Source organism: Lipophrys pholis (genome assembly GCF_963383615.2).
Source record: "Lipophrys pholis genome assembly, chromosome: 16".
Classification (NCBI taxonomy): Eukaryota; Metazoa; Chordata; class Actinopteri; order Blenniiformes; family Blenniidae; genus Lipophrys; species Lipophrys pholis.
The window spans coordinates 14,507,683-14,796,040 of record NC_137634.1 but is presented as its reverse complement, the minus strand read 5'-3'; the positions used below and the strand labels follow the sequence as shown (position 1 = coordinate 14,796,040).

The following is a 288,358-nucleotide window of genomic DNA, read 5'->3' as shown; positions in this document are numbered from 1 at the left end:
TGTTTTTTTTGAGTTTGCTGCCAAATTGCACTTAATGTGATGTAGTGAAGTGAGTATGAGTGACATGAGCATCTTCCAGTTGCGTGCTGACAATGTAATGTAATGTAATGCGCTTTTTAAATTACATTACATTTATATCACATTGAGGGGTGCAGGAATTGTGATGAATATACATATTTTAAATACTTATGTTTAATATAAGATATTTTACAAAATAAAAAGACACCAATCTCAGCAAATGCATTCAAGTAGAGACAGCGGACTATTATGCAATACAGCTGAAAGATGTGTGTTTCAAGTCATGAATGGAATTCAAAAATAAAAGTGGAGGTTGTGTCTTGATTTGCATCGTTCTTTTCCCATGGCGATGACTGAACGATCATTTCACTTTTTAAATAGAATATGCCTTATCAACAAATTGCATTGCAAAACCTATTCACCCAAGTAGTCATTAAAGCTTGAGGCATGTTGTGTATTAAGTGAAAGGGTAAACTGCACTATAGGCTTTGTGAGAGATTATATTTTTGTTCCATTTGTGGCTGCTTTTTACTTCCTGCGCTGGCATTTAATAAATCTGTTTAGAAATACAGACTTCCCACTTCCACCCTTTAGCCTGAAGTTCCCATTGGTGGTTAGGTCACCACATTTTGTGCTTTTTAAAGCTTTGATCTCAAATTGAGTTTTATGAAGTCCATGAATGTATTTGTGTGTGATTCATGAGGAAAACAGAGGAGTGAGGAGCTGCTGGTGGCTGCCTTTCCCAGAGTGCCTTTTCGTTTTGTGAATTCCGTGAAGAAATCCTTATTGCAGGAAAAAGTACGAGGTGACGGTAATGTTTTAAGGAACTTGAAACTTAAGCCTAATTAAATAAAGCTAAACGGTCAAAAGAGAACTGAAACAGGTGCAACACTCGCAGGCTATATTCATAAATATTCTAACTGAGGACACATAGGATAATGTGTTTTATTGTTGAATCTCAAAATTAGTAGGACAACCGAGATTACAAGATTACTAATCGGTGTGAAACAAAGCGAAAAAAAAAAAAGTCATTTATGTGGTTTTACTCTTGTGTGTCCATAGAACTGCTTCATTTCCATTTTACAACCAAAAATAAAGCACGTTTATTTTTTGTCTGGCATTCTGGCAAGGCCAGGATGCTCACCATGACACCACTGCACTTACTTTCATATTCCATTTTTAAAAAAATCACTCAACAAAAGAGAGAATGTTATTATTATTTTTTTACCTCATTTAAAAAGGAGATGCAGCTGTTACTGTGTTGAGAGGCACGTTACAGCTGCCTCCCCACAATGTTTATTTACAAAATGTATTTATCTGCAAGATTTTATTTAAATTGTAACCTTCTTAAAGTCTTGCGATATTATGTGAATCTCTCCCGGTGTATTTCTTTTTCCCATTTGAACTGCTCTGATTTGTTGGATAATTTCCTCCACCAACAGGCCCAGCGCCACGGTATTCCAATTTGTACTTGTGGGAGCTCAACGCTCTATCCAATCTCTCCATGGTGAAATCAAGCAAACCAACACAGAAGAGTATTTCCAGCAGATCGTTCCCGCATAAACGAGGCTTAATGCATGCAAAGCTTTCGATTCAATGCTGATATTTACGTGTGATTTCTTTCATTGTATCAGTCTCGATCATGTGCAAAACACGCAAACCGAAAGCACAATCTATTGGCTTGAGTGTGCAGTTTAGAATGCTTTATAAAAGATCTCAGTAAGCCATGCCCAAGATGTTTTCTAAATCCGCCCTTTATCTCCTACCCACAATGTCTTGTAACCAAGCCTGCATTCCCCTGAGGCTTGGCCTCACAACTCTGGCACTGTCACTTGCAATGGGCTCCATGCGCCTCTGTTCGTCAGCTGGCTCTCCAGCCGCACAGACAGTTGGGAAGCATCTAAAGACTTTCCATCACTCAGTATGTAACTGCAGGTTCCTGCTGTGTCACTCTGGGCTCCTTCAGCTTATATCGTCTTTTGTTTCTTTCAGGTTTTTTTCACACAAAAAGCACATAGGATACACAGACCGGCTCTTTGTCTGTCTCCCAGTAAATCGTGGATCTTTGCGGTCGTCTCACCTGCAGCTCTTCGAGCAGCAGCTGGACTTCTATAGAGTCGATGGTTTGCACTCCTCCATATCTGAATGAATACCGATCTGCAAATTATGATGAACTCACTGTCAAGTCATCATCTTCATGGTTGACTTGCTGCGTAGGAAAGCCTTTTCCCTTGTTGTTCCTGTTGGGATCTTTTTTTTTTTTTTTTACTAAAAACAAGCTTTTGCTTGGATGGATGTGCGAAGAGGAAAAGGTTGAGGAAGATTTGTCGGAGGAGGCTGTCTCAAATAGAAATCTCTCACCTTCGAGTTGAATTTTAAAAAAGCTTTCATTGTTTCCTGCAGTGCCTAGAGTCTAAGCAGACCGGGAGCTACATGACTTTTGGGTGGTTAGAATTAGAAGGCCTTGTTTGTCACACATATATATTATATATAAATGTACAGCAAAATATTTTCTCTGCATTTAACCCATCTCTAAGGAGCAGCGGCCAGTTTCCAAGGAGCAGTTGGGGGTCAAGGGCCTTGCTCAGTAGCCAACAGTGGTGACCGGTCAGCAGTGAGATTCAAACATACAAACCTATGAATACAAGTTCACTGCTCTAACCTCAAGGCCACCTTTCAGTTAAGGCTTCAGGGACCTTTCATCTTACTATCTGCAAGTTCTCCCTGTGCATGCGTAGGTTGCTGCCCAGTAGTCCAGTTTCCTCCCACAGTCCAGATAATCTGCATTAGAAATGAACTGGTTACTTTACAAATTGCCCTTTTGTGTGACTGTGTGCGTATATTTGGTCGTCCTGATGTTTGTCATGCAAGGAAGTTGCAGCCTGTCTATAGTGTACCCTCCCTTTACTTATAGAGTGATAAAGCAATATAAAATGATATTAAAAATCAAACACCAGCAATGTTACATGTGTGTTTATTTGCTAAACTGAGTAAAAAAGTGATCACATCCCCATTTTCAGAATTTGAATGTTTCATTAACGTGCCTTCTCAGTCAAAAGTCATTTTAGTTGACAAAAGTCTGTTCCTTGTCTGCATTTGATCCAGTGTGACCTTTCTGCGTCTTTTTCTCATAATTATTTCAAATTTAAGGGATTCACTGCTGAAAGTGTTTGCACTCATCTGATTGTCTTCTGCAATCTTTACTGCTCAGCTTTCATTTCCCACACAAGGTCATAGGAAATGGACAGGACTTTGCACATTGACAAACATTAGTACTGGATTCTGGCTCTAATATTGACTTTGTTGTATTGACATTATGTGATTCACTTTATTAGATACAACCAAAGAACTATTCTCTTAATAAGGAAATGATATTGGTTGCCAGTGCAGCACCAGTACTGTATTTAGAGAGAAATGTTAATGTTTTATCTCGTTCAATATCTTAATTGTGGCTCTGAGGACTTTCAGGAAATCTATGAAACTCATTCTATAGTGAATGGGAGTTTCGTTTAATAATGACAGAGTTGTAAGTTTGATTAATGCGAATACTAATATTGCTAACACTGAGCTCAGTGGCCATAACAAAGAAAGAGAACAGCAGGTATGAGCTAAGACCATAGGTCACACATTCCCCACTATTTTCAACAATCCAGCATGCTATGTTGGTTCCGGCATCTTTTGTACAGATCGGGTGTGCAGTGGGATCCTTGTAATGCTTACCTTTCGTGCATGAAGAGCTGAAAGCAAATAGTCGCTTCTCATCTGCACAGAATGCGTTCATGAAGAAATTAGTTCTTAACTGGAAACTTATCTGGTTGCTTATGATAGATAAATGTTGAAGGAAACTTACATTATATTCAATTAAGTTACTGAGCTGCTGTCAAGTTTTAATTTTTGCTTACAGTCAAGTTGAATTACTGCTTGCAAATTAGCTGTAATATATTTCTATTGTGCATATGTGTAATAAGAATGAAGCTGTTTTGTTAGACTATTTAATTCAAAAAGTAGTAAGTAACTAGTGTATTCAGGATTTAAATAGAGTGACATTTCTTTGTATTTTCTTTTCTTACAGAAGCCATTCTATATTCCACATCCCACTCTCACCTTTGCACATTCTAAGTTCAGAAATTGACATTAGTCATTTTCTGTTCTTCATTCTTCATCCTGAAGTCAGTTCATCTTGCTGAGGATTCAGTTGTAATGTTGCCATCATTCAATTCAATATAAAGAACCTGAAGTGTTCCCCGTGTCTGCATCTACTCTCTGACCGGACTTGTCACATCTATACATGGACCCATCCATCCTCGTTCTTGCTGAGTCCACATGGAGTCGTGGTGGCAGTAGTGAGAGCAAAGGAGCTCGGACGACTCTGGCTGCAGCGCTTCTGAGAGGGAAGTCAAACCGCTCTTAGACCAAACCAGTGACATAATCTCTCCAGCGAGTCATGGGCCAACCTCAGGGCCTCCTTTCAGTCAGACATGCCTGGTACACCTCTAATGGGAGGCGACCGAGGGGACATCAGTGACTGCATTACTGCAGCCGCCTGTCTGAATCTGCAGCAGATCTCACAATCCGTCTTCCCAGCAACTATATATAAGACCCGAAGGTACTTGAGCTCCTCCACCTGGGGAGGGTGCTCACCCCACCTGACGAAGGCATGCCATCCTTTTCTGTGACAGAACCATGGACTCGGATTTAGAGGTGCTGAGTCACATCTCAACCATTTCACACTTCACGGCAAACTATTTCAGTGAAGGATGGAGGCCTTCATATGACGGTGCCAGGAGGACAACTTCACCTGCAAAACGAGACCTCCCCAAAACCCCATCAAATAATCAACATTACTAAACTGTAAACACTTTTAACACTTTAGACATCAAAACATTAATCATGATTACAAGTGAAGTAGCCGTATTTCATCCATTTTACCTGCCTTACATTTCCCAAAACACACTGCAATACAGGCGGTGAGGACATTCTGGTGGGTTACCTTTTGCCATATGGTTCTCAAACTCTTTCCATTACCTTAAGGTCAGAGGCTGGCCCTGCCCGCTGGCTGCAATATTTATCAATCAAACGGACCTGAGACAACAGAGAAAAGTGAAGTGGCACGGCAAAGAGCACTTAGCCTGGATAAACAGGCGGCTAGTACCACGGATCACTGCACCACTAAGCCTGTCACTAGGAGAGCGGCTAGAAGGAGACAAAGAAAAGCGAAACTCTGGACAGAGTGAACATTTGTGTGTGTGTGTGTGTTTGTGTGTGTGTGTGTGTGTGTGTGTGTGTGTGTGTGTGTGTGTGTGTGTGTGTGTGTGTGTGTGTGTGTGTGTGTGTGTGTGTGTGTGTGTGTGTGTGTGTGTGTGTGTGTGTGTGTGTGTGTGTGTGTGTGTTAGAGAGCGAGACAGCGAGTGCGTGTGTGACTTAGAGTGAGGCTTTGGGGAGAAACACAGGCCTGGTCAAAATGTCATCAGCGTGCCAGCTTATAGCAGCTTGAAAGGCTTAGAGTTGTGATATTTATCCTGTGGGCTTTGGCAGGGAGGTGGACTGGGAGAGAAAATATCTGTAATTTCATGGTGTCTTCAGGGGAAATTTGATTTCAGATGGCTGGCAGTCTGATAAATAGGAACTTCTGCCTGCAATCCTTTCCTAAAGGGACAGAAGAAAGGGTACAAGTCTCCCTTACATCTCAGCCAGTGTGAGCATAGATGTGTGTTTACTGTGTGCACTAACTACTATGCTATGCGTGTCCATTTATAAGATCAGAAAAAAAGAATCTTTTATGCATGTTAGAGCCCTTGTCTTTGCACAGAGTTGCACTTCAGAGCAAAGTTACATTTTGACTTGAGTGCATAGGTTTTGATTACCTCCCTCAACACACTGGTTTTCATTTCAAAGTCCCGTGAGAGCACTTTTTCACCGAGTTAAATGAGGTCAGAAGTTTTTTTTTTTTTTTTTTTTTTTTTTTTTAGGTGACTGTATTTTATCTTGTTCATCTGTGCCTCTGTCAGTCTGGGCTGAGGGTTCTTTCAGAAGAAAAACCAACATCCTCACAATCTCATCATGAATTTTTTACAATAAAATCATATCCTATTAATTCAATGGAGACCTCGAAAGTTCAATACGGTGTCTAAACAATTAGATTTCTCTGCCCATCATCTCACCCTATTTATATTTAATGTGACTCCTCACACAGCTGAGAAAACGGAATGGGAGCTAATAAGAGAGGGAGGAAAATCTGTGAAAGCAGTTAAAGGGATATGAAGAAAAAAAAGGGAATGAAAGAATCCTCATTTGATTTGCCTACAGACTTCATTAAGGTGTGCCAGCCTGGTAATAGTGTAAAAGTTTAGCCACGGTAACAGCTCTTCTTTGACTGCTTCACATTTGCTTGGTTCACAACTTTTGTGTGCAGGTAACATCATATTTAACATCGAGATTCAACCCTCTATATATAGTTTCATTCTCTAGTGGTTGCAACAGAGGTGAAATGTCTTCAAAGGACTCACATGACTCCAAATAGATCTGATATCATGCAAACAGTTAATACCAACTCTTTAAAATATATATTTCTTTCTGTGGAAGGTTTGTGGAGGTACAAAAGAGGCTGGATTTTGCAGCTCTGGGGTGGAAACCGGTGAATCTGATCCACACTGACAGGCCTGTTCTTCTCATCTCCAAATGTTGCTGATACTTATGAGGAGTTGAACCTATGGCTTTATGTGGCACTATCTTTTTGTTCCCTTAACATACGTATGTTAACACCAGGGAAGCAGACAAACGTTGCTCTATGGCATTTTGGAATTTGCATCTTTTATTATGTGTGATGACTGAATGACTGAATGAAATGTATTAATGCACAGTGATGTTGTAGATTTCACTCTCAGTTCACGGTAGTAACATATCAGATTTCAGCCTTGTGATTTGTCGACATAGAGTTTGCATGTTCTTTTTTGCTTGTGTACATTTCCGTGATATTATTCTGGTTTTCTCCCACAGACATCACACAAGGCTGTTACATTAATTCCCAACTCTATAATGCCCACGAGTGTTTGTTATTGTTTGTCTCTCTGTGTCAGACTGGAAACAAGAGTGATGATGGGCTCCAGGTCTGTCCGACACTGAGTTGGATGAAGATGGATATAGTAATTAGTCCATCTTATGAAAACAGACGAAACACGTGAGACTTGAACAGTTACTTGAATCCAAATCAAACTTAATAAGAAATGTCTGTTGTCTTTAAACGCAGTAACACAGTCAACAGCTTGAAGCAAGTCTGGATTTTGAGTGTGACTAGATTTCTCTTCAGCTGATTGAAAATATTTGTTGTGCACCAATGTTTAAAAAAAAAAAAATTCTTCTTCTTTTTTTTCTTTTGCCATATTTCTGCCATTTTTTGCATATTTAATAGTCATGATGGCTCATAGCCAGTGTACGGCCACTGAAATCAGTCTGGGGGCCACACATCCATACCAATCCTTCCTGTAAAACCAGACATTTGTTAACCAGAATAAAGAGAAAGTTGAACTTGATTTGGCATGATTAACATAGACAATGGGTCAGGGATTGAACATAGCTCAAACCCCTCATTTCTGCACACCCAGCTGCCATTCAGTCCCACGTGAGGCCATATTAACACAAGTGTTGGTTTAACAGAACGAGTCAAACACGTCTTTGATTCCACAGACTTGTGCATAATGCATACTTTCACCTCTGTCGCCATTAACGTCACACAGTCATACCATATAATTTTCTTTGCATTAATCTCTGGGTCGACCATGTACGAGGCCTGAGTGTCATTTTGCAAAGACACACACGCACACACTCACATTATAAAGCTTTGATGTAAGCCAACCCTGTAATGATCAGGGCTTAGCTCATCTCATTTCCTTGATTGAAGTTGTACAGCAGCATAAATAATTCACTCTCATGTATATTGCAGTGTTTCAAATCATGTTTTTCGGATTTGAGCTTGATCGGCCAATTTGGAACACATGTACACCTTTGCCGAGCTGTCTGTACTAAATGTAATTCTACACCGGACTGATCGCTCTGTAGGACAGGTGAACATCTACGCCCCCAAAAGACGGAAAAGAATTACACCATGATTATATAAACAGAGTAACGTGTTTAATATGTCCTCCCATCAATAATACAGACACATAGTAGCTTGCAGTCTTTTCACCCAAAAAAACCTTGTGAACAACAACAACAACAAAACACATAAAACTACCCACACTGCAATTATCATTTGACGCAACCTCCTCAACCAGGGGCTCAGGGTCTTCAGGAACTCACTAACACTACTGTCCCTGCGGCACAATTATATAAAGGGACATTCTAAGTTGTAATTCAGTTTCACAAACGGGAAGGCGATCAACCAATTACAGCTGGTGAGCAGCAACATGTCAAAGATAATTGCTACCATAATGTTCAAAGTTCAACCATTCTACATTGTTGTGGTGATTCACATATTTACCAAAAGACTGTGCAGCTTCAAATCTATTTTTATTTCACATAATTGGGAAAGCAGTAAACGATGGATCAGGTGAAACAACTGCAAAATCAAAACTTTGTCGTCATGCTATTAAACTTCAGAGGAGATTTGTGTCGGCATGGTCTTCATTGTAAACTGCATTTTTGATTCTCTCTATTTTTTTAAGCTCCTAACGTTTTTTTCAAATGACCTGGAGTTGTGTTAAAACTTCCTCATCAGCTGCTACACACGTGGGTAGTGCCGCTGCTGATGAAAAGTGCAAAACATGACACATTCAAAGCCAGTTGTCAGCACTGCCCTTCACAAAAAGTTCACTTTGTATGTTTCCTCATCAATTTCACAAAAAAGGACAACGTGTTGCAAGCAAAGCGTGTCACAGAGTGCAGGGCAACAAGGCCTGTTTGTTTGCTTGGCTGGAATGCTGTCAATTAAACAAACAAGATTCCTGTTGCTTTAGTGCGGGGAAGCGGTGGGTTTCTGTGTGGCGCTTCTGCTGAGGCGTTCTTGAATGCGTGTGGCACTCCATGGATCTGTTCAGGTTGTCGGGGGCAGAGTGGTCATTCTGTCACCACAGATGGACAGGAAAAGCCCCGGGGGCATCTGAAAAGCCACGGGCGATGTTGTTTGCATACTGCGCGAGTGCATGTGTTTGTGTGTGCGTGTCACATTTGCGACCGGTGCGATCGCGTTTGTGTGGAGGTGTGTGCGCGCGTCACGACAGTGTCGATGACAGAAGCAATGCAACCCCCCCCCCATCATGCAACAAATGCCATCCCTGTCTGCTTGGGTTGCCCTCCAAATTATCAGATCAGTCACACTTACACACATGAACTGTGACACACACACACACACACACACACACACACACACACACACACACACACACACACACACACACACACACACACACACACACACACACACACACACACACACAATTTGACCACACTGGAGCTGAAAGGACAGTTTAGCATCACTTGATCTAATTGTGTACTTTCTTCCCACACTCAATCAAAATAAGAAATCAGACCAGGAATTGATAGGCTTATTAAAATACAGTCCTTGTGAAAATGAAAGGTTGGGGATAGGCAGCTAATTCTCACACCAGCAAAGCAAAAATGGATTTTCTGTACTCAGGTTAAGCTTCTGGGAAAGTACACAAAATGCAAAAAAACCCAACCTAAAAGTCAAACAACAACCAGCCAAATTATTTGGTATTTCTAATTTGCACTCTCACGTCTCTCCTGTTGACTTTTTATCAGAGAAAGTTGCAGCACTTTGCAAACTCTGTCTGTGTGGCCATAAAATCCGTTCGACAAATAAAGTATAGATATTTTGTCAGCTGAGGGTCACAGCTGGAAATGAATTAATCAAAACGGCGCCCTGATTGGAATATTCATAGCTCACCCCTCATTAGGAACAGCATGCCCAATGTAGCATTAAAGTTTAGCTCTAATTGGGACTCTAGCAGCCAATTGCATCAGTTTATTGTTCTCTAAAGGCCATTGTGTCTGTGTTTATGAAATGTGCGGCAACTGATAATTTGTATTTTACCGCGGCTGTCCCTTTTCAGCACATCTTTTCCAGAGAATATGAATACACCTGACTTGTAAACAATGTTAAAACTGACCTTGCAAAATATATTAGTTATATAAGTAATTCAAGGCTGAAACTGACAACCCTTTCATCACTAATTCCGCACAGAGTATTAGAATATTTTAGTATGATATTTTAATAATAAAATTGATATATCTAAGAAGCTCCACTTTCTGCTGCAGTAAGTGTGGTGAGGATGAATGACAGTAATTGTCCTGTACTGATAAAAATAGACGTCGACAAGATTGAAATTTGACCCACCGTTGTGCTGTGTGATGTGTGTTTATTAATAAATCAATATTACTATTATTCCAACAGGAGCTTATCTGTTTCACTGTCGCTGATTGATAGTTCTATAAAATCAGACATCTTGCTCAGTATCACAAGACGCCCTTGTGCATCTTAAACACGTCAGTAAGAGATGGGACAAGTCCACCGATGTCAGAGATATAAACTCCGAGATACTTTTCAGCTTTAAAGATCCAGAATTCACTGCTGTAGAACATCAACGGGGATGAAACATTTGTGTAAGTGACTTTTAAAATACAGCAATATACTGTAAGTTCCCATTCAGTGGGAAACCTTGAGGCACTCTCAGCCTCTTTACTTTGCACGATGGCTCACCTTGCTGAGAGGCACACTATTGACATGGAAATTGCGAGAGCTATGCAAAAAGGTTTACCTTCACTAAAACAGTTCATGATCCTTCGCTTTCTTTAATGTCTCGACACTTTTACTAATGCCCTTTTTATTGTTTCAGTGGCTTTGCTTTTAATCGGAGATAGTCAACATTAAAAACAACCTCTCCGAGGTTGAGCAGGTTTCAGGTTTGACTGGCATCAGGATCAGGTAACTCCTGAGAACAAATGTCTTTACGTTTGCTTTCTATGTGACAAAAAAAAAAAAAAAAAAAAAAAGGAATTCTTCCACCTCCTGTACTTCTTTAATACTTCTGAGCCGTGTATCAAGCGAGTCCCACTCACCTGTTTTTATCTTCTTTTTTTTTTCATTTCATCAGTACAAACAGTTACAGCAAGTTTGCTTGACCTTTTTAATTATACTCGCTATGTTTTTTTTCAGTTTTTTGTTGACTCTTATGCAGTTTTAAACTTGTGTGTTTTCAAAGGCGCCTATGAACAAAATGTGTTATTATTGAAAAGTATTCAAATGATGTAATACGGGTGGCATTTTGTTTGTAGTCATCTCACACCAGAATAAAGTACAGGTTTGAATCTGGGTGCATTGTGTTGGTTTTCTGTTGTAAGGCAACCTAATAGCATGCCTGTTAGGTTAACTGGAGTGCAGGGTGCGCCTTGCCTTTTGCCCTGTAATTTGGCTCAGATCGACGTCGGCCTCCCACGGCATTGCCTGATACAAGATGGCTGGATGAAATTTGTTCAAGGTTGGAGGCATATAAAAAATAAAATCCTCACATCAAACAAAATGTAATGTGGAAAGAACCATCATTTGCAGGAACACTTCTGTAAATTTATGATATAAATAAATATGCCAGTGTCTATAATATTATATTCATTTATAAGTTTTCACACTTCAAACTGTGTTCCCGTTGGTGTGCCAACAACCACCAGGTGGTTTGGGTCAAATAATTTGTGTGGGTGGCAGTTGCCTCTGGCAACTGGAAGTTACCTGGCTTATTTCCCTCATTTTATGTCAAATGTGCAGCATGTCAGTATATCTCTCAGAGTGCAGTGACTGTAACACATCTCTATGTGATTTTTTTTTTTTCAAAATAGAAAAAGTGAAACCCCTAAACTTCACTTACCTTACTCCCAGCCTTTTATGCCTGTTTTGCAGGCTAAAATACAGTATTTGATTCATTTGTGCCAATCATAGTAGTTCAGAAATGCATCACATATTTTAGTGTTTAACAGTACAAATTTTGCCCTCAAAGCAGGTGGAACAGCCTAAATGAGTGTTTTGCGATGTGATGATAATGAATCATTAAAATCCTCTCTGCCGGTGTTTATAAATGAATATGACATATGACTTGAAGTCGTCGCTGTGTCATGCCAATTCATGATGGGGTCGGGATGCTTAAAGAATTCTAAATATCCTTTTTATGATGATACAGTGACATTAATCATCAGTATGAAAGTTAATCCTGTAGTGAAGCCTCCTTTTTTATGTCAGAAACAGATTCATTTGGATGTTCTAACATTGTAGCTCACATGTTTTTGTGTGTCCAAGCAGAATTTTTACTACCTACTTCATCCAATTCAGTCCTATTGCCTTGCTATTTTAACTATGAGTTAAAACTTTATCCACTACACCACCTCGTGACCCTTGAGACCTGATGTGTCTTATACTTGTTGGTTAGTGAGAATTGACACCTCCATGTACAGGAGCTGAGATATAAAGAAAAATGGGAGGGTTGGAGAGTGTGACAAGATATGTATTGTTTATTCTATAATTAATTATGCGTGCAAAGCAATTATCCAACAATGTGTCTTATTCCATGATACCTGTGTGCGATGGGTGTGATAATAAAGTAAGAAAGAACTGACTACAGTACTTATTATTTTCACATTTTTTTCTTCTTTTTTTTCTCTTGATAACCTAATTTCGAAACAGCGAAAAATGTTGGGGTGCATAAGCAAACAGTTTGTTTCCCCAAATCTTCCAGAAATTCCTTCAGCGTCAGAGCGCGGCTGGCTTCGTGATCGTGCATGTGAGCTGAGTTCAATTGAACAGATGGATTTCTTTAAAACGACCAAACCGATTTGCATGCTCTGGCAGGAAATGAAGACAACAACAGGATTCGAGACGCTAATAAAAATGTGTAGACACAAGTGTCTTAGGTTTTCATCGAGTTTGTTAATGATGGGGGGCTTCTCGGGGGAGTCAGGATTTCTGCAGGCAAATTAACTCTTTTTTGCCTTTTATACTCCATAATAACCTACAATTTCCTCACATTTGTTAATTCTGAATGATAGCAATCTACGCAATTTCCATCTCAGTAAATTTCTCTTAATGTCAACTGTGTAGCAGGCCACTATTATTATCATATTATTTTAACAAAGAAATCACACAGTACTGCCAGACGTTTTCTTTTTAAGCAAGATTTTCCGCTCTATGAATGCAGTCGTGTAACAAGTAGTTTATCCAGGTTTCTCAAGTCAGGGTTCAAAGAGCAGCTTACAGGCCATCTCCTCATTATTCAACAAAACAAGTAGCATCTTGTGCCTCTTCATGTTGTTTCAAAAAATAGGTTTGTAGAATGTATTCTAACAATAAAGAGGAGAAGTGATTTGAATCAGATAGCAACAAATCAGTAAAATAAAACATTCAATATTTCTCATTTATTCTTCGGATAAAAAATTTTACACACACATTTAGTTTCATTTGGTAAAAGAAAAGATTTTGTGAAAATTTGAAATGCTGCTTGTTACTTATGTGCTCTTATCTTCCCAACCATTAATTTATATTGTATATATATATCTTCTTGTGGAGCAATCCATCACAGACCAAATGCACAGATTATAATATAGTACTTGAGTAAATACTTCACATGAGTAGTTATTTTTTATGGTGAGTGTTTGCTTTTCAACATACATATCTATATCCTCCTCACACCTTCAAAGCAGCTGACAGCAACAGTTACTGTAGTGGCAGAAGTCGACAATTTTAAGATTGATCGAGTTTCATCAAAATTTGCTGAAGATCATCACCTTCTGTTTCAATTTCAAAATAAAAAGTCCATCTAACATAAAGATTAGTTGCCGTACATTTTGCTTTATTAGAGTCATTTCGGGTTATTGCCTTTTTTTTTTTCATTTGGAAAATCTTTTTCATTTCAGACTCAGAACTATGAATCAAGATGAATTATATTCTGTGCCATCGGTAATGTATAGGTGATGCCTGATTCCTTCGTGATCAAGTTAATATCAAATCCAGTATGTCCACTCTCATCTAACAAAGTAACACACAAAAAATGCCAGAGAAATTACATTTTCACACTTTTTATAGTTACGGTTTGCATCAGGAAGCAACATGATCCAGTACTTGGGAGCAACAAGATTGAAAAAACAAAAGTGTGTAACCTGATTCTGATTGAAATGTTCTGGATTCAAATGACCCCTTGGACTAGTCTCTGGTCCTCCGGTGATGGGAAAGTACTCTCTCCGTCAGGATTGGTGAAGATCAGGTAGCGGCAGACGTCCAGCTTTAAACACTGTCAACTACTTTTCAGGTTTCTAATGCAGGAATAATTAACTATAAAGCCTACAGGCGGCACAAGCTGTTCAAGGTTTAATCCAGCTATAAGTCCATTACCCTGGTTAATGAATGCTAACAAGCTGCGATTGGCTAACAAATCTACATGACAAAGTTTAGGTAGAACTATATCCAGCTGCTCACAATAATCTGTCTGTAGGCCACATCTTGGGAGGTGAGAGATTGTGAGTGGAGGTTTTGCAGGTTAAAATCCCACAAGTGACCGGTCAATGCTTTGGACCAACTCACATAGGCAGATGTGTTTAATCCTCATCTCATATTGTCAACCTCAAAACAAAAAAATATAACATATTTGATTTTTAAAATTAACATTGTCTTGTGAGTTATGCTAATCAAAAATGCCCATGTCACCCACCCCAAAACACCACTATCCACACACTATCTTATTATTCTGCAAATTCCACAGACATATGTTTGGTTAAGACACTATCTAATTGATGTTTTAGAAAATATACTAATATAGTATGGTTTTGCCATTTTTACTGAAAACTGTGTGCCCAGACTGGGAACAACTTGGAATTACTGTTATGGATAATGGTCGAACAACTATGTGTAACAATGGTGCAGCTCTACAGCACTTTTCATGAGGTGTACTTTGATCACGTTAGAGGCCACATTAAACATGTAAAGTGCATATAATCCTGCAGCGTACGCTGCATCCTAAATCCACATGGCTCAAGTGCAGACAGCCCTGACAGGTGGACAGCTGCAGTAAAGTGAATTCCTGTGATAAAGCCTTTCCCTTTATCTCCTTGAGACTGACAATAGAATACTCTTGCGATCTCTTTGCCTTTTTTCCACAGGACCCTGAACAACACAAAAGTCACCAGATCCCCAGAGAGCATTTCTCACAACTTTGCAAACACTCTCTGTTTTGATGTGTCTGTTTTTTGATGACGCAGTACGTTTCAGTGATCAAGGGCAGTTCAGAGGAGGACAATAAAGGTGAGCGGATACACACACACACACGCACACCCGCGCACACACGTGCACACACGTGCACACACGCGCACACACGCGCACACACGCGCACACACGCACACACACGCACACACACGCACACACATGCACACACACTTGAGCGCACAACCATTCACTTTGAGTTGTTTGCCAGAACACCTGCGTGTTTGAAAAAGAGAGCGGCATAAAGCATCTCTCTTTTTTTTTCTACTCTGCAGCCATGAGGTGACACACCATTGTTTTCCCCCCGTATTCCTCCCTGGTGCATTTTGATTCCTGCCAGAGAAAGGATGGGCCTATTGAAGTACTTTATGAGAGAGGCCATTAGCTACTGAGCTGGTCATCACTCCACTGTGAAAGGCATTCTGCTTATGCGCTGTCCTTCACACAAGTAAACTTCTCTGAAAATTATATATATATCCAGCTCTTTGAAAAATAGAAATGTTATCTGTGAATATGGGCACAAATCATTTGTAACTATACCAACCTCATACTAAACTAGATTTGATACTTCTTATAATCTCTTCATCATGATAAATGGATTTCACTCGTGTAGCGCTGTCACGGACCGCGGCAAACCCAAAAGCAGACTCAAACAATTGTTGACAGTTTCAAAGAGTTTATTAGAGATGAGATCAGGCGAAGGTATCCAGGAGGGGGTATCGAAAAGTCGCAGTCAGAGCAGGAGCAGACAGTCCAGATACCAGAATAATCCAAAACCTGGGGAAACAACAAGGAACACAGGGTAAGACGTGGGATGTCACAACACAAAGGTACAACGATCTGGCACAGATGCAAGAGGGAAGGGGCTGTACATACACTGGGAAGGGACACAGGTGAAACTCATTGACACAATTAGATGCAAAGAGGGAAAGCCGACAGGAGGAGCAATTCTGCAGTGACATGGACAAGACAGGTGAGTATCAAAATAAATCGAGAACAGATGAAATTAGGTAAGTACACTCAGACTTTTACTAAGGAAGACATAGAAGGGGACCTGACAAGCAACTCTGTGTACTTAAGCATGTATGGAACTCGTTCTTTCATCATATCTTTGTGTGAAATGCTGTCTATACATATCATTATTTGAATACAAATGCTTGAGCCCATGACCTTCCCTTCATGGCCACATAAGCCTCAGACATCATATACCTGTGAGCTCAAAAGGAAGCAAGTCTACTAAACCTGATGCCATCTGGTCAAATCACCTGTCCTTTCTGTCTACTTTTTATTTATTGGGACCTTGAATAATATCAAAGTGATTCAAATCAATTGACGGCCTTCACCTTAATTCTCACAGTGAGCAAGACCAAATTGCTTAACAACTTTGAGCAAAAGAAACACTTTCTGAACTTCTTGACCAATTTTTATTCATCACTTGTTTTTAATTACATCCATCCATCTTCTATAGCCACTTCAACCAGGGTAAGGTCATTAGGCTTATTTAACCTGCGCTAATAATGAATTGAATAACACTGAATAAAAGAAAAACCCAGATGGAAAAGGCTTTGTTAACACATCACATCACCCGGTGTTTTTCACTATTGCTGACAATTGATGCAGCCAGAGTGGCATTGCAGTATGACTTGTTCCAGCAGACTTTTCTTCCCTTCTCTGGATACCAATCATCTATCCCTCCCACCTGTTTGTTGAATAGTGTTCATCTGCTTGGGAGGCTTCACGAGAGAGCTGCTTCCCACAATGATTGCTCTCTCACGGGAGGCCTGTGCCACTCAAGCACGCATTGTGGGTTTTTCATGTTTGTCAGTTATTTAAGTTTAGATTGCCACCATGTTATCCACAAAGTCACTGCCTGTTTTGCTGGATATAACAAACAATGAAGCAGCAGTCCTACTCAGAAGGGGCCCTAAGTTGACATGCTTGTCATTCTTGCCCATGTCTTCATGTTTTATGAAGCGATAAAGGCAAGGTGATATTGCTCACAAAACTAAGATGAGAATATGCTTGTTAACATGCAGATCAAATCATTTGAGATTCTTCAAATAAGTTTTCATCAGCGCATGATTAAAGATATCATCTTGATGGTGATGTGTTCCAGCGCCTGTATGTTTGATTTGGCACAAGTTTTCCAGATGCAACCAGAGCACTTAAGGGTTAACTGTCCTGTTGAAGGACACAGAAGTGACCTATCAGCTGTAGGATTTAAACAAGTGCACCTCGGGCTATAAGCTTGCTGCCCTAACTTCCTGACATCAGTGATATTTGTCTCCCTCCAATTATAACTGGTCATTCAAAAATATATTTAAAGAACAATCCATTTATCTTTAATATCAGTTTTATCCACTAAAATGTTGCTTTTGGATAATTGGAGAACCCAGAGGAAACCAACACATGCAGACGGAGAACATGTTAACTGTACAAACAATCTGTGATATTAAAATGTCTTAGTGCACTCTCATTTCCAGCAGAAAAATGACAAATAAGTCAATTGATTTTGGGTGATCTATCCCTCAGAGTCAACAATGCCAGCGTTAGTGTGAGGACAAACAAGCAGATTTGACAAAAAAAGAAAAGAAATTCTCTTTAAACCTTTTTGTATCAGCGAGGGTTTCGAATAATTGGGATCATCTGCTGCAGGAACACAAGCCAAGCGCAGTCCTACTGCTGTTGTGAAGACACCATTAGTTAATAGCTGCAATGTTGTTTGTATAGTTAAGCCAGCTCTGTTTGGCATTACATCATTAAAAATGAGAGAGTGTGGACCGTGTTCATCCCAGATGTGTTCTTCTTTGTCATTTCATTGACAATACTGACTCAAAGGAGGCCCATTCCTCGTGTCTGCTGCATGTTTGTACGCACATACAGACCAGAGTGAATCCATCAGTGTGGGCATATTGACCTGTCGATGGGGTGTCTGGTTCACTGTGTTACCCCTGCCAATGGTGCTCGGTTCCAAATTAATCACACATGATGAGATGATTAATCCGGTTTATGTCCCTGTATATGTCCACTGTAGCCATCCATCTGTGGCCCTCTCCGTCTCCCTGCCCAGCAGCGGGGGCGCTAATGCCCCTTAGCGGGCTGACTGTGTACACTGACGTAAAGGCACAGAAGAATTTAACCGCTACACAAACCAACATATGCCTAATTGGGTAGTGTGCATATTGTCATTATAGTACTCCTGGGATTTTAATGGTGGATTTTATTGGGATTCAAGATTGTATAACCGTCATCCAATATGTAGGAAAACAGGTCATGATTTTAATTTGAGGATTTCATTGAAGGAAGCAAAAGGAAATGTATTTGTGAAATATATACTCTAAAACCTACTGCAGTAAGTTATTTACACATTACACCTTATTTAAGGTTTATTTGCTCTTTAAATTACATTTATTCTTGCAATGAAAAAAAAAAGAAGCCAAATTCAGCAATACTTTTAGTGCATAGCAAATGCTAAAAATTACATAAATGTTACACAAATGTGGGAGCAGTTCTGCCTCCGTTCTGCCTGCGAGTGGTTTTGAAACACCAGTGCAAATTATGTCTGCACAGTTTGGTTCTATTTAGGGTTTTGCGTTTGTATTGCCAACTCCTGTCTCTGTCCAAGGTGCTGAAACATCCAGCCTCGCTCTGCCTGAGCCTCACTGAGAGTATTACAGAATGTGTCTACTTAACAGTATTAGTATTAGTAATGTGTCGCTCTGCTTGACTACCCTTCAAGTGCCAGCACAATCAAACCCAGTCTGTTCTGTATTTCACTCCAAGGTGTTGTATCATTTTTGCCAGGCTGGTTTTTCTGTTTTTTTTTGTTTGTTTGTTATCTTTGCCAGAATGACCAAACCACACATATGTTGTCAGCAAACAATTGGTACTTCTTCCCTAATAGTGGAAACCTTGTAACACGGCATACCTGCTATCAAGAAAGGTTGCTACTCATTGAGCCCACACTAAAGATTCTACTCTCACAAACCATGTTTGTGGCTCCGGAGCCACACGCAGCTCTTTGATTCTCCCTGCAGCTTTTGCAAAATAAAATGTGAATAAATATTGGTATTTTTTTATTTTATTGTGTGGTACTGCAGACAATCATTCAAGAGACTCTCACTTTGCTATTTGAGATGACAAGTGCAACGCTGAAATGAAAGAATTCAACAAAGTTTGTAGCTCACAATGTCAGCGCAATATCCACTGTGGTATACAGCGGATAATAAATGAGTTTCCACCCGCCCCTCCTGGAAAAATTACCATGGATGAATACAAAAAAGAAAAGTTTTTGAGGAAAATACAGTTTGATTCAATGTGAACTGACTCTTATACTTTCAGTGTGAAGGATGCTTGTTGACTTGTACGTTTGATATGTGGACAAAAAAAAAAAAAAAAAGTCATGTTGAAACCTTTACTGGATATAAATAAATAACTAAATAACTAAACAAATAACTAACTAACTACCTAAAGAAAGAAATAAAGAAATAGGAACAGCTAAAACTGCAAAAATAACTTAAACGTAAACGTAATAACGTAAAATTTGAGCCATTTTGGATATCATAGTCAATAATGTAATGTGATCTTTGAGCCACTATCATAATTACAGTTTGCCAATAATCTAATATGATCATTACATCAAGTAGAACCATGTTTTAAAAACAAAATCATCATCTGCTCCCAATATTGTAATACTACATCAATAGGACAACATTTCTTAGAAGAAGAAAAAAAATATTACATTTGCTTATGTTATTGGCTATTAGTGCATTTGCTGCTACAATAGCAAAATGTACTGAACTGGCTCAAACGGCCAAAAGGGAAATTATATTGAGGCTTCAAGATGAAATAGTCAAAGCAGCTAAAAACGATTATAAAATATCCATGTTTCTTACCTCACACTAATGTAACATAATATTGTTTTAGTAGAAACAACTAAAATCTATATAAAATGCTTCAGGCTGTTCTCTTCATTTCAACGGTCAACAACGCTTTGCACCGTTTTTAGTTGGGGAAGAAATGAGACGGTCCGTCCAAACCGTCTGACATATTAATTCTCCAGAACAGGACACAGAGGTTGTTTCAAGGCTCAATGACATTGTTTCATGTCCAACCTGTGGCATCGCCCCACGCCACCAGGCCAGCCGAAGCAGCATCATTTGGGAGCCACCTTTCTTTGAAGTCCACACCTTGATGCCAGAACAGCTCTGGGTGGGAGTGCAATAGTCCGGGACGTATCTGTGCTCCTCCTGCAGCTGCACCGAGCATCGTCCTCCACTTCTTTCATCTTTGTTTTTGAATGCTGTTCTGCGTATTTCATATCAACACATTTTGTTGCAAAACAAATCACAATCTATAAATCAACCAAACGTTGAATTTTAGACGGATTTATATGATTTCTGCTGTGAAAATGCTAATTTTGATATAAGTATTGATAATCATCACCATCACCAATGAAAAGAAGCCATTACCTTGAGAGAAAAAAATACTTTTTAACAAAGCAAGAAAGTATATTGAACACATCAGCAAAAATGCCAAGGAGAAAAGGAAATATATTACTGTGAAGATGCCAAACTTTAGTTTTTTTGTTCTGGAACGTTATTGAAAACCAGATATTTGGACTGACTGGGAGTCAAATCTTTGTTTTAATTATACTGAAATGGTTAGTTACATAACATCTGCCACATCCCTTGTCAGCTTCTTTCAGATTTTTGATCCAAAAGTATTACTGTGAAGACAAACACTTGCAGACACCTCCATAAACAAAAGCAGTAACCTTCAAAATGTCAATCATAGTTTTCTTTGAGATATTCAGACCCGAGGTTGGGAACCGTTGTTCTAACTGAAGTCTGTATCGATTGTATAATAAGGTATAAAAGATAGAAAAAAACAAAAAGGTTTTTTTAATAAACTAAGTTACAGAAGTGACTCACATTACTCCGCTTATCACTTATAGAAGAATCCAAATAAATATATATATATAGAACACAAACAAAAAAATAAAACATACAGGTGTGCTTCTAATGTACCATATTTCCATAATGTTCCATTAGAAGAGCTAATTTAAGGAGCTCCAAAAATCAAAGTGATTCTCGCTTCATGTAGTTTGCGCAGGATTAGAACGTTTTGTAAGCGCCTCCATGTTGGCCCAGGTTTCAGTGTGAATACAGCCAACGTAAGAATGAAGCATGCTTAAAAATGAAGCATGACAATCTTCCAGAGCAGAATTTAATAAGACTCGAGGCTGCCTTTACAACATTTTCAGTCCTCATTACACAAGGTTTCATTAGTACATGACCAGACCTGTGCGCAGTGCAAAATTAGACTGCTCCTTAAGGACAGACACTTATTCAAGAAATGAAGTACGAGTTGTGATGAGACCAAGTTAAGATTTTCCTCATTTAAGAGGCTCAGGTTTCGGAATTTCTTTGAAAGGAAACTTTACATAATTTTCCTTCAACATTTATCGGGGATTATGTTACAGCATAATCCTTTTTCATTTTCATTTTCATGTCCAAAAGGTTATAGTAACCAGAGAAATAAAGAGTAATTTAACATCGTGTTCATCAGTCATCTATAATGCATTGTAGCATTAAAGAGAATTGATAATCCAAGTTGACTTTGGATGAAGGCAGGGCACGATGGTATAGGTCACCAGTCTCAAACACAATCACACACACTCGCATCAACACCTACAGGCATTTTTAGAGTCATCAAATTAACCTTCAAAAAACTCATACATTTTAATAAACTTCACTCTGACTTGCACCAAGTATATTTTCAGTGTGATACAAGAGTGCTAACCACTCCACCACAGTGCTGCCACGCCGTAGCCGCTGAAATAATTCATAAAAGTGATTAATTTAGCTTGTGCTGAGGTTTGCTGTACAATAATAAAACACAACCCAACTGAGACGATAAAGTCGTCAAAATAGCCATTGTTTAATACAAATCACAGGAAAAGTAGCCTTTATTCATTGTTTGATGACTTTCATTAAATTGACGACACTGACACGCCTTTATTAAAAACCTGTATTGTGGTAAATTGATTTAAAGAATATATCAGAGCACATTTTACAACATTACTTGTATCAAACAACAGTAATCAGCGACTAAATAATGTTTCACGCCTGAATATCAGCTCTGCAAATATATACATACCCAATGAGATTTGGTGTCATCAAATCTTCATATAAATGGTAACAATATTACAGCTCAGTCGAGATTAGCACAAAACTATATTTTACAACATTGTCAAGATGACTGACTGAGAAAACCAAGACAAAGCAATTAAATTTGTCTGGTATCAAGGGACTGGAACACACTCCTCTAACCTTTTATTATATCGCCTCTGTCAAAGTACATACATTAACATGAATGCTTCTGATGTAATTAACTTTTCTATTAGCACACTGGCCTCAGAGGCAGCCAACGCCACATTTTAAAAAGGAGTTGCTCATTCAGAGTGTGCGGTTTCAGATGACTCATTAATGATCCGGCCCTAATTAAAATGCAGAGGGACTTTATTGGCACGCTGATCTCTCCAAAATTCAAATGCCTTTACTCTGGTGCTGCAGATTTAGAGTGGGTTTTGATAGAAAAAGATGTAAGACCTCATTAATAACGAGACGTGTATGTGAGAATCAAACCATTTAAAAGAATCCCTAACATCGCCAAGTCTTTGTCATCCACACTGTGTTACATCCATTATATTGTGTTTAGGATTTTGCACACACCCAGTCGCTCTGTTTTGAATTCTGCGCACAACTATCTGGTTTGACATGATGAATAAAAGAAAGGAGGAAAAGAAGACATAACTGTTGGCAGACAAGTTTGGATACAAAATGTTTTATTAGCTTGAGAAGTAAATAGTGTCCATGGGAACCACAAAGAATCATGGATTCATTTTCTTTATTCATTTTGTATATTCTCAACTAATTTAAGAAACACGTTGATATCCATGTTTTAATCCAACTTTATCAACCCTGAACAAGTCTCCAGTCCGTCACAGGCAAACAGAGAGACGAACTTTCTCACCTAGAGGCGATATTTGGTGTTATCAATTAACTTTAAATGTTTGGTTTTAGACTGTGGGAAGAAATCAGAGCACTTGGACATGAAAAATAGTCACGCATTCACGGTGCGAGCATTTAGATTCTACAGAAAGGGACGCTCCGGACCCACCCTGGTCCTAAAACTGGGACAATGAGGTGATAGAGTATGCACCGCCGTGTAGAAAAACTACGTTTCCATCAAGAAAACACCTGATTTGGTTCAGATATATACAATAACTTCAATCATATGTCCAATATCATCAAGAACGGTCTTATGGTATGAAGACAAATTTGGAGTCCTAAAAGTTACGATACGGCCTTCAAAGAAGTTCAAATCTCAACTCCATATTCTGTTTGGGATCATATGAAGGGACACAAGAGCTGAGCTTATTTTTGAAAGATTTTATTGAGGCAACCATCACCGAGAATCCCGTCTGCCACCGTCTACAAGTTTAACAACAATAATTAACACTGTTTTATATGCAAATGCTGGTCGAACTAAATACTTTTACTACTCTTTTCTGTTAATTCACTTGTAGCATTGAGTATTAAAAAGGAATCTCCCTTATTGAAAGTGTTATTACTTATATTATATCACTTTCACACAGCATTGTATCCAGTCCATTTAAAGCCACCAGTTAATCCAACATAGGCCATGTTTGGATTGCAGGAGGCTGGACTACACAGAAAAAAAAAACACGAGTTGTGTAATATCTATTTATTTGCTTCGAGATGACAAACCTTTGAAACCTTAAATATCTATTCGACTTAAGTAGAGACCGTCACTGAAGTCGCTGTAGTCTAACAGTCAACGATAGTCCAAGAGAGAGGCTACCGAAGACACAGTCACAGGATCAAACACCATCAAGGCCCAAACCGCAACACATCAGCAGCTGCAATGGCAGTCTCACACTCAGACCGACGGCCAAATGGCAAGCAGCTCTGGCTCAGGTACTTGAATGAGTGCCTGATGGGGTGCAGGTGTGGGTGATTGCAGCTCGCAGGGAGAGGCGTGGCTGACCTGAAAACCGACAGAGAGAGAGAAAGAGAGACAGCTCTCTCTCTCTCTCTCCACTGAGGCCTGAGGTGAGTCACTGAACACAACCTTCCTCTGTATGACAACAACTACGATTAAAAACTAAATGTATTAGAAGTTAAATCCCAATCCTTCTTAAGTGGAGTCATTTAAAATTTTTTTTGACTGAATCCAACAGACGTACTCTGATTTTACATTTCTCTTTGAAGAGATAGAAAACAAGTCTCAAACGCTACGCGTGCAACATTTGTACTAAATGACAACGATCTAAAGGAAGAAGCCAAATATAGTTTTTTTGTGTTCAATTTCAAGAAAGTGTCCCCTGCGATTTTCAACCATTCATGTCCAAACTGTTTCATCCAACTGAGGGTCGTGGTGTGCTTTGATTTGTGCTGACTAAGGCCAAAAGCAGTTTATATCCTGAACGGGTCAAACACAGAGACATATTGCCACGCGCTGCAGTTTTAGAGTAACAAATGAAACCCAAATGCATGTTTTTGAACTGTGGGATAAAATCAGGGGAAAACACACACACACACACACACACACACACACACACACACACACACACACACACACACACACACACACACACACACACACACACACACACACACACACACACACACACACACACGCAGACACAATATAAAGTAACCCTGGTCTCTAAGCCAAAAACTGTTTCCTGCACATTTACTGCATTTCATTCAGCAATTAATACACACTCAATTTACATCTAAAGCCTTCACCTCCAGAACTTTCCAATATGCTCAAATAATATATATATACTGTATATTTTTTTGTTCTTTTTCACAAAATACTGTCATTGTCATCACAAGCTCTTCTCAAATTAGTTTGTGCAGATTAGATAGTTTAAGAAATGAAAAACCTTTATTTCGCATGCCAACCTCATCTTCATCCAGTTTGGGGTTGTCATCCATCAGCCTCTGCACTTCTTTATTGAGCTTTTTTTTTTTTTCTGCTGGATATCTAATGAAAAAATGATTTATCGAGTTAATTGTTTCAATGTGGTTGAGTATTCCCACTAGTCTCGTATACCTGTTGCACAACATTCATAACTGTTGTCGAAAATTCCTACTTTGTTTGGTGAAAGTTGTGCGACTGTTGAGCAGGCTTGGTGCAGGAAGGAACCAAATGCACTAATATAATGTCTATTTAAAGGTAAAAAACAAGCAGGATGGAATCTATGTACTTTGAGATTACACATCTCTCTGGCAGATACAGACACTAATATGATTTTAGCAGCATGAATCAACAAACTCCCCACTTCTATGTTCACAAAAGCCCCGTTAACATATTGAAGAAGGAAATCTATGACTCCAGATCCGACCAACACTGACCAACGACAGGGAGACTGGAGGAATGAGCAGGAGAAGTGGCCAACACCTGGTGATGCACCCTTAAGGGACACATTAGCGGGGGGCTTTACATTCCGAGCCAAATGGAGAGAGAAATGGAGGGCAGATGTCTCCCACAAACTCCAACTCAGAAGAGGTAAGTAAATAGGAGTGGAGATATGAATGCACACTCACACATGCATGCCAACGTGCCAGCACACCCTGACACTCACACATCCGAGCTCTGCAGTCACAGACTGGTTTGAGCCAGTGGAAACCTTTTAAAGGAGGTAGAAGTAGCCACATATCATCTTTAACTGTCTGGCTGGATGCCTATTTGTGGAGCTGGTCATCAGACATTACGTCAGCTATTTTTTTTATTTATTTTTTTTATTTCCACACTGCAAAATGTCTTGTACAACCACCGGACAACACAGGCTGCAATCCTTCATTTTTCTTAATTTTTTTTGTCTTACTTACTTTGCAGGTTTGCTTATGAATCTATGTCTATGTGTGATTATTTTGATCAAAGATTCCAAATGACATTGGTTATTACAGAAATGTAAAAGTAGATATGCATTACTGCTATATTCAGAACAGTAATTTCATCATGAAAGCAAAGAAACAGGTTCCTTCCTGTTTTCTATTCGGACATCTCACACCTTTATCAAAATTAAACCAGACATTTTTTAGAAATACAATCAAATTTAATGATTCGGGCAGCTGAGTAACAATTATGTCTTCATTTGTCCCCGTGACTGTTGGTGGGAAATGCTCTGCTGGCTTGGATTTTTATTTCACTTGAAGAAATTCCGACGTAAATGCTTTTTTGTACGTGTGAAAACTATGCTGCATGAACACGAGCCAGCCTTCATGAGGCTGAAGCTGATGGTTGTACTGCTGCATGTGTCTGAAAATCGTTTAATAGAGCCGAAAGAAAATCATCTTTTTAAAAAGTGAAAAGGGAGGGTTTGGATAGTATCTAGTTTGTCCAAATGGAGTCAAGATTTAACTGCAATGATGCTCATCCTGTTGATCAAAAATGATTTTTAAGAGTTTTGAGTACACTAGCGCTGCCTGACAGCTCATGTTTGAGATGTTCGTTATATGACACAACAACCCAAGCTGATTTAGTATGTTTGAATACGGGTTGAATGATAGTGTTTTCTTATTGACATTCTCTTTGCTTCTCACATAAGCTCAGACTTGCACTCCCCGATGCCTACTCAGTGGCACCATGATAAGTGGCTTCATGTGTTTGTACTTGGTTTACCCTCTAAGTAAAATCCATATGTCTCACTATTGATATCATCAAGTCTTCCAAGTCCAGGCTTGTCATAATCTATCTTCCTTTGTCAATTTTATCCCAATCACGTGTCCTCCGCTGCAACTTCCTCTCCTCTTTATAGTGTTCGTAATCCAGCCATTGTTGTTGTGATCATGTTTGTATTTCTAACATAATTGGATGAAGTGTTGGTGTCTAGACAGGATTGGCACATCAATTGTTAGTCATCCGTCTTTATGGACGCCTTTATTTCACCAGGACATTTTATCTGTGGAAAAAAAAAAAAAAGAAGAAAAGAGATTGGTGCTTTTGAATATAAGGATAAATCATCGGAAATGTAAAACTGCTATTCATTCACTGAATACTCGTGTGTGTGTGTGTGTGTGTGTGTGTGTGTGTACATCCTCAGTGAATGTACATGGTTTGTCAAACAACATGACAGTCTCATATAAAAACACAAAGTCTTCCTGACATGTGTTTTGTCTGCCATTAGAACTAGAGAAATACTGAAGATTCACATGGCCTTTCATTTATTTATTTTTTAAAGGAAGAAAGAAAGAAAGAGAGAGGTGTCCTTGAATGTCACATTTTCCAAAAGTCAAAGTGCAGTAATGAAGGAAACGTCTTAACCGTATGCAGATGGACCCAGCTAATGGAAACCAAACCACAGGAACTAAAAATCACAGTCATTCATTGAGAGAAATGTCAGCGCCTGAAAGACACCACAGTCCTGAAAAGACTGAGAAGAATATCAATGGGGAAACCTATTGGATTGTATTAATAATCTGCAGTTTTTGAAGGGATCTTTTTTTTTTTTTTTTTTTCTTTCTTTCTTTCCGGTACTCGTAGTGTTTACGAGACGGATCACACAGTATAGAGTAGAAATGGATAACGAGACTCCTTCATGCAGTAAGCCTGAGGCCTCTCTGTGCCACTGGGTGGTGCAGTGCTAATAACAACCCCATTAACGGCTAAAAAGAATATCTTAATGCAAAAATGATCTGTAAGATCTGGCTCTGAAACAATGAAAACACCATTTGTTCACATTAGGAGAAACATCAGTGGTCACCCTCACATACAGTGCTCGTCCTCCGTCTCTCATCTTCCGCCACTTTTTCTCATTAAAGTTCTCGGAGATGGCATTGGAAGAAAGAAAAAAAAAGAAACATTTGGCACATACTGTGCATCACCTGCAGTTTACGCTATGAAAGCAGCAGATTATTAAGATATCCTCTTTATACATTCAGTGTTCATGCCATGACGGACGGCAATAAAGCATTTCCTAACGATCAAACAGGAATTTGCTGAACAGCTGATTGAAAGTGAAACTTTTGAGAAAAATATTTAGATACAATTGAACAATCAAGAGATGAAGTGGTATAGATTGAAGAAGATAATGAAAGACACACAATCTGCCATAAATGACCATATTTAATATCTGTGTGGCCTAATATTTAATAAATAGTGATTAACATAATTTGACCCTTTTGCTGGCAGGCTTCGGGGGATACACCTCCCCTCTGGTCGCTTCCTCTAACTTATTCACACTATAGGGAGGGTTACAAATGCAGCTTTCCAGCAGAACATTTTATCTACTTATAAATCGAAACTACTAATAAATGTGTTGAAATTCTACACGTTGTCTGTCACTGAGAGTGGAACTCATGTAATCATCTTAGACTAGAATGCAGTCTCGCTGTGGCCAGAAAGTAAGATTTTAATTGTCTTTCTGTTCTATTCCACTTGCATGATAGAATTATATTTAACACATAAATATTGAGTCGTGGGGATTTGTATTTGAACTATGTTATTCTACATTGTGATGTTTTCTTCTTTGTCTTTAGTCTTTCATTGTTATCTAATGGTCTGTTGAAAACTTTCTGTTGAAAATATCTGCAGTGAAACCCACCCTCCGCAACCAAAATCCATTCAATTTGTTATTCGTTTGTTAAGGGCTGCAGGATCTACAAAATATATACATTGAAGAATCTGGAGTTTAAGCATTTTCGCATTCAAATTTACAAATGATTAATGAGTCAAATAACGGACTAAATCTCAAAGCTTTAAATGTTAAGCTGCATTGGTCATTAGGATTTTGCGAGATGTTAGTTTTAGCACAATTATAAGTATTTGATAAAAAGGTTGGCACTGATTTATCATCCTAAATCATTAAGAATATCTTGATATTGTAAACATTCTATTAACCACATACTTCACTGACTATTGGTGTCCAATAATATATGGTGTTATTTGTAAAACAGCATCCTCAATATGATTATTTTGGATGGACGAGAGTGTATGTTTGACTTGCACCGGCATTATATGCCCAGTGGATACCATCAAATGTGGTGTCAAAAGAAGAAAACTATGTTTAAAAAAAAATGTTTGTGATTCTTATAAATCCTTGAAATATGTATCTCAGTGTCCAGCACTACATTTATTAGCTTGCTATGTCTAGTTCTGAGGTTATAGGAAGAAATGCATTTACAGGGTTAAACCTTTTTTACAACCCTCCGCTCAGACTGCTTGCCCATCTCGCTTCTTCTTCCTGGTATACTGTCTGAGGCTTGTAATAGCCTCCATTACACCTGTCTTAGAGTGGCCTGAACCAATAACTCTACTCCTGCAATATGTTTGTCGACATCTTTCACACCCATTCATTCCTTATGTCCAATACTTCCCTCATCACATGTTGCTTTATAGGGGTCATTTGACATGTTGGAACAAACAACCAGTGCTTTTGTCTCCCTGGTGTAGATGTACTCTGTGGTGAACACTGTAGTATGTGTAGTGTTTTTATTTAGATATATTAGTGTTTTTTTTTAATGAATGTTATTGTTCTCTTTTAAATGTATTACCTCCTTTTGTATATTTATGCTGTGGCACATGCAGTTTTATGGATTTTATTGTTGTCTTTTAAAAAAAAATGTTATCTCTTTATTTGTTGTACATGCACAGATGGTTCTTTCAATGTTGTTGTTTTTAACAATGACAATAAAGATTCTGACAGTGAAGGCTATTACCAATATCAGACTGCAGTCGAGTTATTCTCCTTAGACAAAATTTCCAAATCTATATTGGCCTTTTTTTTTTTTTTGCATTTCTTTGAATTAATCACTTTTTGCAGAAGCTGATCTATTTAAGCATGAACTAAGAGGGAATAGGTTAGACTGGAGAATTTATTGAATGGCATTTAAAATGTCACCTCACGGCACAAGAAAGGCTCTTCATCTATAGTAATTGGATGAATATTTAACAAGCACATTATCGGGTCCTGACAGCCAAAAAACATTTGGAAAAAATACCCTCATTGTGCTTATCATGGACACAATGAGCCATTACAGGTATTGTTTCTTGCTCACTCGAAATGTGACACTTCCTCTCTCACTGTCATTTACTCACTATTGATGAAACAATAACATGCTTCCTATGGTAATAGGATACAAACAACTAAACATTTTAAATGCCATCTCCCTCTGTGATGCTCTCTCAACTACTCCCCGTGCTTCTTTCTTTCCCCTCTGTAATATATGAATATAATGATCCTTTTTCACATTACATGAGAGTATTTCTTTGGGGAACTTTTTTAAAATAGAGGTGTCTGGTCTTCTGGAGCTTTGGTGACTTATATTTCCTGTGTTTTGTTCTTCATGGTGATGTGCATAGCCGATGGAGGAAATGAAGGCATAGAGCATGTTATACTATGTGTAGTTGTTCCATTGGGGACTCTTCCATTGAATTTGACCTTTACAAACTGGTTGTGAGTGACGATCAGGGAGTTGCTGATTAATTCGGTGGTGTTATTTTGGGGGGAGGAAACTAAAAGCAACTCTATCGTGCTCAGCAATCAAAAAAAGATACTTTGTTACCAGTTTTAGTCTGTGGCATTTGGTCTGATTGTTAATTTATGTCTTGAGCTGTGCCAAATGTTTGTCAAACATTATTGTCTGAGTTTCTTCAACGACTGCTTTTTCTGTTTCTGTAAACACTGTCAAATGTTCGACAACTCAAGCTGCACTTGGTGACATTCACTTATTTTTATCCCAGTAGAATTGTTTTGCAGATTTTCCAATCCTTTCACCTATCATTGTGACACCAAGCGCACGTCAAAGAGAATAATAAATTCAATGTAAAATAATAATGATTAAAAAAACCATCTATTTATAATATATTGTATTGTATTATAGAGACAAATGTAAATATGTGAAAGACAAGAGAAAGTCCAGCATTTAGTCAGAAATTAGTACCTGGCATGAGATGAAGCATGTGCAGCTCTTTTATGTGAGCCTCATGTTTTGCATGCACCATGATGAGAGACTGGCATCAGTATGTGAACATCCCGCCCAGGGTGGCAGCTGCATGTGATGGCTATCAGTTTCACTTATTCACACATATGCACATATGCAAACACACACTCAGATGCACAGCAGGATCAAACCAAAAAGAAAACATGTATTGTTTTGATCCTGATCCCACTCATTTGAATGCTGCTCCGTGCACAGCTGCTGGGAGGGACGTTTCAGTCCGAGTCTGTATAACCGTGAGAGTTTCATTCATCAAACAGAGTTGAATGTGCGTGAGCTTTACATTTCTGTTGAACATGATAGTACAGAAATATCAGGACACCAATCTGACTAAATGTGGAACAAAAGAAGCGGTTCACAATGAAGGTCAGAAAGAAACAATGTCAGAGCAACATCTTTCTTCTCCATCCATCCAGCCATCGTCTTTCCCGCTTCTAGAGCTCAGGGTCTGCTTCTTCTCGGTTTTACGGTTCACTAACAGATGGCATAGTTGGCATGTGTGATGGTTTCAAATCCCAAAGTGTTTAAAAAAGACAGTAGAAAAATAAAGGCTTCCTGCTGTTAATCTCTAAGCCTGTGTATAACCCCAGTCCCCGCCTGAGTCCCAAACCATCGCCCCTGGAATTGGCATTAATTGCTTGAGAGAGGAAAGTAATTATCTCAGGTAATTATTACTCTGGGTAGAGTGAGAAACTAGACAAGCCTTCTCTGTCGGTTCCCTGCGGAGACAAGTAAAGAGAATTCTGCCTTTAACATGCTTTAATTGGAGGGGTTGGGCCCTCAAAGCTATAAGCTCTCATGGCTCAGGGGTTTACAGCTCACACGCATTAAAAGGAGAAAAAAAAAAAGAAAAGGACACACGCATGCACAGCACATAAACCCAGTGACAGGCTTGTCTGCACCTACACATATACACTTTCAGGTGTTTAATACCTCAGCAAATTAGATAAATGGATGGAAAATCTCTTTTATGGTATCCATTTATAATAGTCTGTCTCAAAGAAAAATAACAATATTTCTGGCATAAATCTGACCATTATTCAAGATGTAACTACAACTCTGTCTCCCAAGATTCTCCTGAGATACTTCAGCTGAAAAGCTACTTCACTGCTGATTAATGTTGCGGTTAAAGGCTGATTAATTCTTCAAGATAATGTCCTCAACCATCAAACAACACGGCAACTAAAAGTAGCAAGTGAAGTTTGAGAGTACGAAAAAGGGGAAGGTTGTGTAATGATGCCTCTGGAGACGTGCCCACTCTACCTGCAGCGCAGCAAACATGCCAGTCAAGCACCAGGTGGTCAGAACCCTGCGAAGCCCTCACATCTGTAAATACAAACACGCGCACATCAGCAGCGCAGGAGCACATGTACAGCTACATACACACCTAGCTCAGATGTGGAGAAGGACAAGTAAAGAGTTGATGACAGAGAAGAAAGTCCAGACAGTCTTGACATCCTTGTTTTTTTTTTTTTTGCCTTTTCTTTTTTTGTGATTCAGGCACCAGAAGCTGTGAGGCCTCGGTTTAGACAAGCTTGTGCCATAGAGGGCAGACTCGATGCAGGCTTGAGACTTCAGTGGGGGACGCGACTGAAAAGACGAGATGGCAGCCGTGAATGCGTGAATGCGTGCGCGCGCGCGTTATTAATTTACCACTGTTGAGGGGATTTAAATCTATTTGCATATCTACACTGTTGGGACCAAAACGTAGGTCCCCTGAAGGAAATGCATTGTAATATTACATGAATACTTCTTATCAATCCAGACTCTTAGACTTAATGGAAGAGTGAGGGTTGGGTTTAAACGAGCAATAGTTACAGGTGAGCTTTAAATGAAAACAATTATTAGTTTTTTTTGATCAATGCATGTTTCAAAGTTTGAATGAAAAACATGCGTGTGTGTCGCTGCTACTATCAGCTCAAATTGTTCCTCTTAAAGTCACTTAGCATTCAGTTCATCTTAAAAGCATCTTACAAGAGAGTATTCCTTGATTTGATAACCGCCTTGACACATGCTTACAAATATTACACGTCAGTGACAATGGAAACAACACATGTAAGATAAGTGGGTGTCTTTCCCAGAATGCTGGACAAATACGAAAAAAACTGGAAAATACATTTTACGAACGACAGATTGTGTAATATCTCCTAAACTGTCTGCATAAGTCGACGTTTCCAACTGGCCATCATCAGCCATGATCAACTGTCATTTTCCAATATATTCACTCAAGTATCCACCAAACTGAGGTCAACTCAAAACAATACTTCGATATTTTCGCAAAACAAGCTCAAGGTGAGGAGTGTCTCTACTTGCATCAAACAGGTAAAGATACTATAACGTGTGCAATATGTTCGCTCATTCGTCTACTCTTAAATAATAATTTACAGCACAATTTTTCACCAAGTTGAATGATCAGTGCAGAGCTTACGATTGTTACAGGGAAGTTACATAGTACAAAAAGAGGTGTACAAAAATATAAACAGAAAAAGAGCAATAGTTTCCAACTGTGCACTTATTCTGGCAATATTTTCTTTTTATTTCTGTTTACTTTTGTTACACAACATGCACACATTTTACCCCAAAATGATTTGATTACTCTTTAAATAAGCACAAAAGAGAAGCTGTGCCACAAACATTACACACGCTTGAATTTAATAATACACAATGAAAGGTTTGCAGTGGGATGCAAACTGATATAAAACTTTTTGGTGGGAAAATAGAAGAAGCAGAATTGAAAGATAAAAGCTAAATGGAGAGCTGCAGTCCTGAGTCAAAGGAAATTACATTCCTGCTGGACTGAAGAGGAAAGGGAGTTTTGACCAGATGGAAAAATGGAGGGTTGCTACTGAGAATGGACTGCAACACCTCCAGCTGCTGCAGAACACAGGGCAGAGGAGGAAGAATTGTGCCGGATCATATTCCACTGATGGAGGGAAATTGCTACCTTTGTATGCTGTGGATGGGAGTCTGGAACTGACCGTCCTGAAAAATAAAGCAAATTTTGCTTTAACAAAATATTTGTTCACATTGGAAACCACAGGGTTGTACTATGTCTTGCACCACTGTGTGAGCAAAATCTAATTGCTGTTTGGGTGAAAATATTTTTATCTTATGATTGACAAAAACTTTTAAAAATGATAACCGTTTTTAATCGACGCTCTCGGTAAATAACAATGCGAAAGGATGCAACTGGGGAAACTTGCTTCTAATGTAATATCCGGTCTATTGTAGCGGTTGAAGCAGCCATGACTCTTTACTTCATTAAATCCATCTTCCACTGCAATTCTACACTCACATTGGGGACAGGCGATGTTTGTTGTTTGAGGCGCTGGAGTCCAATCCCACCTCGCAGGTCGCCCATCTATCACAAGGCCGACGCAAAGACACCCTCACAACAAAAGCAAAAAAATAAAGCAATCTTTAGTCAAACGCGTCTTATAAGATTGGGAGAATGAGTAAATGTGTCTGAAGAAAACAGAACATGAGAACATGCAAACTTCACTCTTACGGAGATGCATATGTATAATTATTTGTATTCCTTGGTCTGATCTAAAAGCCACGATGGTGATCACTGACAATGTGAAGTACAATGTAACAAAGGTCTCAGAATCAAACAGGTGCCTACAATATACTACATGAATCATCTAAGCACTTGACTATTTCATTCGTCTTTGTTGGTCATGCTCATTCTACAGACAAAAGATGAAAGAAGAGCAGTGCCCGTGATTGATCTTGCGCAATTAATACCAACGCGAATAACAAAAAAAAAAAAAACACCAGGGGAATATTTCTTTATCTATGAAGGAGATCTGAGTTGGAGACAGAGATATATTCCGAGTCTGGGATGATCTGCATTTACATTTTTTCTTTCTTAAAATCATTAATCAGAGCAATGGCTATAACCTACATTTTAAATAGGGCAATTCATTACATCATTTAGAGAAACAGAAAGAGCCATTTGTCCAATTCATGCCAGAAAATGACTGAGATAAAAATAAAGCAATTCATATTCTGGGCTGATTAACTAATTCGGCTAGCCTACTTCATGCAGCTTGTCATTGTAGTGTATTATGAGACATGTTTAGGCACCAGTTTGATGAAAAGTGCCTGGTCACTCGATCGATCATGGTTACATACAAGCAAATCAACACAAATGCAGATACAATCTACGCAGAAGAAGTAAATCCTTATTGTTTTTGTGTGTGTTTTGAATATAGGCATTAGATCTTCGAATGCACAAATTAACCGGGTGCTTCAGTTTTTAGATGTCTTGTTCAAAGGAGATCTGAACACCTGGCGGTCCATGAGCTATACGTGCTTATTATTGGTTTTACAGGCAGGGTATAGATTATCTTAGGTACGTTTGAACCACATATCAATTCATGTTGTTCTTGATTGAATTGCATTGAAATTGATTACATTTTAAAACATCAAACAACCATATTGTTTTTTTTTTATATATATATATATATTATTAAACTAGTAGAGTTGTGTGTTTTGTGGCTCCCACAATAATAAAAGTAGCCTCTACCTAGTCAATAGGTTGTTTTTGGTTTATTTACTTGTTTTTATATTTTCAAATTACTGTTCATATTGAACTTAAAAGCTGTATTTATATGTTTTACCCTCACTTGATTTCCCACAACTCTACCTTTTTTCTGCTGTGCATCAAATTCCAATCGGGTAAGCATCTGCTCAGAATTCACAAAACAACCTGTCACATTTACGCTGGGAAAAAAAAATAAAAAATTAAGCTTTCCAGGATATTGCTCATTTTCTCCTTCTGCTGTTTGGGATAAGAGCTATGATTTATTCATTTCGAACCATTTCGGGCTTTCGATGGTATTCAGAGCCTGTTTTTGCTTTTAATCAGGAGTCGCATTTTTGTAAGTTAGCACTATTCCTAGCTCACCCCGTGTCCTTCGTTTGTAGGTATCTGTGAACATGAGTATGTGTATGAAAACACTACATACATCCAGGTATTTCAAAGACAATAGGATCACTAATGTGGGTGCATCACAATTATTGTGTGTCTCAGATCAAGTTATAGGGCTTATCAGATATTATAGCGCTGAAATTACCAGAAGAGTATGTAGATGAGACATTGCGATGCATGCTTGAGGTTGCAAAGTCCTGGGTGATTAAAGTAATTTAAAAATAGACTGCTGCCTGTGAGAGGGGACCAACACTCAAACATGCACACCAACAGATTGACGGATAAAAATAAAGGAAGATGGTCCTCCACCTAGTCATTATGATGGTACTTGTGCATTCAACAACATGGACTATTATTAACTATAGTGCTGTAGCTTGGGGTTTTACAGTACGTTGACATGCCCGTCAAGTCCTCCAAGTACAGTTCATGTCAATGTTTTTCAGTTTAAAATGTGGTTTCACTCAAGCTTTTGTTAGTGTTGTAGCAATTCTAAGACAGATTGATTTGTTTGCTGGGTGTATTTCCAAATGTCATTTATTAAAAATGAGCTTTAAACATTCAATGTTATTTTTCTTTTCACGGTACATTCAAGAATTACGATTAATGTGAGACTTTATGGGATCATGGCCAGCAAAAGTGCATGTATACTCTTAATCACTTGGATATATTACAGGAGAGTGTGCTATAGCCTTTGTCATGCTTATTTTAATCTGTATCATCTTGATGACTATAGCCTCAAAGGAAGACCTCACAGAGCAAGTTGGAGTTTTTTGTATATTAGGCAATCCAAGAATTCTGAACAACAGCTCCAAGCAAAATATACAAAAGTTTTCAATAGGTTTTCACTGTTTGCTATGCAAACAGCAACACAGAGAAAACCGAGACATGCAGCTCAAACAGAACTGATGTATATTCCTTGTCTACATTTGAGTCTGTCTAAATTCAAAGTTCAGTTTTATTGGTCCAGAATTTGTGTTTCCAAATTACTATGGGAAGTTGGATCCCTCCTGATTAGGGTGCAGCTGTGAAATTTGGCTTTGGAATTCACCGAAAATCCTGAACTTTACCTATCGCACTCTGATCCAAACAGAGAGACAGAAGCACAGGACTGACCAGCCAAGTGAGGACTGGATGGTTTGAGTGTGAATGATGCGACCAGTGAATTCTAATGTCAGACTTTATGGCCAAGTATCTGTGTATTTGTGGAGTAAAATGTGATAGATGGAGTTGGATCAAGAAAATTGGCAATATGATAAACAGTAGATATAAATGAAATAAAGCAAGCTATACATTATATTTTTGACTTGTACGAGTATTTGTGTGATCTCTTAAACATGTTCATGAAAGTGAATATTTTATCTGTATTTTTATGCTCATCGGCGAGACTGAATCTTCATTGATTCCTGTTTTATATCAGCTTCCACGTGTGTGCACGCAACATCAAGTTTGTACATATTTTTAGTGTGTGTGTGTAAGTGTTGTCCAATACTAGTGCTCGGAGCTTCAACTTGACCTGACATGAGATTAAACTGACCCCTGGGAACAAACAGTGATGTTTTAAGGTTAGATTGAGATGAGTGTAACGGTCATTCTCATACTCACAAATCCATTGTCACAGCGGGCGAGAAAAAAAGCTGAGTCACTCAAGTTTGGGATCAGTGTTTTTTACAAGGACGTTTTGACACATGGACAGGGGGAGATGGGGAATTGAACCATAAATAGAGGAATGGTGGAGCAGTGCATTAATGTGCTCGCAAACTGTACATGCATGACAGATCCTCAAAGATCCTCAAGTAAGTTTTAATATTTTCCTCTCAGCCAAACCTTGCAAAGGATGATAATGGTCCTTACATAAATAAGTGCCATACATTTGTAACCAAAAGGCTATTTTAGGATTTTTTTTTTTTACCTTGTACAATTTTATCAAACAAATCCATACTGATACATTCAGAAGATGACAAATGTTAGGTAATGGCAGGCTATATGATGATTGTATATAATTTGCTTTGGAAAATCTGTCACAGAAGCATTTTTGTTTTTTTCATCTGACTTCATTCAATGTTCCACCTGCAAATGTACTTACACATTTCTCTATCCGTTTTTTTTGCTTTAAAATGTCTTTATTAACAGGCAAGGAAACCTACATGTTCACAACAGGAATTATTCAGGTCTGCCCAGTGACTGAGAATCAGTAATTAAATACGGACAATCCGGTTTGGACTAAAGTCAAATGGAACACAATGCCCTCTACTTGAGCATCATTACCAACATTTCACACTGAATAATGAAGCAACGTGCAATGCTAATGCAGGATGAGAGTCAAACGAACAATACCAGTCCTGAGAGAGAATGGCCATGTTGTCATTAATTATAGGATAAGAGCTCTCAAGTTATATGCTGAAAAGTCTGGAAACTAAGAGATGACCCAAGGTTGCACTCATTTCAGTGATCTTACTTTTCTGGGACTTCCTGTTAACCTTTGATCAGGAGAAAGATTATTAGGGTTGACTTTATGAGTTTGACCAGTGCTCTGATGCCACTCTAAGACTTACAGTTGGTTCAGCAGCGAAAATATGTCGAGTCCCTCTTGTGCATATCCTGAATCTCATTAATGCCCTACTCACCCCATTTGGCAGACAGTTCAAACTTCTTCAGAATCTGGAGAAAAGTAGCAGTATGAAGTATCAGCACTGTTCCAACTCTTTAAGTAGCTATCGGTGATTCATTTCCAAACATTGCCGTCAGTTAAATTGTATTTAGTCAGCAACAGCGATGTTTATTTCACAATGCTGAAAGTGGCAGTGACGGTCTGTATCATTTGTGTTTCTTAAGTTTAACTCCAACTTAAGCAATTGTATTGAACTGCAATTTAGATGTAAAGCAAATTGATTTTGTTTCATTTGAGTCGAGATGAGATTTTAATTCAGAGGCATCAAGAAAGAAAGACTCATTTGGTTTCGTGAGCATTGCCATGGTAATTTGTTAAATTTTCAACATCCTTAAGTGTGATACTTTGACTGTTGACAAAGTGCACGTGCATGATAAATCTGCACCATTAAGACACCCTTTAATCATGACCCTTTGCTCATTTCAGGCTCATCAATTTGAAACAAGAAAGAGAAACTTCTCCCAACCATATCCAATCATGCTGAAAAGTCTGCCACATCTGTGGACTCCTTTCATTCTAATAACATTAAAAGATTTCACATTTCAACAAGCATCCACTGGCATAGCCCAAAAGCAATTCTGAGGAAGGTTCTTTAGTCAAGAGGACATTGGGTTACAAACTTCTGAGAGCCGATTTAAAACCTCTAGCCCTGTAGGAAATAGGTTTGATATCCTGTGCTCGGGATTATTGAGTTGTGTATTTACCAATCACCGCGCTGCTTGTTTTGTTGAATGTGCTGTCACAATCCACCAGCTACGACTGAGCAGAGCCTAATGATCTACAGCAATCCCAGTTCATTCTGGCTTTGAGTGATACGTAAAAATTATTGCAGTGTTTACTTGTATAAATTCAGTAAACCTCTATTCCGCACTCCTATCAATTTACACCAAGGCAGCTTAACTCGGGCTACCTCAAGCATGGCTTAGACAGTGTAACACAATGGACTCACTCCTGTACAAATCAACAGCTGACAACTGCTACACACATACACACTAACACAGTGAGTAACATACTCAGATTTTTCTATAAGTCAAATCAGAGAATGCTGACTCTTTCTGCAAATACTTGTCCACTTGATTCCCACACAAGCACGTACGTACAGCACACACATGTCAAACTCCGCTGTTTTCATCAAGACAATGGTGATTTAAGCCGAAACTGCTATTAATGAAAACATAATTAGAATACAAATATCAGGAATAATGATAGAGAATGTTCAATGCATCTCATGAGCCTGTACATGCAGGGACTCAAATGTCATGGGAAAACCAAGAGCTGTGAGACCCCGTCACTACAATAAAAAATGTGTCGTCATTGAATTGATTCACCCAGTCAGTGATTTCTGTCATTTCCAGTGCCCAAACAGGATGATTAGAGAAGGATAGTTGTGAAAGTGGCCGCTCTGCTCAGCTTCTCTCACAAGCTGTGCAGCGGTGGGGTGGAGATCTGTCTCAGCTAGAGTCTCTGGAAAACAGGGCGTAGAAGTCACAGGGAGACTGATTGTGTTACCTTGCTGTGTGTTCCTAGTAATTTGATTGTGTTGGGTCTTTGGTAGCACTTCTAACAGGCTGGGATGGCAGCCAGGTGTGTGGAGTGATGAGCAGGCAGCCAAGACTCTGGTGACTTGTCTTTCCATTTATGTGCTCCATGTGTTTACCATCTTCCCATCTTTCATTGGTGAGGAATTTATCAGTCTGCTATTGGTCGTCATCAGTCAATCTTTTGCTTGGTATTTATTGGGTCCTGCCTTGCTATATTTACTTTTGTCTCTATCCATACATGCACATCTTCCCTTCCACTATTACCTTCACTTAATCACAAACAATTACTAATCAAACCAAACGCTCTGTGTTCACATTCTGCAGGCTTGTATACAAACTTTTCTGCTGACTGATTGCCCGTTTGGTGGGTGGCTCACACCAAGTGGGCTGTTAGATACTGGTAAATGTTTCAATTAAGGCATCAGGGAGCTGTGGATAATGAGTACAACCATCACCTATAACCTTCTTAAGCTTAAAAAAAAATCCCAGCTGGACTTTGGCCGTCAACAATATATGTAGGCAATTTTGTGTGCCTATAGCTTTTTGAAACAATTATCATTTTTATCAAGCCTTAACTATCACTGTAAAAGTTCTTCACATTATCAGAGGGTTTTTTTTGGAAGTTATTGTGAAAATTTGCTCTGGATTATAGTTACAAGTTCTCAATATTCTTTATAAAAACAACTTAGTTACTTTAGAAGTCTCTCTAAAATGGAATGTCTTAATAATTTGCACTTACTGTAGTTGTAGTGACACATCAGTGGTTATTAGTAGTCATTAATGGGTTGTTACCTTCATAGGTCGGGTTTATGCCAATTTGTGAACAAGCATTTATTTCAGGAGAAAATAGTTTGAAGTTGAAATGTATGCAATATATTAGTTAGTTAGTGGATATCGCTCTTGGATGGATGGATGGATGGATGTCACTATAAAACAACAAGACATTTCGACATTAACTAATTGCCTTTCACTGTCCTAAAGCTGTTTATTTTTTGTTAACTCTATGTCATGGACTTGAGCATTGCCCATCAAATAGATTGTTGTCAAACTTAAGGTCATGCATTTTTTTTATCAATAACTGACTTTAAATCTACTTTTATTGAAACTGACAATGGTCACTGTCAAAGTGCGTCGCTGTCTGCAGCTTGCAGCAGATAAACAAGGGCATGTTAAAGCCTGAACAATACACATTTCAATTCGGCCACAGTTTTCACACCACCTGCCTGTGCAATTTCCATCATAATTACTGTAGAGGTTTATGATGCAGTGTGAGCATATCTAAGGCTGCCTGTGTGTGTGCACGTGCATGTGAGTGCGTCTGTTTCTGCATCCATGTGTTTGGTCCCCGATGATCACTAAACAAAATGGAGAGCTGCAAAAAGTTGACAGATTTACAGCTGACGCAAGGACCTCTGGGAGATATGAGTCACTCAGGAACATTAGGTACTGTAGTGTCTCTAATACTACTGCCTCTGCATGTATTTGCCTGGCATTGCTTACATTGTTACGTGATTTCCTGGTACTTTCCCCGTTAGTAGGAACAGTGGATGCGCGCAGGTGCCGGTTTCCATTTCTGTCAGAGGGAAATATGAGTGTGTCCCTTAACAGGGATGTCATCCTCTCATGCTTTTGTTTTCTTCCTTTTCTTGGCTGGCTCGAGCCTCCTTTTATTAGCCAGTGGCCACAGCAACTGCAGTGTTTTCAGAGGCAAATAGTTACATGCTGGGGAATAGATGAGAAACACAGAATTGGGTTGAAGGTAGAGGGAGAGAGGGATGTTAGATGAGGGGACACTTGATTTAGGAGGGGTGCAGACAGGTGAGAGCTGAGAGCCAACAAGTGAAATGGGGCAAAGAGGGTAAGAATAGGTGAGGAGAGATAAATGGGTGTCATATGGGTTAAATTGGTGGATAGCAATAATAAAGTCCACAGCAGAAAAGTGTGCTGCTGAAGAAAATATAGATAACACTGCGAGAATCAGGCATGTGAGGAAAGATCAAACCTCCATTCAACGGACAACACTGATATATGAATTCACCATTGTATTATTAGAAGCTCTTCATTATTCTCCTCTGTCTCTGGGCCTTCTCTTCTGTCTCAATATGTTAGACCATTATCTTCCACCTCTCTCTCTCTCTCTCTCTTTCTCTCCCCCTATCCAGCTGTTTCCATCAGCGGCAGTATATTGCGGGGCAGTGCATTATGGCTGTGCCATTATCTGTGTTACAGAAACTGCCCGTCCACTGATAACAGTAATCAATTACATCTCTGTTCACTGCCATTAAGCACTGAATCAGACATTACTTTGTGTAACTCACTCGCCTGATCTCTACACTTTTTCGGTCTCTAGTTCAAGCATCTCTCCTTCCTCATTATTTCCATTGAAAGGCATTTCTGTGTGTCCTGCGTGCATGCACTGTATGACAATCTCATCTATTCGCCCATGTTGCCAGTCCCCTAAGCTCAGCTAACAACCAGCATGGTGTATGATTTGCCTGTCTTGCCTTGCCCTATTGTATCTATACTCTTTGAACCTAGCTGGAACCATCAAATGTCTAGATCAGTGTTTTTCAACCTTTTTTGAGCCAAGTACATTTCTTACATTGAAAATATCCCACGGCACACCCCCAATCAAAAAAGTTACAAAATGACATATTGTAGCTTTTTATATCACATATAGTGACAATATTGTACAGTTTTTACAGATTTTGTTCCAAAGAAAATAGTTCAATAAAAAAATGGTGCAAAACTATTTTAATACCAAAAAACAGAAAAATACCATTTGAATTTTTCCTATATTTATCCATCGCTTTCTTATCACCGCACCCTCTCCCGTGCATCACTTCTTCTGCTTTTGGTCGCTGTCATCCTTACTGTTGCATTACTGCTCACTCATTATATTATTTAACATTAACAGGGTAGGTATTAATGTACTCCCTAGTGCCACCTGCTGGCAAGGAATCATTGCCAGTGACCAATCTTTTTGAAGGGGTCATATTATGCAGCTTTTCAACACTTTCTCATGGGTCTCCTTGGTCCAAAAATGCTGTATTCAAAGTTTATTGCCCCAAATCCAGCTTTTCTTTGATTTTCATCCATTTGAATATTGGATCATATGAGCTGCATTCAGATTCTGCTGCATCTGTTTGAGCTGGACTGTCTCCGCCCACACAGGCCTATCCTGAAAAGAGGAGCAAAGCTGCCTAATTGTGGGAGGGTCAAAGGGAGACCGATGGCAGACTTTCATTACTTCTGGGATGTCATTCCCAGGTATGGGGATGCAGATTTGTGTTGGAAAACCATTAGTAAGTGAAAATTGGATAATATGACTCCTTTGACAAACAAATTAAAAAATTCAAATTCGACAATTTTCAGATCTCTCACGGCATACTGGTTGAAAATCACTGGTCTAAATAATATGTTAAGTTGATTGGTCTCTAGAAAGAATGAACTTGTATGCATTGCTGCTTCAACAGTTGTACGACAGGGACATTTTTCTGTAAGACTGCTGGGACATACGTATTGAATAAAACCATTTACTCTGTTGAAAGCAGGCTCTTCTGTATTTGTTTTTCTTTTCAGTGCAATCTTGGCATTGTTGTTTCTGTATCTAAAAAGTTTTTTTAGGACCACAAACATTTGCAAAAAGTTCTACCCGTGGTGGTGATGCCATGTTAACCGTGGTAGCAATAAGTAGCTGCTGCACTGATTAAGAAACCAGCAGCGTTTTCTGGCTTATGATGGCCATGGGTGTAAACCCACCAGCAGCTGTGAGTGCCCTGGTAGCACAAAGTGTTTAAAGAGTGTTGCATGCACAAAAGGCCTTTTAATATGTGCTTACACCTTTTCGCTGTTGTTAAATGTAGGTAGAGGTCATATTGTGCCTGTGCTCACAGCTGTGAGTCACAGCCATAGAAAAGCATTAAGGCTTCTTCCAGTTTCCTGTTGTCTTCCTATCAACCTGGACCACTTTACAAATAATATATGTTAAAATAACGGTTTGGTTGATTGGTTTTACTCTCTGTATTTTGTTGTGTTGAAAACAACACCTTGTTTTCGTGTTGTCGTTTTTTGGGGTTTTTACTTTGCTTAGTGTAGTCAATCCATTCATCTATCTTCTGTACCGCTTTATCTTGTTCTGGGCCGTGGGAACTGATACGAGCTAACTATGGACGAAGGCAGGACAGGTCAGCAGTGTATCACAGGACAAACGCAAGACAAACAAGTGCCACATTCACACCTATAGCAATGTAACAGGTTCAAGTTAATGTTTTTGAACTGTGGGAGAAAACTGGAATCCAGGGGAACACAAAGCAATGCGCACGTGGTGGGAACATGCAAACTGCAGACCGTAATGAATTCAAACCCATGACATTCTCGCTGTGTGGCAAGAAGCGCTAAACCACTATAATACATTATTGCCTATCTAAAAAATCACCGGCATTTATTTCTTTGACTGTTAACACGATATCTCAAAAACTAATGAATGGATCTTCATGAAAATTGGTAAACAGGTGCATTTTGATCAAAGGAAGGACCCATTACATTTTTGGTGGTGATCTGGATCAAAATGATAGTTACAATAGAACGTTTTCATTTTGCAACATATTGTCTTATCTTGTGATCTTTCTGATTATGAAAAAAAATCACATGATCGCCAATCTAAATAAATGAATAAAGGCAGTTCATCTGGATGTGAAATATGTGTCATTTCCTTGTGTCCATGTCTACCCTTGGCAGAGGTCAGAAATATCTGTTTGCTCTTGTTTGAGGGTATTTTTCAGTCCAAAATTGAAAATGATAATTAGAAGTAAATAGGTGAGAAATGTAGTGGTTCTCGGAGGACAGTTTGCTGTCCTCTTTCTGTTCTCTATCCCCAGCTTGTGTTGCTGAATACTCCCAGGTAAGGAAATCCTCATAAAACTTCAGAAACTGCTGTGGTGGATTTTGAAAGTGATTGCAGTGTAGTAGTTGTTTTACAGCTTAGCCCCATAGCCAGACTGGAAGGGTTCAAGTCCAGGCCAGGCCTGTCTGTGTTGAGTTTGCATGTTGGACTGGGAACTCCAGTTCCTTCCCACTGTCCAAATGCATGCGAGGTTAATTGGTGTGAGTGTGTGTGACTGGCAACCTGTCCAGGGTCTACCCTGCCCTTGCTCATTGTTAGCTGGAATCAGCTTCTGTGACTCCCAATAGGATAAAGATGGCTGAGTTTGACGTGACATACAGCTTTCAGGGCAGGATTTAGGGCATCAGCCTCTGCTTCCAGTTTGTTTTATTTATATTGATCACATTTTGTTTGTTATAGATACATTGGCCTTTGTCTGTCAGGGTCACTCACTGCATAACTCACTAATAAAAAAGAACTAGGTGACTTAAGTAAAAAAAAAAAGAGGACAATTTTCTGATTAAAGATTATTTTTAAGACTAATTGATCTTGTTGAAACATTGATTTATTTTTAACTGAAGAATGGTTTTCATTCATTCACCAAATCTCTGATTTGAAGTTTGAAGATTCCATTCTGTTGCAAATCTACCAAATGCACTGCATGACAGCCTCTTCACACTTTTTAGGCAGCTGATGCCTGTAAGCACTTGTTTGTGCGTGCGTGCGTGCGTGCGTGCGTGCGTGCGTGCGTGCGTGCGTGCGTGCGTGCGTGCGTGCGTGCGTGCGTGCGTGCGTGCGTGCGTGCGTGCGTGCGTGCGTGCGTGCGTGCGTGCGTGCATGTTTTAATAGCACAGGTTGGGCTATAAAATCAGTGAGCCTGATGGTCAAGAAGTTTGTAGGCACCCAGAACCCTTTAAACTTATCATTTGGACCTGAGTCACACAAACTCCAAGGTTTATTGCAAATTTGTGCTCAGACATGCTCACTGACATCTCTGTCCTAAAAAGATATGAGGAGCAATTTATTGGAAGAGTAAAGTTTAAAGAACCAGGAAGGAGATTGCTTGATAATCAAAACTTGCAGCTTCGGGACTGGATGTGCACAAACATGTTGGAGCGGCACCATTTCTGAATTCTTCCTCTGAGGAGTTGCTGACAGGGAGTGCAAGATCTCACAGGTTTACAAAAAAAAAAAAAAAATCTAATGAAAGACCTGACAGGACACACAGAAAACAACTCACCATCTTCCAACTTACGTAAAACTATCTACGACTTGGAAAAGTCAAATGAATTCATAATAAAGGAAGTATGATAACTTTCTCTTCAGCAACTCAAGGTGAGTATGTGCACAATGCATTCAGATTGTATTCGGCAGATCTTCTTTTCTTGGAAGTTAGGTAATGGCGCAGTGCAAAAGAACGGTCCACTGTATGCAGTGACATCCTCAAATGTCTGAGCTGAGGTCAGTATGACCTGCTGAGAAGTGTGTTCAGCTGTTCTGAAAATGTGTCTCCCATTTTCAGGAGTGACACAGTTCTACACTGACCTTTTAAGAACACTGCAATCACAGCGACAAAAGTTTTTGTTCAAAGCGAAAGTAAATTATGTGATCAAGTGTAGCAATAATATTGTAAAGTGGTTGAAAAATGCACTTGATACACATGTAGCAACTGTACAAAACTGCTCTACTAAGTTGGGCTACTACGTTGTTGGAAAATAAAAGAAAGAGCTGCAAAAAAAACAACAAATAGCAAATCAGAATATGTAAATAAAGTAATCTACAGCAAGCTGCAAGTTCCTGGCAAATGAAATAAAGTATATATCATAATGAGATTTATGAAACGATCCGAGGGCAGCCCGAGGCAATCACTTGCCATGTTAAAACATGGGCAAGAACTGTCAAAACAACCCTGCAGCACCCACAAAAGTTCAAAGCTGTTGCCTCTAAACTCAGAAATGTGTCTTTTCCGAGCCTCGCTCTTTGTGTGTCTTTAAAAAACAGTGCCACTAGGGATTAAATGGAGTAAAGCTGTTGCACAGAAAACGACCTCAGATCCCATCATTTTTACAGTGAGATATGACGCAACTATGCCCGCACTATGACCTGTGAAGGTTAATATCTCTTGTTGACAGCTGATTACTCTCAGAAGTTCGGGATCAGAGAGAAGGGCCTGTGCTGCCAACGAAAAGCTCTTCTTGTTTCAGGAGGTTTCAGATCGAACTCTAATGCGACAAATAGATAATAAATGATTAGTGCCAAAGTTTAAATAATAATAATTGAAAAAGAGTGCATGACCATAGCCATTATGGTGTGTGCCATTTTTTCTCATAGAATAGCAAATGATGCTCTTGGAGGATCCATCAGTTGTGGCTTTTTCAGACAAACACTGTAGCTTCAGTTTGAAAGATTCCTGCAGGATGTACTTCACCTGGTCATCTCGAGAACTGCAGATGATGTTGATCCAAACAGGCGTTATTACAGCGTGTGCCAACACCCGGTGCAGCTGTAACCATGACAGAGCTTAGGTTGTTATACTCATGGCTGTGAAACATTAGTTTACAATGGGTGTAACATCTCTGCTCCATGCAGCAGTTGGGTGCAGTGGCATGTCTGTGCCAGCTGAGCAGTGAACTGAAACCCCAGTATTTTGTTTAACTCCTGTGGCGTATTGGTAACTCGGTCATAAAAGCCTGTTCTGTAAAAGCAGTTTCAGATAGTTAGTGTGTGGCTGCAGTCTAGACATATTCATAACGCCATTGGACTGGTAGAATGTACACTGCTCACAGGCTTGCTTTTGAAATGAGAAATGAGCAATAAGTGCCGCATCAACTATCCTTTCTGTTGCATCAGCAGAACATTTTGCCTAAACTGGCAATTCATTGTGATTGGACTAGAATAGCACCCAAAATACTTCTCTAGATCAGATCATGAGATTGAGGTCTGGAAAATAATGAAAAAATATTGACACCTGCTCAAGATACATGCAATCGGATATCAGAGGTTCCAGCATGATATGAGATGCATCCTATGCTTTTTATCATTTTAAAAATACATTTATAAAACAGTAAAACAGTCCATTCGCACTTACACAAAGTTTGCTTTTGCCTCAGTAAATCGTACATGGTAATTAGACTGATGAACCTATTCAGGCCAAGTGACATCTCGTTCACGCTCTTCCCTTTGGTCAAGATGCGAACAATCTTTTTTTGGGACACTTTTTAGGGTCTGTGACACCTTCAGACAGCCCAGAAGCCCAGGTATCACTCTGATCAAGTGTGATGAGCCGTCTGTGAGTTTTCCCCAAAAGGAGTTAACTTAGAAACAATACCTGTGGTTCAGGTTAGCCATCACTACCTCTTGATTGTTCCCGGCACACACACACACACACACACACACACACACACACACACACACACACACACACACACACACACACACACACACACACACACACACACACACACACACACACACACACACACACACACTCAAAAGAGAACTGTGGCCCATGGGGATATTTTTCTTCTGGCTGAAGGATCACAAGGATGCAGAGCTGTGAATGCTTCAGTCCAACCCTCCTCTGGTGTGCGCTCTCGCTCACACTGAGTTGGGAATTAATGACATCTCGGTGGCCCATCAACAGCACAAAACACGTGGGGAGAAAACATAAGAGATGGAGTGTAGGGGGAGCAGCTGGGGAGTAGAAAATAGCAGATAAACCTGGGACTTGATGTTGAATTTCTTGGCCATGCACAGTACTGCGGCAAAAAGAAGCGGTAAAGGATAATACTAAAAGGTGACTTGAGAGCAATAGGAATGAAGAGAGAAGAACAATAAGTTGGTGCTGAGTCAGATTGGTGATATTGCAGGAAGAGGTAATTTCATTTTGGCTTCCCACCAGAGACTAGAGAGAAGAAAGTGAGTTTTAACACTTTATACCCTTTCCATCTAACTTCTCACATTCATGTTGAGACACATTCACTCATTTTATTTGATCCTAGTTCAGTGACACGCTCAAACAGCACAAGCTGACATTAGAGAACACACACACAAAAAAAAGCCAGACACAAAAGAAACACATTTAAAAAAAGATCTAAAAGAGTACATGTTCTTGTCACTGGGGAGGTACCCTTTTGGAAGATAATTCTGGTGCTTGTCCGTTTATGTACTTTATTGAATTGTCTGAATTTCAGTACAGTTTTGTAGCTTGCAAGATCAGTAATGTACTTTTTGGAAACTAGTGTATCAAAAAGGTATCCATTCAAAAGGTAAAAGTCTGGACTTTATAGAAACAGAAATGTAACAAAATTATACACCAATTATTGGGTATAGACAGGTTAACATCAATAAAATATATTTTGCACATTTGTAATTTTTCATTAAAAAGAAAAGCCCACCTTCATTCACTCAGACCATTTATTGCAGTTAAACTGTCAACAAAATCTGTTTTATTTCATTGTTTAGAGAATGATTGTCAGAGACAGACAGACACCAGCAGCTTTATTCAAGTGAATTGTATTTTCAGGGAACTCACCTGGGTGAGCAGAGAGTTTGTTCCTGAGTAAGTGTCAGTCTTCGCTTCTCAAGTTTAGTCTCTCCTCTGAACAGAAAGTTTTATCAACATGTACACCTGAAATCTATTTTCTTTGGAACTTTTCTCACTTGTACTTGAAAAGACTAATTCCCCAGAAAACCAAGATATATGACAGCTTCCTGAACTCCTGCATAGTGATTAAAACGGCTGACTGTGGCTCCCGTTTGAGAGTTTTGTCAATGTCCCCTATATGTATACTAAACATTTATGAGCAAAACAAGGTGGTGCCAATATATTCTTTTTAACAGGACTCTGTGGGGCAGTAGTTAGGCTGAGTAACTTTGGGATTATGGAATCAGGGGTATACTTGGCATCAAGCCTTGAATTTTATAGTTTGCTCAGATTATCCACGGATACTTTTCAGAATTTAAAAGGTCATATCACACCTCTGGCTTCAGGTTGAGACAACTGACTTTGTAGTGAGTGTGTTGTGTTCAAATCAGGGCTCAATCCCCATCCAAACAGTGGTCTTTCGGTTTTTCCCGAAGTACTCTATAGTGATTTTAGACAACTGAAGAAAAACCAAAGTAAGTTCCAGTGTACAACTGCTTTCAGGTCAGCACTAGTGACTCTGTGGTCAGAAGAGAAATGCTGCACGCACGGTTTGAGTTACAATTTACAGACATAGATTTTCTCTTCTGTCAAAGTTCTTTTTAGGTACTTCAACAGCTGGAAAACAACAAACCAGATCCCATGAATACTTAATAAGGTGCCAGTAGATGCAAGGAAATCCTTGCAAAAATGTTGACTTAAAAAAATATGATTATCAAATGGATAATTGACTGTAATATATACAAATAAGCTAATAAATCAAGCAGTGACAAACAATTTAATCATTATGGTGTCAACAATACTTGTAATAAAGAAAAGAATGTAAATATAGGCTTGTGGGCAGGTAACATTTATTATTGTAAGTGTTGAAAGGTTTCATTTTCCAGAGCATTTTAACGTTCAATCACTTTGCTGTTAATAAACAGTATCCTTAATGCTGCTTTTGTTGAAAAGAACAAGTTGCAAAAAAAAAAAAAAAAGAACATAGATCAGTAGCTGATTCACTCTAATGGGGCGACAATGCCAACGCAAAGAGCCACTTGCATCTTTAAGTGACAGCGCATGCTGTCTGTTTTAGTACTTACTGGTCTGAAGAGGTCACTGGATCAGTTTTGGATAGGTCTGGCACTTTCAGCAGAGTGTGTAGGCAGCCAGTTCAGTGCAGACCAGCTGGCCGCATTTCACACAGATGATCTGAGATTGGTTCAGTTAAAATCCCAATCAACACCAACAGAGCAGTTTTAACAAATTTATAAGCAGAAGGAAGAACGAATTAAAATCAGGGACTCGCAGAGCACGATACATTGGCGCCAGCAGCTGCAGTGGTTGGTAGAGAGACACGGCACAGAGGTGGGAGTGCTGTGAGGAAATCTGGCAGCCTTTTAGAAGTCCAAATCCTGATTAATCCAAAGATGAATGAGTATACCGCTGCTGTAACGAATCATCATGTTCAAATTTATAACAGCCCATTTCTTAAAGCAGCAAAAAAAATGGATGAAAGTACATATTGTTCAATCAGTTAAAACTAATAAAACACACAAGAATGTATTTTTTGCTCTGTATTGTATTGTCTAGTTATCGATTTGTGAATCCAACACATTTGATGGATTTAGGGGTTTGTGTTATTGCAGAAAATAATCCAGTTTTTGGTCATCGCATTGATTTATTACGTTTTGCTGCTGATGTGAATGTGTTACATATTTGGTTAAGTTGAGAAAACAAGTAATAAATTGTTTTGTGTTCTTCTCCTCTGAACATTTATGTCCATGCCGACATTTGTGTTCTATCTCGTGCTTCCAGCTTCTGTATCTGTTGTCTGCCCCAGGTTATCCACAGTTGGAAGCCAACAAACTGTCAGCTTCCAAGGATCATGCCTGTACTCTCGCTCAACAACACTCTCTTCCTCGCTTTTTATGAACATCACGTCAAACTGAAAGCCGAAAATTTGTCATTTTGGTTTCCTTCTCACTGACAAGCACATAGTTAAAAACATGCCAGAAAATATATTTTTTTTCTCAATTGATGCTGCTCATTGTCTGTGATGAAATGCATCTTGTCTGTTTTAATTTTGTATTAAAACTCTTTTTTTCTTCCATTACTGTTTTCTTTCATCACCATCATTTGATAGGGGAATACAAAGTGGGTAAAGCAGCACTTGTCACATGAAGCTGTCATATAGTCATCTCATAAATCTGAGAAACCAGGTTAAGATACATTGAATGGCCTCTTCATCACTGTGATATTATAAAACAGGTTTGCTGACTGAAAAATGACAGATACATCCAATTATTGCCAACGTGAAAACAGGAGCCATATTCTCAGTACATTTCTATGTCTTTTTGTTGGGGTTTAGTTTAAAAGACAATTTGATTGAATCAACTGCCATCTATTACTAATTGCTATTCAGTGCTCACTGAACTTATAGTTTGTATGCAAAGGCGCAGACAAGCGCACATGATTACATGCAATCCTGTCATTTATTGCAGACTGACAATCAACTCGCTGTCTTAAAAATGTGGAGCTTTGGTGTAAAGCATCAGAAAATAGACTCTGTTACACTGACACTATTGGCACAGCACCTTGGAGGTAGTTTAAACAAGGTTCAGGTGATGTAACTTTTATGAATCGGGTGTTGGTGAGTCACTGTACTATATCCAGGCTACCTTTATTTTGTCTCGAGATGTTTTCAGTTTGCTTTTCAGTTTTACAGTTGCCAAATTTATCTGCCATTACACTGTTTACTCATTGATTGGACAAAACACCAGAGCAAATAACTACACCATGTTAATATGCTGAAGTAATACGACAAGACTGAACATGCTGGGCATAGTTGATTGTTTTGGTTTGCGTCAAACCCACCGAAAGATTTGAACTGAGAGCTAAATGTGAATATCATCACTCAAATTTTCTCTTTATTCCCCACCCAAATCTAAAGGCCTGCTTGCACTATCTCGAATTTCAACAACTGCCAGTTGAAAAAAGCTGCGTTTGCAACTATAATTATGACATGTACACACACATTTTGATGCACAGTAATTGGTGGATACATTGCTGGCGAGGGTGTCAGCAATGGAGGATTGCGAGGTTGATGCAGTCACTGTCACAAGCAGCAGTAACAGAACTGACGTGGTTGAGGACGGTGGGTAAAGGGAGAATGTGTGACCATAAGGTCACGGTAGAAACCTCACTGCTGACACATCACCGCTGTGAACCTCTGAGCAAAGCCTTTAACCTAAGAAAGCTCCCCAGGGTGCCGCACAGTGGCGGTCCACTGCTCATTAGAAATGGGTTAAATTTAGACTGATATAATTGTGATCATAGTATGACATTTTCAGCCCTAAAGTGAATTAAAACTGATTCCTTGAAAATGACAGGGCACCTCGACCTTCAGCATTAGATTTAATGGTGATAGAAAAGGACTTCTTGATGGAACTGAAACACACGCATTATCTGTACTACAGAGTAACTGAACACCGACTGAGGAAAGAAAGGATGGAATTTGTGTCCAAATAATCAGGATTTTTGGTGAGTAAAACATTGCTATTTTCCTAAGTAATGCAATTTTCTGAGGTTAATATTGATATTGATATGGCAGCCAAAGTTTGCTTCTAAAGCAAAGGCATTTACTCTGGCTACAGGAGTAACTATCGGTAGTGGAACGGCTCTTTATGCTTTATTTCTGCATATTAAGATGTTTATTACTGCCGTAAAGAGTTAGAGGGGTTTATTGATTCTGACCAAGCCCTACTGAAGGCCAAGGTCTGAAAGGTACGGCTCGCCACTGGATCATACTGACACGCTGTCTAAGATGTAGCCTGCCTTTCACCGAGTCAGCGGCGGTCGACTCCAGCTCCGGTGTGACAAGGTGCTCAGGAAGGACTGAAAAGCTAGACTCGAAGACCACGTTATTAATTTAGATTATAAAAAAAAAAAAAAAAAAGAGAGAGAGAGAGATGTAAAAACTTCAGAACCAAAAGGAGGAAAGACAAAATCTAACATGTAAAGTTGACACAGAGAATCACAACCATTTATCTTAGGTAATCCACAGAGAGTGGGCTTTGCCATAATACTGCAAAGACAACATCCGTGTAATGATTTGATAAGGCACGGGTAGAAAGGATGAGGCTGAGGTAATGCAGCAAGCACAGAGAGGAGAAATGAGGGCTGACAAACAGGACACCTGAAACGAAGGAAAGATAAATATGCAGGGTAAAAACCAACATCATGAATATGCAAAAAAGAAAACAAATACTTGACCCATAAGGATGAGTGGGTTCTGACACCGTTGACCTAACTTGGATTAAACTGGGATAAAACATTATTGCATAAATTTCCATTTGTCTAACTTTGTCCTGCATAGCGGCGTAGAATGGGAACTTTCGCTCTGTAGTAGAAAATCTGTAGTTTTCCACAACTTATTGCGATATTGCAAACGCATACACACAACTACAGAAGCTACAAATTGAATTGCCCTTCCTTTCACGTAGACTATCTGTTGGCAGAGTAAATGAAGGTGACACTGAGAAGTTGAAGATAATTGAGACAAAATAGCACATTTAGCCAAGAATTAACAGATTGTACACACAGCTTTGCCCACAAGCTGGAAAAATCAAACTGTGCTTGTAATATCTGTCCTTTACAGTGGTGTAGATGACAATCCAAACTTTCCGTTTTCTACACTTACCTCGGTCACCAAGGTCAATTGACCTACAACAGAGAAAGTGCAGAGAATGAAATTTGTAAAAGGAATATCTGCTTCAAAGCTGCATAGAAAATGTGTTAATCTTTGTGAGCAGTCCATGTACAGATTCAACAATTGTAGACCAAAGAGCCAAAACATAATATGTACAGCATACTTTATCATAGGTTTTCTCAAATTTGTATTGTTCCTCAACTTCACAATCTATGACAAGTTTAGATACAAAAAGTGAAAAGTTTATTTTGATTTAAATGGTTGGAAATTATAGTAATCAAATGCGCGTGTCAAACTAAATCATTTCTTGAGAGAAAAGACATTTGTGTTTTTTTTGCCCATCTATGTAACAACTTCTTTTATGTGAGAAGCTGATAAATCCCCACTTTCAGCTTTTTATTTTCCCCTTCCTCCTTTCTAAATGTCAGTGCCGCCAGATCACTGTGCCGTCGTTCCACCCCTGAACACCCAAACGGAATTGAGGGGAGCCAAGAGGAACCGGAACAATTTGGCTTGATAGCACACCCTCTGCTCAACATTGCTAAGCGACCACCGTGAACTCAATTTCGTGAGCCTTCCCTTACCTAGAGGCTAAGGCTGGTGACTGAGTGTGTACGGGTATGTTTGCACGTGCGTGCGTGCGCGAGTGTGTGCGCGGGTACACTGAGGACCCATCTCTCAAGTGAATCATCCCAAAATCTGTGCAGGTTCTGGTCTGTTGGGTTCCGGTTTCGATTTGGCTCAGTGTATGTTCATGTGTGTATAGTATGTGTGCGCATGTTTGCGTGCATATGGCATTTGTGTGGTTCTGCATGAGTGAGAAGTCTCTGGCCCAACCAGATACCTCAGCTGTGGAAAGTCACACTCATATTTCGAATAAATGACAAATGATGGGGCATATTACTGTGAGCGAGCGGGAGTGAGAAGAGAGCACGGGAGTCGGTTTGTGGTTTGAAGAGCTAAATATCTGCATTATTTACCCTTCATAAAAATAGCTAATTATTTTTCATTGCATGAATGCACTTTATTACAGTAAAATAAAAGTCCTTAGATGACTTTCAAGTAATCCATAACGTGTAATTTTACACCAGCATTTACTTGATGTAGTTTAAATTACATCTTTTCGTGAAGCACTAAGTAGCATCTTCTTCTTTCTTTTTTTTTTTTTTTATTTCATACAAGTACCGTAAACTCATCTTATTGCATTCCGAATTTCCTCTTTCAGCTGCCTGAATCATTTATTTCTACCACCAGCACAGACTGTGGATGGAAAATTGAAGCATTAGGAGTCTCTTTTTAGCACTTGATCTTAGCTTTACTCCCACTGATTTGGCATCACTGGCACTGCTTTGCTGAATATGGCAATCAAACACGGAAATGTAACTTAAATGGACTGGCTAATAATTTATCCCTGACTGCCAGGAAACAGTTGGTGTATTCAGTCCTGGCTACCTCCCCCTAGACCAGGGTTGGATCGGACTGAATCAGATGATGTATTGTGTACAGGCTCATAAACAGACACACAGGCAGGCAAGAAAAAAAACAAAAAAAAAAACACATAAAATGATAAAAAGAAGCAAAAACAAAAATAAGAGCATAGGCTAGTCTCCGGTGTTGTCTCATGGTCCAGTTTTTGTCATTCAGTCTTTATGTACACAAATGAAATGCAGTCCTTCCTTCCCTGTGCTCACAGAAAAGGAACAAAGCTGTCGCAAGAAGCTCAGTAATAATAAGATGAAAAAAAAGCGCTGCAAAAAAAGTCTAGTATTTACTGATAACTGGGAGCATCTTGTATTATTATATAACAATGGTATATTCAAATTTGTTCACACTTGCAACAAGTTGGCAATCACAATTCAAATGAGCTTCCTCACAGCTCACTGCAACTGAATTTGAATATTCAAGAAAAGGAGGAGGGGTGGGGGCTGCCGGTACAGGTGTTGTTGTCTCAGAAATAACTGTGGCTCACAAGCTATGCTGTGCTACCAGCACAACATAATGTGACATTTCACAGGCAACAAAACATACAGGAAGAGAATTCTGACCTTTAGAAGTTCAAATTTATGAATCAAATGGATACATGCGCACACAAACACACTCACAGCCTCTCCCTCTCACACGGAGGCTCCACTTCAGCGTGATCTCTCAGAAACATGGCCATTATTCTGATCTTACAAGAAAATGAGCATCTGTGAACACCATCGTGAAATTTGAATTGTCACATTTCTAGTTTATTAGATTTGCAGAATACTCCAGCTATTTTTTCCAGTCTTAGTTGTCTCAGTTGGGTACCCTTTGTAACGCAGACCATGTCTTTTCTTGTACATTTAGGAGCGTCTTGCGGTGTTGTCTGTGGGACAACGATAGTGTTTATTAGAGAGAAGATGCTGCGCGTGAGTCACTGAGACTGAAAATAAGAGAAAAATCATGAGTGCAGATAAAGGAGAACACCAGCAAGTGTGGGGAGCAGAGATAGTGTACGTAAAATATTATAATGATGTGCATGAGACAGCTGTAGTGGGCATAGGAGTTAATGTTTAATTGAAGAAAGATTGTTTTGGGGAAATGGAACAAAAATCCTCTGGTGATGATTGGTCTGCAGGCTTTTTTTTTTTTTTTAAACGCGGCCTCACCTTGCATGTTTTCCTTTTGTCTCTTAATGTCATTGGGAACTATTATTAAAAAGTAACCAGTTTAACGGTAATAATTTAAACAGACTGTGTGTAACATGATATTTTAAACTAGTTCTCTGTTTATTTAATGCTATTTTCCATTTTTTATAATTCACTAAAATCCATAAAATAACTATATATTTGCTTAATTGTAAGAATTGATTTGAGACTAGAGAATACAGGCAATCATTTGAGCTCCAAATAAAGTACAGTTTTGCTGAACAGTTGAAACACACAAAACACCAGAATATTAAAGCCTGCTGGTGAATGACAGACACTGTCAGAGCCACCAGCTTCAAATTATCTGTTGCTGAATGTACCAAGATACTAACCTGACCTTTGTAACCAAGCAACACAACCAACACATGGTTTATCCCTTTTTTTTTTTTTTTGTCATAAAACCTCAGTATACACTGATATACACACACACACACACACACACACACACACACACACACACACACACAGAGCAAAAACTATAGACTCCAGTATGTCCTGGCACATACATTTAATCCATCGGGAGCCCATATGTGTGGGTGAATATTAACCAGACAGGGCATCTACACAGTCTTTTACACCTCTGAAAGGATGTGGATTTGTGCCATTCTCATTAACAAGAGGGCTGTCCCCACCATCTTTGTACGCAGAGTTTGGTTTAGGAACACTTTCCGAGTGAGTGGTACTGAAACAATTGGTGTGCCATTCTAATCTCAACACTGCTGCTGAGCTTTGGATCTGGTTGTATTTGGCAGACAGTCTCCCCTTGTGGTGTGGCAGTCTGCAATAGCTCTGGTCTTTGAGGCACTTCATGGTTGCCAAAATCTGACGGAAAGGTCATTTATACTGCTGACACAGTGGGAGAAAAAACACTCAGGTGGCTGTGCGAGAAGTTGGATTCATACTGAGGTTATACAGCCATTCTGGATAGAAGCAACTGGACTGTAAAAACGTTTCAGTTACTGGTGCATTGTATTATCTACATACAATTTCTTTCCTCTCGGCTTGCCGTCTGTACAGCTGCAGAACTTTTCAGCAGGCTCCCACCTTCTCTACTCCCACCTTCGCTCAATGCATCTCATTTTCTGGTTTTGGCGTCGTGTGTAGCAACTACACAGGATGCATGTTGACAAGCCCTCTCAGCTGAACTGCGCATACATTCATGAACTAAATTCAGTGTTATCACACATTATGCAATGGTTTTCGGCAATCCTGAAATAGCTGCATAGAATCAATTAGTCGACTCGTGCTTACAAGGTATTTCAGGTAGCTCATCACTCGGGTGAAAGATGCCGCTTTAACTAGATAGTTAAAAGCAAATAGCAGAAAAATGAAAAATGGATGGCAGCAGAGTACTGCAAAATAAAAAAAAGAGAGAGAGAGTTCCTGACTCTCATAATCCTGGCAATAACTCCCCCACGCTTCCAGATGTCACACCACAGATTTCTAACAACTGTATGTCATTAACAGATGTTATGAGTCCAGAAAGTGCAACGAAGGAGACACACCGTGTAATATTCAAAACTCACCATGATTAGTTACGTTTCCGCAGTGTATTGTGTTTAATTGGATTCTGTACCTGGAATGAAAAATGGATTTCATGATTAATCAGCAAATAAACACAGTCTCATATTCGGGGGGACAATACTGTGTATTTGGGCATGTTAATGAACACTGGGCAGACAATGGTTGCAGAAGTCTTTTTTTTTTTTTTGGGACACAAAAGTGCACTGCAAATTTTACAGATGTGTTCCTGACAGTCTTGTATTATCCAGGTGGTATGTTTTTCTCCTATTTCATGTATTATTTATTTATCTTACATTTGTTATTGTGGATGGGCTTGTACTCGTTTGACAAAGTAGGTCATTCAATTGAAGACACGCAAACACATAGAGGAAAGAAAATTTCAATATAAAAGGGTGAGGTGATTTATGTGGTGCCCCGCCTTGTTCCATCTGAGCCGAAGTGCTCGGCCCTCAGCTTGGCAACATGTGTCAGCCCACATTAGGTGGACCAGTGAACAATGGACTCAGCCAGGAGCAGGTGGTGGTGGTTACTTTAAACTCTGAGAGGACGGTGTGTGTGTGTGTGTGTGTGTGTGTGTGTGTGTGTGTGTGTGTGTGTGTGTGTGTGTGTGTGTGTGTGTGTGTGTGTGTGTGTGTGTGTGTGTGTGTGTGTGTGTGTGTGTGTGTGTGTGTGTGTGTGTGTGTGTCCAGAGAGAGAGAGAGAGAGAGAGATCTGCCATCTGGAGCACTGAGACAATCCCAGGTGAAGCGGAAACTTGAATGTGCTGTTGCTATCAGTTCAGTGACCGGCCTCTCTCCGCTGGATCCAAACGGGTTTCAGAGAAGACCCCCCTGGTTCTTTGCTATGCCTCTAGTGATGGCACACACCAATTTTGAGAGTGTGAAATGAGCCATTACAAGGTGTGCAGCACCTACTCTTAAAGTGGATTGACCCAAAATGAGATCAGCAGGCCAAGTCAAGCCAGGTTTATTTATAGAACGCTTTCCACAAACTGATTAAAATCTTTTTGGGGTACAATAGGGACAACTTATTGTGTGTGTGTGTGTGTGTGTGTGTGTGTGTGTGTGTGTGTGTGTGTGTGTGTGTGTGTGTGTGTGTGTGTGTGTGTGTGTGTGTGTGTGTGTGTGTGTGTGTGTGTGTGTGTGTGTGTGTGTGTGTGTGTGTGTTCGCGCATGCGTGTTTAGAACCCTTACAAAGTTGCAGAGTCACTGACAGCATACTGCTGTGAGTTCATGCAGGTCAGCAGCAGAAATGATAGAAATTTGTCCAAATATGACCATTTTCTTTTTCAAATTCGACACACAAGTGTGTGCACCGTCATCCTTAAATGACCCGCCGAGGAACTACAGAGACAATGATATTGTGATAAACAGTGCTTGTAGCATATTTCATTTGTGTTCACCTCTGACGGACTTTCCCTGCTAAGCAGCTTTGGTTGCGTGATTGAAATGATGCTGTGCTGTTATTAGTATAGGCAGGCAACTGAGCATAGCTAATTTGATAAATAATGCATAGGTGTATTTAGAAGCCATCTTATAATCAAGCTATGCAATCTAAGGGAGAGACCCAGTTCCTTTACCGCAGAGAAGTGTCGTGAAAATTATACATACTGTGATACAGTATGTGATTGCCAAATTATTACATAAAGGATTTGATCCATAACTAATTTTGTTTTTCAATCACACCAGATGCATTAGCCCGGCATTTTGCAAACAACACCTTATTAATTCTTACTGTTGCATAAAGTCTTTGATTGCAGAGGCTTTGTATGTCTCTTCCGAGATTAGTTTTATGTTGCTTGATTTTCATTTATATGTACTATAATTACATAGTTCACTGCAGTTTTGTGGACTCCTTGTGTTATGAGATTCCTTCAGATAGTTTTACAATGGTTATATTCTGAAGTGGTTACATCTTGAAATTTTTTTATTTTTTTTATGATGACAAAGGAAGTCTGTCATAAAATCTTTCACATTCCCGTGTTTTTTAGGACCTTACAAAGCAGTTTGCAGGGCATATCCAGTTCATGGTAGCGCTGTACTTCAGCACATTTATTACAAAACAATAAGGCCTAGAAGTGCCGTGTTTCAGCTTTAATTGAGTAGATGAATATTTGCATAGAAAGATCACAATCTTTTAACACACTACACTTTATGGTTTGGGACTGTAATGCAAATCAAACAAATGATAATATTTAATATTCCTTACAGCCACTGACAGCCCAAAGTCCCACACAAATAGACATTAGCAGGTGTTCAGTCTATTCCTCACTGTGTGGAGGTTTTATGCTCTTCATTCTGATTCCTGCCCGTCAACCTATCAGGTTGTTTTAGCTGGTTATCGGGTGCACGCCTCCTTTTGCTTCCTTAAATCAACCCTGTTCTAAATTTGGCAAGCCAGCCTCTTTGAACCCCTTGATGGCTTTTTTTGTGCCTTTTTTTCCAGCCTCATTATTCTTTACTTTCAGGGTCATCTCTTCACTCATCATACAGTATTGACAGATAACGCCAGTTCAATCTAAATGTCCACTCACAACCGTCAATCAAAAACCACAGTTTTCCCAGGAGACAAGTATTAGTGATGTTAAACTATTTTAAACCCTTGCAATTTGAAGGCTGTGTGTGAAAAGAGCAACATCCTCCAGTGATTTGACAGAAAAGTTAAATGTGCTGAAACAGCACAATGATAGGGTTAAAACAATGCCACATAGACATGTCCTGATATTGTTGGAAAGCATCCGTGTCGAAACACTTTGTATGATAAATTTTGAGAAGAAATAATGTTTAAAAATAGACGATAGCAGTATAACATTTTTTAAATACACTTTTCTTTAAGAAGAGAATATATCGTAAGTTAAATTGCAACAATAAACTTAGAAATGATCCAGGCTCTGCCAAGAGGGACTGTCTTTGAAAACACCCGAAATAAGACAAATACAACCAGGATCACGAAGCAGCATGAGCCACAAGAACAGTCCTTTACATCCTCACCGCTGTGTCACCCACAAGGTGCACTGTACATCCAGTTCTTTCCTTCCCTCCATTTCAGCCTTAACAGCTTTTTCAAAAAGCAAGCAGACCACTTTCACCCCTGTCCCCTCTCTGTCTTGTCCCATCACATCCCAACTCACCCCCTCCACCCCACTGATTGTCCTCTGTGAGACAATCTTCAAAGCTCAGACTGTTGTCAACCATTATACTTCACAGCTGTCTAACCTGGACAGTCACGATCTTGAAGGGTCTTATATGCACTGAAACATGTGGTATGCCTTGTTCATGTGGAAGGACAAGCTCTCACCCAGAAGCATGTCTGCATGCGCTTTCTCGGTTTTGAATTCTAAACCCATCGTGCCCGTACGCTGCAAAAAATGACCATCCCTCCTCTCAGGGTTGCGCCGAGCAGCATAGTCCATTTAAGGGAGGCAGCTTCTTGGAAACAATGTATTTCACACCATATTTCACACATTGGAATCAAGAATAACACCCTAGGAGCTGAATCATTTCCCAAGTTTTGCAGTGGCCGATTCAGTAAACTGACAGCAGGCTTCCACAAGCTTTCACAACTTCTCAGTTTCTTAGCACCTCAGCAAAGTCTGTTTTCTTATTCAAATGCTGCGAGTAATAATTTTGTTTGTTTTTGCTTGGATGGGGATGCATTGCAATTGTTTGCAATTGGTTAATGATGTCTGTATTGTTTTAACTCCAGTGTACAAATTAATTAAAAATGAATTTAGAAAAGGGAGAATATCTGCGTCCTGAAAAGCGCACTTTAGAAATAGTCGAATATTTATACATGAGTGGTTTTTTTTTTCTTCTTCTTCAATTGTATTACTTTCGAACAACATAATGCCTAAAACTTGCACAAAGTGATATTTCTTACAGTGTGTCTAACGCGCTGACTCTCCCTTCTCCCTCCCTGTCCCGGCTCCCTCCCCCACCCCGGGTAGCCTCGGCTTCTCCGTGATTGGTTCACGTTTCCCGTCCGTCTGAAGCCGCGTGGGGGCGGGACTCAAACAATCCACTCGTGTTCTCTGCACTGTGGACTGATCCACACAGCCGAGCAGGAGCTGAGCAGGCAGTAGTACCACAACGGCAGCGTTTATCCTGTAAACCGGAGGACGACTGTGCTTAGTCCCTGAGGGTTCTGGCTGCTGCGCAGAGTCCCGTCAACTGAGTCTGAGGCGACCTCTCCCGTGGCGCATTCCTGAAAAAAAGAAAAAGAAAAAAGAAAAAACAACAACAACACCCAGAATATTGTTCTTAAGGAGGGAGAAAAGATCATTCATCCAGAGCAACACCAGTCGTCTGCGTTAACCTGTTTTTTTCCCAGAGACGCACAAAAGACGCACTCTCAAGTCCACCTGGATAGCTGACAAAACCGTCCGGTCCGAGAGGTCCAGTGGGGGAGACGGAGCGGAGAAATACGCAGGAGGCAAAAGAAAGAAGACAGGATGATTCTCAAGAGTAATTTAATTTTCACCCTCTACACTATTTATGGGATTCTTCTGAAAGGTGAGCCCGAGTGGTGCGTATTTGTGCGCGTCTTGGTGAGCGTGCGTGCTCTGTGCGCACGCGTGCGTGTTTCAGGCCAGCGGCAGGGCAGACGAAGGGGGCAAAACGCGCGGTCACACACACACACACACACACACACACACACACACACACACACACACACACACACACACACACACACACACACATTAGTGTGTGTCCGCGGAGGTCCGGTGAGAAACATGTGGGTCTCACAATATCTGAACACACACACAGCGGTTTTCATTCATGTACACGTGTGTCTGGCTGAGCGTGTATACGTGCGTTGAATTGAGGGTCCGTCTGCAGACGTGTCCTGTGCGTATATCTCAGAAGAGAAAACTGATCCTGTAACATTATGCATCTATTGGATATTAGAGTTCATATGAGGAATTCCCTTTTTTCCTCTGTTCGTGTGCACAAGCTGAGCTGAACTGTTCAGCCCTGCAGTGTGGTGCGTCTCCTGCGTGTTGTGTCCTGTGCATGAATTGCAAACGGGGGCAAATAAAGACACACCTCACAGTGAAATAACCAACACCGCAGTTGTTTTTGACTTACAGCACTTAGGGATAGGTCCCACAGACAGTTGCGGGCGTCTCAACTGTTTGATGCTGCTGAATGTGAAGCAGTGCTTTGTTCACTTCCTTATGTATAGATTTTTTTCTTCTTCTCGTTTTTCTATATTGCTCAGCAGCACACTGTCAGCTCACGTCAACTGCATGTGAGAGGATTTTAAAGCTGCCATTAACCTCAGACAACCATTAAAAGGAAATGAAAAATTTCTTCAAATGATCAAAACTTGATATGTTGGCACCATATTTAATAACATTAACCTTTACCTTTAAGGTTAAACCGATATATGACAATGCCTTACAGATCTGACTTGTAGTTTGAGTTGTAAGAGGAAGACCGTTTCGGTGTTGTGTATGTCTCTACCAGAGACTTTTGGTAGCAATACTGTAAACAGCTCACAGGGGTGTTTAGACTACAGATGATCCGACTGTAAACACAACAGTCAGGTGACTTTGGGGATCAAGGTCACAGTGAATGGTGCGTGCCTCCTGTGTTTCTTACACACATCAAAATAGACATATCATTGCAAACAATTTGAAAAATAAATAACAAACGCACATTGGCTAAACTGGCGTCACAATTTACAACTTGTCATTTACCAAGTTTTCACTATGCATTTCCAATTTGTACCTGTTATAAAAAGTTACATTTGCAATTATCTACACTGTAGAGAATATCCTCTGACACTACTGGGATTATTATTTATTAATTTTTTTACTCTTATTCCTATATTTGTTGCTAATCATTTAAATCTGATGATAATGAGCATGTTTACGACAATCCCATAACGCTCCCCTTTAATTACAAGATGACATTCAAGTCTCCATGCTCACTTAGAAATCCGGTGCTACTTATATTTGTATAGGAAGGTAAATGACGAAAACAGCCTCTTGGGATCGCGGACGGGCACTTTCATGCTACGTGGCAGGAGGAAGGTGATGGGTTTACTCAGAAACAACTGTCAGTCTAGCAGCAGGGCCACAGATGCAATGCTGAGCTTTAGTCCACTTCCCCCTCCCGGATTCAAATAAAGGCATATTTAAGACCCAGAATAACACATTTAATAACATGAAAGCCAAAATTAGCATCATCTTGACTTCCATCACTGTTTTCCACACGTGTAAAGGAGAAATCCAAAATGAGAGATCATTTGTGCTTGATTCCCTTGATCATTTGTTGTCGTCTCTTTGAAGTGCATGTGTGTGTGCACATGAGAGACTGAGAGCGGTCCTTCCTTAATAACCAGAAATGATTAAGGCCATTCTTGACTTAATGAATTGGTGTGTAATGAGGTATCTTAGGATATATCTGACAGCTTCCACTGCAGCATTTATTGACGTTGCGGAGCCTTTATTTCCCTCTTTATTCTCTTAAGGGCGGCACACTCATTATGAGTGTGTGCTCAAATGCAAGTGAATGTTTGCATATATTCCTGCAAATGTGTGTCCTGTTTGGATAGCTCGTGTTTGAAGAGGCCTAAGCAATGGCACAAGCATGCCAGTAACCGTGAAGCTCACATCAGGATCATTTGATGTGCGCTTACACACCGCACGCACTCGCACAAGTCTCTTTCTCCCTCGTCCGAACCCTGAAGAGGATAATACTAGGCTTCTTGATTTGAACAGTCATCTCTTGGAGCAAGACCTATTATTGCATAGGTTCCACACAGCAGGCAGGTCAGCCTCCTCCTGAATGAAGTCTATCAAGCCAAAGACATATCCGTGTGCCCTGTAAATGACAGCTGTTTCAGCCCCTCTGGCCTTGAGCCAGCTGGCATCAAGACATCCAGAGACACTAAATCTCTGTCACTGACTAGACCTGCGCCGTATATATAGTGTGAATGTGAAGTGTTGTGATGGAGGTCGTTGTTTACCAACAGCCCGAGTTGTTAACATATTATCCAGTGTGTCTCATGTGCCCATGCCGTAGCCAGAGAAAACAGCCTGTTATGCAAATGGGACTCTTACGTAAGAGCTCAGGGCTGAGCAGCAGGCGAGGGGAGATAGAGGCAGGGAGCGACAGAGACACAGGGAGATGTTCTAGAATAGGGGAGTTGATGTAAGACTAATGTGGGAGCAGAGGTGTGGAGGAGGAATGTGCAATCTCCTCAACTAAAGTGTGCATATGTGATATGTGCACTGGTCGTTTGCTGTTTGGAAGCTTGTTTATCTCCGCTGCTCTGCCTGTTTCCCGTCGCTTTGCCTGCCCGGCAGTCTGTCTGTTCTGAACTCTGATCTTGCGAGCCTAAATACAAACCCCCGCTGAGGGATGTGTTTATCCCCGCAGTGAGTCTAAGCTGCTGAAGGCTGACCCTCCATCCCTCTGTACTTCCGTCCATTCCTCCCTCGCTTCATCCTCCCATCCTGGTGTGGAGCTTTGTACCACAGCAGCGTGGGAAAGCTTCTGATAACAAGCGGCCTTGTGTGTGTGTTTGCAGAGCCACTGATTACATGGGAGAAACAAGATGTTCCCTCTTTTTTGCTCACTTGCACTCTCCCTCCCATTTCCGTGTGTCTGCAAGTGTGCTCTTTTTCACAGCTGAGCTTTGACGCATGGCACATGTGAGATGCTGTGTACCTTATACCCATGCCATGAAGCTTCAATACTGAGAATCCTTAGTAGAGCAGCTCTGGCTTGGTGTGCATCACACAGACAAATGCACACGTACATACACACATGGGGCTCCTCTGTGGATTCATTGCTGCTCTGCCAAGGGATTTCCCATGATCAAAGCCAGTCTTTTGTTAGTCCAGGTGTTAAAAAAAGTTAAAACAGAAAGGAGGTGGAGGCTAGAGGGGAACGTGGTAGGATTCAGAGCTTAAAAGCTCTTCATGGCAGAGTAGAAATCTGCCTCTCCAGCACTGCTCCACTTAAAAAAAACAACCTTGGTGATCTTGCCACCTGCTTCAACTGTTTCACATATTATTGAACTAGTGCATTTTTGGCGGGTTTTGCATGGAACTCTACAGCTATGGAAAATTTAAATGCAGATGATCTGAGGGTTTCCTTTCAAGATGGAGGGATAAAGTTAGACAGAGAAGAAGGCATTGCTATGCCTAATATGCATACTGCAGATGGCAAAGATTCAAACGTGGCAAAAACACACATAGCAAGAGACCACAGAGAAGATCAAATGTTTTATGTAAATGTGATCTTGTGTGCCGAGCAATAGCCAATAGCTCACTTACCAAACCAGCATGTGAAAATCTCCTAGGTATTTATGAGCTGCAAAAAAAAAGAAGTGCCAACAACAAATGGTGTAGCACAGACTGAAATGACACCCAAAATAAGCATCATTGCTTTACTGCAATATTTCAGTATTGTTTGATAATGAATGTGAGTTAACAATCCATTTAAAACAATAAAAAAATTCAGTCAATATGCCAGTTTATAGGGAGTCTTTATAATCACCTCAAAAACACCTGTCAAATTTGAATTTAGTCTGCTTGTGTCACTGTGTAATCTTCCTTCTTCCATTTCTTACAAGGAGGAAATCGGAGTAATTTCACAACTGGCTCGCAATCACCTGATTGCTGACTTGGGACATAATTGAACTTGAAGACAAATCTGACTTATTCTGTGTTTGGAAAATGACAAAGTAATGCCACCTTTAATGCTACAGTTTTTATGTATGTTGTTCCTTATACGGGTAGGAATAGGTTTAATACAAGACACAATAGACCAGGGGCACAGCATACCACAGTTGGCACGCACCAGCATAATCACTGGCACGCCTGCAGTGGCCCTCTCAGTATGCATATTGTTTCAAATCAGTCATCATCGTAGTAAATCCCTGTCAAAATGCGCTAGTGCAAATGAGGTCCACATGCATGGATATAAAGGCCCCCTACACATTGTTCGGCACGTGGCTCTTTTGCATTTGACCGTGTGGACATTTTATTTGCCAGTGGATTTTTGCAGGGATTTACTGCCACAGCTGTTTGTCAGAAGCCAAACTGGGTGAAAATGTGTTGTAAAATGAGTCTGTTATGAATATTTTAATCATGTAAGGACCTTTTTCCTCAATAAAAGTAAATAGACTGGAACCAGTGAATGAGGCGTCTACTCGTCCACGTTTGTTATCGGAAGTGTTTGCCACATCGTTATGATCGGTATGTCGACAACTGAAAGGAACGTTCTCAGGTTCAGTGAGAAAATGTCTGTTAAATGCCTAAGTTATTTTTAACATGATATTTTTTCCAATAATTTATAACTGAAAATTAACAAGTGAAAGTCCCAACCCTAGTTTTTGGTTATTTCTATGTAAAAGTGTAGTTTAATTTTGTTTAGCCTGCTGGTGTTTATGATTGAAATATCGTCACCGCGTGTGACGGAAGTTTTTGGTAATGCCTTTTCTGTTGAGTAAGGATATGGACTAGAATGATTTTACTAGTCTAAGGTATGACTGTAGTAGTACAAATTCTCACTCAAAATCGGGCATTATTTTGTGCTTTGGTGAGCATAGAGATCACAGTGTAAAGCCGACAGAGATCTTGTGTGGTATCTGCTATACTTTGAAGGCCACAAGCCAATTTCCAACAGCTTATTAGCTTCACAGACAAAGGTAAGATTGTGGTTTTAAGCACATTTTGAACCAAGTTTCATTCGCAATTACAAATGAAAATAAAATGCATGCATGTTGAATAAAAATAGGAGACATAGGATGGTTTCCCCATAAGGCCTTGTGGTGAATCTGGCTGGTCACAGTTCGTTGCTAATCTCAGATTGTCAAACATAAATGGTACAAGGTTCATCTGAGGTTTTACACTTATATTGAACCCAATGGCTGGAGACTAGCATTCCTGCTCATCAATAGTCAATAGTCAAACATTCAGTGAGCCCTCAAGTCTTGCGGATGTATTGCCTTCTCAGAAGACATCGCTCCTGCCAGGAGGAATATGTTTCGTCATCAGATAAAAATAATCACTCAGAACCAGAGTCCCTGTGCGTAGAAAACACGGACGCACACACACATTTATTTTTTTTTTTTTCAAATTTGTTTTCGGTTTAGAATTTGTGTGAACACACAAACACACGTGCCATATCTTAAAAGTGATTATTCACTTTACTTAATTCTGAAGTATTGGTCTTTATTGATTTTGCCACGGGATAGAATAATTGTCTGTGTCGCTGCAATGAGACTGTAGTTGTTTAAATCATTGCACATTTAAAGCTACAAAAAAAAAAAAATAACCCAACCTGCAATTATGCTGTCAGGCTTAGAATCAAGAACATGTCTCATTTATAGGTAGTAGTTTAATTCCAATAAATAGTATATTTATACCCAAGTGATAGGCCGTATCCAATAGAATCATAAGCTGCTGATGCTGTGAGCTAATATCCCCCTTTTAGTTAAAAATACAGAACATGTCAATCACACTTCTAAGCCACGAATAAACATCTTTGGAGGAAGTATGTGTAGAGTAAATGTAGATTTTTAGTTTTGGCATCAAGGCTGTGTTTCTTATCTCTTAGGCAATGAGTAATTTAAAGGCAGCCCAAAGCGAGCAAAGAGAGAGATCAAATGCAGCCTCCTATTGAGAATGGTGAAAAAACAAGCCCACAGGTGGATTCGGCTGCAGCAGCGGCATCAGCAGACAGCAAGTTTCCACCCTAAATAGACCTCCCAGTAGGTGAAAGAAAGTATGCAAGCTCAGCTAAAATATGAGCTGATGGGGCTTTTCTTTAAAGTTGCAGCTATTTATGTTTACAAGTAGGAATATGAACTCCTGTACATTTATCAGTGTGCGATGCTTTTCAAGTTGTTCCGACGAGAGCAGCCATCCAATATGCTTCACACTCATCAGGGAACACAAGTATTCCTCGCGTTTTCAGGTTCGTCACTTTATCTAGTCGCTACATCTTGACTGACAAGCTGACTTCTTTATTTTTCCGTCTTTGTTTGAGCCAGACTTCATCAAGCAGATATCATCTACCCCGTCAAATTAAACACAAGCATGCATAGTGGGAATGACATTGACTGTGTTATTGTGTCTTGAGTTGTGCCTGTGTGTACGCAAGCATGCATATGTGATGTCTGTATTAGCATTGAATTCCAAAGGATTAGCAAGTGGTTAATCTGAAGCTCCAGTCTTTAACAAACCATGTGTCACTAATCTCAAACACTCTGGAATAAAGAGACACAAACACAATCACCTTTTTGGATTAAAACTCTCCACACAGAGGGTGTTGTAATCTTTTGCTTTTGCTCAGAAAGTTGAAAGGTTCAAAGTAAAGAAAATGGGCAATTAAAGAATCCGCCAGATTAAGACAAAATGTAATGACTCTCCTCCTCTGCGTTTCTTGGCCTCTCACATGCACACTTGCAAACAGGCAAACAATTGAGAAGGCCTGATTGATGCCCTTTTAGTTTAAACAAATGCGCTTCAGAGGGTTCATGTATCGCACGGTCTTCTCGCTGAGATAAAGTTCTTTTTATGCTATGTGCACTTTCATCTGACAGCTTCTTTTCATATAGCTCCCCGAGGGCCGGAGTCTGGAGACTTGGTAGGACATGTCCCAGTAATCATTTTGTTCAACAGAGATAAAGATATGGACAGCAGTAAATCTGCCTACTCGCCCTCCCTCCCCCAGCCTTGTTATTATTTGGGGACTGTGTGTCTGATCTTGACAAAAATCGAAGCCAAGAAGGGCTGTCCTGTGTGCAGAAACATTCTCCTCGTTCTACGTGCACAAAACAACCCGCTAATGCAAACGCACTCATGTAAGTATGTATAGAAAGGTGCAGTATTGTCGACATAAAAACCCCAATCTTGTTTGAAAATGTGGAAATATATTTTATAGGAACAAACATGGAAAGAAGCTTTAAAATCTCAGCTCATGTTCCTTTTACTTTGTCTCCTTTGGTGGCCCAGATTTTTGTGTCCGCTCACACATAACAGTTTTCTTCAGTTAAATCAGGGTTGACAGGATGAGTTTGCAGGGAATAGCAGGGAAAGAAAATGTAGGTAGATCAAAACAGAGAGGAGAAGGAAGAGAAAAATACATCTGCGAGCCTTTAGATTTGAGCAAGTCCTTCGAGAATTTCTTTTATTCGTGTCCAGTCAGTTCAAAATTAGGATTTATAAATCAATATTCACAGACCATCCAGCAGGTGCTCCCTCAGTCACTGTTCATATTTCTCAAAAGTCACTGTTGCTGCAACAAAGTAACCCTGTAAAGTGAGTTGGTTCCCTCTTTAATTTCCCTCTGATGATGATTACACATTTCTAATGGATACACAGTTGTTCATTCCTCATTGCTATAATTTAGTTCTAAATCAACTTCAAAAGTGCAGCTGCATTGGCTATAGCCGCGTAAGTCCTTCAGTGTGCATGCTTCATTTTGATGTTACGATTCTCTCACATCACACAAAACATTGATTTAGTGCCTAACTTGTGCTTACATAGTAACAATATGGAGTTATGTCATGATACTAATTAAAAACCAGGATTTACTGCATTCGCAAATACACAACTATGCACTTGTTTTAACACTATGGTCTCAAAGGAAAGCTGAAGCTAATTGAAATATAATTCCCCAAAGACACATGTTCAAGTTAATTGACTCTCTGTGTGTGCCCGTATTTCTGTGTATGAGTGTGTGAGTTTGAGTGTGTATGTGTGTATGTTTTTCCATTCATATTATCGCCAGCAGTCACTTTCTCGCCCCATGTCTAATCATCAGCTGGAGGGTCCCTTCACATCTTAATTTAGTCTTTGAAAATTATTAGACTCTCTTTGGCATGAGCACTATTTCTAAACGCATTTAATGTCGTAAAATGATGCACTAACAATCTATTGAGGTTGTCTTTGACTCAAATAGAAGGGGTCTGGTTACCGTTATATCTGGGGCTTTCGATTTGAGTAAACAGGACTGTGCAGTGGCTTAGTACGCTTGTTTGTACATGGGTTTCTGTCTGCGTGAAACCTGAGAGATTTTTAAAGGCTGTAATTCAGTGATTACTTCTGAGAGCTAAGAGTGTGAAATTTCATCCAATTGAGACGTCTTTACAAGGCTTTACACCTTCAGCCCTTGCACCTGTTAACAGACTCACAATAGTGTGTACATGTACACTCCCACAAACACACAGCCGACTTACTACATACCCAACAATTGTGAAATGGACAATTGATGTAACGTGATCATTTAGAGGAGGAACAAAACTGTTTTCTTTCTCTGTCTGCATGGGAAAGACATTCTAGTATATTTAATTTATGGAGCGAAATGTGATATTGGCTTTACCATCTGAGAGCTGTTAATGTCCTCATCATTCTCCTTGTCAGGTGCAGTCCACTTTTATTGTCGTCCAGGCATATATACAAGATTGCATACTTGCTGCTGATGCGACAGGGAGAACATATTGCACAGGTAATATTTTTTAAGGTAATAGAAGCAGCAGTGACGTAATGATTTGACCAGGTTCTTTTTAATCCCACTGTTGGTGGTTTACGTCCTGAGCATCACCCCGAGTTTCTCCTAAAAGCACTTTGCAAAGCAGCCTTTTCCCAACATCGTGGATATTAATCACTTTTTAGTCTTGTCAAAGTGCTTTACACTGCAATATTGAATGTTTCAGACCAAAGATTAGCAATCCCACCAAAGTCTTTATCATGTTAGAAAATCTGTGGTGAGACGTCAGGAAAGTGAGACTGTTGTTGTGATGGGCGTGAGCCAACCGACAGCCCGAGATGATTTTCTGACAGTGTTGGAAAATTTCGCAACCTTCGCCTCACTGCTTCGGGATGTTCCTGGCTACTAATTACAATGTTGACAAAATGAAATTTTAATTAAACTTATCAATTATTGTTTGGGGGGGGGGGACACTCAGAAAACAATTAAAATTCTGCACAATTCATAGTCTGGTTTGTTTTAACATTACCCCTGAAATATGTTTGTGTTTAAGCAGAGCCACATGAAGCCTTTAAGCAAGATCTTGAACAGTTGTTTCGTTTTTAAGACGCTGATGTGTGCAGCAGTTTACTCCCTGCTGTAATTTTAGTACTTGTACATACCGTCTTGGGCCACGCAATGTAAAAGTTAACTTTCTGAAACCTGGTCCTTCTACTCGGCGAAGCGTAACCATATTTTGACTCCATGGCAAATATTTTCCTTGTGTTTGCATAGTACTAGAATAATGACTGTTTTCTGTTTCTGGAAAGGGGGGCTGATGTAGACGACGTACTGTATAAAGTAGTTTTTATTGCATTCTAAAGTACATCGTAGTACATTGTCAGCTATATATATACTTCAAATCAAGCACTATATGGTTTACAGCGAAAAAACCCACATTAGATATTGAGCATTTCATCCAATTCTGCACACCTAAAGCTGACAGTGTGTCAACATGCTTGTTGGTAGCATTTGACATATTTGATGTCTTCCCTTGGCTTGGGTTTGTTTTTATACAAGTGTGGACCCTGTTTGAATATTTGAAAATCTGGTATTGGTCCTAAGTTGGAAGTGTGTCTCGCTCTCTGTGCAGAGATTGCCCCGGGCTTGTTGTAGAGGGGAGGGAAGATGGAGTCAAGTGAGACAATTTATAACAGTTAAAAACCAAATGAACTGAGACCCTTGGCTTGGGTGAGCGAGCGGCAGCATACATAATGTGCCTAAGGGATTTCTTCTGTGTGTGTGTGTGTGTGTGTGCGTGCGCGCGTGTGTGTGTGTCCAAGCTTGCAAATATATACCACACAGAAACACACAGCCCCCCTCCATCTGTCTCTGTTTGCCACATTACAAATCCATTTTATGCTACACAACATTATTCCCCCCATCCTAAGTGGCACACACCCCTAAGCTCACTTCCGCTCTGCAACTCAGTGGCACGGTGACAATCTGCTCCTACATACACATCTTTGTTAAAGATGCCGTGGCATGATTCCAGTTGAATTTTAATACATATTTTCATGCTCCATTTGAATTTTTTGTAAGTTGGTGTTGAGCATTGATGCTCTGAGATTTTACAACCCGGTTTGATTGTTCCTGCTGCTTCGTGCGGAAATTAGTGTGATAAGATATTTTCAACTGGTCCCTGTTGAACTGACACTGGACTCTAGTAATAGTGCCTCATCCAGAATTATTAATTTCTACAATTTGGCAGATAGATTTAACACAAACACATGCACTCGCACTCCGCATGAATCTGGCTAAGGTTCGGCTCAGTAGTTTTATAGCTAACTCATCTCCAGTTCTAATCAAAAAGCTTCCCCAGCCCCGCACCTCCCGCTGAGGAAACAAAGACGTTATTATGTTTTTAAATGGTCTCCAATTATGGGTAATTTCACTGCCTATCTTAAAGCTATTTGCCTTTCTCTCACTTTGCTTCAGTTGGGTAGAGCGAGCATTGTGCGTTCTGAAAACAAGCAGACATATTAGACACACAGCAGATGCATTCTTTAGGAACCAGAATAGTTTGGCTTTCGTTGCACTCCCTTCCTGTCTCTGCTCATCTCTTATCATTACAAATGGAAAACAAAAGTTGATTCAATTGCTTCTTTATCTTCCTCATTACTGTTTGTACTGTCGTTCACCCTGTTCATCAGTCTCTCATACAGTCAAATGTTTCCACTGGTATGTATATGACGCCAGAAATTTGCATTTATCTGTAAAACATAAACATGACCATATAGTAATGCTACTTTTTATGTTTACATAGCCTTGACATTACTGGTCAGACTCTTACTGCCGGAGCATTTCACTGTTTTGAACAATAATCCGCAACCCACTCAGGAAATGAATTTAGCTGGATTAGTTTTGATGGATTGGATTCCAATTGTAACCTTGGCTTTATGTTCTGGCTTCTGGCAAAAATCATTTATTCTCAGATTTTATGACATTTCAATAATAACAGGAGTTTCTCAGTGAGACATTTGTCAACATGATCGCTTCAGATATTCCATGTTGTTTGGCACCATTTTCGCGCACGTTTGTATAATGTTGATATTTTATTCTGAGGATAACAATAATCCTGTGGAACCACTATAGATATGGTATGCAAAGGCCAAGAAAACCAAATTATGAATTCTAAATTACCAGCATTTTCTTTTTGCTAATCAGAGTTTCTGTTGCTCTTCTACTAAACCGTTTTATTTAAAGTTGCTGCCTTTTCTGATCGCTGTTCTAGATTTACAAGATACTGGAAATGTTTTGTGGCGTGCACTTTTTGAAATTGCAGCCATATATTTCTCCTGTTTTCTGCTCTCTTACCCCCCATTTATAAATGTGTACTATGGCTTCAGGCCCAGCCTGGTTTGCCAACATGCAAATGCTGCTGTATGCATATCCAGTTCAAATGGACCAGCTAATGCTAATCTCTGCTAATCCTCTGAGCAGCACCCTCAGAGTAACATTATCATGCTACTCTGTAGTTAAGACGGATAGCAGGAGAACGAGGGGACAGAAACTGTTAAATAAAGACAGGTTTGGCAAATATTGAATCTTAATAGATGCCACACTCAAAGAATTATGACACCAGTGGTCATTTTGCAGTATCTGCTTCCCCACATCACACACACTATTGCAAATATGCATAAACACATGCATACTCAGACGTGATGCAGGGATGAGCTTTTACTGGAGAAATGGAACCAAAACCTCCAGGCACCACATTCATAATGAGCCGGTGTTAAACCACAGTTGCACTGAGGTGGTAAATAGTAGCGACTGTCCAGGGCTAAGCACTGATCCTAAGCCCTTGACTTAATGCACTGGTCACCCTAATCCTGACCTTATTAAAAAGTGATCCGTTAACCAAAAAGGAGCCATATCTTTCGAGGGTAGTCGTTCCTCAACACTGCAGATAACAGGCCGGCCTGTTTGAGGGGAAGCCCCTTTAACCCTCTTAATCCAGGATCCACCTTTTACCCCAATAGGTCTTATGATTACAAAGCTGAGGTCACTTCAGCGTTACATTTCAATTGCATGGCGTGTAGTCATTTAAATGTCACAACGCTGGAATCAAGAAATTCAAAAAAAAAAAAAAATCTATGGTCAGTTATAATTTATTATCTTCAAAACGAATCAATCTATTTCAGCAGGATAACATTTTCTCACATTTCCATGTTTCTTGAACATATATAGTGATAAGGGTTTTTGATTCTAAATCAAATTATATGCATATAGTGGTCTACATGGCTTCCCGTGTCCCACACATGCAATGCAGCATTACTTGCAGTTTTTCAGTAGAAAAGAGTCACGGAATTGATGAATTGCAGTCTGACTTTGATCGCTCCCTCATGCTGTGAGAATTAGTAGAAGGTGCTGATTCCAGTGGTTACTTCGTGCATGTCCAGGTTCATTGTGTCTACTTTGATGTATTGCTTTCACTTATAGAAAATGTGACATTTAAGGTAATGGCACTCCTCCAGTTTGAAATTAGCTCAGCGTTTAAATTACTAATATCATGGCACATTATTTCCATTCTTATAATGATACACAGCAAGGTGCTAATTTAAAGAGCAATTTCATTATATAATCCTTTAGGACAAATTAGGGAAGTGCTGAGTTTACTCGAAGCAAACAGACATTTATTGACTAATTTGTGTCAAATCAGGCCTTTTAAAGTGTGCCACTATACCAAACAGAATTAATGCACATTCCTCACAGTTCTTTTGTCTTTTTTTGAGCATGATTAGCAAAATCAGCAGCATGCTCCCCGAAACAGCAGCCCCGCTAAGATTCAGTGGCTACTTGTCATTCCAAGAAGACCACCTTGATAGAAGAGATAAGAGGCAAAGCAAAAGAGGCAGGAGGAAGACACATGCAGACAACGGCAGCAGACACACACCAGGGAAAGGCGACGGGTTGTTTTGAGATGCTATGTGAGTGTACGTGATGCCTGTGGCTTGGCTGGCATCCTGAATGACATGTTACTGGCCACTGCTGTGTCAACGCTCCCCTCAAATCTCCCTGTGATGGGATGAGATGAGACAACGAGGAGGGTTACAGCAAAACACTCTGTGAATGTTTGTGTCTCATAAATGGGCTGAGGGTGAGGGGGGAGTGAAAGAATTAGCAGGGTGTAGGGGTAACAGGATGAATGGGGGAGAGTAAAGGAATTCCCTTGTGCTGTGAGGAAGAGAAAAAAAAAAAAGAACAGAGCCTTAAAAAGAACAGCAGCCATGCATGAGATATTCAGGAAATGAGCCTTGATACAGCTTCAGTGTTGTCCTCAAACACACAAACTCACATACACTATCTGACAAATATAAGGAGTATACAGAAGCGCGGCTTTGAACCATTTTTGATCTATGTAGATACAATTCCTAACAATGAAGGCAGTGTTTGTAAAGGTCCAAGTCATGTTTCGCTGTGAAAAGCACAGAGAAAGCAATAAAATGGTTGATTCATGTGTTTCTCTCCCCCCCCCCCCTACTCTTTTACTGAAAATTTGTTTTTCTCCATCATTATGAATAGAGCATAACGGCACACTTGTAGCATAAAAAAAAATAAATTCTAATGCGAACATTTCTGTTTCATTTCTTTTGTGAAAAAGTGCAACCTCCTAAATGTGAAGGCTATTGGATTGGCCTGTAGATAGATATGCAAATGGATCTGTCAAAAGTACTGTCTTTATCTGCATTTCCACAGTCAAAAAAGGAAGCTGGTTATTCATTCCTGCTTGCTGCTCACTTTTTCACAGCGTTTGTCTATCTCTCTCTTTACGGCTCTCCATCTTAGACCCTCTGCTCTCTCTCCCTCCTATCTGGATGTTTCATTTCTCTTACCCCGACACCTCACTCTCCAGTGTCACCCTGGGCTTTCATCTTTCCAGGGTGCTTCCTTTATAAGAATACTCCAATTGGCAGACAAGCGCCCTTGTCAGACACCATTCATTGCACTTGCATAGATATGAAAAGTGTTTTAACAAGCACCACTGAGTTTTGCCGTGCGGTGGAAACTGCATACCAATGGCAATGCAGATCCTGTGACCAAATTAAAGAAGCAGCGAAGTTTGGAGACAGTTATGTTGGCGTCTTTTTCAGATATTAAAGTCTCACCGCTGCAGCCCCAAGGTAGTTAGTAAATGAAGTTTGTTTTGCTTTGCTCACATCTTTTGAGAATTTGGACTTGGGAATGAAGTTAACTGAACTGGATACTTTTCCACATTTTCAGAGTTGAAGTTGTCTGCATTTTTTCCAATTTTAAGCATAGCTGTCACCAACACGTGGATTTGGTATTCAGATGCAAAAATATATACTGTATAATATTCTTTGTTAAAGTCGATATATACAGTATATATTTTGAATTTCTGTCTCCTAATAATTTCTGACTGACTGCTTTATGCACAAGTGCAAAAAAGTGAGGAAATTTAGCATGTGAAGCATTTTAACAACTTTACTGAGAGTCAGTGACGTAAATGTAAATGCGATTTTCAATGTGAGATCTCTGGTTGATATGGGCTTACCCTTCCGAAGAAGGAAGTCACATATGACTAGATAACACCCTTCATCATGCCTTTATCATGATGCAGTAGAAGAAGATACACTTGTATCACGACATAACAGCATTGCAGTGGTTAGTGCTGGTTGCCACTGCCTTGGTTTGAATCCATCCTGGGACCTTTTTTGTGAAGAATTTGTACTTTCTTACTGTGGGGGTTTTCGCCTGATAATTTAGTTTATGTACAAGATAAAAACAAAACAAAAAAACAACCATGGTTTGCTAGGTTAATTGATTAGTTGTCTGTCTGCTTTTCCTGTTTCCGCTGGGACCATCTTAAGCTCCTCAGGACCCTAGTTTGTAATCATCAACAGAATTTGGTATTGCGATTCAAATTAGCTAAAAAAAAAAGGCATTCCTGCTTTCTGCCGTACAAGTTATACCTGGCGTATATGTTATCTTGTAACTCTGTCTAATAGCAAAACATTTGGATGGTCATTGTTGTGAATGATGCCATTTATCCCACCGTACAAGTGACTAATCAATTTTCTGTCAGCATAGTCACAAAAAGTCTTCAAAATAGCAGATCGGGATGAATGAGACAAAAATGCCACTGGGTGGGTGTGGATGTCTGCCACATCATTATGTTACTTCAGTTCTATTTTGGCCCTTGTCCGGCTCAAACTATGTGAATGGAATTTGGGAAACTCTATCCTTGAAGTATTTCGATCTTCTGCGGTCGGCTGCAGCAGAGAAACTAAATGGCTTAAAATGGAGTGATGTCATCCTGACAGCCACTGTACAATGATCTAAGCCACAAGGATGCTGTCTTTCAAAATACATTATGGGCTTGCTTTATAGACTGTGACATATAATTTCCTCTCTTCAGAGCGATACATACAGTCCTTCGTTTCCATCAGAACGCACCCAGGCTGTACTGATGAAACTGTTACACAGGCAAGCTACTTTCACTTTGTTTCATTCTGTGTCCTTTAAACTCTCTCTTTCTGTCTATATCCTTGGATGAAGTGAGACTTCAGTTTTATATCACTGCGAGTTCTCCTCAGCTGCATAAAGGTTATGTGCATCTAAATGACAGTTAATATGCAATGTCTGTCAAGGGGATCAGACAATTTTCAAGCTAAGCATTTCTGCGTCTTGTCCTGAATAATGTGCATATAGCATATAAATTCTCATAATGGAGTCAAAAAAAAAAAAAAACCCAGCTGTGGCAAAAGCATTGTAGATGTGACTTGAGGATTCAACCTCTACCTTGAGTTGAACTCCATTCTGGGGGTTAATGGATTTGACGCAGAATACAATAAGTTGATTGGTTAAGAGCAGGTGGAGAGTGATCAGCGTGGTTCAGAAGAGATAGTTGGAAGACAGAAAGGTAGAAAAACATCTAATAATGCACTTCAGATACTCATTGTAACATAAGCAGTCTTAGATACATCATATTCTTTTTCTTTTTTTAATATCAATCTGAATTTAAGCTGAATGTTAAATGTACTAAAACAAATATCACTGGAAGATACGACGAAATGTGAAATGCTAAATTGCAAAATTTGTGTGTTATTTGAATGACCGGAAAGCTTAAAGGTTTGAATCAATAATATGTTTGCTGAGCTTTATACACCGCAGATAATTGTTCTTTTGTTTTGGCTGCATTATAATCCAATATATTGATTGCAACCAATTAATGAGCCACATAGGAGGGAGTCACCTTTGCTTGTTTTGCTCAGTCTCAAAGTGCAAATAGAGAAATAACATTACCACAAACGTCTGTGGCTGGGAAACTGTTGGAGATTGAGTGCTGCTCAGTGTTTAACACAGCAGCACTTTTGCACTTTCGGATACTTTTTGCTCTTTTCAAAACCTTTTCTGCAAGGATTTCAAGAGGAGGTGAAGATGTCTTGAGTTTTAACACAACAAACTTTTCACTGAGATTTTCACTTACTATGTTCGGCATGACTAGACTCGCCCAGCAAACTTGCAATTATAAAGATAACATATGCACATATTTAGTGACTGCAAATTGTGGGTGCATACTGCTGACAATACCAGCAGATGATTCAGCAGTAACAACAGGTTATTGGTCACGCTGTGTTGTTTGTCTCATATAAGGAAGTAAATGTAACCGCAACAAAGTGATCACTGCAGAGGTTGATGGAGCTAGAAATTCATGCTGACTGTGGCTGAAGGCAGGGTACACCCAGGAAGTGCTTGCCACTACACCACAATGCAAATATAAAGCGTCGAAAATATTTTTTAAAAGCCAAAATCTAGTCTCAAGGTTTCCAATTTATCACAGTGGTGTAGTATAGGTCAATGGACTCCATTCCTCTGGTTACAAAAGCATATTTAACATAATAGGACCACATACAGTTTTCTGTACATTGATGTGCAGTTTTAAAGCTACTGTGGAAGACATTTCACAACTTTCTGTCTGTCACTTCGCTCTTCCTGTTTCCGTTTTCTAGGTCTCCTCGAGAGGAAACATGACTTGTTTACACTCTCGGCAGCAACAACTAAATAAAATCACATATCCCATCAGTTAGTGAGCTAATTGAGGCTACCGCTTCCATTAGTGGTCTGCTCACAACTGCTTTGTTGGAAGCCTAATCTTGGAAACCATCGGCTGAAGGTCTGACAACAGGTTAATCCCTGGGGGCAGGTTCAGATATTTCGCAAGTTTCAGTAGATATCTGTAAAACTGATATCTGGTGCTGTCAAGTGTTCCATTCTACTTCTTTTTTTTTTTAATGTCATGATGACATTGGAACTAATCTCTACTAACCAATATCTTCGTATGATTGCAGAATAACAGGAAGATTTGAAGATTTCATCTCTTCATTCTGCCTGTTTAACCGGACGCAGCCTAAAACACTCAAACATGATTCATCAGTATTGCTTTGAAAACAAATTGCCCTCTAAAAGGCAACAAAAATGCTTCCTGAACCATGATTTTGTTCCTTTGCATACAGCTTCTGTTGCTGGCCAGACTGATCAAAGTACAGCCTCGCGGGCATACACAGGCAAACCCTAATACACAGATGTGCATATATTTAGATAGAGTTCAAAGTGTATAACTTATTGGTGCTATCATTTTGTATCTATTTCATTTTCTCATGTACGTTTGTGTTTGTGGTTAAAAAAAACCAAAAGAATCTGTGTATGTGTATTGCATGCTTTCTCAGTAGAAAAGTACTTTAACTGCTGCATCAGGCTCAGAAAAAGAGGATGATACAATCAGGGATAATACTTTCACAGCTCTGAATGTTTGTATTAGGGAATGGGAGAGTTGAGCTGCTCTTCCTTCATCTTTTGTGGTATAAGAAGGAATCTGGCTGTTCCCACAGTCTTGGCAAATTCAGTCTTCCCAAATCCCTTTCTCAGTAATTCTGTTGTCCTGCCAACGGTGAGTGAAAGCGCAGAAGTGCATTATGGACTGGTCATGCATGAGTAATGAGGGGCCCCTCTGTGTGTGTGTGTGTGTGTGTGTGTGTGTGTGTGTGTGTGTGTGTGTGTGTGTGTGTGTGTGTGTGTGTGTGTGTGTGTGTGTGTGTGTGTGTGTGTGTGTGTGTGTGTGTGTGTGTGTGTGTGTGTGTGTGTGTGTGTGTGTGTGTGTGTGTGTGTGTGTGTGTGTGTGTGTGTGTGTGTGTGTGTGTGTGTGTGTGTGTGTGTGTGTGTGTGTGTGTGTTGGGTTTTAGCTACTTTTCTGCCCAAGAGAAACCTAGTTATTATGCAGTGCCCTTAAGTGGCCTTCTGCTCTTTAGTTATCCCGCATGCACACTAACACCTACACAGCATACGTACACAAAAAAAACACAAACAAAAATCACCAAAACAAAACACCTCAGCACAGATTAGAAACTTGCTTCTGCAGTTCGCTGCAATAAATACACCCACGCCATACTTGCAGCACTTTGCCCCTCATCCCACCTCCCACTTGCACCCCCTACCCACCCCTCACTGCATATCCATGCATAATCCATGTGTAGCAGGTTGGGAGCAGGTTGCTGTGAGCTTCTTTCTCTGTGGACAAAATGAGCCGTGCCAAGACAAACCTGATTCTGTTAGCGGAAATCAAAGTGTGACAACTTCTCGCACACCAGCGAGAGATCATTTTGCTGCAGTTCGAATTCAGTGTTTTGAGGATTATGGTGATACATTAGTCCAATCTGTGTTGATCTAGCAAAGCAGGAGATGAACAGCCCGTATGTCAGATTGTCATTTGGATTGGTTTGGGTTTTTGTCACGTCTGCTTTGGTCCAGTGTGTCTTGGCGAGAGCGTTTGAAAGCTGTACCGTGTTTGCTTTTCAATACACTACTCGTGCCAGTGCAGACAACTGTCATCAGCAGAATCATGCTCTGCCAATACCTGATTCAGCCATATCCCTGTATTTTATCACAGCGACTTAATGTCTCCATTTATATTTAATGTTATATCCACATGCATTATGCAGGTACTAGAAATATTAACACTTTTATTTCTATCCCACTGTTGGTATTTCAGAAAACTGATACATTTTACTGTTCTACATCGTAAGCCCTTATATCAAATCATCAGTTTGAGAAATACATCAAACCATGGAGACAGCATTTGCATTTGAGGATGTTCTTCCTTTCAGGATGAACAATAATTTCAGTTACCCCCTTTTCACGATTTCATTATGTTCAACTCTCGTCAATTGGCTACTCTCTTCTTCTTCTCCTTCTTCACATTAATGGTGACACAGAGGAAACATGCATCATCATCCCGACTGAGCAATTTGTCCGATGTAAACCTTGTTTAGCAAGATATATATAATCAGGTGATTCCAAAGCTATTTATTGATTTTGTTTTTGAAGAAAAAATGATAGTGGTTTGTCACCTACTAACTACTGCACACACATGCACGCCAACAGATATACACAAAACCATTCACCATCGCACATGCCCCTGCAGCTGCAGCTACCGGTGTTTCTCTGATCTCATCCCGTGTCAGTATCTCAGTCACATGCCGGTCAGATGTAGGCAATGTGGTTTTCTCACACACCCATATTCGCACACCTTTAACCAAGGTCATGCAGAACTCGTTTGGCATGCTGAGGTGTATTTGCTGATGTAGCATTGCACTTTCCGCCCCCTTCGCTCTCTTTCCCATTCTCACAATTTGTTGTTTTGTGTGTGGACTGTGGAGTGGTGATACACGCACACGCACGGAAACGTTAATGATTTTAATCTACTGTATGAAGACATTATATTTTAAATCATTTTCTCCTTTGATTATTACAGTATTATGGTGTGCTTACGTGTGTGTGTGTGTGTGTGTGTGTATGTGTGTGTGTGTGTGTGTGTGTGTGTGTGTGTGTGTGTGTGTGTGTGTGTGTGTGTGTGTGTGTGTGTGTGTGTGTGTGTGTGTGTGTGTGTGTGTGTGTGTGTGTGTGTGTGTGTGTGTGTGTGTGTGTGTGTGTGTGTGTGTGTGTGTGTTTTCCCCTGCTCCTTACACATTACATTTGGGCTTTGGAGGATGATATTGTTTGGCTTTCTTTTTCGTCACATTCTATTTTAGTTGTACCTCAAACACAGCATGACTTTTAGCCTACGGCGCAGTGTAGTGCAAAGTAACAGAAACCCACTGCACAACATTTTCTGTGCTGTCTTTGATTGTTTGTATGTCTGTGACTCCAATCATTGAAAATACACTCTCCCAAGATGCACAATAAAATGTTACAGTAGTGGCTGAAATTTAATGGACTGGAAAAGAATACTTGTTGTCCCTTTTGACAGTTCAGTGTTTTGGTGAGTGCTTGTGGGTAACTTTGATTATGTTTATGTTGGCATCATGAGGATTTTGCTGGTAAATGGTTAGATGATGACCAATAATGACAGACGTAGCCCTTTGAGGGTCTGGATCTGCTGTTTTTCCCAAGTCCCTTTAGCAAAACGGCTCTGTGGGTCAGCTTTGGCCCACTGACAGGCTGACGAAGCGAGCGCTGTCTGTTAGGGGCCAGGCCTATTAAACGATCAGAGAGTGCCTTCCCCCGACGCCGCTCTGGCTGAGAGGCCTCACCTCCCTCCTGGAGACTAGCCCAGAGGTGTTTACTTGTGTGCATATATGCATGAAAAATGTATGTTGGCGAATACTAACTTGATTTTTCAAGTGCCACTATTGTATAAATGTCCCACAACACTCTAATAACTTGGTGATTTAAATTATACAAAGCAGTGCCACTGCATACTGCTCATAAATGTGTGTCAGAGAGGAGCTAGTGGAGCAGTCACATCAGAGTGTCGTGTGTGTGGGCTTTGCCCACAGGGTGTTGTGCTCTATCTAGCGCAGTAGCCCAGGAGCTAGATTTATTCCGACAGAGCCATTTCAAGCCAGCATAACTGTGCAAAATTGTTTCTGTGGTGGGGGGTTGAGAACAACAATGAATTTAGACCCCAAAATACCCTAATCTGTCACCGCTGGTCATCGTTTGACCATTTGCCAACTGTTCCCCATCAGGAACTATGACAGCTCACAGACACGACTCCACTGGTTGCTGCTGCCGGTTAGACTTTCAGGCAGGACGGACTGGAGATATCAGAAAAAAGGCAGACACCTTTTTTGTCCACGTAAACCATCCCTTAACGACGTGACTGTCTTGCTACTTCACTTTAGCTTGAACAAGCGCCACTGTTCTATATGTGTTTTTCTTTGGTGGTGTTTTTGATTATTAATGTGACTGTTTGGTACTCAATAGGAAGGGATAATAATATCAATTTATTAAAACATTCAGATGTAACCAGGTCTACATGATTGATCAAGTAAGACTATCTTCACAACCATAACCATCAATGAATGTCAGTATGAGCTCGTCGAAGAGCTTTACAACAACACAGTTCATCATATCAATAGACTTCACTTCTACAGCGCGTTTGCGTTGCATGAACAGTCCCCAAAGTGTTATTACACTGTTAATCACGCACGCACACACACACACGCACGCACGTGTGCGCACACACACACACACATCAGTGGAGGCGGCTGCCAATCCATCCATTAGAAGCGATTTTACATGGAGTGGAGAGGGGAAGATGCAGAATCAAACCTGCAACCTTCCGATTGAGAGACAAGCCATAGCTGCTTATTCAGGTCTGCCATATATCTGCCAAGATAAATTTATTATTTCCAACTGTGATGCCTGTGAGGTTGTGTCCAGAACCAAAAGGGGGCAGAAGTCAGTCACTCTGTCTGTTTTCAATGAGGAAAACCTCTCCTATGTCATGATCTGCTCTTTTTCTGTCTTTGTTTTGTTGTGTTTGCACCCACTCTGTATCTTTGTGGTTGGAAATTATGAGTCGCATATGGCAGACAGGGAGCTCCGGGTTTCGTTAGAAAAGCATCCACAATAACGTTGCATAATGCCATCTCCAGATCCATTGTGCCTGTTTGTATCCTCAGTGTATTTATGCAAGTGCTCACTATTTCATGTTTTCAGTTTTTATTTCTTTATTGTTCATATTTTTAAAACAGCATTTACCTACTTCCTGAATAAAAAACTTGGTTTTTGGACTATTAGGCTTTCAAGTCAACATATGCCATTATATCCTCTATAGTTTATGATTTATGACACGTCATTGACTGCAGAGTTAGTAGTTTGAATCCTGATTTGTCCAAAACGTGTGCACCAATGTGTGTACATTCACAGAGCATGCTCTTGCATTAGAGTGTCATTAATCAAATGGGATATTATTGTTTTCAGCATCTCGCCCAAGTCTACACATTACCATTTTAATGACATTACTCTCCTATTAATCTGCTTACCACACAGCCACTGGTGCAACTTATAAAACTATCAAAGAAGTACTTTGATAAGAAAGAGAGAGCGAGAGAGAAGAAAAAACAAGGCCATAAAAAGAGAGGGAACAGTAATTAAAAAGCCACTCTAATGAAAGAAAACTCATAAACAAGAAATAGTACTGAAAGAATGGAAAAAGTGCATATGCTGCAGTCTTGAATTAGACATACGACAAATAAATGGATGTGCTTTACAGCACAGACAGTGTGTGTGCGCGTGTGTGTGTGTGTGTGTGTGTGTGTGTGTGTGTGTGTGTGTGTGTGTGTGTGTGTGTGTGTGTGTGTGTGTGTGTGTGTGTGTGTGTGTGTGTGGGTGGGTGGGTGGGTGGGTGGGTGGGTGGGTGGGTGGGTGGGTGTGGGTGTGTGTGTGGGTGTGTGTGTGTGGGTGTGTGTGTGTGTTGCAATACAAAGTCATACTCAGTGCCTCCAGCAATACCAACTATAATTGTAACTTAGCGTGTTCCCCAGAGCCTAATCAGATAACTAAATTAAACCTGCCATCAACATCTTGCAGACTAGATTTAGGAGCACAGGAAACTTTCTCCAAATGGTCCATGATGTCTCTGAATGTTTAAAAGCGTGCAATATTTTCTCGGCTTTCTCAAGCATTTCATAGGCATAAAGTGAAGATCAGGAGTTATCGCTGGGATGGAGAAAGATTTTTCTTTAGCAAATGATGAGCTGATTAACCTTGTTCACCAGGTCTAATGAATCTGTGAAATTCATTTGCATGGGGTGTAGGAGGAAGACTTACGGGCAGCTACACTGATGAAGGGCAAGTACGGCCCATGGGCAGCACTTGGCCACGGCACCTCTTAAATCTGAGCCCTTCACCTCAATTTCCAATATATATTAGTCTTTTGCTTGTTAAAAAATACAAAGACCAACCATTCGTTTTCACACTCTTAAATAAATCTTTTCTCACCCTAAACATACCTGAATATATACGTTTGAATACATTAACACCTGACTTTGGTCTCTCAAGCCTTGAAATGATCTGAACAGGTGTTTCAGGAAGAGACTGCGAAACGATTGGCTGGAAGTGAATACAAGTCGCCCACTCTCAAACAAAAGATGTATGTGTGTGGAATACAAAGATAGCTCGCTCCGGTTTTTTCATGCTCGCAACTCGCAGCTTAAAGGAGACCGTACCATTGGAAGTTGTGTTGTTCTAAAAGCCGACCTTTTCCAAGTTTGGAAAGAAAAAAAAACAAAAACCTTCGGAATTGATTAAAAAGCAACAACACAGTTATTGACACGTACAGCATGGTCCTACGTACGTGCAGCATGCTCCACTTTAACAGTTATCAATATTGCAGTATACTGCAGTATATTGCAGTACACTGCCAGTTATTATTCTGTTCACTATTATAAAATGTTTTGCCCGTCGGCACTATTAAGCTTGGCTTTGCCATCTCTGAGTGCTCACAGCTTGAGTATTCATCTCGAGCCAATGCAAGAGTAATTCACTGTTTCGTGTTAGTGATTTGCAAACACGTTGGGCTTCATTTAATTTTTCTTCCTGTCTTTCTCATTAGTTCTCACTGTGGCACTTTCTTATCGTGGCTTCTCTCACAGGAACGTTCTATCATTGCAGTCTGTTAGCACCGGGCTCTTCATTACAGGCTGTTTGTGGTGCTCCACAAGTTAAAACTTCTCCTGCAGTTTTGCTCTTTGTGAGTGTGAATGTTCAAATCAGACTTTTAATGAGTCTTATTGATTTAATTCTCCACAAACTGATGATGTCTTTCAACATATTTACCAACATCTGCAGCCGCAGAGGTCCTTGATCACACCCTGTTTTTTTATTTTACTGAAGTAAATTTCTGCATATAATTCAAGTAGTTGTCTTAATTATAGCAAACTTTCGTGCACTGCATTTCTTTGGATGGCTATTTTTCTCTTATCGAACATGCTATTATTCTGCAGATTAATATTAAATATACAAGCTCACATATATTGATATTTTACTTATATTACTCAAACCATGTAGTTATGGAAGCAACTTGGTAATCAGCCATTTGCTGGTTCGTATCTTGTATCTGATATCGTATCTGGTGGAAAGGTTTTCCCAAATCAAACAAACATCCAGCTCACGCGGTCAAAACACACTCTTGTACTGGAACTAAAGTTCTGTCCACACAGATTTCTTTTTAATCATCGAGTCATTCCTTCCACATCAGAGTCATATCACACCTGAGTGGACTGATCTGAAAGCCATGGCGAGATGGTGAAACAGTGATGTTACAGCCCCTCATCTCCTTCCACCTGCCAAACAACATGGCAATAACGGATTTTATTTTTTTTGGTGTGTGTTAGAGAAGCACTGAACTTGTTTTAGCGTTTACAACACATTTTGACATCCTCTTGTAAATTGTTAATGAGAGCTGAATGATTAATCTAGCAATTATTTTTTCAATTCATTGATTATTTTCCCAATATTTGATCAATATAGCAATTTACTCATTGCGAACATCAAAAAACAGTCATTTCAATATTAATTCAATCGTTTATTTAATACATTCCTTCAGAGTATTGCTCCTTAAATCTCTCCAAATTCCACAATAAAATTCAAGTAAGAAGAATTAAATGAAGCTCTAGCGATCAACAAAATAAAATGAAATGAAGGAGGAATCCAAAAATACAAATATTTCAATTCACAGAGCAATTGAAAGAAGAAAATATGTTTTTTCCCCCCTTTTAGAGCTACCAATAGTCCATGTAACTTTATTTATTCCGTCAATTACATAAATACGTCACCCCCGGCCCTATTGTTAATAATCCACTGTGACTCAAAGCACATAAATGACTCTTTTATGGAATTGTATGGAGTTAGAAAAAGAAAAAAAAAACTTTTATGTTGACTCAAAAGGGAAAAAGTGAGTCACCTATGCAACTGCACTCTTATGAAAAAAAAAGAAGTTGCTTGAACGATATGTTCACCTAATGATTTGGCTAACATTTAATGTTCCTCGTAATTTGGAACGGTGCTTTTTGTATTTCAGTGTCTGTGAGAACATTTCATCTCTTTGCTTGATGAACTTTTGCATTCCTTGTTCAATCAGCCTTCTATAATTTTCAGTGGGAGCTGGTGTGAAGTCAGGTCCAATCGGTGTTGATGTAGATATTATTAGCAAATGGAACTTTCACAGTGATACAAGCAATTGAGTCGGAGATTGCGCATGGCGTTGAAGAGAAACAGAAATCATAAATATAAAAATATTAGGTGAAAAGTTGTGTCCGACCTGAGTTCAGATAATGTTGCGGGGATATTACCATACCGTATATAAATGTCAGGCTGTTATGAAAAGTGCCTCGTTCTGGTTTGCTCTGGCTTACATAAACAGAAGTGGTAGTAACTGCTGTTGTGGTGTCTGAATCTCAGTGGTTGGACATGTGCAACCAGCCTGACTGTAAATCACATTCACGCATTCAGCGCCTTCTTCATTCTGGTTCGCCTTCGCTCCCTCTCGCTCGTATTTTGTCTCTGCGCTCCTTCAATCTGCATCTTTATTTTCTCAACAAATATGTGCTTGTGTCAGTTTTGATACATGCATAAATGCTCTGACTGAAAGAGGATTCCTGAAAGTCGCATCCCCAGCAGCTCAAATTTGCTGTCCAAGAAAAGGTCTTATTGGCTTATCGTGTGCTGAGAAGACCCAGCCACATAATCTCTAAGCAGCTAGAATCCAGAACATCCATCCTTGTCAGCGATTGTTCTGTTCAGGAAAACAGAAAGCGTGTGTGTTTTTCCTGAAAGCGTGCTATATACGTATAAACTGTGCTGCCTACTGTCCTTCCCAACGTGTGTCATTGTTTGGCGCACGCTCCTCTGACTCTTCTGCAAATGTGTGTTCATATGGGCGCATATGTCTATCTTCCGCTTGAAAACTCATAGTAATGCTTTAAAACATGGAAATGTGTCTTTATTTAGATGGTGGCAAGAGGAAGAGAAGCTTAACATAGTTCTTCGTCATTCTATTGTCAAATTAACCAAAAGAGGACTGAGCCTATTGTTGTCAGTAATCCAACTATTTCCATTTCAAAGGCAGAGCTAAGTGGCTGTGATGGACACAAAAGCAGCGTATTACTGCTGCCATTTTGTGCCTCTTAGATCACAGGACCGTGTTCACCATGGGGTGTCCATGTAGTCGAGGGGTAAACTTCACATGGTACACTGGATAAAGTTGAGAACCCCTAATTGGGAATTAGTACAGCACCTCCAAAGTGACCGGTGTTGTCGTAGTAGGGGTAAAACTTGTGCGGCTCGACAACCCAATATTTATTTATTATTTTTTTTGGTTGTTTAGTTTTTTTTCTTTGTGTGTGGGAGTAGGGTATGGGGGGTTGTTCCCCTGGCAACCTGACCAGGGTCAGCATGTCATGCTGTTTCCCCGGCTGAGTGTGCTGCCATATGCAAATAAGGCCTGTGCCAGCCTTCAAATATTAGCATTAGTGAGCATTTGCATAATATCAACTTTTGCTGGTGGAAAAGTAGGCCAAGAGAGAGTGAGTACGAGAACAGGCTGGAAGAGTGTAAATCTTAAACAAAACATATGCAGTGTAAGAGCTAATCTTCCCAATCAGATCATCATATGAGAAGTCACTCAGACAAAATGAATGTGTGTCTGTCAGTGCTGAGAGTCTGTCATGGTTGACATGTTGTCCGAGACAAGGCACCAGAATGGTTTTCAGTGCAAAAGTACATACGCTCATTGTTGTTCAAAGTGAACCACGTGCCAGTGAGTGCATGCTTGTACGACTTGTGTGTCTGTGTGTGTTGTTTATAACATGGATTTGTCTTCAGTCAGCTTCCCCCGACTGAGCTTTTCTCCAGAGATCAAAGAACCTGCCTCTAACTAGCTCGCTTGCTTGTGGATCAGGTGTTGGGATTCCAGTGTGGACCTCTCTGTCTTTATGTGTGGACTGCATTTTCTCTCTCACTCTCGCTCTCACTACGGCTGCTCTGTCAATTTATCTCCGTCTGCGTTGCATCACTGCAGCTTGAATGATGTGCAAAAAAATCAACAGTCAGCTGAAAGGAAAAGATAATGTAAAACATTAAAATCGTATCTTCTTTTTCACCATATATCCATTTTATCGAAATTGCGTGAGGCCCTCACATTTTGCTTAACATGACCAATGGTATGTTGGGAATGTATGAACCTATAGGCGCGGGTATTTATCTTTTTCCATGTATGGAATATCTTACAAACAATATTTTTTGGCCTCATCTGTATCACTGTTGATTTTTGTATCTTGTGTGCAGATTGTCAAGTCTAAAAAAACATATGTGATGATCCTTGAGGTTTTGCTTTGAATTTGCTGGATGTGGCTTTTCACAGAGACGAGATATTGACAGAAGCAACATGCTCTGGGCTACGAGTAGACTTTGACACATATGTTCATGTACACAAAAAAGCACGTGGAGTGAAGGATATGTGGTTGTAAGGATATTTAATGGTCATCTAATATACAGAGCTGCGTAGGGCAGAAGGAATGATGGTTACGCAATGTTCACAAACATGATGAATGTTTTAAAAGAATAAAAATAGAACTTACATTCTCATCTAATCATTACTATCTTGGTTTAATTTCTTTCCTCACTCCTCTATTTGGTGTCTTTTTAGGCTGAGGGAGCAGGTGATGGCAATATGCAACAGTTTGTTTTTTATTCTAAAGCACCTTCTGTTGCCTGTTGCTAAAGCCATTGCCCTGAAGGTGCCACAAGAAGGAACCTGCATCAAATAACCGCCATCTTTTCTCTTCTGTAAACTGCTTTTTGGCTTCTTTTTTTTATTTATTTTTTTATTGTTTCCTGTTGTTTCCTCTGCCTATCCTCATCTGAACTGTCCTCATCCTTTTACGTCTTTTCTCCATTTTCCTATTTTTATTTTCATTGTGCACAAGTGCCTGCTGGGAAGGCTTACAAAATGTCCTCGGGTGCACACAGTCCCCTCAGTGAGACAGCACACAAGACCACATGCACAAACCGATGAACCACAATGAGGTGGAGTGCACAGACATTAAGGCAGAGGAAGGGAGGATTATTTTATTTCGGGGTCACATTGTCTGTAACTGGATTTTCAGCCATTTCCAAGCAAGAGCTGACTATATTGAGCAGTGGTGTTGGATTTAGTCGTCCAATGTTTGCATATCTGTTACTTAAGTCAACAACAGTCCACATATGTGTCAAGCCATGAACAAATTTTCAAAAATCTGGAGAAAGCTGTCATTTCTCCCGTAACACAGTTTATCCAAGTGGATTTTGCGTGCTTGACTGAAAACTTGAATAGCTTTTCCTAAAAAAAAAAAAAAAAAATCCTTAAACATATAAAACATTAATTAAAAATACTGTAATATTATGAGGAAACAGTCAGTAAAGTTAATGAATATAATGTATATTCATGCAAAATACATATATAGAATGTTTGCAGGATATACCCAATCAGCATATGTCGAACGGATAATCACCCACCCACACATAGTCTCACCTGTCACCAATTCAATCTCTTCAAACTAACAAGTTTGTCAGAGTATTTGGATAAAACTACACAAGAACAACATGCAATCACAAAAACACCATGTTCCAGATTCAAACGAGGTCCTTCTTATCTACAGTAATTTTCTAATCAACCTTCTTAGCAAACACACTTTATAAGCCATACACTCGGTTCATAGTTTTTTTCTTTTGGTATTACTCAGCGGTAGTTTGACTTTGTCTGCACTGATTTACTCACACGGAACTTAAAACATCCTTATTGTTTTATTAAACAAAAATTTGGATGGTCGTCCAAATATTTTTCCTCTTTCAGTTTCTGTTGTGGTTTAAAATAATAAAATCTCTGTTATGCTCTCTCCTTAGATCAGTGCTTATGTCATATACACAAAGATGCAGAGCATGTCTGCCTGCAGGGCATGCACTGTATTATATATTAGGACCATATGTTGGTCTGCTGAGCTTGATTTGTTTTAGAGCCCCTGTAATTGCCTGTGCTAGATTCAATGCATTTGCAGTAAAAACCACACCATTATCAACTCTTGATGTTCGAGCTGACTGGAGAAACTTCAAAAAAATCTTCCATTCTGTGATTTCGCAATGTATGAAGCAATCCATTCATTTCTATGAGTAAAAATGGCTTTCTTGCTTTCTCAGTAAAGTACAACCAATCAATGTGTCATGGTTACAATGCATTTTCTCCTAGATAAGTTTCGCTGGCAGGTTTCAACTTCAAGATCATACAGGCTATCAGATAGCAGGAAAAATGACTGTGTGTCATGATCCTGACTGGGACTGAGGCTCTTATCCAATTGTAGTTCAAAAAATAACTTTCACTGTATGTGTTAGTGTGTGAACTGTTCGTGGGTGTATGTGCTACAAAGAAGCCTTTAATCCCATATGGCATGTCACATATTGTGACAGCGTCTGTCCCCGCCCACAACTTTGATTTTGTGAGAGAAAAGATAATTATTTCACCTTTCACTTAAAATTCATTATCAGAAGGAGAGAGAGACAGGTAAATGACAGGTAATTGCTTTTTCGAGTCAACACCATTCTTCCTCCAATATACCAGAGCAAGCGGGGAGATGTGAGGAATAGAAAAAGAGCAGGTGAGAGAAGCGAGACAGAGACAGAGTGGGAGGAATGAGAAAGAACGGCTAATTTCCATAATGAAAAGGTAATAATTTGTGGTGTTAGTGTTAGTTTCAGGCTAGTGTCTATGGCATGTCAGCTACTTGCTCGAGGTCATTGTGTGCTACCAGCCATGCATACTAATTCATTAACAAAACCCGCATGGCCTGCCCCCTCTCAAGAATGTCAGTTTCACCTTCCCTCTTTCCTCTCATCTTTCCAATCCCATCAACCCCCACTACCCTCCCACCCCACCCACTGCACTTGACTTCCACTTCTCTCCTTTCCCACATTCTTTTAATTAAAATGTTTTTATTTTTTGTATCTAAAAAATCTCATTTGGTGTACACAAACATACAAATGAATTATTTTTACTTTTGGAATCCCAATAATAGTAATAGTACTGTATGGGATTTTTCATCCATTCTCCTCTCTCTCTCTCTCTCTCTCTCTCTCTCGCTCTCTCTCTCTCTCTCTCTCTCTCTCTCTCTCTCTCTCTCTCTCTCCCTCACTTGTTCTATTCTTATATTGTTATATTGTAACGTCAATAGAAGCCTCTCCTTCCTCTTCTCGCACACTCACACATAAACACACAATCCCCTCAACCCTACATGAATGATTTAGGAGCATGCACATTGACTATCTGCCACCTGCCTTGGGCTCTGCTCAGGCCCACCTAGTGGCTGCTGGCCCTGCATGTTAATGCAGAGTGGATAGGGACTTGCATGTTAACACAGAGTGGGACACTAGACCAGTTGACAGACTGACAAGGAGTGGACACTGTACACCTCCAGTGCTGGTTAAAAAGATACATTAGGATATCAGGGAAGCTCAGCCTTTAAGCTGTTTTTGCTTGTGTCTTTCCATAGAATCAATTGATTGGAGCTTTTGGACTCATTTTGGATGGATAAAAACAACTTCCCCTTAATCCCTAAAAAAGTAGAAAAGGCCACTGAATCTCTAAGATGTAACAATGGTTGGTTTAAAAATGTTTTTCCGAATGGTATGGAAATGTCAAGTGAAAATAAAACACAACAACTGTTCTTGTCAAAGGCAGAGAGGTTTTGTCCTTTTTTCACTACAGTAACCCTTCTTAACAAATGCTTTTGGGAAGGACTGGTGATGATGGCTGCTGTTGCTATGTGACTAATGGAAACATGTTTGAAGTGCACTTCCCTTTTGCTAGCTAAAAGTTAGACTGTTTTTTTTTTTTTTTTTCTATTCCCTGCACTGTGAGCCTTAATCACATGCTAAGCTTTCAGTGCTGCCGGGATGGACAGCAGCAGTGCGCAAACAGTGACTTGAAGTTTTTTTGTGCTGGGATCACACAGCAACAGTGAATCACAGAAAAAGAAAATAACTCGGTCGGATTGAAGGCGCCACAGATCCGCGGCTGCTGTTAAAAAGAAATGGAAGGCAACAAGTATTTTAGAGCACTGACGTTGACAGACATTATGAAGCTGATCTTGACGAATGACATGACAGGAAGGGGTGCATTAGGTCACATCAGGTCAGACTTATTAATTGCCCATAGCTGTCACACTTTACAGTTTCCGTCTATAAAAGAAGGACTGCTTTAAGCAGGCAGCTGTCGCTCAATCTGAAGAGTGGGTCAACTTCCAATGTCAAAGTTTGCACTTCGTAGAACTTCATGATATCTTGCATACCGTGAACAGTGAACATGCAATATGTGATAATGTTTTTTTGAAGGGGGGGGTTTGTTTGTTTTATTCAACACATATGCATCTGCAGTGCCTGAGAAGCAGAGCAGCTTGTGGACTTTGGTGTTTGTCTCCTTGATTTTCGAGCTTTTGTAAAACTTAAGGTAGCTTCCATGAATAGTTGATATATTGTTTGTGGAGTCAAAACACCTTCCTGCTCCAGGTGGGAACACAAACATTGTATACATTGAATGGCTGTGAATCACACGAGTGCTGTGGTGCGTCAGTGCGTTGCCAAAGCATTGCCTGATATGACATAGATTATGTTTAAATATTAAGTTTTGTTGAAGAAGCGTTAGAATCTACCATTGGTATTGTTCTTTATCTACTCATACACATTTACAGAAAACCTATTGACTGCCACCATGGTCATTTTCAGGAACTGGTGCTTAGCGCAGTAGGGATCCATTTGATTGGTCAAATATGTTGACATGCAGAGCATGAATGGACTGTGATTTGGAATATAATGTATTGTGGTTAAGCCAGTATTTGTGATATTTATATTACGCATCCCCGGTGATTTTATCCATCGATTCGTCTTTAGACGTTTATGGTAGCAAAACATTGAAACCCCTGATTGAGATTTAATGTCTTGCATGGCAGCTGTTGCCATTGGCATATGAGTTTTTGTTGTCTGTCCAATCACAATGGCATACAGTATATGGAGTTCATTTATATAGCACTTTTATACTGATTTAATAGTCCCCTAAGCACTTTAGAACATTGGTCACATTCACCCATTCATACACATTCACACACCAATGGTGGCAGCTGCTATGCAAAGTGCTCAGTCCATCCGCTGGGAGCAATTTGGGGTTCAAAGTCTTGCTGAAGGGCAATTTGACATATGGACAGATGGGGGATAAAACCAGCAATTATCTGATTGAGAAATAACTCGCTCACACAACTGAGCCATAGTCGCATACTAGTATGAGAGCAAAGACGCCCAAAAATGTACTACCACAAATTCTTCCAGCTCTTCTTAGGGAACCTAGGCTGCTCCCAGATCAAACTCGAGATATAATCTCTCCAGGGGGTCCTGAGCTGACCTGAGATCTTCCTCCCAGTCAAACATGCATAGTAAATGGGTGGCAACCAGGGGGCATCCTAATCAGATGCCCAAACCACCTCAACTGGCTTCTCTCACTTTGATTTCGACTGCACCTTGACATCCTGTCCATGAAAATCACAGTAGAACAGGCACAGGACTATCTTGGCAGAGTCTTACACCCACCTTGAACAGGTCTGATGTGAAGTATACAGACACTGCTGTCATGTCAGAAATACGGAGACCAGATCGCCTGTAGCAGTGGCCTCAGTACTCCATACCCTTGACATTTCCCACAAGACAAGGTCGCCTTCACGAAGTCTATGAAACTCGGTATGACTCGATTGTCAAACTCCCATGCCTCCTCGATAGTCTGTGAGGAAGTCCATTGTTCCATGCCCAGGAGGCAAGTTGTATTATTCCTCCAGGATCTGAGGTTCCACTGTTGGTTGGAAGCCCTTTTCTACTACCATGGCATAAACTTTCTCGTGGCAGCTCAGCAGTGTGATGCATGATAATCACATACTCTCTGGTCCACCGTTTTGCAAATAGGTACCACCTCTCTGGTTAAACGCTGCTCGAGCAAGACCCCTCTAACTCTACCTTTTGATGGAGCCCTACAATCTTTTTAATGCTGACCAAAAGTCTCTCAGTCTTTCTAAACTTCTACCATGCCACTGATTTTGTTTAGCCTGCCAATACCTTACCAACCCAACCAGGCTGCAAAGGTCTCCTTTTATGTGCTTGACTGTCCCCGGGACAACTGGTGTCGTCTGATGTGGCTTTGGGCTGCTGCCATGACTATCGTCTGAGACTGCTGAAGTGGTGCACAATGCAAGAGAAGTGTATTTACCGTTTACATTTTAGATCAGTTTCTGAGACGTCTTACTGCACTTGATCATAAATCATGATTTAAGAACTCCCAGAGAGATTCAAGTGTACATCGAGCATTTGAGTCTCACCCAGTTTCTCTCACTTGTCATTTTGCAACTGATTTGTCTTTTTTAGCTTTGGAAACCCAGCCAGTGCCTGTAGAGCTTGTGTCTTTGCTTAGACAGCAAAGGATGTAATTGAAATTCATTGTATGTGTATGGTCACTTTCTCCCCATTAATTTTTGTTTCCAACTCACTTGCTTTTCTAAATAGATTCCATTCTTTCTCAATATGAAAACATGTGCTTGACGAATATTAATGTCTAACTTGCAGCCAATTTTAAGAGGTTGAATACATCACGGGCTCAGAAAAGACTTGCTGAATTTTAATTGGCATTTTTATTAATCAAGCAGACATGATTTTAAAGAGTTTGATGCATTTGCATCAGAATCAGCCACTACTGTTGGTGATAAATGTGTATTTGTTAATGTGGGCTCACACAGAACACCTTTTGTCCGTGTTTTGGCTAACCTCATAACATGGCAACTAATCACACTTTCTTCCTGCGGTTTCTGCACTTGTAAAACTTGAAAACACACAAAATAACTCAGTTTGAGTTGGGAAAAGGGAGACCTGCTCTACTATTTACGGTGGTGCCATTTGATTTATGTATGTATGTGTTCTCTAGGTGAGATTGTGGTCTGTGCATAACTGTGTAACAGGATTAACCCAGCTGGATTGCATATCTCCTTCCACTATCTCCCACTGGCAATGCAGAGTGTATCAAGCTGAGGAGACTGTCAGTGGGTGGGCGACATATTCTCCACAACTAGAGGGGGATTTTATAGAGTTTGGCAACCGGCACAAATAGGACACAGGCAGGCAGCTCCCCTTCCTCTATCCACCTCCCTTCCCCGTCTGGGCTTGTCACTACTAAAAGGGGAACAAAGGCGAGATCATCAAAGGGATTTGATTGCTATTGTCTGCAGGAGAAATGTGTTGCTTGAATGTCGGTAGCATTTTCAACAGGTTGTTGTGTGATATCCTGAATCGGGGTGCTTAAAAAAGGTGTGGAGAAAGTTGGCTGTCTTATCAAAACACATTCCCATCCATCTCAATAATAAACTTCTGCATAAACCTAGTTACTGATTTGAGTGAGAAATATGCTGTATCAGTGATGGCATGTCGCCTGGAACCTAAAGCAGATGGGCGTGGCTGCTAATCCACGCTCCAATTTAGCTGCATCAACACTTTGCTCCTTCATATGTATCTGACATAAACTATGTTTGTTGGGAGTGTGGGTGACAGGACCATAATGCTATGTGATGGACTACTCTAGATATCTGGTGCAGGTGCTCAGTGAATGGTAATAGATTACTGCTGTAAAAACCCACCTAGATTTATTTTCTATTTTCCTGAAAATGTTTCAAAATGTTTGGATTCTTACGTTAAATGTTCAACCAAAATTGATTTTTAGTTTCTGACAATGTATTTTCCACATCGAGTGAAGTGACTAGGAAGAATAATGGACAAATGAATGACTAATTAAAGTAAATGTGGGCTTCAGCTTGATAAAATGAGTGAGCATGTGCTCATACATGTATAAACACATGCAAATGGGAGTGGTCAAGTGTTGTTGATTGCTCATTAGCATTCAAAATCCGAGAAGCAGTCATCAAGGAAAGCAACATTTTTCTCTGTCCGGTTACTGATAAAATGATTTAAAAAAAAAAAAAAAAGAAAATGGGACCATATCCTTCACAATAGAAAATTATGTAGTGACAAAATAGTTCCATTAACTTTCTTTGATAAATGTTTTTCTTTTTTTCTTTTCTAAATTTGCTAGCAGATATGCACACATCAAAGGGAGTGAGAGCATGGAGGAGAAATAGTGACTTTAGTTGTTTTCTTGTTGGTCAGTGAGGCATGGATAAATATTCTACTTGTAACAAGAAATAACAGAGACAGAGGTTGTCTGAGATTGTACCTCTTCTTTCCTCCTCTCCTCTCAAATGTTTGCAGAAGTGATACTCGGAGTCTGCAGGAGAGGAACTATTCTATTGCACTTATGCAAATTGTAACTGTTTATAAGCTTAGTGCATGAGAAAAGATGGGCAGCATGTTACCACAGCAAAGCATTTGGCCTCTATCTATATAAAACTCTCAAAATCGCTGCTTATAGTGTCTTTAATATTTGCTTGCTTATCCCCGGTCAATCTGGAGTCCATGCTGTGTCCGCATTTGCCCTAAGCTCTGTTTGTGAGATACTTCCACCTCTCCGCTCTCTGTAGAATATGCAGTCACAGTGAGGGCTTCTCTGCTGCTTGTCAGCTTCCTTGGGTCAGTATGGTGTTACTGACACATTCATTGCTGATTTCACAAGTTGCTTGTTGTGAAGCAAATACCCAGGCATCGGCAATTCCTTTGACAATTCAGAACTCACGACATACAGCCGTGCTGAAGCCACCATGGTGTGGTAAGCTATAGTTGCAAATTAATGGCTACAAGCAGTGTGGAAGCAGCGCAAGTGACTCTTGTTGGACATGGGGATTTGAAAGCCAGCATGTTGTCTCTTGTGGTGGATGTGTTCAAAGCTCAGTGGCTTTAGGCTTTATCTCTCTACTGGGAATTTTATGGAGTTAAAAACGCACGGAAATACACTTCTCATTTTTTTTTTTTTAAGAACAAATACCTTACGTACTTTAATACGCAGCCAATTCGCAATTGTCTAATAATTGAATGGGGTACCTGTTGAGGGTATTATGTAGAACACCATACATGCACACTAACAGAGTAATTTTCAGTTTTGATAAGGATTATCACTGTGCTTAGAATGTAAAAAAAAAAAGAAGTTTTACTTGTGCACATATTTAGCACATCACAGGCCATGTGGATTATACAATGGAAAAAAAACAACCTTTTAATTATCATTACAGACACACCATCATGCTGAAACTATAGTTGTGTGTGTGTGTGTGTGTGTGTGTGTGTGTGTGTGTGTGTGTGTGTGTGTGTGTGTGTGTGTGTGTGTGTGTGTGTGTGTGTGTGTGTGTGTGTGTGTGTGTGTGTGTGTGTGTGTGTGTGTGTGCGGGGGGGTGGGATCAGCCATTGTGTTAGGTAATCACACTGCCAGTTGGCAGACAGACAGACTGCCATGCAGGGAAGCAGACTGGCTTGCGGGGCACTCTGGGGACAGCAGACACTTTGCCTCCCCTGGGTCAGTGATGAGGGATGGAGAGCACCACAGGAGGCCAGCTGACACCTGGGTCACTCTGAGAGTCTGCTCCTCATCTGGCCTCTTTGTTTCAACTGAATCACTGGTGTTTGTGAGATATTTTGTGAATTCCAGATATGCATTTTTCCATGCAAATAAGTGCACGTGACAATTGAACAAGGCCAGTGTTTTCTTGAAATAAGTCAAGCATTTAATAATTTCTGCAAGCTACACATTAGATAATAACATTTCAGGATTGTTTTCATGCGTACTCTAAAATTGAAATAAGACAAGAGCCTCTTTGTATTGTACTTTAATATTAAGGGCCTAAGTTTGCCATGGTGGCGATATCAATGAGTCCTTTAATACTTGGTGATGACTATATTTTCATGGTGTAGAATACATTCTAATATTATGCAGATGCAGCATGATTCAGTGAATGAAATAGAGCCTCATGACAGGACAGTCGCGTCTTCAATGATAGCATCCATGGCTGGGTGGATGCTATGAGACGCCGCTGTCATCACTCTCTTGATATCAGGTGTGGTTCTGAGCCTCTGCTACCTCAATGTACTTGTGCGAGGCAGTGATGAAACAGTGATGCTAAAAGAGGCGCAGCCTTGATTGGAGCAGATGTGACATGTTTGTCAAATGACCTACTTCTGTCCCTATTATGAATTAAAATTGTATGATGGAGACTGGGGCGAATAATGAATGTTATATGTGGGGGGTGGGGCCAAGTGACTGAGTGGAGAGGTTACATAAAGAAACCAATATATATATACTTGTTTTTTATTTTGTGTGTGCATGTTTTGTTTACATGAACACACGTGTAAATAACACATGGCAGTTCAGGCACCATGAAAAGATTACATTAATTTAGAGAATAAGCACAAACACAAACAGGCATGCGAACCCACTCACCACCCACCAAGCCTGAGTGCTAATGGCTCTTTAATTGGTTGAGTGTGAGCAGGCAGGTAGCTGTAGACAGATGTTATCTGGCCCTGCTCTCTGTAGGAGGTGAGAGTGGGGCTCTAATGGTCTGTGCATATGGAAACAGGACTTGGACCTGGGGTGGAGACATAGCCTGCTGATCAGGCCCTTTTAGCTGCTTAGCTGCTGAATTAGTCAGCGTGGGAAGAAAGTTGACTGGAGCAAGATGAATTTCCACTTTTTGTGCTGGATAGTATTGTAACAGAAACCGCAAAGGGCTTGTCCACTGCTCGTGGTTGGAATTTCTTTGCCTTTATAGACAAACATACTCAGAGTGGGGTGCTGTCTTTGATAAATGGACAGTGGCTTGCCTCAGGAAAAGTTGCTTGTCTTTCTTAGCCCCCGCTCTCATTTCTCTTTCTTAGCACTTCGTTCTTTCCCCCATCTTCCCCCTTTGTCTCCCTTCTCACTCTTTCTCTCTCCATCTTGCGTGTTCCCTCCGGCTCAGTGAGGCACAACTGTGTGTCGTGAGAGATCATATCCTCTTGACCTTGCTCCAGGACTTCTGATATATTTCATCTCCCATCGATTTTCTATCCTCTACCATTTTTTTATCGCCCACTCCCTCCCTTCCATCGCCATTTTTCTTCCTATCCACAAAATCATTTTCATCTCTCATCCCATACAAACATACTAACAGAATTTCTATTAGTCAGGAGAAAAAAAAAAATAATCTGAAAAAGCTTGAAAGTAAGGGGATGGGACAAGATTGCATTTTCCATCAGAGTGAACTCTGAGAAAATGTCCACAAACAAATAGAAAAATACAGGTATGCGAGCCAAGTAAAGATGAGAAAAGAGGTGAAAAATAAAATCAATACACTAATGTTCATGCATGCACAGACACACACACACACACACACACGCGCGTGTGCGCACGCACACGCACGGATCCTACTTCACAAAACAGCAGTTTAACTCTATACAACAGCAGCACCACTGATCTCAGTCTGAGATCCTCCTGGTGTCACCGCCGCCGTGATTAAAAAGGGACACAAAGCAACTTCTTTCATCAAGTGACTTTTTGACCTTGATGCCCCTGCTAATGTGTTTTGACTAACACAGTCTGTCCCATTAGCATCCGTGCTGTTGGAGGCCAGAGGGTCAGTCACCGTATGGTGTACTGGTCAGGGTTCAGGGTTATTGCTACGCAGGCAGCATAGGCATCGTGTTTACTGTCTATGGAGGTGACTTGGCTCACGACCCGCTGCCCCGTTGCATCTGGGTCCTCCCCGCGGAACGGCTCTTTGTCTTTTTGAGCGGCTGACCTCAGCTGTCACTCAAACCCTTTCATCTACTCTCATTGGTGTGCTTCATGCCTTGTTAAGGATGAGTAGTGAGAATAGACATTGGAGTAAAGATGGCAAAACAAGCTATTTCTCACAGTGGAATACAATGACCAGACTACTTCTTGTCAATCTATTGTATCATTTTCCCTTCTTTCACCCACCGACAAGAGCCCATCCCGACTGTGCACAGCTCCCAGGGAGTAGTGTTTTTTCCTGTTGGAAAACACAAGTGAAGCGACATTAGTGTGGAGAAAGGCTCCAGCAAGAAACAAAGAGCAGACTCTCTATTGATTTGATAGCTTGACTCAAAACAAGGTTATGCAAAATTGCCCTCCACCTTTCTCACCATAATGACAAATTATTCTCTGAATTTAGCAGTCAAAAAAATCTGCTGTGTACGTGCACATGCAAGTGCTTGCGTAATCGGATCAATCATGCACTACTAGATGGCTTTATTAGTGAGATTAAAATTCTGACTGCTATCTATATTAATAATGTTTCCATTGTGTAAAAAAGAAATTAAGGTGCTTACTTAATTTTCCTTCTCATTGTCTTCTAACAATCTTTTTTTTTTCCTGGTGCTTCTACTTTTTTTATTTTTTTTTACAATAATGAAGACAGTAGGGTCAGATGAGTGTCTGTCAATTAATAATTTTGCACAGTCTCCGTTTGTGTGTGCGTGTGTGTAATACATAACAACTTAGACTTCTGCACTTTCACGCCTTCACTGCAGTTCATTTTGGTGTTTTCTCTATTTATCTATTAAAAAAAATGTTTTTAAATGTTGTAATCGTCTCTCTTTCTTCCCTTTTTGTCTTTTGTGCTTATCGTCTAATGTAATCTCAAATAATTTTAATCCAATCCCATTCTACCAGTTTTCTTTTTCTGAGAAGCATTTGAGTCAAATTGACACAAATTCTTCCACAGATGCGGATTGGAAGTTGCTCTGTGCACTGATTCTCCATCATGCATTCAGCGAGCCCCAAATCAGATGGATGAGTCTCTTTGAATAAGGAAAGACAACATAATTCTTTTTTTTTTTTGCCTCTTTTGAGACTCAGAAAATTTTCTGTTTTAACTGCAAGGTAGATCCAAGTGGTAAGGAAAAGGGGGACAGTTTGAGGTATCAGAGGGAATCTCACAATATCTCAGTTGTTTTGGGACAACAGATAAGGAGCATGTACAAAGGAAGTATGTGATCATAATTTGTGCATTTTGTTGTTGTTGTTTTTTTACATACACGAGAGCTACATTTAAGTGAAGCTAGTTTTGAGTTTATAACTGAATTAATTTAAAGACTAAATATCTTATATTGACTGTTTTTGAATGAAGCTTGATGATAATAACATTATTAATATATTTTATTTGTATAGTGCTTTTTAAGACACTCACAGACACTTTACATCATTATAACATCAGCAAGCATAAAATGGAGAAACATCATGAAAACAGTCATAAGAACACAGAGATTTGTGCTGAGCATTAAAGGCAGTTGTGAACAGGTGGGTCTTGATGAGCAATTTGAAGGTGTTTAGGTCAGTCCCGGTTGTGTTGGGGCAGGGAGTTCCAGAGTGTGGGGACAGATATGGAGAAGGTTCTGTCACCCCAGGTTCGGTGTTTGGGCCTGAGCGGGAGGGAAAGAAGGTTTGCATCGGAGGATCGGAGGCTGCGGGAGGGAAAGTGGCGGTGTCGAAGGTCTCTGAGGTCTGGGGGGACTTGGCTATGGAGAGCTTTGTGGTGTGGAGGAGGACTGCGTTGTGGGACCGCGAGCCAGTGGAGGTTTTGGAGGACGGGGGTGATGTGATCACGGGAGTTGGAGTGGGTGAGAAGGCGGGCATTAGTTTTACATTAGTGAATGTAAAAACGTCATCATAATACAACTAATGATATCAGTTTGAACAAAGGAATGCTAGGGTGACTCTCTGAAAGACCCCCCCCCCCCCATAATTACTATATGCTTTTATTCAAGCTGGTTTTCTCTTCACACATTTGCTTAATGCCTGATAACCCTTGTTATCTCACCAGGATGTAACATTCTTGTGATGTTTGGGATGCTTGGCTTTTTCACTCAAGTGCCCCCATAAATCGTCAGTGGGGTTAAGCTCAAAGGATCGTCATTACTTTAGTAATCATTGCCTCGCTGCAGTATGAAGCGATATTCAAAAAGGATGCAAACCAAAGTGAAGCTGTGAAAGTGTATTTCTTCTATGTGGTTGATTAGGTGAAAAAAATGTTACTCTAGATTTTGGATATTCCAATTATCATGTTTCCCTCTCAGATTCATTAACTGTTTATATTTTGTGTTTTTTTTTTGCATATATCGCTCTGTAACTGGCAGAAACTTGAAATCATCTTTAAGAAAATATTTATTTTCCCAGTTTTTCTTTGGAATTGAGTTTTTTTCAAGCCACCCTTCATATTTGGCTTTGGTTCAAAGAGGCCCCTGCTTTTCCTCTGGGACCCCTAATAAACAGCCTGTTTTACGATCCTTTTTCTGCTGTAAGATTTGTATCTATGATTTAAAGAAAAAAAATGGTGTGCCAATTTTGATGTGGCTGATGATACTTATACAACAGATCCAGTTTCTGCAAAGTGCCCTCACTGCACCATAGAGACTTCGAGCCAAGTCATAATCTCTCCTTCCTTGGTTGCAATAGCAGTTTGGATGTTTTTCCCAACTGTTAGAGTGCTTCTTAACGTTGGCCTGCTTGTAACAATAGCTCCTCTAATAAGTATCTGCTCGTTGCCCAAATCAGTGGCAGGATACAACAAAAATCTTATCTGACCATTTATACAAAGAAATAAGTCATTGCCACAGATGTGCCTAGATGTGGTTGCTAGAATATGAAAATATACACAAGAGTATTTTGGGAACTTAATGTTTGTGGATTGAATATCATTTTGCGTCGCAATTATTTCATTTTAAGATGGTCTGCAGCTAAGAAAAAAAACAAACATTCTTTGGTTTTCAAATAGTTTGTCAGACCAGAATTAGCTTCAGTAAAGTTCAGCAACAAATTGTGCAAAGTCTACCATGTGCAATTTGTTTGGTTTTGCTTCCCTAATGGGATAAGTTTAAATCCGGCGCAGCCTTGTGTTATTAGCAGCCTTCTTTTTGAGGATGCATCGCTGCTGTGGCTCATCAAGGAATGTGTAAAGTTGTGCTGTCTGGGTCAGTGTTCAGTCCTTGCAGTCGATTTAATGGGGTCTCCTCTGTGTTCACAAGTCTTTTACAGTTATGCCTTCGAACTAGAGAAAATAAAACTGGTTTATTTTGCCGCAATGAGCTGACATTTCGGTTTGGTACTTTCAACATGTTTTATTTGTATTCTTTTGATCACTGAGCTGCATTCCTCAGTTTCTGCCATAGAAAACTGTGATTTACAAGTGCATAAATACAATTGATGTTTTAAATTCCATTATAGGCTGAGCAGCATTCTCATTGGTGCATTTAAGTCTGTCGGCGTTTTGATTAGTTTCAGAAGAATGTATTGAAATGGAACATTATTGATGTCTGGTTATTACCACACCTGCGCATACTGTTCTGTACCATTCTCTAAATTCCTCGTTACCAAAAGAACCACTGGAGTTATTAAAGTCTTTGCAAAATATTAGCAGTCAGCAGTTGGTGTGATTTCATGACTTTGTACTATTGGTATGGAAATTCCTTTCCCTGCATCCGTTTCTCCGTATCTGGTTTGTGACCTTACTGAACTCTGTCCATCTCATCAGAGAGAGTGGGAGCACATGGTGGGAAGCTTGGCCTCTGTGTATTTGTATGGTTGACTGATAAAAACCTGAGTCTACCTGTCCCAATGGACAAGGAGAGGATTGTAGAGTGCAGGCCATGACAGACTATTCCCTGTGTGCTCGTGGTTGGCCTCTTGTGAACAACCAGTTCCACAGCTGACATTTACGCACAGCTCACTCAAGCCCTCAGAAAAAGTGAAGTCTGAAGTGAGCGGATGTGTGTGAAGGAAAAAAATCGACTTGCATTAACTTACATCTTAAGTTTAAGGAGAAAAAAAAAAAAATCAAAAGGGCCTTTTGCCCAGTAGTAGCACGTACTAAGTTTTCTACAGGGAAATCAACTCCTCTGCATGCTTATGTGATGTACTGCTGCTGTGATGCCAGCAAGGAGTACTACTCTGCCTCCTACAAAGGCCAAGTGCACTTGTATGTTCTGCTCTGCAGTTATTGCATTTGGACAGCTGCATAGATTTCTTGTAAGGAGTTTTTTGCTTTTTGGAAGTATTCACCAGCTTTTAAAAGCAGTTAATATTCCTTCACATAATGTAGTATAAATTCTTGTAACACTGCGATTATCAAAATGTGTGTGTGTGTGTGTGTGTGTGTGTGTGTGTGTGTGTGTGTGTGTGTGTGTGTGTGTGTGTGTGTGTGTGTGTGTGTGTGTGTGTGTGTGTGTGTGTGTGTGTGTGTGTGTGTGTGTGTGTGTGTGTGTGTGTGTGTGTGTGTGTGTGTGTGTGTGCATTTTTGTGTTCCAAAAAAGTTTAAATCTTGATTGTAAGAGTTATTTTGCAAACCGAGGACATTTAGCTATGTTTTTGCGAGTTGAAGTGTGTGCAGGGTGAATAGTGATAGTAAGCATGTGTGTTCAAGAAGTTAAATGTGTAAATGAGTCTATGAGTATGAAAGGGCATTTTACCAGAAAATAATACCATGATCAAATATTTCCCACCTTTAACTGTTTGAGATTTGTATTTCCTATACTCCTTGTGACCGTTCTTTTTATTTCTCTTTATCTCTCTTTCTCTTAGGTGAGTACCAGGATCCTGGCTGCATGCATCATGGTCACATGAAACACTGAGTTCCTGGTCACAGTATGTGCTCCTTTTAAATTAAGTTTCATCCCCACTTGTGAGACTTGGGAAATTTACTGTGATTCTCGAGGGCATCTACACTTAACTTCCGTGAGTAATGGCTGATTATAGTTGCAGGTGCTACAATAGATAATCATTAGCCATATGCACTGTGTACTGGCATCGCTCAAGATTTAGAGCGCTGTCCATGGTGCTGAAAACAAATCTACTGCTGCCAATACATTTGCGCTCAGTTGTGTAATAGGTCTATTCTGTGTGCAAGAATCTGTGGGAGCATGTGGCACTGTGTGCCCGTCCATCTTTACAGCATGTGTGTGTGTATGTATCCGTGTGCGTGTGTCCGTGTAGCTCCATTATCTTTGCGTCTGAACAGTTTTCCCGTCCCATGCATCATCCACCCCCGTCTGTCTCCATGTCAGGCCTGATAACAGCTCCTATTGCCCACAGAGATGACTAATCAATAACACACAACCATGGGAACAGCAGTGTGCTGTACACACACACACACACACACACACACACACACACACAAAGCGGAAATACTGGCTCAGTGTCCGTAAACATTGCATTGACTGCTGTAGGCTGACAAAGAATCAGTTGTTTTCAGATTTCAGGATATCTGGAAGACTCACACTTCCACTGCTCCCCCATTACTTTCACTCCCACCCCTGTAGCTTCACTACACCATCACTAAAAAAAAGTGTAACACACACACACACACACACGCTAATCAGCCAACAGACTCGCAGTCAGTTATGCTTTATCAGTATGACAGTAGCACAGTGTGGCGTTGAGGATGTTTCTTCTTCGCTCCAAAATCTTCAGTTTCTTCCTCCTTGCATCACGCTCACCATTTGTTCTGTTGCCTTCTTATCTATTCATGTTCTGCGCTTTAATACTCTCCTACTACAAGGCCTGTCAACTTCTGTGGAAGCTAAATCAGCACCTCAGCTGAGTGAAACTGCTTACTGATTTCTCTTGATTCAGTGCCCCTCACCTTCAATCAGTATCTCAGTCAGCCTTGGTGGAATAACACAGGACAGATGACAATAAATGCATAAAAAGCCTTAGAAGGCACTGACAAAGCACTTTACCCTCCTCCCCTTTCTTATTTGGTCTTGTTTCCTCCACCTCTCAGCGAGGTGTAATTCCCATAGACAGACTGGCCTGTATAAAAGCTTGTCTGCTGTCCTGATTCCCCCCTGAGGTGCCATTCTGACCCAATAACTCCTTCATTCCTCTCTCATGCTTCATTCACTCCTCTTTCTGGCTCCTTCCCCCCCCTCTTCTTATCCTCTCACTATTGCTCTCCGTCACTTGCTCTCTCTCCCTCCGGTGGCCAGAATGCTGTAATTGAGTTTTTTATTCAAGTCAATTAAAAGTGCAGGCCCAGTCGGAGACAAAACAAGTGTGCAGCGTTGCTTTTTTCTTCAGGCTGCCTCGTTTTTTATTCAGTCCACTCTTTATATCACTCAGTGGCTAAGAAAGCACGGGTGTGTGCTTTCATTTCATATGTGTCATTAAACTGTTTTGACATTGTTTACAGTGTAATTTATCTTTCTGTGTGACGCCACCCCACCCCCCCCAAAAGAAATCCTATTTAAATGGTAATTCAAACTTCCATTAAGTTGGGGCCTTTGTGAATGCCTTGCAGAAGTTGTTCTCTTCCTCCCTTCTACCTCAGCAGCCATGTGAGGCATGATTGCTTACTCCCAAAAAACCCAAATGCTCATCAAACTGAAACACCAGCCATGTTGGCTTCAGTTGAGAATGTTTCCCTTTTTCTCATTTAGCAGCGTTTTTTTTTTTTTTTTTTTGTTAGCCACTGGAGTGACAAATGAGAGCGATGAGTGATGGGTTCACGGACATCATCTGAGATGATGGAGTGTCATAACTATGTGTCTTCTGTCGATGCGTAATAACTTAGTATTCAGCAGGAAGGTTCACCAAGGCTTCAGTGTGAGCGGGTCCACTTCAGACACCACCTCAAGTTTTGGGGCATAAATTGATATGCAGATGTTGACACTGTGCCACATATCAAAATTTAAATGTTTTCTCCTGCTCGTTTACCGAATTGTAATTCAGTTTGTGCAACATAGAGATAGTGGAAGTGAAGGTGACGCTTTTCATATGCTAATGAGAAATGAAATGTGAGATTTGCAGCATTCATTAGAGAAAAGCAGGGAGATTTATGGTTGCTGTGGGGCTAATTTTCTTTAAATGCTTTAATCAGCAAACCGTTCGGAAGGCACAACTCTGAAATCAGACTTGTCCTCCTCTTAGACACACACACATACACACAGTAGGCTGCAGACAGTATATTACTCTGAGAAGTAGCTGCAGAGCTGACTGAAAAATCTGATATATGCATATCTGTTTTTTAGGTCAATTGTCAGTGGGCTGATTTTAAAGCACAGTCTCGTGCCACATAAGTCTCAATGAGAAACTAAAATTAAAATCATCCTCACTATCACCTTTTTTTTTTTTTCTTCAAAGCCATTTCCGTTGGCGAATTGTTCATTAGTATTATTATATCATGCTTAATTTTGAACTCAGACTTGTCCCATTAAAAGCTGGAGTCCTCTTTTTTTTTTTGACATTTTAAGACAGGATAAGAAATAAAAGGTTCATTTGAAATTAATAAATGTTTTTGTCCATAAGTATTTCTTCAAATGGTCGAACCCTATTACTATTGCCATTAAAACACTGCCCGTCTTTGACATTTCTCTAACATGTTTGGTTTTAATCAATAAACACTTCAGAAATACACTCTGGGCGCAGTTGGAAGAAGGCCTGCATTATTAGACTGATATTATAGAATAGAATTGGAAAAGATGTGATGTGTGTTGTTTTCTGGAGGAAACGTTATTGCATTTAGCCATTTTCTATTCCTTTTGTCAATTCTGGTAACAGTTACATTCATTTTTTTCCTTTTGCGTAAATTTGTATTTATTAAAATACATTCTAAAGCATTGGGTTTTTTTTCACTGCATGGGAAAGCAAACACTCATTTCCATTTCACTGTTTCATGGTCACTGTTTCAAACATTGTTGGAAGATTTACAGGAGCAGTTGACCTTGCAGGGTGAACATTAACACCGCCTGTCTTTGGGCTCCGTGCTGATCTCCTGATTGTTCACCCTTTCATTATTTACAGGAAGTTTGCATGGGCGTGTAAATGCCATGAATAACTGAGTAGATATAATTGATGTTGTCTGTATACCGTAGAGGAGGATGCTTCTCTCCGATCAATAGCCGTAGGGATCCAGGCTTAGCGGCTAAATGATTCAGCTGTACGAGATGGGGTTAATAATATGTGGTCCAGGCTTAACTGGATAGATGTGGCTGGTTGTGAGATCATTTTAGAGCTAAGAAAACACATTTCCAGCACACACATCGACCTGAGTCTATTTTGTCTGATATCTTTCTCCCCAGTCGACTTGTTAACCTTTCTATTATGCATGCTTGATGAACTACAATCTTTATGTTCACAGTTTGAAAAAAAACAAAACCAAAACAGAAAACAACCTACAAACCTCCGCATTAGATCATTTGATGCTTGTAAGCAAGGCAATGTTGATTTTAGATGTTGGGACTGTTGGTCCGATTAAAATTGGTTTCTCTCTCTGGAAGGTTAGTGACTCAATAGTATAAATCTCATTGAGCAAAACAACAAACTGTCTTCTTTCTTCTCACGACGTCCAACAGCCATTTTAACTGGGGGAGTTTGATGAACCTAATGATGTGCAGCTTCGAATTCTCGTGGCAATCATTCGTAAGGTGGTACATCATTGTTCTAAGGATGCAAATTAAGGTTTGATTGGAGACTTTTACAATATGTTGTGTTTTCTACTGAATACATTTTGGGTCGTTTTAATTGAACAAAACAACAGAAATGTCAACGGGAACATTCTCGACTCACACAAACAAAACATTTATAAAGAAAGTCAAATGAGTAGGTTATTTTTTTCAATATTTACAAGAGTTATTCAACTTATCTGTCAAGATCGTTTTGTCTGACTCGGCGTCGCTTTGGTCCAGAGCTGATTTCCAGCCGACTGTAGGTGAATGCAGGGTACAACCCCAGACAGGTTGCAGTCCATCACAGGGCAAACAAAGAGAGACAGTCTCTGACGCACACTCACACACACTCACAGCTACGAGTGATTTCGAATCACCAATTAGACTCAAACGGAAAGTCCACAGAGAAAGACTAGACGAGCAAGCCCATCCGGACCATCTTCATTATAAGCCGAACCATACTAACGACTCCGCCACTGTGCGGCCCCCCGAACAACTCGTACTTTCAGACATTTCACGTCTCAAACTTGTAGCATTTGTGTTGCATATCAGTAACTCTTGTTCCCTCTGAACAGAAAAATAGTGGTGATGTTGAGAACGATGGCATTTTAAAGGCTGAAGCCTGCTGCTGACATATCCACATGCTATTATTTTATCTTATAAACTGTTTATCTGTCTGGAATTAAAACAGAACCGATGCACTATCAGCAGTTGACATTTTACAGTTTGCACAACATAGCATCTTCCGGGTGATCAAAACTTTTACCCGCAAGATTTCCAAAGTTTTTGTGCCTTGGCTTCTTTTTTGTCCCATTTTGTTTTTATTTTATCTGGAAGTGATCTTTGTCTTTTTGCCCTGATGCTTTTCACTGATGTCTCATTGTCTTCCCTCTGCTAGTCTGTTTAGTTTCTGTGCTCCGTGGCCTCTGCGTCAGTCCATCGTCTCTCTTCTCACATCTCAGTGGCGTGCGCCTTTCCGTTTTCCGTTCTCTGCAAGTTCCTTGTTTCATTCCCATGCCGGCTTGTTTGTGTTTGTTTCTGGATCTTCTTTTTTTTTTTTTTTTTTTTTTTTTAGATTTGGATGCAGCCTAGTGGCTCCCTTTGTTTCTTAGTCGCCTGTTTATGTTGCAGTCTTGCCATTTTCATTATTCAAGGCCTTTCTTTGGCCTGAACCACCTGCATCGGTTGTTTGAGTCCTTTCCCTGTGAACACCGAAGTCACGATCAACAACTGTTACGACCCCAAAGAGGGAGGGAACATATTTCAGGACACGGGAGACAAACACATAAGTTTTACACAATTTGTTTATTTGATTTGATTTCTTTTCACAAAGGCCTCGTCCACCTGTCCAAAAAAGCAAACACACAGGGAAAGTTTAACTCAAAGATGGGCGTGACTGCCCGGCCAAACAAATGAAACAGGTGTGGCAACGGCCCAACCCTGTACAGGGCCACCGAACCAGTACCGACTCCAGGCAAAGAAAAATATAGAAACCCAGACTAGACCAAGAGAGAAAATAAAAGGCGAAAACAGTACGGCCGGTACAGCCACGCCAAACAACTCTAACCCCGGCCAGCCTACCAGCTAGTTCAGCCTATTTATTGGTGGAGCGGAAATAGTAATTACAAAATTATCCCAAAGACCCGAATCGCTCATCACCGCTAATAGTCCCAACCTTTTAGTATTAAATAATTGATTTAAGAAAATAACGGGGCCAAATGCCCGTAAGATGAACACAAACGAAAGAGGGTGGGAAGGTCCCCCAAGTCGTAACAACAACTTTCAGACATATATATATATATATATATATATATATATATATATATATATATATATATATATATATGCTACATCTATTCTGTGTGTACTTTGTTTTTTAATTATTAGATTTTGATCACTCTGTGTTTTTCTGTCTGCACTGTAAAAGAGTTCAATATTCCTACTTCACCCACTTTTCTTTTTTTTCTTCTAATTTCTAGTTTCCATGGTTACTGACGGCTGTAAAAGGCAGGTAGATGCTGGATAGACACTTTCAGTCTGTATGTGGACTCACCAGTTAAAAGTGCCTAGCCTAAACCCTTCACTGGATTGTTAACCATTTACATGATCTGAAGGTCGGAGTGCATATGAGGTGCTTTTTCTAATGTGTTTTCATGATCAAGACCAGACCACAGACAGACCTGTTATTCTTTGTGTTCTCGCCCTGCTTTCTGTTCAGCCTAGTTTTTTGTGTGTCATAATGATAGTTAAAAAAAAAAAACCTCCCTGTACAAGCACTGCAGTAATATATTAGATTAGTGAGGCCACTTTGCATTTATATGACATTTGCAAAACTGTCAGTGCACCAACTACTGTAAACAATAAACAACATATGCATGAATGGAGTCGTTTGTCGATCATAAGGTAAACGTCTGAGAATCTTTTTTTCTTTTTAATTAAATTTATTCAGCTGCAAAAGAGTGCATACTGGGAGAATTATTTCAAAGTCATTAAATTGTTTGCTTATAATAGACCAAAAAATATATAATTTCCAGATTGCGTCGCGAGCTAAACATGTACAGTTGTTATACCATCTAATTTAACTGGTCTGCAACAATTTCTGCCTTTAGAAGGGTCATAATAGCCAGTTTTGCTTGAAATTATATGAAGTCTAATAATCTTAACGCGTGTCATTTTGAGGTTGAGGAAGTATTAACTTACTTTGTTTCCAATTGACAGGATCTCCAAAATAATCCAATATAATCAAATCTAAGAATTTTGGACTATAAAAGTGGTGGTGCTTCGTGTTAAGTCTTGAGGTTTGTTTGTTTAAAAATGGCTCCAGCATTAAAAAAACAAAAAAAACAGTTGATTTTATTGTGCAAGTTGCATTGATTTGCTTACAGTCATCCCAGTACTTGTTTTGGCTTTTTACTACTGTATCATGATGATAAATGCTTGGAGGAAGATCTAGACAAGTAAAATGTGAAGTATCATGTTGTGAGAGATTAAAACTCCCTCGCCTTGATTTTCTCAGAAAAATCAATCCAAAGCTCTTTCTTCATGCTCTTTACAAGGTTTTAATCCTGCCACAAGCCATGTCTTTCAACTCTGTGACGCTTCCTTGCAACCCCCCCCCCCCAAAAAAAACAACCAAATTAACCGTGTGAGTTGTCTGTGGAAACACCTCCCCTTTGTGACAGGCATCAGTGAATTAATTATAGATTTGCAGAAGCCATTTTGCTAATAGCTTTACAAGGTTTCCACCACAAAAGGTGACACTTGTAACTTTGCGAAACATCCAGGAGATAGGTGTGTGAGGGCTGCTCATTTCACCTTTTTGGTGACCGATTTGGAGCTGTCTGTGGTTCCTGCTTGGTACTGCTCACTGTGAAAACCAGCTCAGTATGTCAAGTCTTGTGTGTGTCATGAAATATTATGTCAATTTTGCTTTTCTAAGATTATATTTTGAAAAAGCACGGTCACCTCATATTTTTTGGTGTACTTTTATACTGAGTTGTGTTCAGGGTGTTGTTCAAGTAATTACATGTCAAACACATGAGCAACATTTTAAAGTAGGAAAAGATTTATTAACCACGAGGTCAGCAGGCACAGTTGAGCTACCACAAGCCAAGCGGGATACAGAAGAGATAGTGTGAAGTCCAGAAAAACGCTGGGAGTGCTGTAATGCCAAATCCACTTCCCTTACCTTCCCAAACCCGTCTTGTTATTTCCTATGTCTATCACCTCACCCGCAGCTGCTGTTGTTATCAATTTTAAGTCTTGGAGACTAAACCTCGAGCAGAAATATCTGTCGTTCCACACCTAAGCTGTTGACGATCCCCAGTCGTCGATTTTGTTTAGCTGTGATTAAGTTTGAGTCGGATCTATTAGATTTGAGTTCGAGTCATTGGTTGTCAGCTGAAAGGTTCTCGTTAAAGGTGGGTATGCTGTGATCAGACAGGACAGTGGAGGAGCTTTCCATCTGTCATACACTGAAATATAATTTGTTCCATCACAGAGCCGCTGCTGATACTGGTTTGACAAGCGTTAGTAGAGTAAAACGAAATCCTTGTGAAAGTACATGGAACTGTCCTATGGCGTTTCTACTTGTCACATCTTGCATTGTCTTGGCCGTTGTAAGTATATATTGTCGGAGTAAACACACTTAGTGCTGTTTTCACTTGGTAAAGACAACACATCTTTAGAAGAAGACTTTTATTTAGTTAAATTACTATTTATTGACAATATATATATATTTTTTAATATTGTACTTATTATTATAATTATTATTGTTATTGTTGTTGTTGACAACAAGAGAGTTGGCGCTCACACATTTAGTACTCAGCTGTGACTTTGTGACTGTTTTCCTTCTGCATTTTAATTCAAGGTGACTGTAAGACTTGTAGGGCTGGCGGTGATTTTAATTTCTAAATATTTTATGCACGTCTGTTCCAGCTTGGTGCTCGCTTTAAAATGCTATAAAGAACACCGTTTTGTCTCTTTATGATGATCCAATTTCTGTGGTATATTGTAGATATTGAAGGGGAAACAAAATGGTCTCTTCAGTCATTGTCGAGGTAACTTTTTACAGCGCACTTTTTAAACTAACAAATGGACTGTAACCCCCCCCCCCCCCCCCCAAAAAAGCCGATTTTAAAATGATTAATTTACAGCAGTTCTGTCCTCATAAAATCCTTCCATGCCCTTCACAAACACATATCCTTCTTCCACGCACACTACGTCTTGGCACAGTGCAGTATGGTATGGATACAGATCAGATACCTTTGTCAACTCACCTCAGCAGGATGTAATGATATTGATGACAGGAAGTCATCATGGAGGACATGTATCACAGCAGGGAATGTCTTAGGTGAAACATGTTCCCTCTCGACTCATCAATTCTTTAGCAACCTGCTGTCACCTCACTCTTCTGGGTACAGCAGCACATCTCCCATCTTTGCTCCATTGGCCTCTCTCCCGCATCATCCACACATAATAACTTACACACAGAGCAGGATTACATCCAGACAAACATACATCACATACCCACCTTTGTTGTTTTTTTTCGTTTTTTTTAAGGGAGGAACAGGGACGAGAAGAAAGTGAAAAGAAGAGCAAATAGATATTCTAACACCGAGGGAAACAGTAGACCTGTGAAAACAGTAAACATACGGGTAAATACTACAACAACACACTGAATTAGGAAGGTGCCGATTTTGAACCTGCACTGTAAGTAATTGGGTTAAGTCAAATCCTGGCACTAAGCAGAATCTACAGTGAACCACAGTTCAAAAAGTTGCTTACTTCACAATAATGGTAAGAAGCCAGGGAAGCTCAGGAGGCTGAAGAGGATGACCTCTGGTAATTTGATCTTTCTTTTTTTCCAGATATCTTACCAGAGCAAACAAAGACGCTCATTTGTGCAAAGTGTACAGTAAAAACCCACAATGTCCACTGTAATGTGAACGTGATCGTGTTTGCCAGATGATCCCCGGCTGCAGATCTTTCTAAATTACGATTGGACGCGAGCCAGAGGTGAAACTTCAGTCAGCTCACTGTGCGTGTTTGATACATCACAATGCAAACATGTAGTTTTTTTTACAAAGAAGCTGAAAGATGAGGTCAAGAAAAGGTGCTGTGATATATTTCCCCGAAAACCTTGGTGTTGATATTGCAACAATATTGCAGTGATGTAAGTTGCTGCGTTAAAAAGTATTTGTTGAGATTTTTTATAAATATTTATAAGTGTTTAAATGCAAATAGGCCAGTGTTTTCAGAAAATTGCCTTTATTCCTAAATTCACTCTTTAAATCAAGCATAAAGCAACTTCACAGTCATATATTATGGTAACCAATAAATAACACAATCTCAGTGTGCATACTATGATATTGATTCATGGCTCAATCCTCTTTCTATGTGATTTCCATCCACCTGTCGCCACCTTTCTTCTCCCTGTTATGAAGGAGGTTTCTGTAAAGCTCTAAAGGTTGAAAACACAGCAAAATCTGGTATCTGATGCATTCGAGGGAACAGCCAACTGGAACATAAATATCGTACAGGTGGAACCTGCACCTGTCTGGGTTTTTTTTGTGTTGACTATGCTTCCCTTTGCCTCTCCTTTCTCCACTGCTCTGCACTGCTCCGGTGAAAACACCACGGCAGCATAAGAAAGCCTGGAAATGTGTTGACACGCATTAGCTTTAAATATGAGACCGAAGTGGCTCGTATGTCACTGTTTTTGAAAATATTGTATGTACTGCATTTTGCCTCTGAGCTGCCTTTTCGAGCGCTCCCTTTTTTTTTATTGAGCCGTGACATTATTAGACATGTTTTCGCGTGGTTGTTGAATAAGCTCACTGTGATCTTGCCCTGTAGCGCTCTGCGGTAGGTAATGCTGGTCATGTTGCTAAAATGCACCTTAGTACAAATCACTTTTTTTTTTTTTTCCCCACTTGGCCTAATTAATGTTTTATTATCTCCATTACTATCTGACAGGTAAAAAAATTCCATATTTTTTTCTTGTCCTCTCTTTCTCTGTATGTGTCCATGTTCCCTGCTGAGCTGAAGAGAGTCTGGCTGTTCAGCTGAATCTACTAGTGAATTAACAGCTCTACAGCCTGGCAGGTGCCTCATTAGAAATATATTAGAGCTGTTATCAGTAACCCAGCACTCCCTGTTTAAATGTCTATAGCCGTGTAAGAGAGAAAGTGAGAGAGAGGCTGAAGGACTGTGTGTGTGTTGTGCACGTGATATTGGTTTTATGTGAGCTGTGTTAATGCAGCTCAGCACTGATTTAATAAAGGAACTGAATGTGTTTATTTCCAGACCTCACATTTGGTTTTGGTTGTGAAGTGGCTCTCAGGCAGCTTTGTGTGTGAGGTGAGGTTTTCACAAGTGCCCTGAAACTTTCCTGACTCAGCCTGCGACACGTAATATGTATTGTGTCCGCATATGATTTCTGAGTTTTTAGCTTTGACGAACAAATTGAGACTGCGAATGGTTTTGAAGCTGCTTTTAGCCATGGATTACACAATACTCTTAAGAAGATGGGTTGTTATCTTGGATTTCATCATCGACTAAAAAGAAAACTTTTTATACTGAAGTACAGTGAAAAGCTCAGTTTTCCAACAGTTGAAACTAAAAACAAATCGCTGGTCTACTTTTGCCTGCACTGAGTCCGTTGTCAAGCTCAGGCTGAAGATGGCACCAGTGTGTCTCACACAAGGGAGTGGACATTGTCTCAAGCAGAAATGTTCCACTTATTCTTGTAGAGATGAAGGAAGTACATACAGAAAAGGCAGTTTCAATTTATGTGCATGCAGGCAAAATGTTTACTCAGCCTCCAGGGGAAAAGGCCATTGACTTATGACCTGTGTAGTCGATGTGCTGTCTCTCTTTGCTCCCTTGAGCTGCTCTACCTCTTTTTTTTTTTTAAAACAGGCTATTGAGGGTTCTCGAACAGTAGGTCACATGTGAGACTTGAAAAATTAAAAATGCAAAAAAGAGAGAAATGGAACAACTGTTCAAGATATTCTCGGATACCGGAGATATAAATTTGGGGTGGAACGATTTAATTCCATGCTTGAGGGCTCAAGTCCCTCTGACATTAATTCAGATACAGAGGATATAGATGGTATAACTTGAGTGATTTGATTTGACCCTATACATCCTGATTACCTGTGATTCAATCAAATATGTTAACCATTTTAGTATTTAGGCGAACACACAGTAGATAGTGTTTTTTTGGATAAGGATATGTTGTCAAGTGTTGCTTTTCTCTGATATGTATTAGAGCGTTCAGGTTTTTCTGTTATGCAAGAATTCAATTGCTATGTGCTTCTAAACTCGTCAAGCAATGGAGATAACATTAGAAAATGTGACTGTAGGTTAGAAACTGGAGCTTTAATTGGGATAATAATTGAATCTGTATCAAGGCTTGTGTGTTCCTGTTTATGGTTAATCTGATTTATTCGGCCATACACTAAGCACGACAATATTATATCATATTGGATATAAACTTAGGCTTGTTTTACTTCTTTCCACCTTTAACATGTATGTGATTCTGTGTCTGCTTTATATCAAACCATGTATAATGAAGCAGACTGAAAATATCAGCCCGAGTCCAATCAACTCTGTCATCAGCCAAAGACTAAACTCTGTCAATTTCCACACTTTGTAAACCAATGATTAAATGTATCTGACTTCTGAAAAGGACAACATATTGCCATACACATATGTTTTATTTCCTTCTTTATTTTCCGCTCCTATAACATGCTGGGGATGTATCAAACTCAATTCTCAGAGTCTTAGAAGACAATAAAACATTCCTTTTTTTGAATGGTTGAAAGTCAAAGCCTTAAACATTATGAAGCCATTTGGTATGTACGCATGCAGTCGACCTCAAAACTGCACTTTTCTTTGCCATTATTAGCAGAGCCTTTCACCAGGGGTGAAATTTAAGTAAAAGACACTGGAACATTTGCTTCACTGTCCAATTTTACCGGCGATTTCAGACAAGGTTTTTAGTTATTTTGCAGTGTTTGTATGTCAGGGCAAAGAAATGAGGCTTTTGTGGTGAGAAGCAGAGAATCACTCAGTGAACTACAAAGTGTGGAAATTGACAGAGTTTAGTCTTTGGCTGCTGACAGAGTTGATTGGAGTCAGGCCGAGATTTTCAGTCTGCTTCCACAGCCTGAGATCTAAATTAACTGAGACTTTCAAACAGAGCGAAACATATTGCTGGGCACTTTACCTACTAGACTGTTTGTGTACAGCAATACACACAGTTTGATATATGCAGACACAGAATCGCATATATATGTTAAGGATGCAAAGATTGTGAAGAGTGTAAATTGGAACAACTTCGACGTATTTGAGGGCTATTTCATTGTACAGTATACGAGAATAAATAGAACAGTTTTAATGGTCAGCACAAAGACGAGAACAAAGCACATGAATCACTGTGAGGTCACACTTCAAATGTTTGACCCTGACTGCTCATTTTATGACTTCAAATATCATTTTGTCCACAGAGAAGGCGTTTTGGGCAAAGAAATGGCCTGACATTTGGTATAATTGGTTACAGGGTGTTTTTGCTCATAACTGTGTCCTTGGCGATGAGTTCAGAAATGTGAAGGGTACACATGCATATTTCGAAAAGAGAAGAAGCTTCAGGCTTTAGGGCCTTTCTGAACAGCGTCTACATGTTCTCCCTGTGCATTCATGTTTTTATTTTTGGGTTTTTTCTCAGGGAATTTTCTTTTTTCTTCAACATTCCTCAGTGAATGAATTGTGATTGTAGGTCTGTCTGTGTTTGCATTGTGATTGACAGGTAACGTCTCCTAAACTTGATGAAGTGGTACAGAAGGTGGATGGATGGTTGGACTAAACCCAGACCGTCCAAAAAATCTTTCAAAATGTACCATCTCCTTACGTCAACATTTTTTTTTTCCTTTTTTAATTTTCACAGTAATGAGTAACTTTAGATGGCCTTCAAACATAGCCAAAGCCATTTGCGATGCAGTATCAAGAGCAAATACAGCAATGCCAAATTTAACCAGGATTAGAGAGCCTTAAAAAAAAAAAATTACAAAGTCTTTTGAAGTTGTCGTTTTTTATGACATATTCAGCGTGGCTCATGTAGTGTTTAATTGTTAGTCACAGAAAACTTTGGGCTCTGTGAGAGTGCTTTTGTTATGTAAGTCTGTAAAAGGACACAGTCCGGGCCAAGTTTGAAAACCTTTTGCCAGGAGAAGTTGTGCACTGTCCAGTGAGTCCTCGACGCTGCCTCTGTCAATTAAATCCGAGTCTAAACAACATGTGTCTCTGTAGACAGACTATAATATCCTGCCATGTCAGGAGATGGGCTCAAGAGCAGTGAACCTTTGAGTTTTGGGAACAGAATGACCGCTTTTGAATCAATAAATATGGATGCGTCCTTTACGAAGCAAATCTGGCTTTCACTAATTAGCTTTGAATTTCACAGTCTAATTCAAGGTTTATTTTCTTATAGTGTGGAAAATATCCACAGAGAATCGCTTTAGCCTGGCAGAAGTGTGTTTGGCATGATTCGCCACTCCTCCAAAGTATCTCAAAACCTTGCGAATAACCAACAAAATGCTTTTTGAGCTTTGCCAGACGACAATACACAGAGCTAATGTTTTTTTTTTTCTCTGTTTGCAGAGTTTTTCGGAGAGCTTGTGATATCAACAGTAAGTTAGTTTCTTAACAGACTTAAGACTCAAATTACTAGATCCAAATTTTAAAAACTTCCAGCATATAAACTGCGTTTGCAAGTTGGTGAAACGAACCCAACGATGCTGATGAATGCATTAAAATAAATACAACTTTTATAATGAACTGGTTTCGCAGTTAACATTGAATATTTTAATCTGCTATGCTTGTGAACAGAAGCTTGTCTTTTCTGAAGGTCTATGTTTCAATGTGAACCATAAAGAAATATAATAGCAATAGAGAAAATCACCACATCAATGAATATAATTGGATGAATTTAAGGCCAACTGTGTAGTCCTTCAGGTAATATTGTACGATGGAATTGCATCTGAATACTAGAAGCAGGCGTTTTTTATGGCATGAAATGAAGTTCTTAATTTAATGCTCCTTTATTTTAGAAAAGGTCTATATTTTTTTATTTTATTATTATTTTTCCTATTGCTGTAATGCTGGTCTGGGTACCATTTGATGTTAACAACAAACATATGGATAAAAAAGACATACTCTCTGGTGAAGGGCACATTTCCCATCTTGGGAAACAAATAGAGATAAAGACCCACCGTCAAATCCACAGTTAATGTGACGCCACAAACATGTGACTGTTCCCACGCATATTAGAGTCCAAGCCAAGAGGTCCTTCACTAAACAAAACATCCATCCTTCCATCTTTTATGCTGTTTTATCCAGTTCAAGGTTGTACTCTGCTGGAGAAGATTTGACGGCCTATGAAGTACTACAGCACAGAAAATACACAGACCAATCACTAAATAGAGCTAATGTTCACGTGATGCTTTGCCTCCAATGTTTGCATTTATCTGAACAACTTACGGCTCATTGTGAGTTTGATCAAACTGAATTTTTTGAAGAGGTGACAGCCCGTCCATCAATTCCTTCCTGTGTTTTGTGTGATCTGGAACTTACCCAATATACCATAGTGCGGAAGGCAAATGTGCCAAATCGATAGCATGTGTTACTTTGTACTCCATTGTCAGATGCAATCCTCTATGTGCCGCCTCAGGATATCAGCTCTCACACATGTGTGTGTGTGTGCAATATCAAGTTCACGCCTGGGGATATACACGCAAACCTTGAATAGATCAGCCCCTATATGTTAAAGACACTGTTCTTGGTAGAGAGAATAGAAATCAATACTGAGAGGATTTGGGGTTCTTCCAGCCTTCCATTCATCCATTTCTATACCACTTTATACAATTCAGGGTCATGGGGGCTCGAGATGATCCCAGCTGACTGTGAGAAAAGGCAGAGTATGCCCTGAATAAGTCACCAGTTCATCACAGGGCAAATACATATTAATTCAAATGCATGTTTTTGGACTGTGGGATGAAACTGCAGGACAGAGGGAACCTATGCATGCAAATAGAGCACATCAAAACTCCACACAAAAAGGCCTCGAACCACACTTGAATCACTGACATTCTCACTCTTTCTCGATCAAACCCCATTTTGCAGTCTTGCTATGACCGAATATCCTCTTGTAGAAGTTAAAACTCACAAATTGGCAAAAACAGAACCTATGGAATCAGTGTTGTGTATATATTCACTGAATTAGAGCTCGAAACATAAGATTACACATTCAGAAACTTATCTCAGAAGCATTACATAATTCAACATGAACTTATTTGTATAAATCACAATAGAAATGTTCCCTATTTCCCCCAAAATTTGCAAAAACAACACAGCTATAATCATTGCATCACCACATGTGACATTACAAACCATATTATCTCTACTTCATCAAATAACCGCACGTTATATCGCCTAATGAATGCAAGCAACATAGGAAAAACTTTGTGTTGTCAGTGATCTCTATGCGCTTGGATATTCTTGGAACTTGGAATTTCAAAAGCTTTTTTAGTATTAGTTTTTCTTTTTCAATTTGTTCAATAATGCAAAATAGCGTGAGTCAGGAAACCAGAAAGAAGGAATAAAGGAACGCTCTTGGCCCAAAACATTCAGTTCTATCACCTGGAAAAGTGCTATTAATCTAATCGGTTACAATGCAGTGTGTGTGTGTGTTGTCCGAGTATCATTGCATTTGCCACTTGTGCTTCGACTCTGCTTTTAGCAGCTTTTACACACATAGGAGGCACTGAGTGAGAAAAATAGCCTGGTGAAACCAGCCCACTAGTTCACAATTTCAGTGTTGTCCGGTAAGATGAATTTCTATTCAATATTTCCAAATGAGCGAGGACTGATGGCTTTCCTTTTCTCTCAGGATTCACTCTGAACTTTAGAACAGTGTTATTTTCAAGTAAATGTGCCAAATTTTAAACTGTCATTGGTCATTACTTCTTCTGTTGTGAGATTTAAGACCAACAGCAGCCCAGGCCGGAGCTGATTACTCATCTTCTCAGGCTGATCTTAACGTACTAAAATAAACTCACAATTTTGGAAAGAGGCTCAAACTCTTAGAATGAGTAGTCTTGATGACAACAAGACAAACACTTCACACCAGGGATTTTGCTCGCAGTCACGAGGCTGACGTTCGCTTGTGCTGGGACTAAAACACTTGAGATATTTTAGTCTTATTTGAATGGATGTCACTGTGAGTGTGTTTGACAAGATCACAGTTCTTCGTTGTCTTGAGTTCTTTGTCCTGTCAGGATCTTAGCAATTAAGTTTTAATGAAAACATTAATAATGAAAGCTGTGGGGTATGCTCATAGGTTGTGTAATTAGTGACTTTACAAGCCTTGCTGTGTAACTACTGTATTTGCAAGTACTGTTTTATTCAGCCAAACATGAGTTACATTTAGCCGTGTGTGCGTGTGCGCATTGAGAAAAGAATAGCACGCCATTTACCTTTCCTAAATAAATGAAGAGTGTAATATACAGGTGTGTCATATTATAGGAAACTGCCTTTGAGTATTCAATTACAGATCCTTTAGCTGATCTATCTCAAGAAAGGACATCATCTCACATTTCAGGCTCTGCACCACAAGCACAGACACTCATTCTCTGGTTGCTCTGCCTACAGTGGAACACTGCAAAAAGCTTGGGAACACTCTACCACACACATTAACCCGTGCGTACACAGACACAGACACACACACACACACACACACACACACACACACACACACACACACACACACACTCGCTTTCAGCTTGTCAGCGCTTGCACCAGATGTGTCTTGATGGGTAGAGCATCCATTAACACATTAGTGCATCTTTATCCATATCAGCGCAGCTGCACACCTCGTGGTGTTTTCCTCCGTGCACACAGCTCAGCCTCCCACAGCAGCAAGAGCCGAGCTTGTTGCACAGCAGCAGCGCCAGCAGGGTGAGCTGTGTCCGGATGTTTGCTCACAATGATGCAAAGTCAATTCACAGAGACGTTAATGTGTTTACTGAAGAAAAGTAACAATTTTCCACCTGCTAAAGATCACTTTGTTCCTTGAGGTGGGTTTGTCTGTCTAATGTTAGGTTTTATGTCAGTGACCCGAGCTAATGTGAAATTTCCTGGTTGGAACAAAAACTATAGTGAGTTTTTTTCAGGCTCCTTTTTTTGTGCCCCATTAGTTTTGCCGTCGTCTGATCGGAGGAGATGGGCTTCTACTTTGCTTTTGACTTCAAACCAAGGCTCATTACCCCCCTCCACTCTCATTCTGTCCATTCACCCTTTATTTCGATATACACGTCCTCTTTACTCATTCGTACAGCGAGTGGAGCTGTATTCTTTCAGGAATCGTCATTAACAAATTTATTAGACATGTCATTTACACATCACACAAGTCGCCATCAAATGATGCAAATTGAGTCAAATACAAAGGGATTTTGCGAACGCATAAAACAAAGTGTCTCTCATAATTTGGAGCTGCCAATGATGGCTGACACTGAACCACATCGCTCAACATTTCACAAGATGCCAGAATCTCATCCGCCCACTCGCACACATCCTTAGAAACACATATACACGGATATACAGGCATACATCTTCTCTTTTCAAATAAACACACTCTCCTCCCTCTATAATTTCTATCAGTCACTCAGCAGGAAAACATCCTGATCCTCCTTCAGTGCTTTCTCGCTTTAATGAGGAAAGTAGGGCTTTTGTGTATGAGTGTTTATCCATGGCCATATTTGTTATGCCTCAATAAATATATAGGCATGTGTAAATAGATACACGCTCTATGAGTCTTACAAAACGTGTTTATGAAACACTAGTGAATAATTATTAAATTCACTGCTCAAGATATTATGGAATTTGCTAAACTAATGTTTCTCGTTGTCTCTGTGTTTTTCTCTTTCTGTCTCTCCAGGTGAGTGAATAACGTGCGAGGAAACCTTCCTCGGTGAAGCGCCATGGGTTCGTGAGTGATGGGAACATGTTCGCTCCATTCATTTCTACATTAATGCCAGGCTCACGCCGAGTTTGTTTCAAAAAGTTTGGAAGTGTTTCACAACTAAATTCTCCGAATTTCTGAGAGGCGAACATTTCCCAAAAGAAAACCACGCAGAAAAACATCCCAGCCATGCAGTGTTTCATTCCTCTCACACACAAAGCTTTGTTCAGACTGTGTTTTTTTTAAGTTCTAGTTGTTCTGGCATAAACCTTCACAGATGCTCTCTTACTGTGAATGGACAAATTCATTTTTGCTTCTTTGAGCATTGGGTTACCCGGTAGAGATCACCAAGAATCTTGTTTACACAACTCAGTTTGACTTCTCAGCAGCAAATAAATCCTTGTAAAAATAACAGGACCCTTCCTGCATCCCTCATACTGCCAATGTTATCTGCCCAAAAGCAAAGAATAATGGTGCACAATTCCCTTCCTTCTTCTCTTTCCAAGAATCCACTTGCTGGACCCCGAAGCTAAACTTCTGCATAGTGGCTCGCCAGATCAAGATGCATGTTTGTAAAGTGGCTGTGGGTTAAACTTATTCCATTCAGATGCAGTGTTTTAATTTTGACACACTAATACATGGTCTGAAAGTACCAGGTACTTCAAACATCACCACCCATCAGGTGGCAGCCACCTGCTTTGAGCTGCTGGTGCTCGTTTTTTCAAGTTCAGACAGCCCCCTAATCAGATTGGGGAACAAATGAAATTAAAGCAACAATTTCTGCCAAAATACTCCTGCTAACGCTTTGCTTGAAAAGATTTCAAGCATGAGTTTTCTCAACAAAGATCTGTGTGCACAGACGGTAACATTTTCTTCTCTGGGCTCAACGGATCTGTTGGTTTAGTCACAAAACAGACTACTGGTATCTTCAGGTCGCATGTAGCTGCTTTCTGTTGGTGTTGCTCTGTCATTGCACACGAATCGCCAGCTTTTTATCGTCCGATCACTTGCTTTCGTCCACTTTTCACCCCCACTTAATTCGATACTTCATCACAACTCCCTGACATCTATTTTCTGACACTAACCGTTCTTACAGTCATTTCAGTGTTGTTCAGGTTTAGCTGGAGGCATCCTGTTAGAACTCATTAAACTTTGAATGAGGACAATGATTTAATCAGGGAAACAAACTCACGGTGCTTAAAAAGCATGCTATCTGCTATCAACAGAACATATGCATGACTTTAACATGTTTTGGTGCATTTAATTACCAGATAGCTAGATGAAACGATATCTCATTAATCCCCAAGCAAATTTGGACATCCTGTAGCTTTAGTTGAACACAAATGATGATGACAGAATGCCAAGTGATAAAAAGCTGATTATATGAAATGATATACTGATAACAAGCAGATGGAACCAGATAATATAGGCATGGTATGAATTAAATGAGGAATATTGTGGAGATTGCAATACAATGTGCAAATTGGGGTGGTGTTAAAACAGTGAGGGTCGCAGTAATTAATCCTTGCAGTGCAATTGTAAGTAAAAAAAAAAAGATAAACAGACTTGACGTCTCAATATCAAGGATCGCAGCAGAGTAACTCAGGTCAACAATAGCCGGTCCCCTGCCTCCTTCATGAGGTGTTAAAACTCACGATGGCTTTGAGGACAAAGGATTCCCTCAGTCTGTCCATCATGCAGCTACATGACGGCAGTCTGCCATTAAACATGCCCCTCTGGTTAACAAGTATGCTGTGCAGAGTGCGATTGACATTGTCTGTGATGGACAGCATTTTTTTTTTTTTCCCCAGACTTCCCTGCAACCAACACCAGCCTAACGTCAAGCCTAATCCTACACTGTGAAAGTTGTTTATTCCAAGGGTCTGTTAACACCGTCTCTCCATGGGATTTATTTTTATTTTTTTTGTCTTATTATGCATCTACATACACTTGATTGTGTTTTTCGGCCTTTAGATGGTACAAAACTGGCAGGAAGAAAACTGATTATATTCCACAAGACCTCTGTAGTTTAATTCATGCAGAGCAAAAGCCCTTCTTCAGTAATATTAAAATACTGCAGTTTGTATTCCCAAAGTCACCGCTTGAACTCACATCTCCAATGAAAGCTTTGAAATGTGCTTTTTAACAGGATGTGGTCATTATTCAACTTTCTAGTAATGGACATTTCTTGACTTTTCTGATTAACATGTAGATTTACTGGCATCTGGAGGGTGAAAAAGCAACAGCAAAAAAAAAATGTATCGTGTATTAAGCTTGTTCTTAATGCAAACGCAGGCTCTCAGGATATTTGTATTATCGAACCTCATTACACATGAATACAAGAAAAGACTGTTTTTCACCCTCCACTAGCCTAAGACATGAGGTGCCAAGGTTTTGTCCCAAGTTGCTCTCATCCTCAAAACCTTTCAATGATGCCCATCTTTGTTTTTTCATTCTTTACCATCTGACGGCCTGCTTGATAGTTGTTTAAAAGTTATAGTTGTTTGAAAGTAGCTGCATTAAATTCTAATGTAGCGTGTATACATGTACTGAATGATTGTTGCAAGCTTAGCAGGAGCTTAGTCGTCATGGTGTGGTTATTAATCTTACCTCACACTGAGCTCACCCTGGTTTCAGTTCTGGCGAAGCAACTTTTTGGAGTTTGCATGTTCTCCCTGTGCATATGTGGGTTTCCTCTCGATACTCTCGTTTCCGTTAACAGTCCAAAATGATGTGTTTCAGGTTATTTGGTGTCTCTAAAATTGCCTGTAGTTGTGAATGTGTGAGTGTGCCAGCCCACCCCAATCCTTAAATGGTTAAATTGAAATACAAGGTACAGTAGAGGGAAACTGTTAATCTCCATAGAGCCTCAGCGAAGGAAACTAAGTGTGTGACATTGCTACACATTACAGAGGTTCGAAAAAGAAAAACCTGACAGCATTAGGTGTCTGAGTCGCTATACTCTAGTGTATACCCGGTGAGACTGAGCTAATAAAGGGAGATTGAGATAAACTTTATCACAACTTCACGTCTTACTAAGTTCACCATGAATACACATATACACGTTAAAAAGACTTCCCTTTCCTTCCCAAAAGAGAAGTAGATCCCCACAGTGTGATTGTGTAAACAGATTTATTTCCCTACAGCGGGAGTGATAAAAACACACACTCACACTCAGTAAAACACACAAGCGAGTTTAGTTTGGTCTTTTTTTCATTTAGATCTTTTTACACTTTATATCTGCTGTTGTTCTCATCATCTCCTTTTCTCTTTTAAGAAGCCTGTTTAATAATGTTGCTGGACTGAACTCAGCCAATCCTCCATAACCTCATTCTACCCCGCCGTCCCTCATCAGGACATAAGCAGCCCCTCCCAATGGCTTCTGTCTTCTTTTATGTAGACACATAGGCGCACAGGCACTTTCATAGAGAGGTAAAATCTCCCTTCCACGTAGGCACCCGCAGTTGGGCAGACACATGCACAGACACCCTTTCCAGCTGTCTCTGGTAAAACATTAAGCACCCAGACTTTTGATCATGCAGAGTAAGACTGGCTACAGAAATAGTAACAAGTGAACCCTGGGCAAAGGCAAACTGTTGTCTCATCTCAGTGTGTTTTGATTGGATCACATAGTAGGCAAACCCGCCATCCATATAAAGAAAAGAAAAAACTGTGGTTGCAGTGAACCCACGCTGTAGCAAAACACACGCATCTGGTCTGCATTAACACAGCTTTACTCATCTGGGATCCATGTCTGCCCTTCCAATGGAGACCACCCTTCTGTTTTCTCTTTCTTTTAGTGGTTACTGAAGTCATTAACTACTGGTTTGGCTCATCATAAAATAAAATATAAAAAAATGTATAAAAAAAGAAGAAAAGACTGGAAAAGAAAGACTTATCATCAGCGAGGCAATAGCTGCGCATATTGAATTTGAAATAGTAATAAAGCCTCGTTTTAATTTTCTAGAGTTAGCAGGGGGTTTGTGGCATTAAGGCTCTTGCAAAAAGAATATTTGTCTCGTGTTACATATAGCCTAGTGTTTTTTTCTTAATAATCCCATGCTTTTTTTTCATGCTTGAATAGATATATATGACATTGTGTGTTTGCTCCAAGGCTTTTAGAATGTTTTCTTTTCCCCAACAATGACAGAGAAACTTCTATCCTCCTAATTGCATTGATCTATATCCTCCAACTTCCCTGATTTACACAGGCGAGCGAACAAATGCTATGCTCAAATAGTCAATGGAAAACTCCAGTGCAGAGTTGCACATTCCTCCTTCTTTTATGAACACAAGATATAATCACACAAACAAAGAAAACACTTGAAAGCTGTCAGATCGCATCACCCTCTGTGCTACTTCTACCTCCCCCCTGCTTTTCTTCTGTGATGCTTCATATTTTGAGGTGTAAACAACCTCTACACTGGTTTGGAACCGGCCTGGCCTCCCTTTGCAGGAGCTGTCACATCACTTTAGATGCCACACTAGATTGTGAACACAAGCACGCGCACACACACTTGTATAGGCAAACACTTCCCCAAACCCACACAGCCCTTAGGTTATTGGAAGGACCTCAGCCTGTGGAGCAGTTGGCTCGTCTAGGCTCCACCAAAGCACCAAGAAACACATCAAATAGACCCAGATCTCGGCAAACACCAAGGCGCCAGTTGCACTAAAAAAAAGACAGTTTTAAATAGCCCTCATCATTTGGCCTTTACTGTTTCAGAGCTGTTTGGGCGGGGGGGAGAGCACAAAAAAAAATCCAATAAACTCCTCTTGTGTGTAGTCCAAATCAAACGTGACTAACATTCTCAAACACACTCACTTTTAATGAAATGTAAATTTTGCTTAATAGTTGGGTAAGCTCATATGTCAGTGTGCAAATTCAAATCAGCTCATTAAGTGTAGTGGGCTACTCTTGAAATCAGTATGTAAATGGAGAGCCATTGTGATGCTTCCACACACGTTATGAACAGAGATTTCACAGTCCCAGTCTCTCCTTCAAACTACTCTTTGTGCATCGACTGTGATAGTATGTTCTTTGTTTCTCACTCCTGTTGATATTTGGCTGATGTTAGAGGGGTCTCAGCACTGCAGTGGGAACCGAACATGTAATTAGGGCGTCTGTCTCTGTGAATGTTCTTGCATGTGTACGTTGTATTGACAGGTATGACCGTAAGGCTCGAAAGGAAAGTTTTAAAGTCAGACATGGAGAAAGAGAGTGCGTATGAACATGGCCATGTTTCTGTTATTTTGTCTCTGAGGTTAACCTCAAGCTACGCAAAGGAGCCAGCAGTAACAGAGCTGAAGAAACCAACAATACAGCATCGGCTGGTGCAACATCCAACACAAACCTGAGCGTTATTGGCCTTTTTTTTTTACGTGCACCATAGGGCACACGTTTAAATCATGACACATGGCGAGATGGTGTTGCTGTGAGAGAGGCCGCTCTGTTTCGCAAAGGTCACACATCTGAACCCCACAGCGGTCAGTCTGCCATACACTGCCATACCCTGCCTACTCACATAGCCCTGCACCTGCTGGCTATTCCAGCTCCACTCAGTTCATCCAAGCCTCAACCTACACAGTGACCAACCAGTAACAAGATTTGTAGGGTGGTTTAAGTAAGTAAAGGGCAAACTTCGAAAATGCTGGCAAACATATTTTTTATGTGCTAATATTCTTTAATGTTTTTGTGGAAAAAAGTCACCACAGACGTCAAAATGAACCAGAAGTCATACAGCTGTATTAGTTTCTTTTTATAAACACTGACTTAAACAGGGAGTGTTTTAAAGCAGTAGGAATAAATGGCAATGTTTTACTGTGAAGTCTACTTTTTTTTTTTTTTTTTTTTTCCTAATTGAAACAAAGGTCAGTGCGGTTTAGGGTTGGTTTGGCTCTTATTTTTCTGGGGATGAAGAAGTTTTTGTGGTTATTATATCTTCGAATTCTGAATTTCTGTGTGCTGGAGCTGAGTGGGAGGGGCACTGAGCCCATTTCTTCACTCGTTAGTTTCCCAGAATGGTCCCCATATGTGTCCCAGTTGAATTTTCTCGAGATAAAAGTAGAACCTTTTGATGGATGTAAAAGGAGTCAGATTGAGTGGGTGGAAACTGTGGTTGGGGGGGTTGGCTTTGTTGCTGTTAAATATAGGTTGGAGAAACACCACAAATTGAGAGTTCAGCCACTATGTTAGATCATTCTGGGGCCCAAAGGCACAAAGGCAGAGTAATGAAAAACACACGGCCTTGTACGCGGACACAAACTATTGCAGCTTGTTTGCCTTCCTCCCATCTCAAACAGACATGTATGTCAAGAAGATTGTCCAAAACTGGATCAGATATTGACATTACACTGCGCAAGATGACTGATTCAGCCTTGTGTGCTTTGCTCGAGTGGACTTAAAGTATCATATGGCTTCACATGTGTTGTTTGTTTCACACTGAAATTTCCATGTGGCTTGTTATAATTCTGTTTATTTTATGAATGCCTAATCGTTTTATGTCCTATAAAACTCGGTTATGTAAATTTTGATTGAATTTACCACTTTACACTTTCACAAATATAATGTTCTCCTGCAGAGTTTTTTCTTTTTCTTTCTTAATTTATAACATTACAACATACTGTGAAGTGTCTTTATATCAACATCAACACCACAGTGGGGCTGTTTTTCCAATTCCTTTTATACAAACCTCGGATCAAACAAAACGCTTATATGAGTTTGACCTAAAGGGGGCAGAGACTCTCCTGGGAGGATTTAGTGTGGACCAAGTCAGAGCCAATAAACGCTCCATTCAAACAGGGCAGTGACACCGAACAGGCAGATATTTGTGTGTGTGTGTGTGTGTGTGTGTGTGTGTGTGTGTGTGTGTGTGTGTGTGTGTGTGTGTGTGTGTGTGTGTGTGTGTGTGTGTGTGTGTGTGTGTGTGTGTGTGTGTGTGTGTGTGTGTGTGTGTGTGTGTGTGTGTGTGTGTGTGTGTGTGTGTGTGTGTGTGTGTGTGTGTCCGGGCCTCCACTGAGTGCGCCCCAATCTCGCTGTCTCCAAAGTGTGCTGTGACACTTAAAGATCAGAGAACCCAGAAATTGGCACTTGTGAGCAAGCATTTACCAGGCTTTGATGTAAGAAAAGGCGAGCAGCCTGATAGGGTTAGAGATAGGTTGAGGAGAAAGCATTTAATGGTTGAGGTTAAGGAAAGTGCTAAGGGTGGAAAAATGATGGAAAGTCAAACAATTGTCCTCAGCTTGAACAGAACAAGAGTGCATGAGCTCGTACATGCTTTCTCTATTGATTTTTATCTTTGTGCAGTCTCATGAATCATTAAGGGGGGATGTTGCTGTCCTCTGCCCCATCACGGCCCAGGTTGCCCCGGATGGAGAGTGGAGGTTTGGGATTGAGGGTAAAAGGTTGATTGCATTAGTGACTTCTATCAGGATTCATTTGAAGACTAGTTTAGAAACAAAGTGATGGTTTTTGAACTTTGAGGGTGACCTCAACATTGGGGTGTCCAGCCAATCTCACCCAGTGGGACGTGTGTGTGTCTGTATGTGTGTGTTTATCCGAATCGCAGAAGATTCCCAGGAACTCATAAAACCATTATCTAGATTGAAGCCTTTTTAATGAGTCACTTTTTTTGGGTGGGGGGGGCTCAATTATTACAACTTACAACTTAATTATGTTCAAAGGCAAGTTCAAATTTTGTGAAAGCTTTTTTTTTTAACTATTTCTGCAAATGGTTGAGAAAATACACAGAGCAAGAGTGTGTGAGGGGCACTTGAGGGGAAGAACAATATCAAAATGTAGGGTTGAGGTCAAGAAATCATTTACTCATGCATGAATAGATACCCATAAAAAAGTGTGTGCGTACACACACACACACACACACACACACACCCACTACATACCCCTGGGCTGTATACACGATGAGCTTTTCGCACTGTGCTCGCTGTGAAGTAGAGCGTAGGTAGCTATGACGTTAACGTGCATCAGCATGGGACTGGAAATGAGAGAATAAAGGAAGCGAAAAGAAAAAAAATAGTTGAACAAAACATGGTGTCCACACTCCCACTATTCATCTTAACTACAGACAATCCTCTATTGGCTAAAAAAAAAACCCAGTACTAATTCAAAGGAAAGCAGATTAGAAACCGATGCAAATAATGCCCTGTACTCTCTTTATACATACATTGTATTTTGTCCTCACATTTTACATTTTATTAATCATAAACACACAATTAAAAAAAAGGTTTCCATGTTTTCAAATCGACTAAGAGGCTGCCATTTGACAAAGAAAGCTGGGATAGCTCAGCCATAGTCAAAGTTCAAAGAAACATCTCGGCTCTCTCCCGTTCAAAAAAATATTATCATAATTACAAGACTTCAGCTTGTTTGAGTCTGCTGCACTGTGTATCGGTCCTTACAATTACAAGCATGGAGTGTTTCGTTCTGCATATTCTGGTGTTGAAGTGAATTCTGTTTCCCCACATATTTTCTCTAAGTCACGAGTGTGACGTGATGTGTGAAGGGGGAAAGGAGAAAGAGAGGCGCGCTTGTCTTGGGAATAGTGACCTAGATGGCAATATACAGAGAAATATATTCCGGGTTCCATCCACCGCTGTCTGTGACGTCACCAGCTTCCCCAGATGGGATGGGAACCGGGAAACAGAAATGATCGCCACCTTTTGCTTTGTCCTTCACAAAACAATAGCTCCAGTAAGCTCAGTTTCTCCCCTGTGGTCAGAGGTAAGAAACACCAGTGTAGCGGCACGGTTATGAACAAATCTGACAGAACTGCAGGTCGAACAATACTGGCTACTGGCTTTTGGGTCATTGGCAGATGCTATTTAGATGCATTGCTCTCACCTTCAGTCCTGTCTACCTCCCCCTCTTTATTCTCATCTCCTCTTTTCTCCTCCACATTCTCTTGCATGTGTGTGTGTGTGATGGATGGGCTGCTCTATCATATGAGTAATACTAATGTAGGCCTGTCTGCATGCAATGGCTCCAGCCCTTGCAAATTGAATTTGTCAGAGGACCCTTTTTTTTTTCTCCCTGCAGTTTTTTATCCACTCCCTCACCTCTTCCTTTGTATGTGTCTGCTGGTGTGTGAATAAAGCCACTGGATTTTACGTCATCAAAAACGCATTTTCGTTCTTCTTCCCCTGGAGGAGTGTGTGGGCTTACCTGTGGACCTTTTGAGCAAACCATTCTGTATTCAAATGACCTTGCATCGATCCAGATCATGTTAGCTTTATCCAGTAGAAGGAAAAAAACAAAAAAACAAGTACTAAATCTCTTGCCTTTTTTATATTCAGTCTCCATTTCTTTCCAGCTTTGTCGAGTGGCTGCCCCTGTTCTTTTATTTTTCTAATTCTCATACCTCTTGTATTTTTTCATGATATCTAGTTTCAAAATCTTATGTGCAGAACACTTACCCCTACCAAGTAGCAATTTCAAAAAATAGGCTTTTATTCTTTGTACCTCTTCCCTGACTGACGATGTCACTGTGTGACTGCCATACGAAATGAGTCACTGCTCATTGCCAACAGGGAGATGAAAGATGGAGAAGGATGTGTTGTCCCCCCCTCCTTCTTTCTCTTTCCCCTTTTAACTTTTTTCCCCCACTCTCCACACAGTGCAGATGTTGATGACATAAATTTGTTAAATATTGATTATTTCTCATCATTCGTGTGCGCACATGCACATCGGTGCGACACAGTCGCATGTCTGCTTTGGCCAGCCAGACACGTGTGATCGCACATACACCTGGTGCATTTACACTTTGTCTCTCTGAGCCGTCAGTCTGCTGCTGGGGTGAAAGCAAGGTGTCACAGCACAGCTGGCAAGGCAACTTAGCCAGTTTGCATGTTAGGGTGGATCATAGGAGATTCACCACAGACACCCAAGGGTCTTCTTCTTTCCTGCTATTAAAGGAGCGGTGTAGCTGAACATGACTATTTGACCCTATAAAAGCTCAATTCTTACAGCCTTTGGATGTTTTTATGGGTCATTTCCTCACACTGGAGCATTCATTCCTGGTATCTGCAGTCTGTTGTTTTATATCTCGATCACTCCATCTGTTTCTGTTTGTCTTTACTGCACCAATTACATTATCTCTCACCCAACCTGATACCAGTTCTCTTCGCCAGGTCTTCCTTCCGTAATCCCTTTTCATCTCCTCCTTCACATTCACTCCTGCCCCAACAAGACTTTTTTTTTCCCAGCCGTCCCTTCCCTCCAATGTGTTTTCTCACCTTTTTCTTCACAAGCCCATTTATCCGTTTTTTTCCCCCTCTCTTCACTCATCTCTCTCATGTCACCATAGAGCCGTCACCTTGCTCTTTTTGAGCCTATCATTAGGGACCATTAAGGTCTCAACTGTTCCGAAGAGAATGATGGAGTCACTCTGACACCCTCAGTGAAGAAATTAGGTGGGTGGTATGATGGAAAGCAGCAAAATATGTGATGAAAATGAAGAGAGCTGGTGAGTTTAAATCTGAAAAAAAAAAATACATCAAAATCTATTCAGGCTATTCTCAAGACTAACTAGAAGGGTGCATGTGATACATGGGTATTTGGCAAAAGCGAAGGCACGTTTTCCGATTGATGATGATGAAGTGGGCGATTAAGTGAGAGGTGAGATTTTAATTCATAAATTAAAAGAATGATGCACCTGCTTGAGCTTTGCTTAATTTGATAGAGAACAAGGAAACACAAAGGTTAGGAATATGTACTGTAATCTGGGATATTCCTCCAGAAGATAGCCTGTTGCTGGTGTATGGGTCGAGCCATCACTTCTCATAGTTTATGCAACTTAGTGGGTATGTTGCGACATATAATTCACAGCTTTGAACCGCTTGGCTGCTCCAGCATTTCATTTGTCGCCGGCAGCCCTGGTTTTATACACGAGCGTTGCTGTTAAAGTTTGCTGGAGGTGCATGTGGAGAAAAAAAAAAAAAGAAAAAGCAGGGAGAAATAACTAAATGAATAAATTCCATTTGTGCAACATCTCTTTACACTGCGTCTGCATGGTATGCCAGGTTACATGTACCAATGAATCAAAATGTGTGTGAGGGGAGAGAGGGAGGAAAGAGATCTATCAAAGTGACACTTAAAGGCTTGTAGATCCCGGAGCTGCTCAGCCAAAGTGGAGTAAGAGTCCCTCAGCTCATGCCTGGTACTCGCACATCTATTTTAATTTCGCTGCTCACTGTCAGTCTTGCCTGACTAACATGTGATCAATATACGCAGACATCCATGTAATTATGATAGATTGGATTTCTCTGGGCATGAAACTAGTGACGTGGAGCAGGGGGATTGTGACATGTTGAGTGGGACAGAGGGTCTGTTCTCATTAGGCGGCACATTCCTGTCTCCGGAGTGTGGGCAACTCACCACATCCTCCCACATCCAAAGTCCGGCTCATTCATGCTCGTTTCTGTTCCTACGACAAAATGATTCGCAAAATAATGACCTGTAAGCTGTTCATGCAATACATTCAGTTCAGCTACATGCGATATCTTCTAATGCAGATGGATTTGTGTTCTCGCTTGGTGGGAAACTTTTTAACAGGTAATGACTCCATGCTCCTTTTTAGTCATTTCTTTGCTTGATATGAAGGTCTTCATGAAAGTAAAAATCAGTCAAAACATGCACTTTCACTTCAGCTTTCTGGCATTTTGCCTCAAATTATCATCAAGCCCACTTCACTGTGACGCCAAACTCATTGTTGACTGAATGACCACAGCAGCCCACCTTTTGACACAATAAAGCAGCAATAAGCCAAAACATTTCCACCGGCATACTTCACAGTTGCTTTGAGGTTCTTCCTCCTCTGAATGGGCTGCTTTTGCTCTCCACCCAACATGTATGCTTTAAATGGTTGACAAGCAGCTGTAGCATAGATTTGCCTTTCCACACCACATTATTTCAAAAACCCTGTTTTGCCGGTATGTTCATGGGAAAACTGTGATTTTGCCTTCAAGTTTTTTGGGGGTTTTTTTGAGCTGCAAATTCTTTCTTTACGGCACACCTCTGATTTAGGACACGTTCCTGTCATTTCTCTCTGATTCTTCAAGCATGCATATTGATGCCAACCTTTGCAAGTGCTCATTGCAGATCATGTGATGGAATTTCACCTTTTCCGAAGACTTATTTTTGAATCAGATCTGAATGACCAGTCGCAGACAAATTGGCAGGGATTTTAAAGCTACACCTCTTGTAGATAATATTCCTTCACAGTTCAATGATTTATTTCAGATTATTTGCAGTTGCTTTTAAATCTCTTGCCGGACTGGTAGGCATCCAAAACCTTCCCTAAGCCCTTGGAGGACTTTCTCGCTCTTGGCAAGATGAAACCTCACAGTTGAGAATCAAAGGGATCAGCAGACCCTAAATGTCAGAGGTTTAAATAAGTCAGGATCCACCTGTCACTTCCTAGGGGGGGCTTCTAATCATTGGCTTGGCACCTGGCTCCAATTTTAGAAATTTCAAAGTATGATAAATTTTGCTTTGATGTGTTGCACTTTCTCTTTTCATGGGACATTCTTTAATGATTATAATTGAAATGAACTTAAAATAAGGTTTAAAAGCTGTGGAAATGTATGCTGCAGCTCCAAAAAGAAAAAAGGCTTCTATTAAATCTCTGGATTGAGTGACATGACCCTCAAAGTCTAGCGTAATGTCAAATAAAAGTCAATATGGGATGATAGTTGTGTTATACATCTATGAAAGCTCACAATTTGGATTGCTGCCATTTGAGAGGGAATCAAGCGGCCATTAACTCGGAATCAGCCATTTCCTGTCAATGAGTCAGACACAGGCACAAAGTTTTCAAGGTCTGAGATTAACGTCAGCTTCATTAAGTCTTACCCATCTGACTAAATACCACATGCCAGGTCTAATGGCTGGGGTGTTGAATGATAGTGTGGGTCAGGCGGTGAGCTGTTCAAAACAGGTTTGAAGATGTAACTTTCAAGTTCTTTCAAGGTTCTCCAACAATCTCAAAATGCGTTTTGGCTTATAAATGGTGACCCAGAACATTACCCTTGTGAGTGACTGGTAACTCCGCAGGGTTCCCCACATCTCACACAGTTGGCTGAGATTAGATCCAGTACTCTCACGTTAGATGTTAGTGGGCATAGATGATGGATTTACATTATCTTGTCCAGACAAAACAACAATGGGAATATCTCCCCTTTGTGCATCACTTCAGATACAAAACAGCCTTCAACTTTAGATTAAACAACCTGAGGTATGTGGAGAAAAGTTCAATGAACTTTTTTCAAGGACTATATAAACATTGAGATCTAGAAAACTAGACGGAGCCCGCCTTTGTGTTTATATTTCAGAAATTGATTCGAAGTCTGAATAATATCAGCATGTGACAGAATTTCATATTTTGCAATAGTGATTAATACAATCACAACAACCGTATGTCCAAAATAAATCCATAAATGATTAAAAATTTGCTCCACTTTAATATTAGCAGAATTTAGGCTTTTTTTTTTTACTTTGAATGGAAACCTAATTGAATTCATGAATGCCAATTTGATTGTGATATTAATTTGGAGTTCAAGCGAGAGAATGTGGAGAAAGTGAACATTTCCGGAGCAGCCCACCTCGATAAAGGCCGTCTGTTTTTGTTGTGTTGAGTTTGATAATACAACAAAAAAATGCAACATTTCCTACGCTGACAAGCAAACATCACTGAATAACTCAAGCAAAGCATTTGCCAATCAACACACAGTAGCGCCAGTAAAAACATGCAGATTATTTCCTCTGTTTGAGTGGACTCCAGCAGGCACTTTTGATGCTGGGTTGGCACTGTGTGCATTTATCCAGTGAATAACAAGCAAGTCACACTTGTTCAGTTTACAAGAAGTGCAAATCAAATTTCATATGTCAGTCACAAGGGCCCAATGAAAACATTCAGCACATAAATGTATTTCTCAAACTATGTTAATTGGCGCTGCATTACGAGAGTCGGTGGCTGCTTGAATCACTTGAGACCTTCGGACCGTTACATGGCCCTTGCAGTTGTAGGAGTTGCAGTATTCACATTAATAATAATTAGGATGTTGTTAGAATTTTACTTTTTAGTAAATTGTTCCAGACTGGCTAAATTAATGAGACGTAATACAATTCCCACCGTGTTCTTTTCAGCTCAGCTATTTGACTCAAACATTGTGCGGTTCAATTAAATCTCTGAGTACCACGATTCGAACAGTGTTTGTTTTATTCTATACTCAGAACTCGAGTGTACATTGATTTTCACTACTGATTAATCTGGTTACCATTTTTAATATTGTCGCTGACATTTCACCCAGGTAATTGCTAATTAAAATTGTCTAAAGAAAGATTTTACTAACATGTACACTCTTTCAAAGCAACCCTGGAACAATCTATGTAATTGTTAGCTTGACAACAAATTAACAAACTACAGTTGAAAGTTATTAAAATAAATCATTGATCAATGCAGTGATAAACATTTAGACAAACTGGGTTGCACTGCCATAGCAGAAGGGACAGATCAAATACAATACAATAGAATAGAGTAAAATCGAATAACCCGGGCATAAAGAACATAAACTACTACAGCCCCCCACCCCACCCCACCCCCACTTTCGCTTAATTCAATTTAACTAATAAAAAACTGAATCTGTATTTTTGTTCGTATGAGAAAGTACAATGTATATTACAAAGATCCAAAAAAGACATAGAAATATGATCTAAGTGTAATAGTACCTGTGTTTATGTCTTTTTATGGGAGGTTAGGAGCTTTGATATTTATTTTAGTTTGAAAAGACCTGTGCGCAGAAGTGCTTCAGCTTTGTTTTTGTTTCCTATCAGTGATATACAATGGGGTGAGGTGGGGGTGGGGGGATTCTTTATATTTGAATTTGCATGGAAAGAGAAAGTGGAGCACGGCCTTTCTTTCTTCAGATATAATTCAAAATGAGATAAGATGTTGCTTTGCCCCAATTTAAGGCATCAGATATAAAGTGAGGGTGCTTTAATTAATAAATAATTATATGGATCATTTTTGTTTAACAGTTAACTTCACACATAGTATGCAGTATACACAAGTTTTTGGGTGTGCTTTGTCAGATCATTTTTCAAGTTCATCAGTTGACTGTAGCAGAAGACACATGTGCAATATATTCTTTCTTGGCTTCAGGGTTTGTCTGAAGACGATTTTCGATCTTTATTATATCATCCTTCAAATGTCTCTGGCTGGTCTATAGCCCCGTGTGCTGCACCAGTGCTTCATAGCACCGACTTGGTTTTGTGTCCTTATTTTACGATTTCCCCTCCAACTTTATTGACCGGCTGTTGTTTCTGCAAACTGAAAAGTTGAGCAAGGGTTAGATATATATATATATATTCAAATGCTCATTACGGGTATGGGAGGGCAAGGAGACCCGAGCAGAGGTGACGCGTCAGCTGCGCTGCCAAACATCGAAGGTTCACCTCAGCACCCCGCGAAGAGGGCGTTGGGCACGGGTGAAAAGTCTTGCTTTTCCCCTGTCTGACTCTGTCACAGCCTCCCCATGGGAGTCTGCCATGTGTCAGCAACCTTAATTACTACACCTCATCTTCTCAAAGATTAATGACGCCTCTGTTCCTTCAGTATTTATCATCTTATCTGCTCATTTAGATTCTGCTGTGGGTATACTGTAAAGTGTGTGTGTGTGCCAGTGTTTGTGAAGGTGGGCCGCAGACGCAGTGATATGCTTATCCTCTGTCAGTCTCTTGGTGTATTCACCATTACTATTTTAAATGTGCTTGCTTACTAAAATGAAGTGAAATGCCTTGAAAATAGAGCATGCTGTTAAACTCATTTGTTTTCTTAATTACCTGCCGTGCACAAAGCTCCTGTTTGACTCACTGTTGAGGCTCTGCCTGGTGAGTCTTTTGTTCTGGCTTTTGTTGCTGCGATTTCATGTTTTATTACCAGTCTCACTATTTCATACGGCTTGACGTGTGTATTTATGTGTGAAATCTGTTTCCTTGTCAACACCATTAGTCACACATAGAGTGCCAATATGTGCATGTTTGATGTAACCTTTGCGTATTTTATTGGGAACGGTTGACACAATGAATTAGTGGCACAAACACTTAGCAACTCGTGGCATGTTTTATCAATTTGATCCGTATATTTACGATGTAGCGTCTCAAACTGGAGCCGACACTCAGTTGCTGTGTTTGACCAACAAGAGGAGCAAGACTTGGTGCATAAGGTCAGAAAGGTCCGTCTGTCTCTGTCATCTGCCGCTCCTGTTAGGCAATATTTATATTGTGACCTCTTTACTCTTTGCCCCTTTAATCCACATGACCAACAGCCAGATCACTTATCTGGGTCAAATGCTAGTAAACCACGGCCTAGCTGAATCATGTTACCCTATCATGTTCATTATAATAGGGATCAAAAGTCAGGCTACCTGACTTTAGTCTGTCTGAATATGTATTATATCAGTGAATCCTATTGTAAGTGAGTCCCCCAGTGGTACATATCCATTAGGCTCATTGTTCAGATGTGAATTGCTATGAAAATTAGCCCTGATTATCATGCAATTTTATCCTTGAATTCCCCTTTCTCCTCAAGTCAGCAAGTGTTCATTTTTCTGAATGATGTCACAAATATAAACAAAATGTGAAAATGGCTGGGCAAGATGCTGCCAGCCAAATCACAGTTATTAATATCAATTTATTCCCAACCACTCGTCTTTCCTACAGTTTCTGCATAATCAAGCTGTCATCAGGCAAAAATATAGCGATAGGGAGGAAGGGGGTAGAGGGTAGAAAGGGAAAGGGGAAAAAGGGAAATAAACATAGTTGAAACCTCGGGGAAAATGTATTTCTCCTCAAATTGCTCTGCGCAGCAACTGAGTGCGACACCACATGGAGTCTGTCAGGAGTTCAGAAAGTATTTGTGCTGAGTATGTGTGTGTGTGTTCGTGTGTGTAGATGTATTGATAAGAGACACATCATTGGATGGATAGTTAGTTTCATATATTTTATATTAGGAAAAGCCTTGGTTTCAGCTGAGAGCATTTAAGTGTCCCGGCTGTCAAATATGACAGTTGTGTATAGTCTTATTATCTCTGATTATCTAAAGCACTAACTGAGAAGGATCAGTGTGTTAATTGATTGAAGAGTCGTTAATTTACATGATAATGTGGTGGAAAAAAAAACACAACCCCATATGACAGATGATGGATGATGATAGGCAACCTAATTGCCGCGTAATTAATGAAAGCTGCAATATTTTGCGGATGTTGTAGTTAGATTTGTAATTCCATTTCTTTTCCTATGATTAAACGCAAACATTTTGGGAGTGGTCATTTGAGTATTATAAAGCATTGTCAAGCATTTGTCCAGGCTCCATTAAACACTTTATTTGAACTATAATTACATCCGTACAAAGTGCAAGACTTTTCTATTTTGATGCACCGCGTCACGCGTCACCTGAATGCACCTGAATGCATCACTCACGGCCGTCAGCTGCTTGAGTTCCGGACCACGGAAGACGAGGTCACAAAGAGCAGAATGATCACTTTTAGGGCAAGTTTTGTAGAAGCAGAGGCTCAAAACAGCATGTATCTATATGCGGAAGTAGAATCTGGGGCATGAAGCCTGTTTACCCGTAAAAAATCCATAAATTAGCCGAGTCATTGTATACGCGGTTCAAAGCGTGTGAAAAAAGTAGCGGCTTATAGTCCGAAAATTATGGTACATATTTGCAATAACAATGAAACCCTCTTTTCTGAATGAAGTAATTATCTTGGATGTGTATTTTGACGCTTTATGTGGAGAGATTTAAGCATAGCCAGTATAACTTTAATTGGTAGGTGTATGCATTGAATAAAGTATTATGCTTCGACAGTGTGGGATATTAAGAGATACTGAAATGCTTCTCGCTCAACTCAACTCTTTCATTTGCGACACAAAGGAGAGATTCATAGCTTGCTTTTAAATACTTAAGTAACCTTCTACTAATGCTTGCACGTATATCCTCATGCCTCGCATGAAGGTCAACTAAAACAGGCCGCAAGCGTTACAAACAAGTGTGACAAGCTATTGGAAAAACTTTAAAGAGTCAAAAAGAAACTTAATGTCCATTTTTATCATAATCATTTGTTTTGTGATGGTTCCATTCTTCAGTAAATGGTCCTGAAACATAAAATTAAGAAAATTAGAACAGTCAAACACTCACGTAAGATAATGATAGTATATGAATGTATGCATTGCAGTCTCTTAGATGAAGCGACCTAATTATAATACAGCAATTGATTAAGATAGGTCAACGTGCATAATATTTTGATAAGCAAAATCTGTCTCCTAAACCTGTTTAACACCTGAAATCTATTGCTAGTGCAGCATCTCGGTGTATTATGGTTCCAATATTCTTATGGAAACAAACTGCCGTTCCCAACTAACCTTGGGCTGGAAAGGGCCTGAGGAGGGAGAGGCGGTCACAAATAGGAGTATTAATCACAAGACAACCTCACCAACACTTCCCACTCCCATCACCTCCCACATGTGCACACACACACACACACACACATTCAGACAGGAGGCAGCAGCCACATACGTACAACTCCCTGCCAGACAGAACCAATCATTCTCAGCTCGGCAATGAGATCCCTGATGAGCAGCATCAATAGTAATCATAGAATTTGCCATGATGGTGATGGATTTTTATGCCTTTTTGCCCTCATTACAGGCCAGACTGATAGCTTAGCTAAGCTTATTTTTACTTAACAAAGCTGTTTACTGGTAGTTTATTCTAATCAAGAGAAGACCAGGAAATAGCATTGACTTTGTCTGATAGGAAACATATTCCACTTTTTTGATGGGGAAAATTTTGCAATATTTTACCTACAGAATATCAGGACTTAATGATATTTTTATCAGATTATAGGCAATATAATTTCATCCACTGATATTCTGTAAAATAGGAGATATGGAACCTTAGAAGCACAGACTTTATTGAATTATTGTGCCTTCAAGAAGAAGACCTCAGCCTACTCTGTCTCTGTAAGTGACTCAAAAAGATGTTTGCTGTCATCATATAAACTTGGCTTTTTGTTTACATTTCTATATTGTATTTGTTATGTATGCCACGTGGATGTTACTTTTTAAACTTGGTAATTTCCCCTCAGCTACAAATAACAAGTTGAGTTAATTTGAACTGAGTAGGCTGTTTCACTGTCAACAGGCCACTTCTTCGATCCAAATTTGCTGTGAAACTCGACTGGCAGAAATATTTAATTTCAGCCCTCCTACAGTGGAAACGTTGAAGTTATAATGTAGCAGCAGTGTGCCTGGAGCCGAAACATAACATATCTTCTTTAAAATCTCTTAGTTTGCCATTCATATGGGGTATTGTCAAACAAACATTGCTATAGGATTGAATGCTGTGGCATTCTTTCTCACCACGATACCACTCGAACAATTTAAGGTTAATTTCATTCCTAACTGACATACTGAAATTATTTTTATTTTCATAACATAACTAACATGTTGAATAGTCAGAAAAGAGCTGTCTTTTTTTCCCCATTTAAAGTATGCTAGTCTTAGTTATCATAATAAAAAAAAAAGCTACTCGATTAATTTTCAAAAACATTTAACACATGTTTAAAAGAATGCGCAACTCGAGTATTATGGCATTTAAAGTGTCTCTCTTATTGTGTCCTAGAGAATATTACATGACATAGTTGTGGTGGGGAGGGAAACATGTTCATGAGCACATGAGAGGAGATGAGATGAAAACCCGAGTTCAAGCAGACCTTGCCAAGTCATATATATATATGGTGTATATTGGAGAGGGTAAGTCAAGGTTGAACTAAACTGTTGGGTAAACAAACACAACCACTGTGCAAGGGCAGGTCTGCATGCGTGTGGCTGCATATGTACTCTCCAGGGGACGGTGTCATATGTTAGTTGGAGACGCAAACAACAGCATTCGGGTGTGAGTGTTATTCTAAATGTCATTTCATTCCATTTGTTTCCCCCCATGTGTGTCTCCACTTATGGATTTATTGAAGAACATTATATATGTTATATTTAGCTGAAACACACAGCCACATCATGTGTAGTGGTTTTGGTCTCCCTCCCCCCATATTTACTTCAAAGTCGGTTCATCTCACTCTAAATGATGAGGTCATGCATACAGTATATGTGCACACTAACACGCTCCATTTGTCATCTTTCCCAAATAATGGCATAAACACCCACACATGCAAATGGACCACATTTATCTCAGTAGAGCTCTCTCTCTCTCATATATATATATATATATATATATCTTTCAGAGTTTTTAATTTTTACGTCCTTGTCTTTCATTTGGAAACAACAAATATGATACCAAATGTATATTATAATAAACATGAGAACCTCCAGTTTTTTCCTGTGATTTGTATAAATATACCATGATTTACCCTACTAGGAAATGAACCTCATACCCAACAGGGTTTTTGTTTTTTGGGGTTTTTTTGTGCTTTCCTGGGCTATTCAATTTTCCTTTGCAAAGTTTGAGCCTTTTCCAAAAGTGCATATTCAGGAGCAAAGTATTGAGCTACAACTGTTATTTTTGTTATTTCTAATGGCAGAAAGATAAAAGAATAACTCCATGAAATTGGTAAACGAAGAAAAAAAACTGACATGAAATTGACAGAGAAAAGCTTAAAAGAAAAAAAGAGAGTTAGAAGAAGAGAGAGAGATAGGGGTTATTAGGCTGGTTGTTATAGACGGTCCTGCTGTTGTTTCCAAGGGAACAGCTATGCAGTGTGTGGAGGTTGCTGTAACCTCTGAATTCTCAGGCATTACTTTTGGCTATGGGCTGAAATTGGCTGGGCTATAACAGGATAACATCTAATCTCTTCAATTAGATCCACCAGGGGGCTTCCCACTCTGTGTGTGTGTGTGTGTGTGTGTGTGTGTGTGTGTGTGTGTGTGTGTGTGTGTGTGTGTGTGTGTGTGTGTGTGTGTGTGTGTGTGTGTGTGTGTGTGTGTGTGTGTGTGTGTGTGTGTGTGTGTGTGTGTGTGCGTGTGCGTGTGTGTGTGATGTGCAAGGATAAAAAAAACGTTTGATGGATCAACTGTCTGTCCTTGTGTGTTACTGTATGTAGATTCCACCAATTGCAAAGCAAAATACCAGCAAAGTCCATACATTTCATCATGAGCTGGAAAAAGACCTATTTACATGAATGTCTCTCTCTCTCTCTCTCTCTCTCTCTCTCTCTCTCTCTCTCTCTCTCTCTCTCTCTCTCTCTCTCTCTCTCTCTCTCTCTCTCTCTCTCTCTCTCTCTCCAATATGTAAGCTTTTAATGTCCTTTTCTCACACTCTTCAATAGCCACCTAAGTACACACTCAATACTCTTTCCTTTAGCATATATAATGTATAATTATCTATGCTCAGTACTCCTCAAAGTGCTGTACTTCAACTGATTCTCAGTTATACTCTTCTCTCTCCATCTGTCCTCGGGGCAGTTCTTCTCATCTCTTGTAAGGTATAATTCTCTCTTCTCTCTTCAGGCAACACCTGCTCCTTATTCCACATTAGGCAAATGACTCTTTACCACGGTACAACTATTACTACGTAAGAAGTTAAATGTAGAACTTAAGAATATTATATCAAAGAATTGTAACTATACAAGTTTGTGTAAATAGCCTTGTATCTACTGTTGTATCTGACTGTGTAACGTTAATTACATCACCAGCATGTTAATTATGAGGATCTTGTTAAACAGCTGCATCACAGTGATGATATCTACAAATGCTGGGGGCCAATATTTTACATGGCTTAAAAAAATGTTCTAAAGAGGAATTAACCGTGAGGGGGAGGAGAATTACGTCATGACGTTTTATAAAGTGGATGCAGTGCTAATTGCATGACAGGCTGTTACCTTAATTTACTAATTCCCTCGCAATAAAAGGAGGGGAGCAGGAATAGATGCAACACATTTGGCAATGCCACTTGTCTCACCTCTCGACAACACCACTAATATATGCTTAAAACACAGAATAGCACATTGAGCTGGCTGGAGAGAGGCCGCATTGTGGTGTAGTGGTTCATGCTCCCATCTCACGGTGAGAATATCCCCAATTCAAGCCTTTCTGTGTAGAGTCTCCTTGTTTATCAACGTTAGTTTCCGCCCACAGTACAAAAACATTTTAAGTGTGAATGTGATTGTGTGTTTTTTTTCTGAGCTGAAGCGGTGACCTGTCCATAGTGTTCCCTTTCCCATAGTCTGCTCAGATTGACTTCAGGCCCTCATGACACCAAATTGGACAAAACGGTATAGAGGATGGATGGATGTGAGCAGGACAAATCACAATCCAGCAAAAGTTAGAGGAGAAAAGTATCAAAAGAAAAGGGAAAAAAAAAGGACAGGTAGAATTGGGGGGAAAAAGAGGGAGGAAGTAAAAAGAGAATATGTCCATTTTACAAGGGACAGCTCATTTCACACAGATTTTGCTTCGTAACAGCTACAGAGCAGTGTACCGAAACTTGGTTCAGCAAGTCAGAATGGATCTATAATCGCCTTCTTGTACTGAACATAACAGTACAATTCATAATGTCACCCACAATTCACTTTCTTTTTGTAACCTAAGAGCTCAGAGGGTACACTGCACATATGCAGCCCTCATTGCTTGAACATCTACTTTTTTCGCTCCTGCAGTTACTTTTCCTCTGCAAGACATTCAGCCTCCCTGTCCTTGTTGGGCAGAGAAGGATAGTTTTAAGGTGTGTACAAGGCGTGACATTTCACTCGTCCTTTGGGTTTGTGTTTTCACACTTTGAAAAGTGTGTTCGGCTCGGTACGGCTGGCGGTAATGGACAAAAGTAGGCTGCCTTCACCTTTTTACCTGACCAGATGATTGCTGGGACTTCTCCTTGTACAGATAGTTGTGATTGGTGATTCTCTCATAGATAAATGCCTTCAGAGTGCCTGTTTGTAGCAGAGCAGGATTGGGCTTTTTACACTATACATGCAGGAAAATGTAAAAACTCTCTCATGCAGGCGAGACAAATCAAATGTGCAACAACATTTATGAGGCCTCACACACACATGCAAAGCACAGCGCCACGTCTCCGAGCGGTCACCTTTAGGATGGGATGATTTAATTTTTTATTTTTTTTTATATATGTATATTTATTTGATACAATCTGATCATTTTCTCCCACATTCCTCAGAGCTATCTCAGGCTTTTGATTGTGATACATTCTGACATTCAGACGTCAGATAGTGAGACACGCACACGCACACGCACACACACACACACATACATACACACACACACACACAGACCGAATGGTGCAGTGGTGAATGTACAACACACTTGGCATCAGCAGTCGAACAGAAAGGACATACAATTTCTAAAACGTAAAGGGTCCAATTCGTTATTAAAAAATATTAAAAGAACACGTCATTTCAGTAGATTTCAGTAGATCTGTGACGCATGTCATCAGCATTGAAACGTCCATGAAAGGCTGTTTTTGTAATACTGTCCTCTCATTAGATGTCCCATTCCTTGTTTATTAGTTATTTTTCCTACCAAGCAGAGCCCCTTTCTACCATCCAAAATATTTCATATTAATGCTGCCTTGGTTCAAAAACATCCTCCATTAGTGTCATTGGCCTGATGTCCTGTTCACTTTTTCTCCTTCAGACAAAACCAAATGACCATCCACAAGACGGTGGCTTCATGAACACTACAAGTTATCTTGTTGAAATGTTTACAGTTATACTCGGAGGGGGGGGGGGGCAAGGTGATTTCCAGATGCTGCAGTCTGAGTTAAAGCTACAAAGACTCATCTCTCAAGCCATTTCTCTTCAACAAGTCAAATATTTGACAAGTTAAAAACATCAATGATGTAGTGGTTACTGGTAGTAATACTGGTGGCAATAATAGAAATAAATTGATAATACTATAGTAGAAAATGCTTCCAAAGGGTTGACACAGAATAAAGAAAAGTTGTACTTAAGTTAACAAAACATCTTAATGGATATGAATTGCCTCTAATTGAAGTTACATTTAAGTCAAACTATGATAAAATGCAGTCACAACCTTGAAAACCTTTATAATTGAAATAATACATGGAGTAAAAAAAAAAAAGTTAAGTTTGTCTTCACATGTCATCGGTTTGTGTAATTTTTCCAAAATGATAAATGATCAGGAGGAGACCTCATTTTCAGACACATGAAGAAACTGATTAATAAATGACAGGTAGTATTGTGACTGCGCAACAACAAGGTAGTTGACATGAGGATGTAATGTGTATCAACGCCACATGGAGTAGTTTTGAATGAAAGTTTACTTCAAGGCAATTACATACATAATTATTACAGAGAAAATAGTCAAATGACCAAGAAAATTATGAATTGTCAATTAGCTTTTTATATGTGCGAATGATACCTTTATGATGTAGGCATAGAAATTATTGTTTTTAGTCAGAAATAAAAGAGATGTTAAATTGGAACGATGGCAAAAAAAAAGAAGAAAAATACATCTGAGCAGCTCGGCATTTGAAGAAATTTGTGGGCAGCTGTCAGAGATGGTTAAAGATGCTGTTATTAAAAAACAGCACAAGGAGGAAAATCCTGGATAATTAGCAAACTAAAATCCCTTGCTGGAGAGATTTTTTTTTTTAAGGAAATAAATGACCAGCATTACAGCATGACGGACTAAGCTGTCCACATTATCAACTCAAGCAGTCTATCTGGCGAAGTAGTCATTAGTTCTTTGAGCAATCTGAATCTTTTTTAAATGTGAAAGGAAACTTAATCAAGAATTATTTAGCCATCTGCGTGTGCGCTTGCTTTTCTCACAATCACAACATTGCACAACCTGAAAGATAGCCTTATCTCGGCGAGGGACACACACATTGCATCACTGTTCTACTGTTTAATTGAAGTGTATGGCGAGGGCAAACAAGGAAAGAAAATGTGAGCTGTCACTCACCTCTCAGCTTGGTTACCATAACAATTGTCTTCTCCCCAATCACACACCATAACGAATCGTCCTCACTGTTATTACATTGAAAGAGTCTTTTTTGGGGGTTTTTTCCCTTTTGCTTTTCACATGCTGCTTCAAAGAAAAAAAGCTTTTATGAATCATTTTGCGACTGTTGACTTTTTCTTCCCCCCTTGGAATTGTCCCTCATTCCTGTAAAGCTGTGCGACCTTTAAGTGTGGACTAATCTCAGTTTGCCCGTCTGACTGCTGGGCCTTAATCCACTGACTCTCTTTATTCTTCATTCAATCTCTTTATTCAACACTTAGAGACCCACAGTAATCTTTATCCAACAAATGTTACATACCGTAGCCTCTCTTTTACTCTTGCTCACTTCCTGTCAGGAGATTCAAGCACACATGCAAACATTGAATCCTCTTTTCCTTTCATTTTTTTTCACCCAACAGTTGTCGTTCTCCTGCTTGTCTTTTTAATGGAAATCAACACGGCAATATAACATGTATGAATACAGAAGCAACACAAAGCAACAGCTCAAGGTCATTTAGAAGCGTTCTTACTTCATTGCTTTAGTAGAAGTGATAAAAGCAGTGTGGGAGCGTTCAAATGAAGAATCCCAGCAACACACACACACACACACACACACACACACACACACACACACACACACACACACACACACACACACACACACACACACACACACACACACACACACACACACACACACACACACACATACGTATCACCTAAAGTCTCAGTGTATGTTTCTTCATTAGCACATGCACCTGTGGGGCTGTGAAAAAGTCAAAAGAATTAAAATAAACTCATCTGTGTATTCACATGTTTGCAGCGATAAACATGAGAGTTTTTGCATCAGCACGCTGCGGCATGTGGATTCGCACACGTTGGGAGAGCTACGACGAGGTCAGGAGTGCTGTCGGCTCAGCGGGTCTGTTGCATCGGTTCTGTAGAACAAATAGCTTGTGTGTGTGTGTGCGTGTGCGTGTGCGTGTGCATAGCAGGTGGGTGCACAGAGTCTCGTGTGAGTGTTGGGCTGTGAAACAGCTGTCTCAGACAATGACTCTGACGAAGATGGATGAGATAGCTACACAAGGGGCGTTGTCCACCGGCCAGGATACACGCTGCCCCAAAGCAAGAGTACACCAAGCGCACACACACACACATCCACTCTGCTGCGTTCCATACAGTATTGATATGGGCGCGAGAAATGCTGTTTCTCTCGCACGGTAGCTGTGAAGCGCCACTGTGGAGCTATATTGCTGAACTGGCAGTAAGAAAGAATGGCTGCTCCGAGATTAGCTAAATCTGAAAATCCTAATGCCATGCTTGTCTCTGCCAGCTGACACAGGACCAGACTCTCACTGACATAAACACCGTGTGCTTAGTCAAACACACACACACACACACACACACACACACACACACACACACACACACACACACACACACACACACACACACACACACACACACACCGAGCCGGCCTTACACGCTGTATTTTCTGACAGATAACATATTCATTGGATTTTTCTTCTTTTCTTTGTCAACATGGTTCTAGCCAGCGGTCCTTTGTCAGACAGCTAGTTACAGACAAACACAGACATAGATCACATAAATTTAGCAGTGGAATTCAAGTTAATGTCAAAAATATTTCTGTTTTATTGTTGTTGGTTTTCATCTATTTTTTTCGGAATGTCCATTTATCTTTTTCAAAGTGCATTTATGAAATGAGGACTTGTGCCTGTCGTCGCTATATCAACTTTACAGAGTTTTTATTTTGATGTTTTTGTCGTGGATGTTGGAAGGTTGGGAGACAGGTCCACGGCTAAAATAAGTCAGAAACAGAGATGGGGAGAGCAAAAGTGAGAGAAGAAGGCCAGGCCTGCTCTTACACAGCCTCCCCAGCACACTCACTCCCACGCACATACAAACAGAGAGAAGGAGAGAGAGAGAGAGAGGGGGAAGCTGTCGCTTGTCAGTGCCAGTCACTTAGCCACAGAGGCGTGGACAGCCACCTTGTACGGAGTACGTTTTTATACAGAGAGAAGACAAGGACAGTGATGCACCTCAAGGGTGGAAAGGGGAAGAGAGACGGGAGGTTCGAAAGCAAAACACATGGGAGCCATCAAAAAAAAAACAGCATTAAAAAGCAAAATTTACTGGATAAATATCACATGAAATATCTTTACTGCTATTAGAAAGAAAGAAAGTTACCAAAAAGAAGCATTCGTGTAACTATGATGTTGGTTGCTTACTTATTTATCGACACTTATTGTAACTTCAGCTGCGTGTTGTTGAATTACTTGATCATCATCCGAGTTGGCAAAAGGTTATATAAATGTCTATAAATATGTCTTTAGCAGTTGCAACATTGTTAATAAATGCATTGATTAACACCTCTCCTATACATTTTTTTTTTTCAGATAAAATTGTGAGTGAATCCCAATAGGAATACACCATGTATAGTTGTTGTTTTTTAACCCTTGGAATTCAGGTTTGAATTCTTTTGACCTACAAAGGTTTTCTAGTGATACTGGAGTTGTTCTTGCAAGCATATAAACATATAAATATACTTTTCCTCTAATCTGGAATTTCATCTGTGGCAGATCAGTAACTGATTTGATCCAAAATTCTTCATCAGGTGTTTTAAAAAGGAATATTCTGGGAGCTGAAGACTGCAGACTTAGGGAGCTGAAACTATTTTGTATCAACCAAAGATTTTGAGCCAGGTCGGATTCTTCTTCTGAAACTGCTTCTACCAGTAAGTTGGATTACGCTCCTTTTTTTTTCTCTCTGGTGGATAACAGGAATGATGCGGAGACTCTCTGTCACCTTAAGAAGTGAGAGGGTATTACATGATTTGGCAGGCTTTGGGTAGTTCATGAGCATCCTTGACATAATATTGAAACTGCCTTCTGTTGTTTTGAATATTTTAATCCGAAACACTTGCATATTGTACTTTTAAACATGAAAACAAAAATCCTTTCTGTGTGTTCTGCCATATTGTGTGTAGTGTTGTTTGGTCTCCACTGCCTGTGAACCTGTTAGATCCCTTGTATTGTTGCCATCCTACTCTCCTGCATTCACCAGCTGATGTGAGGCGAGGCTGCCTTGTGGTGCCTGCTGTCTATTTACTCCCATTCAGGGGATTCACTTGAGAGGCCACAGCTCAAATAAATTCACTCAACAGCCACTGCTCAGTAGGGACCTTTCTCTCTCTCGCTCTCTCTGTCTCACTCTCTCCTTCTTTTAACCACTTGCCTGTTCGTTCTCTCTTTGCCTCTATCTCTAACTCCGTTCTTTCTCTCTGTCTTTTTCTGCCTTGGTTCATTTCTGTTTCTTCCCCTGTCTCTCTGACTTAGTGTCGATCTGTGCATGGCTGCATGGCCTTTTCTGGTTTTCTCCCTCGAACTGATGAGTAACACTATGGCTTAACACCATAGCAATCACCCTCCGCCATGGGGAAACCATGCATGGTGTTGAAAGACTTAAAACGTGGCCTGCTGCGTTGGTTTAGCAAGTGCTTGTGTCATTTGCCGACTTGGTTGTTGCTCCATGGCAGCAGTGGATATTCATGGCAGGGCTGCACATGTTTGTTAAAAATACAGAAAGGTAAACCCATTGCAGGATCCACGCTTTTTTCTTCAAAGTGTCTGACCATTGATTATTCACTACATTTTCTAAAGTGGGATATATTCCTGTGGTGATGTACACAGGTTTTTTTTTGGGGGGGGGGGGGGGGGTTTCTCCTCAAAAAAGGCACAGGAGTACACACACATACTCCCTGTGCACATCAGCTCACAAATGTACACACGCGTGTACACACAGACACCTAATCTTGTGTTTCTCCTTTCCAGAAGGAGCATGAATAAAACAGGAGTGCAGAGACTCAGTGAAAAGCAGTGAGAGACGTGTGGTGTACTGGCAGATCTCTGCTGCAGTGGCAGTGTATTCGTGCCACAATCTCCGTGTCTGGACTTACAGGATTAGCTCTCCCTAGGACGCTGTCTGCTCCAAAAAGGCACACTCTTTTTGCGAACCTGTCTGTATAAACATGTGTCCACACACACACACACACACACACACACACACACACACACACACACACACACACACACACACACACACACACACACACACACACACACACACACACACACACACACACATTTTGACACCTATGTGCACATCTACCTTCTACTCGTCACACTATTTTTGCAACCACGCCAACTACATGAAACAGTCCCAAACATCAATAGTTCCTTTTTAAATGTTTTCATCCAATGAAAAGAAAACCCTTACCACTAGTGTCATGGTTAAATGTTTCTGTATTGCATGCGTGCGTGCGTGCGTGCGCACGTTTGTCTATTTTCTTGCTCTCTTAGCTGGTTTCCAAATCGATATTTCCAATGCTCCAGGGATTCTTTGCCCTGGTAGTGAAGCAGTTATGAATTCTGAAGACTCAGCTGACTGAACCTCTGACCCTGAAAAACGCCCACTGAAAAGAAATGAATACTGCCACTGTGTTATTTCAGTCTCTGTAAACAAATGGAATGTGGAACGTGAAAAAATGCAATGCCTCTCAGTGCTTTTAATATTTGATTCTCCTGAACGACCTCAATTCTCTGAAGGTCTAAAAGAAGAGTCTTATTCCAAAATGAGGTATTCAGTATTTGGTAAGAATTGTGACTTGTACTCTGAAAGCTTGAGTGATGACAAAAAATATACTCACAGACTGTTCAAAGGGATTTTACTTGGCAGAGGTCCTGGGCTGAAGACAAATTATAGGTAGATTTTCTTTTTTAGTCACTCATCTGAATTATTGAAAATAAAAAGAGAGTGGGCGATGCAGCTTTGAGTATCATCACAATATTTCTGGGTATTTTTGCAATAACAGTATTTTTGGATATATGGCTTCAGAAGGTTCAAAACAACGGATGTCCTGATTTGATTTGCAGTGTCGCGTCAGGGCTGATTTGAGTCAAAATTGGGTGTGGCCTGAATGCTGAAAATAATCGCAGTGTACTGCTGTGTCACAAGTTTGTGTCACGGCTCCTACAGTCCAATGAGCAATGCAGATGACTTTATAAATGCACAGCTATCCACAACGCACAAGAATAGTGATGTGTGTCAGTAATAATAGCTAATAATTAATAGCTCTGTATAACCGTCAACACAAAGGCAGAAAATGTTGGAGTCTTTTACATCATGACTGTGACACAAAGCATTTCCATCTGTGGCGTGTCCTGCAATCTTGACATTTTCTTTCGGACTCCGCCTCACCAATGCTGTACAATAAATATCTAACAACATACAAGATCATTTAAAACAATAAGGGACCACTATGAGTCCACCGTGCAGACTTGTCAGGTAAATCCAGCTATGCTTGCATGCGTGCCAGTTTCAAGAGTCCTCATCATCCAGGCCGCTTTGCAGATCAATATATCGAGAACATACACTTGTCTGATTGGGAAAGTTTTGTGATTGAAAAAAATCGATGTGGTACCAACAGCAAAAAAAATTCAGATCAGGACATCTCCAGTTTATATGGTACACAGCTCATTTCCTAAAGTTGCTTTTGGGTCATGTATTCTGAATTTATCACTTTATTCCAGAAATTAAACCACATTTTAAGGCATATCTTAGACAGTGAGTCTATTTTTGTATGTGTAGTTGGCTGTGAGCCGTACTCAAGTGCAGATGACCAATACTACGAACTGTCCTTGAACACATATTCAAAATTGCCAAAAATCAAGGATGTCCGACACTCTGAACCATCCTTGACTCCTCTCCAAAACCGCAACAACCCAAACTCTTCACTGTCCTTACAAACCTCTCAGATGGTGCTAAATGAGCTGCTTATGCTAAATGACACCAGAAGATGAGATGAAATTCTCATCAAGGAATTTTTAAGTTTCTTTGAGTGATGAGAAAAACATTTTAAAACGAAGGGAAAATCATCTTTTTGTAAGCTTCAGTCAATGTGGTGCCCGCAGAATAGCTGTATTGAGAAATACTTAATCTTGTTGTATACGTGCAACATCGCCCTAGGAACTCACTTAAACGTATGTTGTTAAAAAATCAACAAATTAAGCATTTTACTGTTATTGTAATATTTATTTTCATGATGGCACACTCTTGGTATGCGCATAGAAATGTTTCTCCTAAGGACAAATTATATTGATTCGATATATTGATGGTGAATTTAAACTTCATCTCACAAAGTTTAACTCTCAATGTTACTTGTAGTGAATGATGAATTTATTTATCTAAAACGAGACATCCTCTTCTGTATTGGAGCTTCTTTTTGGAAGCCAGCGCATACTACTTTGAAAACATAAATACCTTGTTACTATTTCAACTCAACCTTGCACCAGGTTAGGGTGTTTTATTATTTAAAAGCAAAACACCCACGGTTTAAACTGATTCATGTATAATTATATGTATCATCAGTTGTGTGTTTGATGTAGCTTTGGTTGCATTTACTTTGACTGTCTTTGCTTTTTATGTCCTTTGATTGTACTGGAAATGTAACCGTTCACGCTGTACGCACACATGCACACAATATCTCTTTTCATCGGGTCTACGTGCCGCTTGCCTGCTAGTTTGCCAGATAAGAGGAGCAGTGGGAAACCTATGAAAGCTTAATGTGCAGCTTCATATTTAAAAGGAAGTGCATTAGGGGTTTTGTGGCCCCATCAGGCCTCTCACAGAGTTCCTCTCCTGCTCGCAGCCCTGCTGAAAAAGCAGTGACCCCCCCCCCCAACCCCACGCTCACTCTATTCCTCTTTCAGCAATGGGATTCAGCCGTTAAAAAAAAAAAAAAGTGCATTCAGTTGTTAATTCTCTCTTTAAGTATTCCGAATCTATTGACAGCCTTTTGTGGCAATATGCTGCTGCTGCTGGTGATCATAGTGGCATTCACAAGGCTTTCTATCACAGCACACAGGCCATACTCTCAGCTGGATTGAATGTTTCATATGGATTATTAGATTTGAAATTCCCTACATTGCTCCCCACTCCTGATATGGTTTAACCGTTTGCATGTAGATGCAGGAGGACCACTTTTCTGATTCTTCGCAGAAAAAAAATATATTCTGTAATATCTTAAAACTGTAGTACGCTATGTTGTATTCATTGCAAATGTATAGAACATTTCAGTGATTGTGCAGTGGTAGCAGGATATATTCAATGTTAGCATGAAAAGACAAGTTATCCATGTATGGATTTATACGAGAAGGCTCTTGAAGTTTTATTTTGAGCTGCACTAAAACGGGATGTTTTCCTATGTTGTTTACATGGTTTGAGAGCATTACTTTTTCATGTTTTGGATTCACAATCACAAAGCGCCATTACCGAGGTAAAAGATTTATGAATATGTTATATTCAGTAGTCACAAAATGTTTGAGCCCTTTCGTTTCCTGCAGTGAAAGCACATTGAGTTTACTGTATATCCTCCTTAACACCCCCTTAAATCTTCTCAACATATCTCTGTGTAAAGTGTACATTATCATTGCTTTACGCTCTCTTGGCACTGCCGAGTGTTGACCTCAGCAATTCAGTTTTTATACTGCATAGATTTAGATATTAACGGGGCAGTTTAGTGTCACTGATAAACAGTAAAATATCTCTTCAAAGGACTTCAGTATGAGGGTTTGGGTCCGTTATTACAAACCATAAAATAGCTTCTGAATAAAGCTGCGAGGTCCAGATTACCTCCAGTTGTTCTTGGAGTGGATCACGCCGCAAGCAGAAATGCTGGCACGAGCTTGTATTTGTGTTTTGTACATGGCTTGAAGTCAGGTCTGTCTGCTCTGTGAATGCAGGGTTCAGAAAGTTCATTCGTTGAGCGTCTCCGGTCTCCATGTGATAAATGCCGGCAGAGACGATACCTGGTTCAACTGAGCGAACTCGTATCACAACATAAAAGGAATGGCAGTATTTCAGTATAGTGTACAGTGCACAAGTAGACAGCTGCTAAATGCATGGTTCAGCCCTGAAAAGCAGACTCCTTGGTGTCAAGATTCAGTAGCTGCAACACCCGGAGGTCCACATAGACGGCGTCAAGCATCATATCATACAAATATTGTTTTGAAAGAAACATTCAGGAGACCACTTGCAGGTGAAAGGACCTGCCACGTCTCTTGTCAGCAAAAATGTATCCTGGCAGATTTCAGACAGTTTGGTTCAATTTGAAATCTGGAGGCCATGACATCGTGGTGGAGGTTACCAGCAGAGGTCAGCGCTGGAAAATCTTCCACCGCTCGGCGTAACTCATACCTGTCAACATTTTCAACTCCAAATCGGGTTCAGTGAACGTTTTTTGAGCACTCTTTGTTAGTTATATGGTAACTATTTGCTAATGAGCACATTTATATTATGATTGTTATTATCCTGCTGTTCTGACCGTCAATGGGTTGTCTCTCTCTCGATGGTGGACAAATCCATTTTTAACCACATCGAAGAGTCCAGTGCTTTATTTCTAAAGCGCGCATTAAACACAACACCACTGAGAACGAACTTGGGTTAGAACATGCTAAGAAAAGATGCAAGTCCACATCAAATTCTCGGATTCTCAAATGGAAATTCATACACTGAAATTTGAATGGATCATAGGATGTATATCGTTTACATTCGGAGGTCTTTTTCTCCACCTCCATTTTACATTGTAACTTATGATTACATTTGAAAGTGGCTTTTATGCCACTTTTTGTGGCATTCTGATGAATTACATGGTGATTTAGACCAAGAATATTAATTCTGTCCCTCTCTCTCTCTTTTTCTGTCTCACATGCTCGGCATTAGCCTCACACTCATCACTTCCCTCGTCCTGCATCATAGTCTCCCAATTACTCCGAGTCATTGTGGTTCAATGCAGAACAAAGGCTAATTTGAGGCATGTCACCAGCTAATTTGTGACATGTGGCTGGCTCTTTGAAATGATATCACACATAGACTGTTGACACAGCTCTCCACTTTGATCTCATTAGCTGCCTAGTTGCACGTTGGAGCTGGACTCTCTGTTCATCAGCTCTATAAAAGAGGTCCTTTATGAGGACAGAATGCAAAGTAACTGATCACTCTCTGAGTTTGTATGCCAGTGATAAGTATCTTAATAATTCCCACATGTGGTCGTGACCGTTATTTATCTCAGAAACACAAAAGGAGGTCTTTAATTGAAGGCTGTTGTGTGCGAGATTCCTATACTTGTATTGTTTGTCTAATTTCTAAAGACCTTTATCATATTTTAATGGGAAATCTAACATTCCATTGCACTATAGGAAGCATTGTTACACTGTTTATTCATTAAGGAAATGCATTGTGAATCTCTGAATTCGGTATTAGAATAATGAAACAGCTTTGGTATTTATACACCACTATTGCATGGATTTGCCACTAAGCTTATTCGCAAACATGCTGCTTTAGGCTAACATGAGCCAGATTTCTTGATGAATGGATCACTTGCCGATTATCCAGCAGATGCGAAAAACATTTATGGGACCGTCTGAAGTACTTTTCAAACTTTTCTAATCAGTACTAAGTGATAGAGTCGAGATGTTGCGTTGGTGCTTTGAGCGTCGGTGGCTTATAAATGTTTTTAGCCAGACTAGACAGGTTTTGTTCTTCGCTCTCATTCAGCTCAATAGGCTTCGCAATTAACTGGCGGAGTGTGTCTGAGCAGAGTAAGAGCACAGAGGCCTTGATACGCAGACGTGACCATGAAAAGTATTTTCTAGTTGGGTTCTAAGCACTGAAGGATGTCTTCCCGCACGTCTCGGCCAGGTGGCTCACCAGGTGTAGGTGTGGGGGACTTTGCCTTGACTGACTCATGATGAAGCTTTCATTATCCATAATTTTATAATGCGCCATGTATTAGGAGTGGACTCAAGAGGGTCTCTAAAACCTCAGCGAGCTTGAATATGCAAAACCAGGAATATATGTTTACTGATTAGTTTGTATATAGTTTATCTATATTTCCAAGCTCTGTCAGTTCACTTTGAGACAGAGAATTATTGGGAGAAATACTTGCACACAAAAATATATTCCAAAATGTAGCAAAAAGTATAGATGTAGTTCATATGATTCTGGGAAGCTGTGCACTCATACTATAGACTATAGAGGGTATTGCGCTGAATGCTTCCATCTGTCGCCACTCCTAGCTTCTGAAGGGATATTGTGTATGCCCTTTTCACAAATTGTGAAGTGCATTTCAATCGCTTCTGGAAAATAGAATTATCGATTCCTTCTGTGGTTTTGTGACTTAGTGTGATTTTTGTTGACTTGTTTTTTTTTTTTTTTTATGCGCAGCCCACACATTTGTTTGCCACCTGGATTTATGTAATTCAAGTTTCAGAACCTGGCACACAGGAGCAGATATCTGTTACTCTGCAGCCGTGGGAGCATACATTGTCCACCTTGATGATGAGCTTTTTAAATCACTCATATGTTCAACTGTTTTCCTGATTTGAAACAACAAAAGGAAAAAAGAAAAAAAAAAAAAAACATATTGCAGGTTGCTTATCCAAATAACTTAGAACATACTTTTCCAATCTGCTCATATGGCTCTTGAAAAAAAAAAGAAAAGGTATAGAAGATAGATGGATGGAAAGCCCGTGTGTATGTGTGTGTGCATGAGTGTACCATTAAAAAGGAAACCAGTTTATCCGAGTGAAAAGACCTGGACATGTTTAGTTATTTACAGACTTAATGTAAAACAGTGTGTGTGATTTGTTTACTTTGTTTTGCACGTGTATTTGTTTTTGGAGTATTCAGCACATCAGCCTCTGCTGACTGCAAATTCAGCTTCATCGTTCAACTGCCTTTCGGTTGGTGTTTCTTGTGTTTCTGTAAATATGGAGATAGATATAGCGATTTTGCACAGTGAAATAAAGTTTCCCTCCACTGTCTGAAAGGTGCCGTTTAGTGTAGCCGGTTAATGACTGTCAACTTCGAGACACCACGGCACAAAATGAACTGATATCCCTTTCCACATGATGTCTGCTTTAGAAATGTGAAAATAACTGTTAAAATTGGTGTCATTGGAGCTGTCTGATTTCTGAGTTTGGGTATATTCTCCTGTGTCGCCTCGCTGATAATATGCTGTTAGAATGTGTACAAGCTCTCTTGTTAAACTAATTGTGTGATGTTCTTTTGCTCTGGCTCTTTTGTTTGACTGCTGTGACTCTTGCTCATGCACATTGTACACAGAGAGCCCCTGACATCATAAAATAGGTGTCTTTTTTCACCAGATAACCCAGCGACAACCCTTTGACCTATACTCTCAAGCCACTGCATTGTGCAGTGCCTCTCTGTTGTAAGGGAGTCACTGCAGGTGTCCCAGTCACAGTAAATAAAACATCCTCCCACCAGTGGTGAAATATTGAACAGATGAGGCACTGAGATGTTTGTCTGGTCTGAGGTAGGGGGCTCGAGGGCTCGAGGGCTTGTGGAGGCAGAAAATGGAGAGGAAAAAGCACCATGGTTCGGGTGAAACTGAGTGAAGATATGGGTGAAAGCACATCACCACAGAGAATTCAGTTGGAAGAAATGGTTCTAAAAGAGAAGAATGATGGGGAGAAAATGGAACTTGATAATGGACTGCAGGCACTGCTGCTCCATCTTCCTGTTCGCTTTCCACTTTTTGTCTTTCAAACTCAACTATTCGCACATAAACTGCACAAAACTGAGGTGGAAGCAGGTCACGGTGGCTTTTTACCATGTCATGTGTAATGGGTTCTTTTCTTTGTTTCTTCATTAGGCTCCCGTTGAGCCATCATCCAGAGACTCACAATATCTCAAACTCATTGTCACATTTACACCACTGTGTGCCGGGAAGGCCGTAGTAGTAACACTGGACAATGCAGATCTGTCCGTATTTCTCATTCACACATGCAAACGAGGTGGGCGGGTGCTATTCATGCTAAAAACACTGTGATTCTAGCTGCCTGCCTGTATGACATCCAAGAATGTGCTTTAGGCCCAGTTTACATGACAACGTTTTCATACCGACTCCCAATTTGGAGAGATTCTTTCACGGTTGCGATTCCCTCCTGCAGAGACTGCCGGAGGCTATGGAGCGCTCTTACTGCGCATGCCAATATCTTCCCCTCCCTTCCTGTTGAAAATAGTTCCTTCTGCTCATGCCCCTTTAAACAAACATGGCAGACCTGTAGTGGTATGACTCGCAGTCCGTATTCTAGTTTTATCGTCCATGTCAGTAGTTTTATAGAGAGACTCATCCCTGATAGCATCTGATTGGTCATCAGTCCATACGAATGTTGGTTTTTCTCAATTTTTTTCACGTTTATAGTGCATTGTTCTCTGCACACGTCTGTGTGGTTTTATTAATATAGCAAGCAACAGCGCCCTCCCGTGGCCTGGCCTACTAACTACATCGTTGTCTCTGTGTCCGCTGCTACAGTGTAAACGCACTCCTTTTTTTCACAGATTAAGTGTTGTCACGTGAAACGTTGTCGTGTAAACAGGGCCTTAATGGGGTGGATACAGATAATTAAAAGATTCAAGACCCTAAGAATTGAAGAAACATTTCATATTGTACCCAGTTGTTCATTCATCCCTTGATTTCTGCCAGATGACAATATTGGTGTCCCCGAACACCAAAACTTTTTCTTTCAATTAACTTGGTCTAATTTCTCTATATAAATATGTAGACTTCAATTACAGGGCCTTTACTCCCTATTATGTCTGATAAGTCTTACACTTTTATTATTAAGTCATCTTAGTCTCATAATAGTTCACCTGAAAACCACAACAATATATCACGGAGCGTAATGATATGTATATATTGGGGTTGAACCTTTTTTTTTTAATTCTCGTTTATCAGTGCATCACATAGTATCTTTTTACTGCTATTGAAACTTTTTAAAGCAAGAAAAGCTTGTCAACAATTTCAACTTTCTGCATACTGTAGTGCCATCAATGGCTGCTCTGAGTAGATTCATGTTAACACAAGTGTGGAGTCAAATGTAGTTTTTTTTTTACTGAAAGATAAAAAGGTAAATGTTGGGCCCCCTGCTATGTCTAAATACATAGATATTTTTGTAATACTTCCACAGCTCCACAGGCCCTATTTGTTACATTTCAGGTATGAAACACAAAGGAAAAAAAACTACTGCCTATACAAATTGTGAAATCAAATGCCTATATTCTTTCGATGGACTTTTGTATGGCTCAAGAGGTTTTGACCAGAATTTCTCAACATGTTTTTTTCAGATCAGAACTCACTTAGTCCAAGTGACACAAAGACAAACTAAATGGACTTGTATGCATGTGGTCGTGCATATAGTGTTAACATCTGGGTTCACAAGAAAGTGCAACTGAAAACGGCATACCTGTTGAGATAAATACAGGTCATTCAATGGAAAAATCAACTTCACCATAGGACTTCTCCCAGCCTGCAGTCAAATCTTTAAGACACATGTGAACTCTTTTATGCATGTGACACAAAGCACCTTATGAAGTGTCTTTACCGATGAATTGCCTGAACAAATAGCAAAATGCCATATGCTTGGATTATAACCTTTACTGTACTATGAGTTAGACGCTTATTATCAATGTATGGTTTGAAAATGACACCATTAAATGAGATAAAAATGTTTGGCGTTATCTCTGAATAAAAGCAATATAATACATCACGCAACAGACGGCATTGTGACTTAGTGGTCAGCAGCCCATCTGATATCATGAAAACCTCTTCAAAGAAAGTGGTTAGATTTTGCCTTCTTTTTAATGTATTTGTTAAAGTGTTTCTCAGACAAAATTAGCGGAATAGTCAGAAGTCAAATCTCACATCTCGCCCTCTTGACCCCTTCTCTGCCCTTTGCTTTCCTCAAATATGGGAGGTCAACATTCATTCTAAATGCTTGCTTTAGTGTGCAAAACTGGCCAACTGTGTTGTTCTTCTCAAACTTGAAGATGCAAAGCCCTGTCATGAACCCACTTGTGAATATTTCAAGAAATTGTTCTCCGTCTCCAAATAATGACTCCGAAAGTTACAGGATGCATTCTTCTTTCCTGTGAATCGAGTTTGCTATTTCCTTTATAAAATAAAGTCTTTTAGAATTGTAATTACATAAATCCCTTGATGTGATTAGATACCTGCGTGTATACCAGCTACTAATGTCAGCTCTGGCTGGAATAAGAGGTAATGATGCAACATTTGCTGCTGCCAAACAGAGGAACATGAATCAAAGGATTAATGGCCTCATTTAATCCATTAACCATTAGCAGTAGTTAACCGAGCCAAATCAACAGATAAAGCCCGCAGGCAGAACAAAAGCAAAACGGTCAAAATTCAAAATACCTCTTGTCATCTTCAAGATCTCAGGACCGCGTGTGTGCGTGTGTGCGTGTGTGCGTGTGTGCGTGTGTGCGTGTGTGCGTGCGTGTCACAGTCAGTGCTACAGTACACAATATCCCATCCACATTCACCATGCAGAAAACCGGAATGTATAGTACAGAATTTGACTTACCCCATTCAAAATGTAGAATGAAAAACTTTGAGATTGATTCTTCAGCCCGCCTCAGACAAATCACTGCCTCAAAGTCACTGCAAGTATGAATAAAAAAACCCAAGAGGCAGGCCATCTGTACACCGAAGTCAAGTCCAAGAGTGAGAAAGTGCTTGTGAAATCTTTGTTAATACCCTTTTTTGTTTGCTGATACAGCATTTGTGCAGATGAAGTAGAGCTATGTAAAGGTCCTGTCTTTATTGCAATGGCTTCAGAGACACACTCTCTTAGCATTATGTGGTATCAGTAGCTGAATAGATAGATTAAAGCTGATATTACTATTGGGGATTAACATTACTGTAAAGGCTCATATTTTTGGCTCATAGTTGCTGATCATCATATAAGCATTAATAACACTTCAACTGGGGATTGGTCTCTATTAACAAATAACTGAGGTTAAATTATTTTTATTTTATTTTTTTTGCTGTTTCAGTGACTATTAAAAGCTCAATGAATATCAGTGGACATTCTATATATTTGTATGCATCTGTGTATCCTCAAGCAAACATGTGCATTAACAATTTGGGCATATCTTGATTGAGCTGAGAAATGGTAACCTGATGATTTTCATTAGATTGCATTCCCTTTACTGTCATTTCCTCTGTTTTACACTTACCCCAAGAAGGCATTGAGCACTCTGGCAAATTATTTGCTGTTGAGGTATAACAATGCCAGAAGAATCAGCCAAATGTTGGATTGTTGTTCTTGTGGCTGTGTGCAAAGAGATGGTGTCAGGCCAAATCAAACATGAGAGAAGAAAGAAAGAAAAAAGAAAAGATTAATACAGCCGCTAAAAAACCAAGACAAAATTTGTCTTTCTATTCTGTATTCATTTGCACAATTAGTAGTGGATAGACAACAATGTATTTTGAAAATTTCTAATATATACATACATTTAGAACAGATATTAAAAGCACATTGAATAAATGAAATGTGTATTAGTCATTGTATCCTGTATGGATACTGATACATTTTGTGCTCATATCGCATATTATAGTCTATACTGTATATATGCATCCAGGTGTTAAATAGTCATATACCTTGAGCAAAATTGCTATCATGAGCAAATAAATATGTGGAGATCATACATGTCCTGAGTGTGACTCTGCTCTCTCATTAATGTGCAAATGCTTGAGTTGAAGGTGGTTGCGCATTGCTTCTAGTGGACTGATGATTTACCATGTTTTTTTTCTAACAGAGCCTCCAGTGCTGCATGTTCTCATGTTCTCAAAGGAAGTACCAACAAACTGTGCTTGCTTGGTTAGGGCTCATCTCTTTTTCTTATCAACCTCTGCTGCTATCTCGCTTTCTTTAAAAAAAAAAAAAAAAATGCAGTCTACTTGTGCTCTGCTGCAGGACAGAGGGCTGCTGTCTGACGGCTCTATAGCCCCTACTAGAAGCGGGCGGTTAAGCTTGTACATGAATAAAACATCAACCCACTAATATTTCTGGTGCCGACTAGCGGGGGAGCAGATGTTTAATGGTTGAAGCAAGTAGTTGTTTGCATCCCTAGTATGTATAATATGTGTTTTTGTTCTTCCTCATGGGTGTGACTCTATTACTGCATTACTGATCTCACGAGGAGAACAGGTGAGCTTAAAAAAAATATAGTTTGTGGCAATATTACGTTGAGTTGTAACATTTCTTTTATTGTTTCACCTGCTAAACAGTGCGGTAGTGTTTGCCTCTGGTATATGCACCCTGTTTATTACTTGCGATACGTTTTTCCTCCTGGCACAGACATGGGTGAAATTACTTGTGAAAAAATTAAAACAACACTCCAACAAACTGAAAAAATTGCATTGTCTACAATCCACACGCAGATGCTCACACAAACACATACCCAAGAAAGCATCTGGTGGCTATATTGTATTTGCCTTTTAAGTGACTAACAGCTGTCCCCTGGTTGATTTCTAATTAGAAAGCTATTGATTACACTCAATACCAAACTTCCACTTTAGGCCTGATGAGCAAACACAACAGATGTTTCAAAACATCAATATGGGAATCATTATTTAATGAATGCCATATTTGCACTTAATTTTAGTACCCCATTTCAAAACTTAAGTACCAACACATTCCTACATTAATGAGCTGCAGGCACCACTACCATTTGACAGCAATATAGACATTTCAACTTTTCCTATGCAACGACATAGATAAAAATAGCTGAATTTAATAGCTGAAAGTTGCATTTCTTACCCAAACTCCGCAAACTACATCTAATGCCTTTCACCAACAGGTGCGGTTGTTTCTTTTCCATAAGAATTATGTCACCTCAAGTCTATTGTTACACCTTTTATCTATTTTCAAAAATATCTAACTTGACCTCTAATGGATTATGCAGCATTTATGACACACATAAGTAAAATACAATCTGTTTCTTTCTAAAGCAGTGTGACAAACATTTAACACCAATAAGTGGATCCTGCATGTTCTTGCATGTTAATGTTCCTACATCCTAAGATATAGTGATGGAGTTAATGGTGAGTCCTCATTGGCCGTAGGAGTGCATGTCTATTTACCTCTGCAATGAATAAATTGATTCTTTTTTTTTGTCCTTTTTTTAATCAGAAAGCTGGCATTAATAGTTTGTCAGTGATATTCTAAAATAATTCACTTCATCTCTTTGTTTCCAGCCAGAAAGTGCTTAGCACTTCATGAAGTTTAATGAAGGTTGGGTTTTGGGGTCTTTCTATGTGGCGTTTGCTTGTTGTCCCTGCTCATGCAGTAGTTTTCTCCAGGTAATAGTTTCCATCCAGTTTAAAAACATGCTTTTAAGTCTTTTTAGTGACTCTAAATTGCCTGTAGGTCTGAATGTGAGTGAGTGACTGTGTTTACCCTGTGATGGCCTGTCGGGGTGGAACCTTGCCTTCACCCATAGTCTGCAGGGATTGACTCCAGGGCCTTGCGACCCTGAGTAGATTAAAGTGGTAAAGAAAGTAAATACATTTGTATTTACCTTGACAAATTCTGTATGCTTTAGGTCTCATAGTGGTTGTAGGCATTATTCTTATCCATCACATACTGCAGTTAGTGAGACCAGGCATAGTGTATAAGCTTCTCTGTGTTTGATTGATGTCTCATTTTTAATATGCTCATCTTGGTTTTGAAAATGATATTTGTTCAACTTAATAGGATTCTTTTTTGTTGTTGCAAACAAAAGACTCGACGAGACACACTTTACCATCTGAAATATTTCTGTTTTACCAGATTGTTGGCTCAGAGTTTGTGAGTCCAAATTTAATCTCTTTTTGTTTCGTATTTTATTGACTAGCATTTACCAGGAAATTGTTGTCTGAGGTCAGGAAATACGTGATGCAAGAGTCCACTTTTTGATGTTGATGCCGATTTACAAGCTTTGACAGCTGTTAAGCATGCTTCACGTTCAAAGTCATGTTTCAGGGAAAGGGTGCTTCAGTCACGTCCCTGCCCCTCCAGTTCACCAAGCCGAGGGTCCCTAATGAGAACACTTTTTATTTCTCTTCTTCTGAAATATTTTGGGCAGATAGACTGTGTCAGTTCCGCCTCCCCACTGAGGAAGACACAGGGACATATGGCAGAATTAGTAAACACCGCCAGGAAAAGTTGTATTGAAAACTTTTTTTTTTGAGCCCAATGGTCTTCCTCGCTTTTTTAGAAACATTATTATTTCATCAGTCCAGCCTTGTCGACAGCTAATTTGCCCTCTTTCCAGTCAGCTGGCCATGAAAACGGGTGTACCTGCCAGATGCATGTGCTACACAAAAGACACACATTCCCTAAATAATTTGAATAAGTACCACATGACTTGTTGTTGAATAATGCTGCTTTAAAAGCCACCTTCTGTGTTCCTGCTTTAACAAGGAACATTGGGATCCCATCACAAAACAGACTGTGACTGCTTTCAAAAGCCCTGTGAGACACAAGGATGTGAGACTACCCTTAAGTAGAACTAGTTCTCTCCAGAGGGAATGGAGTTAAAGTACACTGCCAGCAAGAATATTGATGAAGAATATTGATGACAGTCTTATGGGTAACCGCTACAAAAAATTAACGAAGAAGAAGTTTTTACATTAAAACGCATCCAGATTTATTTGTGACTTAGCCTTAAATCCAGTGAATCTGCTTATAGAGTAAAATTTCCAACTTCTTTCTTCCGTTTATTTTGGAATTGTGCTATTTATAAATACGTTCCCTCCCATGGATGTGGATTCATGTGTGTTTGTGCATGCACTGTGCCTCTGCGTGTGTATGTGGCATCACACTCAGCAGCCCCTCACTAAACCCTCTTATCCTTCCTCTGGGGGCACAGCTTAGTGTAAACAAAGGGAGAGAGAGCGAAGAAAGGAAGAGGCAGAGTGGATTATCATCCCTCTCCTCTTGAATCCGGGGGAGATCAGCGAGTCATTTACACAACATAATTCATTTAAGATGTATTATTCCCCAAAAACTAATGGACTTAAACACTACAGCACATGACACACTGCAGTCAGCAAAAACAGCCAATCAAGGCCGAGACGTCACTGGTGTGTGGCGCCCCAGCAAGTCTAAGCCAGTTCCCCTCAGCGCCCTGGAAAGTGTCATGTGTGGTTTTCAATTCCTTCTTCTCACTGTGCTTCAGTCCTGAACTTCACTTAATTTCACTCCAACGACTTGACGAGATTTCTATAAGATGTCATATATGGTACTTTTACACTCACACGCAGCAGGGTGGTCTCTGTAAAGCCGGGTCCCCAAGTGAGCACAAACAGGTATATCCGTTGTTACCTTGGAGACAGATTTCTTGCACAGCACACGCTGAATCACACGGATCTGAACACGGCGTTACTTTTTTGACAGCAGCAAAGATACCGCAATCTTTTTTATGCTTTCACAAAGGGCATCAACAGCATTGGAACATTGTTTTCTGGTTAGAAATGTGTTTTAATTTAGAGCCCCCCAAAAAATGCAATAAGATTAAGATGTTGTGAACAATAATCCATACCCACTGTTTCTTTTTTTCTTCTCTCTTTTTCTCTTTCATTTCCTCTGCCTGCTGGCCCGGCTGTTACCTGACCACTGTTGTTCCATCAACAGGTAAGCACACAATTTCCTGTACACTGACACGGGTCTGTTATCAGACTTGGTTCCTTTCTCCTTGAGCTCATCCATTTGTCCAACACTTGATCAAAGCATTTTTTTCCCCTGACAGGTACCTAGACATTAGCAGCGCCGCTTATATTACATTCAGTCCTCAGGAGTGAAAGTGGAAGGCAAAATTACATTTTCTTGCTGAATATAATATGAGGGAATTGGATTTTCACTGTAAAGTCCAACTTTTTGGCGAGTAGGGGCATTTCTATATAGATATGAGACCCATCACTTTAAGTTTCATTCTATTCAGTCATCAAGTATATCATTTCTTGGAAGAGCTGAATTGTCCTCAAAGTGTTCAGGTCAATCAATCTGCTTTCTTTTTTTAAAAAGGATTGTTACAATAGTGAGAATCACTGGCAGAATATAGAATAGATGTCACTGGTTCTCTCCCTCGATAGCTAACTTCTTCTATTCAATGGAAAAGTTACGTCAGTTGTCATTGATCTGTTATTTCCTCTCAACTTTCATCCCTGAAGCACATTTCTAAAAGTTGCAGTACTCACATTCAGCATATCCAAAATCTCACTTTATAAACACAATAATGAGCTAACAAACAGTGACAATGTCTGGGTTTTTTTCCCCTTTTATGAAAAAAAACATTGAGGAACAAAGAAACTGGTTTTGTAGTTCTTAAATAGTCTGCATAGTCTTACACTCCAGTGCATTGTGCACACTGAAAAGTTTAGCTGCTGACGTACTTGACCGCACGGTGGAGCAGTGGTTAGTGCTCTTGCCTGTCTGCGTGGAGTTTACATGTTCTCCCCATGTGTGTATGGGTTTCTTCCAGGTACTCCAGTTTTCCCACAGTCCAAAAAACATGCACTGGAGGTCCCTGAGATCATTAATCTCAATGTGGTCCCTCGTGGCTAAATAAAATAAATAATTTTCCCTGATCTTTTAGCCCAGGGTATCTCTTTAATCCCCTATTTTGTGATGGTCTTGATAACAAACAGTGCATCACTGATACGTTTCCAAAATATACACAAAAACTTGGATCTGGATGAAAACGGCATGAATGTGGTCAAATGCGGTGCATTTAGATTTTCACATATTTCATTAATCCCCTTGGGGAAATGAATTCATTTGCATTCAACCCATCCTATTTCTGGTAAACTGCAGTGGTCTGCAGTGCAGGGGTGTCAGGGGCATGTTCAGGACGCTTCAGTTTTAACCTGTCGGCAAACCTGCAAATACAGGATGGCATTCTCTAACCTCTTGGCCATGACTGCTCTTTAACCTTCCATGAAGAAGTATCTTGGGTTGCCACCATCCTTTTTTGTGAATGACATGAACTAACAAAGCCAAATGTGCCAACTACAATCTGCTCTTTTGTTACATATAGAGGGGGATCAATGCCTTTTTTATCTAATAACAACCACATTACTAACTAACAATAAACATATATTATGTGCTATAGTTTGCATATTTAAGCTGTTTAGGCTGCTGTCGCGAGGCTACTATGTTGCCCAAGCAAAAAGAAGAAGCAAGTGAAAGCTAATCACTGTTAAATGTTTCTGATGGCTCTGAAGCCCCAACTGCATGAGCATGCTCAGAGTGTTAAGCACAAGCAATTAAAACTATGGACCTTTAAGCAAAAAGTGCCATTCATTCTAATGCCGTGTCTCAAAGGAAAAGCAACAGCCTGAGCATCTGTTTAACAGTGGCATCTTAAAAGAGAGGCACTCTGCAGAGACGAGGCCTTAGTTAGTTTAGAGCTAAAGGTTAGTGGGAAGCTTTCAGGGGTCAAGCCATTGATGGTGGCTGTAGTAAATATCTCTAATGGCCAATAATAAACACCGAACATATAAGGTCCTTGCTATTGTCAGCAGAAAGCTTAGCACTACATCATTCTAATGGCATCCCAAATGGACAATGTCTGCCAGTGTCTCTAACCACCAAAGGAAAGCACAGCCACCATCCCTTTATCTCTTTAACTACCCAAGGTGTGGAGAAATACAGCTTGTGGTACTTCATAAGATCTTACCATCCACCACTATAAAATTCTGCCCAATGAAAAGATCTAATATTAGCCCTTTGCTGCTAGTGTAACTGGCTTACTTTAGTAGTGGATTGAACCAGTGTGTGAAGCAGTAAATCTCTCCTCTGCTCCTGAGCCATTATCCATTTGCACTCACCTCTCTATTATAGGCATGAATTTGAGTCATCATATATGCATGGGTCTACATAGCTTTAGGTCTGCAATATATGAATCATTACATATATATATATATCAATTTATGCAAATAACTATTATAATAGTAATTAAATGAAATGTGCATACACGCAGAAATGTTAATAAAAAACAACAACAATGTTCACATAGTAGCAGTTACAGTAGCATTTTGTCATCCGGCAGAAAAACAGGCCCACAGTCTTTAATGTAAGTGCCCCCTATCCACTCATATTATGGTATGTACCACGCTCACATAGACTGAAATGGACGAATTTACTTGACTTCTTAGTATCCCATGGAGGATCCTGAATGTCTACTGTAGTAGTCAGCTGAAAGAGAATCCCCTTGCCCCGAGAGAGATGTTTAAGCTTAAAAGTGCTCCTGTAGGGCTATTCTTCTGCCCTGCAAAAGCCTGTCCTATCCTTGTGTGTGTGTGTGTGTGTGTGTGTGTGTGTGTGTGTGTGTGTGTGTGTGTGTGTGTGTGTGTGTGTGTGTGTGTGTGTGTGTGTGTGTGTGTGTGTGTGTGTGTGTGTGTGTACATGCAACATGACAACTTTCTGCAGTAGCACAACACTGTCTTATTGTTCAAACTTTTTTTTTCTTTTTTTTCCAATATAATGAATAGCCTTATTATTTTTGCTCAAAGAGAGATAAATATTGTGGGTTTTTTTCTTCTGTGAGAGCAAGTCACTGTTGGTAGCTTGAATTGATTGATAGCTTTTTAGAAGAGTGACAAAACCATTAAAAAGTAAAAAATAAATAAAAAAATGTTGTTGATGTGCCAATGGCTATGTTGTTGAATGTGTTAGATATTTGTGAGCAAGCTTAAAAACACATGAACAGATGGTGAATTGCAGGGTCAGAGTGAATCTGTTAGAATAAGAAGCCGTTTTGACCAAGGCAAGAAACAAAAATGGAGCTACACTCCAGTAATGGATGATGACTTGAAAAAAATATATATTTTAAGGGAAGTACACTCTGCCAGGAGTGAACGCATCTTTCAGACCAGGTTAATTGAATAAAAGTCCCCTTTTAAAAAAACAAAACAAAACCCTGTGCATTAGTCTACTGGACTATTCTGCACAGATACACAGAAACAAATGAAAGACATGTGTATTTGAATTGATCAAAGCCATTTAATTTTACATATTGACATTTAGCAAATCGAGTTTGTTTCATGTTTCACTGTATTGACATTGTCACCCCGTGAATAGCATACTGAATGTACAGTATATATCGTGATTAGAACGCAGTCGACGTGGTTTAATTCACCCTCTAACCATTGACTGCCAGGAATGGGTCCCTCATTACCCATCCGCCCATTTGCCAGCTGCCTCATCATTACCCGTCTCCCCTGCCGGCACCTGTCACTCAAAATGCCCGGGAAGATGCAGGAAAGTCAATTGATGTGTGTTGTATTCAAACATGTCGATTTGCCTGCCTGCTTGTCTGCATGTGTGTGTGTGTGCAACAGAAACAGACAAAAAGGCATTTAGGTTCGGAGTAGACAGTGCCCCAGTAGATTCTGTGCACAGGTGAATGTTTTCAATTCTTTGAGCTCTTTTATGTCGATTTGGCTTCTTAAATTACCAATGCAAAGTGCTGGATGTTTCATGCAAGGACAAGATATTCAAGAACACTTGCTTTTTTTTTTTTTTCTTTTTGTGGAGCTTACAATGCTGTGAAGGTTTGTGTAAGCACACTTGTCCTTTTAGTCATTCATATGACTTGTCTCATACCCGCTAACCAACACAACCAGATGTAGAATTTGAGTAGGTCTGGAATGACTTTGCAAAAAAAAGGTTGCACATTTCAATTCACTTAATATTGAAAACTCAGCGTCAAATTTTATTTAGTACTAAAGTATTCATGTACTCTCTTCAATTGCATCAAATTTCAACTAGATGTACAGCATTTTCTGCTTTACAAGTTGTTTGTGGTTCCTGTATTCATTATTTGAAGTGTGTCAAGTGACTCCTGTGCTGCCTACTGTTGCAGAATGGCAGCGTTTCAAATTTGAACAACTAAAACTGATTTAGCACAACGTTTGTGCTTCTATTTGATGGCTACTCGGTTTTGTTTACGCTGGATTTTAACAAATGTATTGTAATCTCATTGCATCTGCATGCAAATTAATGCTTTCCTGCGCAGTTGGCTGTGGGATTCAGTGTTTAAAAAAAACAAAAAATGCAAAAGTTTCAGTTTAGTTCAAATGTAAATAGTTCTTTATTTATTTTTGTCTGAATTATTCCAGACGCACGCATGCATGGCAAAATGCCAACAACAACAGCACAGTTCATTTAAGTTAGAGATATTTCGTAACCAGATGTTTTTTGCCAATTGGCTCCATTTGTAAGTAGCCGGTGTACCAATTTCAAATTCAGTGGGAGGTGTAGCTTGAATTTCTCTCGTCTAATGTGTTGGGCTTGGATGAAACGTGTGTGGGTAGTTGAGTGTTTACATCATCTGAAAATGTCAAAACGGATGATACTGAAGTAGAAGCAAATGAGCAGATGATAAGAAGTGTAGGGGGTGAGAAAGGATGGAGAGAAGAGAAAAAGAGAAAGTTTTCTCAATGCCAGATGGAGGAGCAGTTGGCACCTCTCATTACTGTGGGGATGGATTTTCCTCCATTGCAACAACACGTGCACTCATACAATCACACAAACACACACATGCAGAGCCACCTCCTGTCACTCCACACCACCTGCCCAGCACCTGGTCATCAAAGACCAAAGAGGCGTCTCATCTTGAGTGGAGGGAGAAGGAATCTGAGCCATGGAGGAGCAGTGGAAGGGCATCAGAGCCATATGCTTTCACCTTTGGTCGCTGTTGACTGTATGGATGAATAAGTCTTCCCTTTGTGATCCATTAATTTACCTGAATCAGGTTTCTTTCAACCCTTGCCATATCGTGTCGCCTTCCTTCTCTCTGTTGTGCTCGGCTAGCCATGTATCCGTGTCCCTCCCTCACAATCAAAACAAGCCAGGCCTGACATGCCGTGAGTGAAATTAAAAGTGACACAGATGGGTGGAGTTGCTTCCCCCTTTGATGTGAGCAGTGCGACAGAAGGACAGACACTGACCAACACATGTCAGACAAAACTGTTGGGCACCACCAAAGAAAGCTTTATGGTCCCATTGGGTATTAGCCGAGGGTGTGTGTGTATGTGTGTGTGTGTGTGGGGGGGGTCACAGAGAGCTGAGCAGAGACATGTTCACTAAATCGGAGCGCGAAACACAGCTGCATTTATTGAATTTGCAGAGTTACAGATTCATTGGCGTGAACAAACGTGTGAGAGTGATTCAGGGCATCATTGTGTTGAAAGCTGCACACAAAGTTTTGAATAAATAATATCTGCAAGTGCGAACTTCTGTCTCTTAGCCTGTCGCGCTGGATCTCCTCTCCTGCTGTAGCTGCAAGGTGACAGTCTGAGTCAGAGCTGAACAATGTGCTCCAATCTAAATGCACTCAGCTTCATTGTCTGGCAGACATGTCACTCAAACAGGAGTAGACAGACACGTTAAGTTGCTAAGTATTCAGAAATGTCTCATGTACCACAACATAGCGAATATGATTATTGGTGCTTGAGCTGTGCGGCAGTTGCTTTGTCACCTTTCTCTACTTTTGCTGGGCGCGTCTCGGAGTGAGCATTGAATGAATGACATTTACTCTTGTCACTTGCATTCACCGTCTATCTGCGAGAAGTTGATTTGAATCTTGACAACATCAGCAAGAATCAATGGAGACAAACTGATATGGCATTACAATCCAAAAGAGAAAGTGATGAGGACCTTACAATGCCATGCCACTGACAAGGATGGCTCCATTGAAGTTCAATTGAAAGGGATTCAACTAAATGGCACTGGTGACTTGTGTTATTGTGCCCAGTTTCTGTATGCAGAGACTCCATGAGTAGGAGGTTATTGGAGAAAAAGGCTTCAGGGGGTCTGAGGCAAAAGGTCATTGGGTAGATGAGGTGATATTTCTCTGAAACCAATACATCAATGTAAAGAAGCCCCAGCGTGCCATACCTGTGGTTATGATAATGTTTGGAATGCATTGTCATTTACACTCATACGGATAATTGCACCCATGTTGTGAATTAATTCACACATGAAATTATTAGCACTGAGATATTATGCAAGCCTGCTTTCCAGAGAGACAGCAGACAGTTTGTTAATGGAGCCAGCTAAATAAGCATATTGAAATTAGACTGGCTGTTTTGATTGTAACGTAATACAAGAGTCTATAAATGCTCATTGCCTAATGGCATTCTCAGGGTTATTTTTAATGCTATAGTCTTGAAATATAATAGTTACTATGAGATATAATACCACCGCTTCATCTAAAGTGGGTGGAGGGTGAAGGAAAATCATTTTGCTATCACCCTAATGTCTTTGGATATAATGGCCTATTATATTCCTGCGTTACAGTATGGGTACCGCCATACTTACACCAAACTGTCTCCAACCATCCCAGGTTATTCAGGCTTAGAAATCTAATGAGAACAATGACCTTGTGTTCCATTCGGGTGGCTGGATAGTCTGTCTATCTCTGTTCCCCACAACCCACCAGCACTGCTTCCCTCTTTGACATCCATCGTTAAGAATTTACTCCTTTCTTCCCTCGCTTTCTTCTCTTTATTTCCCCCTACATGTTTTGTCATCCTTTCAACTTGGTCTCTATCTCTCTTTGTCTCTCATGTGGTATTCTCCTCTGGGCTCAGCGCAGGCATCCTAAATACAATTACAGTCCACAGCTGAATGGAGAGGAAGGGTCCTCGGGGATCCCTGGAAACAGGAAATGGTCAGGAGGGTTGGACTGAGGAGGGAACGGCAAATCCCTAATTCAATTGGCTGAACCTTGGCAACAAGCCCCTGGCGGCTCTTACTGTGGAATCAGTGGAATCAAACAATGCGGCTCAAACCGCAAGAGAGATTTTCATCCACACTTGCAAACACACACACACTCACACACAAATTGGCACAAATGCATCTCATTTTCCCTTCCTCTATCGTTAGGTTTCCCCTCTGTTCTTTCTATGCCCCTGCATCCTTTTCTATACAAGTGTTACCGTGCTTGATACCGGGTCCCAATTGGAAGTCTAACTTAAAGACTCAGAAAAAAGATTCAAGTCTCCACCAGCTTACATGTTGGTCTAAAGCCCAGTTGTTGACTCTCCAGTTATCTGAACTGGGAAGTCAGTCAATAACTGCTCTATGTGTCGGCATTGTTGACCTCCAGCCCGGGGTTTACGGGCTACACTTGATTGCTGAGAAACTGCACACTCAACACGCTCACACAAGTATACTGGGAAGGTTGTGTGTGCTTGACAAAAATCAATATGTAACAACACTAAATCTTTTAATTCACACCATGGGTGTCCGTTGGCAACCTCGAGAAAAGGCCGGCCAGCACACGGACACGCACATAGGCGTTAATAACTAAAGCTTTTTGGGAACTGTATAATTCATCTTAAGGAAATCTTCCTTATGTCATACCATTAATATTTTCAGCCTTTGTCTCTGCTGTCAGTGCCATAACCTCAGAACACCGCTCTATAGGATAAGTCCATTGAATGTCACACCCTCTCTTGGGGAAAATTTTTTTTTAAAAATGTAATGCGATCATAACCTCAAACCTTTACTGATGTCATGTGACCGTATCTGGTCCTCCGACGATATTAAACTGATGTTGTCAGTAAGCGCTTAAAGCATTTACAGGTGGCTGAGAGCGTATTTGTCTTTGCTCAGTGTGGCATACAATATAGTGATCTTCATTTGTTCACCTTTTTGTAAATTACTTTCATACAATGAACTGAATTATATAATTAACGCACTGATATAATGTGATCTTGTTTTCTGTTTGACACAGAAAAAGATGAGGCCAGGGCATTTAGCTGAAGCTGGGTATCTGTCATCTCGCCATAAAAATAACCAATTTTGTAAACGATATTTGTCGTCTCATATATGTTTTGTTTTTTTTCAACTTCCTGTCCTCCCCCCACGTCTTACTCCCGCTAAGCATCTGCACTTGGATGCTGTTGCTTCTGTTGCTCTAATGCTTGTGTGAATAGCAGCATTAGGGCCCATAACCTTACTGATAATTGGAACAAAGTGGGGGATCGATGCAGAGGCCGCGCACATACGCAGCAACATAAACAATCACATTTCCCCACAAACAGTCATGCTGGGTGCGTTCACAGACACACGGTGGACCAGAGCCCTGGAATCGATACAACTCAGAGACAGGATTTTCCTCAACATTTATACACGCTGAGGACAATCTGCCTTTAAACATTTTGTGCAACAAATACAAAAAAAAACAAAAAAAAACTGAGAAACAGCTGAACTATTTGCAACAGTTTGCACAGTTATTCTTTTTTTTTTTGTTGTTGCTTTTCCGTTTGTACATTTGTACAGCCTGGTGTCAGCCGCACTTCTCACATGCAAGGGGTTTTCTGCCGTACGTATATCAGAGTGACGACTACTCAAACTAAATACTGAAAACTGTGTGTATTTTCACAACTAAGATGCGCTGGACTGTTTCCACCATTTTGTGGAGTTGTTAAATATCAACATTCATAAATCCAAGCTGTCTGCTTGGCAAATCTCAGTGCTCATAAAATAGTTTAATTCATACCTTTGTTTTATGTGCCCCCACACATACCATATGTGTGTGGGGGTTTTTTTTTTTTGGTTTTGTTTTTTTATAAGTACAATTCACCATTATACGTTAAATACCACCAGTTTTCCATGTCAGTGCTCTCTTTTCAACCGGGGAAGAGAGTCGTGACTTTCTGTCTCCCTGCATATAAATGTCCGTCTACATCCGTGTGCGTGCGTGCACATTTGGCATGCATGGATGCACATGCACATGCACATGCACATGCGCATCATGCGCATGTGTTTTCCCTTCAAATAAACGTCTTGTGTTTTATAGAGTTCCTCCTGGGGGAGAAAAGAGCAGCCAACTGAGACTAATAGGCAGGTCTAAGTGGAAGTGTGCTGATGGGTCCAAGAGAAAGCGTGCTGATGTAAGAGGTTACTATATCCCATTAAAACAGGAAAGATATTTGATCATGGCCTCCAGTTGTCCTTTTTTCAGGACACAAGCACTATAAATGTCAGTGTAGACCATGTTTGTTTGTTTTTTTCTCAGAGAGTCGATTTTTTGTTGCGCCAGCGCTGAAATAGGTGGTGATGTTGGTAGGAATTTCATTGTGTTCAAGGTTACAAGCAGCCTCAAGACCTTATGTCTATGTTGTTTGTTTGTGTTTGTTTGTTTGTTTGTTTGTTTTTCCTTTATCCTTTCGGTTTTGGTTAATTAAGCTTGGAATGTGATGTGTTTGCTACATGTAGTTTATCAGAAATTGAATTACATTCAACGTTTCCCATTACTTCCTAAAACAAGAAACGCTTTACAGTATATGTACATGTACTCTGTTGGTAACATTTTGTATCTGCTTTTGTTTGCACTGCTGGTTGACTGAATTTGAGCCCAGTGTGCCGATTTGTCTGGACATTTTAATTGCTTGTCAGTTGGATAGAATTGATCTTTTCCATATGTTGTTTGCCAAGAAAAGAAGACTGAGTAAGAGAACACGAGGCATTAACCCCACGTAATAGATTTTTCTGAAGAGGATTTCTCTCAACCTGGTAACACAGGTAAATCGAATTGTCAGCAGCAGGCACAATGTGGCTGAATTCAATAACAGATCGTTTCCTGCTACTTCTCCCACTTCTTACATTACATTTTCATTTAGATTCGGTTTAAATAATAGAGCCTGAGCAGAATACAACAGGGAACGTAAGCATTTATATGACTTGGATGATAACTGTCGGAATTATGCAATATTGAGCATTTAAAGTGTCACTTCCCAAAAGAAAAAAAAAAAGTATGTATTGTGAACGGTTTGATAATGGTGTCAAAATATAAAAACATTTATTTGTGAGTTCCACGTGTGTTATCATCTTCTAAAATAGTATTTTTGGGGGGGTTGCCTGGGTAGAAATAATAAGTAGTTAATTTTTCGATAAACTGATGCATCTGTCCTTCATGAGGAAAAAAAGGTCCAGTCAAAGAACAAGCATTTATTTTTGACCTCTAAAAAAAAAATAAGACCCTTTCCCACAGAAAACTCAATTTGTATTCTCCTCTTCATGTTTGGCACATTGGGGAAAATCTGCCAAAACTTTCATGTTTCTATTTTCCAGCTCATTTAGTCAAACATTGACCACTTATGTCATTTGCTCTGCCCTTTGTGTCCTTGGTATTACAAAGTGATTTGGCCAGTTACAAGACATTTTAGAGAAATGCAGGGAAAATGTCAACAAAAATCAAACCTTTAACTACATTAAACACATGATTTCCTGAACATAATCCTCTAGTTGGACTGACTTCAAGTCATCAGTTTAGGTTCATAAGAATTCACCTCTGTCAGGTCGCACAGCACACCTGATTTCAGCTGCATCAAACATGGCAGATTTAATGGTCTTTAATCAGCAAAGCCTGGATTACTGTGATTGAGTTATGGAGATTTGCAGTAATTATGTATGTACTTGTATGTGTGTTTGATCTTAGTAGTAGAATGTAGTTGTGTATGCACATGCATGTGCACGTCACAGTCTTGATACTAGTGTAAGAAATGTGCCTTTTTTTTCAGCACAACACAACTTTATTTCACTACATACTGCATGTCTGAACAAAACCTTGCTTATGTCATTGCCGACAATTAACCAATAAACTTTGCTTGCAGAAGTTATAATCTAAATGCTTGAAATAAATATTTCAGCTCGATTTGTGGTTTTTGCAAATGTTATGTATAGATGTTTTGCACAATTCTAAGATGTTTAGGATGTATCAATAGGTATTTATGAATATTAATGTTTTATGTCCTGTATCCCAATTGTGGATATTACGTATTTCAAGGAATGAAACTCCAAAGACATTAAACAAGAAGTTTTGTCATATGACAATACAGTAAGAGCGAAAAGTTTGAAGAAAACGCTTTAAGGACTAATAATTATTGACCTGAAATGAGGGGAACTAAAAATAGTGAGCTAAAAAAAGAATAAAGTGGGTGAACAGTGAGAAACTTCAGATTGTATTAGTGCACATGGGTCACGTAGTCAATGAAACACTGCTGGAATCATAAAACCTTAATAGATGTGTCAAACAATCAATTTCTGTGAAAGCGTCTTGATCACCGCCAGAAGACTTACCAGATAAAGCATCATACACATCATAATTGACCATTAAAAATAGTAATAATGTTGACTGTGATGGAAGAAATGGTCACGTGTATTATAAAATCACTTTGAAAAGATAAAATCTAACATTAAGATTAATATCTTTGTAAGATAATAATGATAATAATAATAATGATAATGATAATAATGATAATGATAATAATTCAGTTTTCATACAACATGTGATAACAGTACAATGCCCATTGAAATCTCGAAGGCACGGTTAAAAGAATTGATACTGAAAAGAACAGGTGGCTTCAATTCCACATTAAAAGGTGCATTTTACAAGATAGAATAAATATTTGTGTGGATAGAAACAAATGGCCTCTGCCCTGTCCTTGCTGATTGCTCACATTAAAGTAAGAAATGCTCAAATTAGAACAAAAAAAAAAAACAATAGCAAAAACTGTTCAATTTTGCAACCAAAGGCAAAAAAAAAATGTCTCCTTTGCACCTTGGCACCACTTTTCTTTTTTTTTTTTGCAAACACTGCACACAGTTTTGTACTTAGGCTGTTTTTCTTTAAAAAAAATAAAATAAAATAAAAAAAAAGTGAAATTACATCATCCACTGAATCAGATAACTGCACACCAACCAGGCCAAGCCTCAGATAACCTCACCTCTTTATGGGAACTTGGCAAACAGGAAGCACTAATAAGAGGATGAGGACAAGGACGAGGACAAGAACAAGAACAAGAAGGTTACCTGGCGTTAGACAGAGACATATTTCCGATGACATTAGGGCCACTTTGGTAGACCCTGTCATAAATCATGACCTAATGATGTTCCACTTTGTGTTGGAAAGTGTGTGACCGCCAACCACTTGTCCTTCTGACTTGTCTTCAGGCAACAGAAAAAGAATGAAGAGTCAATAAAGTTGTCTCTTGTCAAAGTTGGATACAGTATGCAAGGCTAAAAAAAAATCCCTAGACACCTGTAACTTAGCCTGGGATGATATTTACTTGTTGCATCGACGAAGTAGAATCATCATATCCTCATTCCCTCACAATTATATATCGTTGTTTGTTATTCTAGCAGAAGATATTTAGTTTGTTAAGGAATACAAAGTGAACGTAATGTATCGACTGCCTCACTTTTATTGTTTTCTTTTTGTTTATATATTAAAACGTGGATTACCAATGCATCAATTTCATGTTCAAATCTCCTTTAGCCATTACGTTGTACAGCAAACATCCAATCAATCTCAAATGTATAAAAAATACATTTGAGATTTAAATTATTGAAAAAAGATTTTATTTGTGCTCAAATATATATTTGTTTTCTATTATGTTGTGAAATCCACTTATTTGTTTCAGTTGCATTTTGTTTAATATTTAATGTAAATTGTTCTCACTGAAGATTTAACGTCTCTTTTAGTTTTCCGCTGCTTTTTTAGTCTAGTTAAATTACGTTCTGTAATATTGCACCATTGTACGAGATAAGACAAAAGAGAGACAACTATGAAAGAAAAAGTCTCAATAAGAAACCTATAAATGTTTAAAGAAACTATGGTGGCTGGTGTAAATCTGTAAATATGAGGAACCGGAGAAAAAAATATATGGGAGAGATTGATTCAAGTGGGACAGGAGAACATATTTCATGGAGACATTTGTTTTATGTTACAATGAAAGACAGCAACTGCCTCGGAGGCATTTCGAAGCTGAAGACATTACTTCAAGAGCCTACAGGGAAGTTGCACTGTTTGATGGAAGACAAATAAAACTTGAACAAGACCTGGGCTGCATGTGTATTTGTATTTACCATTGAAGAAGTTCAACTCAAGCTGATCAAGGTTATGTTTAAGATTCAGGCAAAATGCATCAGACAGGGTTCGGCGAGACAAGCTGAACCCTTTTTAAAGAAAATCAACTTGTGCTCTTGACATTCTAGTGAACAAGATTTTTCTTTTTCTTAAGAAAGATCACAACCATTATTCTTGATGCAGAGAAAGAAAGGAGTGTGGGCCGAGGACAGAGGCTTGGTGAACTCCACAGATGCAGTTGAGAGATTTCCTGGTTGAGAATATCTGGAAAAAGCTTGTAACAGAAAACAAGTGCCGTAATCATTACATGATCTTATCAAAACTGTATTTGTTATCATAAAAACATGACGTGATGATAAAAAAATGGACTTGTTGACAGTTGTGTGCTTTTTTTTCACAAACCCAGGAGAAGTGATAATAAGAAAGAAGCTTTGCAACCATGGTTAATGTCAGAGAGAAAACGTTATATGATGAAGTCAGCTGAAGTTTTTAAACACGTTTAACCACACGCCTTCAGTTATTTTCAGTTGACACTGGGTAAAACTTTACTGTACAAAGTGTGTGTGGTTTGTTTTTTGTTTTGTTTTTATTTCTTTTTGTTTTGTTGTTCACTCAAAGTGAGTTCTAGAGGGGCTTCAGAGGTCATCTTGTCTGTGGTCTGTGATGTTCCTGCCAGCTCGACCAGACCCACACAGTTTATTTGTCTTTAGGTAATTGAAAGATTGCAAAGATTATCCCACGTACCCAACTGCTACTGTTGGAAAAACAAACCGCTTCCTTTTTCTTTCACTGTTTGATCAACTCAGTCTTTGGCAAAAGATTAAAAAAAATAAAAAAAATCTTTCATCTACACAAACAAGATCATATCTCTTCATCATTGATTAACATGGCCATAATCACATTATGTATATACTTGTAGGCACTTCTGTTTTCTTTGTCTGATGAAAAATATGGAATTGACAGCAATTCCTGATGTCCTGGGCTTGTTCAACTAAAGCTGAGAAGGAATATTTCTCAATACAGCCGTCTTTTATGCCACTTAAGCCCGACTTGGGGTTTGGTGGTCAAGGGCCGAAACTCAGATCACAGACCTTAGTTTCGCACAATCACATGTGCTCTTCCACACCGACTGTTAATTTCAAAATACCAATTTACATAATAAGCACGCAACTTGAACTGGAATATACAGAGGAAAGCCACATATGCACATGGAGAACATGCACTCCTCAGTCAGAAAGGTCCTCCAGCCTGCAATCAAACCACTGTGACTGTATGAGTGCCAACTCTGAAGCTATGTTGTTGTTTTTTTTTAACCATTTAATGTTTACATTTCAATTTTCATTAAGTTTTGAGTAACAATTATATTTATGTAGCATCCACATATTGAAGACGTCTTTTTTTTTTAATTATTCCTCTAAGAGGGTTTGCTAAGTTTAGTTTTGCAGGTATAGTGTGAAGTTTAAAGATACTGTTGTGTTGGAAAATGAAAAGAAAAAGAAAAAAAGTTGTGTAATTTGACAGTCTTACACCCGACTGAGCAATCTGCAAGTGTCTCTTGATGACTGTGGCGCTTTGGCGGCAGCGTCCCTCATTTCCATAAGTGCTGATTTGCCAGAGTTGACAGGTGTGATTGTACCGACTGAATACTTGCCGTAGAGGATGAAAACATATCCATTCATTAAATCTCAGCGGATTGCTCCACTTGAGCTTTATATATGCGGTGGCCTTTTTCCTGAGTTACCAACTGACAATCACTGGCTACCACCCATCTATGAGAGCATGGCTATGTGTCAGGTAACTGACATTTGAATGGTCTCTTCACTCACTGTGTGGTGTTGAGGTGTCAACACCTTTGTCTGGCCTGACAGAAAGTCAGCTCTGATGGATATGACATTGCAGCTCCTTGACATTATTGCTCCCATTGAGAGGTCTGTGGAAATCCGCACCTACAGGATGCTGCTGGCTCCCCTGCCTCATGCGCACCCTCAGACACATGTGCACGTACGAGCACGCGCACGCATGAAGTGACCATAAAGGAACAAAGCCAAATAACATAATCCTTCAATGATCCATCAAGTGTTTGAGCAGCCATTGTGTCCCCACCATTAACTGGGCAAGAAGAGCATCTTTGAGATGGTAATGTTGCTGCTCTCATTTAGCACATGGCCAAGACAAAATGCCAACTGCTAATCAGCCATGTGTGTTCGAGGAAGAGAGAGCGGGAGAGAGGGAGAGGGCCATTAAGGCTTTTCACAAATTCACATAGGCATTCTTGCTCATTATTTGTGTGGATAACCTATCATAATCCAGCCCCCGCCAATAATTGGGTTTTTGTTGGGAATCTCATGGAATTCAGTGAGTGTTCAGTATTTATGTAAACCTTCTATCAGGGATGAACAATACCAGCCGTTAGACAAGAGGTGGAGCATAATTAGTGGATAACTAGTGACGGCAAGTTGCAGCCAAAGTTGCAACTACAAAGAAAGCCTGTTTGTATCAGCGGCGAAGCCTCCTAGCATTGTGTTTTTCTCTTCGAATCATGTAGGTCGTGAATGACGAGCCAGTTACACCTTATTTATCTTACGTCAAAGCTTCTTTGGATTTTAGTATTGAATATTAATATCACAGTGAGCTGTACAGGTAAATAAGGTGCATGAAATACTAAAACTCTTCATATCAGATAACCCTCCCTATAGTTGAGCACACACCAAATGCAATGTACAGAAATATATGACCCATCAACACACCAGCTGCATGGCATAGCGGAGCATCTCAATATCTCCGTTTTTTTTGTTTTTTTTTCCTTTTGGCACCTATGTTAACAGGTTAGAGCAGCCAAACTGCCTGCATGAGACATGCTGACACAGAAATTCTACATAAAATCTTTCCCACATGTGCCATATTCAGTGCTCAGAAAATTGCTCAGTGAAAAGCTGTGACGGTGATACTGGCATGATTCTTGCCTTACTAATAACTTAGACTATACCAGATAAATAAAAAACAAACTTGCACCTATGGATGTCCATTATTCCTGTAAAAATGAGCTCAGTGTAAACAAGTTGCAGCACTGCAGCAGCTGCGCAGCAACAAAACTGCAGCGTCATACACTCTGTGTTTTTAAGACCAAAAATAGTGCTTGCATGTAGGAGGTTTCAGTCTACTTTAATATTTGATTGGAATAAAAAAAAAGTTCATATTGTCATAATATTGTCCTGATACACAATATGACGAATTGTGATCAGCACACTGTGAAGCTAAATGTTCGCACATGTACCATATTGAAGGAATAATGGACTCTGAACTCTGAACGACACGTGCATGCCCACATAAACGTGCAGCGTGGTGTTGTTTGGGTGCATTGTGTGGCGCACTGTGATGTTGGGGGCGGACATTTAGCAGATGGCGCCAGCTACCTCCCAGGATAGTAATGTTCAATTATCTGTGTCCAATTTACACCTTTGAAATGGGCGAGAAAGACAGGGAGAGAGCGAAACAAGAGAGAGGGGTTTTTTTTTACAAATGAAAGCCAGCACAGACAGGAAATGGTAGTATGGTGTGTTTAATAGTGACCGAAATATGATTTTGTTTTGTGTGTGATTATTTTTGTTTTTTAAAAAGACTGAGCCGGATTGTGTGCCTTCATCAGTGGAGGCTGCACCACAGCTTAGCGTGACTGTGTCTACCCCCCTCCCCCATCCGTACACAGCTCCCATGGGCCCGAGCACGTGGAAAGCTATAATAAGAGCATGTTGAGGTCAACTTTAATTTGATGGGGAGGTGGGGGTGAGCAAACAAGTTACCTTTTTTTTTTTTTTTTTTTTTTTTTACTTCAATTGCAATGCTTGGAAAGGAATTAGTTCCAGTTCAATTTGCTAGAAATGACCTAGATGAGTTAAAATTTACCTTTGGTAATTGAACACAGCTTTCCTTTTGTTCTTCTGTAAATATAAGCTTAGCCATGAAATGAAATTATTCATGTCGCCCAGCCTTGGATGAGAGGTAATGGATGAAGCAAGGTGTGTCAGCACTTGGATAGTCACGTTTTCTCTTCTTACTGCCATCAATCAATAGCACCTTATAAATCATCTAAAATGTTACCAAGCACTGTCTAATAAATGAAACACATTCCTCACAAATCATTATTTACACTGAAATTAAGATATCTCAGATATGACAGATTCAGATGCATGAGAACAGCTTTTTAAATCAACTCCATAATATATAGGCAAATATAAAGTGGTTCAAAACACACACAAATGGTAGGAGTAGAAATAACTGAGGATGAAATGAGCACCTTACATACTAGATCTGAATGTGCGTGTGAATAGGTGAAAGTAACTCACCGTGCAAAATGCTTTTCGCCTGCCAAAGTGGTAAATCTGCAGGATATGTGTGTAGTATATTCCTCGTTTAACCGAACAACTTAAAAATCAAATCCATGATATCTATTTGGTCATGTGGGAAATCAGTCCTTAACGCTGTTATGTTTGTGTGTTTGTTTCTACCACGCTTCAAAAAGTATCTTTAGGAGATAATATGCACACTTTTGCAAGAAAATAAAACCTGTCAAGTATTGTTTCACACATTTCTACTTCACATACTGTAAAGATTACCCCCCCCCCCCCCCCCCCCCCCACACACACACACACACACACACACACACCTCCCTTAGGAAACTGGTGCATTGCTGCACTACTTACCTCAATATAGCAGCTTCATTAGAAACTGTACTGCAATCTCCGATCACTCCCATGTGATTGTTGGTATATCTTGTGTATATTTATGTATTTCATTAACATGAGTCCACATCACCCACACACACACACGTGCTTCAGCTGTTAAGAAACATTGGGTAAATAATGGATGCTGTAGAAGTGTAATGAACGGTGTTACACACACGCAAGCACCAAGGTTAGCCAATTTCTTTTACCTCTGCTCTCGTCCACCTTTCCTTTGCCTTCCCATTCTCCTCCTTGCTCTTATCCCATCAGGGAAGGAACAACACACGTCGTGCATTGTTGATTGATTTTGAAAGAAAGAAAAAAAAAATAACACTTAAAATTGTTAAAGGAGAGAGCTTTTGAATGTAGAAATAAAAGGGGAGAAACTACAGCCAGGGGCTTCAATCCACACCTATCTCTGAGGCGTTTCTTCTTCTAACCCGTTATAGATGTGGTCTACCCCGATACCCCAGAGATTCCTGATTGCCGTCTTTACAGAAGACTCAATGCACTGCTGCACTCAACACTGGCACACACGCCTGCATGTAAATATGGAGTCGCTTAAAGTAAAACACTCAGTGACAGGCTTACTTATATGCAGCATTCATCAGGCTTGCATAGCCCCACAGGGCCAAAGCTCCCAGCCTCTCTTTTGGTAAAAGTGTATTGTCTCCTCAACCTGCAGGAGAGCCACAGAAACACAATACCCTAAAAAGAATGGGATATAAAGGTGATGGTTTGAAAATATGAGGTAACAGCCTGGCGATGGCTGAAGCAGTAACAATCACAGGGAGCTTGCGCTGTTTGATGCCAAATGGTCCCTTGAGGGTGAGGCTCACCGGTCAGCTCCCTACAGAGACACAGCGAACACTTTGCCAATTTACCATCATTCTACCCTTTGTAAGGCAACAGAGCACAAACAAGCCTTTGTTCACTGACCTTTGAATAATTCAGCTCGAGCAAAATGCTATGACACATTTTTGATCAAAGTCTCACTATCAAGGGGAGGAGGCATTTTCCAGACGCTATGTGTTCCTCTCTACCGAGGATGAAAGCTTCCCTCCTCAACACGCTCCGGAACAGTAAGGATAAGGCCACAAAAATTGAAAATCCCCCAGAAATATAGCATGTTCCGTATGTTTGAATTAAAAAGAGCACATGATACTGAATAAAGCATTACTCCCTCATAACTCCTTATCCTGTAGGGATTTGACCTCTGTGTGGGGTAAAAAATGAAGCTTGTATTATCTGGAAGTTTTCTTCAGAAAATCCCCCACCCCCCACCCACCCCCCCACAGACAAATGGCTGGAGATTACAAGTTGGTGACCACATCCACTTCAAAGCTTTGTCTGGAGGAAGTCATTTGTTACCCCCAAGGCATCGATCACAATATAACCTCACCTTCTGAACTGTTCATTTGAAGAGGCAGAGGAAACAGAAAGCATCTACTGAGTTATAGGCTGTACCTCGACTGTCCATCATCCAACAGTAGAAGCACTTCGGTACTGTGCGTGCGTGCGTGCGTGCGTGCGTGCGTGTGTGCGTGTGTTCAGGAGTGTCTGCAAATATATGTGTATTCATTCAGGTCCATCATCCTATAGCAATATATGTTTGACTTTTCTTGTTGAGGAGATTCATGATTTTAATACCCCCCGGGTGTTTTGTGGAAATTGAAATGTGCTCCTCAAGTCCAGAAGGATTTTTGTTTTACTGCTTTAAATGGCAAAAGTTTATGGGCTCTCTCTCTCTCTTTCTGTGTGACAGAGAAAGAGAGCTATAGGCCTGCGTGTCCCTACATTTGTGTTCGGTTGTCAAAGGGCAGTTTTTATGAAATGACTAGACTGAAAGTTGAACTCATTTTATCTCCTCTCTTTTTTTGCTCCAGTCCTTTGAACCGTTCAGCACATTATGATGAATAAAAACGATGTGCACCACAGTGACCTAATAAAACATAAAACTGCTTTCAAAATAACTGTGATATGATGCTGTCATAGTTGCTGCTCAGAGGCCATATTGTGACGTTTGTTGCATTTTGGATGTTTGTTTTTTTACACAACTGCATTCAGAGCGATTGAAAACAGAACTCGGGGTTCTGCACTTGCACACTGCAATCATCGTGAAGAGTTCTGCATATGCACGAGTAGATCAATAATAATGACAGAATGTTTGTGCTGCTCGCTCTTTTCAGTTTAACGGTGCTTATCCAACAAAGTGTACATTTATTACACCATATGGCAATGAATGAATGACTGGGTAGTTGAATTCCAAAAACAGCACCAACTACTGGCCAAACTACAGTATTGTCAACATTTTCACGTGTACAGCGATTGTTTTGAAAGGGTTGCCATCTGAATACAAAAACTCTGAACTGGAAACACGGAAGCGATGCTGTTTTTAGTTGATCGCCATCACGTAAACCGAGCCCGAGTTTGCCTGTTTTACTTGTGTGTGTGGGGTGGATGCACTTGTGTTTCTAATAGTATGTTAGGCCTGTGATAAACTTTACACAGTGTGCTCCCGTTGTTCCCATCAGCTTAGATTTTGTCCCTGCAACCTTAAGTTGAAGAAAGTCGGTATTAAACATCAATGAATGAATTATGTCACCCATCGAACGGAAAGTTATCTTGAGCATCACAATCACAATGTACGTTGATTCCTCCTTTCTTTAATTTGTATTACAGGGGTTTGGTAGTTTCTCAGCTCCCGCTCATAGCTTGAGACAGACCTCATGGATTGTGGCCTCTTGTGTTTCTCCTGAGTCAACAAGATGAGGTTGGCTTTCTGCTGTCTCATAAAGATTGCTGTAGGTATACATTACCTCCCAACACAGCGAGGTGGCTGTAACGTACAGCTCTAAATGACCAAAGCATGGACCTCTTTGTCTAAATAGAACACAACCACGGAAAGGTTACTGTTGCTTTCAGAGAATATTCAAGAGAATATCGCATGGCAATAAACAATGGAGAGCGGTGACTGGCAGCAAATTGTACCTGCGGAGAAAGTGAAATATGAACAGGACCTTCGACCTTGATTATAATATATACTGTCAACTACATACTTACATTTGTAAATACTAAATGATATCACACAGAGACTATGCCAGCAATCTTCTACTGTATATCTCAGTGTGTGTTCAGGGACAATTCACGTCTCTGTGTGAAAAGAAAAACCCAATGCGTTTTGTAAGTAATCTCACTATGATAGAAATAATGATAACTTAATGTTGATTGGTTTCCCAGGTTTTGCTCTGCGCAAAACAGACTATGCGGCTTTAGCTGTGCCTCAAAGCCTACAGCTTTGAAAGCAGGGTTAACCGTTTGGGTCGTAATATTGAAGAAAACATATTTTCTTGCAATTGCTTTTCCCAAGTCAAGTCTTTGATGTTTAATATCACGGAACCGTGCCCCATCCAGATAAAACATGATAGCTCCAAGCTCTATATTTGTCTAGAAGTGTCCCAGGTAATTAATATGATATATCAACTGGGGGATAAGATCAGTGCAGGTTTCTGTACAGTACTCACTGCAGAACCGCAGTTGTTTCTGATGAGGTCTGGTGGGAGCACACAATACGCAGCAGCAAGCATGTACATTCTGTGAATAAATCCTTTGTGGTGTGCCAGCACATTTTGTAAAACTACATGATTTACTTTGTATAGTATAAGTGCTGTGCTCGTGTGAATACGTGCAGATGTAGTCAGTAGTCCACGCACAGTGTTTCTGTGGCACTGCGCATGCTTTGACCTTTCCTATAGAACAGCTGTGAAGTCAAGTGAAGAAGGAGCTGGAACCCTAAATGTCTTGACATTAAAACCACCAGGCCACTGTCACCGAGCCCTCCTCCTTATAAACTAACTGTGGGTCGTGACCATAGCAAGTGTGTTTCTTTACAATTCAAGAAACTTTGTAATTCTTTTTGTAATGGTTATCAATATACAGAGCACAGGCACTGCTACTAGGTGAATAAATATTAACGTTAAGGAATGAATCAATAACAATAATGGACAAAAAAATGGTTCCCAACTGACTTTGTGTTTGTAATTGAGTCATTGACATTGACAAATTAACATTGCTAACTTTATGCTAACCTCTACTCAAAAAATAAGCGTGAACTTAATTACATTTTTTGGCCTCCCAATAGTGTAGTAATAGTTGAACTAATATTCTGTCTCTTTTATTAAAGTTAATGATGTGGCAAAGCTCCTACAAAGAGCTCTCTATATAATACAATTTGGCTCAACATTACTGCAAACTACAACCTCAAAGTATCAACATATAGTTAAATAAACATATCTGACAATTTCAAGCAAAACTGACCTTTATTAGATCTGTAAAGGCAGAATGCAGGCGTGTCAGCGTTCACTCCACTTTACATGAGTGAATACATGCATTATTTCACTTTATACTCTGCATATAAGTGTAATGTGTTGATATACTTTAATCACAGTTCGAGACATATCCTGTAACAGTGTATAAAGTTGTCTCCTCAAAGCAAATAAAGGAAAATTCGATTAGTGATATAGATGTATATATCTGCTTAATGCACTCAATTATTTAATGTAGCATATGATACTGAATTTAAGGTAAAGTAGAGTGTTTTAGGGGCTGCCAAAGGGCACAGGGCATATTTTATTTTTAAATAAATGTGCTTTTTAACATTATGTCTTCCTGTGCATGCTTTCATTATTTGTTTGTATGTATTTATGCCACTATTTGTCTATGTATTAATGCAATTAATTAACTAAAGCTGAGAAAATCTTAAAAGCTAACAGGTGGTTTGATTAGGAATTACCATATGTTTATGAAGGGAGAGAAACACTGCTGCTTTGTTCTACTTGTAGTCTCACTTCCATCAAATCCCACTTACATTCCCATGCAAACAAACAGTAAAAATTGTGTTTGGATAAAGGTATGCCTTTTTGTGCTTAACCTCCATACGGAAGTAACAGAAGTAGTGAAAAGCCGGCACATGTGGGCTATTTGTGTTTTTTGCAGTGTTTAGCTGGAGGCCAGTGGCCATCAGCAATAAGTGATGAATCCTGTGAGTCATCTTTGCATTTTGCCTTCAGGCTGCGTCTCCATACTTGCCGTAGCATTGCACACAAGTTTGGGGGGGGGGGGGGGGGGGAGTCAACAACACTTTTTCTATTGTCTTGAGTCATATTTATTATTCTCACACATCCCCAGACCTTGATTCATATGCTTCTTAACCTTCTCTGAACTATTGCAACCACCCAGAGGTCCTCTTATTTGAAACTGCTTTACAAAGGGGGCATGCAGTTGACAATGTATAACAAAGTTGGATTTTTTAAATGTCACGAGCCTATACCATCCACATAAGATTGGATTGTTTTGTAAGTGAACAGCAAGAACACAGGCAACTACGAAGACACTCTCTGAGGCCAGATTGCCTGGTGCTAATCACACATGGTCTGGTGCTGGTGACTCACCAGACTTCTAGCATGCAAAAAAAAAAAACCCAGCCTCTAAAAGGCGTTCTCTCTGAAACCATAAGCACTGCTGTCGACCATCGTAACAAATGTTATGAAGTGTCTGTATGTGTCATCATCATGTGAGCCTCTGCACGTCTTTGTGTGTGTTTTACGATCCGTCGGTTTATGAGCAGATGATTCCACCGCAGACAGGGTGTATATGTGTAATTGTGTTAAGGACTGGAAATCAAATATGCTAGATTAAATGACAAAATAAACAGATGTGTGTCTCCCTGTGATGTGAGAAAACAAGGGTGTGGTAGACTGATCTAATAAAGCAGGCAGTATGGTGACAATAAGCTGCGTTAAGTAAGCTTGATTCCATCTATTAACACTGTTTACCATCTCTGCTATTACCCGGAGATGAATTGCAGCCCTTAGCAAAAGCCATGCCAAATGAAATAAGATTTAAATATATTTGGTGCTAAATCAATTGAGATTTAAATACATTTGCTTATTCATTTGGGGGCAATTTTTCTGCTGATGATTCTTTAAATCAAAATAGACACAAATGCATGTACAGCTCACCATGAATATTTGACACGATGTGTATTTTTCCGCAATGTTTTTATGCTCTTATGTGTATCCGTCGATTGATGGCTCCATGTACAGCCAAGTCATAAGGTGACAAAGAGTGTGTTAAGGCTTTAAAGCAATCTGCTCACCGGTGGAATATTGGTTGGATTCCAAGGGCCTGGAGTACATCAGACATACGGCAAAACAGCTGCTGCTGTACGAAAGATAAGCTAAACTCTCCATCATGGCATGTGACAGCTCAGAGAGCCACGCTGCACACATCGATCTCCATAGGCTTTTCACTGCACTGACAGAATCTGAATATATCTGCCACTGTGAGAAAGGTAGCCTGAGGGGTTAGGAAATGCTGTAGTGGGAAGCGGAGTAGGATGCAGGGGAAGAAAGTGTTAATCAGGAGGCAGGGAATATACAAAAAGGGAGGTGAGACAAACTCCTGAATGACACAAGTTGAGGAAGGCAGAATTGAGACGGAAATGAAGTGGGGAAAACAGGAAGGATGTCGCGATAGAACATGCGTCCTCCCAGGAGACTTTTACCCTCAGGAGATACTGTGATCACTGCTGTGTGTGTGTGTGTGTGTGTGTGTGTGCGTGCGTGCGTGCGTGCGTGCGTGCGTGCGTGCGTGCGTGTGTACATGTAGCAGTAGGTGGTGTCTGTATGAACTATCACACAGTTTATTTATGACGGCGCCCCGCTGGTGGTTACAGAGACGCGGAACAACCTGCTTGCAACTCGGAGCTTCTCTGTTTCACCGCCATACAGTCACTCACATTTCATTCTGTCAGGTAGAGTGTGGGTGTTTACACAGTAGTTAGTCCAATAGCTTCAAGCCTGGTTTGCCTAACGCTTGGAAAAGATAGCTATTGGTGTATTTTGTGTTGATGCCATTACTATAATTCTTTGCAACAATTTAAATAAACATTTTCAACAAATGCAGCGAACGCGAGTGTATCCGCAAAACTTCCTTCACTTTTGGGGGCGTCCGTTCACGTGACACCCGGTGTGCAGATCCACTGCGTCCATGAGGTTTTAATACCGGCTCCCAAGGTGGAACGTTTCTTTCACGGTTACGATTCCCCCCAGCAGAGACTGCCGGAGGCAACAGAGCGCTGTTACTGCACAATGAAATTCCACCCCCATGATAAATAGTTCCTTCTGCTCATGCGCGTGGAAACAAACATGGTGGCCCCCGTAGTGGTATGACGCACGGTCCGTATTCCAGTTTTTTTCGTCCATATCGGTAATTTTATAGTTGAGAGTCACCCCTGATAGCACCCGATGCGTCATCAGTCCATGCGGAAGTCGAGTTCTCTCCATTTTCTTCACGTTTAATAGCAAACAACCACCTTGTTGCACGGCCAACAGAAAGAGGGAAGCGTCCACCCGCAAGTCAACTTCAATATGCGCTGCTGGTGTAGCTGTTGTAGATTAGGGTTGTTGTTGTTTTTTAAACAAAACAAAGTCCAGTTGGGGAACAAAGGAAGAATGCCAATACTGTTAGTTTCAAACGTAGCAATGTACAATGCCCACAAAAAAAAAAGGTAAATTCGACCTCATCCAGGTGTTTCTCTCCTGTCCTCAGTGTATTCAGTCCAATCAGTGTTGACTACAGAGCGCACACGAGAGGTGGCCATTGTGTAATCAATTGGGAATACTCTGCTCACTGTATGGTGAAATTGGGGAATGAGAGAGTGGATTGAAAAGTGTTTTATGCAATTTCAGCTTGACTTACAGAACTGTTGTATTGGTTGCTTAGTAACTGTAATACTGAGATACAAGTGTAGTGTCTCCTGAATAAGACTCCAACTCCATTTTTCTCTCTTCTTCGCTGCTTGTCCCCTCTCTCTCTCTCTCTCTCTCTCTCTCTCTTTCTCTCTCTCTCTCTCTCTCTCTCTCTCTCTCTCTCTCTCTCTCTCCTTATAGCCATGCATGCATCTGTTGTTGAGAGTGAAGAGCTGTAAAAGCGTATATGTTTTTCCCTCTTGTTTTTTCTCCCTCTGTGACATGTCCTTTTTCTGTGTAAGTTTCAACTGGAAGAGATCATAGAGCCACAGTTGTGACAGGAAACTCATACCTTGACAGCGGGGATGAAAGGCAGGGATAGCGCCAGGTCAGACTTTGCTGAGGGAATATTTCACAAAGCCATCAGTCTCATGGAAAAGGCGACGTTGGCAGAGATGTGACACTCACTGCCCTGTCTCTGTGCTGGGCCCTCTCCCTCTTGACCAGTGACACAGCAGCGATGTGTGAAAATTGCACTGCATGTGTGTGCATTTATGTCTGTGTTGAACAATATGCTTTCTGCTCGCAAATATTTTTCTCCAACTTAATTGCTTTTTCCTTTACTTCCACTCTTACCCCCCCCTCCCCCCCGTGGTGCGCCACTGAATTTACCGTGATGCCGAAGACCAAAACAAGTGTGTAAATTAGTTGTATTAGAAGAAGAAAACACCAATTCCACAAATGCATTCATTTCTCTTTTTCATATTCTCACTTCGTCACTCTATCTTGCACCTTGGCAAGTTGTGAAATAGTACTAACAAAGCATAATCATCTCCATCAGCCACTGGAAATTGGATATCAGGATTTAATGGCGCCGAAAAATAAACAAAGCACTATCTTTGCGAGAGTTGAAGGAGTGGTCACACCGTCAAGCAGCTGGTTTGTGTCTCCAGGCTTGCTTTTCCGGATTCGGTTTCCGCGTGTCGCTCCGACATCTAATTTCAGATTTTGCATTAAAAGTTGTTGTTTACAGGGTTGGTGGTTCATAAATCTCTCATAGAAAAGAAGCTACAATAATTTTTATAACCCGCAGACTCTGCACCTGCAGTGACATTCTCTTTGTTCTACCTCGCTCATTTTTTCCGGCGCTGTCTCTTAGAGCTGTAACACGTTTTCAGGCTCACTGGAGGCATTCCAATAGATCCATCAATTTGGCAAAGCAGTGTGTGTGAAGCATAAGAGTCATTCCCTCAGGATACACACACAAATACAGACGCACACCCCGGCACACTAATAGACAATCTATGCTGTTTATTTGGTTCTCCTCTGTGTTTAAGATGGGACGTCGATCACGTGTTGGTTAGATCCTCTGTAGTGTGGCTCCTATTGTTTCATGATGTGGCTATGTGGTTCTCTCCAGATTGCTTATTGAATCCTCCCATATCATGGCAAACTCTCGACAAGACAACAGACCTCTCCGTGCTTCTCTCCGCTGATTATAGTGCTGTCAGTCACTGCGTAAAATCACAGTGCAAAGGTGTGCGTCTGCGTGACCGTTATCTGCATATGCAAACATGCAAATCGCTTGCATGTCCTCATAAGACAGAAGCTTTCACGCAACAAAGGCAAGGAAAAAAGAAGAAGAAAAACCAAAACAACCGTAACCTTTTTTTTAATAAAGTCTCTAATTTCCACTTGAAATCAAACGAAGCACAACAGCACTAATCAAGAGCATGATATGTACAGTATGCCCATATCGTTATGGGTCTTGCGAGCTCATTAGAAAGCAACAAGCCCGCTTGTATGATCCAGATGATGTGACACGACTAATTAAAAGGTGCCACACTGTAAGCTCTCAATTTGCTGATGAGCCAAACCAGGACATTCTCTTTCAGGGTTGAACGATCGGCGGGCGGAGGGTTCAGCCAGTGTGACTGACATTCCAGATAAAGACAATGCTGTTTCTGCACGTATGCGACAGATACAGACCCGCTGCTGTTCCAACAGTTATCTAACCAGTTGCTCTGTCCTCTTTGTCTTTGTCTTTCTCCTCTTTTTTTCTGACACATGCCTCTCTCTTGCTGTCCATCCAACTTCTTTTTCCTACTTGGGAACTGCAGTGATGGCTTCAAAAGGCAAAGTCCGAGGTGAGTTGTGGCTGCTGCTGTTTACCATGCTGTGCCAAACTCAAGCCCAAAAGCGACCAACGAAACAAAACGCTTCCTTTTTTGACCAACCAAAAAAAAAAATCACTCGTTTGATTGTGTTTGGTTGTCTGCTTGAATTCTCCGGAACCCTATTTTGGCAAAAAATCATATCCTCATTTGTGCATGGCATTTTCTAAAGGCTCGGAGAGCATTTTTAACATTTTTGTCATACAGTCATTTTGAATTTTATTTCAGCTTTCAAATATACTATTTTGTTTTAATGAGATTTTTTAATGTGGTTTCGTCAGCCCACAAAACAGCCCCGCACATTAATTGCTTACTTGTCACTACCCAAACAGAAGAATATGACTGAGCAAGAGTGATTCATTTGAAATTCTAATGTGTTGTGAAGTTTTAAATTTGTACCACCGTTGCGACTAAAAGCTTATCTTTATGTCAATGGAAATTTACTTATACCGTAAATGATCTCAACTCAGAAAGACTGAACAGGACAGTCCAATGTCATGGCACGAATATTTGGGCATTTAATTCTTTGACATTGTCCTTTACCATTGGTAATGGAAAGGTGGCAGTAAATTACAAAGATCAAATCTTCTCCATTTTTCACTGCGTCTGCAAGATGTCAGTGAGCAGGCATTACAGAGTGTCAGGGAGGGGAGGCGGTTTTTATTGAAGAAGAGATGACCTGATTTTATTTTGTGTGCTTCTGTACACATGTTTCACAAAAACTGTAAATTTAGACACCCACAACGATCGGCTCCTTCTGTTTGGGTTCCTTCTTTGACAAATGAACACAGACAAATCATGTGATTTGTTTGTAAGAGTTAGAAGTTAAAGAAGAAGCGCGATGAAACTTTATTGCATGTATCTTATTCTGTAGAATTGAGTATTTTTTTTAATTACATTTTTTGACAGTTCTATTTTTTTTCCTGAGTTGAATGTGTTCCGATTCAACCATTGGTTGCTTGCTAGCCTGCTGTCATAAAACTCAACTTGGTTTGGTGCTTTTTTTTTTGCTTTTTTTTTTTTCTGTGAGACAATTACTTACCAATTACATCACTGCCACCTAGAGGTGATGGAAAAGAGAAACCTATTGTTGTATGAAGGCACCTGGTTTCATTTGTTTGTTGAATGTCTGACGTTCATATCGGATGTTTGAAGGCAAATCTTGGTGATATTTTCTCTTAATAGTATATGTTGCTTGAGAATTCGATATTTGAAGAATCACAGCGTATCACCTTGCTTGCTCTTTTCAAAATGAAGTGATTCCAAAGGGAGGTAGCGAACGATGGCTCATTGTCTTATTTCTGAGGCTGAGCCATCGACAGCCGCATTGAAAAAATTGTATTCTTTCGACTTATTTTTTTTAAAGCATGCTCTTTTTGTTCAGCTATTGTTTTTTGCCCATATGCACCTATCCATGTGGCGCGTTTCCCCGGGTAAACAAAAGCAGTGCAACTGTTCCTGTTTACCAAACAACATTAAATCAAGCTTTTGCCTATTGTGCTATCACCGGTTTGGTGCCGCTCTCATTCCCTCTCCAGCAGTCCTGTCTTCCGTTTTGTTCACCTTTCACTTTCTGTAGCAATAGTAATGGTGATGTTTATAGTAATACCCTACGCTTTACTGCAGTATTTGCATACTTCCTCGCTTTATCTGCATGCACAGTGCACTGAAACCGGCTCTGTCGTGATCAACAATCAACTGGGTTTGTTTGATTGTCAGATCGGTGTCTCAATCACTGCTGAGCGCTTCCTTTCTTGCAAGGCTTCCCCTAACCTGACTATCATTGTTTTCTGTCTTACTGTGACACTATAGGAAATCCATTGCACCCTTAATAGGGGAACAGAGGATGTGTAGATCAGAGTCAAGCACATGTCTCCATCCTGCTTCTCTTACCCTTATAATGAGGCCATTGGTCGGAAAACATAACAAGCCAGATAAGATTCATGCTGATCAGTGGGTGGAGAAAGGCTGAGTTGAAGCTTGGGATTTGTCAGTAGGTGTGTGACTGAAGGATTGAGTAGTTGGTTAGGGCTCTTTATTATTTGGTAAATGCATGTATAGTCTGTCCAATTACTAAACTCAGCAGCAGAGATTGAACCCGAGCATGAGTTTCCTCTGTCTCCTCTCATCTTCTTTTTTTTTTTTTTTTTTTTTTTCTTTTTCTTTCAGTTTTCTGGTGGAAGATTAAATCTGGGTTAATTTTAGAAAATGTGACAACATAATGGCGTCACCTGTCAGAGTTGTAAATGAGCACAAAAGAAATGCAAGCCAAAGATAAGATGCACATTGCACCAGTACACAAGGTGTCTCTGCAAGAAAGACATCTTTTAAATACCTTTACCCTGCCTTTGAAACAGAATCGAGTGTGAAGCAAGGTGTGGTATTTATCATCGGTGTTATTTGGATTGAGAGTCGTGCAAGTATGTCAATGGTTAGGTTCAGGTTATCACATGAAGAAGCGACACTTCTGACACAGATTCTGGTATTTATAGAGCAACTTTTGTGACATAATCTATTCTGTTTTAGTTTGTTGTTTTTTTTAAACCTAATTGTATTCTCTTTCATGTATTTAATCTCTATTTGACTAAGAAGTCTTACTGTGACGTGGGAGACCTCCATATGACAACTGTGGTAACAGTAACGCGAGATAAAATAAAAACATACAAAACATGTATAAAAACTTGGTAGGTATCAGTTGCGGATAACTTTCAATGATCCAATTGAATTCAATCATACCTTGAGAAAACCGATAGTTATATGTAGAATACCTATATTGTGTCTGTTTCTTCATCAGTATTCATATATTGAAATAAATCAACTACAAACCTATAGCATTTCACAGGTTGCCCCACTGAATAAAATGAAATCATTTTAACCACATTCTCTGGAGATACACGGGTTGAAGGGAGTATAAAATGAAATCATGTCATTAAGAATACATAGTCCACACTCATGTCACTTTTTGTTTATAGCAGTTTTCTTCAAATTATATATTCAAATGTATTCACTGTTAGGCCACTGCGAGCTTAACTCCGAGAGAAGATCAACAGTGTCGACCCCGCCATTCTAAGGCCTGACTGGAAGATGTAGTAAAAAAAAAGCATCGCAGTAAATTAAGCCTGACACCAGCCAAATGATGAGAGCGTGTTTTGAAAACCAGCTCTCTCTGCCCACTGAATCTTGCAGATCCCCCTTGGGGCGCGGATCATTTCCCCAGATCACTCTTAAATGAACAGTATCTGTCAACATATCACTACACATTACAAAATCACACTGTGTCATGTTGATTTGGGGAATTTGGGAGTTTTTGGTGGCAGCAGCGATTAGTCTGATTTCCCTTATGAATGCCGCCTTAGCCTGCGATCATCCAGCGCTCGCCCCATATGAAAGCATGAGAAATGAATTCCTTCCTGTGATAAAAAGAAGATGAAGTCAAGTGCGCTTTTTTTCCCCTCCATATCAGGTCGAGAAAAACCCACAATAAATCTGATTTCTCTGACCTTATGCTTTTATGACATTTAATTTATAAAACCAACGAAGCCAGCAAGTGTGTGGACGCCTGCTAATATTACTTGGCCTTGTATTTAAAGAGGAAATAGAGCAGAATATCTGAGGCCTGATATGCTGCATACTCCAGCCAAAGCAATGCCTTCTGTGTCCTTGTAAAAATTGAACAGACGAATCTGGGATCTTGCTGTTTTTGGAAAAAAAAAAAAAGAAAAGACCAAATTGAAAATAACTTATAGTGTATATCGCTCTGCTCATTTTCAGCCAGCACTTATCATTTGTAACACATAACCCACACACTATCCATACTCAAATACACATATGCACAGCACAAAGTGGCAAGTGCAAAGACGGATGTACTTATAATCCTTAAACTAAATGTATGAATCAAGACATCCTAATTTAAGGGCGTGTTCCCCACATGCCCGCTCGTCATTTCAGAAAGTGCGGCCTTGTGGGAAACAGGTTCTCCAAGGCCAGACAGACACATTTCAAATTATTGCTCTTTTGTTGCTGTGCCTGCCTCACTTCTTCCCTTCATTCTCTTTTCCTGCGTTCACTTATCTGTCAAAATTCTATCCTTGCCTAACTCCCCTTTGCTCCCAGCTTCTTGTGCTTGCTTTTGCCAACTGGAAGAAAAGAAAAAAAAAACTGTGTATGAAGTATTTATGAAGGCCAGGTTTACCTCTGTCATAAAACCATGAGATGTCTGACCTTGGCTCAGAAACGATAGTGAGATCCCTGGCCATTCTGGACCAGGCAAGCTTGAACTCAGGCAGCATGCACACAGCGAATTGGGCAAAGGTTTATATCCCTGCCCTTTGAATTGATGCAGCTTAATCAAGGACAGGACAACTGGAAGTGTCTGGAAGCATATCTGGCCTCTATTTTCAAATTGCTGTGGTGCTTTTGTATGAAGGAGGGCATAAAAGCTTTGCGCAAAAGTTCAACAGTGGCAGCTTTTCCTCAGCAACAAAACAGACAAACCGCTATGTGCTCTGGCATGTTTGTTTCTTGTAGTGCTTTGTACACACAAAAAGGTGCTATCACAGGAGAAAGTCTTCCTGGATGTTTGTCACTACCTTAACAACGTCTGTTAACACTGCTCACACCCCAGATGCTACTGGAAACATCCTCCCCCTCAAAAATACTCCCAAGGAAAAAAAAAAACCTGCACTTCCATGTTTGACAGCACATGCTTTCTACCAAAACTGCCCTCTCTCTGTGAAGCCACACTTAAACAACAACTAACAGCACCACAGAGAAGTAGGTGATACTGTGTTGATCTGACTCCAAGGGCTGAGTTGGATGTCGAGTTTGTGATGGCAGCACCAACAGCTGCCCAGTCTAATTACTGTATGTAAATGACAACAGCGCTGCCATAGCCAGCCTCTCCGGTGTCGGATAATTAATTTCATATCTCCAGATCAGAAATGACTGTCCTGAGGTGGTTGTATGCCAGCGCTGAATACAAAGGTAGCTCCACCCTCTGCAGGGGCTGCTTTCAATTTGCTCACAGCAGGAAACTTATCACTGTCAAAAGAACAAGTTTAGATCAGGGATGTAGACACACGCATGCATGTCACACACACACACACACACACACACACACACACACACACACACACACACACACACACACACACACACACACACACACACACACACACACACACACACACACACACACGCACACAGTTTGTCTGCGAACAAATTGGGGCCAACCATGAAACATATGAGGTAGGGAAAACCTCTCTAACACAATTTAGACTAATTTGTACAGTATTAACATTAATAGAATTATTTACAATTCCAGTCCTGATAAATAAATTAAAGAACCAATAGTACTTCCCTTATAATTTTGCCAACATAGTAATTTTAACTGTGTTAGAATTGTCATACGAGAAACATGAGAGAAAATAATCTACAAGAGTGTGAAGAAGATGGGATACCAATGAAAATCCAAATAATTTCCCAATAGCAGTTTTCAAGGGGCTCACACACCCATGAAAGGTTAGCACATCTTTTATTTTTTATTTTGTTTACATACTAGGACAATAAAGCATTCAATAATCCTCAAAACACTATATATTATCAAATGTGAAAAACAAATGAGTCATACTTCAATTAATTTGACATGTTATGTATTTTATTCATTTTCTATTAAAAAAAATGAACTGAAATGTATTTTTTTTTTTTTTCACGTTTCGATTTTAACGTGCCAGGTTATTGTGACATTTCGGTGTTATCTCTATTGAAGTGTGATCTAAAGAATTCTCTGAGACCTTGAAATTAAATGTTGGGGATTTGTTTTAAGTCTAAGGAAGCGTTTCCAAAAATCCCCATCTGATTTAAAACAAATACTTTCAGTGTGGTCAGTTTTGAGTGATTCTTTTCATTATTGGCACACGGACTTTGACACAAACATTGGATGTTCTGTTCTATCTTAAAAGACTCTGTCAAGCACAGGCTCAGTGAAAACCCTCGAAATCCAAACAATTTCAATGTATTTATATTTTCTTCTATTTATTACAAGATGAAGTATATAGTGCTGCTTCGCTGCTATATAGTTTTGTCACTGTTTACTTCCTGTTTTCACAGGTACATATCATTTAATTTCACGTTGAGCACGGGAGGCTCACTTTTCAAGCCAGGTGTAATGGCGTTATGAAATGTTGACAAATCGCACTGGAGATGCAACATGGAATTTGGGATGCATGTTGATGGAAGGCGTGAAAAAGGTCAAAGCAGAAAGAGGTACAAACAACTCTCCGTGTACGACATGTTCTTGAGAGAAAGGAGGGAGCGTGTTTGAAAATTGTCACAGTGGGAGGAAGAGTCCCAGAGTGAGGGCAGGGAGTGATGATGCACTTGTCTGATATGTTAGCTGCTTTTCCTGGAAGTTACTAACAACATTTTGTGTTTCATATTATCGACCAAAATTGGTTCTTGCCCAGAGTGAGGGGGAAAGAAAATAAAAAAAAGAAAAGAAATACACATCCTTCCTTGGAAATCGCTTTGGATTTGTATTTTTTTTTTCCCCCACTCCTATTTTCACTGTTTTGCTGATGCTCTAAACCGGAGGAGGGGCGGAGGCTGGAAGGGTTTTTCTTGCTCAAGGACACTGTGACAGGATACATGCCTGCTTGATGAATTCACACCAGCTCTTGACATGATCAAACTCTTGACCTTATACCGTCTCTCCAATCACTGGGCTGCCTTGCTGCCTGACAATCTGGGAATCACTCACTCTGAAAACCCCGTGTACCCAGCTGTGTAGCCACCTGTGTAACCTTATAGACGCTAACTGGTCACGGCAAAGCTGTCATGTCCTATGTAATCTTCTGCATCTCATTCATGATCTCCTTAGCAGAATGCATTTTAACAGCAAGCCACTTGAGGTCATGCGCCGAGACGTCTGAAGAGCGGCGCGGCGGAGCTTTGTGAGGGTGGCTTAGCCTTAAAGAGGTTTGAAATGTCTTTTGACGGCTTCAGAGGTAACAAATCCCCCTTTGAAATTCCAAGTAGTAATAATAATCAGGGCTGTCATCTGATTAGAAAGTTTAGATGAGTTAATTGCAGAATAGCTTGCAATTAATTGCAGTTTACAAATATAGAACAATAAAAAATCAGGATTGATCACATTTTTTTCACCATTTGTAAATATTTTATGTATTTTATAATATTTTATATTCCATCTTCAGTACTGCTTTATGCAGTTCGGGGTTGGAGTGCTCCAGGAAAATGTGTTCATCACATACGTTTTGATTTATCAAAGACGTCTTTAAACCGCCGAATACATTTAAACATGATCATTATTCTCTAAGCTGATTCAAACTAGGATTACCTTACACCCTACAATCTAAAATAAAACCACCAAAAAAAAAATGTATATGAAAAATGGTTGAACATATTTCTTAGTAAATCAGACTAAACAAGCTCATAATAATTTGGACATTTTGCCCATCACTTGATAAATAAATGAAACTTTTTACCTTTTGGTGAACAATTAATATATATATTATATATCTGTCGATTTAAATCGCAAGGTAGGACGATTTCTTAATTGGTTTATTGTGTATGCGTGGAAGTGTAATACATTTTTTTAAAGTCTATAACTGCTTTAATTAATTACCAAGGATTAAACTTAATAAATATCAGCATAAAATACCATATTTGCATATAATTTTTCAAAACGGACTTACTAAGCATCAATAGACAAAACAGTAGATAAGGCAGAATACAGTTATTTAAAAAGTGCAATAATGTTAAGTGTGTTTTTAGGACAGATTTAAAAGAGGACAGTGATAAAACTCGCTTTATTTCCTGCGGCAGGTCGTTTCAGAGCGATGGGGCCCCTGACAGCAAAGGCCCTTGGTTTTTAATCTAATTCTAGGAATCATTAACAAAGATATGCCAGAGGACCCCGGGCTACATTCAAGGTCCTATGGAATTAAACATTTGGTTATACACTTAGTTTAATTGTGAAAGAAAGAATTAAAAAAAATACATACTCCGGGCAGTTGCTCATGATAATTTAAACTTAAAGCTTTTTTTATTTTTTTTATTTAGATCATTGTGATGTATTACAAGCTGTGTTATTTCCTTGAAGGCTTCATCATTGTTCCCACTCACATCGGTGTGCCTGCTAATTACATGGCAGTCTCACGAGACCTTCCACTCAACATTGAAAGTTTCATCTTGCAGCAATATAACAAAACAGGATCCAAAAATTAAGTAAATTTCAAACAACTTGACTGACCTGTTTCTTGTTGTTTTACTCTCGTCATTTCTGAGAAATTACAGAAGTGAGTGTTTTCATAGCGATTTGGAATCACGTGTATCCTTGAAAAAAAAAAAAAAAAGTACGAACGAACTGGATTTATCCTTTACATTTTCCCCAATCTGATCCCACGTCTTCAATTTTTCAGTTGTGTGCGGCCGACTTAAAAGGTGACTCAGCTAATCAAATCTGTGAAGTGCTTCTATCTATTTCGTAATCTTGTATTCCCAGCCATACATCATAGCTCTACAGCTCAGTTGAGCTCCAGTCCGGCTATAAAGGTCAGTAGCTCCAGGCTGTCCGTCTGTCTGCCTGCATCTCCCTCTTTTTCTTCTTGAATGCCTAAATAAGAAAGGTTAGCCGACTCAGCTGCTCTTGCTTGAAAGGTCATGTGGGAGAGCAGACAGGAAACATCCAGGATACGCCTATATTTTTATCTGCATTATTTGTCCAGCGGTTTGCTTTAACTAAAGGCAGTTGTGTCTCAATGTGCCTTTGAGGATCTTTATTTGTCTCGTGTACTTGCAGGGTTAAATGGTTGTTAGAATTCTGCTGCGTATTTTTATCAATATATGCACACAAGCTCACATTGTTGAGGGATTAAACTTGGGGGTTTTGAGTGGTGCAATTCGAAGTTGTTATTTTCTTAAACTCATCTAGAGAAAAAGTTGGGGTCGAAGATAAAGTTTGAAAATTAGCTTTTGGTCTCATGTTTTTACAGTAAATAATGAGTTGTAATTCGTACAGAGGGAGATGTGTCTTGTGTTGCTCTATAGCAGGTCGGCAGGACGCATGCAGCCACATTTCTAAATTTTTTTTGAAAGGAAATACATTACGGTGTATGCTTCACAGATTTTAGAAAGAGGAAAATCATTTTCACCGCAATAACAACAGACTTTCTATTATTAAATTCCTCTCTCCATCCGAGTTGTCCATCCCTCCTCTATTGTATATGGCTGTAATGGTCGAATGGGTAGTGCTCTGTTAATGTTGCAGGTAATTGAAGTAAAGTGGGTGCTTTGTGGAGGTCAAACCATCAGTTGTAAGTCTCCTTCTTATTGTCATCCGAGAAGATGTTCTCTTATGATTCTGGCTCGTTGGTTGGAGTCATTGTTATGCTACAGAGCCAATTCAGAGCGCATCAGATACTCCTGATAACAGTCCAAGACAAGATGCTGGACTGGATCGCAGAGCAATTTCACACAGTATTGTATGTTATCTAATTTGAGCCAAATAGAAGAAAGCTAATTTTCCTGCTTCATAATGTCCAACAGATGAGCATTGTTGACCTGGCTTAGCCTCGGCATGTCCGTCAAGGTGGAGGGCAATTAAAATGACCTTACTCTTCATAAACGATAGAGCACAGTTGTTAAAAAGAAAAGAGGCACGATCAAGATAAACTTAAAAGACCGAGGGAGCACCGGGAGAGAGAATATGAAAATGAGAGACAAAGAAAGTGGAAATGCCACCCTTCAGGGATCAACTGGAGGAGGAAACGTGACAAGGAGAGAGAAGAAAAGAGAGGGGGGGTGGGGGTGGGGGGGGGGGGGGGGTTGAGTGGAATGGATGTGAACTGGAAAAGACGGAGCAAGAAGCTGAAAGTAGGAGAAAGAGTGGAGTTGAAGTGAGGGAAGGACCTAAATTTAGACATGGAAATCAGGAGAGAACAGCTGCCTCCTTCCCTCAGGAGATACATTTAAATCAGGTCTGGGTGGCCAGAGGGGAGAATGGAAGAACCTACTCCACTGGCCAATTAGGTGCACAGAACACTGCACTGTTCTAATATAACCATCATCGTGGCCCCTTTGGCCCTCTCGGTCCCGCTGGATGTGTAGCACCAGACACTGACGGCACTGACGCAGGGCTTAGACGGAGGGATCCCCAGACCATTGTACATCTTAGCAGTCACAAGTACGACTCCAGAGAGAGCTTGGCATAAAAATGTATGCAGAAAAAATAAATGTTTTTTGTCCGACTCAAACTTTTGGATGGATATGAAGTCTAAACATTGGCATAGTACAATAGATTTTCTTTCAAGTGATTCGATATATTCTGCTATGTCTTCAGCTGGGCTGAAATGTGCAGCGTTTTACATGGAATCTATTACTCTTGTGTCGGTTGGTAATGGTTTGTCTGTTTCCTTACTTTGTGCAACATCCCTTTTCCCCCCCCTGCATGCAATCAAATTACAAACATGTTATGTTTCCTTCTTTGGCACAAACACATCATTTGCAAAATGTTTCTATGATTCTTTCAGGCGTGGAAAGTTCCCAACAAGCAGGCACGTTCCCTCCGACTTCAGTGACACCTCGAAATGACGCATTCACAGCAGTAATGAACTAGAAATTATGCTTTTCAAAATCTCACTTGAAAAAAAAAAACAAAAAAAAAAAACACCCTTGCTACCATGCAGTACGGTGGCAAACCATTAACTTGTCTTTGTGGCCAGCACAAAAGAATAAAATGTATCACACTGGGCTGTATGTCGCCCCACTGCGTGAGTGAGAAAAATGAGAAAAAGTAAGTGATTTAAAGAGAAGAAGTAATAAAGAGAGCGAGGGCAGGCGCAGGAGAACTGTAAATCGCTGGCAGATCATGCCTCATGCAAAACTTTCATGAATAAAACATATTCCTAGCCTCCCATAGCTCAGATCCATTTTTCCTTCGTTTCCCTCCTCTTCCCTCTCTATCTCTCACACGCATGATTAACCTCGGGAGGCCTTAATCAACACTGGAAATGACCCGTGCTCCTTGACTTACCTCTACCTCCTCTTCCCTCCTTCGCCTCGTCTCCTCTCCTCTTAACTCCCCACAACAGGTTTTCTCTGTGATGGGGTTTGCATCACCTGTTAACTTAGCAGACAAGCACGGATTGAGGGTTTGTTTATCTGACCGGACGAATAATTAACCGCTATAAGGAAAGCACAAAATTACAGACGATATCGAAGGATCGCTGGGGTAGGAAAATCCGTTAGTGGTGTCAGAGTCCCATGGAAAACCATACTGTGGCATTTAAAAACTTGCAATTTTAAAGTATTACTTTTCTCTTTACCTATGATTTTCTTTTCTTCCGTTATTTCTAATCCTTTCCTGGGGGAGGAGGGGGGGGGGGGGGGGGGGGAGTGGTTTAAGACGTGAGAGTTAGCTGGGGATGAATAATCTTTCTTACCTAAGCCTTCATTCACACAGTCTTTAAAACCTGTCCTCTGGGGAAAGCGACAGAGATAGATTTATGGTTATTATTATTTACTTGCTTCTGCAGCCTCTCTCCCTCCCTCTCACTTTCAATCTCACACACACACACACTCACACACACACACACACACGCACACAAAGCATATGCACATACTTGCCTTAGAGGTCACTCAGAATTCTAGAACTCGGCTCTTGTGTCTGTTTCCCGCATCAGATGAAAGCAATACACACATCACCAGCATCCACGCGCAGGTCCACAGAGAACAGTTTTTAATTGGTCCTCCCCGTGTAGCTCAGGTCTCAGGGTTGGTACCGCAGGCTAAATGCCCCCTGTGTGTTCAGTGTTAGGGTCCAATTTAGCACACTGTAGCGACTGGCCAGCCTGCCTGAACATTTGCTTTGTAATTAGGTTGTTACATTTTTCAAGCACATAAACCAGATTGTTCCTCTTTGTCCTGAAGCTGATTATTCATCCAGTGATCGAGAAGTAATATCCTTAGTTTTATGGACATTTTTTATGAAGCATGTTGATAAATATCAAATCACACGAGTCTTCATTTAACCCCTCCGTAGTTTTTATTTTTGGATGGGTAGGATACTGAAGTGAAATTTAACAAGTGGATTTAACAACCAAAGCAACCTTACAAACCACGCAATCAAAGATGTGCCATCTGTCCCCCTCTGTCTGCTTCTCCGTCCTTCCCTCCCTCGCTCTGAGTGCATCCCAAACTCTTCTTACACTTTTCTTGTTTGTGTCTTGCTGCAGGTATCAGCGGTCAGTATCCCCTGGTTACAAACGTGACCGTTACAGAGGGTGGGACAGCGAACTTGACCTGCCGTGTGGAGTACAATGACAACACCTCCCTCCAGTGGTCAAACCCGGCACAGCAGACCCTCTTTTTTGGGGACAAGAAAGGTGAGTTGGCGAATCGGCAGACACCAACACGTGCACGCCAGAAGCTGTCTTTAAATGTATTCCCACTGTTGGATTCGTGGTGCTACAGAAATGCACACAACAGGATTGGGGTTTTTTTTGTTTTTTTTTCTCCCACCTTCTTATTCAGGTTGGAGAGCAAGCTAAAAAACATCCATCCCTTTTCCCGTGTCACTTGACAAAGCTGCTGTCTTTGTGGTGTCATTGCATCTGTCCCACATTTCATGTGTTTGTGTTTTCCTGTCTGCGCCCTGTTTCCTGTTTTCACAGCGCACGAATTTGCAGTACAGAGAAACAGAGACACACACACACACACACACATCTGAGCCTGTTTTCATAACGTCTTTAAACCTTTTGCTCTGGGGATGGATACTGTGCGGCTATTTCTTTTTTCTTTTTTTTTTTTTACCTTATCCCTTCAGCTTTTCACACACCCACACTCATAGACAAACTAAGGAGCATTTGGTGGTGCAAACAGATACAGCCGGCTTTGTTTTTTTTTTTGACTCGTTTTGTCTAAAACAGGATAATCGGCGGTGCACTTTACCTGTCATGAACAATTTGGAGGCTTTTTTTTTTTTTTTTTTTTTTTTTCTCTCCCGCCATTTAACATAATTGTCAGGATTGGTTGAAAGTAGAAATGGATTAAAGTCATTTGCCTGGAGAGTGTACACAGAGCGGCCTACAATAAAATTTTTGTCGTCAATGAGTTCCATGTTCTAAAATCTGAAGAACCGGCATATTCACAGCAAACCTTGGATCAGGTGGTCCGTCGAATCAGAGGTGGAGGATCAAGCCAGTTTTCATTTTCTATACCCGCTCCATCTGAATTCAAAGGTCATGCTGTTCAGATCAAGTTGGAACATCAGAGAAACCCACACACTTTCAAAGTCAGCCGCCCGCCCCGCTGCGCAAGTGCCCTTCAATGCAGTCCTGTAGTACTTAGCTTGTACCACCTTGAGCACATACACAACGGTACACATTGAATTGCTTTCCCATAATATTATGTCCTTGTGTGTAACTGGTGGCATGAGAGCATTACATTGATACAAATATTTGAAGGCTTCCACATGTTATTGTGCATTCCGTTTTCAATTTCCTGGTTGATGATTTATTTGTTCCAAGGTATTGCAATAGATTACAGGCGAAATGACACAACGGCACACTCATTTCAAGTCATTTCAGCTTGAGTGGAAGTTTGTGGCATAAAAACATCAGTGATAGAGGTTTTGTATTGATGATTAGTGCCTTTATGTTTGACCTTGGCTGACAGACAATATGGACTTCATTTTGAAAGTAGATATTTTCAACTTCGGTGCCACAACCAAGGCCAAATGCCCTGCATTTATTAAAAATAAAAGGGAAAAAAGTAACAACATTTCTAAAAACCTGTCCAATCAAAATCATTCAAGTCTATACGTTTAGCTACACTTAGTAATTTTGATTATTCTTTTTATAGACTAACCCTATAGTCAGTATAATCATATAGGGAATCATTTAAAACATTGAAATATTGTTATTTAACAACCTCAGTAAGTTCACACATGCACCACTTGGATTTAGATTTATTTAGATTAGATAGATTTTTTTTGTATAATATTTTTGTAAAAGCAACCATGCATAATGATTAGCATAAACATTTAAATGTGCAACATTAATCTTCATTTCCCTGGAAGATCAATGCCAGCATCATAAAACCATCTACTACAATACATTTCGGACTGAAGTTTAAAACAATAACAGGAATAGAAAATGTTGACAGTCAAGGTATCACAGCAAGCAAGACTCAAGATGTATGTTTTTTATATTATTTTATATAAAGCAAAGCACACATATGCACAACTGCACATGTGGGTGTGGCAGAAGGCCGTGTGTGCGTGTTTTATTGGCTAATAAGTGCAAAGTTTTACTTCTGACCTTTCACACCACCTTCAGTAAAGTTCCCATAAAGAGGATTCATGGATGTTATTTTGTTGGTTGGTGCCTCCTGAAATGATTGTGACTTGTGCGTCTCTCAGCTGTATTAGTGGAGTGTAATAGAGTATGAATCACACTCTCTTGTAAGTGTCTGGATTAAGTACATATGGGATTTACACAGTCTTCCTCCATTATCCTGCTGCCCACTGGGCCTTCTTGTTCATTTGTACATTTCGTGTGTGTGTGTGTGTGTGTGTGTGTGTGTGTGTGTGTGTGTGTGTGTGTGTGTGTGTGTGTGTGTGTGTGTGTGTGTGTGTGTGTGTGTGTGTGTGTGTGTGTGTGTGTGTGTGTGTGTGTGTGTGTTTAACAGTGTTTGTAGCTTTTGCATACAGTAAGCGGATGCATGAACTGTGAAGCATTTCAATTTCTAGCCATTCATATTTTCACTTACCTGCCTTTTTGTGGAAAGAGCAGCAGTAAAAAGCTGCATTGAACATCAAATTCAACAGTTGATGTTCTCTGCAGGTTATTCCATATCACACCAGGGGTTGGACTTGGGGGTCTATTTCATGGCATTTCCAGTGCAGGGCTCTGAGATTGGAAATGAAAAACCAGCCAAGGACTCTCTTATTATCACAAAAGCAAAGGGATAGTACCGAGGCCCCAGAACTCTGTCTTCCTTTCTTTCTTTTTTTGGATGGCTTGTGTGTGTGTGTGTGTGTGTGTGTGTGTGCACATGTGTACTTTGGGAGTTGTCTTGCTGAACGTGGCAAATTCAAATCCACATGCTGATGGGAGTGCTGTGATGGCGAGTGTTTCCAAAGTGCCACTGGCAGTGTGAGAAAGGAAAGATGTCTCGGCTGCAAACGCCTTTGAGCACAGCGAGTTTCAGATTAATTTTCCCCGCTGCCTGTTGGGAGGAAGAAGGCAGGGATTAGGGCAGATACACAGTTTCTCAAAACTGCAACCCCAACATGTCAACTTTCCTGCGTTCTTACAATTGGTTTGAAAATATCCTTGTCAAAAAAAAAGACATTTGCAAACACCTATGTTGTTTGTGATACAAGTTGAGTCTTCTTATATGCAAGTGTCATTAAAAGTTTTATACTTTCTCTATTAGTTGGCATTTCTCAGTAGTTTAATCTAATTTATGCAGAAGAGATTATTTCTGGCTTTTCTATATGTGGGACTCTATCCAAACATCTACCATCTTTGTTGATTTTGTTTGGTGTGTTATTCAACAGATTGCTGGCTGTGTGCCTGCCTCTGCGAGCGCTGTATCAGAGAAGAGTGTCACTTACATCCTCTATTAAAGTCAGCCATAGAGCATTAGCATAAACATATTGCTTTTTCAAAGACAAATGTGGCTGCTGACTCCATTACAGTCCTTTGAGTGGCGCCGTCCCGCGTCTGTTGTTGTTTAATGTCAGGGCTGAGACTCACCTCTAAGACGTTTAGTCGGATGAAAGAGACTGCTCTTGTCTCCCATCCTCTCCCAAGGTGCCGGCCGTGAAGAGTTGTTTGAATTTCAAATAAGTCATTGTCCCAAAAGTAGCCAATTTTGTCCTTTCCATCACTTACCACTCAGGGACTTAAGCCAGGCTTTGAGAGAGAGAGAGAGAGAGAGAGAGAGAGAGAGAGAGAGAGAGAGAGAGAGAGAGAGAGAGAGAGAGAGAGAGAGAGAGAGAGAGAGAGAGAGAGGAGAGAGAGAGAGAGAGAGAGAGAGAGAGAGAGAGAGAGAGAGAGAGAGAGAGAGAGAGAGAGAGAGAGAGAGAGAGAGAGAGAGAGAGAGAGAGAGAGAGAGAGAGAGAGAGAGAGAGAGAGAGAGAGAGAGAGAGAGAGAGAGAGAGAGAGAGAGAGAGAGAGAGAGAGAGAGAGAGAGAGAGAGAGAGAGAGAGAGAGAGAGAGAGAGAGAGAGAGAGAGAGAGAGAGAGAGAGGAGCATTGGCAGGAGGGATCCTCTCGTTATAAGATTCAAAAGAGGCTAATATCTCTTTACAAATTGCTCCTTTGGTTTCATGTAATTCAAGACTAGATAATAGCTATATTTCCTGGATGGAGAAATTCTTGCAATGAGTCATAATTACAATTTATCCGTTATTTCCATACTCGACGGGGCCTATGTATAATTACTTTCCAAGCTAAATTTTCTGGCCCATTTAGTGGACTCATCATGTGTGAGGACTGGTGACGGTATGGCATTTGAATCACTTATTCAACATGGTTGCCGTAATCTGCTGCATTTCTGTTTTCACCACCCACATCTGTATTTTCATTTTCAACCCGCAGTACTTCCTTCATTCCTTTCCCTTTAATTATCTGTCCACCTCTGCCTCCCAGAGCTCGGCGTGATCGCGGTTCACCTGTCCTTACAAGGAGTGTGAAATATTTCCCCAAAGCACACATTTGGTCGAGCTGAATAAATTATAGCTCTGTCTCGAATGTTACTAAATGCAGCAAGCCTTTATATCGGCAGCTGTATGGAAAACAAAAGATGCTGTCTGTGTTCCTCCAGTAGTGTCGGTAATTAGCAGGCTGACATTTGGGTCCAGGTCATCTTGTCTGGAGAGGATAGAGTCGCACTGCAGGATAAACAGCCACATGTTTTGCAGGCACAGTAGAGTAGTACTTCTTCAAGGTCAAAAAGAAAGAAAAAAATGATGTTACTTTTCAGAATAGTTTTCTCTTCATTGTCTTTACGTCAATTGGACTCAGTTTCTAAAATCATTGTATATATTTTGGTTAGTTAATTACACACGTATTTGGGAAAACTTTTTCACTTGTGCTTGAATTTCTTGTGCAGTGCTTCGTGTTGCCCTGCAGCACGTATGATTTAGTTTCAAACATTTTTAATTGCTTTAGTTTTAATTGTTATGATTTGGATCTTCTTTGGCAGATGGATTTTAAAGATTTTTTTTTTCCCCCAAAACATGATAATTGTTATGTAATGTTTACAAGATCAAATGTAGTCTTTATACACCAGTATGTTTTGTTTAAAAGATGCCATGTTTTATAGCTAACATTTAGTTTGAAAACTACTTCGGCAATAAAAATCACTTGGACATCGTTTTTAAAATAAAGCTGAATTATTGTTTTGTTCATGAGTATAAATTCTGAGCCAGAAATGTTTTTGCCCGCGCTGCTGGAAATGGAAACCAGCTATAGAAAGGTCAATGTGGTGCTGTACCTTTAACCCTGATTCAACTGTGGGAACTGCCTCTTCACAACATCACACACGCATAGTTTCTAAGTGTTCAATTATAATGCTTGATGTCTGCAGGAGTTGTCTTGCTCTTTAAAAAATATAAAATAGAGAACGGAATATTCACATTGGTGTCCAACCTTCTTCCATGGAATTGTGAAAGCATATGCAGTTTTTTGGATATACGTCTAAGCAATCGTTTAATATTGCTTGAGGAATTGCCCACTGTACCTGTCGTGGACACCTCTGCCTATGCTGTGCCATCTTCAGATTGATTGAATCTTTTTAAACTTTAAGATTAGTGTTACGGGTGAACGGCTGAGGCCCAAATGTTCGTTTTTAGGCCCATGAGCTGAATATGAAATTGTTTGGGTTCTCAGATGTCAAATATTCAGCTGTCTGAATCAATTTGCGAGCTGCTTGTGGTTGTGTGAGCATGTGGATCTGTGTGTGAGCTTGTAAGTGCACATATACGTGTGTGCATGTGGAATGTCGAGCATTGCACCTCCCCAGTATGCAACCATGGATGCTTTGATGCATTCAGAGTATCTGTGCCTGAGCAATTTAGGGGGATAGGCTTTTAAAAGTTTTCCAAAGTAAATAACAAAATAAGAAATGCCTGACAGACTTTTTATTAAACAGATAGCAGAACTTTCTCTCAAAACTTAATCTTTGGAGGAAAGTTAAAACTTTTCAGACAGCTGTCGTTTTTTTTTTTTTTTTTCTTTTTCGTTTTTTTTTCTCCCTCTCTCTTCCTTTTCCTGGAAGAGTGCCTCTACGAAACATCCTTTCATATCGGCCTCAAGATTGGTATGGTGTTCTCTCTGATAGAAAAAACTTGACTGTAAATCTCCAAAGATCCCTAACAAGTCCCCTCTCTCAAAGACAAGGACCATAAAACATGAGAGGAAGAAAAAGAAGAAAAAGGAGACGAAATGTAGGCCTTGGTGGGATAAAGGAGAGGAATTAAGGAGGCATTTTATGAGAGCTTTCAGATGCAGTTATCGCCTCTGAGAGACACAGGGAAACTTTTTCTTTGACCTTGAGTATTTCAGCTACTTCTTTCTGTTCCGTCTCACTTTGCGCTTGTATATGTTTGAATGTATCATTTAAAAAAGGATTTTTGTTTGCACTGAACTTAGAGGAGCATTTTTCTTTAAAAAAATTAAAAACACTGATCTGTAATAATTTGCCACTGCGTGTTGCCTGTGGATCAGGGGAACTGTGTCACACAAATGTCAGCTGTATTTGGTCTGCTGTAAAGCAGGTTAGAATGAGAAAGCGGCTCCATTGTCAAAGGCAGCAACAGATCCAGCCTTTATTAGGAGAGCCACTTCTCATTTGCAGGGTGTAGAGAAAAGTACCTGAGGCAAATGGGAATAATTAGCTTATACTTTTGGCAGGCTTATTCTTTCTCTTCTCCAAGAGAAAATTCTGGAGAACAGAGATGGAAATAGCTGCATTTCATATCAGAATTTGAAATCGAACATTGTTTGTGAGGAATTCTCTGCAGTATCAAAGTGGGGATGGGTCCACCAGCATATTTAGTTTGCTTTCAAAAGCTTTATAAAGTCATCTCAAAGAATAAATGCAGTGGGTACCCCAGAAATATGTGTACCTTATTGTACACTGAGGCGCCTCTTCTCCTGCTCCTGGGCTGCAGCAGAAAGTGTATTCCTCCGCAGAATACAATGGAGTTTATGGGCAAGCGCTATCTCCTCGCTGACCCGCTTCTCACAAGGACTTAATGAAGTGGGGCTGGTGAAGGTGTCCCACTGAACTCGGCATGGCAGGTAGAGACTGATGAAAGAAAATCATTTCTGTCACAAGAAAAATCTCCACGAGCCAATTACTGTATGGAGTATGGCACATTTTACATTTTAAAAAGCCAGTTTTCCTCGGCAAAGGTTTCACAGGTAATGGAGGTTGAGAAACGGTTGAGATACAGAATATACATTAAGCTTTTCAATAAGCAATGCATTCTGCAACCCCCCCCCCCCCCCCCCTCACCCCCTTTTCTCCCCAACACACACACACACACACACACACACACACACACACACACACACACACACACACACACACACACACACACACACACACACACACACATTCAAACAGACAAATTCAAGTCCCCAGATGGGTTGTTGACAAGGAAAAGAGAGCAGCCACATCCAGACACAGGCAGCTGAATGTATATTCTGAAATTTGCACTTTTCTCATTATAAAACTGTGTCACTTGAATGAGCAAACACCTGCCAAGGTTCTATACTAATACATACTGTCCCTGGATAGATGAAGGGGCAGCGAGAGGGGGTTGGGGTTGGGGTGGGGGGGGGTGGGGGGCGCAAAGAAGCAGAGGAAAGGGCAGAGCCGAGAAGAAAGAAATGAAAATAAAGGGACGGAGCAAAATGTGCAAACATGATAGGCTGAAAGTGAGGGAGTTTAGAGTCATGATTATTTGCGTATGCGCGCGCGCTCCGTGTGCCGGTACGAAAGCATTTTCCTAATGCACAAATGCAATTATCTCCCATACACGTACACATGGCCAAAAAGCCTCCTGTTTTCTCACCTGCTGCTTTTAATGATGGAGGGGAGAAGCGGGTGTGGATACAAAGCCAAATTAGATGTGAGGATATGTGCTGGATATACATGTATCACATTGACTATAAACACAGAATATGTCGCTGGTGTGCTTTTGTCCATCTGTGCGGGGATGTTTTGCAATGTTTGCGAGGCCCTGTTGACATACCGATGAATCCCAATGAAGGGAAAAAACACCAGTTGTGTGTGATAACAGTCCTAGGAGTTTTCACGTTGTGCCAAAAAAGGTTTCTTAGACTAAAGTCACTTTCTCACCTTTTTTGAACTAAAGCAGATGAATGATTGCTTCTTAGTTCTCAATGTGCTGTGTGATGTGAATGTCAAGGTTGACTATGACACAAGCTTGACTGTATTATACTGAGACTTAGACACTTTTGAGATTTTGCATTAATATTGTCGTCTGAATTCTGTATATGATACTTTGAACTCTGCTGGGTGAGCATGAATACAGATTATACATTTCAACAGGACAGATGCTTCTTTATGTCCATCCATATATCCATCTTTATAACTCACTTTATACAACTTAAGGCTGCAGGTCCAGCCTCACATGTAATGTCTTGAGATTTAGGCGGTATATAGTATCGGCTAATTCAATTTGTAAAGCCTTCTGACAACTGACATCACAGAACGTACAACAGTTGTGAACTTGTGACAAGATATCACAGTGAGATGATGTGTTGTCTAAATAGAGGAAAACTGCTATGAAAATCATCTTTTTTTTAATTGAAATTGCTCAAGCGTTTTTTTTCTAGGCCTTATACAATATGTTACTAAACAGTTAGTGGTCTCAGTGAGGCTGAAACCTTTCCCTTTAGAATAAAAGTGTTCCTTTTAATTAAAAAAAAAACAAGGCAACTTTGACACCCCCCCCCCCCCCCCCCCCCTCTCTTATCATTCTCACAGATTTTTATTTTCTAAATAAGCCAATGCTGACACTTTTCTGCTTTGTTCTGTCGCTCTACGAAAACATTTCAGAACAGTCTCGCGGCTTTTGGTTCTCTCTTAGCCGCATGTTCAGGGTGGACTGCGTTCGGGGGAAGCTCAACACAAACGGCTCCTGTGACACATTGGTCACCCGCTCGTATAATTACATGGAAAATCCGCCTGCATTCATGGGACTTCTGAATAGCAAACCGCATCTGTTAAGGTGAACTCGGAATTGCACGTCTCACTGACCTGAGATTTAGAATCTGTATGTATTAGATATGTTCATGTCTATAGATGCCTCGCTTCAAGCGTCAATATTAATGTGTATTTAACAAGCAAGAAAAGCAGACTGTGGTGTGTTGAGCATTTAATGCAAAAACAGATCAAACTTTGATGGTGATGAGTGCAACTTTGTTATCCATCTCTATTCCTAACACACACAAATACTCATTGAGCAAAACTCTTGGCTGTACATTCACTAAGTAGTCATTGCGGAATATAAATCTGCCACTCTTTGATGTTGACGACGGCACCGTCCTCCACGAACGCAGTCGACACTAATGGTCTTTAATGGATGGCGGACAGCTGCGAGCGGCTTCACTGAAAAACAGCAAAAGATGCATTCCTTTTCCCGTATGCTCCGTCTGTCGATATTCAACCTTTTGCTTAAGAGAGAAAAAGGGAGAAGAAAAAGAAAAAGTGGTGTAATGCACTCAGGCTCTAAGAAGTAAAATGTCATTTAAAATCTTTAATGTCTTTAAGATCTACATTTGTACAACACGTGTCTGAAATACTAAATATATTTAGTTTTGGACCGAGTACAAAAAGTGTGTCAGTTCTAAATAACTCTAGATAATTGAGCTATGCACAGCTTTCGCTGGGGATTCTGGCACATGACTAACACGCTCCAGTTTGTGTGTCATCTGTGGTGGGCTGTGATTAGACCACATGAGCTCCTGGCCTATTGTTCCCATCAGCTTAGTCCACCAGTTTCTCCCAAATCCCCTGTGGCTCTTGTTCTCTCCTGATGCAAGAGACCTCTCTGCTGACCTGATGAACTGAGTGGAGGGTGCCGGTGTCCCATGTGATTACTGCGAGGAGCGCTGCACCTGCCCTGGATGAGTGGCATGTTGCAGCCCGATAGGATGTGAGTGGAAGGGGCCTTTCTTTCCACAAAGCTTGCAACACGGAGCTTCACTCAGTCCCTGCCTGTGCTGGGGATGGGAGAGTGTCTGATGGCGCACTGCTGGGAACAGGAAAGAAAATTCACAAGGGAGCCAGTTTTTACTTTTATTTCCATGAGACCTGTGGTAGGTCCTACTTTGTCGAGACTTTCTGGGGAGGGAAGGCAGCCTGACTGCTTCTGTGTTGCTGTTTTTTGCTGCTTTTTCGAGGCATAGCACTTGTTGTTTTTTTCCCTCATTGCTGGGAAACCATGATTGGCGGTGGGAGTGAGTAATACATGAATTTGTATTAGCTGTGTTTGTTTTTAAAGGGCCCTAGAAATTAAATTGAGTTGATAGTCGTGAGATCAGGATTCCAAAACAGTTTCTCTCAATTTCTGTAAAAGCAGAATATTCCGTGTCTACTGTATTTTTATGGAAAAAGTAGTTATACTGTCACTGTCCAATGTTTCATCTCCAGGGTCAGTGTTCAAAGCCTCACTGCTGACTGGTCACCACTATGGGTGTCTGAACAAAGTCCTTGACTTAAGTTTCTTAGGGATGGAGAGCACACATTTCACCATACGCCTTTGTAAGTGTGCATATGTAACAAACAATCTTAAATAAACCAACAATCCATGTCCCTTGATTTCTCACAGTCAGCTCCCTGACTTGGTTCCTAAAAAACTGAAAAATAAAGGTAAGTTTGGCATCGTGACAGTTGGGAAGCCAGCAAAAGTGAATGTTTGGTGGGGGGGTTTTCCTGACATTTGTCTGCTCGCATTTCCTTGCCCAAAGCAAATAAGACAACAGTTGAATAGAAGGATTGTTTAACTTACTTCGTAAGTTAACATATTCGTACACAATGGCAGGTTAGTGGAGCTGCCTGAGCCGACAGAATGAGGTCTGCGGGTGGGAGGAAGGAGACAAGTAGAGACACTGAAAAGAATATGTACGGAGGCAAGGAGGAGTCTTTAGAATCAGTGCAAATCATATATTATTTGTTTTGCTTCATTCTTTAGAACACAGTCTATACATGTGTGTCCGTACATACTGCATGAAACTGTATGTTCAGGACAGGTGTCATCGGTAACTGAACCTGCAAAAAACAAGGCAACTTTCCCCCCCCCCCCCCATCTATCAATCGATCTATCGCACACGCATGCCCGCACACACACACGCGCACACACACACACACACACACACACACACAGGGAAACAGGATTGTACTGTCACCAGTGTAAAGCATAAAGATATGTCATGGGCTTTTATCAACGTGTCACGCCTGCTCAGGCTCAGTACTCGGTGTGTGGAGATAACCGGTGTTGCGGGGAACAGGACAGAACAGAACAAATGCAATAATAAATGAGAGAGAGCAGCTGTCGTTTAGTCAAACTGATTACAACTGTGTTACCATTTGCTGTTCAGCCTAGAACCAGTAAAGCATACTGTCCCCTGGCAGGTAGAATGACACAAGATAGTGTCCTCACTCAAATGTCTTTACCTTTGTCAGTTCTGTGATCACATACACAGCATACATACACAGAAGCTGTAAAACAAATAATGCACCTTACATGCCTAACACATCCCCTAATGGCTAACAATGATCTATTCTTTACAATGGTACGGTTGCCGATATGTACGGTTTATCAGTTTGTACAGCGACACCCAACTTGCAAGAGAATAGAAATTGAACTCATCCCAAACAAGTTCTGTGCTGGGTAATTAAATTAAAAGCCAGCAACTAAAATCACTGAAAGTGTAAGGTAATTAGCTAAAAAAAACAAAAAAAACATTAACCAAGTAGATTTTACTCCCACCAGACTTTCCAATGTTGAGAATATTGTTCCTGATCAGTGTGGGTTGTGTTTGTGCGGCTGTGGGAGGAGAGATACTTAGGATACTTACTGTGGAACTGCTGAAAGGAATTGCTTGGATGAAGTGAGTTGCGGTTTAGTCTGAACTGTACTTTACAATACAGTCATTTTCTTCTCACCCCCTTTTCATCTCGGCATGCATGGAATAAACTGATTTTACACTACAATGAGTCGATGACTACGATGAGTCCTTACATATGAAGGAGAGTTTTCTCAAAGCTTTTGAATCTGTCCATCCATCCATCAGCATGATTACATATTACCATCAAACATAGTATTGAATTGTACTTTTAAGTCTGTATCAAACAGAAATCTGAGTTGTGAATCACCGCAGTACCTATGATAATGTGTTAAAATCACTCATGTGAATCTATTTGAAATTTATATGCTAAAAATGGTGAAAAAAAAGTAAGTTGCAGCCACGTGTGGACACGTACAGCATACTGCTAAAAATGAAGAAAGTTTCTATGAATGCAGATGGTCAGTTAAGCTCTTTCACTAATTTAACAGCGATCCAATAGTCTATGAGCCCCTGTTATGTCAAATACGAATTTGTAAAACTACCCAACGTATCAGTTCATCCTCATGTGAACTGATTTGCACTGTCGTCTCACAGGAAGTTGTATTGGTTTGAATCAAAGATGGCGTCATTCTGTGCCGTCTTAATTTTGGGTCCAATCTAAAAACATTTATCGAAGGTTCATTTGCTCAAACAGCCAAAACTGCCGCTCGCCTAATATCTGCTGGGGTAGATTTTAGAAAATAGATCCGTGAACGGATGATCGATGGCATTTAAACACAAAGTCTGATTTAGCTTTAAACAGATTTTAAATAAAAGCTGCATGATTAGTCAATTTATACAGATTAAAATATTAAAGAAAAAAAACAAACTGCATCCTAAAGCTTTGGCATGTTTTATTTGATGTAGTATTCGTTGTAGACATTTCTCAATATTCAGCCAGACAGTCTTTAAAGTACACATCAAACAGACTTTGTAATGGCTTTCAAAGTATCCATAAAGGCCGCAAAAACCAGACCGACTTCTTTACAGGGTTTCTTGCATGTGATGATGAAGATAAAGCCTACCTCAAAATAAAGAAATCAAAAACATCTGTTCAGAGACATGCATGCTTCTTTTCCTTTGAAATCATATATACACATTCTCCTACGTGCACACAGAAACACACACTGCACTTAGAAAAGGTGCGCTCCGAGTCACTTTCATGGAGATTAAAAGCTAAGTATCCTTCGCTGCTCATATTAAATAAAGTTCGTAGAGAGACATACTTGTAAAAGACGGCTTGAGAAAAAAAAAAAAAAAAAAAACCTCCTCAGAAGCCAAGGCCAAAGCGGCAGCGTGAATGACATTTTTGCACACTCGACAATCCACATGGTTCTTTCTTAATGTAAAAACCAGCTTTTTATGTGGTTTTTGTTTTGTATCTTACATTAAAACCTTTTTGGACACAACAGTCATGCATTTTTCAAGGTGCCATCGCATTATGAAATTCCACAGCATGCTGCCTCTGTATCACAGATATGAAGTCGACTTTCAGGACTGTGGAGTATCTTTTCAACTAGCCATCCAATCTCAGCAAATCTATCCCGACTCTCACATCTTGCCAGATTCTCATTAGGCCACTCTCTCGGCCTGTTATTGCAGTATTGATTTCCATTCTGTCATGCCTTTTGGAAGATTACATTTTCATATAAGTAAATGTCTGCAGCGGTTTCCAGCAGAGAAAATTGTATAAGTACGATTCAGTGAAGAGTATTGCTGATGTGTTCATTATCAGATTGAGCATAAAGTTTTGTTTTAAGGTCACAGTTTTTCAGTTGTTTATGCATATAAATCTATTCATACATATTACACTTCATAGTTTGGGTTGTGCTGCGTGGATATTTATTTTTCAAGATTGTAAACAATGATATTAGAACATTTTTTGCATTGGCAATGATAACAGCTCTCGTTGGCCAAGAGGATTAATGGACAAAAGTACATTTCCCCCATCAAACATTACGGAAGAGTGAAGGCAGCATATTTATAGATAATGCCTGAAGCAGACTTGTTCATATTTCAGGGCTGCAAATGCAGAAGTTTGAGTGGAGAAGCTCCCTTGTTTGTTTGTCTATTGAAGACGGCGCTCTGCTGTTGCTTTGTCAACAATGTGCACATGTCTAGCATTTTATAATAGAGAGCAAACAGAAATATTCTCATACCACCGCTCCCTATTTTTTGTTTTGCCGTTTCCTGCTGCTTCGATCAAGAATTGGTTAATTGCTCTCAGCATGCCTCTTTCACTTTATCTTTCCACCTATGTGACGTTGTGTGCGTGAATAGTTTCTCCCAATGCGCATTGAATATATCGACTAAATTACATTACGAATTACTTTCGTCAGAGAAAAGAAAGCACAACAACCAACTGAGCATCTATTTCCTGCTCGCGGGAAAAATCTCGCCGTGACACTTTTAATGCACTTTGCAATGTCCACTCATTATGTGTCTCTCTGTCTCCAGCTTTAAGGGACAACAGGATCGAGCTTGTGCGTGCGTCATGGTCGGAGCTGACCATCAGTATCACTGACGTGTCCCTGTCTGATGAGGGCATGTACACCTGCTCTCTCTTCACCATGCCCGTCAGAACAGCCAGGGCCTACCTGACTGTCTTCGGTGAGTATTTGAATCTCAGTACACAATTTCAGCAAGTTGAGAAAACGTTGTCTTAAAAGAGCAAAACAACTGCGATATATTTCCTCGAGTTGTGTTGCAGTCAAACACAGAAAGGGCAGTGAGAAGTTTGGTCTTTAAAAATGTATTAATTTGTCCGCCAGACCTTGCTCCATACGGAAGCTTTTGCTATTTGATCTTTAGTAAATGACCAAAATTGCAATCCTGAATGTGTTTAAAAGAATGTGTCTCAGTGCATTTCTGAACACCTGCACTTGGAAATTTACAAATTTACAACGTAGAGGCACTATTTGGTCAGATGTGGCAAAACTCCACACACAGGAAGAACATTTAAACGCCACACAGAGGGTCCTAACCCCAGGGCCATCTGTGTTACACGGTGAAAGTGCTTAAACCACTGCAACACCGCCGGTCACGATATCCACCAAAACTATGTAAATGTAAGTGAGCATCAAGTAAGAATCTAGCAATCTGGTATAGCTGGACAAGTTGTGAGTTAATATTTTTAAAAAAGCTATTTATTTTTTCATCTGAAAGATTAGATTTCAATATAACTTTAGTGAAAATATGTATGGCACTTCTCTTTTTGTACTGAGTGGAAACAATTTTTTTTTAACCTCTGTTTTTTTTTCTTTCAATTTTGTGCATTCTGGGGAAAATTTCATTTTCACCTATAAGTTCAGAATGATGTAGTGCTCAGACAAACTAAAACAGTATCACTGCCATAGTTATGTCACTATTTTTACTGCCTTGTCTTTCTTTCTTGCGTGTTTTTTTATTTTTTTATTTCTCAGTTGATAATACATTTTTGGTTTTACTGGGAGTCGCTGTGTTCTGAAATAGTCTCTTACTCACGCCTGCCACGGCAGATAAATGAAAATCATACCTCTTTTATTTTAGTAATGTTTGTATTGTGATCATCGTCTCACACAAACATTGTCTCATTTCCTGCCACTGGGCTTATTATCTTGCCAATTAGTTTTCGCTAATGTTAATAGATGTGCTAGTGCACTCCAGGACCATTAGCTGGCTCTCTGTGTTAACAAGCATTCAGAGAATTGGAGACATTAAAGGCTACTACTCAATAAGGATATGGAGAAAATTATTTTGCAGTACTGAACAACAGTTATTGGCGCAAGACGGGAAACAGAGAGGGGGATTTAATAAACATAGAAAAATGGTCTGGGAATGGCCCGGTTTATCTGTCTTTTGTGTCAGAACAGTGAGTGCTGGAACTGAACACTAGAAGATGATGGCAATGATTTACACAGAATAAATAAGGATGCCTCGCATTCAAACTTCTTGATGCCAAATTACAAAAATGTGCTTGTGTATTACCATTAAGAAAAAGAACAATCAATTTTGAAAACGAAGGGGATGTTATAAAACAATAAAGTGGACGAATCCAACATTTCTCCTGGTAGTGATTTTAGTTCACCGTCAATGTTTTAGAATTTGCTGTTAGATTATTTGATCAAGGCAACAGTTCAGCCTACAGATTTACACTGCCATCCCTACAGCCAGGCCCTTTGACTGGTTAAAAACATTTTTCATAACAGGATCAGCATTTGATCCATTCAAACATATTGGGAAAGGTATTCATACCATTATACCGTTCAAATATCTTGCTATTTGAGCAAAAGGCATGTTTCTATGTGAACATACGTAAGATACAGTGATCTTTTGTTTGTTTCCTGCCACATCCCCAACCACAGAAAATAAGCTGTTTTTCCATGCATGCTTAAATAGTCATGCACACATAGAAATACAACCCATGCAGACTATTTGATGTTGCGCAACAGAGACGCCTCGACACACACACACACATGATTTAAAGCCTCCACGCCACAGAGGGAACGTGACTGTATGAGATTAGGATTGTATTTGATCCCATCATGTTCATGAGAGTAACCATCAAACACATCAGTTAAGCTTCCTTTACTGATTCACATACACTCCCCACATTACATATGCAAAATATTGTGACACTCGTACGTTCGTAAAAAGCCTTAATAGAATAGGATGAACATTACGATTTAGAGACATACATACGTTAGTACATAGAAGTGATTATTCAGACAATACTGTACACGTAATTTGTACCCTTAAACAAACGGTAAACATAAAATAGAGACCTTTTACTATGGGAATAAGTCTATAAACCTTACAGGAGGTGTTGAGACAGACTAGGTGAAAGTCAGTCAATGGCATTGACTGACAGACCTTTCAGTCTCTCAGCCTGAGGCAGACTTATTGCTCATTGACATTGGAAGGGCAGGCACTACACACTTGAAAAAACACTCATTATAGGAAAAGGCCAGTAATTAACATTTTCTGTTCAACCTCTTGGCCTCCTCTGTGTTCACCCATCTTTTTTGTTTACCCACATGCTCACGGAGACAAAAACAGATTTCTCAATGATTGAAGTCATTGTAAAGTGTTTGTCACAAGGCCTCTTGTAGTTAGTTTTAAGCAGGCTTTCTTGGTAAATCCTCAATTCTGTTGTTGAAGTAGGCATTGCTTTTAAAATCAATGCCGTGGTTTGTTTTTTCTCAACCTTCACAAATAAAACCTAATGAAGACCCCCACTGCAATTGAGTCTATCTGCATGGTCACCACCAGAGAGATTTGTTGGAAAAATGTCTCTTAATTTTGCCAAACCTAACCCTAAAGTGCCAACAAGCGCTGAAAAGAAAACTGAAGTGTTTTTGAGCAGGGCACTTCTCAGGGCAGCTCTGCAGCCCGCTCTCTAATCTCCCTGCAGGTGGGATTGCTGGAGGAGAATTTTCAATAAGGCATAATATTATTATTGTTGCATAATGGGGTCCCGCTGTGTGAATTAGTTCCATCCTTGTGATTTCTGCTCCGTCCTTCAGGTGTGCCGGAGAAGCCAGAGATCGATGGCCTCACTAAGCCCGCCATAGAGGGAGACCACATCACACTGACCTGCATCACTCAGGGAAGCAAGCCTGCCGCTGACCTGCGCTGGTTCAGGAACGAAAAGGAGGTCAAAGGTTTGTGGCATCTGCCCCGTAACATCTGCATCAACATTCACAGGAGCGTATCTTATCGGATTTCTGACTAAGCCCGTTTTTAAATTGAAGAGATGCCTGAAAATTGTGCTGAACTTCTTTCCACTGAATTAAAGAGATGCACCACTATTGCTTTATAAGCTCTCACATGTCCTTGCTCGCTCGTCCAAATCCGGCTGACTTTAGTATCCTTTACATGTGTTTTGAATGCGGTATAAAAAGAACATTATCAAAATCCAGGTGTGGCTTTCTGCACAACCTTGTTTTGTTTAGTTTTTTCATGAAAACTTATATTGTAATCAGAAATAGAGTAAAAATGTCCTACACTAATGTCAATAGAATAAACTTCTGTATCAAAATTTCAAGGATCAGATAGTTATGTCTTACACTTAATCAGGTTTGAAAGCTAGATCAAAACCTAATCTTTGCCTGCTGTGTATATAATGCTTCAGGGCCTTAGAAATTAAAGCAAATACAACTTCTGTCACTTGTGCACTCTGCCAGTGACAGATATTTTTGCATGATCAGAGCTTTGGCGAAAAAAACAAAGATTTTGTTATTTTAAAGCATTACGAGCCTATAATAGAGGAACAAAGTTATTTTCTCCATCAAGATATAAAACAACAGATTTAAGCTTCCTGACTCAAGCTTTTCTTCAGAGCAAATTTCTTTAAGTGCACTTACAATAAGCTCTTTGGAAAGTCAGTGTTATTTTCTTTATGTTGTTATGTTGTCATATAACAACTGGTTATCATATTTTAGCGCGGCACACAGAATCTGTAATAAACAAACAGGGGGCACAAATGTGGCGAAAATAATTCCTCATTAGCATATAATAATGCTTCCAAAAGGGGCAGCGAGTCATTTTTTTTCATGAAACTAGCACTATGTTCCTCTATTATAGGCTAGTGGGCAGTGAAAGTCTCATTACTGTATTTTTGTTCAGAACAAGTTGTTTCTAATAGAGCAGATTCAGCATGAGTCCTCTGGCCTGAGACCGAGACATTAACCTCTCCTGTTATCAAAGGGCTGCTCTAAATCTCGCAGACTGGACTACATGCCTCATTTCCACCCTGCTCCTGCTCTGTTCTGTGTGAACGAGGTGGCGAGAGAAAAGCGTGTGTGCATCTGCATATATATGTGGGGGTGAGAGGGAGAGATGAGAGAGGAGAGCTGAAAAAAAAACCCAAAAAAACAAAGAAGAAAAGAGATTAGGACGTAAAATGATGAAATTACTTTTTTTTAGGAGGAGAGAAACAGATGCGGTTCTGTATCAAAAAAAAACATGCAGAACCCAGTGGGACAAGCTGTCACAGATCATAAGCACAGATTCACAACTTTTACAAAGGTTTCTCTGTTGTTCCACAAAGCAGATGAAAGGCACATATCAACATGCAAATCCCATTTTCTTCTCATTTAAATGACTGCAAAATTGGATCAAATTCACAACTTTACCTTTTTTCAACACGGAAACTCAATAATGAGAATAACAAGCAGCCAGGTATTGCACGTCCTTAATGCACAATTAAAGGGAGCAGATGAACACTTCACAGAGTTCATGTCCCTTCTCATGCACATTATTAATAAATCATGAAGTATTTTCTGCAGCGTGCATGAATATTTTTTGCTTATTGCCTTTAGATACTATTACTTTTCTTTCTGCTGTCACGGAAAATATGAACTGGATCTGTCATCTATTTTGGCATTTTTGCTGAAGCTCTATTGTTTGTGCAGTTTTTTTTTTTTTAAGTGTCCCCACTACATTAGAATAGACACAACCCTTTTAACTGAAATGAGGTTTTTTTTTATTAAATGTGGACCGTCTTCCTATTTCTATACATTTCACATTAATACTGAAGCAACATCGCTACATTTATTAATGTTATTTACGTATAGTGCTCCAAGTTGCACATTTTCATCTCGTGTTTTTCTTGCATATCGTAATAGTTTGCCAATCTTTTCTTTTTCGAGTCTTTTGAGGAGGAAGCATACAGGAGAATACACACTAATTAGCAGAGTGAGTATTTTTTCCTTACAGGCTCATTGTGTCTCTATGGATGATTATTACCTCTCCCAGTGGCCCACTACTGTGACAAGAGGTCCCTGTGAGGCAAATGAAATCTCAGCCAGGACATTATGTTCCTTTAATTTACCACAGAAAGTTAACAGGTAGTCAGCGCGATAGTTGGTGGCTCGAAGTGAAGGTAGTCTCAAGAGGATATGTGCGCTCATTAAGGTCAGATAATTCTCCCCTCAACTTGGCACATGACTATATTTATTATAGGCTCTGTACAATCTTATATGCTTTTGTTTGTCGTTGTGACAAAGTTGTGTTTTGTTACCCAGAAAGTACACGATCTGGGTACACAATATGCCTCAGCACTCTTATAAGAAAGCATTCATTGATAGATGGGTAGATGGAAAGATCTATAGATGGACAGAGGAATAGATAGAAGCACATACTTTTTGTTTTTGTGCTTGTGGAAGAAAAAGGAAAACCCTGAGATTTAATACAAATGTTAGATTAGAAGATAGTTGTCAAATCCAGTATTGGACTCGTCAGGAATCTCGATCAGAGGTAATGCTCGGCCCTCACTGAATTCACCGAAAAGCTCTCTCTGTGTCTGCCATTATACTCTTTTTACTCAGCCTTAAGTCCAGACAGCTCAGCCTGTTATCTGGCATTAGAGTTTCCCAGGGTCCAGGTAAGCAAGCAGATAAGACTGAATCGATGCTGGTTTCCCAACCAGTTTTTAAGCAGATATCATGTTTATCTTTCATTTTAATTAGCTGCTGGATGATATTGAATCTGTGTCGTCACATTCAGAGCCGCTCAGAACATCCTCTGCTTATAAAAGCTTTGCTAATCTCACACGCCGGATCTGGGAAGAGCAAAGAAGAGGAAAGAATATTTAAACTTAGAAAGGTATTTTTAAAAGCCGAAAAGCTTTGCAGTTTCGAAGGTGAGGGAAACATTGATCCGTGGAATAATAAGCCGTCTGTCCTGAGAAGTAGGTGTCTGTTTTTAATTAGCAGTTCATTGCTTAGTGTGATGCTTTTATCAGACTAATTCAGGACCTGATAAGTTCAAGAAAAAAGTCTCAAAATAGGATTGACACACACGTTCACTAATTGATGGAAGATCTTGTCGTAATAGAAAGCCGTGAAATATTATGGAGACATGGTCAGTGACACCAAGAGACGCTTCATTTGTGTGCAGTTTATGCATCAGTGTGTGCTGGATTCAAATAACAAAAACTTAAAGCATCCCAGCAGGAAGCCACTGGTGGTCCTGACATTCTTTCCGCACTTAAAAACAACGAAATATACAAGCATAAAAGCAAGAGAAGACAAAGGGCAACACATGTTAATACGCAATGCATGTAAGCATGTATAGGTGTTCGTGAGCGTACTTGATGTGTTCATCATTCTGACAGGATAGGGGTGTGTTCGGTGTGAAAAGCCATCTGATTGTGGGCAACCATGCTGGGAATAAATGACAATTGTGACATATTGGTGTGGGATCTGGGGGAATAGAGAAAATTATATTACCGGCAGAGCCAGTGGAGCAGTCCATCACCCATCGTATGCAGTTAACCGACACCCTATGCTAATAGTGTGTGTGTGTGTGTGTGTGTGTGTGTGTGTGTGTGTGTGTGTGTGTGTGTGTGTGTGTGTGTGTGTGTGTGTGTGTGTGTGTGTGTGTGTGTGTGTGTGTGTGTGTGTGTGTGTGTGTGTGTGTGTGTGTATGAGCAAAACAGACAGATGGAGCAGACAGCCTGCATGTAAGGACATAAGCTTGTGTGTGTGGAACAGAATCCAATATTCTTATTTCTCAGTCTCTTTGTCCCTCAGATCCCCGTCCGTCCCCACCCAGTAATGATGTATTTCTATCTCAGTTACACACCATAACCCGGAGAGACCCCTTCCAATATCACCACATGTACAAGTTGTTTACACACCACTGAACCAGAGGGAGTTGTGTGGAGACCAAGCAAGACAGAGATGAAATGAATATTTATTTCAAATAAGGGTGGGGATGTTCGCCATCGCACTAGCATTATCATACTCTCTGACCTAAACTGTGGAGGTTATTGCTTCATCATGTTACGCGATAGTTCTATTCCGAGGGGGATTAAGGTGAAAAAACACAGGGATTTGATTCGGATTCACTTGCGGTCACATCCTGTTCTATTGTCAAACTTGTTAGTCAAGGACAAGGAACTATAGCAGCAGACATACCTTGCACTATTTTGTCTGGTGCTATCACTCAAGTCAGCCCACTCACTGAAGAGTTGAACAATGATTCAACAACCTTTTGAACAAGTGCACGCTATTTTTCCATTTATGGATGATTGTCCTTGACTACTGTGAGCAAGAACAGAACGCGATGGGCATCATTATTCTAAGGTTTGCCCCAGAAAGAGCTATTGAGGGAAGTGAAGAGGAAAACGCTCCTGAAGCTCATTGCAGAGAGGATGGTATTGGGGTTGTTGAGGGTGCCAGGGACTATGTGAACACCGAAAAAAAAGACTAAAGTTGGGGAATTTAAAGAAGTTTTCTAGTTAAAAGAAAAATACATTTTTCAGCAGCCTTGGCAGTGTTAGACAGCCTTGCACGCTGCTTAGAAAGTCTGTGTTGGGACTACATTTATACTATCCAGCTCCCTGGGGTGGAGTGGATCAATGACCATTAAAGATGTAATTTCAAGATGGCTCCTGCAAGTCAGAGTGGCATGAATAAAAGATGCGGAGGTTGCACACACAAAGAAGCACATTCGCCCTCTTTATCTCACTGCAAGTGCACCACAAACACACAGTATGCACATTCATACACTCACACACATGCACACGGTTGAAATGACATCTGTTAAAGTGGATTTCTGTACTAACGGTCAGGACATTTGAGATTTATTTTTGTCTTGTCATTTGAGCAATAAGACAGTCGGGATGATGAGCAGATGTATTTTGAGCGTGCGAACCTCACGGATCACCTATCTCCTCTTAAACGTGCATCACTTTAATGAGATATGCTCATGTAGAGGTGTCCCTCATTTATCCTTTCTTTCTGGCGGCGTAAGAGTGTGATCAGGTTAACAGACTTGAGCACAATAGAGAAGGAGATCAAACTACTAGACCTCCTGTCTGTGCCTATTAAGAGCAACATCCTGGAGGTGGAGAGCTTGTCCGATATTAAATGCCAAGGCACCGAGTGACCAGACCTCTCCTTTTGCAGAGGCACACCGTCCTCATGAATCCACATTTGACATGTCTCAGCTGTGAATGCTCTGGGAGTTTCATGTCAGAATGGACATTATGATAGGGGTCTGATAGGAACTCTCCTAACATTTACCAGTGTTCCTCGGATGTCGTCACCCGTCAGTTAAGTGTAAAGGCACGCCAGGAAGACAGGTGGGACAGAGGAGGGTGCTTACAGGCTGCGAGTTCTCCGCGCACTGCATGCAAGCCAGAAAAAGTGAGGTGGAGGACAGAATGTCTTCTTTACACCTCACTGGAGCTGGAGCGTGGTGCATATTTTGCCCCTGCTTTCTCATCCCTGTTGCTGAATGCAGCTCATTTGACAGGCGAAGAAAACCACATAGATTAGATTCTAACCTGGCATCCTATTTCTTATCGGTCATAATTTTAGTTTATTTAAAAATTAAATACGCATTCTGTACCTTTTGTATAGTTTGATTAACCTCATCTCCTGATCCTCACCCACAGATGGTTTTACTCCGTTATTGCTTGAGCAAATTGTTTTAAATCTCGGATGGGATTCAGTTCAGGGCTGTTGAGTCAGCCCTTGGACCCCTGCTGCCAGGATTAGTCAGCCTCCGCCGCAGTTGTTGGCGCTTCCTTCCCAAAAGCACTCCAGCGGACCACCCCAGTCTCTCTAGTTTGCCCCTCCCATATTCTTTTCTTAGGTCGCCCCTCTCTCCTGTGAAATGGCATAAAAGGGTCAGATTCTCACATTTTACGCCTGTCATTTCCATTTCTAATCCTCCGGGGTTGTGTCTTGGCTCACACCAATGATGCAGAGCTCTGAGCATCCACCCACAGAACAGCGGGCCGCAGCCAGAGCCAAATACTACCAGGCTTTTTGAGAAGGAGAGGCGCTATAGGTGAAGGTGGCCGCATGGTGTCCATTTCTTCGATGATTTCGCATCCCTAACATTGTAGGTAAAAGTGTGGAAAATATGTGTATATATTGCGCCAATAAAATGTATCATAAGATGTCACATATTATGTAAAAAAAAATCTAAAACAGCAACATGAAGTTTATTTATTCTCCGAGAAACCCGGATTTTTCTAAGTAAGCAGATGAACCGTCTCTCACCATCTTTGCTTATTCAGGCCAATGAAGAAGGTCTGCATGCATGTGCAGTTTGTGTGATATGAGACAGATGAGTTTTTGATTGACAGGCCTAAGTTCTAATGGCAACTCAATGTCAGCTGCTCCTTTCAGCTGTCTTCAAAATGCGATAAGACACTGTATTTATAGACCAATTAAACCAACTCTCACCAAAATGCAGGCACACACACTTTTGTGTCTCTCCCTTTCTCCCTGAGTGCATACAGATTGACGCACTTTATCGATGAGGTCTTACTTGCTATTAGACAACTGTTATTATAGTGGATCCTCAGAGACCAAATAATGACAGTAATGAACTCAAACTTTGTGCAAGCATGTCACTTTTTGTAGTACTCTTATCTCAAATCACACTGAGGCAATCAGAGTCCATTCAAAATGTTATGAGAACAGAATATGAAGTAGTGGAGACACTTAAATCGGCCTGCAAAATTATCCTCAGTAGAAAAGACTTTCTGAGCTGCTGGGATGGTGTTGTTTCAGTGCAAAGTGTTTATTATAATCAAGAACTTTTGAGACATAGATATTATAAATCGTCTTGAGGAAAAAAAAATCCTGACACTTTTTGCAACCTACAGTGAGAAAGTAGTTGAAGTGCAGTTCAAGTACAGTCAGAACATCAGGTTAGTTGCTACAGGGGCAACGGCGAGTACTTATCACATTGATTGGCGTACTTAAATTCAGGTCTTGATCAGCATAATCACACCGCACAGTTCACAATGAGAGACAGTAATTTCCAAAATGTAAAAAACAGTTTAATAATTATCTTTAAAAAAAGAAAGAAAAGTGCTGTTACAAAATTTGAACGAGGTGTTAGGTGAAATATCAAAGATAAGCCTTTCAAAATGAGGTGATCTGATTTAACCACACGTCACTGGATAATTTAGCCTTTTTGTGGAGTTGTTTCTAGTTTGGAAAATGGAGCCACTTGACTAAATGTGTTGTTGTAAATTTAGCAATGATGCAATCAACATTTATTACAAGAAACGTAAAATCAATTTTCTCTTCATGCATCAAAAAGTGTAGCATCAGTATTTGATTAATACTTTAACCAGACTCATTGTTTTTCTGATAATAGGTTCAAATTTTATGTATTTCCTGTATTTTTTTTTTTTGTATTTCCATCATATTTTCCATTGACTTTGTAGAATTTCTCTGACTTTTGATTCTTAGATGATGATGACAGGTGCAGTCAGAATACCCACCTGAACAATAATGCATATCTATCAACAGGCAAGATGAGGAAACAGACCTCAACATAAAATAAAAAGTATAAATTTGTTCAACTATACATTTGTGTAAATAACTTTTTTTAGTTAGACAAAATGGCAGTTGGAGTCAGCTTTCACCAACTTGGTATGATAACTAATAAATGAAGCAAAAAATGTACAGTCCCCTAATGCATGGCATGGGTTTTACATATCAGCCATCATTTTCCTGCAGAACCTCTTCTCCTTTTTCCGTGTCTTGCAGTTTTGTCTTTGTGGAGAAAAATCTTTTTTTTTGCCATTTTTTCCCTCTCTCCTGCTGTTTGAACGGATGTTGCTAACACTGCAGACCTGTCACTCATTCATCTCTGGAAGAGGCGGGCTCATTGCCTCAGTTGGGGGAAGTGGCTGAGAAGAAAAGTTGATTGGCAGAATGGAGAGGGAGAGGAGACATTGTGCTGGGATGCTTAAAAAGTGGAGCAGATGAGCATGGAGGAGTGCAGGATACGGTCTTTTAAGGTGATACAGAGTGAGGCGGTCAGCATGAGACCAATATCGTCAAAAGATCCATGAATTTTTTTATGATTGATAAAATGCAGAGAAAGAAAAACGTTTTTCAAAGCTGAGAAACAGCTGAAGGCAAAGATAAACCTGGGAAAGTGAATGGGATTTCATATACATGGACTGGCGTGATATGACTTAAAATACATACTAGTGTGTGATGTAGTAATGTGACCAAGCTAAAGACTGCTGGTGTTCTATGAAGATGCATCTAGATAATTAAGTTGTCATAGAACCAGGTTAAGAAGCAGATCTAGTGGTGGCGAAAAGTGCATGATTACTGGCTTATGTATACAGTACATGTGCAGTCTGGAAGATGACAGTGATTTATATTACAACATGCAGGGGCAACATTAAGACTTTTGGGGAATATAAATATAGGTCAGATTTGCGGGCTCACATCAGAATCCAACTCTATATGTCATCACTGTGACATATTGTAGCTACAAATTTGTGTAGGAAAAATAAATTGATGTTATAGTTTCCCCAACTTTAGTATGTCTTTTTCATCTTTAATTTTTAAGTAAAAACAAAATATACAGTTTCAACTTGGGCAAGAGAAATAGTGTCCCTTTAATAAGAACTCTGTGTTCTGCTGTATTATAACTCCACATCTATTAGATTGTGGTTATCCAGATACCACACGGGGCTCCTTGACCAGGTACTGGTTGTCAGGCTCAAAGACAGTCAGACGGGGGCAGGAAAAGTCAGTGTTGCCACTCTTGTGTCCCTCTAGTTAGAAGGACGCCTTGACCTTCTTGGCCCCTGTTTTCAGGGAGGAGGATTCATCACAAGCCAATAAGATTTCAAGGAGACTAATGCGCTGCTCACAGTGGCAGGTCACAACACTTCAGTCAGATACCTTTGGCTTATCAAACGCCTACATCATTAGGGAGGCAAATGAAGCAAAAAGGGGAATAATGTGATCAGGGAGTCGGCCAAATGTCTGGACATCAGGTTGATAATTAAAGAAAGCCGAGTGTGAGAAGTTTCCTCCTGCCTTGGCAAAGACGCTTGTGTTGATGAGCATGGAGAGATGGATCAGCTGTTCGGTTAGAATTACAAGGCAGGTGCTCACCAGCAAAGCGCCGAGAACAAATTGTACATATGAAGAGGACTGTGCATAATGTTACTTTTCCACATGGTTAATTTAAGGTACTGCCAAATGTCTGATTGGCACCGGTAATTTTCTTTTTTTCTTTTTTTCCCACTGAGGTTTGAACTAGTTGTCAGGTCGGGGCATTGGTGGAGATGGAGAAATGAAGTGCCTGTGAAAGCTTGTTAGTTTTCAGAAGTTCTCATTGGCAGCAAAAGTCAATACTGTATAATTATGCCCATTCGATTCAAAGAGGCCAAACTGAGAGGAGGCAAATAGGTTTTGTTATAGCTCCAGCCAGAATTGGCTGTGTTGACATATCAAAGCTGCAAACTAAGGAGACGATAGTAGCAAAGCAGACTTTGGCCTTTGTGTGCAATTTGGAACAACCATTCCCCAGTATGTTTTTTAGCCTTAACATTTAGATAAGAACGTATGTTCAAAAAAAAACAATTGAAGGGTAAAAGTATTGTTTCATTACAGTTAAGGCACTTGCAAAATATAAATAGATATTTGGGAAGTTTATTGACATTAAAACCATATAGCCATGTATCTTACAAAGTGGGAAAAATAATGGCAATTCCAGTATTCAGGAATAAATGACAACTTGCTGTGCAAATAAATCATGTGCCTGAGTGTTGAGTGTGACAGGGGAAGTATATATGAATGAATGTCATAGCCACATCTGTATTTTGTTTTACCTTTACTTATTTGTTTGAGTCTTCATTATTTGCATTTCCATGCACAATTTCCCTTGAAGTGGCCCAAAATTGTGCACTTTAAAAAAACAAAAAAAAAACAATCTGATCTGATCTAAAGAAGCATCAGTTAGCTGGAGCCAGGACTCTGAACAGTCACAGTAACTGAATGATTTATATTACAGTCAGTACAGAAAATACTGATGATTTTGCTTGAAATAGCCATTTAATCAATTACTAGTTACCATACTATTGTTCTTAATAATTTAAGTGTTTTCTGTATTGCTGGACAGCCTCTGGTTTGAAGAATATTCATGTGTACAGAATACCCTGGTGCAGTCGGGCTGTGGCTGTAAAGAAGGGCTCACTGATCTGTGGAACAAAGGGGAATCACATATATGTGTGGCCGTCACACCTTGAAAGATAAATGTTCTGCATCAGTGACAGTATGCGTCTCTCTCCAAAGGTGCCAAAGAGGTGAATGCAAGTGGGAAGACGTTTACAGTACGGAGCTCTCTGCAGCTGCACGTGGGCAGAAATGATGATGGAGTGGCCTACACCTGCAGAGTGGACCATGTGGCACTCGCACAGGCACCACAGCAGGCAACTGAAGTACTGGAGGTCCACTGTGAGTGTACACACAAAGCTCACATACACACTCAAACATACACCGCGAGTCGGCACATATGAAAAGAGGAGGGAATTAATGCCCATAACCTTGGTTTAAAGGAGAAAAAGAGCTATTATGGCTGTAAAATCTCGTCAGATGACATTCATCGTAACAAGAGCCACATTGACAGCAGTGGCTGTGAATGTCCGAGGTTTACTTTTGTATTCAGTTTACATTATCAAAGTTATCAAAATGTTTTTATTCTGTTTTCACTTTTAATTCAATGCTTGAGTTGAACCACTGCTGTCATCAGGCATGTTACTACTTTTTCATAAGAATAAAGTAACCCTTGGATTATTTAAATTAGCAGGGTAATATTGGTATAATCACATCTGTTTTTGTTTTCCAACTATATCTACTTAATCCAAGGCCTCTCTGTCCGTCTTAGATGCTCCACATGTGGAAATCATCCACTCCCTGACAGTCCCACAGGAGGGTCAGTACTTAAAGCTGGAGTGTGTGTCCAAAGGAAACCCTTCGTAAGTCTTTTAAATCCTCCATTAGTTGGGTTTAGCTTTCCATGTAATGCTGACGAAGGCCTTCGTAGCATGCTTTATTGTCATGCGTCCTCTTCCAGGCCGGATCCTGTGATGTGGACAAAGGATGGAGGTGAACTTCCTGACCTGGACAGGATGATTGTAGAAGGGCGGGAACTCACCTTTACTTCACTCAACAAGACAGACAATGGCACCTACCGCTGTGAAGCAACCAACCACCTAGGGACAAGCAGTGCTGAATATGTACTCTACGTGTATGGTGAGTTCAGGAGGCCAAATGTACTTTGTGTAATGATGTCTAGAAACTCAGCAACACAGAAATCCTCACCGCCGCTATTTAAGAACATTGGAAGACAATAACCAAAACATGATAGGACTCTTTTCGCTACAAACACTGGAAACCTCACAGAAACAAACACTTTACCTGTTCACCACAAAGCATTATTATAATGCGTCCCGATCTGCATATTGTATCGTTGCTAAGAGTGATGAGAGCTACCGTCTTTCAGAAAAAAAGAATAAGGGCCTTGGGTGACATAAATGCCACCAACGCCTTTCCTTAAATAAACTTGCGTCCCAGATCCTCCACACACACATACACACACACACACACACACACACACACACACACACACACACACACACACACACACACGCACACACACACATACTGGCCCACACCAGGAGGGAAATGTGTGAAGGAGGCAGAATTTAGTGCTGCGTTGTCAGGAATATCACCGGGAAGGAAAAGTAATTCCTAGTAATGCCAGAGGAGGTGGAGGATAAAGGGACTCAGTGTCAGAGAAAACAGATAGTTCTTCCTCTCTTCCGTTTCTCCTCTGCCATTTGTCTCTTCACATTAAGTAATAATGCTTTAGCAAAAGAGCAGTGCAGTGAAATATCCTTCCCTCCTGTTTTTAGAAAATTTAGACGGTGTGTTATAAACAAAATAAATCACACGACTGGAGATATGTAAGAATGTCTCTAAATACATACAAAAAAAGGTCTTGTATTAATAACACTAAAAACACCAAAGAAGGCATTTCTTGTATTATTTTGTATGAACGCAGACCTGATCTGACCCATCGGCTGCTTTTAGTTATGTTCTGCTAAAGCTTGAGTGTTTAGGTATGTTTCTGAATGCCTCTGGTGGGTGTAGAGAAACTCTCAGTTGTGAAAATGATAAGAGATGCGAGAAAGGTTTTGGGAATGTTAAAAAAAACATTAAATTCCGGAGTAATTCTAAACAAGATCATAAGTGTTTAAGTTTGATCATTGAATGAGATCGTAGTCAAAACGTCAATCAATGTTAATATTACCTATTGTAGTAGATCATGAAATTTAAGGAGTCCACCTCATATGGAGACATACAGTGCATCAAAAAACTGATTTTAATTTATGCAACATAGCGCGTCAGTGTACATTTACTTATTTAATAAGATCTTAAACACAAAGGCAATGTGCACATTTTAACATCATCCACTTCTTTTTTTATTCATGAAACAACCAGAGACTTTACTCAACTCATTGCACCAGTCAAAAGTGCTTTAATAGATCCCTGAATCACATCAAGATCATAAATGTCAAAGAAATATAATGTCATCTTTCAAATGAACAGCCTTTAAATGGCTTACAACTTGATCTTTCGCGAGCAGCGCCTCGTACTGTCTGCTGAGTGAAAATCAAAAGGGTAAAATCAAAGTTAGGACAATGTAAAAACCCAACATTATACAACTGAAAATTCAGATCTAATTAGGTGGGCTGCCAATTTATTAAAATTTTTATAGCATGCACATTAACTTCTGTGACAAGGTAATATGAAAGATACAAAGTAACTTCATTCACTGTGTGTGCTGTGTGACTTTTATATCTTTTACAAGCCATTTCAAGCAAAGCAATAGCAATGTTTATGGGCCTCTTCCTGAGATATTTAATTAAAGCCTCCATCCATACAGTTGAAGCCACAATATAGGATCAGGAGTAATTAATTATGGATACTATCTAATATTTATGACACGTTTCACCTTCAAGTTCAAATCCTGTATGAAAGCTTTATTATGGAGGAGGGAGACGTGAAGTTCGCCAGCAGATGTCTCATCTAGGCAGGTAGGATAACTGCGAATACTCACATCTTCATCTGATACTCTGTAAATTGCCATAATCTGAAAAGTACATATATTAGGATTTCCAAGTTCAGATATGAGTCACTGAATTATTTCCTTGACATGTTTTTTTTTTTCCTCTGGAATTTCTTTATTGAAGCCTTTCATGACTACAATAGAGTATAATTTGGAGTTTTCGCTTAAGGTTACTTTTATTATGATTAGAATTGTATTTGTTTTTGTCAGAATAATTACTTGGAGTAAAAAGGAAAATCATCAAATAGTGAAAACCTGCCGTCACAATGTTCTGCGTGGCGTTGTTAAAAAGCAATAAATCACTTGATTAGTCACTGATGTGATTAATTATTTAAATAGTTGGCAGTTAATTTGCTTTTGTGTAAATGACTAATCCTTGAAGCTCCAGGTTAACACACATGCATCAGTATGTGCCAGCACATTACCGTTCTTTCAAATGCCTGATAAAGCGAACAGCAAGAATAACCAAAGCGCATAATGGCAGTGATGTTATTAAACTGACAAATTCTATGACACACAGAAAAAAAAAGCCAATTGGGTATGGGAGGGTCAAAGAGTCCTATTCAGATTCATTACTTGTTCTTGAAATGGCACCCAGTCTGTTCCTACCCTTCATTAGTGATTAGCAAACCTTTTAGCCTTTCACAATTACCACCATAATTCTTGGAAAATACCTTTTTAATGGTTCCCCTCCAACAAGGAGACGTCTTCGCTCTTCGCCTCTTTCCTAGAGACTCGCTGCTTAGTGAGTCACGCGAAAGGCTGAAATGTCACCGAGACACAGAGGACGTTTGGCCCTGGAAAAGACTACCACAGCCAATTAAAAGCTCCCCGCTCACCGTAAAACGCAGAGCGGCATAAACATAAAAGGCAAGGTGGTAGTGTAACCTCATTAACTGTCTCACAATGTTTCTGTCCCCCTTTTTTTTTTTTTTTTTTTTTTGCTTTTTGCTCCAACATGTGACGGTGAGAAGCACTCTGGCCATTGTGTTGAGGAGTCAGAAACAGAGCATGGTAATGATGGCCTGGCTTCTTTTTTGCGTAAATCACTTTTGCAAACATGGGTAATTGGCCCGGTTCATTTGTCAAATGACTTTTTATTTGGTGTAGTCCAAATTCCTTACTTGTCAGAAGTTAAAAGAATATCTGTCTTCAGAGACAGCAGCCAACATCAGTAGATCCAAGGGTTTTTAGTTCTCTGGCTACAGACATGGCCGTCCCATCCAGACCTAGAACATTTTAAATAATCATCACTTGTAAAAAAAAAAAAATAATGAAATGTGAATATGACAAATTTATAACATTACTAGAAGCACATCGATCACTTCTCTCTCTGAACAGATCATACTTTGTATGCTGTGTTTGCTGCTATACATACATGCTTTTATCATGATATGTATAAAGCATAACGATGCTCTATTGTAGGAAGGTCCAGCTAATAAAGCGAGGCTTTAATACAACGTTCATCCAGCAAAAGACAAATCCACACAGTGGACCTTATGTACTAAGATCCTGCATAAAGCGAGCGATATTGCACACTCGAGCCAGTAGATTGAACTTCCAGGTTTGTAAGATGACCAAATCAAATTGGGGTTTTTCGCACATTATATGCTTTGAATTATGTCTTAAATCCCTTTTGTTCTCCATTACTGTGTACTGTTTTCTTTTGTGTTTTGAAATGTGTCTAACTCTCCCATGTGACTTTATTTTCATTGTGTCATTTTTTTGTTTGTGCATATATCTGTCTGTCCCCTCCACCAGACTCCCCCACCACCCTGCCTCCATCCACCACTCCCCCCCTACATCCCATTCCTCCAGATCCCACAGCTCTATTAGGCACCCACGCCTCAGACCCCACAGTCACTGGCAACAGAGGTACAGTACCACCCCACCCATCTCCACAACCCCCTCAGCATGCCAACGTATTCCCACTTCGCTCGTACTTTCATTTCTCCTCAGAGCTCTTACTTAACTTTTCTGCTATTTAACTGCCTGGAGCATCCGTGCTCTTTTTCTCTGGTGGGCCACATAAAACCTGGAAACATATAAAATATATTGCAAAGAACAAAACTCTTAGCTGATACTTTTATAATCTTTGGAAAGAAAATATTTGTACACCTTTAGGACTGTAAACAAACTGTATTCTTGATGCCTCCTGTCCATGTTTATAAATGTTGCTTATATATATTTCTTTTAATCCCTGAAGACATTTTCAGGTCATTGTATGCAAAAACTTGTCTCGCTGTTCAAATAGTCCATCCACTGTCCCTGTGGCATTTCAAAGACTCCAGTACTTCTGTGCCCCGAAACCTCAAAGAAGCAAATGTCATGTCCAACTGAAAATGTCTGGCCACTGGAGACGTTTCATCATAACTCCTAATGTGTGGTAGATTCTAGAGTATTCTGAGTTAGTTAGTCACAACCTGAACGTTGCACTGCTAAGACTGCATATTTGGTGATATGAAAGAACCTTGGGACTATGAATGCTGGTGGTATAATAATTTATATTAGCATTTTACTATGAAATGCATTTCTAATGAGGTTGGAGGGGGGAAAAAAACATTGAGGATCATAAAACGCTGAGGTTGTGTCAATTTTCAAGCATGTCTTGTTCCTGCAGAGCCTAATGACATTCAGCGAGTTATGGCTTTGGATTCAAACTATTAAAACTCACTGATGCGCAAGGTAAATTAAATTGCCATCATCATCCTGTTGCACTAACCAATCCACATCCACATAAAACCGGTGTCATTTCTGAATGTCAAAAAACAGACAACAGTAGTCATGTTTTTTTCTAAAGTTTGAACACGTAGCTTCAGAGCTGAGGTTAAAGCACCAAACTCATTTTTTTACCTCCACTGCACACACTGGCTTCTATATTGAAATAGTTCAGCTCTTTTTTTTTCTCAGACATGTATTAAAACCGAAGTGAAAGGTGTGGGCCTTGCAATAGCTGCTAGTATAATATGAACAGTGAGTCTTTCCTGAGAACTGCACACCTCATGTATGAGAAATAGGCTCCATGCAGAACATCTAGATGAGGCACTGCAGCAGCATCGCGTGAACCTTGCCTCATACGTGCACCTCATGCAGTTTGTGTGGCAGCTCTAAGTTGGTAACACGGGGGCTGAAATGAAAAAGCAAAAGGCCCCGCGATGCATGCGCGCTGGGTTGTAAGGCTTAGATGAGACGATACAGATTTGATCCCGGCTGTTTAACAGCGGGACGGCTCTTTAGCAAACATGCCATGAGGTTTGTGGGAGTTTTTGTATCTACTCGTGCGGCAGCACAGGTGAACTTAAAGCTTTGTCTAGTTATATAAGCGTTTGAGCTGCTTGGTATAAATAATCAAGTCGTGGTGACTCACATTGAGTGTCGTGTCTAATGTCAACAATAATCTGGGCACAGTATTGTTGTGAAGTGAGCCACACAAAATGTGTCACTTGTTGTTTGTTTGCTTGACTGCAGCGTGTCTGTTTCAGTGACCCGGAGAAACTGTTGTCCTGCTGCTTTCGATTTACGGGCCTATCTCCTCATCCACCGTCCCCCACGGTCACCAGCTTAAATGGCTGAGATATTTTATTTTTTTCTCCCCAGAACGTATGTTTGCATTGAAAAGAGCCAGCTCTTTTCAGCATCTCTAACTGAACTGGCTCCGTATTTAAAGGAGCCAGTTAAGTTGTTTTGGGCATCTGACCAGGATCCCTACAGGAAGGCTTTCTGTGGGAGCACTCAGGCAAATCCAACTGGAAGGAGCCCCTGGGGCAAGCCCAGAACATGCTGGAGGGATTACATATTCCACCTGGCTTGTGAAAGCATTCGGATCCTTCAGGACAAACTGTACAACATGGCTGTGGAGAGACAGGGTTTGGCATCTCTCTAAACCAGATACATGGCAGTAAATAGATGGTTGGTAAATATATCACTAACCTCTGGGAAGGTATAGCTATTTCAGCCCAACAGTTGCTGCATTTCCAAGGGGATTTTTCTTTGGGCTTGGTCTCATTTTCTAAATATGACTGAAAAAAACTCTTGCTGATATGTCCCACACCTGCAAAGTCCCAGTCTTTAGCGGCATGTTCAGTTGGAAACACTACATCGGGAGAAAAGTTTGGTGGAATTGCAGTTTGTCTTGCGATTATGTCTCTTTGAGAGCAGTGACACTGACTGCGGTGCTGACAAAGCACCACGGCCGCTCCAGCAGAGTGACATGCCCCTCGAAGTGTTTTGAGTGGCATGTCAATTTAAAGCTATACGGCAGTATGCAAAGAAACACACTCACTCATATATCATCTTGATCTTGGTTTATGATGGTGTTGCAAGTGTATGACATATTCAAGTTGAAGGACTTTAACACATTTGGATCAAAATGAATATGAAAATATACTCAATAGACTGATCAGTTATTGTCCTCAACTCTTCTCTGTGTAGTTCTCAGCTTTCAGTAAATCACTGTCTTTAAAGTCCTTCAGGAGTCTTGACTCGCCTTCTACTTTCCCACTGCTTTGCATTTTCTTTGAGCTTTTGTTTCAGTTTTGTGTCTCCTCTGCCCTCACATCCCTCTGAAGACCCTGTTAGATAACAGGCCTGAACACATTGTTGGATATTCCTCATCAGTGTACCTCACTTCTTCTCTGATGTCTGTTTGCGTGGTGCAGAAACACAAGAGGAGCTAAGCCTCTCAGTGTATCTTCGGGGAATCTAAATATCAGACGTCTTCACCGCGTCCCCCGTCACAGGATACCACACTATCTGTTTTCATGTGTCTACTTGATTTATTACCAGGCCCTTACAAAGACTGGATGAAAGCAAACAACTGTGGAGCTGTACCAGCCCCATGACGTTTTGCCTTCTTAATAAAGATGCTTTCCTGTGCAGAGGAAGTACGCACTGTATTTTCAGCAGTATAGCTTGTAAGTAGAACATTAGCATGTTATGAAGAAACCCTTTCAGGTGTACATATCTATGCTTTCTTCTTTTTTTTTCTTACACCAGCCTTACATCTTCCCTCTATTGCTCTTTATTAACACTTTACAAAAAGCACAAGTGGGCTGAACCAGCTTTTATCCACATCAGTCTGTCAAAAGAATAGATCATCAGATACAAATGGATACATTGAAAGGAATGAGCAAAAAAAAAGTCAAAAAAAAAAAAGTCAAAAGCAGTTGTGGCACAAGGTATTCCTGATGCAAATTTAATGTCAGACTGACATGAAACCGAAAATGTATTTCAGCTGATCCCAGCCCACGTCAAACAGCAGAGAGCGCTATACAGAGAGACCGAAAAAAGCAGAACTGAAAAGCTGTTCCAACTTTGACAGAAATATCATAGATGTAGTTTTGTGTGTTCATAGTAATCCAATTGAGTTGTGAAATCCAAATATTCCTCTTTTCTTTGTTATTGGCAATTTTAGACTGCACTATGGTGGAGTTCAACCTGAAACCTTGGTTTGAAATCATTTTGAATATATAGTTGTGAAAATAATCACCATGACTAACAAAGTTTTATCTATTGTTTTACTAAGGCATTGACACTTTGGAGCATTTCCAATAACCTGACCAAGTCTACAAGGACAATCCCTGAAATATGTGTACATTTAAACTGTTAACCCTGATTTGTTGTTGATTGATGCCGATGTATCGCCCAGATTCAGTATGTCTATACTTCAAGACTCTAAAGTCAGTAGAAAGATGCAGAGTTGCATTCCAATCATACAATATAATCTCATGCAACGTTGAACTGATCAAAATCACACACATTTTACAATTTTGGGGTAAAAACTTTAAAATTATTTAGAGAAATACATCAATTGGGTGCAATCATTGGGATTAGAAGATGCTGTGCTTCAGCAAAGGAGACAAACAATAAGGGATTTACTTCTTAGACATGCAATAAAAACAAAATGAATATCTTGTCCTATATTCTAGTATTTCCTTCAATTTACCAATGTTATTTTAGAGTGACTTGGTTTTTTTTTTTTGGTTTTTTTGTAACTTTTGATGATTATTTATCCCAGTTTACATATTGGGTGAAACTTTTCAGTTTTTATTAGTGAAACTTGATTAAGTTGAGATTAATTTGTCACTTCTTTCATTAGAATGTAATGGTTAAAACACTTTGTTTATAAGGTATAAAATCCAAAACACGATTTTGAAATATGATTTTTCCTGACCTGGTGACAGTGTGTATTAGTGGCCAATATAATCATGTACCATTTAATGGAAACATTTATTTATCCATGGAGAACTATTATTGAATACATATTTAATGCTGACGACTTTCCAGTTCTAATGGGATATGTAAATTTGGCAGTAACCTAAGCCTCTTATCTTATCCTTGTTGATCCTTAAAGTGTAGCTGGTATAAAGGAATGCCAGAAATATTTCTGTGTTTCATCTGCATTGTATAATATGAGGAGCAAAGCATACATGCAGCCTGTGATTCTCTTTATTAATGAAGTGCTGGCAGGTAAGCTCAACATTCACGCTGCTGCAATAGCCCAGCCAGCCTTAATGGCTATAATAACTCTTCCGCTAAGTATCAGAGGTCTATGTCATGTCAGACCTTCCCTTTTCCATAAGCTCTCTCTCTCTCTCTCTCTCTCTCTCTCGCTCTCTCTCTTTCCCCTGGACTTCTCTAAAAATTTGCCAAGCATTTTAATTTTTTATTTTTTTTTTTTTTTCGGGGCTTGCAAATTAGCTTTGACCTTGCAGAGCTGAAAGGTTGAATCATGCACAAGGGTTCCTTTGGTGTTTAAAATATTTACTATTCACTACTCATAATCAGCATTCGTGTGGCCAACCTCGGCCCCAGTAGTCTGATATTGCTGCAGAGAAAGGGCCCACTGCTGAGAAGACAGCAATTATTCATGCCTGGTGTCTCTGCCTGTGGAGAAGGCAAAAAAAAAAAAAAAACGAGAATAATACTCATCTACCTCCTTGCACGGTAAAAGTTATCCTTTCTTTGGTTCAGTATTATTTCCCCAAGAGAAGCCGAGGATAAAAACAAAGGAATGCACCAGGAACCTTGAGACTCTTAATCAAAGCAGATATCATGACTTGGAAGAGATTACTAAGTTGTCTTAAATTGTTACAAGCCAGGTTGCTCCCTGATCTTTTGAATGCAAGTGGATGCCTTTGTGGTAAAGCTGTCATGTTTTACAAAACACAATACAGAAGCTCTACCTCCCCTCTTGAAGATCATAGCGGTGACTACACACTGAAGGAGAATTCATTGCAGAGGCAAAGGATTGGTCAGGGCTCAGAAGTTTGGATGAGTCTCTGAGCTTTCTCCCTGTTCAAGGCAATGTTGGCCAGAATGGAGCATACAAATGCAAAAGCAGGACCACTTTCCCATGCTGCTTGTCTTTCTCAGACTTGAGACTGCTGATCCTCTGGTGCACACACAACTCGTCCACAAAACGGCAACCCTGGACAACTCGTCCACGCGATTCCGGACAACTCGTCCACGACTATTTCTTTTTAGCATTATTGATTTGAAATATTGGATTTCAAAGTATATTTGACAAATTTGGAAGAATTATTAAGTATATTTGACACAAAAACACAAGATATACATTTCATTATTGTCCAGACTAAGTTTGTCAGCATTATTGATTTGAAGTATTGGATTTCAAAGTATATTTGACACATTCAGAAGGATTATTAAGTATATTTGACACAAAAACATAAGTAGTGACTGATTTTGCTATGGGGGAATTGAGCAGCTGCCTGAAGCGCAAACTCAACAGGGGTGCACCGGCTCAGAAACGGTCTTCAGAAATACGGTTTTCAGAAATGTATTTCTGAAAACAAATAGGCTGTGCAGTTGACAAGTTGCTCAAAGAAGACCATTCTTTGTGAGAAACAAAGCCATATGATACTATACTAAAAAGACGTGGACATATACTAGATATATGAAAAATATAAAAAATATCAATTAGAAATAATATGTAAAAGTACATTGATTTATTTTCTCAAAAAAAAAAAATCTGAAATCTCATCCATAGATGAGCAGTAACCACTGCGGGGTTACAGTTTTGTGGACGAGTTGTCCTACAATCAAGCTATTCATTGGACTTGAAACGACTTGAATTGCACTAAATAATTGGAATTATTGAGTTGTTTCTAAAACTTTTGACCAATAGCATGTCTGTGTGCGTGCATGTTATATATATATATATATATAAAACATATAAATGGATAATCCCTTAATTTTTTAATTCTCGACATTACGCTGAAAAGTTTCTAGAATAAAATTCACTGTAATCACTGTACTTTAAAGATATGCAAACACATTCAAAGATAAATGAGTCAAATAACTCATTGAAATTACTCACACTTTATGGAGGCAGTTAACATTTCAATAAATGTCCTTTTCATTGCTGGTAACAAGTATTTCAAGATCACACAGGCTATTTCACTGCACCACATGTTATGTCTTTAACCTATTCAAGCTTCACCAGACCGAGGACAAAGCCTTTTGTGATAACTCAATAAGGAAAGGAACAATTTTTGTTCCACTAGGAGATTTTTCACCACTTTATTCAATTGCTATCGATCGAGTTTAAAATGGAAGACGTGGGTTAGGCTGTGTGATGCGAAAAAGACATATTTTCTTGAGGGCAAGTATCCTGGGCAGCTGGCCGGCTGCTGTGTTTGAAACAGAAAGGTTGAGGCGACAGCCGTCTGGAGTGAAATGGTTAAATATTGAACTACGCTGGCCATCTTCTTGCCATTTTCCTTTCCACGCTCCTCTCTTTCCACCATAAAGCTGAGGAGCACAGGAGAAATTAAAACATAATGCAAAGGTCTTTCCACTTATTGCCGGGCGAGCTTATTGATGACCTGTCACATTACCTCGCTTTGGGGAAGAATTATAGCAACAATTTGGTATAAAGTGTAGAACAGAAAAAGAGAAATCATTAGATCCTGGGGCTACTGTTATGAATTACATGTAATAGCCCTTCTTTTCATTAAACCTCAACCGGCAGAGGACACTTTGAGCAATCTTAAAGAAGCACTCACGAGCGTGCACACATGAGGCGCTGTAATTTTCATTTATTGACGCGGCGTTTTATTTTGATCTTTAGTCATTTATTTTCTCCTTCCCTGTCTCCCGTGGGAGATCATTGGGCCTGTGGTGATAACTTGATTCCTACAAAATGCATAATTTCTCCAGGCTTTTTATTTATTCTGCCTCTTCATTTCATGATTTTGAATAATCCTATGCTTTTCCCCTTGCAGTCTGAAAACGTCACGCTGTCATTCGATTACCTTATCATTGCATTTCTTGTATTTTATTGTTGTTGTTTTTTTGAGAGGTTGTGGATTTTGAGGAATGCAGTGCTGCTTTGATTTTTGCATATGGCTTGATTAATTTATTTGATTAATCATCCTTCTTTACCGATGACTTCACGCCGTTACCCTGCTGACCACAATTTTCTTTTCCTTCTGACAAGAAAAAGAGAAGGTGTTTGAATATTCAAGATAATGTCCACATGTGGGCTTTATTGAATGATTAGTCAAAGTAATTTGTTTTCAGAATCTAATTAATCCACTCTGACCCAGCAAGCAATAAAGTACAAGGACACACACACACACACACACACTTGCAAATGCACACTCACACACACGTCACATGTGCAAAAACGTCTCTACGTTTCTGTCTTTTGCCGTCCTCTCACATGCTCGGGTGCATGTATTCAGAAGTGGCCACACAAGTGTCTCTTAGCCCCATGCTACAGCCTCCAGGGACTCTTTCATCTTGGCGGTGGAGCCAGCATTAGATGCAGATTGGTGAATTTCCAGCCTCAGCCAAAAAAAGTTGGGCATAATTCACTCATTGAACGAGTTGAAGTCTGCAGGCACTTTCTTTCCTTTACTCACCTCTTTTTTTTAAGGTTCTCTTTCCCTGGGGTCTGTAACTTTGACGTAGTATCACTGCTTCGGAATTAATGTGCAGTAACAGGTATTTCTTTATGTTTCTTGCTGGGAAAAAGTCATTTTGGGACATGAAACAAAGAAAATCCCTCGGAGGGAAATGTTTTTTGGGCATTGTTTTGCTTTCCTTTTGTGGTATTTTACGGCACGTTACTAAGCAATATCTTACCCTGGTCGCTTAGAAGTGTCTCACCCTGGCACACCTTTGCCCCAGTTACAGCACAGTGGTGTCAGCCGAGGGCGCGCAGATTACATGCAGCTTTACACAGTTAACCGGACTAGTGCACTGTGGTTTGGGATGTCATGCCACACTGCATTGAGACTTACAGTAGGCCACACTGCACATTTTGAGTTGGGATCATGTTCCTCAAAGACTCTATGTAACCATCCAGTTTAGCAACATGCTGTGTTACCTCAGCTATAATTGCTGTCATTACGAATGCCTGTTATTGTGCTGCTACCTGCTGAAGAGAGAGGGGGGAAAAACAGTTGTTTCAATTTTGTGCTGCTCAGTGTAATGGTGCCTGTTGAACGTTCACTCTTCTAAAAAAAAATGTATAAAAAAATACACCCAAGCCATTAAATTATCCGTGCTACATGCCTCAAACATGAACTCCTTTGTAATTATCAGCAGGGGTCTCTCAGATTTTGTGTGCGCCTGTATTTTTCTGTGCTGGGCTGACACTCTTATGTCCATCCATCTTTTATACCACTTTATCCAATTTTGAGTCTCCAATCCCAGCTAACTATCAGCAGGGTGAATCCTCGACAGGTCGCCAGTCCTCCACATTGCAAAAACAGCGAAGCAGACAGTCACATATACTCACATTCACATTTGTGAACATTTCACTAAGATCCTACTAAACCATGTTTTTTGGGGAAACTGGCGTACCCCTCAAAAAACCAACTACGACAGACCCATGAGTCAAAATTCACAATGGCCAATTCAAAATCAACTGTGACTCCACTTTATCCAGACGCGATATGTGTAAACATAACAATTTATATTTGATATCTGCTGCCCAACCAATTTTTCTACATTCAAACACAACAGGTGCTGTCAGTAAAGGTATACAGTTGATTTTGTGAGCATAAAGAAAGATTGCATGGCTGTTGTATGCATGTATGTAAGCAGCTCCAATTTGTTGAAACTGCAAATCGTAAGGTTGTTTTTTAATACAACAAAGAAAAAGAAGGAGTGGAATTTTCCATCAGGGGTGTAAAACAGCATGATGTCATATTTCAAAACACACTTTAATTATACCCAGTAAACAGGTGAAAAGAGGGAAGCGGCTCTGAGTGGCAGGGGCTTTCACCACGTGAGCTCTGGTTCTGTGCAGAGCTGGTTCTGGTTTTCTCAGAAGGAGAAAGGAGGTGGATTTCTTTCCTCCAACAACTGAGAATTTACTCAACTTGTAAAAACAAAATATCCACACGCAAGTAACGTTCACATGCTCCAACACCTTTAAATAGACCCATGAGTCATTCTATAATATATCATAACTATTTAAGAAACATTTATTTCTGAAAGGTTTTGTAGGTTTTACGTTTGTTGTGTCTGTTATGCCAAAGTAATATTGCCTGTTGAGGCATAATGGCGTGCTTCCACACAAAATTAGATTCCCTGACCTGACCCGCGACACCGACACAAGGACAGAGCCTCTCTGTAAGCCTGTGCTTAAACTAGATGCTGCTTTATTGATCTGAGCAACTGAAACCACGGCCTCGGTGAGCTATAGCGAAAAGGAGGGGCAGAGAAAACATAATCCAAAAGAAGACACAGTGTCACTGAATTTTAATATGAACAATTTTAAAACCAAGGATGGCAAAGGGTGTTTGACTTGCAGCAGTTATGATGTGTGCGATAAGCTCAAACTGTTAAAATGAAAAATGACTTTAGATGAAAAGGCACTGCAGAGGATGACGTACCGTCGGACCACACAAGATGCTGTGACAATATTTGAAACGATGGCTCAGCTCTTTTGTGACGTTCTTCAGATGTTGGGAGTGAGCGCTGTATAATATAGGTGGGATGAGGACACGTTTTTGACATTCAGTACGACGCCCAAAGAGCCACTCTCTGACACTTCAGCTACACGCAAAGCTTTGGATTTCCTCTTTGAGTGCCCTTTTCTGGACAAGCGCAAATATGCATGGCGTTGGGGACACGGTCATCATTTGAGTGTAAAACCTAATGTTATGATTGTTTAGACTGGAACAGTTTGTTGTTTGATGATTCTGTCATTACAGCAGATCAATCCTGGTTTCAAGGTTCCTCCCATAATGCAAAGACATACTTGTTATTGCAATAGTTGATGTCTGTCTCTGTATGTTAGCCCTGTGATGGACTGAAGTGGGTGTGCCCTCCATTTTTCCCCGTGCTATCTAGGATCCGTTTAAATGACTCTCACTTGGATAAAGTGGGCAAAATGATTGGATGGGTGGAACAGAGTTTGGTGAGTCTGAACGTATGTAACGTTTCAAGTACAAATCTCTGGCAAATTTTCCAATTTGCTTATGCTGCTGTTTATGTGCTACAGACACATGGTGAGGTTATTGTCAGTTAGGGTTGAACGCTTTTAATGTTTTGTAGTTAATAAGCAATTCAAGAAGTTTATTATGCTCTCTGGATTTACAGCACCCATTGTGTGTTTGTCCTTGTCCTCAGGTTTTCTTTGTTGCCTGTTCGATGGTGACACACATCCAGCTGTGGCATGTTGGATGGCTTCTCTTAGCTTTTGTATCTACTTCCCATTCTAGGGAGTATACAGTATCTGTTCATTGATATTAATTAAAGTAGCAGTGCACGGCTTTGCAGTAGATTCTTTTTTTTTTCTTCCTCCACATTGCTTTAGATTTAATATTCGAGCTTCCACTTCAACTAATAATATTCCTTTGCACATCATTTCCCAATCACTATATCACATTTCATAACCAAAGGCTGCCTAATGGCTGAATAGTTACGGTGCATAACAAATGAGCTAAAATGCCCTCAGCGACTGCGTTGACGATTTGACTCCCAGTCCCAGCCGGGTGGATCACTGCTGCGTGTCATCATTCTGCTCTTTCCCATTTAAATACAGATAAGGATGAATACAGTATGTGTTCTGTCCTTAATATATGTGCTGTATATATCTTGACAGGCAGCTAAACTCTTTTCTAACTCCAAGACTCTGAAGACGTTGTCCGCTTGTCCACAGGTTTATTGAAGTTGAAGAAAAGTGTGAAACTAAAACACACAAAAACCATAATCAGCCTTATGCTGTATTTACATGTCCATATACACAATGTAAATATACACATTCACATGAAATAAATCCGTTTTTATCCTTACTGTATTTATTGTATTTTAACCTCTAATTAACTGTTTTTTTTTAACCTTATCAATGAGCTAAAGTATATATTTGTATTTAAGCCTGTGCACTTCTGAACTAGGCTGAACACATCTCCATCAATCACACAATTAAAGCTCACAAAATGAAACACTCATTCTAAAAGAGAATCATCTAAGAATAAACATACGAACTACACAGTCAATACATACCCACGATGCTATCAAAGGCTTGAGACGTATTGCAGATGCCACTGATTGAACCACGTTACACTTCAACACCATGCTGCCTTTTTCTCCGAATACAAGTCACATGACACCACTAGGGAACACTCCCTTCCTGTTCTTTCTTAAAGGGACCATAGCACAATAACAGAAACACTTCCTAATAGACTTATTAACAGAAATACACTTTAAACAGATGAACTGTGTAACAGCACACTCCCCGCCTGGCGTAATCAAACGCCACTCAATTAGACCATATCTAGGCGTTTGGGGGTAGAAGAAGAACAGTCTCTGAAACAGGTCTGAGAAAGACCGAACTCCCTCCTGGTTTACAGATCTTCACTTCGATCTGGCGCACCTTTCCATCTGTACTGGGGAAAGTTTGTGTTATCAGTCCAATAGGCCACTCATTCCTCGGTACTTGGTTGTTCTTGAGAAGAACAACACTTCCTTGTTTGATGTTCGGTTGAGTGGAGTGCCACTTCCTGCGAGGCTGTAGTGTTGGGAGGAACTGCTTCCGCCATCTGTCCCAGAATGTGTTGGACAAATGTTGAACTTGTCGCCACTGATGTTTGTATAGGTCTGATGCTCCAAACTCACCAGGAGGAGCAGGAACATTGTTTACCTTTTGTGTGAGAAGAGCAGCTGGAGTGAGGATGAATAAATCATCAGGATCAGTTGTTACAGGAACAAGAGGCCTGCAGTTGATGATAGCTGCTACTTCCGCCATGAAGGTCACCAATACTTCGTGAGTGAGTTTGTCTTTTAGCTGGAGAAACATAGAGTCCAGAATTCGCCTTGCAAGACCGATCATTCTTTCCCAAGTTCCGCCGAAATGGGATGCGTGCGGAGGATTGAAAGTCCATGAACAACCTTGGTTTGACAGGTAAGTCTTCACTGTTGTGTTGTCAATGTTCGAAGGAATGTTCAAGTCTTTGCAGGCTCCAATGAAGTTTGTGCCGCGGTCCGAACGGATGTGCTTCACTGGACCACGCACAGCAAGGAAACGTCTGAACGCGTTGATGAAGCTGGATGTGTCTAAGGATTCAATGACTTCAATGTGAACTGCTCTCACACTCATACATGTAAAGATGACAGCCCATCGTTTGTTGTGTGAAAGACCACCTCTTGTCCGACGTGACGAAACAATCCATGGGCCAAACACGTCCAACCCAACATTTGTAAATGGAGGGTCTGTTGAAAGTCGATCTGCTGGGATACTTGCCATCTTTTGGATGTTAGTTGGAGCTCTTAGTCGTCTGCAAGTGATGCATTGATAGATGATGCTGCTCACTCTTCTCTTCCCACCAACTATCCAAAATCCAGCTGAACGGACAGCTCCTTCTGTAAACAGACGTCCTTGATGTTGAGTCTGCTCATGGTACTGTCTGATGAGCAAAGTAGCAATGTGATGTTTGCCAGGAATAATCAAGGGAGTCTTTTCACTTTGATCAAGGCTCGAATGGTGAAGACGACCTCCAACTCGTAGAAGGCCTCGTTCATCAATGAAAGGGTCCAGCTTTTTGAGAGGGCTGCTTTTGTGAATCTCCTTGTGTTTTTGGAGGCATTTGATCTCTTGACTGTATTCTTCCTCTTGTACTGCTCGAATAATGACCTTTAAAGCTCCATTGGAATCCTCCACAGTAAACTCTGCTTTGCAGTGATGCCAGCCCTTACAAGGACTTTTTTTCTGCTCCAGGGTTGTACTGGAAACTCTGGCTATGTGGACAAGACGAGTAATAGCTTGAGTTAGTGACTTCCAACTAGAGAACTTGGCAAACCTTTGAGAGCCAAGTTGGTTTGATGAGGTTGCAGTACTTAAGGTTGACACGAGAGGTCGGATGTCTGGGTCTGAACAGGGATCAACCAGATCGTAGGTAGTCTCAGACTTCTTTGTCTCTGGTAAAGACAGAAATTCAGGTCCAATTAGCCAGTTGGTGTCTTTCAGACGGCCTGCCGGGACAAAGCGTGAACCGTGGTCAGCAGGGTTCTGGTCGGTGGACACATAACACCACTGGTCTGGATTGGAAGATCTTCTGATACGAAGTACCCGGTTGCTGACATAGACATAAAAGCGCCTGGTCTCATTGTTTATATATCCAAGAACAACCTTGCTGTCAGTGTGGAAAGTTACTCCATCTACCTCAAGGTCTAATTCTGCTGAGATCAGGTCAGCTAACTCTACAGCAAGCACTGCTGCACAAAGTTCTAATCTGGGGACTGTGAGCTCTGGACGGGGTGCCAGCTTGGCTTTACCCATTACAAATCCAACATGATTGTTCCCATTAGCATCTTCGACTTTCAGATAGGCTACTGCAGCGATTGCTTTGGTTGAAGCGTCAGAAAAGACACACAATTCTCTTCTGACAGCAGCTGAAGCTGAAGCTGCAGTGTAAGGTCTGGAGATAGAAACACTGGACAGTTCTGTTAAAGAGGTTCTCCATGACGTCCAGGCTTCTTCCATCTCTTGAGGTAATGGTGTGTCCCAGTCACCATTCTCTGTGGTAAGCGCTCTGAGGATAGCCTTGCCTTGGATTGTGACTGGCGCTACAAATCCTAGAGGATCATAGAGGCTATTGATGGTAGATAGGACACCTCGGCGAGTGTAAGGCTTTACCTCTTCTGAGACCGTGAACAGAAAACAGTCGGTTTGGAGATTCCATTTGATTCCAAGACTGCGCTGAGTTGGAAGCATATCGGCATCAAGGTCGAGGTCTTTAAGGTCGCTTGCATGATCTTCGAGTGGAAAAGCTTCCATGACCTCTTTGTTGTTTGCTGCAATCTTGTGGAGTCTCAAGTTCGATTTTGAGAGAACTTCTTGTGTCCTTTTCAGTAGGCTCACAGCAGTTTCAACTGTAGGCAGGGACTTCAAACCATCATCAACATAGAAGTCTCGCATCACAAAGTGTTTGACATCAGGGTCGATAGGGATCTCGCTGAGCTGGACAGACTGGTGCAGACAATGAATAGCCACAGCAGGTGACGGGCTATTGCCAAACACGTGTACCCTCATGCGATAATCCACAATGTCTTTGCTGAGATCATTTTCTTGAAACCACAGAAAACGTAGGAAGTTCCTGTCTTCTTCTCTTACCAAGAAACAATAGAACATCTGTTCTATGTCAGCTGTAAAGGCGATGACTTCTCTCCTGAAGCGGATCATCACACCGAGCAGTGTATTATTCAGGTCAGGTCCAGTTAACAGAACATCGTTGAGGGAGACACCATTGTACTGGGCACTGGAATCAAACACGACACGTATCTGCTTTGGTTTTCTTGGGTGATATACACCGAATGTTGGTAGATACCATCGTTCTTCTTCATCGGTGAGAGGAGGGGCTAACTCAGCATGACCTTTTTTAAGCATCGTGTCCATGAAGCTGAGAAAGTGGTCTCTCAATTCAGGTTTTCTGTCAAAGTTGCGTTTTAGAGACATGAGACGCTTCCACGCCTGGGGCCTGTTGTCGGGGAGACGCTGACGTGGACATTTGAAAGGTAATGGAGCAATCCAACTACCATTTGAATCTTTCTTTAGTCCTTTCTCCATTATTTTCATGAAAGAAGCATCTTGGATTGACGGAGCCAACTGGTTGTCATCCCTGGTACGCTCAAACACTGTGCATCCCAGGTGGTTTGCATCACAGGGGGATTTCTCTTCAGAACATGTTGGAGGGTGCTTAATGACCTGGATATCACTGTATTTTTCTTTGACATGAAACACATTAGGGCATGGATCAAAGAGAGTGGGGCGTTTGAGCTCTGCGGTGTTTGTGTAGAAGGTGTTGATTGTTGATGGTTTGTGGACACTTCCTAGGCAGACATTACCGACAATGACCCACCCTAGATCGAGCTTCTGAGCATAGGGTTGGTTGTGTGAGCCATTCACCTGTTTGCGGACTTTGTGAACTCTTATAATGTCCCTGCCTAAGAGGAGCATTATTTGGGCTTGAGAGTCCATTTCTGGGATGAGATGCGCCACTGACTTGAGGTGAGCATGATGGATAGCTGCACTTGGAGTTGGTATCTCTTCTCTGTTATTAGGAATGTCATTACATTCTATCAGACTTGGTAACATCAACCTGGCAGTTCCATCCAGAGATTCCACTTCGTAACCGCTGGCTCTTCTCCCTGATGTCTCCTTTTCTCCAGCACATGTTCTCAATGTGTAAGGGGCACATGGACTTTGGTCATTGAACACTTTGAAGAACTGTGAGCAAACGAGTGAACGATTACTCTGCTCATCCAATATTGCATACAGCTTTACTGCCTTTTCTCGTCGGCCAGTTGGATAAACTTTTACAAGGCATATTTTAGAGCAAGATCTATGTGTCAGATCTCCACCACAAACTTTTGTGCATTTGTTAGTGACCTGAGATTGGGAAAAGTTGTCTTCCTCCCCGCCGTGCTCTGGAGCAGGGTCTCGCGCTTCATACCAAGGTGCAGGTCCGGGGTGAAGCGCTGTGTTGTGTCTGTCACTTTTACATTCTGAACACTGAACCTTAACTTTGCAGTTTCTTGCGATGTGTGAAGATGACGAACAGCATTTAAAGCAGACATTGTTCTCTTTCAAAAATGTCTTACGCTCTTCAAGGGGCTTTTCTCTGAATGCACGACATTTGTACAGTGGGTGAGGTTTCTTGTGAATGGGGCACTGTTTATCTAGGTTTTGAGATGTTGTTGGGGGCTCACCTGTTTCTGCAAATGCTCGTGGAAATATCTCAGTTTTGTGAACCGAGACCTCACGATATTTGTTTGGCTTCCAAACTGTCTTCTCAGCCTTCATAGACATGTCTGTGTGACAGTTGAGGTTGAAGCTTGGATCATTTCTGATTCTAGCCTCCCGGCTAACGAAGTCTACGAAGCAGTCAAAGGGTGGATAGGAAACGTGATATTGCTGCTTGTAGGATGCGCCAACTGAAGCCCACTTTTCTTGCAGATTAAATGGGAGCTTTTGCACAATTGGGTTGACACCTCTTGCTGTGTCGAGGTAAAAAAGTCCAGGCAAATCTCCTTCTGCCTTGGCTGCCTCAAGTTCCATAAGTAGATCACTCAGCTTTGTTAGTTTTGAATAATCTCTGTTTGTTACCTTAGGGAAGACATCAATTCGTTTAAACAGAGCATCTTCTATTGCCTCTGCTGAGCCATATGTCTGTTCGAGTCTGTCCCATATCATTTCCAATCCTGCTGCTGGATAATTGATGTGTATTGCTCTTATCTGTTCGACGTGTTCTGACGACTCCTTGCCGAGCCACTTAAGCAGAAGATCCATCTCTTCACTAGGTGTCAGGTCCAAACCTGCTGTTGCAGTCTGAAAAGATCTTTTCCAAGCTTTGTAGTTCTGAGGCTTGTCGTTGAACTGCAGTAAGCCCGTAGCCACAAGCTCACGGCGAGCGAAGAACCTTACAAAGTCATTCATGTTTGAGCCACCATCATTGGAGTTTGGAGATGCAGGATAAGATAAGGGATGAGGATGCTGCACAGGAGAAGCTTGGTCTCTTTTAAACTTTACTTTGCGTGGTTCAGGAATGTAATCATCTTCATATATGTAACGCTGCTGAGAGGTAGGAGGAGTTGTGTTTGTTTGTTCTGGAAAGAAGGGTTTGGTTTCAGGGTTAAGTTGTGAAGGTAACATCCTGAAGCTCGGGCTTGGTTCTGTTTTTGCTTGATGCCCTTCATCACAATGCTCTTGTTCTGAATCACGTACTCCGGCTTGTTCGATAACATATTGTTTTGTACGCTGAGCAGCTTCCAAGGGTGCCAGATCTGGATTTGATTTGCAACTTTGCTTCTCGCTTATTCCATCAAAGGCAGCTTCAAGGGCTTCAGCTTCAGCAATAGCTGCAGCAGTCTCTTTCTTATAATCTAGCATTGCCATAGACGCTTCTAATTTAGCTTTTTCCAACTTTAAACTTATTTCTTCTTCCGCAAAGGTGAGGCGTGCTTTCGCTGCTTCTGCTCTCGCCCTTGCTTTAGCTGCAGCAGATCCAGTTGAGGATGAGCCTGGGTGTACTGATGTACATGACGCTTGGGAGCGTGTTTTGAACGATGATGCTTTCTCGGCCATGGCACAGACTGGTGTTGAATCACTTCTTAATGCTGTGATAATCAGATAACACTGAGTTGACTTGCCTGCTAGAAAGCCGTGGTTTCACTGTTCTGTCCTTAATATATGTGCTGTATATATCTTGACAGGCAGCTAAACTCTTTTCTAACTCCAAGACTCTGAAGACGTTGTCCGCTTGTCCACAGGTTTATTGAAGTTGAAGAAAAGTGTGAAACTAAAACACACAAAAACCATAATCAGCCTTATGCTGTATTTACATGTCCATATACACAATGTAAATATACACATTCACATGAAATAAATCCGTTTTTATCCTTACTGTATTTATTGTATTTTAACCTCTAATTAACTGTTTTTTTTAACCTTATCAATGAGCTAAAGTATATATTTGTATTTAAGCCTGTGCACTTCTGAACTAGGCTGAACACATCTCCATCAATCACACAATTAAAGCTCACAAAATGAAACACTCATTCTAAAAGAGAATCATCTAAGAATAAACATACGAACTACACAGTCAATACATACCCACGATGCTATCAAAGGCTTGAGACGTATTGCAGATGCCACTGATTGAACCACGTTACACTTCAACACCATGCTGCCTTTTTCTCCGAATACAAGTCACATGACACCACTAGGGAACACTCCCTTCCTGTTCTTTCTTAAAGGGACCATAGCACAATAACAGAAACACTTCCTAATAGACTTATTAACAGAAATACACTTTAAACAGATGAACTGTGTAACAGCACAGTATGCCTTACATTCCGTCCTGAGCAGGTATAACATAGTCAACATAATATATTGTGACCAGATAAAATGGCATGATTTTATATTGCATTTCTAGACTTAGCATTTACCCACACTGCATCCTTATTGTAGATCATTTTACTCTTACCCCACCCGTGGGCAGCATCTGTAAAAGAGATCACATGAGAAGTCTAAGCATTTTTAAGTGCAACACTTTTGGTTTTGTCCGGCCGACCGGTGGTTCACTGAAGATCTCAACACCTTTTAATTTATTAATCAAGTCCAGCTCACAAGGCCAGACGACAAGAAGGGCATTATAAATATTAGAAGAAGAGTTTGCTCTGCCACGCTCTCATATTAAATCACACAGAGAAGAATGTATCTGCCCTTATTAAAAAATAATGTGTTCTGGAACCATAAAAACGTATAACCTAGTCCTCTAGATCCCTCCTTGTTTTCTTCCCTCGTACCTCTCAGTCCAAGTGAAATTTCTCCCTTTTTGTGTCCATCAATCACTATTTTTTTTCTCCTTTTCTTTCTGTGCCTTTTTACACCCTTGCTGTATTTTTCTCCTGCCCTGAGTAGCAGTGGACTAGAGCAGAATACTTATGAACAGAGTAGATTAACGTTTTTTTTTTCTTTTCTTCCTAGGTACACACATGAAAAGCATTTACACTTTGTAAGTTAACATGATTTTATGTCACAGGCTTCTGTTTCGGCATGAATATCAAGTTAAATGAGTATGCCTCTGAAATTATGTCAAATGTCAAAAAGTCTACTCTTTTTGGCTAAAGTGATAGTTTTAAAAATAAATTCTCCGGCTTAATAACATTGCAGTTCTTTTATATTTCTGTACTTCATACACTGTGATAGTCAGTTTGAAAACCGTTCTGAATCAAGGCAGAACCGAAACAATCCCACACATCTTTCTTTAATGTTAGGATTCATTTCCTGTATCAGCTGCAGTGCATCTTGACCGTGAACAGTTCAAAGATTATTCTGTTTTTGAGCTCTTGTAAAGACTAGAATATATTTGAACTCCAGCTTTAAGTAGGAGGAATTTGATAAGTTCTCTGCCTCCTGATGCCACGATAGTTTGTGTGCCTCTACATTGTAACCCAAGGGCTTTTGTTTGGTGGGTTGTCTTGACATTAATATACACATTTTATTTACAGACCACTGAAAGGGCCTTCGCTTAAATCTGGCACAAACGTTCACTTTCACTCAAAACCTGAGAAAAATAACATTAGAATCAACCTATGACATGAATCTGACTCAGAGTGGATCAGTGGTTAGCTCTATTGCCTTTCAGCAATGGAATAGATTAGATTACATTAGAATAGAATAGAATAGAACAGAAATAGTTTATTAATCCCAGAGGGAAATTCTTGCAACATAGCTCCACACAGAAAAGAAACTGAATAAATCAAAAATGTTAAATGCCAAAATTGCCAAATATTCTCTGTTTTAAGAAGCAACAAGCTTTTTCTCATGTGCCTTGGAAGAGAAGATAGATAGCAAAGGACGAATTCTGATTTCATTTTGTTTCAGGGTGTCCTTAAAACTAAGGGGAAACTATTCTGTATTTACTTTTTCCTAAGATCAAATTGTTAGTCTGTATGCGGCCTCTGAACCAAAATGGGTTTGACATTTATGTTCAGGCTATTTATTTTTTCAAACGAAATGATTTCATCTTCAATAAAACCTGACTCATATTTCATCACAATGCCGATAAATGGCTGCACTTATTTAGTATGTCTTCACCTTAGTCTTCCTAAAGCGTGTTACAGATTCAATCCCACTTACCTATTCAAACACAATAGTGAAAAAGCTGCCGTGCAACGTATTCACCAAACTATAGTGAGCAACCCGAGGCTCCCTGTCTTACCCAAGGACACTTTGACGCTTGGAAATGTGGAGGTGGGGATCAAACTGCTGGTCTTGCGATCAAAATACGACCTGCTTCACTACGGGAAACCAGAGCAAACCTTAAAGCAGTTTGTCAGACATTGAGCAGCTCTCCCCGGAGCTACAAATATCACTATACAAAACGCTCCCCAAGTAATCAATAAATATGCTCCTCTTGGGAGAACTAAATACATAATTAGTTTATTTAAGAATACTTTGAACAGTCTGTGACTGTTTGCAATATACCAAGTGGATTATCTTTGACTTTATGTCACCTGACATAAAGTCAACAGTTGTAATCTATTAAAGGATCAGACAGCGTGTTTTGAGAAAGTCAAGGGCTTTGACTCATGGCCGAATGTCTCAAGCATGACACCAGTATATTACCTGACCGAGATGTGCAGTGTGTGACTGGCTTGTTTGTGTCTGCCCTGGATTGTAATAGCTAGACTGAAATGCAGCAGTCAGACAGTGAATGTTTGTGATGGTAAAAAGAAACCTCTCACCAGTCCTGACAGATAGAGGTGAGGAGGCACAACCATGTGTGTAAACTAAACGCCCGAATCTTCGCCCTGCTGGGTCCTGCCAGGGGAACATTCCTCTACTCTCTGCTCCACTGACCAAGCAGAACTGCAGCACAGTGAAACCGCAGCGCACACGCCTGTGTGTGAGCGCATGTGTCGGCATGAGTGTGTGTTTGTCCACTGGGAGGCAGTCAAGTGTGACGGCCTGGTCACTCGGACCACGGAGACTTATGGAGCGAGAGCAAGGCAGCTGTTCAATTTGGCCACATGGGCAGACACAGAAAGAAAAGGAAAATACTGAAGAGAAACGGTGTCAATATACCATGTGGGCTCTATGTCTAACCCGACACTCTATCACTACTCTGACATTGCCTTACTTTAGCTATCTTGAGCCCGCAGACACACAAAATGGCAGAGGTTGTATGTGGCATGCCCTGGCACTTGGAAAGGGATAATGAGATGGGTGCTAATTTCTCAGGTGTCATGGACTGATATGAATAATACAGGCTATTCCGTTGCCTATCTTCCCTACTGCTGTCACTGTCAACTTTTTTTAGATTCACCCACAGTCGGTCCACACACTCGGTGCCATCAGCGCCGTGTCCTTACTTTTACCTTGAATAATCTACAAACTAGACTTTGTGAAAAAAGGAAGTCAGTGTGAATAAAAGAGATAAGCCCCTGTTGAAAGAAAAGGACGGGTTTGATGGGTTTCTGCATGAAGCATGAACAGGCAGATCCCTGACTCTTTCATGACTCGACTATCATCTCCTCTGCCTCTCCAACAGCTGGGGACCTGTAGCAACTCTCTAACACCTAATTCATTTTCCTAATAACTATTCTTCCTCACTGAGAAACAGAAAAAAGATTGATCTTTCCTTTTCCTTTTCCATGTGATGATTTATTTACTGTGTACTATCCTTCCACTACTGCCCCGGTTTGCATGTTGGGGACTCGTAGGGCACTGTGGGGGTGGTCCTGAATTATTTACTTGTTTTTTTTTCGCCAGAGTCCCTCTTTCATTCTCTTTTACCTTCATTTTGCAGGGCGAATGTGTGTCTGCCTGTCTCTTTGTGTCAGTGTGGTGTCTGCCGCTCTTCTCTCTCTTTCCATTTTATTATTCTCGCAGTGCTATGCAGCTCCGTGCTGACTGCATGATGTGAAAGGAGAGGGAAATGACGGCTGCTCAGAACAATCGTTAGAGCAGGAAGGAGCTGGAAATAATCTCCTCTTTCCTCCTTGCTGTGTTTTGTATTGTCTGCCTTTTGCTGTGACTCTGCCCTCACACCCTCACCTCACCAAGCGGAGCTTTCATCCACTCTCTTTGTTTTCCCCTCTGTCTTTCCTCAGATCCCAACGCTCTGGGGCAGCACGGCACTGACCATGCCTTGATCGGAGGAGTGGTGGCTGTAGTGGTCTTTGTCACCTTGTGTTTAATCATTGTTCTGGGAAGATACCTGGCCAGGCATAAAGGTAAAACCCCACCGGACCAGACGTTAGTGTCGCGAGACTCCTCAAAGTAGTGGTGCATGTCCTCCCTGCCTCATCACATTGGCTTATCCCAACTCCCACATTGAATATAACATCTGCAACAGAGATTACATTAAGTCATGTACACATTGGAATTGTACCTTTTTTTTTTTATTGATTTTGGGCTTTCAAAATTGTTTTAATATTTCAAGAAAATTAGCATGATGCTTTAACATCTCTTTTATTACTCAACAAAAATCATTGTGTTTTTAGGATTTCTTTGAATAAAGTAAGCCATTCACTGATAATCATGGCTTCAACAATGATTGATTTCTAATTGAGACTGTGTATTCTAACTATGTGTGCATGCGTTCATTTATTATTACAACGTATACTACACGGTGGTTAATATTTTCTTTCACTGCACAAAGACTGAGAAAACTCATAAATTATTTGCATTCATACAAATATTCATGTAAGATTTGACCGGCTATTACATTGATTCTGCTTAAGAGCGAGAGAATGAGTATCAAAGATTTTGAGTTGATGGCCAGTTTCCAATGCTAATGCGCTTAAATTGAGCTCTTAGTAAAAAACTCTGCAGGATCACAATATTTTGACGTTCAATTTTGAAGCCCTGACTGCCACCGTTGATGGCAACAGAGTATCTGCTGACGTTCTTGTTGTGTTGTGTATCCATGCAGGGTTTTACATGTGTTCCCTCCGCTGTATTTACATATACCGCACTCTCGTCGCCTCTCAACATTCTGCGTATGAATAATGTAGCATTACTGATGTTGTCTTCAGATGTGCTTTTTGCCTCGGGCAGCCGACACCACGCAGGGCTGCTCAGTATTTGTTTTGCTTGATATAGGTTTGTTTTGTTGCTTCCACAGGAACATACTTGACAAATGAGGCCAAAGGAGCGGACGATGCACCCGACGCCGACACAGCCATCATCAACGCTGAGGGCAACCACGCGCACGCAGAGGAAAAGAAAGAATACTTCATTTAGACTGCAGAGGGAGCTGTGCAGCTCTCTCCCTTCCCATTCTCTCTTTCAGTCGCTCGATCACTTATTCTCTCTTTCTGTCTCCCACCTTCCTTCTTCACCTCTGACCACTGCTGCCGTTGTGTCGACAAGACACCCGCAGGCAGCCCACAAACAGAGAAGTTCCCCATGTGTTTTCCAATTCTTTCCCTTCACCGGGTCCATCTCTTATCATTTGCATTGTGTCTTTTAACTTTTTTATGTGTTTGGATTTTCTTTCTTTTCCGCCAATGTTCTTTCCACAGACAGCTTGCTGCTGCCGCTGTTGCCCTTTCACACATTTATTTTTTTGTTTGTTTCCTCATCTCTTGACGTTGAATACCTGGAAATTTGTACCGTGGCGGCTTCTACCATGACCCCTCTCCCCTTTGTCCCTCGTTTCTCCTGTTTCCCCGTGAAGCAGACACCAATCACATGATGAATTCCCTTTGTTCACACACTTTCACAAACACATATCATATCTCACATCAACACGGTGCCTAAAAATACAGACGCCATTGAACTTCTGTCAATGCCTTCATGTATCGTCTGTCAGTAGCAATGTAAATGCTTTGTAGGTGGTTAACTGGACCATCATTTCATTGCTTAGCTCACGGCTTTTGATTATGATTATGCATTGCGTCTTTTTTTTTAATTATTATTTGAATGAGGATATGTGCTGTTTACGCCTTATACATGTCTATCACACTGAATATGGTACTTCTAGATGATCCACCTCTCCCAACCCCTTCCCCACTAAATAGACTTGTAATTAAACGGTCGACCCTTGTAAGATAAGAAGAAGGTTTTGTGTAACACTGTAGCAAGGTTTGTCAGATAAGTGTATAATATGAGTTTCATTCTTAGGGTAGGAGTGATAAAAGGTAGTGTGGTTTTGTTTAGAGCAGAGAATACACACCAAAAATACACGAACGATGCTGAGAGAAGCATTCCATAAAAACAAACGCAATCAAGTATTTAAAAACTATTTTTGCTGAATCTGCTGTCCCTGTGTACTTTTATCTGTATATTCCTGCAGTGTTCAGGCTGCAGTTTAGCAAAACACCAACAGCGTCTGTGTCATCTGGACAGCTTTCAGTAGTTTGTGATGCACATGAAGGGTCCGGTTGTACAGGAAGAGTTGTTCTCCTCTCTCTAAAAGCTGTAAAAAATTGTATTGAAATGAGTTTAGCTTTTCACTTTGAAGAATTTTTGTTTATGTCACATGAAAATAATATTAGGGCTTAAGGACCCCATGAAATGTAAAAGAAACCATTAGGTGTTAAAACCACGACACAAATACAGTATGGTGATGGAAATTTTGGAGTTTGTAAATAGTTTCCCGTAATTTGTTTTGCTCATTTCGACACCTCGATCGAGGTACAGGCAGCTTCCTACAATTACTGGTTCATTGGTAAGCATTCAGTAAGATCATTTCTCAGCAACCAAAAACAATTTTAAAAAATGTAAAAAAAAGTCTGACTGCAGGCGCATTTTGTATTTCTTCTGCCGCCTCCAGATTGAAGCTCAACTAAGTTTCTCGAAACTGCTTTACTAGCATCACCAACAAGTTGTGCTTCTTTGCTGTGCTTCACTCTCTGCAGGCTTAACTTTGATTTTCATTTCATGGGGTCTTCGGGCAAGAAAAAAAGGTAAAAAAATAAAATAAAAAATGGAAAAAAGTAAAAGCTGGTGTAAGTGCTGGGTCATATATATATATGCAGGGGCCTCCTTTCCAAAACGTAAAACTGAAGATAAAGCGAGAAGCACAAAAATGTCTGAATGAGTTACTGTGTTCTTTTGCCAACAAATAGATTGCCTTGAGGAAACTGGAACACAAGAAGATGACAAGGCTATCTCTGATTCAATTCTGGGTTTAAAAATCAAAGAAAAGAAGAAAAACAAAAAGGAAAAAAAAAAAAATGCAGTGCATCTTTTTTTGAAAATGTAAGCTAAATCATGTTTTTTATATTTAAAAAAAAATGTTTCAAATTTTTTGGGTTTAAATGGTTCTAAGCTCCCTGCTGTATATTGTGTCTGCTAAAATGTGGTTGACTGTGAAAATTGCTGTTAAATTCTGGATTTCTGTATTTCTTCAAATTTGTATATTAGCCACTTTACCTATTTTTTTTCTCTCTCTCTCTTTCTCTCTCTCTCTCTCTCTCTTTTTCATCACGTAACCCTTATTGGAAAACCTTCAAACATTTTTTTTTTTTTTGTTTTGGCACAAGGCATGTACATAATGTGTGAGAACTAAATTTTGGTAATACACATTAGCATGTTTTTGTTTGGTTCTTTTTCATGTTTAAGTTATTCAGGAGGACGTTACTCCAGAGAGAGATGACAGAGAAAGTGTATTTGTAACCTGATTTTGGAGGTGTGCCCTTTTGGTGTTACACGTCTGACGGATTCGGTGGCGTAGGAACTCGGGCGAAACCGGAGAACAAACGAGGATACATTTTCGCTCATTGCTCACAGACAACGTGCTTTTGTTTTCACCAAATCCTTAAAATATCATTTGGAATTGTTAATTTACAGACATTCCTATAAAGACTCAATAAGAAACATTGCCTTGATTGCTGGCGGCAGCGCACCTTTTTACACACGTCGGACGACTTATCTTAGTAAACTTTTATTTAGTTTAATAAAAGTTTCCATTCATTTGTCATAAGTTTGCAGGCAAATTTTTTGTGGGGTTTGATTTACTCTCATGAAAGAGCGCTAAACACCTGAAGACTTTAAGGCAACGCACTAATCTACTAAGAGGGAGCAAATTATTGCCAAGGGCAATAAAATAGTGGGCCCAGCTGTCTCCAATTCAGTGGCCAATTTACAACATTATGCAAATAAGGTCAGCAAGTAAGGTCTTTCTCTATGTCCTATAACTCAGCGCTGGAGTGAATCACAAGTTGGGGATCGTTAGGTTAATCGTTTCAGTTTGTGCATTACATTTCGAAAACATTATAGCTGGAACATACAACCTTTAAGCAAAATGTAAAAGAAAGACCTCGTAGTTGAAAACAAGCCTCCTCCAGCGGCTTTCTTCCTTTCACTCCCGAAGCCCTCCCCACCAAACAAGCAGAGGCGTTGGTATGCACTTCTTGCTCTACTTGGAAGCGTACCGACACGCGATCAGACTACTGGGGCACGTTTAGATGAGGCAAACATTAGCAGCTTACTTCTGCACAGTGGTCATTAGAAATTGTGGGGCAAAAGCAGCAGTGCAAAGCCTCATTGTTCGAAATCCAATTTGATCACAAGGTTTCCTCCATGTCTGAAATACTTCAACAAACGTTTACAAGCTGTGTTCTTTACTTTCTGAGTGAATCCTCCATATTCTCTGTTGCTCTGTGATTGGAAACTGTATTTCCATCACATCGGGCCTAATATCTTAACCAGTCCGCCAGGCGTTCTTCTGATCTCCCTCTGAAACAACCTACTGTCCATGAGTCTGCTACTTGGCCTGACTCTTATTTTAATACTTTTTTTTTACAAATAAATGTGACAATACCTAACCACGCATCTGAGAAATCTAGATTTTTCTCTGCAATGTATTAGCACAGGTGACTAAACATCCGATTTGAAGTCAGTGTAATTCGTTAAATGGTTCAATGCATCTATTGTTGAGTGGGCTTAGCCTTGCTAAATACCAGCACTATATTGTAGATTTTCATCCTCGCTTTGTTTTCAGCAGTTATAAAACATGATTCGGGAATAAAAACCTTGTCTGTTCTGATTGGTGGCTGCTGCCATGTGGGAGCTGTGAATAAAGATGCACAGCAGAGTGAACTAATACAAAACCGAAGAGTCCTTTATCAGTGTTAAACTATTTATGAGAACTGAAGAGGAAATATGCATTGAATATTTGTGGTGGCTGTTTAAACTGAAAAGTCGCCAAGTTTCTCATGGTTGAATGCTTGTTCAGACCTGAGCATTGGCCATTTGGCTTCCCCTGACCGCCCTGTAAGGGTTCAATAAGAAATGTGAATCAAATTAAAATCAGAGATGCTTGATAATTCATGCTTTGCCTATTGCCACTGTGTTAAAAGATCACAATTTGAATCACCATTATCAGACAAAACACAAAGAAATTTAAGAACTTCGCTGATGCAGACCAGGAAGATGTAATGTGTGAGATTTGGTCCTCTTTCCTGCCCTAAGTTGTATCTGTACATGTAAGCAGCAGCTGTTGTAGTCCAGTAGATAGACTATACACAAGTGAGATATCTGTATATTCAAGCAACACGATACCAGCTTCTTTCAAATTATTAGAAAATCAAACTATGAAGGGCCCACATACTTAAATGAAAAGTTCATAAACTCAATGTAAACACTCAATGACTCTAAAGCCTGGATCCAGTGCCAAGAGGAGATTGATAAAAAAAAGTCTTGCGTTTCCACATTTCAATTTCTCAAGGACATCATGGAGGTTTAGCCTTTTATTTCCCAGTGACACCAAAAAAGATCCGCCGCTCGACCCCAGCTCTGATGATTTCTTTTGGAAATGCACAAATGTTGATTACCACAGTTTCTCTTTTTTGCAGATCCAGTGCACATCAGTCAGTCAGAACTAAGCACAGACGTAGGGAAATCTGTGATTGGGAGTTTTCTTTCTTTAGAGTAAGAAGGCTTTTCTGTAACGTGTCCTACTGCTGAACATAATGCTGCTGAGAAGCCTGTTCATTTCATTTTGAAATCGAGGTATATCTGTGAGGAAAATGCATTTGTGGATCGAGCAGCAAATAAGCGGAATCAGAAATTTTCCATGATGATCCCACAAATGCATGATTCTTACACATGGGGAATGGAACTAAACAGGCTTTCCAGTGGTAGAAGATTGAAGATAAAAGAAATAAACTCCCAAACATAAATATCTTTCATTTTTGCGTGTAGTTGATTTGTAGGATTAACTTCCACAGACATCTTTAGAATACAGTGTGTGTTATTCGTGTGTGTAGATACGAAATTCCCAATGATGTAATTTTTTTTTTTTTATTATTATTATAATTTTTTTTACTTTTCTATCTCGTTTCTATTAATTGTGTCTTAAATCACTGACGGTGTCAATCACATTTTTCTATTATTTTACACTTCTGTACCCATTTCAGATTTATCAGGATGGTTGAATGGATCTGTTGATCCTGGAGTCGGATAAACAGGCTATTTTATATTAAATGAACGCTCGGAATTAACTAGGTGATGAGTTGGTGTCGGCGTTTAGAAACAAAACAGGTGCCATTTACTGAATTATGCACTCTGACTAATTTGACGGATAGTCTTTCTTTCTGAGAACCACATGCAAATATTTGTCTTGGCATGGCAGTAATGAGCTAAATTTGTTGCAAATGGCTTTTTTTTATAATCGTCAGACCAAACCTGAATCTCGTTTAATTTGTTTGGGGGTTGTTTTTTTTCTAACTGTTGGGCACGTGCACCACCATGCACTATTTTACTATGACAGGATCAACTGTAGCTGTTTTATCTTGGGTGTCTCGGTCAATGTTTCTTTGTTGTTGTCAGTTGAAACTAAGCTTTAAACATGTTCCCGCTTCGATTCCCGACATATATTTGTTAATATTCACTACATCGTGGGCCTCTTAATTTCATCCTGGCAGCAGCAACAGTAACGGCATAGCTGCGGTGCCATTTTCATTGGGCATAGGTCCATTTTCTAGGATTGTGTGTCACTAATTTTCTGGCACCGAACAAACCCACTTTCTTCCTCGGAAGGTGTGAGTGGTCCAGACGAGGTTGTGCATTTATGCAGATTAAGCAGTGCAACACCGGCAATGATTTTTTTTTGGGGGGGGGGGGGCATGAAATTGCAGCCAATTTTGAAAACAATTTTCATGTTTGTGGCGGCACACAGAGACCTGTACAAAATGACAAAATAAAACCTCTCATGTGTTTTTTTTTTTGTTTTGTTTTTTTGCCTCCTACACTGTAAATGTGGTGTTTTTAAACCAAGCAGAGATTTAAATACACATAAAATACATCTTTAATGTGATTAAAGCTGTTCCTGGGATAATGGGTTGAATAAAAAGCTGATTTATACCAGTGTTAATCCACAACCGCTTGTGGTTTGTAGTATCTTGACTTGGCCATCAGTGTTTTGCCTTTACTTGGCAACAGACAGCAATGATAGAAAATGTGTCTTGATATACTACAAGTCAATGTTGGTGTTGACTGTGAGCTAATAATGTTTAAAATACAGATTAGGTCTACAGGGTGGCATGATACAACCACATTTCCGTACATTGTGAAATGTAAAAAGATGGTATTGTGGACAAAAAGAAGAGGTACATGAGCCACTCATGTGTGTCTCTGTGCCTCTTTTCTATTTCACCCCCTCCTGTGTGTGAGCTTCTTTAAAAGCAAGCCGATGTGGTTTGTGACTGTTGAAGCTTGTCCAATGTCCTGTTGATGATACAGCATTGTGTATTCATCTTGCCACGGCTTTTTTACCACAATGCACCAGTGAAAAGTGGCCTCAAAATCCTCCAGTCAATTCACACACTCACGCACACTCATTTTTCATCATTTTTGCATTTGGCTACTCCCATAGTTACTGGATATTAGAGGCCCATATTGACTGAAACTATATCAGCTCCTTTTTTGTAAAGGGATGGATATCAAAGTAATGGCCACTTTGAGCTAATTTCTGTCTAAAATGGCTTATTTCTGATTGTATTGGTTTTACATTTCTGTTTTATCTCGTGGTTTTGTACTGAACAGCAGTGACGATAACATGGCATGGCCTTCCCCGGTCCTATCCCCTCCTCTGACCCTTCATCTGTCTTTGCTGTACAGTTTGGCTTCAGTGCACTTCTTTGTTCCTCTGCAATATGGACACTAGATTCAATCAGCCCAATTCTAATATCCTCACACTGATTACTACATGAGACAAAATGGCATGTAGTGGTGTGTTTTTTTTTTGTTTTTTTTGTTTTTTTTGTTTTTTTTAGTAAAATGATTATATCAGTTTATTTTGTTTTGCATCTCAGGAATATGTTTCATTTAGTTTACTCTTCCTTTTTCCTTTCCTAAAATGGGGACTTATGAGCACCTCTCACTCTGCTCATCCCTGTATGCTGACACCATGTATTTGTTGAGTTTCAGATTATCACAATGTTAATAATAAAAACAATATTCAGTGATTCTTCAGTAACTCTGTCACTTTGCTGTCCTTGGAATATTAGGCTTAAGAAACCGCTTTTTGATATGATCACTGACTTGAAATACTGAGAATTTAGAAATATGCTGCAAATAATCATGAGTTTCAAGACTGATCGGTGTGTTTTGACAGAATCTAATTTTAGCTTATGATATGTAAGCAGTTCAATGCTTTCTGTCCTCAACCATTCTGTTTTTTCTTGTAGCGACACACATATTCATGTATATCAGTCTTTAGCTGGAAGGTGCTGTTTGGCACTATCACTCACTAAATACAAAATATCCACAGTAAGGTTCAGTAAAGATCGGCATTAGAGCTAGAAATAAGTTAGTTCAGCTTCTGATGTATTGGTGAAATAAGAGGTTTCATATCAAGCTGTATTGAAAGAGCTTGACTTGATATATAGCACCATATCGGAGGTGTTTCTCTCCCATTGTCTGTGGGATTTATTATATTTAATTTAGAGGTTCGTGTGTATGAAATGAAAATTGTTGAATAAATAGTTGACAAAACATCTATATAAGCCTGATTCAATTTTTTTCAGTCTCTTGGAAGCCCTTCTTATTCTGAAGTGAAAGATAAGACCTGATAATACTCTACGAATACTACTGCTTTGGAAACATCTGATCCCATCCCTCATAAGTATCTATGCACACACACACACACATGCACCTTAAACACATGCATGGACACATGTTCATAAACTTTTATCAACAAGAATAATTCACGTTGTATTTTTTGCTCCAGATCTGTATCGGTGCTTGTTTGTGCCATCCTACTCATCATGTGGAGTCTTTTCAGCTGTCTCTGGTATTTCCCCATAATACTCAACAGTCTGTAAAGGCTGCAACACGTCAGGAAGAAGCAGTACTACCTCGGTGTGTGAGAACTTTCAAATTAGCCTCAGTAAATCATAGTAGCGCATTGGTCGTAAAAACTATTAAGAAAACCTGTGATTCATTTTTAGACAGTGAAGTCTTTGTTGCTGGGGAAGAAATTATTTGTGGAATCTGAGATGTGTAGAAAAAGACAATGAAGCCGGAAAAAAGTATGACTCTTGACAGGTTCCACCCACAGTCATCCTTCCAAGCAAGTTGCAGAAATAACAAAAACATATATATATATAATTCTGATTCACCACAGAAAATGATGTTTGGTATTATTAGTGCAAATAGATGATCTTGTAACAGGAGTCCATATTTAACTTGCATCGTTGGGTAATAAAGAGGAACTGTGTTCACTGACAATGAATTGTAGAAGATTCCCTGAGCACATGCAGTGGTTTCTCGTGTAGGATCAACTCTTCTTATTGCGGTCCTGCACAAGACCTTGATGATTTGTTATATATTTGTTTGCACCACAGGTGGTGGGATCTTCACTGTCCTTGCTCTGCTCGATTAGGTTTTGTTACATTTATACATCTGGTGGTTCTTTTAATCCCCTTCTTGTTTGTCTCTCTTTTTGACACGGCTGGAGGCGACCATGTTGTCAGTTTCTTTATTGCCACTTGAGTGCTGCAATCTGGGAAATGGAACCTTTCCATATCCCAGTTTATAGCTGCATTGAAACTACATTACATTCAACATATGAATCATTGATTGAGTTCAGGCGTGAAACAAAATACGGATTCATAAGATTTATCAAGCACTGCACTCTTTTTATATTTATATTTTTGTAACGTATCCCAATGTTTATGGAACTGGGGTGGTAAGCTGCGACAATATACAGTAGTGCAGGGTTGGATTTTGGGTTGTACAACTTTTAGGTTTAGATTTCAGATGCATTGCAGTAAATCCATAAAACTAACTATGTGTGTACTTGTACTTGTAAAAGGCTTTCCTTGTGGTGAGATTTAGGATATTGGTTCAGGATATCACTGTGTCTCAAGGACGGAAAGTGAAAGTGGTTTAAACCCTCACAATTATTTGTGTTCCAACTGCATCGGGAGAGTGGAGAATGAGCAGTGATATAAGGAAAAATGGAGCACAGAAAGAGGGAATATGAGAAAATGAACCTGGAGAGACCCAGAGAAGGTGTGAATGCAACTGAGCAAGAAAAAACAGGAATGAGAAGTATCTGCACTATTTCAGTGAGTCAGAAAATGATGGCTGAGAGAGCGAATTAAGTAATGGCAATAAGATGTCATGTTAGGTCGAAAAAAGCAGCTGCAATCAACCCATCTGTCAGGAATAAATACAGCATGGAGAGGAATGCATTTGTGTAGCTGAGGCACAATTCTTCTCCTGATGAAAAGTGAGGGGTCAGTGAAAAACTCAATTACCACTCAATCAATCAAAGCAGTTTGGCGAACTGGCACAGAAAGATCAAGGGCAACCAGGCAAAAATTACTTTCCATCCAAATTGTTATTTTGCATAACTGCTTTTGTCCTTCTTTATTGTCAAACGGGCTCCGCGGCCAGCAGCTTCCAAAAGGTTTGCATTCCCCTGGGAAAAATATGGTACAAACTTTCACAAAAATGTTCTATAAAGTTTTCAATTTACAATATTTCACTTTTGCTGGAGAGGAGAAAGGAATAACTGGACAGATGGAAGAGACAGGTTGGATGACAGGCAACAATGGATTTGAAGATACGACGCAATGAATGAATAGCATGCAACAAAGTGGACCGAGCACTCACTAAATCAAACCCACCACTGTATTTTTTGGGAGCCTTCAATCGACACCTTGACAGCTTGGTGTTTCATGGCTAATCACACCCTAAATGTAATATATAATATGTAATATATAACTAATGGATTCGTCAACGTGTTCTTCAGTGAAAGGAGGACAAAGAAGTTTTGTTGAACATCTGTCAGCCTTCGTTCTGTATTCTTTTCACACACAAAAAAAGCACAAAAGACTTGGGAATTTTTCATATATAAATAAATGAATAATGAATGACCAAAAATTCTAATTTGTTATAGAGTGATTTGATTGCAAGGTGACCCCCTGACTGCCATTCCAAAAAAGCCCTGGAGCATCACCAGATACAGAAGTGTTATATTAAACTGAAGGATGATCACTACATACACTGCCCTTAGCATGCCAATGTGAGAAAGCTGTTTAAAATTTCCTGCTTTGGTGCCACCCGTGAAATGACAAGGGAACAAAGTAGGATGGGAAAAAAGTGTTTATATTGATTGATGCATTCATTTAGGTTTGTCAGCACATGGTTGTTTCAGAATGAAGAATAGGCCTCTTCTCGGCCCAATAATAAGTTAAGCATGGTTGTGCTGAACACTCTGGTACAAAACAAAATCTAAAATGTATGAGATAAGTTCTAAAATCAGTTTAGTATACACACAAACCTTGATGTTTTTAATAAAGTGCCATGCGCAGATTTTTCTCTATGCTACTTGGACAAACTAAGAGTTGCTGTGGTTGAAGTCGCCGCCCCCCGATTACACTGGGCAGGGTCCAGAACAGTGGAAACACAAACAACCACACAAACACTCACTCGTTCACACTGGCAGTCAATTTAGAGACACAAATTTAAAGCCCTCGAACCATGTGACCTGGAGAATTTACACGCAAACAAAGTTCAGAAAGTTCACAGAGAAACAAGCCTGGAATCGAACCTGCTATTGTTCTTTCTATAAGGTGGAAATACTAACCAGTGTAGAAAAATCTCTTTAAAGTCATTTTTGCAGGGATCCACAAACATCACTGAGCTCCTTGAGACTGGATCATTGTAGTTTTAAAGGTCCCCCAAGATCATTTTGTATGTCTTATTATTTACAAGTTTGTTCAGTTTAAAATTATACAGTTTATTCAAATGATATATTGGCAGGAAATTATCAGTCCAGAACCCCAGTGGTTTTCGTCCTGCTTGTAATGCCTGTATATTTGCGGAGGTAAAGAAAAAGGCCCACTCTCAGTGAAAGATGTTCAGGTTGTGGCTTTGTTGTTTGTTCTATCAGTTTTTGATCATGTTCATCAGATATCCAGTCAGGACTTCACTTTGGTATCAGGTCAAATTGTTGTTCTGTTCAAAATGTATTGCTTCTGTCCTACGAGATTGTCTCATAAACCCTCTCATCTTTTTGAAAATGTTTCATGCAGGGCGTTCTCGACTTACCGGACTGTTTGTAAGCAATTCGGGCCACACCATTCTTTGTTGCTCGAAATTTGCAAGCACTGGTGCTTTGGACTCACTTTTCCATTGTTTTTTGTCAACGGTTTCTCCTTATCAAACATCCTTTTTGATGTCCTCTACTTCCCATATTCTTCTGCCAACAAATCTGCACAGGCATATTAATTTCACTTATGATACCATCTGTTGTAAGGTGAGCGTAGGCTTTTACGGGGACAAAATACACGGGCAGAACAGAACTGCTATGTTAAAATACATTTTTGTTTAAAGTTTCATATCGAAAGCGGCAACATATGCACAGCACCATGTGTTCTGGTGTTGTGGCCTTCACAGCCTGACATCTCCACATCCTGCTCCTCACAGACCAATGGATCAGTTCACAGCGGAGAGACTCGACAAACAAATGTAAATTAACTTTGACAAATTGAATTAAAGTACTTCTTTAGGGGGCGTCAACATAATAAACTCAATTTTGAAGATTAGAAAAAAATACCATAAAATTCAAACACCATTTATATACCAAATAAAACTTTTAATGTTTTCATTCCTACTACAGTTAAAATTATATAGTTTCTTTGAGTGATATGCTGGGAAGGCAATTATATGTCCAGACCCCCTGTGATTTTCCTCCTATGTGTAGTAGCAGACCTATTGAATGTTCTCTGTTCAGCCAATAAAGCACTTTCCTGCCCCTTGGTGTAACTTTTGAGGAGAAAACCGCAGAAAAGGGGTTCGCCAATTAGAAACAAGGATGCAGATGGCTGTGCTAAAGGAAAGAGAGAGATATGCTGGTTTGTCTCTCTTTTTGAAGACTGCTATACAAAGACTGCTCTGGATGAATGGGACCCTTTGCACACACACACGCACACACACACACACACACACACACACACACACACACACACACACACACACACACACACACACACACACACACACACACACACACACACACACAACTGTCGTTAAGTGTCACTTTCTGAAAGTGCAACGTCGTGGAGGCTCACACCTGCCCACTGCTGTCATTCTGCCAGCTGCGAGAGCCGGAGCTGTCTCGAAGGTATCAGCCGCTCCATATGCAAATACATTCCTCTTCTTTATGATGTGGTGGCACCAGCTCACATATCTACTCGCCGTCTTCACGTCCTTTCAGTTGGAGACACTTCACCCGATCCGTCTATCAATCCCAATCTTTCTCCCGACTGCTTTTTTAACCATGATATCACTTCCTTAAACACGCAACACTTACCTCATCTTCATTTGCGGGCTCGCCCTCCTTTTCTTCCTCCTCCCCTGCCGCATCCCGTCCAACCAGACCTGTGTTTACCTTTGCAGTATAATTCACTTCGGAGGATGACAGAAAAGGTGTTAGTCGCCTTTGATGTTCAATAATTGTGCTGACCATGTTTCTCTGGAGCCTTACAGCCACACATAGCCCGGGTGCACACTTACACACTTAGGCTCCATAAACAGTTTGCTGTGATTCAAGATGCCATCAGAGAGAGAAAAAGAGCTTTGATGTCTACAAAGTGTACTTTGAGGGAATTTTCCCCACATGAGCTTCTTGAGATCCTCAAGCAGCTCACTTTTGACTTTTGTGAAGTTCAGACCAAAGACCAGAGGTGATCAGGCAGGTGACCTCCCGTTAAGCCGTTTTACGGGGACGGTGCCACATGTGAGAGGGACATGAAGACATCTTTCATCCGTGGGGGAAACAAATGAAATAAATATGTAAAATTCTGAGATGCAGCATTTTAAAAGGCCGTGTGTCTCATTCATGCAAGCTGGTTTGATGTCAAATGTCACTCAGCCACAAATGGCTGACTGACATTTGACAGAAGAAGTACACAGGGGAGGGGAATACACAATTTGGGGATCATTGTTTATTTGTAAATGTCTGACCATATGATAGACAATAGACACACGTGTATGGTGTTCTTCGTCAATGAGGTTCATGCTTTTAATACATTACATGCACATAAAGAGAATTTCATTTAAATATATCTAGAATTACCAGTTAAATCATCTAAAAACACACAGACAAGGTTAAATTTATCAAGATTTCCTCCAGAAAATCTCAATTGTTCCATTTGAGTCCTGCAGCATCCAAAACATAAACCTCAAGAAGCATTGACAGTCTGTCAATTTAACATGGGACCATGAGATAGTGTTTAGAGTTTGTGTTTGTGTTTACATTCAGAGAATGAAAATTCATATATTGTATTTAATTCATTAGTGCCAACACCAAACATAAAATAAACCTGAAACATCTGAAATCCAAAAACTGCGACTGTGTAAAGTTGACAAAATGTGGCAGAAGTCTTCCCACTGCTCATTTCACAAGGAAGAAAATGTCCATTAAAGCCGACAATCTGAACATGGCACTAATCGTGGCTGTCTGAAGTAATAACATCGCAAAACCAAAACATCACTGCACGGCTGTCCAAAGATGCTCATTTCATGTGAGGCACCAGTGTAGTCGGAGTATATCATGGTGGAATGTGAGCTTTGCAGCGGGATTACAAAGCATTAGTGTGCCTTTGGCAGGAGGCTGTCATGGTTGCAGTGGTCCTGCTAATTTCTATCTGCTGCACAACAAATGGAGGATATAAAAAGGCCTCAGGTCGGTCTATTTAAGCGTCTGCGTTTTTTGGAACACGTGTGTGCGCTATGGTGCCTCGTTAAATTGCTGAAAAGTTATCATGCTTTATTAGAACAGAATACACCCTCTCTTTCCATTGGTGTTTAAATTTCATGCACATACACGCAGTGCTGATAAATGCACGGACAAACACACACCACTTAGCATAAGTTGTGCCTGTTTGTGTGCTGCATGTATAAACCAAAAAGAAGGCAATTTCTTCTGCTCTGACGGGCAACCATTTTTTTCCCCCCCCGCAAGTCTCTCGTCTTTGTTCATGGCTGCATGAATCGCACAAACTTAAACTATTCTCTCTGGACCTTTCGTGAAACGTTTGAAAATACACTTACTGATCAGTGCTGTGATTGAGGGATAACGTCAGTTCGTGCAGAGCACCAAAGGTTTGCCAGTTATGGCTGAGGCCTCGTGAGTCTGCAGACTTCACAGCTGTTGCCTGTTCACAGATGTGTAGCAATAACATGCAACCACATTTATCCACTGCACAGACTTCACAGGCTGACATCAGTGTTCGCACGCTCTCAACAATGTCCTCCACAAGGCGCTCCACATCCACGAGTCACAGCACATTGCGCCTCTGCAGTGGTCCGCCAGTTGTCGGCCAACTCTTGTAGTTCAGATGTCAGCAGGACAGAAGCTGAGTTTCTGAGCTTTTCATTGGACCGCATCCGCCCTGTCTGAGGCCCATTCAGTAGCCTTGGACTCGCCACAGTGTCCAGGAAGAAAGATCCGCTGCTGTGCTGTTTATTGAGTGGCATGACATGTTTTGGCTCAGCGGAGGTTGTGCATTCCTGGCAACGCATGTAAGCCGGCAATGGCAGCATCCAAGGTGGCTGTTCCTCATCACTGCTGTGTTACTGTTAGAAAAAGTTGCATCTCTAAAGTGACATTAGAAACATTGTTATTAAGAAAGTCTGCATTATTTTGGACACCAGAAATATTTGGGGTTATTTTGTCTGTTGCCTGACGATAACCTTGAGGTGGAAGTGATTTTTTTCTGTCAGATTGGCTCATACCATTCACTCTGTTCACCTCATGTCTGTTCAGATCATAATACAATCATATCTGAACTTTTACAGATTTTCTCAGCTTTGAAGCAAGAGAGGTTTGTATACCAGAGGTACATTGTGGGGGAAAACATATCTTTGTGTCAAGATGCGAGTAGTTTCATGCTCTGCAGTTCTATCCATCCATCTCCACGGAGAAAAGGGTGGCTCGATTCAATCAAAACTGACAATGGAGAGAGGTGGAGTACATCCTGGATGGGTCACCGGTCCATCACAAGGCACACACAGAGACACACAATCACACACACTCGCATCCCATGCTCTGATTAACTTCAAACATCAGCTTGACAAAAAAAAGGATATGTTTGGGGAAAACATGCAAACTCCACAAAGAAATGCCCCCCAAACCCAAACCTGATCGATGTATGAAGGCACATCGAATGTCTTAGTAATATTGAAGTAGAATTACACTTGGATGTTGTTTTGTTTGGTCCCTTCAGAAGCTCGCAGTAATGTGGATGCAATCAAACACATCATTATCACACTGTGGCATGTTCAGGATCTGTTTTGTCCATGACACTGTTCTCTCCCAGGGTGTTGCTGTTAAAAACTTAAATCAAATAAATATCATAATTTTTCTCTCTATCAATCTGGACATTCCTTTTTTTCATCAATGTATTAATTCAATGTGGAGAATAACGTATTAGTTTCTGGAGCGACTGTACGAGTCTTAAACCTTATGTCAGGAGTCATTTCTCCTCACAGCCAGAAATTGCAGACAGACACTTCCCAGCTGTAAGAATGACAAAGGGCTGAAAGAGTTGTAACTTTATCAGAGGTTACAAAAAGGTCACGGCGAAGCAGGTGTTTTTCTCCTCGCTCTGACTCCACGTACTTCTCTGTTCACGCACACTACCCCCTCTGGTTCGGCCAGAGGTAATGATCTATGTCGAGAGAAAGGTACAACTTTACACCAAGGTACTACACAGGGGTCAGGGTCACCTTTAAACAGATGTTATGGCAGAGGCTGCTGCCAGTGCTTCGGGACATGGGTCAGTATTAAGCAGATGTTGCGGACCAGAAGGGATTAGCGTGTCACATCCTCTTTGAGCTGACTAAATGCTGCCGTCTCTGTGAAGAGACCCCCTGCTCGCCACTGCGATAGCAGGAGTCCAGCTTTTATACTGTTGCCATGGTGTCTGAGAGATGATTGTTAAGGGTACATATTGTGAAAATGCACCGTTGAACCCTGTGACTCTCAGCTGCTGTCATGTCAGTCAACCACTGTCAGACGAAAGCTGGTGTAATTGAAATGCAATGCGAAAAGCCTTATTCCCCTTCTAAATGGGGAAAATTACTATTAGTCATTAAGATATCAGCTTATGAATTCAGGTTTTCTAAATGTAACAAAAAATTTGACTTACTGGGATAACTTTCTTTAAAATCTGGTATTTTAGCAGAGGATTAAATGCATTTTTAAGATGGATTTGAGACACTGCCATCTCTGCGAACTTGCACAAATGACGACTAATTAAATTGATGCTGAGTGTTTAGACTAAAACAGCACAGCAGTGTGCCTTTAAATGACAAATTGCAGCCACCACAAAACAATGCACATTTCTCACCAAGAGCTTACGAAAGGAATTTAGTGAAAGTAGTTTTGATTGTAGATGATGACAATTTGGCTTATCGCCAAAATCCAATTCGCGCATCGAAATAATGAGATGGTTTTCAAAACACGGCTGGCAGGCTGGATTAAAGACAGAGAAAATATATGTGCCTACCAATATAACTACCAAGGGTGGAAATAGCATCTCAATAATAGGGAGGAATTAAACAAAACCAATTCTGCAAGCCAATTATTTTAGGGGGTTCACAAGTTATACCGAATTTTCAGAAGCAGGACATCATCTATCATCTAAGTTCTGTACTCTAAAGAAAATATGTTGACACTTTTTTCTTACTTCATTTGCTCTTTTTAACTGTGTTTGAGTTCACTGATAACAAATAAGTAAAAGAAAAGAAATGACAGACTTCCTTATTTGTTTCTTTGCAACGTTTTGACCTAAGACAACATTTACTTTTGTGCAGTAGTAATGTATAGAAGTGAAACCTTCTTTTTTCAAACGCTCCTTTTGATAGTAGTAAACAGTCTGAATTAATGACAGGCCTCATTTTCCTGAATCTGGGGTCTTAAAGTATCTGAATGATATATTATCTGATTTTCTGATCACTCTTACTATTTTGTTTCATTTCTAATTACATTTTTGTACAATCTGTAGCTTCATTAAAGGGCAGAGTGAGACATGTGTAGGAAACAAAAATGGGCTTGTTTGATTCTCTTTATCAATAGTAGTTACCCTTAAAAAAAAAAAAACTTTCTTATCAGCACTAATGTTAAACATAACCTTTTAGGGTTTTTTTTTGTGAATTAAATAATGTTTTACCTATAAGGTTCGGCACAACATTTATTTCAACACAAGCCAGAGAGACACTAATCATAGTATGGTATTAATTTGGTGACGCTTCTGTTCACTTAAAATCAATCATAATTTTAGCTCTGGTGTAGCGGCTGCTGAACTATGCTCTCGACTATCAGAGGTACTGGCCCCTGTCAGGCAGTCCAAATAGTATAATGTAGTGTTTTTTTTTGCTTAAGTGACATTCTTGCTTTTATGATAGGCTGATGAATTCGTCGTGTTATTACAAAATAATGCTCCACCATTCACATCTCAAAGTCAGTGAAAACAAAGAAGCTTTCCCCTTCAGCCAAATGTGAAGCACTTGCACCAATCTGCATATCCATCATTCTGCCTGCTGAAGGTCAAACATTCAATAGAAAGAAAAACATATCTGAGTGATGGAGAAAAAAGAAAATGCACCTGAGAGCGAAACAACAGTGACTTCACTTCCACATAATGATGTGAAGAGTCAGCATGCATATTTTAACGTGATATTTGCTCCCTGTTGTAGACACTAACTTGATCTGAAATGGTGAGATTTGAGGAATTTGGTAGATAAACACAGAAATATACAGTAGCAGCTCATCACTTGCTGTTCTTCTCGTGTCACACAAAGTCTGATGATTACAAATCAAATTTAAAAATGTCGTAGACATTTTTATTAGCCGAGACATGAATTTAATTGTAAAATGTAATGACTTCACTTCACAAATTAACAGCATTAATTATTTGGTTCTCGCCGTTCTTTCATACAAACACATGCACCGGTAGGAGTACACAGCAGCTCTGATATGATTTAGCTCAGCGGTGTGCTGTTTATTAAAAAATGGGCAGACCGCTGAGTTCGACACCTCCCCACTGTTTCTGAATAATAAGTATTAACATTGCGCCATCTCCTCAGTGAAAAATGCTGCAATCGAGCAGTGATCGCTTCTGTGTGTGTGTGTGTGTGTGTGTGTGTGTGTGTGTGTGTGTGTGTGTGTGTGTGTGTGTGTGTGTGTGTGTGTGTGTGTGTGTGTGTGTGTGTGTGTGTGTGTGCGCTGTACATGTCTGATGCTGTACAAACAAATGCAACTGAGTTATGACCTTATTTGAATTAACCGGAAGGCTTTGTTGTATAGCGAGCGCTTTATTAATTCATGAAACTATCATGCTGTCACTCTCCCTCCTGAGGTGATTAATATGTCTGTGACAGAGGAGAAGTGAATTCCCTCGAGAAAAATATGCACCACGAATCCTCCTTATCATTTATCTTTGCTGTGTATCTGTGTAGCATGATAAATCAATTCCCATTATCCTTCGAGTCACATCAAGTGCTACTCTGTATACCATGCATGTGGAAGAGCCACAATAATGCATACAGGGCACACTGTCATAAAAGAAAGTATATTTTATGGAAAAGTGTCAGCCGTTTTCACACATTTGTATGAACAACCTTAATTTGTCTTTGATAAAGTGCCCATCAATAAAAGCAGAGTACTAAGACAACGCAGTAAAGAATTTCTGCTTCATCTTTTATTTATTTACCAAACCGACACAAATACTGTCCTGTTTTGTGTTGTATGGTTTATGTTCTCTTCATGTCTGATTAAAAGATCCTATTATCCGAGGAGTCCACCTTCCACACCACTTCCTGCGTCTCACTTCCAACTCGGCAACTCGAGCTCATCCCGGCTGACGATCGGTAAAGGCAGGCTGCAGCATGACCAGTGAGAACATGCAAATTTAACACAGGAAGGCCCCAAAGCCCAACCACCAACACTATCACCATTAGGTGAGAGGACTTATCACTACACTGACTCTGGAGTGTGATATAAATCCGTCTGTGTAGTTGTTTCTTGTTTAGTTAGTCCAGCTACTTTTCCTCTGATTTGGTTTGTTGGATTTGTTTTCCAGTTTTAGTGAACTGCATCTAAATAAGGGCTACTAGTTTTTGGTATTTCTTTTTTTTTGGTTAAGAAATGAGAGTTATTTTGAAAATTAGAAATAAATATATTTATTTGCATGAAAATTTGTGAAAGTTTCAGGGACAGAGGAAATGGAGAGCCGCGGGTAAACAGTGAGCAACCAAGAGCAATAACTGACGAAACCTCACAAAAACTCTCTGGTGTGACAGTGTCACGTTCACAGACACCCGTCAGACTGTGTTTAAAAAAAAATAGTGCTGATTCGTGGAAAAGCCTCGTACCGTGTCAGCATTTGTTGAAAACACAGAGAAGGAGATATAGTGCTTTTATGGTTCGGTTTTTGATTTTTGGTGACTTTCACAGTCTCGCCTGATCTGTGTTAGGGTCCTGTCTCCATGCACCCTGACACTGTACCTGTGTGAAAAAAAATTCAATAGTGGCCCCACCAGGACTACCACGCCCTGAACTGGACATGTCTTGTGTGGAGGGCATCACGTCACAATAGGAGCCTCTTTTTATAAACAAATGTAGAGCAATTAAGGTCTATCCATACAAGAACAGATAATTGTGTTGTCTCTAGGGGCTACAAGAGAAGAATAACACGATTCGCAGGCCACCTACATTAACCCTCCTTCCCATCTGCAGATTAACACTTGAGTAACTCATGAACAATGGAGTGTCCTCAACAGAATTAACTGTGTTCCTGTTTGTGTCCAAGTTTGTTGTGCACTTCAGAGTGTTTGCGTGTTGCTGTCAAAGCACACCAATCAGTGTTCAAAAATGGACCAACAGGCATGTGAGGAGACGGCGACCAGAAAAAGAGTTGAAATCCAGAAGATGGTTGATAGAAACAAAAACCAAAATCAAAGAAGATTCGAGCAGGAAATCCACTGGCCAGATGGAGTGAATAAGCTTCTCTCGTGTTAAAAATGACCATGAAGAACTTCCCTTTCTCTACAATTAACAACAGTTTAGTGAAGTCTGTTGACGCTCCACTGGGATTCATAATTTCCTCTCACTTAGGACCTCAATTTGGTGAAGGGCTGCCCAGGGTCTCACAAGCATCTCTTTAATTGAAAAAACGTATTATTTTGTCCAATTGTACATCAATTTCTCTGAAATTGTACAACAATCTCCATTGTTGGCATACTTCTCCATCATGAAATGTTTGAGTGTTTGCTGGCGCGTGCTGACTGTTTCAAATCCCCCCTCCCTTTGCATTTCAACAAGATTTAAATCTGGGCTTTGACTTGAAAAATTCAGCAACCCTTCCATCTCTTCTGTTGTGAAGCATTCCCTGGTGGATTTGGCAGTGTGTTGTGTTGTCCTGGTAAAAGGTCCACTCTCAGTTTAGCTTTTGCCTTTGGACAGATGGCCTCGCATTATCTTCAAGCTATCTTTGTTATGATGCAGAATTCATAGTTGACTCAGTGACTACAAGCTGCCCAATCCCAGAGGCAGCAGAACAACTCTAAACTCTTCCTGCCACCGAGCTTCACAGTTGGCGTAAGCTTCGGTTTGCTGTCTTTGGTCTGTATGTCTACTGTTAGTGTGCCCAAACAACTCCATCTTTGATTCATCTGTCCAGAGCACATTATTCCAAAACCCCTGCTCTTTGCCTTTTACTTTCTCTGGCACACTGTGTCTTTGCTTTAATGTTCTTTTTGGACAGCCGAGGCATTTTTCCCTGGCCTGCCTCCCATACGGGTCAAACTTTTGCAATCTCTGTCTGATCGTGGATGCATACAATTTGTATACTTTGCCACCATCAGTTGCGGAGTTACCTTTGGAACCTGTGATATATGGAAGTAGGGTTTTTTTCTCCATCATTCAGCGAGCTTTCAAGCTGAATTTATTGTGTAAACCAGACTAAAGTTATAAAGACCCATCTATGTAATAATCTGTTTAATGCTTTCTGAAAAGACTGAATAATGTCTATCTTTATTTAATGTCCGCGTCAACAAAATCCACCAATAAATCCTAATGTACTTTCAATATAAGTGAAGTGTAAATGAATAATCATCCATTTGTTTGCAGTTGTTCCATCAATGAAAGAAACATAAATTCCTCTTTTCATTTCCTTTATTTTCTTTCCAGCACTGATTTCACTTCACAGCACTGAGACATGCCAGA

General features: G+C 40.1%; 1 protein-coding gene across 4 annotated transcripts; it reads left to right on the top strand.

Moving 5' to 3' along the window:
• The first annotated feature begins 62,900 nt into the window (after window positions 1-62,900).
• On the top strand, window positions 62,901-268,800 carry LOC308121774 (cell adhesion molecule 2-like). 4 transcript variants are annotated; one of them, XM_080483238.1, is made up of 11 exons: window positions 63,168-63,377; window positions 198,551-198,577; window positions 210,856-211,005; window positions 225,234-225,386; window positions 228,281-228,418; window positions 238,838-238,999; window positions 239,430-239,520; window positions 239,619-239,797; window positions 243,438-243,551; window positions 265,773-265,895; window positions 266,789-268,800. In XM_080483238.1, the coding sequence occupies exons 1-11, from the start codon at window positions 63,317-63,319 to the stop codon at window positions 266,905-266,907; spliced, it is 1,317 nt and encodes a 438-aa protein (XP_080339364.1). In that variant the 5' UTR covers window positions 63,168-63,316; the 3' UTR covers window positions 266,908-268,800. The 4 variants fall into 4 exon arrangements, with proteins under 4 accessions (XP_080339365.1, XP_080339367.1, XP_080339366.1 ...); XM_080483239.1 differs by lacking the exon at window positions 198,551-198,577 and having other exon boundaries at window positions 62,901-63,377; XM_080483240.1 differs by lacking the exon at window positions 243,438-243,551 and having other exon boundaries at window positions 62,916-63,377.
• Window positions 268,801-288,358: the final 19,558 nt, after the last annotated feature.

What these genes read in the sequence shown, in the direction of transcription:
- LOC308121774 (XM_080483238.1), top strand. Translation starts at nt 63,317, where the DNA reads ATGATTCTCAAGAGTAATTTAATTTTCACCCTCTACACTATTTATGGG. An exon ending in CTTTTTTGGGGACAAGAAAG is followed by an intron (nt 211,006 to 225,233) that starts GTGAGTTGGCGA and finishes CTCTGTCTCCAG; the next exon opens with CTTTAAGGGACAACAGGATC. An exon ending in GTGTCCAAAGGAAACCCTTC is followed by an intron (nt 239,521 to 239,618) that starts GTAAGTCTTTTA and finishes GTCCTCTTCCAG; the next exon opens with GCCGGATCCTGTGATGTGGA.